General features: G+C 36.5%; 46 protein-coding genes and 4 long non-coding RNA genes across 82 annotated transcripts in view; 23 read left to right on the top strand and 27 right to left on the bottom strand.

Annotated features, from left to right (window-relative positions):
* The window catches only part of LOC111782954 (protease Do-like 9), a 5673-nt gene extending 3013 nt beyond the window's left edge, over positions 1-2660 (bottom strand). The window contains exons 1-4 of the mRNA XM_023663812.1: positions 1934-2660; positions 1132-1331; positions 853-1033; positions 530-721 (exon numbers count right to left, since the gene is read on the bottom strand). Of these exons, the coding sequence (XP_023519580.1) occupies positions 530-721; positions 853-1033; positions 1132-1331; positions 1934-2540 (1180 nt within the window). The 5' untranslated portion in view covers positions 2541-2660. The remainder of the gene's footprint in view (positions 1-529; positions 722-852; positions 1034-1131; positions 1332-1933) is intronic.
* A 2528-nt stretch (positions 2661-5188) lies between these two features.
* Positions 5189-6181, top strand: LOC111782953. The gene is made up of 3 exons (XM_023663811.1): positions 5189-5607; positions 5681-5793; positions 5872-6181. The coding sequence occupies exons 1-3, from the start codon at positions 5301-5303 to the stop codon at positions 5965-5967; spliced, it is 516 nt and encodes a 171-aa protein (XP_023519579.1). The 5' UTR covers positions 5189-5300; the 3' UTR covers positions 5968-6181.
* Positions 6182-8816: 2635 nt separating this feature from the next.
* Positions 8817-10160, top strand: LOC111783550 (peroxidase 41-like). Of its 2 annotated transcripts, XM_023664476.1 has the most exons (2): positions 8817-8856; positions 8893-10160. In XM_023664476.1, exons 1-2 carry the CDS (start codon positions 8849-8851, stop codon positions 9881-9883), a joined length of 999 nt encoding a protein of 332 aa, XP_023520244.1. In that variant the 5' UTR covers positions 8817-8848; the 3' UTR covers positions 9884-10160. The 2 variants fall into 2 exon arrangements, with proteins under 2 accessions (XP_023520244.1, XP_023520243.1); XM_023664475.1 differs by having other exon boundaries at positions 8817-10160.
* A 1972-nt stretch (positions 10161-12132) lies between these two features.
* Positions 12133-14210, bottom strand: LOC111783150 (U-box domain-containing protein 38-like). The gene has a single exon (XM_023664050.1). The coding sequence runs from the start codon at positions 13834-13836 to the stop codon at positions 12238-12240; it is 1599 nt and encodes a 532-aa protein (XP_023519818.1). The 5' UTR covers positions 13837-14210; the 3' UTR covers positions 12133-12237.
* A 9205-nt stretch (positions 14211-23415) lies between these two features.
* On the top strand, positions 23416-26499 carry LOC111782483 (ribosomal RNA small subunit methyltransferase G). Its single transcript, XM_023663240.1, has 7 exons — positions 23416-23650; positions 23728-23923; positions 24064-24173; positions 24612-24690; positions 24778-24845; positions 25453-25519; positions 26166-26499. The coding sequence occupies exons 1-7, from the start codon at positions 23438-23440 to the stop codon at positions 26276-26278; spliced, it is 846 nt and encodes a 281-aa protein (XP_023519008.1). The 5' UTR covers positions 23416-23437; the 3' UTR covers positions 26279-26499.
* Positions 26500-30337: 3838 nt separating this feature from the next.
* On the bottom strand, positions 30338-34101 carry LOC111783712 (protein JINGUBANG-like). Its single transcript, XM_023664631.1, has one exon. It carries the CDS (start codon positions 31675-31677, stop codon positions 30529-30531), a length of 1149 nt encoding a protein of 382 aa, XP_023520399.1. The 5' UTR covers positions 31678-34101; the 3' UTR covers positions 30338-30528.
* Positions 34102-42724: 8623 nt separating this feature from the next.
* LOC111782585 (E2F transcription factor-like E2FE) lies at positions 42725-46040 on the bottom strand. Of its 4 annotated transcripts, none has more exons than XM_023663359.1 (12): positions 45779-46040; positions 45627-45694; positions 45472-45524; positions 45294-45371; positions 45132-45185; positions 44944-45046; positions 44614-44690; positions 44448-44520; positions 44304-44365; positions 43517-43916; positions 43273-43344; positions 42725-43184 (listed from the first exon to the last, which is right to left on the bottom strand). In XM_023663359.1, the coding sequence occupies exons 1-12, from the start codon at positions 45877-45879 to the stop codon at positions 43099-43101; spliced, it is 1227 nt and encodes a 408-aa protein (XP_023519127.1). In that variant the 5' UTR covers positions 45880-46040; the 3' UTR covers positions 42725-43098. The 4 variants fall into 4 exon arrangements, with proteins under 4 accessions (XP_023519127.1, XP_023519128.1, XP_023519129.1 ...); XM_023663360.1 differs by having other exon boundaries at positions 44614-44681; positions 45779-46039; XM_023663361.1 differs by lacking the exon at positions 43273-43344 and having other exon boundaries at positions 45779-46036.
* A 1261-nt stretch (positions 46041-47301) lies between these two features.
* On the bottom strand, positions 47302-49330 carry LOC111782632 (pentatricopeptide repeat-containing protein At1g74900, mitochondrial). The gene has a single exon (XM_023663414.1). It carries the CDS (start codon positions 49254-49256, stop codon positions 47739-47741), a length of 1518 nt encoding a protein of 505 aa, XP_023519182.1. The 5' UTR covers positions 49257-49330; the 3' UTR covers positions 47302-47738.
* Positions 49331-49445: 115 nt separating this feature from the next.
* On the top strand, positions 49446-53720 carry LOC111782677 (anaphase-promoting complex subunit 8). The gene is made up of 4 exons (XM_023663474.1): positions 49446-49714; positions 50135-50441; positions 51533-52783; positions 53244-53720. The coding sequence occupies exons 1-4, from the start codon at positions 49629-49631 to the stop codon at positions 53331-53333; spliced, it is 1734 nt and encodes a 577-aa protein (XP_023519242.1). The 5' UTR covers positions 49446-49628; the 3' UTR covers positions 53334-53720.
* Positions 53721-54666: 946 nt separating this feature from the next.
* On the bottom strand, positions 54667-55975 carry LOC111782858. The gene is made up of 3 exons (XM_023663677.1): positions 55836-55975; positions 55649-55737; positions 54667-55030 (listed from the first exon to the last, which is right to left on the bottom strand). Exons 1-3 carry the CDS (start codon positions 55872-55874, stop codon positions 54877-54879), a joined length of 282 nt encoding a protein of 93 aa, XP_023519445.1. The 5' UTR covers positions 55875-55975; the 3' UTR covers positions 54667-54876.
* Positions 55976-56555: 580 nt separating this feature from the next.
* LOC111782857 (serine/threonine-protein kinase fray2) lies at positions 56556-61025 on the bottom strand. The gene is made up of 6 exons (XM_023663676.1): positions 60146-61025; positions 59052-59103; positions 58696-58785; positions 57284-57348; positions 57034-57195; positions 56556-56937 (listed from the first exon to the last, which is right to left on the bottom strand). The coding sequence occupies exons 1-6, from the start codon at positions 60791-60793 to the stop codon at positions 56884-56886; spliced, it is 1071 nt and encodes a 356-aa protein (XP_023519444.1). The 5' UTR covers positions 60794-61025; the 3' UTR covers positions 56556-56883.
* An 804-nt stretch (positions 61026-61829) lies between these two features.
* Positions 61830-63083, bottom strand: LOC111782856. Its single transcript, XR_002813210.1, has 2 exons — positions 62765-63083; positions 61830-62135 (listed from the first exon to the last, which is right to left on the bottom strand). It is a non-coding gene; the product is annotated as an uncharacterized LOC111782856 (long non-coding RNA).
* A 1143-nt stretch (positions 63084-64226) lies between these two features.
* On the bottom strand, positions 64227-77473 carry LOC111783687. Of its 2 annotated transcripts, none has more exons than XR_002813396.1 (5): positions 67793-67923; positions 67410-67586; positions 65334-66635; positions 64449-64596; positions 64227-64408 (listed from the first exon to the last, which is right to left on the bottom strand). XR_002813396.1 is itself a non-coding variant. In XM_023664605.1 (5 exons), exons 2-5 carry the CDS (start codon positions 67805-67807, stop codon positions 64564-64566), a joined length of 1527 nt encoding a protein of 508 aa, XP_023520373.1. In that variant the 5' UTR covers positions 67808-67914; positions 77468-77473; the 3' UTR covers positions 64227-64563. The 2 variants fall into 2 exon arrangements, 1 of the variants encoding a protein (XP_023520373.1); XM_023664605.1 differs by adding an exon at positions 77468-77473 and having other exon boundaries at positions 64227-64596; positions 67793-67914.
* LOC111783685 (pentatricopeptide repeat-containing protein At1g74850, chloroplastic) lies at positions 69514-76446 on the top strand. Its single transcript, XM_023664604.1, has 4 exons — positions 69514-71645; positions 74293-74607; positions 74697-74804; positions 75643-76446. The coding sequence occupies exons 1-4, from the start codon at positions 69790-69792 to the stop codon at positions 75965-75967; spliced, it is 2604 nt and encodes an 867-aa protein (XP_023520372.1). The 5' UTR covers positions 69514-69789; the 3' UTR covers positions 75968-76446.
* A 1302-nt stretch (positions 77474-78775) lies between the features above and the next one.
* Positions 78776-80760, top strand: LOC111783689 (transcription factor MYB1R1-like). The gene is made up of 3 exons (XM_023664607.1): positions 78776-79148; positions 79454-79662; positions 80086-80760. Exons 1-3 carry the CDS (start codon positions 78878-78880, stop codon positions 80473-80475), a joined length of 870 nt encoding a protein of 289 aa, XP_023520375.1. The 5' UTR covers positions 78776-78877; the 3' UTR covers positions 80476-80760.
* Positions 80761-81606: 846 nt separating this feature from the next.
* On the top strand, positions 81607-87237 carry LOC111783684 (probable myosin-binding protein 5). Of its 4 annotated transcripts, none has more exons than XR_002813394.1 (7): positions 81607-81993; positions 82584-84366; positions 84487-85470; positions 85516-86226; positions 86298-86485; positions 86564-86661; positions 86769-87237. XR_002813394.1 is itself a non-coding variant. In XM_023664603.1 (5 exons), exons 2-4 carry the CDS (start codon positions 83595-83597, stop codon positions 86471-86473), a joined length of 2688 nt encoding a protein of 895 aa, XP_023520371.1. In that variant the 5' UTR covers positions 81607-81993; positions 82584-83594; the 3' UTR covers positions 86474-86485; positions 86564-86665. The 4 variants fall into 4 exon arrangements, 1 of the variants encoding a protein (XP_023520371.1); XR_002813395.1 differs by having other exon boundaries at positions 84487-85631; positions 85839-86226; XR_002813393.1 differs by having other exon boundaries at positions 84487-86226.
* Positions 87238-87921: 684 nt separating this feature from the next.
* On the bottom strand, positions 87922-89804 carry LOC111783690. Its single transcript, XM_023664608.1, has 2 exons — positions 88430-89804; positions 87922-88343 (listed from the first exon to the last, which is right to left on the bottom strand). The coding sequence occupies exons 1-2, from the start codon at positions 89135-89137 to the stop codon at positions 88188-88190; spliced, it is 864 nt and encodes a 287-aa protein (XP_023520376.1). The 5' UTR covers positions 89138-89804; the 3' UTR covers positions 87922-88187.
* Positions 89805-91211: 1407 nt separating this feature from the next.
* Positions 91212-93103, top strand: LOC111783688 (AAA-ATPase At3g28580-like). Its single transcript, XM_023664606.1, has one exon. The coding sequence runs from the start codon at positions 91416-91418 to the stop codon at positions 92967-92969; it is 1554 nt and encodes a 517-aa protein (XP_023520374.1). The 5' UTR covers positions 91212-91415; the 3' UTR covers positions 92970-93103.
* A 1575-nt stretch (positions 93104-94678) lies between these two features.
* LOC111783682 (HIPL1 protein) lies at positions 94679-98981 on the bottom strand. 2 transcript variants are annotated; one of them, XM_023664601.1, is made up of 8 exons: positions 98511-98981; positions 98300-98395; positions 98057-98214; positions 97134-97928; positions 96851-97064; positions 96597-96775; positions 95392-95633; positions 94679-95319 (listed from the first exon to the last, which is right to left on the bottom strand). In XM_023664601.1, exons 2-8 carry the CDS (start codon positions 98391-98393, stop codon positions 94920-94922), a joined length of 2082 nt encoding a protein of 693 aa, XP_023520369.1. In that variant the 5' UTR covers positions 98394-98395; positions 98511-98981; the 3' UTR covers positions 94679-94919. The 2 variants fall into 2 exon arrangements, with proteins under 2 accessions (XP_023520369.1, XP_023520368.1); XM_023664600.1 differs by having other exon boundaries at positions 98530-98980.
* Positions 98982-99466: 485 nt separating this feature from the next.
* LOC111783683 (basic proline-rich protein-like) lies at positions 99467-104796 on the bottom strand. The gene is made up of 9 exons (XM_023664602.1): positions 104520-104796; positions 103318-103411; positions 102937-103022; positions 102562-102611; positions 102378-102444; positions 102206-102287; positions 101718-102103; positions 101056-101574; positions 99467-100019 (listed from the first exon to the last, which is right to left on the bottom strand). The coding sequence occupies exons 1-9, from the start codon at positions 104598-104600 to the stop codon at positions 99801-99803; spliced, it is 1584 nt and encodes a 527-aa protein (XP_023520370.1). The 5' UTR covers positions 104601-104796; the 3' UTR covers positions 99467-99800.
* Positions 104797-108101: 3305 nt separating this feature from the next.
* On the top strand, positions 108102-112619 carry LOC111783044 (calcium-dependent protein kinase 10-like). 3 transcript variants are annotated; one of them, XM_023663919.1, is made up of 8 exons: positions 108291-108945; positions 109040-109183; positions 109278-109430; positions 110198-110313; positions 110492-110659; positions 110976-111206; positions 111854-112282; positions 112474-112619. In XM_023663919.1, the coding sequence occupies exons 1-7, from the start codon at positions 108291-108293 to the stop codon at positions 112025-112027; spliced, it is 1641 nt and encodes a 546-aa protein (XP_023519687.1). In that variant the 3' UTR covers positions 112028-112282; positions 112474-112619. The 3 variants fall into 3 exon arrangements, with proteins under 3 accessions (XP_023519688.1, XP_023519687.1, XP_023519686.1); XM_023663918.1 differs by lacking the exon at positions 112474-112619 and adding an exon at positions 112385-112472; XM_023663920.1 differs by lacking the exon at positions 112474-112619 and having other exon boundaries at positions 108102-108945; positions 111854-112472.
* Positions 112620-113405: 786 nt separating this feature from the next.
* On the top strand, positions 113406-116453 carry LOC111783046 (dnaJ homolog subfamily B member 1-like). 3 transcript variants are annotated; one of them, XM_023663923.1, is made up of 3 exons: positions 113406-114157; positions 115885-116102; positions 116202-116453. In XM_023663923.1, the coding sequence occupies exons 1-3, from the start codon at positions 113559-113561 to the stop codon at positions 116327-116329; spliced, it is 945 nt and encodes a 314-aa protein (XP_023519691.1). In that variant the 5' UTR covers positions 113406-113558; the 3' UTR covers positions 116330-116453. The 3 variants fall into 3 exon arrangements, with proteins under 3 accessions (XP_023519691.1, XP_023519690.1, XP_023519689.1); XM_023663922.1 differs by having other exon boundaries at positions 113407-114157; positions 116160-116453; XM_023663921.1 differs by having other exon boundaries at positions 113407-114157; positions 115885-116453.
* Positions 116454-121435: 4982 nt separating this feature from the next.
* On the top strand, positions 121436-126375 carry LOC111783311 (ATPase 11, plasma membrane-type-like). The gene is made up of 21 exons (XM_023664232.1): positions 121436-121495; positions 121575-121694; positions 121795-121893; positions 121984-122121; positions 122223-122357; positions 122430-122609; positions 122687-122893; positions 122985-123104; positions 123206-123325; positions 123418-123540; positions 123632-123736; positions 123937-124081; positions 124193-124357; positions 124446-124684; positions 124772-124804; positions 124907-124988; positions 125104-125264; positions 125377-125562; positions 125650-125832; positions 125917-126095; positions 126173-126375. The coding sequence occupies exons 1-21, from the start codon at positions 121442-121444 to the stop codon at positions 126267-126269; spliced, it is 2871 nt and encodes a 956-aa protein (XP_023520000.1). The 5' UTR covers positions 121436-121441; the 3' UTR covers positions 126270-126375.
* Positions 126376-127596: 1221 nt separating this feature from the next.
* LOC111783510 (protein NRT1/ PTR FAMILY 2.8-like) lies at positions 127597-129573 on the bottom strand. The gene is made up of 3 exons (XM_023664437.1): positions 129459-129573; positions 129158-129375; positions 127597-129084 (listed from the first exon to the last, which is right to left on the bottom strand). The coding sequence occupies exons 1-3, from the start codon at positions 129562-129564 to the stop codon at positions 127666-127668; spliced, it is 1743 nt and encodes a 580-aa protein (XP_023520205.1). The 5' UTR covers positions 129565-129573; the 3' UTR covers positions 127597-127665.
* Positions 129574-130713: 1140 nt separating this feature from the next.
* LOC111782708 lies at positions 130714-132953 on the top strand. Of its 2 annotated transcripts, none has more exons than XM_023663504.1 (5): positions 130714-131248; positions 131346-131479; positions 131553-131697; positions 131781-131887; positions 132704-132953. In XM_023663504.1, the coding sequence occupies exons 1-5, from the start codon at positions 130924-130926 to the stop codon at positions 132743-132745; spliced, it is 753 nt and encodes a 250-aa protein (XP_023519272.1). In that variant the 5' UTR covers positions 130714-130923; the 3' UTR covers positions 132746-132953. The 2 variants fall into 2 exon arrangements, with proteins under 2 accessions (XP_023519272.1, XP_023519271.1); XM_023663503.1 differs by having other exon boundaries at positions 130719-131248; positions 131550-131697.
* Positions 132954-135554: 2601 nt separating this feature from the next.
* LOC111783019 (homeobox-leucine zipper protein HAT5-like) lies at positions 135555-137928 on the bottom strand. 3 transcript variants are annotated; one of them, XR_002813258.1, is made up of 4 exons: positions 137413-137928; positions 136665-137074; positions 136046-136567; positions 135555-135862 (listed from the first exon to the last, which is right to left on the bottom strand). XR_002813258.1 is itself a non-coding variant. In XM_023663889.1 (3 exons), the coding sequence occupies exons 1-3, from the start codon at positions 137579-137581 to the stop codon at positions 136145-136147; spliced, it is 1002 nt and encodes a 333-aa protein (XP_023519657.1). In that variant the 5' UTR covers positions 137582-137928; the 3' UTR covers positions 135925-136144. The 3 variants fall into 3 exon arrangements, 2 of the variants coding, with proteins under 2 accessions (XP_023519657.1, XP_023519658.1); XM_023663889.1 differs by lacking the exon at positions 135555-135862 and having other exon boundaries at positions 135925-136567; XM_023663890.1 differs by lacking the exon at positions 135555-135862 and having other exon boundaries at positions 135925-136567; positions 136665-137059; positions 137413-137926.
* A 2424-nt stretch (positions 137929-140352) lies between these two features.
* Positions 140353-142396, top strand: LOC111782592. Of its 2 annotated transcripts, XM_023663372.1 has the most exons (3): positions 140353-140643; positions 140742-141216; positions 142096-142396. In XM_023663372.1, exons 1-2 carry the CDS (start codon positions 140482-140484, stop codon positions 141183-141185), a joined length of 606 nt encoding a protein of 201 aa, XP_023519140.1. In that variant the 5' UTR covers positions 140353-140481; the 3' UTR covers positions 141186-141216; positions 142096-142396. The 2 variants fall into 2 exon arrangements, with proteins under 2 accessions (XP_023519140.1, XP_023519139.1); XM_023663371.1 differs by lacking the exon at positions 142096-142396 and having other exon boundaries at positions 140354-140643; positions 140742-141321.
* LOC111782593 (protein PXR1) lies at positions 141334-142096 on the bottom strand. The gene has a single exon (XM_023663373.1). The coding sequence runs from the start codon at positions 141859-141861 to the stop codon at positions 141481-141483; it is 381 nt and encodes a 126-aa protein (XP_023519141.1). The 5' UTR covers positions 141862-142096; the 3' UTR covers positions 141334-141480.
* LOC111782590 (protein QUIRKY) lies at positions 142108-145655 on the bottom strand. Its single transcript, XM_023663369.1, has one exon. It carries the CDS (start codon positions 145597-145599, stop codon positions 142417-142419), a length of 3183 nt encoding a protein of 1060 aa, XP_023519137.1. The 5' UTR covers positions 145600-145655; the 3' UTR covers positions 142108-142416.
* Positions 145656-147312: 1657 nt separating this feature from the next.
* On the bottom strand, positions 147313-151298 carry LOC111782591 (probable aldehyde dehydrogenase). The gene is made up of 15 exons (XM_023663370.1): positions 150958-151298; positions 150454-150533; positions 150260-150363; positions 150041-150108; positions 149912-149969; positions 149728-149841; positions 149350-149433; positions 149166-149270; positions 148846-149091; positions 148679-148768; positions 148497-148586; positions 148216-148425; positions 148004-148114; positions 147829-147908; positions 147313-147753 (listed from the first exon to the last, which is right to left on the bottom strand). The coding sequence occupies exons 1-15, from the start codon at positions 151041-151043 to the stop codon at positions 147615-147617; spliced, it is 1665 nt and encodes a 554-aa protein (XP_023519138.1). The 5' UTR covers positions 151044-151298; the 3' UTR covers positions 147313-147614.
* A 4819-nt stretch (positions 151299-156117) lies between these two features.
* LOC111783417 (probable WRKY transcription factor 72) lies at positions 156118-159340 on the top strand. 2 transcript variants are annotated; one of them, XM_023664340.1, is made up of 4 exons: positions 156118-156297; positions 156420-156512; positions 156964-157524; positions 158137-159340. In XM_023664340.1, exons 1-4 carry the CDS (start codon positions 156181-156183, stop codon positions 159166-159168), a joined length of 1803 nt encoding a protein of 600 aa, XP_023520108.1. In that variant the 5' UTR covers positions 156118-156180; the 3' UTR covers positions 159169-159340. The 2 variants fall into 2 exon arrangements, with proteins under 2 accessions (XP_023520108.1, XP_023520109.1); XM_023664341.1 differs by lacking the exon at positions 156420-156512.
* A 1579-nt stretch (positions 159341-160919) lies between these two features.
* Positions 160920-165362, top strand: LOC111782899 (protein IQ-DOMAIN 31). 3 transcript variants are annotated; one of them, XM_023663737.1, is made up of 8 exons: positions 160920-161031; positions 161228-161271; positions 162074-162174; positions 162505-162801; positions 163101-163304; positions 163472-163552; positions 163673-164780; positions 164942-165362. In XM_023663737.1, exons 3-8 carry the CDS (start codon positions 162091-162093, stop codon positions 164971-164973), a joined length of 1806 nt encoding a protein of 601 aa, XP_023519505.1. In that variant the 5' UTR covers positions 160920-161031; positions 161228-161271; positions 162074-162090; the 3' UTR covers positions 164974-165362. The 3 variants fall into 3 exon arrangements, with proteins under 3 accessions (XP_023519505.1, XP_023519504.1, XP_023519506.1); XM_023663736.1 differs by having other exon boundaries at positions 161228-161275; XM_023663738.1 differs by lacking the exon at positions 161228-161271.
* Positions 165363-166382: 1020 nt separating this feature from the next.
* LOC111783132 (ABC transporter A family member 7-like) lies at positions 166383-174964 on the top strand. Of its 2 annotated transcripts, XM_023664027.1 has the most exons (18): positions 166383-166766; positions 167697-168078; positions 168203-168282; positions 168434-168578; positions 169135-169254; positions 169350-169474; positions 169984-170142; positions 170483-170645; positions 170723-170848; positions 170925-171008; positions 171389-171744; positions 172092-172292; positions 172463-172572; positions 172656-172740; positions 172927-173055; positions 173134-173239; positions 173667-173755; positions 174387-174964. In XM_023664027.1, exons 1-18 carry the CDS (start codon positions 166689-166691, stop codon positions 174684-174686), a joined length of 2838 nt encoding a protein of 945 aa, XP_023519795.1. In that variant the 5' UTR covers positions 166383-166688; the 3' UTR covers positions 174687-174964. The 2 variants fall into 2 exon arrangements, 1 of the variants encoding a protein (XP_023519795.1); XR_002813292.1 differs by lacking the exon at positions 174387-174964 and having other exon boundaries at positions 172927-173005.
* A 279-nt stretch (positions 174965-175243) lies between these two features.
* On the bottom strand, positions 175244-176202 carry LOC111783137 (RING-H2 finger protein ATL77-like). The gene has a single exon (XM_023664035.1). The coding sequence runs from the start codon at positions 176060-176062 to the stop codon at positions 175385-175387; it is 678 nt and encodes a 225-aa protein (XP_023519803.1). The 5' UTR covers positions 176063-176202; the 3' UTR covers positions 175244-175384.
* Positions 176203-176787: 585 nt separating this feature from the next.
* On the bottom strand, positions 176788-180543 carry LOC111783134 (probable serine/threonine-protein kinase PBL3). Of its 4 annotated transcripts, none has more exons than XM_023664031.1 (7): positions 180124-180543; positions 178465-178799; positions 178247-178382; positions 177985-178121; positions 177773-177896; positions 177026-177425; positions 176788-176952 (listed from the first exon to the last, which is right to left on the bottom strand). In XM_023664031.1, exons 1-6 carry the CDS (start codon positions 180188-180190, stop codon positions 177031-177033), a joined length of 1194 nt encoding a protein of 397 aa, XP_023519799.1. In that variant the 5' UTR covers positions 180191-180543; the 3' UTR covers positions 176788-176952; positions 177026-177030. The 4 variants fall into 4 exon arrangements, with proteins under 4 accessions (XP_023519799.1, XP_023519800.1, XP_023519798.1 ...); XM_023664032.1 differs by lacking the exon at positions 180124-180543 and adding an exon at positions 179788-179805 and having other exon boundaries at positions 176788-177425; positions 178465-178609; positions 178692-178799; XM_023664030.1 differs by having other exon boundaries at positions 176788-177425; positions 180124-180541.
* Positions 180544-182326: 1783 nt separating this feature from the next.
* Positions 182327-183152, bottom strand: LOC111783138. Its single transcript, XM_023664036.1, has one exon. The coding sequence runs from the start codon at positions 182859-182861 to the stop codon at positions 182394-182396; it is 468 nt and encodes a 155-aa protein (XP_023519804.1). The 5' UTR covers positions 182862-183152; the 3' UTR covers positions 182327-182393.
* Positions 183153-183311: 159 nt separating this feature from the next.
* Positions 183312-187915, top strand: LOC111783133 (protein DETOXIFICATION 35-like). 2 transcript variants are annotated; one of them, XM_023664029.1, is made up of 7 exons: positions 184714-184974; positions 185050-185675; positions 185754-185810; positions 186842-187080; positions 187173-187291; positions 187369-187455; positions 187564-187915. In XM_023664029.1, exons 1-7 carry the CDS (start codon positions 184714-184716, stop codon positions 187636-187638), a joined length of 1464 nt encoding a protein of 487 aa, XP_023519797.1. In that variant the 3' UTR covers positions 187639-187915. The 2 variants fall into 2 exon arrangements, with proteins under 2 accessions (XP_023519796.1, XP_023519797.1); XM_023664028.1 differs by having other exon boundaries at positions 183312-184974; positions 187369-187915.
* Positions 187916-188320: 405 nt separating this feature from the next.
* On the bottom strand, positions 188321-191597 carry LOC111783136 (alcohol dehydrogenase-like 6). The gene is made up of 10 exons (XM_023664034.1): positions 191384-191597; positions 191161-191297; positions 190544-190581; positions 190132-190454; positions 189537-189619; positions 189360-189435; positions 189210-189271; positions 189012-189107; positions 188769-188930; positions 188321-188612 (listed from the first exon to the last, which is right to left on the bottom strand). The coding sequence occupies exons 1-10, from the start codon at positions 191418-191420 to the stop codon at positions 188496-188498; spliced, it is 1131 nt and encodes a 376-aa protein (XP_023519802.1). The 5' UTR covers positions 191421-191597; the 3' UTR covers positions 188321-188495.
* A 3004-nt stretch (positions 191598-194601) lies between these two features.
* Positions 194602-196497, bottom strand: LOC111783371 (putative UPF0481 protein At3g02645). Its single transcript, XM_023664297.1, has 2 exons — positions 195265-196497; positions 194602-195189 (listed from the first exon to the last, which is right to left on the bottom strand). The coding sequence occupies exons 1-2, from the start codon at positions 196364-196366 to the stop codon at positions 194639-194641; spliced, it is 1653 nt and encodes a 550-aa protein (XP_023520065.1). The 5' UTR covers positions 196367-196497; the 3' UTR covers positions 194602-194638.
* A 2093-nt stretch (positions 196498-198590) lies between these two features.
* LOC111783216 (probable 2-oxoglutarate-dependent dioxygenase AOP1) lies at positions 198591-199963 on the bottom strand. The gene is made up of 3 exons (XM_023664118.1): positions 199426-199963; positions 199017-199353; positions 198591-198931 (listed from the first exon to the last, which is right to left on the bottom strand). The coding sequence occupies exons 1-3, from the start codon at positions 199791-199793 to the stop codon at positions 198647-198649; spliced, it is 990 nt and encodes a 329-aa protein (XP_023519886.1). The 5' UTR covers positions 199794-199963; the 3' UTR covers positions 198591-198646.
* A 3001-nt stretch (positions 199964-202964) lies between these two features.
* Positions 202965-204604, top strand: LOC111783215 (probable 2-oxoglutarate-dependent dioxygenase AOP1). The gene is made up of 3 exons (XM_023664117.1): positions 202965-203418; positions 203491-203827; positions 203913-204604. Exons 1-3 carry the CDS (start codon positions 203051-203053, stop codon positions 204195-204197), a joined length of 990 nt encoding a protein of 329 aa, XP_023519885.1. The 5' UTR covers positions 202965-203050; the 3' UTR covers positions 204198-204604.
* Positions 204605-204672: 68 nt separating this feature from the next.
* Positions 204673-208378, bottom strand: LOC111783214 (ABC transporter G family member 11). Its single transcript, XM_023664116.1, has 10 exons — positions 207619-208378; positions 206943-207232; positions 206696-206867; positions 206477-206599; positions 206257-206385; positions 205993-206187; positions 205797-205883; positions 205452-205724; positions 205274-205381; positions 204673-205198 (listed from the first exon to the last, which is right to left on the bottom strand). The coding sequence occupies exons 1-10, from the start codon at positions 208249-208251 to the stop codon at positions 204842-204844; spliced, it is 2367 nt and encodes a 788-aa protein (XP_023519884.1). The 5' UTR covers positions 208252-208378; the 3' UTR covers positions 204673-204841.
* A 2774-nt stretch (positions 208379-211152) lies between these two features.
* LOC111782609 lies at positions 211153-215508 on the top strand. Of its 3 annotated transcripts, none has more exons than XM_023663393.1 (7): positions 211153-211485; positions 211655-211872; positions 212771-212988; positions 213953-214193; positions 214454-214539; positions 214637-214728; positions 214816-215508. In XM_023663393.1, the coding sequence occupies exons 2-7, from the start codon at positions 211783-211785 to the stop codon at positions 215088-215090; spliced, it is 1002 nt and encodes a 333-aa protein (XP_023519161.1). In that variant the 5' UTR covers positions 211153-211485; positions 211655-211782; the 3' UTR covers positions 215091-215508. The 3 variants fall into 3 exon arrangements, with proteins under 3 accessions (XP_023519161.1, XP_023519160.1, XP_023519162.1); XM_023663392.1 differs by having other exon boundaries at positions 211638-211872; XM_023663394.1 differs by lacking the exons at positions 211153-211485; positions 211655-211872 and adding an exon at positions 212614-212673.
* Positions 215509-216752: 1244 nt separating this feature from the next.
* LOC111782608 lies at positions 216753-221780 on the top strand. Of its 2 annotated transcripts, XR_002813157.1 has the most exons (8): positions 216753-217383; positions 217538-217767; positions 218372-219056; positions 219323-219653; positions 219817-219911; positions 220042-220236; positions 220745-221510; positions 221692-221780. XR_002813157.1 is itself a non-coding variant. In XM_023663391.1 (7 exons), the coding sequence occupies exons 1-7, from the start codon at positions 217180-217182 to the stop codon at positions 221354-221356; spliced, it is 2352 nt and encodes a 783-aa protein (XP_023519159.1). In that variant the 5' UTR covers positions 216753-217179; the 3' UTR covers positions 221357-221686. The 2 variants fall into 2 exon arrangements, 1 of the variants encoding a protein (XP_023519159.1); XM_023663391.1 differs by lacking the exon at positions 221692-221780 and having other exon boundaries at positions 220745-221686.
* Positions 221781-224218: 2438 nt separating this feature from the next.
* LOC111782610 (probable aquaporin TIP3-2) lies at positions 224219-225620 on the bottom strand. Its single transcript, XM_023663395.1, has 3 exons — positions 225264-225620; positions 224861-225180; positions 224219-224781 (listed from the first exon to the last, which is right to left on the bottom strand). Exons 1-3 carry the CDS (start codon positions 225394-225396, stop codon positions 224395-224397), a joined length of 840 nt encoding a protein of 279 aa, XP_023519163.1. The 5' UTR covers positions 225397-225620; the 3' UTR covers positions 224219-224394.
* Positions 225621-228950: 3330 nt separating this feature from the next.
* LOC111782612 lies at positions 228951-231578 on the top strand. 2 transcript variants are annotated; one of them, XR_002813159.1, is made up of 5 exons: positions 228951-229334; positions 229425-229511; positions 229869-229953; positions 230312-230366; positions 230801-231578. It is a non-coding gene; the product is annotated as an uncharacterized LOC111782612 (long non-coding RNA). The 2 variants fall into 2 exon arrangements; XR_002813158.1 differs by having other exon boundaries at positions 229414-229511.
* A 9182-nt stretch (positions 231579-240760) lies between these two features.
* LOC111782613 lies at positions 240761-242367 on the top strand. The gene is made up of 2 exons (XR_002813160.1): positions 240761-241505; positions 241685-242367. It is a non-coding gene; the product is annotated as an uncharacterized LOC111782613 (long non-coding RNA).
* Positions 242368-246982: 4615 nt separating this feature from the next.
* On the bottom strand, positions 246983-248791 carry LOC111782566. Its single transcript, XR_002813149.1, has 2 exons — positions 248540-248791; positions 246983-247729 (listed from the first exon to the last, which is right to left on the bottom strand). It is a non-coding gene; the product is annotated as an uncharacterized LOC111782566 (long non-coding RNA).
* A 5444-nt stretch (positions 248792-254235) lies between these two features.
* On the top strand, positions 254236-257878 carry LOC111783558 (coiled-coil domain-containing protein 12-like). Of its 4 annotated transcripts, none has more exons than XR_002813381.1 (6): positions 254236-254358; positions 254670-254839; positions 256382-256508; positions 256608-256722; positions 257334-257477; positions 257737-257878. XR_002813381.1 is itself a non-coding variant. In XM_023664486.1 (5 exons), the coding sequence occupies exons 2-5, from the start codon at positions 254673-254675 to the stop codon at positions 257393-257395; spliced, it is 471 nt and encodes a 156-aa protein (XP_023520254.1). In that variant the 5' UTR covers positions 254236-254358; positions 254670-254672; the 3' UTR covers positions 257396-257682. The 4 variants fall into 4 exon arrangements, 2 of the variants coding, with proteins under 2 accessions (XP_023520254.1, XP_023520255.1); XR_002813380.1 differs by having other exon boundaries at positions 257733-257878; XM_023664486.1 differs by lacking the exon at positions 257737-257878 and having other exon boundaries at positions 257334-257682.
* An 854-nt stretch (positions 257879-258732) lies between these two features.
* On the bottom strand, positions 258733-266384 carry LOC111783557. Its single transcript, XM_023664485.1, has 13 exons — positions 266140-266384; positions 265355-265458; positions 264485-264756; positions 264320-264394; positions 264177-264235; positions 263891-264026; positions 263100-263196; positions 262748-262814; positions 262355-262453; positions 260330-260419; positions 259810-259964; positions 259253-259354; positions 258733-259161 (listed from the first exon to the last, which is right to left on the bottom strand). Exons 3-13 carry the CDS (start codon positions 264735-264737, stop codon positions 259020-259022), a joined length of 1275 nt encoding a protein of 424 aa, XP_023520253.1. The 5' UTR covers positions 264738-264756; positions 265355-265458; positions 266140-266384; the 3' UTR covers positions 258733-259019.
* Between the last annotated feature and the right edge of the window lie 2625 nt (positions 266385-269009).

Raw genomic sequence — 269009 nt, 5'->3', positions numbered from 1 at the left:
CTTGCTTTTTAAAAATATTGCTTCGAATAACGGTACTCAGCAATTATGCTTTAACCTCCAGGCTTCTACCGTAGGGGAGCTTTTTACTCAATTCGTTGGTGATTTACTCTCCATGAAGAAAGCCAAAGTGCAGTATAATACCTTGGCTTTAGGAATTATAGCTAGAAGGAAACAAAAGAATTTTTGTGGGAAAGGGAAGTGAATTTTGCTATAGTAGGAGGTTTCTATTTCTCTGATTTCATCTTCATGGATTATGGAATGGACATTGTAATCAATCACCTTCCCATATTGCTCATCCTAAGATAACATGTCATCCTATTGATTAGGTTAGTCTATTTACCTTTCTTTGTACTTTTGGTAATTAGTGAGCCATACGTAGGTATATTTTGCTAATCTTGTCAGTGTTAATGGAAGTAATCCAAATATGTAATTACTATTATTCAACAAGAGACTAAAGTAGTCTATAGATGGTTGCCAGTTCAAGGATTGTGTTTTTACATTGTGTTAAAATGATAAAACATATATTTACCTGTTCCATCATTAGCAATATCAACCCCATCAAAGCCGAGAATAATATCTGATGGCTTCAAAACTTTGGATTCTGGGCCAGTGGGATCAATACGTCTAATACGGACACCCTTCTGATCTTTTTTCATCCCCATAGCCTCACAAAGATCAGGATTTTCCATTTTCTGCCACTCAAGACCAAGAATTGGAAAGCCTGGCATCCAAGAATGTTATTGCTTTAAGTAAAGAACCAAGTAAATCATTAACAAAGACCAATGCCAATCAGTGACGATAACATAAAAGAACCACAGTCTGATCTTCATCCCACTCCAAGTGCCCAAATACCTGTATATGCTCCATTCTTCTCGTAATCCCGTATAAAATGCAAGATAACTGGCGTTGGTATGACATAACCTATATTTTCTGCATCTTCATGCTTGAGCGACTGAAATGCAATGCCCACACAGTTTCCTTTATCATTAAAGGCAGGCCCACCAGAATTACCCGAGTTTATAGCAGCATCTATCTACAGCAGAAAAAAGTTGAAGTAAAGCATCGGCCATTAACCTTATTCCTAAAAAACTAAATAGCAGCAAATATGGTCGAGTCTCAAAAGCTCAAAACCTGCAGACCGAGAAGCTCAGTAGACCCATGAACATAAGACAGGATCTCTATCCGCGATACAACCCCACTTGTGACAGAAATTGTATCACCTCCAATTGGGTAACCAACAACAGTTACTGCATCTTGCAGTGCAGGTAACTCCCCAAATTCTACCGGTGAAACTCCCACCCAAAACTCGTCATCATCAACAGTAAGCATTGCTGCAACACATACATCATAATACTCAATGCTTTGAGTTCACAACACAATAAATGAATGGAACAATAAATTCATGCAAGTACAAGGCAACAACATAAATGGTAGGTAAGCCTATAATTACATGCATCCTGATCCACTTACACCAGTCATCTTTAATTATGGAGAGTTTTATCAATCCTTGTCTCTCTTTCATATTAAGCTTACATATTTATCCATCATTAAGTTTCTTAATAGCAACCAAATATACGTGCACACTGAATCTCATCTAAAATAACCAAGTTTAGTGTATATAACATGTTATCGAGCCTTTCCTAAACCAACATGAATTTCACCATTTCCTAAGCCTAAATAATGAATTTCCGTGCAGTTAAGCCCACGAAGATATGACCAGTATTCTCAACTCTAGCAACAATATGGTCATGAATAGCCGGAATGCATGATAACGTTCGCATAATTTCAGATTGAGATAAACATAGAAAATAGGTCGAGCATGATCTAATGTGAAGATTTCACCGTCATATTCCATTTCGAACCTCGTGAATTTAATAAAAACCCAAAGACAACGAAGAAGGAGAGAAAAATGAAGGACAACGAATATCATTACCGATATCGCATTCAGTTCCAATCGCAAGTACGGTCGCCAAGTACTTCGTATCCGACCCACGCTTCTTAAGCTTAACCTGGGTATGATGCTCGACGGAATGAGCATTAGTGAGCACTCTCCTTCCACCAATCACAAATCCACTGCTACTCGAACTATATTGTCTCTTTCTCTGCCAAGGAAGTGAGAAATTCGGCTCCGTGTGCACACAAAATACCTTGACCACAGCATCCATCGCCGGCACGACTCTCACGATGCCCGGCCACTCCGGCTGCACCCGTTCCAAAGCGATATCAGATGGAAAGACGTCGCCGGAAGCGGTAAATTCGCCATTTTCGACACCACGAGGGCCACGTCTAGAAGGAGACAATTGCGGGAACTTGTCGGGATTTTCCAAATGTTTCGAAAGCTTCTTCGGCCTCCCACGGCGGTTCTGGTGAGGTTTAGAAGTGGAGGCCGGGTCCATGAGCTCGACGTTGCTGACTGAAAAAACGTCGTCCATAACCATCGCAACACTGGTGACGGTAGCAGTGGTCGGCGGAGGAAAATCTAGAGAATCCGCCTTGGAATTTTTCGGCTTTCGACCTCTTTTACGTTTGACTTCTCCCATCTCCGAAGAATTGAAGGGGAGAGAGATCGGAGAGGGTTTATCAGAGTGGAGAAAATGGGTTTTCAATTTCCGCTCCTCCGCTGAGCCCCGAAACTCAGAATAAGGGAAAGGTAGATTGGAGCGCGCAAATGGCTCCTCTCTTTATACTAACTTCTTTCATTCTCTAACAAAAAAAAAAAGAAAAAAAAAAGAAAAAAAGAAAACCTCTTTATTATAATTTTAAAAACTTTTTTTTTTTTTCAATTATTTGGTTTATATGGGATCAAACGTGTACTTAATTTTATTTAATTCTATAATTATTTTTTAATTATTTATTCTCTAACAATTTTAAAAATAAAATTTTAATTTTTCAAACCACATGTTAAAAATGAGTTTNTTTAAACTTAAATAAATAGATTAAATTTAAAACAAATGTCCCGACTTAACTACTTAGGCCTTATTTGGACAAACTTTTTAGAAACTGCTAAGTTGTTGCATTTGGGCCTCTGCAAGCAGCCCAAAAGTAACCACTCTAGGCCCAATTAAGCCAAGCCCAAAGTCCAGAAAGAAGCCCAATAAGCAATAATGAGCATTCAGTCAAGCCAGAGGCCTATTAGAAATCAAGAACATATATACAAATAACATTGTAATTTGTATCATAATTCCAATATTTTCTTCATTTATTTTTTTTTTTTTGCATAGTTTAACGGCATGACGATCGAGCTTATATTCAGTAGTTATTAAAACCGTTACTACAAAGTAGTAGAATCCACATCGACCCGTTGTTACGAGGTAGATTCATCAAATAATTTAACCCTTCTTCTCCGTTATCGGTCATACGAGCTAAAGATTTAAAATAAAAATAAAAATGAATATATGTAAGAATTTGTATAAGTTGTAAGGACACTAACATTGTCTGCAATTTGCAAAAGCAGATTCCTTTGGCATTGCCATGGCCACTGCCAGGCCCTTCTACCCAATTCTTGCACATTGTTTATTGGTCCCTTTTTTTGAATACTAACAGTTCCACCCACAATAATGCATACCCAATTTTTGGGCTTCTGTCCTTTGTTACACCTACAATCCCATATGCAACAAAAATTACCTATACCCACTTGCACGTGCACGTGTACGAGTCATATTAATTAAGAAAAAGATTATAGGTACATAAATAAAAGACATTATCAGTGATGTCTCACATTGGTTGAGAAAGAGAACAAAACACTTTTTATAAGAGTATAAAAACTTTCTCCTAGTAGACGCGTTTTAAAGCCTTAAGAGGAAGCTCGAAAGGGAAAGTCTAAAGAGAACAATATTTGTTAGCTAGCAGTGGATCTAGGTCGTTACATTATCTCCATTACATGGAAAGAAAGAAAAGCAAAAAGGGAAGGTTGTGTTGGATGATCATGGGTTTATAAACAAAAATACTCTCGGCTAATTTAGGGAATGATCATGGGTTTATAAAACGAAGAATACTCTTTCCATTAGCATGAGGTCTTTTGGGAAGCCCAGAGCAAAGTCATGAGAGCTTATGCTCAAATTGGACAATCTCCATTGGTATGAGGCCTTCTGTGGAAGTCCCAAAGAATACTCTCTCAATTGGTATGAGGCCTTTTGGGGAACATCAAAGCAAAGCCATGAGAGTTTATGCTCAAAGTGAACAATCTCCATTGGTATGAGGCCTCCTGGAGAAGCTCCAAAGAATACTCTCTCTATTGGTACGAGGCTTTGTGGGGAAGCCACAAGCAAAGTCATGAGAGGTTATACTCAAAGTGGACAATATCATACCATTGTGATGGAGAGTCGTGTTCGTAATAGAGAAAATGATAATAAAGTTTTAATTAATGAGATGTTAATGGAGATTAGTTGGGTTAATAATGTAAGAAAATGATATTAATAAGAAAAAAGAAGATTATGGGAAAGACACAAAATCAGACAACGATGTTGGTTGAGTGGACTTTGTATTGCCATTTCCTTATTTTTAATCAATGTCTGTTTCTTGGTTCCCACTGGCTGCTACAACCTGCAAATGGTCCCATTTACACCCCTTTAATAACAATTCCTTTTTTTTATTAATAATATAATAAAAATTTAATATAACAAATTTGAGCACTCTCAAAATAAATAAATAAATTGAGATTTAAAAAATTATTAAGACCAAACTAATAATATTTATTTTAATGAGGATTAAAGATCAATTTTCCAATAATTAAATATTTATAAATCAGACAAGTTTCCTTAAATGATGGTGGTTAGTAAAGAAAAATAATAAATTACCAAATCCAAATTAAATAGTGTGAATATCTTTAAATATCTCCCATATAAATCCCATGCCCTAATGTTGGCAGTTACAGAGCATATAAATAACATATATGACGTCACATGATGTATTTATTGTCAACAATAAGGGTAAAAATGTCAAGTTACTAAAAACAAATATTTTCATTATTTAACACGTTTGGTTTAAAAGCAGAAAATTAGTTTTTGCAGTAAATAATTATCTTTTCATTACTAATTACATAAAAAGAAAAAAAAAAAAGAGAACAAATTAGATGCTTTCTTTTTTAATGTGAAGAGACGTATTTGCCCTTCGATGAAATTACAATATTACCCATATGAATCAAAACGCACCGTTTTGCAGGCTATAAAACGGTCGGTGCTTGGCCATCTACTCTCGAATTCGATCTTCTTCTTCTTCTTCTTCTTCAACCTCGCCTCTGTATTTTAGAGAGAGAAACAGAGTACCAGTAGAGAGAGAAGCATAACCAAAAACGAAACCCGATGGGAAATTGCCAAGCCATTGACACAGCATCTCTAATCATCCAACACCCAAACGGAAAAGTCGACCGATTTTACTGGCCGGTAAACGCCGGCGAGATCATGAAGTCAAATCCCGGGCATTACGTCGCCCTTCTCATCTCCACCAAAATCTGTCCATCAAAATCCACCGCCGGAGACCGCCGCCGTGATCATGACATCCAAACAAACACCACAAATTTCAACTCGGTCCGATTAACCCGAATCAAGCTTCTCAAGCCGACCGATTCCCTCGTTCTCGGCCAAATTTACCGCCTTGTCACAAACCAAGGTCTGTTTAATTCCTTAATTCTTAGCTTATTTTCACTGTTCATCCGGTTCTGAATTTGGTATTGTGGGTTTAGATGTGTTGCAGGGTTTGAAAGCGAAACAGGAAGCGAAAATGAAGAGAAATTCGTTGGATTTTGAAGGGAAAGATGGAAATTTGGAGAAGGGATCAGAAGGAGAAATGAATCAGGTGGGTTTTAATTAATTTAATGATTAAATTTGATTTCATGAGTGAAATCTGAACATTTTAGTTCCAATTATTTTGCAGGGGATGAAATGTGAGAAAAACAGAGCAGTCTCGTCGGCGGCGAAATCGAGAGGGTGGCAGCCTTCTCTGCAGAGCATTTCCGAGGCCGGAAGTTGAGGGTTCGAGATTTCCGATCAAGAAGATATAAAAATGAACAGAAAATGGGTGATTTTTCAGGAGTTTTTAGACTCAGATTTTGTGCATATGTAAGGAATAGTTCATTACAGAAACAGAGCAGAGAGAGAGAGAAAAAAAAAAAAAACAGGGGATGAAAGGGTGTATTTGGAATTTCACTTGAGAAATTGAAATTGGGTTTGGAAGATTAAAATAATTCCCACTTGTTACTATTTCCTATTTTTGTTCTCTTTTTACTTTCATTAAAAGAAAAAATCAAAATAAAAAGGGTAATTTTTTTTTAATTGAAAAAAAAACTAAATTAATAAAAAATAATCCACAAAAATATATTTAAATTTAATAAAAATAAATACTATTGATTCAGACGGTTATATTTTAAACTTTGGATTTTAATTTTTTTAATATTACTTGAAAATCTAAAAAATTTCAAAAATAATATTAATATCCTTAAATTTATAGATAAGACGATTTTCGAGTATTTTTTTTTAACAAAATTTTAATTTTTTCCATAAAAAACAAAAGAGTAAGGTTGCACAATTTTTTAATAAAATATAAAATTTATGAATATTTTTTTTATTATTATTAATTTAGCTTAAAAATAAAATTTTAAATTTAGTATCATTTTGTTGAACTAAAAATAATTATTATTTTAAATTCTTATTAAATTTATAAATCGTCAAAGCATTAACATATACTCGATATTTATTATATTCGAGATCTGAGGTTCAAATCTCGTAAAATTTAATTTTGAAAAAAAAAAAAAAAGTAATAGTTAAAGATAAACTTTAAGTTCAAATCGAACGAAAAAAGAAAGAATATAATGAGATTGAGATGGGATTGTGGTCACATCATATCATATCAGACATTCAATCTTATGTTTTTTGCTTTTCGACAACATGGGACCATTCCATCTCCAACGTTGGACATCGACAATCCAACCCCTCCCCCTTCTAAGCTTAGACAACATTCATCATTACCCTTTTGAAAATCTAAGAATGTTTGTTTGTTCCCTTTTCCACCCCTACATACTCCCCTTCCTCAATTCGACCCAACGAAAGATCATTTAATGCAATCGTTATCTCTCATAAATGATACTTTGAACTTTTCAACTACATTAAACCGTTCTAATGTGAGATCCCATTCACAGGAGAACGAAACATTTCTTATAAGAGTGTGAAAACTTCTCCTTAATAGACACGTTTTAAAATTAGGAGGCTGACAGCGGTACATAACAGGTTAAAGCGGACAAGGCGATGGGCTTAGACTGTTATATATAAAGATTCAAGAAATAACATAGACGAGGTCAATAACGTGTCGAGTTTTGAGTATGATGGGTGTTTGAGAGAAGGGAATGGGGAAAGTTGAATGGATGTGGGGCATGTAGTGTTTGAGATTGTGTAAGCAAGGGAAATAATGTTAAAGGGGATGGGATTTTGACCCAAAAAGGGGAATTGATAGCAATGAGTCGCATGAGGCACTGAGGGTGAGTGCTCTTTTGCTTGTCTTTCTGTGCCATGCAAGGCCACGCAGCATGCTCATAGACATACCCCACCCCATTACTGCCGATCACTATGCATTTTCACAGACAAAGCAAGAACATGTTGCACCCTTTTGCTTTGTGTTTGTTGCTACCTTACACTTTCAATTCAATATTCATTTGCCTTCATCATGCATCAAAAGTGTGGACATACTTTGACTCACTCTATCAATTATGTATTCACATTCACGGTTTCTTTTATAATCATTTTACGAAATCGGTTTTATCGTTCTTGCTATGCGTGTGAAATGATCGTATCTCTTTATACTTCGTGACTCTTATACGGAACAATGAACGAAAACTAAGATGGAATAGACTCACTTATATGGCTAGTTTACCTATTGTAATATGACGAGAGACTATTTCACCCGAAACAAAAGGATCAGATCCATCGACACAGCATGCAACAGCTCATATACAAAATAACTTATATTCATTTACCTTACCTATTGTGGACCTGACCTTCAACGTTTAACCTTTCATAGATAAAAAAAATAAAATAAAATAAAAATAGTTGTTTTGAGAGTGAATTTTTTCATAATGATTCAAGTAGGAATTATTATGAATTGGGTAGGTCAAAGAACTTAGAACCGATAAATTCCGAACCTTTTGATATCATAAAAAAGAATGGTCTCTAAAGCCTATATAGAGTAGACTAAATAATTTGTAGCTAGAAATCGTGATGCTAACCCTAACATATCCTATGCAATAGCAACATGAATCAATGGATATCCATTTACACACAAAAAGTTGATAGGGAATTCATTCGTTCATTATGAGACATGCATTCACTAAAGTTCCATTTTTTTTAAATGGGTTCGATTCAAATTCAAATAAACAAAAAATATGTTCAACGATCCATCATATATTCGAACATTTAATATAGTATGAGAGAGAATATTTTAAATCAATTGAACTATATTTAAGTTGACTTCATCGTATAGATTGGTAAAATGATTTTCACGTGTTCTTTTAAGTAGTTCCTGGACGTGTCATCCTAACAGGCAGAAGATTTTCTATCCATAAATAAAAATTAAATGGGAAAATGAGGAAATGCAAAAATAGGAAGTGGGTGAAGAACCACACATAATGATGGAAGAACAAGAACCATTAATCTAAGGAGCTTTGAAGGGGTTTGGATAACTGCAAGCCCCATAAAATTCTCCTATCCACTAGACCCATTCTTCATTAATATTGCTTCCTTTCTCTTCTTCTTCTTCATTGCCCACCATTGGAATAGGCTTCCCCATTGAAGAATAGCTTAGGAGGAAGCTAAGTTTTCCCTCCGCCATGGTTTTCCCTTTACATTTCCTCCTTTTTCCCATCATGGTCACCTCCCTACCCGTCTCCCCGGGCGACTCGAAGCTCACCTCCCTACCCGTCTCCCCGGGCGACTCGAAGCTCACCTCCCTACCCGTCTCCCCGGGCGACTCGAAGCTCACCGTCGGTTATTACCAAAAGACATGTCCCAACTTCGAGAAGGTCATTCGCGAGACGGTCACGAGTAAGCAAATCACCAGCCCTGTCACTGCAGCTGGTACCCTTCGTCTCTTCTTCCACGACTGTTTTGTTGATGGTTGTGATGCTTCCGTCCTCATTGCTTCTAATTCCTTTAACAAAGCGGAGCGTGAGGCTGAAATCAATCACTCCCTTTCTGGTGACGCGTTTGACGTGATCACACATGCTAAGACCCATCTTGAATTATCGTGTCCTGGTATTGTTTCTTGTGCTGATATCTTAGCTCAAGCGACACGAGATCTAGTGGTGATGGTGGGAGGGCCGTTTTATAATGTGGTTTTGGGACGAAAAGATGGAATGGTTTCGAAATTGGAACACGTGGAAGGGAACCTCCCTGAAGTGAAGCACACGGTGGATGAACTTGTGGATTTCTTTGGGCAGAGAGGATTCAGCATCCAAGAAATGGTGGCACTCTCCGGCGGCCACACCATTGGGTTCTCTCATTGCAAGGAATTCTCGGACCGGCTGTTCAATTTCAGCGCCACCACACCCACCGACCCCGACATCTACCCCAAGTTTGCCGACAAGCTGAAGGAAATGTGCGCCAATCGCGAGAAGGATACATCCATGTCAGCATTCAATGACGTGATGACACCTGGCAAATTCGACAATATGTACTACCAGAATCTCCCACGTGGACTGGGGCTACTGGCCACCGACCATGCTCTGGTTAAGGATCCTAGGACGAAGCCGTTCGTGGAGCTTTACGCCGTTAATCAGACGGCGTTTTTTCACGACTTTGCTCATGCTATGGAGAAACTCAGCGTTTTCGAAGTTAAGACGGGAAGGAAGGGAGAGGTTCGACGAAAGTGCGACCTCTTTAATTCCATCAAGAAGACGTGAGACATCGCTTCTTCTTTCTTTCTGTTCTTTTCGTTTATTATTTTTTTTTTTCTTTTTTCTTTTAACAAATATTCAAAACACGAAAAATAATATGCAAATCAATCAATGTTGTTCTAGGAAGAAGAAGGCCAAAAAATCTTTTTTTTTTTTTCTTTTTTAATTTTTTTTCTGAAAATTGGTGTTTTGTTTGTTTTTTATTTCGTCCCTAAGATGGGAATGATTTTATAGTGCTTCTCATGGTCATTATGTATTTCCTTTTATATAAATATTTCCTATTTATTTATTTATTTCCCTATATTTATAGAGAATAATTTTGAAATTATCAAAATATTTGGCTAAATGGGCGAGTAAGAACTATTTATTTGTTGAGGATTATTATTGAGAGTGTGTCTCTTAATTACTACCTTCATTGATTGGTAATTGGTATGAGGCTTTCTGGGGAAGCCCATGAGTGGAAGATCGTGGGTTTATAAGTGAGGAATACTACCTCTATTGGTAATTGGTACGAGGCCTTCTAAGGAAGCCCAAAGTGTTTATAAGTGAGGAATGCAAGCCTTTTGGGGAAGCCCAAAGTGTTTATAACTTTTGGGGAAGCCCAAAGTGTTTATAAGTGAGGAAGCCGATGTGGGGAAGTCACGGCCTCTTGGGAAAGTCCAAAACAAAGTCACTGCCTCTTGGGGAAGCCCAAAACAAAGTCACGGCCTCTTGGGGAAGCCCAAAACAAAGTCACGGCCTCTTGGGGAAGCCCAAAACAAAGTCACGGCCTCTTGGGGAAGCCCAAAACAAAGTCACGGCCTCTTGGGGAAGCCCAAAACAAAGTCACGGCCTCTTGGGGAAGCCCAAAACAAAGTCACGGCCTCTTGGGGAAGCCCAAAACAAAGTCACGGCCTCTTGGGGAAGCCCAAAACAAAGTCACGGCCTCTTGGGGAAGCCCAAAACAAAGTCACGGCCTCTTGGGGAAGCCCAAAACAAAGTCACGGCCTCTTGGGGAAGCCCAAAACAAAGTCACGGCCTCTTGGGGAAGCCCAAAACAAAGTCACGGCCTCTTGGGGAAGCCCAAAACAAAGTCACGGCCTCTTGGGGAAGCCCAAAACAAAGTCGCGGCCTCTTGGAAAGCCCAAAACAAAGTCGCGGCCTCTTGGAAAGCCCAAAACAAAGTCACGGCCTCTTGGAAAGCCCAAAACAAAGTCACGGCCTCTTGGAAAGCCCAAAACAAAGTCACGAGAGTTTATGTTCAAAGTGGACAGAGGCCTTTTGGGGAAGCCCAAACAAAGCAATGAGAGCTTATGCCNCTTTTTTCTTTTAACAAATATTCAAAACACGAAAAATAATATGCAAATCAATCAATGTTGTTCTAGGAAGAAGAAGGCCAAAAAATCTTTTTTTTTTTTTNTCAAAGTGGACAATATCATATCATCGTGGAGAGTCGTAATTCTTAACATGGTATCAGAGCCATGACCTTAAACTTCATTGTGGAGAGTCGTGATTCCTAACATAGAGAGTACATGGTATCAGAGCCATGACCACTTCATTGTGGAGAGTCGTGATTCCTAACATGGTATCAAAGTCATGCCCTTAAACTTGTTAGGAATCACGACTCTCCACAATGGTATGATATTGTCCACTTTGAGCATAAGCTCTCATGGCTTTGCTTTGGGCTTCCCCAAAAGACCTCATTCCAATGGAGTTAGTATTCCTCACTTATAAACCCATGATCATTCCCTAAATTAGCCGATGTGGGACTTCCATCATCCAACAAAACTTAGTCATGGTGATAGAATCCTCAAATATTGAACAAAAAATTGTGAGTCTCGAAGGTGTAGTCAATGACTAAAAGTTTCGAACAGGGTGTACTTTGTGAGGGCTCTAGAGAACTCTATCCTGATAGGGCAGGAATACAGCTCCCACCCTTCCAATTAACGAGAGGCATTTAAATCTTTGTCAAACTAAATTTATCATTTAATTTTTACAAGATGAGACAAAGATTTTAATTAAATAATAATAATTTCAACTAAATAAAAAAAATGTTCATTTAAAGATTAAAAAAATCATGAATAGCTTAATAAAAGTAATTAATATATTAGTAATCAACCATTTTAATTTCTTTCATTTTTAAATTTTTTATTTTTAAAATTTAAGTTGTTAACACTATTTTCATTTAAAAATCATAAAAATAGCTTCTTTTTTTTAATGTTTGGAATTTTGTTAAGAGGTCAAATGTTTTATTTAAAAAAATTAATATTATTGTAAAGAAAATTGTTAAAAAAAATTGCATAGGCAAATTAAATAACTATACACAGTAACTAAATCCTAAAAATAAAATACACTTACAAAGAAGAGAAAAAAAAAAAAAATCAAAACTTAGTAGTATTGGTAGAATACCGGTTCAAGGCAGCACCAGCCCGGCCGGTCCAGCTGACTCCACCGGCGTCGAGCCCATGTCGGCGGACGCCTTCGATCTCAACGGAACCGCTGCCGCCAGTTCTCATCATCTCCAAGATCCTCTTGGCCTTCTCCCGCGCCCTCTCGCTTCCCCTTTCTTCAACCTCTCTTAGAACCTCTACCGCGCCGGCCGCCTTCGCCAATCCCTTGAATCGGAATCCTCCTTGACTCAATGCGTGCAGCGCAACCACACAATTCTCCCGAGTCGACTCGGAATCAATCTCTTTCTCCCTCAACATCCCGACCAAACAATCCACCGCGTTCGCATCCAGCATCGCCGATCTTCCGTCGGCACAGACGGCGAGATTGCACAGAATCAACAGGATTCGGCTCGCAGAGCCTTCGATTCTCGTCGACGATAGAAGTATTGGAACGGCGCCGAGTTTCACTAGTTTCACACGGTTGCTAGGGTTTAGAGTCAAATGGTACAAACAAAGAGCCGAATCGTTCCTCGTCCGCTCACTCTCGGATCGGAGTGTGTTCATCAGTACCGGTAACGCGCCGAGAATTCCAATCGCCATTTTGTTTTCGTCCTCTAATGATAAACTGAACAGAGCACCGGCTGCGTGTTCTTGAGATTCCGCGTATCCGCTGTCTAAAACGTCGATTAATGACGGAACGAATCCTGCTCGGAGGATCTTCAATTTGTTCGACTTCTCGAGGGAGAGATTCACGACGGAAGCAACGGCATTGATCTGGATATTTGTAGATCTGGATGAAACCAGAGGAAGTAGTGCGGCGAGGAATTCCTTTGTGCATAAAGAAGCCCTAATTGATTCGTTGGATTTGGTCAATTTTCTTAGGGAAATCACTCCTTCTTGTTGTTCGAATTCATCGCCGCTTCTGAATTTCATGATGAGATGAGATTCCTCTTCTGAATTTGGTGTATACGAATCGGAACTTCCTCTGTCGAAGCTCGAAGAGGACGAAGAATGAGCGGCGTAACAAGAGGGTTGCGTTTTGAAGGGCAAAATAGTACTTTCACGTACGATCTCCTCCGTTTCCGGCGGCGAGTTGAGTTGAAATCGGTTGACTCGGAACCCAACCTCCGTAGTCGCATGAACTGCAACTCCCGGCGGTTTATCGGCGACGCCTCTTAACAACTCGCTATCAGAAGTCTCGAATCGATTCTCTTGTCTCTCCCTCTCCATTAATTGACGAACAACGAGTTCAATAGAGGTGTACTGAGGGGGTCGTGGGTGTTCGATTCCGTTGTCATCGCACCATTTGAGAATGGTGAATCTCATGTTTCTGTTGGTTATAACAGAGGTGCAATCCAGTCTCGACCCATCTTCAAGCTTCGGCGAAAACCCCAATTCTTGACAAACTTGAACACAGAGGCGCTCGAACGTCTGTCCGGAGGAAACGACAACCGGATCCGCCATTAACGACTTCGAAATTTCGCAGAGGTACTCTCTGGGATACTCTACCGGCCGTTCAGGTTTCGAGTCCGACGAAGATCGGTGGTGGAAGATGGAGAGTTTCAACCTGTGATTGCCATGGCCAACCATTTCTTAGTTAAAAACAGAGCAAAAAAAACAGAGGTCTGGAGAGGAATCAACGGGTTCGATCAATTTGGGCGTTGAAGAGTTTGATTTATGGCAAATTTTCGGAGAATGTGATGAAGACTAGGTCGGAGATTGACTTTCTGAAATTTTCTTTTTACCGGAGAGTAAGTCTTCGCTTCAGATTCAACGTCCGGCCGGCCGCCGCGGCTGCATTTACCGTGCCCCCCACCCGCCGTCAAATTTTATGGACTATTTCCGTTTAGTATTTGTAAAATTATATTTTTTTTCCCTTAATTTTATTGATTTAAAGTCAATAAAAATAAAATAAAAGCCATCGTATAATACGTATACGGGCTGACGGCAGCAACATTTTGAAGGGTCCAATCATTTTTTATATTTTATTAAATATATATTTTTTATTATTTCGGAAATTCGTTGGCAATTAATAACTAAACTCATTAATTATCTTCAAAAAAAAATTAACTAATTGAAAATATTTTGTTTAAATATTTTATTTTATTACTCCGATAAAAGATAACATAAATATATCGTACTATATATTTTATACTACGATGAGTAATGTAACAGTTTAAACTCACCGCTAGTAGATATTGTCTATTTAGCTTGTTACATACCGTCGTCAGCCTCACTATTTTAAAATTCGTCTATTAGAGAAAGACTTGCATACCCTTATAAAAAAATGTTTCGTTACTATCCGAAATATTTATTTTATTTATTATGGGTTTAATAGCATTTTTTTTTCAGACTATTCGTATGTTTGATTGTCATTGTATTTAAAATTTTAAAATTTTATTTAAAATAAAATATTATATTATACGATAAGTAAATGTGTGTAAATCGATCCCGAACATTTGAAGTTGCTTTTAAAAACAGCTATGAACTCGACCAAGTCTAATTAAGAGCTACAACTTGTGTATTAGTTTAATTGGACGATTTATTCCATCTTATTTTAAAATTCCAACAGCTAAACTTTGACCAATGGGATATTTTAAGAAAACCCCTACACGGCATTTTCATCCCCACCACGTATGTATTTTTCAAATTAACTATAAATACGTATTTTTCAAATTAATCATAAATATTTAACATTTTTTAAAGAAGTATAAATGTACTTTAATCATTAAAATTAATTTTAATTGCACGTTCATCTAGTTCTAAAGTTGGGATCGAATTTTGACTAATCAATGACAGTCTCGTTTATTAATTTTGTAACCTCAATTAATTATATCTAATTCAAATTTTGAAATAATATTTTTATTAGATAGGAGAAGTATTTTTCACTTAAAAAGATATATATTAATAGATGAAATAATTTTATGTTTCGAATTTTTTAAAATAAAAATAATGTCAAAGCAACTCTATCATATAATACAAAAATATTATGTTTGATGTGGTCAACGGAGAATCCGAAGAAAATAATAATAATAAAAGAAATATGAGCAAAAAAAAAATAATGAGATTTAATAGTTGGCATTATCCATTGATTTGGACTTGGTTAAACTATAAAATGTTTTAATCATTTATAAGGTTCAACATCAATAATTATATTTCAGTTATTTTTTAATTATTGTAATGAATGCATATTTAAGGTACCCATTTAGGAAGCATAAGATGTGGACATTTTCTACCACTTATGCTAATTAAACACTATTATTCATAAATTGCGATAAATTAATTTCTAAATTGTTCGAAAGTGTTTAAAAAGTATTTAAAATTTAAATTTTGAGCCCAATGTCTATCTGACATGTGGTTAAATGCTCATCTCTTATCAAACCTTTTCACTTACTTTTCATGTTTAATAAGTGTATGATCATTCGGTGAAATCATGTCTACTTCTATCGAACATGAATTGCCTCAAAATATACTATAGAAGGACTAAGTAGTCATCAAACATTCCTCTGACTAAGTATTATAATCTCTCTTATCTATAAGGTTCTATTAAACACACATTTAAAATCGTAAGATCATATTTGGTTTGAACCAAATAGATACGGTAAAAGATTAAATTATAGTTTAATAAATAATATTTTATTATTAAAAAAAACGAGTTAAAAGTTAATGAAAATAACTTTCCTTTCCAAAAAAATAAAAATAAATAAATCTGAAGGAGAATGGGCTGACTGGAAGCCCACATTACGTATTTTAGTGGGCTTTTAGGCCCATTTTAGAAATTTTTAATTATATTTAATATTTGAGGATTTGGTACGATATTGTCCACTTTGAGCATAAGCTCCTGTGGTTTTCTTTTGTGTTTCCCCAAAAGACCTAGATAGTATTCTTGAGTTATAAACCCATGATCATTCGCTAAATTAGTCGATGTGGGACTTTCATCCAATAATGACTTAACGCTTAAGACCCTGTTACTAGCAACACACCAACAATTGTCATCTATCATCTCGTCAACACCAAAGTTCGTTAGCTCGTAGAAGTAGCGTAGTCACCCCTTCCCGACCCGACCCATGTACAACACAACAAAATTGAACATCTAAAAAAGGAGTACAAGTCAATTATCGTTGAGCTAGTTCGGTTCAAGTTACGGAAAAAAAAAAAACATGTTTTTATAAGTCAATTTCTTGGAAAAGTTAAAAAACATGGACACTTTCATATCCAACACAACTTTATGCAAAAATGTGAGCAGGCCATCAAAAAGAGAATCCCTTCAGAAGAATACACTGAATATGCATTGAACTAAATAATAAAGTTGCTTAAACAAAAGACATATAATTAAAACATGTCTCTCTGTCTCTGTCTGTCTCAAAATAGTTGCAAAACAATAACAACGAAGAAAGAACACAGCTTTTATCAGTAAAATTCTAAGCCATTAAAAAAGTTCTTCACTTTGACCTAACTTTTTTTGTTTTTTGTTTTTGTTTTTTTTTTTTTTTCTCAGCTCCCACCACCAACCCACTTTCCTAGGAAACAAACAGAAAATCCTCGAGAAAATTTTCCCTTCCTCTTTTCAAAGTGATTTTGAAAAGAACAAAATAAAAAAGGGCATTCTTTTGAAGGTACCATCATTATTTCTACCCAAATGGGTTTCTTTCCTTTCAAGAATTTAAATCTTCTAGACTCCTAGCTTGCTACCCACAGAATAATCCATCAGTAATAGTGGTCAACTACTAAAGTTTTTAACTTTCTCGTGCTAATTATGAACTCACCTTCGAGTTTCGTGTTAATTTAATAGGTTAAAATACGGTAAAACAAACCCCAATTAACCGACATTGTCCTCTTTAGATTTTCCCTTAAAAATATTTCTACAGTATATAGAATCACACGGTATCAAAACACGATGATCCATCATTCATCAACAATAGTGGTCTAACTACTAAAGTTGTAAACTTTCTTGTGCTAATTATGAACTCAACTTCGAGTTTCATGTTAGCTTAAAAAATACCGTAAAATTTCGAAACTTTTACAAGGGATCTATAACAACTTTAGGGAGATGTTTCCACACCTTTATAAATAATGTTTCGTTCTCATCTCCAACGAATATGAGATCTCATAGGATAAGAAGGCGAGATAAAAAGATCTCGAATTTGGTTTAATGGAACTCATTAGCGGTAATTTAACACGGTATTAGAGCAAGAAGGATAGGACATAATTATGTAACACATCCGCTTTAAGTCATCAATTTGAAGAAGAAAACAAAACAGATGTACGAGGATTGAATTGATGAGTGGATGCATGTTAATTCTACATGTCATGCTGGCATAGTATAAGGCATAATAAAGAGTAAATTATTGAAAATAAATAATAATGAGAACTTACCATCATAATTACAAACCCTAGAATCGAAAACCAAAAGTGGTGCTGAACATGGCGGCGGCGGCTGCAATTGCTTCCAACAAGAACATAAACAGCTATTGTTCTAAGATTCTGCAAAACCCAGATGAACAAAATGGAAAAAAAGGGGAAAAAATTGTGTCTTTGTTATGAAAATGATGAAAAAAGAGAAACCCAGATGGGAAAATTTGAGGAAATGTGTAAATGTTTATGTTATAGAATCATAAAAGAGAGAGCATTAAACCCCAGATGGGATTGATAAGTTGTAACACAAAAAGACAGGAACTTTAACAGCTAAAAACCAACTACAAGTAATTTGTTGTTGTTGTTGTTGATGATGATGTTCTTGCTGTTGTTGTTGTCGTCGTTGTTGTTGTGTTTGATGTTTGATCTATCAAATGGATGATGGATCTAATCGGACCAAGATGCTTGATTCCCCGGAAGAGCATCGGTTTAAAGAGAGAGAAGGAGGGTTGGAATGGGAATAGGAAGAAGATGAAGATTAGGGTTTTGTTGGCTCATCATTAATGGGCAAGAATGGCTTGGAGAGAGAAAGGGAGATGATGGTGGTGAGGGTGTAATGATGATGGTGGTGGTGGTGGAGGAGGTGGTGGTGGTGGAAGAGGTGGCCGAGGGCATCATCATGATGATGGTCATTTTTGTTGTGTGCCTTCTACTCTCTCTTAATCAACACAAACAGAGAGAGAGAGAGAGACATTGATTATTAACCCTTGGCCTGCCTGCCTATGCTTCCCTCTCTCTCTCCCACTGGAGAGAGAGAGAGAGAGAGANATAAATAAATCTGAAGGAGAATGGGCTGACTGGAAGCCCACATTACGTATTTTAGTGGGCTTTTAGGCCCATTTTAGAAATTTTTAATTATATTTAATATTTGAGGATTTGGTACGATATTGTCCACTTTGAGCATAAGCTCCTGTGGTTTTCTTTTGTGTTTCCCCAAAAGACCTAGATAGTATTCTTGAGTTATAAACCCATGATCATTCGCTAAATTAGTCGATGTGGGACTTTCATCCAATAATGACTTAACGCTTAAGACCCTGTTACTAGCAACACACCAACAATTGTCATCTATCATCTCGTCAACACCAAAGTTCGTTAGCTCGTAGAAGTAGCGTAGTCACCCCTTCCCGACCCGACCCATGTACAACACAACAAAATTGAACATCTAAAAAAGGAGTACAAGTCAATTATCGTTGAGCTAGTTCGGTTCAAGTTACGGAAAAAAAAAAAACATGTTTTTATAAGTCAATTTCTTGGAAAAGTTAAAAAACATGGACACTTTCATATCCAACACAACTTTATGCAAAAATGTGAGCAGGCCATCAAAAAGAGAATCCCTTCAGAAGAATACACTGAATATGCATTGAACTAAATAATAAAGTTGCTTAAACAAAAGACATATAATTAAAACATGTCTCTCTGTCTCTGTCTGTCTCAAAATAGTTGCAAAACAATAACAACGAAGAAAGAACACAGCTTTTATCAGTAAAATTCTAAGCCATTAAAAAAGTTCTTCACTTTGACCTAACTTTTTTTGTTTTTTGTTTTTGTTTTTTTTTTTTTTTCTCAGCTCCCACCACCAACCCACTTTCCTAGGAAACAAACAGAAAATCCTCGAGAAAATTTTCCCTTCCTCTTTTCAAAGTGATTTTGAAAAGAACAAAATAAAAAAGGGCATTCTTTTGAAGGTACCATCATTATTTCTACCCAAATGGGTTTCTTTCCTTTCAAGAATTTAAATCTTCTAGACTCCTAGCTTGCTACCCACAGAATAATCCATCAGTAATAGTGGTCAACTACTAAAGTTTTTAACTTTCTCGTGCTAATTATGAACTCACCTTCGAGTTTCGTGTTAATTTAATAGGTTAAAATACGGTAAAACAAACCCCAATTAACCGACATTGTCCTCTTTAGATTTTCCCTTAAAAATATTTCTACAGTATATAGAATCACACGGTATCAAAACACGATGATCCATCATTCATCAACAATAGTGGTCTAACTACTAAAGTTGTAAACTTTCTTGTGCTAATTATGAACTCAACTTCGAGTTTCATGTTAGCTTAAAAAATACCGTAAAATTTCGAAACTTTTACAAGGGATCTATAACAACTTTAGGGAGATGTTTCCACACCTTTATAAATAATGTTTCGTTCTCATCTCCAACGAATATGAGATCTCATAGGATAAGAAGGCGAGATAAAAAGATCTCGAATTTGGTTTAATGGAACTCATTAGCGGTAATTTAACACGGTATTAGAGCAAGAAGGATAGGACATAATTATGTAACACATCCGCTTTAAGTCATCAATTTGAAGAAGAAAACAAAACAGATGTACGAGGATTGAATTGATGAGTGGATGCATGTTAATTCTACATGTCATGCTGGCATAGTATAAGGCATAATAAAGAGTAAATTATTGAAAATAAATAATAATGAGAACTTACCATCATAATTACAAACCCTAGAATCGAAAACCAAAAGTGGTGCTGAACATGGCGGCGGCGGCTGCAATTGCTTCCAACAAGAACATAAACAGCTATTGTTCTAAGATTCTGCAAAACCCAGATGAACAAAATGGAAAAAAAGGGGAAAAAATTGTGTCTTTGTTATGAAAATGATGAAAAAAGAGAAACCCAGATGGGAAAATTTGAGGAAATGTGTAAATGTTTATGTTATAGAATCATAAAAGAGAGAGCATTAAACCCCAGATGGGATTGATAAGTTGTAACACAAAAAGACAGGAACTTTAACAGCTAAAAACCAACTACAAGTAATTTGTTGTTGTTGTTGTTGATGATGATGTTCTTGCTGTTGTTGTTGTCGTCGTTGTTGTTGTGTTTGATGTTTGATCTATCAAATGGATGATGGATCTAATCGGACCAAGATGCTTGATTCCCCGGAAGAGCATCGGTTTAAAGAGAGAGAAGGAGGGTTGGAATGGGAATAGGAAGAAGATGAAGATTAGGGTTTTGTTGGCTCATCATTAATGGGCAAGAATGGCTTGGAGAGAGAAAGGGAGATGATGGTGGTGAGGGTGTAATGATGATGGTGGTGGTGGTGGAGGAGGTGGTGGTGGTGGAAGAGGTGGCCGAGGGCATCATCATGATGATGGTCATTTTTGTTGTGTGCCTTCTACTCTCTCTTAATCAACACAAACAGAGAGAGAGAGAGAGACATTGATTATTAACCCTTGGCCTGCCTGCCTATGCTTCCCTCTCTCTCTCCCACTGGAGAGAGAGAGAGAGAGAGAGAGGGAGAGAGAGTATAAGGTAGGGTGGAAGCTTTTTTGTGGCCTCCTCCCTCACCCAAGAGAGCTAGTTCTCTTTTAGATACTACTATCTCAACCCTAAATTATTCTACTAGACCGTTCTATTTCGATTGTCGGGCTTTTAACGTTAGATATACTAGAGAAAGTTTATTACGAGATAGTTAAAACGTAGCGGCGTTTTAGTCCACCCCTAATAGATATTGTTTGTTTTGACTCGTTACGTATCATTTTTAGTCTCACAGTTATAAAACGTGTCTGCTGTAGAGAGTAAGAGTGTTTGCTTAACCTACCACACCTATATGGTATGAAACTTATCTTATTTATAATCAAATAAATTACAGGGATATAGAAAGAGTCAAAGATACATATGGTAAGAAGTCAAATATCTAGATATTTGACTATAATAAAATATAATATATATGATAAACTATAATTTAGTACTAAATATCCTTAAGAGAGAGGTTTTCACACGTTTATAAGGAATGTTTTCACATCTTTGAGTGTCAGTGTCCTTGTTGGAACACCTTTGGCCTTGATATCATTTTTCGATTTGCGTAGGGACTATGCTAATCTTCTCTGTCGACGAGAAAGAGAGTTTTACATTGGTTAATTAAGACGAAGATCATGAGAAAACCAACCAAAAAGTCGAGACATTATGGTCAAAATGGATAATATCTATTATTAATCTGAAGTTATTAAATACATGAAAAGGGGCAGTTAATTAGAAGTTAAGAGTGATTAATTTAATTGAAGATGGTAAAACTAAAAAGGGTGTTTGTGACTTTATTGGGTTTTGGTAAAGAAGGGAATATTTTGTTTAACAAAAAAATTAATTTTTACGTTTAATATTTAAAAAATATTTAATGGTAAATAAAAAGAATAAAAGTGAAAGTTTGTAGAAAGTGTTAGTTTCGAGAGAATAAACAGACTGTGAGTGTACTGAAACATTATCTGAACTCAAATTTCTTTGATCAAATAATGATTCAGTCTTCATGGGGACAATCAATTTGATTCCCTTATATACTTTCATTCTCGCTCGTATCTTTCAACCATTCTTCTCTAAATCACTCCCGCTCTCTTTCAACAAAATCATTAACCACGGGTCGTTATCTTGAATTCATATTCAGTATCTGATAGGCTCGACATTTCCTTGTATTCCCTCTGACATGATGTCACAGCTCAAGCCAACCGAGAGTATATATCGTCTGTACAATTTTAAATGCGTCTACTAAGGACAAGTTTTCACACCCTTATAAGAAACGTTTTCTTCTCCCCTTTAACCGACGTGAGATCAAACAATCAGGACTGGACCCATTTCCATAGTAGACTGTTTCTAAACTGTGAGGTTGACAACAATACGTAACGAGTCAAAGCGAACGATAGTCTTGAGCTATTACAAATGGTGTTAGAGCTAATCACCGAATGACAAGAGGCATTGGTCAGAGTAAGGCTAAACTCTCTCACTGTGAAGCTAACAGCAATACGTAAGAGACTAAAAGAAACAATATCGGCTAGTGGTGGGTTTGAGTTATTACACATGACTATGTCACTCAGTTCTCAGCTCTAAGAATGAAAAGTATCTCCACAGACTAATACAAGTTATTTTGAGTTGAGAATTATGATGAATCTTTTGGATTCCTGAATACTTTTATGGTATATTTTTATACTTACTCGATTTATTTGGAACCGATACACGAATTAATAATAAGTTTTTATTTTATTTAATATAATAAAATAATGATAATAGTTTATTATTATTATAATAGTAAGGTTGAGTTTGTGTGTGGCCGAATGAGCTGTTTGGTTCCAAAAGTTGGGGCTGTCATGATTGCTTGGTAGAAAGGGTGGGTTCTGCACTGTCCTTTGTGGTACAGAACTATCTCGCTCAAAAATCGGGTTACAATTTAACTCTACCTTATCTTACTTAACGATTATGAACATTAATAGTTTATGACGTCTGTAACCTGATATTTAAGTTTTATGAAATTTTAATTATTAATATAAATAACTCGATAATTCAACTTAACCCGAAAAATAGAGGGTTAGTTGTGAACTATATTGGGTGGTTCGAGTCACCAACCTAACCATATGAAATTTTGGATTGGTGCAAAAGATTTCTCAAACTCAATTTGTGTACACTCTTAATTTTTTATTTAAATATTTATTTTTTTATTAGTTTTTCTTACCTTAAATGAATTTTGTCTTTTCGTGCTATAAATTATAATTATTATTTAACTAATTTCAATAAAAATTAATTTAAACTAGTAAGATTTATATTTACGAAATATAGTCTACAGAAAAGGGTCGTTGGGTCGGGTTTTGTTGCGTTAAGGGCCCGGGTTGGAGTGTTTGCACCGAGTTGAGTTTTGGGCTTTTGATGGATCAACATGTTGGGCTGAAAGTGGGCCGAGATGGAAAGGCCCAGTTGATGACGCATGGGACGACGGGTCGTTAAGATACCAGAAGGGGAAACGGGTTGGTGAGGAGAGGTCGAAGAGCGCGGGAAGATGGCAAGCACAGTCTCGTTCTCTTTGAGGACTTGTATCAAACAGTTTTCGGCTCTTTCGAAGCGAACGCCGGTCGATTTTCCGATCAGAACCAGAATTAAGCGATTTATTGTTACCTGCAATACTACGAGACATCTCCATTTTGAAACCCTAACTTCCCGCCAAAAAGATCAGGTTCATCTCTTCGTCGACGCTCTTCTCGAATGGAACAAGGTACTTGGTCTCTCCATTTTATTGGTATTTGTTGTTGTTAGCTTTAATTTGATGGCTGCATTGTTGAATTTTCATAGAAAATGAATCTTACGGCCATTACGGAAGAAAGCGAAGTGATGGAAAGGCACGTTGAGGATTCTCTCGCGATTATACCTCCAATTCGGAATCTGTACTTGTCGCATTGTTCGACGATTCCATGCGATAGCATTAAACTTGTCGATGTTGGAACGGGGGCCGGGCTTCCTGGATTGATTATAGCTATTGCTTGCCCAGGTCAACATAATCGATTATTATGATGATGAAAATGCATTATGTGCGCTACGGATCATTCTTTGATATAACGTATATTGATTGCTTCCTTATCCTTTGTTTTTTTTTGGGGGGGTTTAACTTGGGCTATTTGGATGGACTAGAATGGCAAGTAACGTTGATGGAGTCTATGAATAAGCGGTGCCTTTTCTTGGAGCACGCGGTCGGTCATACCGGTTTGACAAATGTTCATGTTGTGCGAGGAAGAGCAGAGGTACGTGGACATTAGCGTTTACGCAATTAAACACCCTGACCTAATTACCCATTCAAGTTTGATTCTCTTGTCTTGATTAGTTCATATACTTAATGACTAATATCGATTTTATTAAACAACGAACAAAATTTCTAGATTTTGCGATGTACCAATAGTATGTCTTCAAAAATGTGGAAGAGACACCTTTTTTGCATGAGTTGTGGTAAAGAGATTCAACAGTTCCTGGAAACGGTCTCGATTTCATCATTATATTCACTGTATTGTGAATACTCGAAGAAGTTTAAGTTATAATGAGGGTTCCCCTCGAGAACAATTTTTATTTCCTATGAAGTATTTGATTTATTATTTGAGAGAGAAGGGGAAGAACACTTGCTCGTGGCTCCAAACTTTATTTGTTTAATATTTAATGTGGCAGTGATATATCCTGATGTAGGGCAGAATCTGGGACATGATCTTTTCTTACGAGAGAAATTTGATGTAGTAGTGGCTAGAGCTGTTGCAGAAATGAGAATTTTAGGTACCATCTAATTTGATATGCATAAGTTCTACGAATCTAAGTTGTTTTACTTTTGCTTATTATTTTTCTCTGATATCTTTTCTTCAGCTGAATATTGTCTTCCTATGGTTCGTGTTGGGGGTTTGTTTTTAGCTGCCAAGGGCCATGACCCTCTTGTATGTTCTCTATCCATTAGCATTTTGAACGTCTACTCTCTGATTGTCTTGTCCTATTATTTTGGGACTGTATGCACTTCGTTACCATCATTGATACCGTTATTAATTGTTTTTTCAAGGTAGAGGCATTTGATGTGAAAATCTCCATTTCACTTCAATTTATTGCAGTTATTTGTTTTATTTTCCATACTTGAAAGTAGTCCTCATTTACAAATTATAATGCACAACAAGATATTAATTTTTATATGGTCAATCCGAAGTATATGTACAGATGCTAAACAATATTGTAGTGAATAATATAAATATAAAGATCTTGTGGTTGTGGATAGGTGGTAATTGTACCTTTTTACCACCATTTAAAATAGACTTATTTTGATTTAGGTCAGACCTCTTGTATACTTCGTGATAATGATGCAATGAAGAATCTTGTTTCTAATTGTGGAGATTTCTTTGAACTGAATTATTTTGAGTTGGCATATATCTAATTCATGTTGAGAAAGTTTATTTGCTTAAGTGGTACTCCTTTGGATTTTATATTTTATATAATCTTGTTGATTTTTGGTTTGTTTCCTTTTTTTTTTCTCTTTTGCAATTTTCGCATTGTCAGGAAGAAGTCACAAATGCAGAAAAGGCAATTGAAATGATGGGTGCTTCGTTACTGCAAATATGCCCTGGTGTGTTTGTCTTTCTGTTGGTTTTCCTGCAATGTCATAATCTCATGTGTACAGTAACAAAGTCAAACAAATTTGTGTGTAATTGAGGATTGCTTTATAGTACAGAGGTCTCTTCCTGAAAAGACACTCCCACTCTTAGCCCGTAGGCAGTTGGTTTTCTAGATACTTATACTAAGTTATTCCCATGTGTACTTGAACTACAAGAAATATTCTGATGCTGACAATTTCTGCTACCGTATCTATATCAACATGATGTATAAACTACTGAATTGGCCATTAAATATTTGGAATTTGCACCCATTCCAATGGATTTTGTCAAACTTATTTTTTTTTTGGCTTATGTTTTGCTTGCAAGAATTTGAATCTTTGTTCTAGTCTTTGGTTTGATTTATAGGATTTTCTTTGATTCTCAGATATGGGTTGTTCGTCTAATTTGCACGTAGAACTTAACAAATTGTATTATTCTTGTGGAAAAATCTTTTTCTCGAGCAAAATTTGATTTAAAATTATTTCCTTAACTAACTGTACTGGATTATTTTATTTACAGTTCGATCCACGAAGTAATTTACCTTATGCTTTAAATTTAACTTTACCCCAACTCTATGATGTAAATATTGTCTAAAGGTCCTTTTTTTTTCTTATGCAGTGGAATCACATAGTCCATATGGGCAGCGAACTGCCGTTGTTTGTTTAAAAGAACGGCACACTCCCAGGAAGTATCCTCGTGATCCAGGTACACCAGCGAAAGCCCCGTTATAATCATCTGGGTGTTCAGTTTGGTTTCATTTCACGTGTTCTTCTCAACGTCAACCAGTTGTTTATTATGCATAATGATTCAGGTGTGTGAGTCTATGATAATCACCTGAAGATAGACACCCTGTTATTTGTTGTGCATATCAAACATCATTTCACCCCGAGTAATTCTTATATGACATTTGGTTATTAAATTAGTATTCAAATTTATTTCCATTTTGGATTTATGTGTTGGTCTTTCGCCCTCCCGCCATTACCCCACCAAGTTCATCTCTTTCTCTACATCGACATATATAACTCCACCCTCGAAAGGAAAGGATGATGAAATTTAGTACAACATTTACTTTTTCGTATGAACTCTTATTTTTCTAAGAGTAGTATAAAGTAAATCTGAGTTCTTAATAAAATTAGTGATAAGGCGACAAAAATAACCATCATTATTTCATTGAGAGAGTGTCTAAAATATACTACTACAGTTGATTTGTGGCTGCCATAATCCTTGTTGAGGCATGGGGAGTTGCTTTTTGGAATATTTTATAGGTAAAGACTTCTGATCATCCATAAGATGAACGTTTATTTGTCTTCCTCATAGCTTTTCATAGATGCGATGGTGTAAATGATTTGCCATCTAATCGCTTTTCTCATGTCCAAGTTATCTATATTATTGCACTGCACCACGGACAAAGGAACAAACCTTGCTGAACCCAACCTGGAAAGATTCGCCCAGTGGAAAAGTTTGATAAACCGTGTCGCCAGGTATAAAGAACGTAAGCTGTACTTATAATTGCTAGATTAACTTGGTTTGAGTTTAAGTATATGATTAAACTTGTTAATATATAGAAATTTGGATGCAGTGTCTTATTCGATGACGATGTTTAGCTAAACTTCCAAGTTTTGAATTAATTAACACCACTCTCTTTAGTCAAAAGTAACGAGCTATATTGTTTGAGATAACCTTGTTTATTTCAATCTTCATGCAAATATCTCCCAGTTTTAGGCCACAGGTTTTGTATGGAAGTGTCCATCCATTTTTCTTGTATTGTTTATTGAGACTTTTGGGTCTTATCATTTCTTTTGGTGAATGATTAATTAAGATATAATTGTGAATATTGCATTTCCGTCCTTGCATTCCAAGGCATTCAATTTTAGTTTTTATATTAAAAGTATGCATTTTTTTTTTCTAGATATAGTTGTATCCATTCATTACTCCATTACTTATTCTATTTAAATAGTAAACTTTTTTAGTTTCTTATTATTTAATATATGTTGTAGCTTCAAGGTAGAAGGTTATGAATTTTTTTCCTTCAATAGTTGTAGAGGTGAGGATGTAAATTTTCAATTTTAAGAGAATATATTTAACTTAACAGTTAAAAGGAAGTTCTTTTTGTTAGATAGACGATCTTTTTTTTTTTTTTTTTTTTTTTTTTTTTTTTTTTTTTTTTTTTTTTTTTNTTGCAGGAAACAAATAATCTGTGGAAAACCAAAGGGAATTAGGTTGGTATATGAAAAATGACTGTTTCCTAATCTCGCTCGACTTGTAAATCTGTAATATGCCAAGTAATAGGTAAAGTCTTTCACGCTTGATTTTTATAACATTTTTCAGGTGAAGATATTTTCAATTGATCCTTATGATATTTGGCTGCCACGTTTGCATAGTACAATAATAACTCGTTAATTTTCTTTTACATTTTTTTTTTGAAAAAGAAGCCATTGATGACAGCTTCTCGTTCAATTATTTCATTTATATAAATGTTTCGACTTATGTATGTTAAATTTACTAGGTATAAAGACATTTACTCACGTAGAGGTCAAGTTAGAAGCCAGGTTTGAATTCTCCATTCTTATTTGTTGAACTTTTTTTAAAAAATCTCGGTCTTGCTATATTTTAAATTTAAAATTTGACTTTGATGTGAACAATTTGTTTAATTATATGTTTTTTTTTTTTAATTAATAGGGTGTTTTTTTGAATTAAAGGGGTAGATGCTGGAAATTTTGACACTTGGTAAGGAGAAATTGTTATTATATGCATGAATGTCAGCAGCATTAATAATTTAATTATGGTCCATGCCCTATATTAATTCTTGTTTTACCAATAGAGCCCCACAATCCAACTAATTCTTGTTTGTAAAGAACTCATTTGCACAATTCTTTTTTATGGATCCCACTTCTACAAGAAAGGTATCATTTGAGGGGAAAAGTGCAAAAAAGATGTTGCAAAGGAAGGCTCGTGTGCTTTTCCTTTGTTCTTATTAGCATCATTTGGCTTTGCATCTCCACTATCCCTAATGTGTGCTAATTCATGCACGGTTTTGAAACTTCTAACGACCGTTATTATTAGATAAGTTTATAATGAAAAATATGCACACAAAGTGTTCGTTCTTAATTTATGTCTATTGTTGGACTCATTTGCATAGTCTATTATAGTGGAGGAAGCACAACATATCAATTAGGATTCAAAGGATCATTTGCATAATTTTCTTGCGTTCCTCGAGTTGCTAAGATAAATGGATTGGATTTATGTGCGAATTGATAAAGTCCAATGTTGGATTTATGTGCGAATCGATAAAGTCCAATGTTGTAAATAGTTCATATCGAATGTTGTAAATAGTTCATATATCTCAATATCCCTACTGTTGTCCACCCAATCACATTTTAATACAATACACCTGAAACTAAAAGAGCTTAACGTAATGAGATTTTTATCTTTAGCACTAAAAACCTAACTTGTTGTAGTGATAATTGTGCAATGTTCATAATCATAACGGATGATATAGAAAAGAAAAGAAAAAGTTAAGACTTCAAACATAATAAATAAACACGGGACCTTTTTTGAAGTTGAAATTTGTCTTTAAATTGTAACTTTAATAAGAAACAAACAAAAATAATCAAATATTTAAAATGTATAAAATGAAAATAGAGTGAGGATAAAAAGTATAGTTTAATTGGTGGGCACACGATAACTCTCTAAATATTTGAGGTTTACTTCATCCATCCATTTCTAATAGACCACAAAAATCAATTTTAGAAAAATGGCACATATCAAATACCAACTCTTATAAATAATTCTTATAAATAATGTTTACACGAGTATAAATTCAAATAGACCTATTACTTTCAACAAAAGTCAAAGATTTGAGTCTTCCACCCAATATATTGATAAAATTTGAAGCCGAACATGAGAAACTCATAATTCTATAATCTATGCTTTTATATCTCGATATAAATTGAATTTAAATTTATTAACACTATAAGTCAAGACTTTTTATTATAGCTCTCGTCTAGTATGTGTCTCGATTAGTCAAAATCTTCTCTAATTACAATCGTGTTAGACTTTAATGTACGATTTAGTCGAGATGTCCAATATCTAACTTGCCATCAAGTCCACGCCTACATAAGACACCACCAATAGCTAGTAATTTCATTCTATTGTCTTTATCATTTAGACACAAAAGTGATTACCATTTTATCTAACTTTATTTCTTTCTATTGTCTTATCAAACTCATGGATAGAGATATAAAAAAAAGCCACAAGATAATATCCATAAAAAAGAAAAAAAAGAAAAAAAGAAATACAACTCTAAAAAGAAGTCTCTAACATATTCAACGTATTTTAAAATTAATCCGTCTATTATACATAAAATTGATATAATAAATACATAATTTAAAAAAGGTTGAGTTAGTCAAAGACTCCTGTAGAAACAAAATGGAAAGTTAATGAGTTATTATATACAATCTTGAATTAGATAGCCTATATATACTCTTCAAAATTCAAAGTCCTCGTCGTATACAAACCTAAAAGTTATTAACTAAATCTTATGTCAAACACTCCAATGATAACCCATAAAATGGCGTCTCAACTGTGATATCAATATACGAATGACTGTCTGTTCTTGAAATATGTGATTTCTTACTTTCTGGTAAGATGACTACGGTTAAAAAGCACAGAAATATCAAAGATCCAAAATAAAATCCTATTTCTATAGCTTCTAAAACTCGATTTTAGGCTTTAGCCTTCCCTTACTTGCAAGCTAGAAGCGAGCAATGCCTCTTTAACGAGACAATCTGTTGCCCTATCATAAAAAGAAATTTTATTACTTCTTCATATTTGATGATCCAAAAGCCAAATGCTTAGGATTGGCCATAGAGATCACTCACTTGCAAACCATACTTTCCAAAAACACAATTCACTAAACTCATTGATAATATGTACACAAATCCCTCAAAGAACCCCAAAAAAGATCAATAAAAGTTTCAATTTAAACATGAGGAACACAAATCTGCCACGCCTTGATATCACAGTCCAAACCACCACTGTAAACCATTAACGACCTGTCGTTTTGGTTGTACCGATCAACCGCCGCCGCCAGACATTTCACGGGACCGTTATGCCCTTCCAAAACCGTCAAACATACATAATTTCCGCTTCCGGCGACGACCCTTTTCCAAATTCTGATCGTCTTGTCTGCAGAGCCACTACAGACCAAATCCAACACCACAGCCAAACACAATATGGCCTTCGAATGGCCTCTCAACACACCCACCAACTCCATAAATCCACCCCCTTCCTCCTTCTCCCAAATCAGGACCGACCTGTCGCAGGCGCCGGAAAATAAAACCGACCCATCGCCGGCGAGGGCCAAGGCATTAATTCCCGAGCTGTGCTTCTCAAGTGTTTGGACCAAAAAATGCCTTTTTCCATCTGGGTTTTTTCTCCAGACTTTGATTCTCTTGTCCGTCGATCCGGTGTACACGTCGCCGTCGCCAGCGAGCGCGACGGCGTTTATGGCGTCGTCGTGGGCTCCGGCAACGGACTCCAAGCATTTGAAATCGGAAGTCCGCCAGATTTTGAGAGTCCGATCCCACGAGACGGAGTACAGAAGCGACTCATCGTTTGACAGAGCAAGAGCCGAAACCGTATCGACATGATGAACCCATGTGCATTTCTTGTGCCGTCGGATCTGGACCTGATTATTGGGCATCAAAAGCCTGGCCGTCCGGTCGCCGAGCGTTGGCAGCGTGGCCAAGCGCGTGTACTTTTGTTGTTGATCGAAATCATTAGAGATTTTCCAAACGCGAATTTTATGGTCCTGATGGGCGCTGTAAAGTTTATCAGATGAAACAACTAGAGATTTCACTGCGCCATGTCCGGCAGTAACCATATTATTCTGAAACTCTTCCTGATTTTCTTCACAGTTTTGAATTGGGTTTCGTCTCCATGATCGGATTTCTTTGTCGGATGAACCAGAGTAGAGGAATTTTCCGGCGAGAGTCAGAGAAGAGATGTAAGAAGAGTGACCCTTGAAAGTAGTGAGACATGGAGAAGAATAAGAAGAAGAAGAAGAGTAAGATCGATCGAAATATGTGTCTGAATTATGAAAAGCTTGATGGTACTCCATAATTCCCATTTGGAGGCAGTGATCGTTCAAGGAAAACGATGACTTGGGGCAACTTTTTATAGATGATTCTTTCTTTTCTATCTGTTGGCAAAAAGTGGGAGAGACAAGAAATGGCCCACTTTGGTTTCTCTATCTGTATAATTTTGGAGAACATGAAACGTAGGAAATGGTTTTTAAACAGCCTCTAATTGACCCGTATTTCTACTAGTTCCACTCTCTATCCGCCATGCATATAGAAGCTACAGCAGAGCTTGGTTTTTCACTCTCACAGATTTACCATCTTCAAATTTGACAACATCCTATTCGGATATTATCTGTCTACCAACCAATTGACGGCCCAGATTATTTTCAGACAAGCCAAATATTGTATCAAAAACATGAAATCCGAGATGGGTTTACTCCAATTTGGCTGAGAAATCAACTAATGGGGCTCTGTTTTGGGTTCAATAATTGACAGTGACGACTTCTGGGGCCTCTCCATGAACCAAAATCAGCTTCCAAGAAAGCGGACAACCCCTAATTCCTTAGAACTACAAATACAATTAATCAGGACTTATCCTAGGAAAGTTCTGAGCTTTAATCTCAAATTAAGTGGCTCTCTTTTGTTCTTTTCTGTTTTTCTCCCTCCTTAAAAGTGGAAGACAACTCAATGTATCTCAGGATCCATATTTGATGGGTTTTTTCATTCTTTCTTCCTTTCATAATTTATTTGGGGTTTTCTCTTTAATCTGGTAAGATTCGATTGCAAAGGAGGGGAGCATTAATATTCCACATTCAATTAAAAAATTTGAAGAGGAAATGAGGGGAAAGGACCTGAAAGGGATATTTCTTTCTCACACAATATTTTGATTACTTTTCTGGTAGGATTTGGGGATAATTCTTTACTTCCCCACCCACTAAAGTAAATTTGATATAATAATATTGAAAAACCCATAGGCTATAATCTAAATTAATGTACATATGCACCACATGCTTCTTTTCTGGAACATATCTTTATAGTTTGCCAGCGCTAAAAGGCTAAAACGCAAGTGTTAGTGAAATCATTGAGACTATTTAGGAAAAATAAATACCCCCTTCTCCCCTAAAAGTTCCCCTAGTTTTGGCTACGTTTTTTCTAAAACATATTCCTCCCTTACCCCATTTATTTCATTCTGGTCCTTTGATTCTTCACATCCCTTTTCATTTATAGAAGCTGGTTTCTATCAAATTTTGAAAGGATCTGCCGAGTTTTATGACAGAATGGGTGAATTCAAAGTAGAGTTTGTGAAATCTTGAAGGTAAAATTAATAGATTAAAAAAAGAAGACTAAACCTTCCAATCTCTAGTTGATGACATACATTTGAACAAGTATAACATTGAGGAAAATAAGTTATGAGTGAAAAGGATATCATAGTTTTTTTTTTGTGACTTGAAGATTTGGACTTGGTCTGAGAAAATTGATACAAAGATATTTTTATCACGCTATAATTTTATTTTTCTTATTTTCTAGATGGACATAATGGGCTCAATCCTAGAAATCTTGACTCTAGTCTAATAATATTGACTAACTCGTGAATTAAGAGATATGTGTCCCAAAAATGTTGACTTTGGGTTAAATGAGGAGGGATTTCTACCACTAATGATAGTTTTACAGGCAAAAGTTCATACAGTAAAAAAATTACTCGAGATTCGATTGTTATCTTTGTCAGATAAGACAAAACGTCCTTTAAAACATTCTTTGTGCTCCCATTGAAGGAATCCTGATCCAACTTCGATATGTGACAAAAGAGCATGGTAAAGTTGGTAACATTAGGTAAAAAGGTGAAGGTAAAAGAAGAGCAACATGGTAAGAAATTGGATATGATTTTAAGAAACAGTGGTAATAGTTTTTACATAGAAAGGAAGGAGAAGGGTTAATAACAGAGAGAAGGAGGATGGGAGTAGGGGGGGGAAGAGCACATGGGTCAAGGCTTGTAACTTTCCAATAGATTGCATTTTGGCCTTTCTGAGCTGCCCCTCAAGTGCTCCACTGAATGGGAAATTTGTTAGACGTTTCTGGTAAGAAGAACCTTTTTTGAACAGCTTCTCTCTTTGTTTGTCTGCAAAAGGACACTCCCATTGCTTCCTTTGAACCCTTCAATTTCTGCCAAGTGTTTGGCTCCCTCTTCTCTAAGAGTACTCTTTAATTTTGCTTGGTTCCAATTGATTTCTTCCCCATCCTTGAGTGCCTATCATTTATGCTTCTTTTCAAGGTTTTCATTTTGTAGTTAGGCCTTTGTTTCATGCCTTTTGGGTAACAGTAACTCTGTCTTTTTCATTAATGGTCTACTTAGTTTTAAGTTTTTGTTTGGTAAGAGGAGAAAATAGTTTTTATTTTTGAACTATACTATCATAACACTTTATCTTCAATGGAAAATCCTCCCCTCAACGTTAAACTATATCTCTAAATCTTATAGAATTTTGGAACAGATCCATTTCTTGGCGGTTTCGTTCATTTCCCTTGTTAACGAAGTTACAAGCTATCTTGATACTCAAAAGTTTACAAGACGTTTAAGTTCCTTCTCCATATCGTCTTGAATTTCGAGTATTCTTATTTTTAGTACTTAAAAGACTATTTTTTCATCCAATATACCAAACTTATATGAAACAAAGTATGTGATCCAAGAGTATACCATGTTCCAAAGGATAGGTTGCTTGCCCCCTCCCCTTCTATTATTCCTTCTTTTATCAAAGTAATTTCTAAAGGTTAGATTATACTATGTCAAAGTAATTTCTAAAGGTTAGATTATACTATGTTCCAAGATTGTGACTCGAGACTCAAGTCTATATTAGGCACCTATTTGTTCGTTTACCAAATTCGACAAGACGTCGTAAAAGCTTTACCAAGGATTGCATAGTGCTTCTTGCTCAAAATTTGTGGCTAGGCTCACAATACTCATACTTTTCAATTAGTTTAGCTCATGTCTTCAGGGTCAACAAGCCAGACCTGGGCGTTTTCTTGCTATCTTTTCTTGAACGTTATATAGTCTTTGGATAGTTTTTCTTCGAAAAGCTGAAAACCAATGTTCAAGGCCCTAAAATTTCATGGATGTTCTTGGTAAACTATTTGAATTCAGTGTTGAAAATTAATAATTGATAACGATAAAGCAGGGGAAAATTATAAGTTGCGAAGAATACTTCGCTACATCAAAAGGAAGAGACTAATTAAAAAAAAGGTATAAAGCTAATTTTACAAATCTAGATTGTTCCAATAAGATATATGGGGTTTGTTGGATGAATTATTGACATTTTATCAAATGTTTCCTCACTATCCTTTCAAAAAGAGACATCATGAATGGATTTGAACATATATTGGGTAATGTGATCCTATCAGGTATGCCTTTAAACCTAGGAAATAATGTGAAAGTACAGAACAAAAGACACAAAAATGTGTAGGAAATTGACATACCACCAGATTTGCTCTTTTAAATACCTTTTCACTTCTATTCAGCTAGTTTTCCCTTTCACCTGATTTCACAAACTCCTAAAACCATGTATATAATACTTCCCTGATATATAAACAAAGTAGACAACTAGTCTATCTTCATTGTTAAATATACATAGGCATAGACTCTTGCACTAAAATATGGTATTAGGATAACAGAGTCCCCACATTTTTTTAACGGTATTATATCGTTCCTCTTGGACTTGAGCTCATGTAATTTTGCTTTTGAACTCTACCAAAGAGACACCATCATACCAATGCAGTTATTTTCTTGGTTAACTGCCAATGATCTTCTTGACTTCTAGTTCATCTGATGTCATATTGGCATCCTTAACTCATGGTTTCCTTATCCCAAAATCATAGTTTGAGTCTATATAGGGACACTAAACCTCCACCGGTCATAATCACTATGCTTGTGAAAAGTGTTTATTTAGGCTTTCCCGTTCGGGATTTCCCTCAAAGTTTTCAAAATGCGTATGCTAGGGAGAGGTTTTCACACCCTTAAAAAAAAAAGTTTTGTTCTTCTCCCCAACCGATGTGGGATCTCACAAACCACCCTCCTTCGCGGCCCAGCGTCCTCACTGGTACTCATTCCCTTCTCCAATCGATGTGGACCCCCCAATCCACCCTCCTTCGGTGCCCAGCGTTCTTGCTGGCACTCCACCTCCTCGCTGGCACATCGCCCGATGTCTGACTTTAATACCATTTGTTACGGCCCAAGCCCACCGCTAGTTGATCTTGTCCTCTTTCTGCTAGGAAGAGGTTTCCACCCCTTATAAAGAATGTTTTGTTCTCCTCCCCAACTGATGTGGGATCTCACATTAACAAAGAACCATTTTGAAAGCAGTTCTCCAAACAAACTAAACAACTGGAAACATTAAAACTAAAACCGTACTACAATCATATGGGTGTGGCATATATCCATACGTTTCAAATAAAAGCGTGTAGTGATTGCCACTAGACCCTGAAAAATAGTGTATGAATTATAGTGGGAAGATAACTAAGAAAACAAGCACTTACATCATCAATATTGGCCACCACTCCACCAACAACAAGCTTAAAGACATAATTGCACTAAAACCCTACTTGTTCATTGAATTCCCAATTTGATAACAAGTTTTTTGGATAAGTTTATCCAACGGACAAAAATTGCAGGCATCAGCCATCTGCTAACAGGATGGTTGTTATTATAATTTTTCTGTGACATGAATAAATAAAGCTAAAGAAACGTCTCCATAATAACAAAATGATGATAAAATATAAATGATGAGATGATCTGAATTTTCTTTTGACTACGATATGGAAATAATGGGGTTTTTGGTTTAGATTTGATTACCAGACAATGTCCAATTGGTTACAGCTTGGAATCCCTATCCAAATTCTCAATGTTGGTCCTGTTAGGATCGATACCAGTTGTTAGGATCGCACAACAACGCACACGCTCGATCTAGATGAACACAAAGAGAAGGATAGAGAGAAGTTGCAAGGAGAACTCTGGCTAAAAGGATTTTTTATTGATGACTTCAGGCATGTACAACAAGAGAGTACAGAGAATAGAAAAGTACATTTAAGAGCTTTACTGGACGGGATATATATATGGTTCAGTCTACTAAATATAGCTTTACCAGATTTAACCATCTACTATATATAGCTATGTACCATATATAGCTTTACCGGATATAGCCATTGACCAAGCTATAAATACAGGGAGCAGACTCCATAACTCAACAATTCTCCCACTTGGAGACTGATCCTACACCATACCAATTAGGGCTTTGCATAGCTTTAATTTTCCAACATCAACACATTTTGTCAACATGTCTGCTGGATTCTTTGCACCCTCTATCTTCTCCAAACACATATCGCCTTCTTCCACTAACCTGCGAGTGAAATGGTACCGTCTTCTAATGTGTTTTGTTCTTGAATGATAGACTGGGTTTTTCACCAACTGTATGGCACTCTGACTATCTGTATAAAGGATCTTCTTGCACTGCTTCCGGCCTAATTCTTCTAGATAGTCTGTCATCCATATCATCTCCTTTCCAGCTTCAGCTATGGCCACGTACTCAGCTTCAGTAGATGAAAGAGCAACGCATTTCTGAAGCTTAGACATCCAACTCACTGCTGTTCCATCTATAGTGTAGATATACCCAGATGTGCTCTTGCTGGAGTCTACATCTCCACTCAGATCAGCATCCACAAAACCTTGCAGAACTACTTTGCCATTGCCATAACAAAGTGTAGTATTGGATGTACCTCTCAGATATCTTAGAAGCCACTTCACAGCTTCCCAATGTTCCTTCCCTGGATTTGCCATGTACTTGCTAACAACTCCCACTGCATGTGTTATGTCAGGTCTAGTGCAGACCATAGCATACATCAAACTCCCAACTGCAGAAGCGTACGGAACTGATGCCATGTGCTCACGTTCCTCAACTGTCTTGGGAGATTGCCCCTTTGACAATTTAATATGATTTGCCAAGGGGGTAGTCCTGGGTTTAGCGTTATTCATCTTGAATTTGGACAACACCTTCTCAATGTACTGCTCTTGGGATAGATTTAATGTGCCAGCAGATCTATCTCGAGAAATCCTCATCCCAAGGATCTGCTTCGCTGCACCTAAATCTTTCATCTCAAATACTGAAGACAAGCTTGCCTTCAGGTGGTTTATCTCCCTCATACTTGATCCAGCAATTAGTATATCATCCACATACAGGAGTAGAAACACATAAGAATCAGTGTATTTCTTGAGGTAGCAACACTGATCCTTTTCACTTCTGTGGAAACCACTCTTGCTCATGAAGGAGTCAAACTTCTTGTACCATTGTCTCGGTGCTTGTTTCAGTCCATACAAGCTCTTATTGAGCTTACACACCATGTGCTCCTTGCTTGGAGCTGCAAATCCTTCGGGTTGTTGCATATAGATCTCCTCGTCTAGATCTCCATGTAAAAATGCCGTTTTTACATCCATTTGCTCAAGGTGCAAATTCTCCGATGCAACAATACTCAGTAGAATTCGGATAGTAGTTAATTTCACAACTGGAGAAAAGATCTCAGCATAATCAATGCCTTTTCTTTGTGAATATCCTTTAACTACTAACCGAGCCTTAAACCTCCTTCTGCCATCTGGTTCAACCTTGATTTTGAACACCCATTTGTTCAACAGAGCTCTCTTTCCTGTAGGCAACTCAGTCAGCACCCACGTATTATTCCTTTCAAGTGAGCTCATCTCATCATCCATGGCTTGCTCCCACTTAGTTGAATCTTCCACTTGTAGGGCCTCATCAAAGGACTCTGGTTCTCCTTCGTCAGTCAGCAACAGATAGTGTAATGAGGTTGAATATCTGTCTGGTGCTCTGGTAGTTCTGGATGATCTTCTCAACACCTGTTCAGGTGCAACTTGCTCCACGTCTGGTTCTTCAGCAATAGGATCAGCCACGTCTGGTTCTTCAGCAATAGGATCAGGAGTTTCTTGAGCTTCTGTTGTACCATCACTGTGTGAATTTTCTTGCCACTCAAATTCAACTCCCACTTGCTTCGTAGTCTCAGAGTTTATCTTCTCTCTGTCCTTGTACATGACATTTTCATCAAAGGTCACATCACAGTGTCTTAGGATCTTCATATTTTTCTCATCCCAAAACCTATACCCGAACATGTCAGAGCCATAGCCTATGAAGTAGCATTTCACAGCCTTAGCATCAAGCTTATCTCTCTTCTCTGGATCAACATGAACATATGCAGTACAGCCAAAGGTTCTCAAGTGAGAGTACTTGAGTTCTTTTCCTGTCCATACTTCTTCGGGCAATTTGAACTTCAAGGGTACTGACGGCCCTCTATTAATCAAATATGCTGCTGTGTTCACAGCATCAGCCCAGAATGCCTTTGGCAATCCAGAATGAATCCTCATGCTTCTTGCTCGCTCATTCAAGGTTCTGTTCATCCTTTCTGCAATACCATTTTGTCTTGCCTTACCGGGAATTGTTCTTATTAATCTAATTCCCTCAGCTGCACAAAATGTTATAAACTCTGATTTGTTGTACTCTCCTCCATTGTCAGACCTCAGGCATTTGATCTTCAAGCCGGTCTGATTTTCAACTTCAGCTTTCCACTTCTTGAAGGTGGTAAACACATCTGACTTATGTTTCAGAAAGTAAACCCATACCTTCCTGCTGAAGTCATCGATGAAGGTGACGTAGTACCTTGATCCACCAAGTGATGAAACTGGAGATGGTCCCCAGACGTCTGTATGGACCATTTCCAACCGCACTTTCTTCGGTTCTCTGGCAGCCTTTGTGAAACTAACTCGTTTCTGTTTGCCCATAACGCAGCTCTCACAAAGACCCATATCAACAGATTTTAAGCCTTCTAAAGCTCCTTTCGCAGTGAGCATCTTCATTCCTTTGACGCTCATATGTCCAAGTCTATTGTGCCATAGACTTGAATTGGAAGCACTCTCAGCAGCAGCAGTCATGTTTATACACTCTGCAGTAGTGTATAAGGTTCCAGATTTTGTGCCACGCGCAACAACCATGGCGCCCTTCACAATCTTCCAGGAACTCTTTCCAAACTCTGCTGCATAGCCTGTGCTATCCAACTGACCAATAGAGATCAGGTTCTTCTTGAGACCAGGAATGTATCTGACATCTTGTAATGTCCATTGATTTCCTGCTGGAGTTTGTATGGAGACATCTCCCTTTCCTTCAATCTCCAAGGTTTTATTGTCGGCAAGATACACCTTCCCGAAATTTCCTGATTTGAAATTTCGAAACAATTCCTTACTTGGAGACGAATGGAACGATGCACCTGAATCCAAAATCCAGGATTCAGCTGGGCTATCCACACTAAGGATTAAAACGTCCTCAGCATCTTCTGTTGTGTATATAGAATCATCATCATCTTCAGATTTATGATTCTGCTTCTTCTTTAGCTTTGTACAATCTGTCCGAAAGTGTCCTTTTCCCCCACAGCTCCAACACGTTACGTTGGGTTTGTTTGGAGATTTTCCCCGGTTCTTTGATTTTGAACGCCCATGTTTGTTTGAGCTCTTTGATTTGCTTCTTCCCCTTCGATCAACACTGAGAGCATTGCCTGATGAATCTCCAGTTTCCCGTTTGCGAATACTTTCGCTGAGAACTACATCTCGAATTTCATCAAACTTCAGTTTATCAGATCCTCGGGAACTGCTGATTGCGGCAACAACAGTATCCCATGACTCGGGTAAGGATGACATCAAAATCAACGCTTTAATTTCATCTTCGAAATTAATTTCCACCGAACCCAGTTGACTTATGATCATATTGAATTCATTTATATGATCCGCAACACGTCCACCTTCAGACATCTGTAGATTGAACAATCTACGCATCAAATACACCTTGTTCATAGCCGACGGTTTTTCATACATATTTGACAGCGCCTTCATCAGATCTGACGTTGTCTTCTCCTTGATGATGTTAAACGCCACGTTTCTGGATAGCGTCAACCGGATCATCCCTAAGGCTTGTCGATCCTTGAGCTTCCACTGTTCCGTGGTCATGGTATCCGGCTTCACCCCCAACAGAGGTTCGTGAAGATCTTTCTGGTACAGATAATCTTCAATCTGCATCTTCCAGAAACCGAAATCGGATCCATCGAACTTCTCAATTCCAATCTTTGAACTTTCCATCTTCACAGATCGTGGTGAATTTTGCCTTGCTCTGATACCAGTTGTTAGGATCGATACCAGTTGTTAGGATCGCACAACAACGCACACGCTCGATCTAGATGAACACAAAGAGAAGGATAGAGAGAAGTTGCAAGGAGAACTCTGGCTAAAAGGATTTTTTATTGATGACTTCAGGCATGTACAACAAGAGAGTACAGAGAATAGAAAAGTACATTTAAGAGCTTTACTGGACGGGATATATATATGGTTCAGTCTACTAAATATAGCTTTACCAGATTTAACCATCTACTATATATAGCTATGTACCATATATAGCTTTACCGGATATAGCCATTGACCAAGCTATAAATACAGGGAGCAGACTCCATAACTCAACAGGTCCCATACATGACAGTGGCGATGTAGTCAGCAACCTTTTAGTCCAATACTACATCAAATCCTTCGATTTCTTGACAGATTTTTCATCTCTCAAGCTGCGATTTGAAGAAGGGGATCAGAAACTGAAATCAGTTTCAATTGAACCAAAAAAAAAAGGGTTCGAATGACTGTTCTTTCTCGCGATTATTCAATCCCCAGAATACAGAGGACATGTATAGTTCCAAATGAGAAATCAGTAACAATCAATAAGCATCAACGAACAGAGAAACTCACATGGAAATTAGCAAAAAATTGCTTCAACGTTTACTCGATCTGCAGTCGATTATGAAACCCTGCATATGGTATGAAGAAGATGAAGATGAGCAAATTTTGGCCTTCGCTATTTTACCCACCACCGGGAATTCATCTTAACTGCCGTTTTTCGTACCCCCCCCCCCCAAAAAAAAAAAAAAAAAAAAAAAAAAAAAAAAANAAGAAGGAAGGTAAGACTTAAAACTGTAAGCTTTGTGAAAATAAGAATAGTTATTTTTAGTTCATCTACTCCTCAACCATATAACTTATCAACCCATGCATGAATTTAACTGGGTTCGTGGTGGTGGAGGAACTCGATTGAAAAAAAGAGGGCAAGATATCTAATAAAACCGTCCTTAGAATTAAGATCTCACAAAGAGAAAGATATCAAATATCTTGAGGTTCTTTTTGTATATTATATAGATGACCAGATCCGCAAGGGCCATGATTGGAAATTGTTTGATCATCTTTTGGAAATTGTTTGATCGTCTTTCTCCGAGTAAGAGGCAAAACATAATCAACTTGAATTAGGGACAACTATTCGATATCTTAGTGAAAGTCATTCACTTTGTTATTTTATAAATGTTTTAAAATTACTTGCACTAATAATTCATAATAGTGCATAAGAAACTATGAGACTGACTATCAATAGTATGAAAGTCTAAATATCTATTCTAAGTCGTTGTCATCTAGTTCTAGGTCTTACTTTTTGTCAAATATTCTAACAAATTTAGAAACTCAAAAAGTAAAATTCAAACTTCTTTTTCTATGTAATTCAACCAATTATAATCGCTCTTATAGTTTATGGTCAAATATCGTATCAACAACGTGTGACAATAGGAGAAGAAAAGCTTCACATCAAAGTATATATTTATGAGCCTCAAGAAATTCAAACGTAATTTAACTAATCAAAACATCGATCGACTTTGAAGATCAAAATCAAAGCTGATATAGGACAACCCCTTCATCAGATCACATATTTTTGAGCTTTAAGAAGATTGGAAGCAAGAATTGCTGTGATTTCAATCTAGACATAATTTAAGTAATCAGAACATCAATAATAACCATCCTTAAGGTTAGAAGTTCTTTCCCAGAATGATAGTTCAAAGGGAAAAGATTGTTGAGGGACTTCAAAAATCTTATGGCTTGAAGCAAATGGATGAAACACATAAACAACTAGTACCTAAGTCAACTTCTCTGGTTTGAATTTTTCTTTGCATTCATTTACTTTCACAAGAATTGCATCCAGAAACCTAGGATGATGTCGACAGTCAAGCAAGAGAATAAGATTTCCAGACCAAAACTCCAATATGTATACATTTTAGTTCCAATGGGAAACCACTTTTCAACGAAGGCCAAAAGTGCCCATTTCATTGAACACTGTAGGGGAAAGGACATAGCTACAATAAAATAATAATAACTAACAACTATGTTAGACTTGTTTTCAGGATAAATACAAACAGACAAGAAGCTATTGGAAATGTTTGGCACTTCAAAGATGACCCCTTCCTACGTTGGTGCACTAAGGAAATGCAACCAAGGTCAAACTTTTTTTTTTCCTGACTAATTGCAGTAGAAACAGTGCTCAATCAAGGTAAGCTTATTAAATATTTCTAGCACGAAACAAAGCGCATCAAGATATTTGTATAGGTTTCTTCACTGCTTCAGAATACCATGATTTCCATGCTTCCACGTAATGGGAGAAAAGTTCTTTTAAGGCTGACGATTCCAAGAACAAACACCACAGCATTAGTTTGTATCAAGTTTGAGGATCTTAAAAATTCTAAACTTGTCGCCTAATACTGACCAATAAAGGTTACAATATCAAACATGAGAAGCGTGCTGAAGAATAATTGAAAGTTGTAAACCGGTGGAAGTGCTGAAAAAAATATGAATACGGAGTTTGAATAATTGAAAATTGGAAACCAGTGTTAGGGGTGAATAAATATGAATTCGAAGTTTGGAAATTCAACCAATTGGCCCATTTAGATCCATTATGGCATTTCAAAACAAAACAGCACTTTGTTCAACTGTGTTTAATTAGGGATTACCTTGGTTGTGATACTGAGGGCGGAATGTTGAGGAGAGGCTTTCCCAGTCATGAGTCCGCTTCACATTGTTATTATCTGAGACACTGACCTTAGCTACTGTTACTGGAGAAAACGGTCCAAACTGATAGCTCTTGGAAGTTCGTTCACATTCCTGATCCTGACTGTTCTGGCTATCCTCTTGCGAAGAATTCTCGCACTGCACTAGCTTTTGCACATTGAGACAATGATTTAAACCCTGATAGGCAGAACTTTCGGCCTTAGTCTTCTTATAACTGACATTTGTTACGTCAGTTCCAAATGCCCTTTTTCTGGACTCTGGAAGAACGGTAGGCTCACTCTTGACCTTACCCCTCACCCCCAACCACCTAAACGCAGGCTTTCTTGTGTCAGCTGTATGGGTCTGCATATGATTCCAACAAATGTCAAACTTGAGCCAAAGAACAGCAGAAACAAACACAACACGACGTCTCCGTTTATTTCATGGAAATATAAATGACAATATTGATATGGATATTCCTAGATTTTTTTTTTATAAAAAAAAAAAAAAAACTCATTAAAAATATCTAAATTAACAAATAAGCATTTCACCTGTTTTAAATAAGTTAAAATTTCTCTTGTCTACACTTGCAATATTTTGTTGATATTCTTGTTAAGATTCATCGATTCTTTATGACATAATGGAAGTATTGATTCGCCCCTTATGCCAATGTCAAACCTATAGACATCTAGAAGGATCAATATGTTGATAGAAATTTAATACTCTGGTCAGCGTGCAATAAGGCAGTACCTTTTCAATTAGATTCATAGAAGACAGCACATTCGCAATGTCATATAGCCTCCTTACCTTTGCTGCAAATAACAAAAGATAGTTACTATCAAGAATTTCCCAGTTCACATTCTAAAATTAATAGCAAAGTTTAGGATTACTTGCTTCTCATTATTGATGAATTGTGACCATCTCCTAATAAGAGTTTTGCTGCTTCATCAAGGGAAATCATATTCACCTGTAACGCCAAAATTATTCTATCAATCAACAGAACTCGCACAGAGGATCACCCACAAACAAGTAAAAGATAGGGTGTCATTTTTTCACTCACATGACTGCAAATAAATAGCTTAACAAAATTTTGCGTCAGGAGAGCCAATGACTTTTCCCTTCTATTGTCTGCAGATACTAATAGAAAGAGTAAGGGAACCAGATTGTGGAAGGCAACCTACTTTGTTTAGTACAACAAATATAAAGGTCTGAAATTGAACCAATGAACCACATGCCCTGATGGCCAAACCGTACAAATGTTGGCGGAGGACAGCCAACTTAAACACACAGTATCAATTCAAGCAATCAGAAAAACCAATCTCAAAATAGGCTGATGGGCAACTTCCGAAGATAAAAAAGGGTCAATTGAAATAACAAGGAAAATGCATACCGGCTTTCAGCGATGATGAAGATGATTTCGGCACGGCTGCAGTTGAGTTCTGGCTTCCAGTCGGATTGGAAAATCTTTCATCGTCGTCTTCATCATCCGAGACCTAAATGTGACAAAATGTAAGCAAGGAAACTTCAAATTGCAACCCATACGCACGCAACAAATGGGGAGAAAATAAAATAGCCTACTTTTGCATAATCGTTGCAATCAGATGCACTACAATTCTCCTTCAAGCCCTCTTCCTATCAAACAATTCAAAACTAAATTATTTCCATATCCCTAATGGGAACAGCAGATAAAATGAAATCAGAGCAACTCCATTTTACCCTAAGGAAACCGAATTAACCTACTTTAAGATCTTGTAAGGCCTTAGGGATTGCCCCAAACCCATTCCAGCTGTACTGATTCTTCGCCTTTCTCGAGAGAACCTAAATTACAAGAGGAAAACACGAGCTTAAATCAGCACATACACGGAATCAGAACAAACACAAAATAACTTCAGAAAAGAAACCAAAAAACAAATCCCACCCCGACGCTTTCCAAGACATTCACGATATCGTAGATCCGCCGCCTTTCCACACCTGTACACACCAAAACCCTCAGATTTCAGAAAAAAAAAAAAAAAAAATCAAAAAATCAAAAAACTAAACAGTTCATGCAACAAATACGAACTAGAATTAAACCTAATCGCGATGCGGCATCATCAAGCCCAATCGAATGGACTCCATCGTGGTTATACAAGCTCAAAAAACTGCACAGAACACAGAAACAAATCAAAACCTTGAAATCATCAAGCAAAAAGGCATGGATTACACCGACAGCAAAAGAATCATACTTTGAGCATAAAAGACCAAGGGATTTCTGCTTCCTACTGTAAGTGTGGTGCCTGGAGGAACAAGAATCCGGTAGAGCGGAAGAGGATGGCAGAGCCGCCATCAGTCGTCACAGTCCGGCCGCCGCTCAGCAGATCTAGAACAAAATATGCGGGAAATGGGTTCGGAATTGGAGGGAAGAGAGGAATGTGATAGAGAAATGAGAAAGGAAAGAGAGTGAATTATGATCGTTGAGATGAAAGAGAGTGAATCATGATCGTTGAGATTAAGACGGGAGATGGGAGATTTTAGACTTTAGGCGGGGAAGGGTCTTTCGTAATTTTTGAAAGTTTTTAGTGATTATTTTTGAACAAGTTGAATTTTTACGCGCTCTATATTATTATTATTCGATTTTCTTTTCTTTTTTTTTTAAATAATTTTGTTACGTGTACTTTTTCCATATATAATATCCAAATTAATTTTAGATTTATGTCGTAATATTAAAATGGATATCTTTATTAGTTTAGCTTAAAAAAAAAAATTATTTGTATTAATTTTACAATTAATGAATAAAAATTAAATTAAAAATCGATATAAATAATAAATAACAAATAAAATAAAGGATATATATATATGAAATTAATTAGAGTTTGTACAAGACAATAATAAAACTAATTAAATTGCTAAATTCACCCACCATTCTATTATATAACTTTATAAATCAAATTAATTTACACAAAGTATATCAATTCACATCATATTTAATCAAATATTATACAAACTTATTTATATTCTATAAACTGACAACCAATCAAATGAATTTTTAAACGCGAATGATTCTATAGTTTAATTAGTACCGAAGCACTAATGACCTAAATTTTTAAAGGTCGATGATTCAATCTCACTCTGTAATATTTAAATTTAAGAAAAAAAAATTTAAATTCAAATAAAATCAACAAATAATTTGAAGTAAAAAACGGAAACATTGCTATGAATCCAATAAAGTTTTGCAAAAAAAAAAAAAAAAAAAAAAAAAAAAAAAAAAAAAAAAAAAAAAAAAAAAAANTTGAACTTTTTAGGAAACTTTTTATTATATTGTAAACAAGCACGCCCACAACTCTTTCAAAGGAAAGCAGTCTAGTAGTACTGTAGAGAGAACGTCAATCTCCGTGTAAAATTATACTAAATACAATCTCAAAAAGACTAGAATACATCCAAAAATTATTCCAAACCATGTATCGATGACATAATACACTATAACATAGCCTAATCATGTCAACGTGTTTACTCATAAATAAATCGAAGTTCTTAAACCAAACAAATTGAAAATTTGGGAGATTTATTAAACAGATCAAACATCAAATTTAACCAAACTCTAACAGAGAATTCAAATATGTTGAACCCTACGATGAACTAGAATTCAAATATGTTGAACCTTACAATGAACCAGCTCTAATCAAAGCTATAAGTGAGCACATAATCTCTTAAAACTATGAGTGAGCAGAGAATTCAAAAAATATGTTGAACCAGCTCTGAGCATTACAGATGCAGAGAATTCAAATAAGAGATTATAGATATGTTGAACAGTAGGATGAACAAGCTCATCAAAGCTATAAGGAGGAGCAGCCTTTTGTGCAGTTTGTAACCGAATATTAGTACATATTGTTAGCAAGGGTATATATCAAAAGTATATATCATGGTCCTTTCGGAAATGATGTTAATCACGCTCGAATCTTGATATGAGATACCTAAAACTGATCTAGTCTTGATATGAGATAGCACCAACCAACCCACCTTGAAACAAATGAACTCTGTGTCCACCTGCTTTGTAATATACACATAAATCTCTGTAAAAAGCCTGCATTGTTTACGAATGGAAGACTTCAAGGTATCAACTCCATTCCATCTCCTAACTAGAGCTCCACATACACTAACTTGCCCTTCATCGCACTGAAACTCGCATCATTCATAGCAACAATGGCTTCATAACTTAAATTTGCGAGGAAGACGACCACATTGGCTCTGCAATCTCAATATCTCATTGGCAAAAGCTTGATTACCTGTTAGCAAAAGCCCGTTTAGGACTCGATTAAAAGTGAACTTTCGAGGGAGGAATCCTTTATCGATCATCTCAACCAACAGCTTCCCAGCAACCACTAGATCTTTAGACTCTTTCCTCACAAACATGGCACTAATCATAACATTGTAAGTATCCAAATTTGGTAAACAACCCATGTGCCCCATCTTCTCAAACACACTCAACCCCTTTTCTATGTCACCAGCATCACAAAAGTATCGAATGACAACGTTATATGTCTGAACATTTGGTTCACACCCATCAGTTTTCATTCTCTCTATAAACTCCATAGCCTTATCCATATTGCCTGCATGACACAATCCTCTTATAAGCACATTATATGTGGTTAAATTTGGCACATAACCCCTTTTAATCATATCCTCAAACAACATTACAGCATTCTCCACGCTATCTTTCTTACACAAAACCTGTATCATAGCATTGTAAGTAGCTGTTGAAGGAAGAACACCTTCGCCAATCATTTCATCAAAAACCTTCCGAGCCCTTTTAATTTCACCAACAACACCAAACCCATGAACCATAGTAGTGTAAGTAACAACATCAATTTCAACTTCCCTCTCTTTCATTTGCAAAAAGAACTCCCAAGCTTCCTTAATCTGACCAGCTCTAAAATACCCTTTTAAAACTATATTGTAAGTAGTAATAGTTGGAGTCAAACCTCTATCCACCATCTCCTTCAAAATCTCTAGCGCTTTCGGTGTACGCTTAATCAAGCACCACCCATTTGCAATTATGTTATAGCTAACAACATCAGCCTTAAATTTTCCTCTCAAAACCTTAAATAGATGGTTGTAAGCCATTTCTACACGTTTTGACTTACAGAGGATATCAAGAATGGTGTTAAATGAATGAAGATCCTGACGACAGCCATGCTCCCGCATAGACAAGAAAACCTTGATCGCTCTGTCTGGTTTTCCAGCGCCTACGAACCTCTCAGCTATAATTGCGAAGGTTTTCGAAATGGGTCCAATCCGTCGAGCTCGCATTCGAGCCACTAGAGCCCATACAGACTTGTAGTCGCGCATACGGCCTGCAATGTCGATGGCATGGTCGAAGGAAGACGAGGAATGGGCATAAGATGGATGATACTCGAGTTGTTTGAAGAATTGCAGCGCTTTCGGTCCATGGAACCATAGGCGCTTCAGAACCTTGTTCACAAGTTCAGGCGTAAATTGAACTTGTGATCCATGGAGGATTCCCCTCAAGCTTTTTGGGTCAGATTCTAGGACAAGATTGGCGATATCCACAGCGGTGGCATCTAGGGCGGAGCTAGATTGGGGTTCGGATTGGGTAGTGAAATCGCGACATGAGAGCGATAAGCTGCGTTTTGGTGAGCAAAGATGGAGAAAAACAACCTTCGTCTTCGCCTTGTTTACGCCTCCATTAATGTTTCTGTGAAACATAGCGAAATGGGTGCGCTTGCAGCCGATTGAAACATTTTTTTCCCATTTCCCCTTGATTTTCCCTCGTATTTTCTCTCTGCCCAAACAAGAAAAAGAGAAAAAAAAAAAAAAAAAAAAAAAAAAAATCAAATCTTTCGACATCATCGCGGGGTTTGGGCTTTAACCCGAAATGGGCTTTATGAATTCGGCCTATTAGTCTGAACAAACAAACAAATAAACACGCAAGTTTAAAAGTTTGGGCGGGCAAGAGCCGGAGGCTCCAAGTCTGGTGGGGCGAAACGAACAGAAAGCGCATGTTAGCGACGTCCGAAATTTGAAGTTTTGAGTTAACAAGGAAGAGCGCAAGAAAGGCGCCATAGAGACGGAGATTCAATGAATTCAAAAGAAAACTGTAGAAACGAGCTTCGTACTGCAATCCGGCAGCTCAGTGATCGTTGTCTCTACTCTGCTTCCAAATGGTACAGTTCCCATAGCCCTAAAATTTCTCTCTCTCTCTCTTGTTGCTTCTGATCTTTATTTTATACTCAATCTTGTTTGAACTGCTCAAGTGCTGGTTGATGTGCTTAATTTGGATCTGGGGTGTCGAGTTCTCTTGAAGTTTAGATGTTAGTGTTACATGGTTTCTGAGAAAGCGGCGGACGAGGTCGAATTGGTGACTTTGAATCGTGACTTTGTTTACTTGATGAAGGCTCTACTTACACGCGATGTACTTTATGTATGATGAATTTTAAATTGCTGCGGTCGTAATTGATCGGAGTTCAAGTTTTGGTATCTAGTTCTTAAACAATCTGCAAGCTCTTGTAACAATTAATCTCCTCCGTAAATTGTAATATGACTAAAAGATTTAATTGAAGTTTTGAGATTCCTTGCCTCTACAGGGCAGCAGAGCAATTGGTGGGTATCGAGCAAGATCCAGCTAAGTTCACACCTTCAAACACCAGGTTTCAGCGTGGAAGTTCGAGTATTCGTCGGAGATTTCATACAAATGAGAGTTGTTCAACCCCTATTGCTGGCATATCTTATGTTTCTACTCCAGTGATGGAGGAGGATGAGGTTGTGGATGGTGATTTTTACCTTCTGGCCAAATCATACTTCGATTGCCGTGAGTACAAGAGGGCTGCTCATGTTCTTCGAGAGCAAAACGGAAAGAAATCTGTGTTCTTGCGGCAATATGCTCTTTATCTGGTCAGTTGATCCTTACCATCTATGATTTTTTTTTAGTTGCTATGATATCCAACAGTTTCTTAGTTCAGTTTACTAAAGAACTTAGAAATCAAGTGAAGGAATGTAAGTAGCTATAGCTTTCCAAACAAAAATAGTAAAAGAAAGATTTGTTACTCTCCTCTAATATCCTTCTGATTATATATGCTTGATCATGACTTGGATCATATCTATTGATTTCAATCAGAAAGTGATCTTGTTCATGTTATTTTTCATTTCAGACTTCACCTAGAATTTCAGCTTAAATGCAGTGCACATATTTAAATTGTTATTATGAGTATTCTTGATCATGTTAGCTAAGATCACGTGGAAATTTATCAGGTTCTTCCCAATTTGAGCTTTTTTTTTTCTTGTAGAAGAGCATTATTCTAAACCTGTCTGTGACTCATTGGACGTGTTCTTATTTTTCCATTGTCCAATGTCCATGAATTGTTAATAGTTAATAGTCATCAAGGAAAATGATGCATGAAACGTGAAAAATGTCTCTGACAACCTTTTCTATATAGATTCAGTACCATTTGTTTGATTCATAGACGTGAGACTGTTGAGGATTATTGGGAGTGAGTCCCACATTGGTTAATTTAGTGGAAGATCATGGGTTTATAAGTGAGGCATACTATCTTCATCGGTATGAGGCTTTTTGGGGAAGTCCAAAGCAAACCCATGAGAGCCTATGCTCAAAATGGACAATATCATATCGTTGTGGAGAGTCGTGATTCCTAACATAGTGGTATCTGGAATAAGTTCCTCAAAAAACTTATTTGGTGCAACTGTAGTAAAGAAAATTTGAGAATAATAGGTGGAAAACGTAACATGTGAGATATGCTTTCTACACTAAACTATTTGCATACAATGCTTACTAATATCTGTTGTTCAGTCCAGTGGCTCAATTCATGTATTTCATTGATAAAAATGAAGAACAGTTAGAAACACAGTAGAACTCTCTTCAAAAAAAATTTGTAATAAACAGATTTCGTCTATGTTCTTGGTTATTTTTCACCTCGACTTTGTGGTTCTCTTTCTCAAGCCAGCAACTCACACTTTGCTTCGTGTAGGCCGGTGAAAAGCGAAAAGAAGAAGAGGTAGTAGAACTTGAGGGATCATTGGGTAAGAGCGATGCTGTAAATCAAGAACTGGTTTCATTGGAAAGGGAGTTATCAACCCTCCGAAAAAATAGCATGATCGACCCGTTTGGACTGTACTTGTATGGACTCGTGCTCAAACAAAAAGGCAGTGAAAATCTTGCTCGCACAGCTCTTATGGAGTCGGTGAACAGCTACCCTTGGAACTGGAGTGCATGGTCGGAGCTGCAATCCTTGTGCACTACAATTGACATATTGAACAGCCTTAATCTCAATAACCATTGGATGAAGGACTTCTTTCTTGCCTATGCTTACCAAGAACTCAGGATGCATAATGAATCCATGGTAAAATATGAGAACTTACAAGCTACTTTTGGTTTTAGTAATTACATACAAGCTCAAATTGCAAAAGCTCAATATAGCTTGAGGGAGTTTGATCAAGTTGAAGCAATATTTGAAGAACTTCTTAGGAACGATCCTTATCGGGTCGAAGACATGGATATGTATTCAAATGTCCTCTATGCAAAGGAATGCTTCTCTGCCTTGAGCTACCTTGCTCATAGAGTTTTCATGACAGATAAGTATAGACCTGAATCTTGCTGCATTATTGGAAATTACTATAGTTTGAAGGGGCAGCACGAGAAGTCAGTTGTATATTTTAGAAGGGCACTCAAATTAAACAAAAACTATTTATCTGCTTGGACTCTGATGGGACACGAATTTGTGGAGATGAAGAACATTCCTGCTGCCATTGATGCATACCGACGAGCTGTGGATATAAATTCGTGTGATTATCGAGCTTGGTATGGGTTAGGGCAAGCTTATGAAATGATGGGCATGCCTTTTTATGCTCTACATTACTTCAAGAAATCTGTATTTTTGCAACCGAACGATTCGAGATTGTGGATTGCCATGGCTCAGTGTTACGAAAGCGAACAGTTACGAATGCTGGAGGAGGCAATCAAGTGTTACAGAAGGGCTGCAAGTTGTAATGATAGAGAAGCCATTGCCCTGCACCAGTTGGCTAAACTGCATTCTGAGTTGGGGCAGTCTGAAGAGGCAGCATTCTACTACAAAAAGGATTTAGAAAGAATGGAAGCTGAAGAGAGGGAAGGACCCAATATGGTTGAAGCTTTGCTTTTTCTTGCTACCTACTATAAAGCACAAAAGAAATTTGATGAAGCAGAAGTGTATTGTACACGCCTTCTGGATTACACTGGTCCGGTGAGTATTATTGGTTTTGTGTGTTTGAAGTTTATTCTTTCATGGCCAACATGTAGTTCAATGTGTGTTTGAAGTTTAGTCTTTCATGGCCAACATGTAGTTCAATGTGTGTTTGAAGTTTAGTCTTTCATGGCCAACATGTAGTTCAATGTGTGTTTGAAGTTTAGTCTTTCATGGCCAACATGTAGTTCAATGTGTGTTTGAAGTTTAGTCTTTCATGGCCAACATGTAGTTCAATGTGTGTTTGAAGTTTAGTCTTTCATGGCCAACATGTAGTTCAATGTGTGTTTGAAGTTTAGTCTTTCATGGCCAACATGTAGTTCAATGTGTGTTTGAAGTTTAGTCTTTCATGGCCAACATGTAGTTCAATGTGTGTTTGAAGTTTAGTCTTTCATGGCCAACATGTAGTTCAAGTGTCACTCAACCACCATTGTCTTTTTGGTGCTGTCATTCATTGCAGGAGAAAGAAACGGCTAAGGATTTACTCAGAGGAATGAGGCTACCACAGTCTAGCTTTCCATCTATGGATGTTGAGCTCTTCCCTCCCTAAGGTTTCTCCATTGCAACACCTGATTTTCTAACCAACTTTTCCAATATTCGGAAACGAATACAGGTCGGTCGATATCGAGCAATATATATACTGACTGCTAAGTGTTTGGCCTAGAAATCTTCATTTCTTTGAAGTTCCAACATCAAGGTTTGACGTCTTCACTACTCAATGTTTTTATTCAATTGTATTGCCCTTTCTCTCTCGCTCAGTCCACTCTAGGTTGGCTGTGCATTTTGAATTACCCAGTAGAAGGAGCATTTCTGTTGTATCTTTGTTGATTAATTCCAGTAGCCTGAATTTAGAAACCGTTCTAATTATTTCAAACCTTATTTTTTTGTTATCATTTCAATGTGTAATAGAAGTACCCAATTTATGCACTTTGGGAAAGAATGGTGCAAAAGGTAACCATTAAGAATCTCTTCTCTAATCACCCTCAACTATTGACATTTAGAATGGTAATACACATTTTACTACCGACCTAAGTGTCACAATTGCACTTTTGATGGCAGCAAACTTGCAATTGTGCGGCATTCACTCCCCAACAAACAAGTGAGTTAAGCCAATTCGTTCTTGCGTTGCTACGGCCAAGCGATGTGTGCTCAAGCCTCTGGCCTCGGTTTAAGAGAAGGTTTTAGAAAACGAGGGTAGAGAGAGATTTTCGAAAGAGAGGTTTTGAAAGAGGTGTTATATATGCAAGCAAAAGAGTAATAAAGAGTATATAACATATACTATAGTACATTTTGAGGCATTTCATGTCTGACACACCCAGACATTATATTTCTGAAACGTCATACTTCCTAGAAATACAAGAGTAAAACATTACAACAAAGTAAAACACTACAACATGGAAAGACATAAAGGGTGGGTTTGAAAAACACTACAACATGGAAAGACATAAAGGGTTTGGTGGCGTGTCATACGCATGTGGCCATTGGCAACACACCGGCATGACCGTGACACTAAGCTCAATCCATAAATTTTGAGTTAGAAAAGTCCAACTCTAATCAATTGAATTGAATTATGAATGAATTAACCATCCATCTCTAATGGAAATGAAAGTATAGAGAATGACTACTAGATTGAGTTCATTCAGATATTCTAACTGATCAATTCCTTTCTAAGTGATAACATATTTCCAGTGTTGGAGTCCATCCAAGTTCGAAAATATACTTGCAATAAACATCTGTGTCATATGTCTTGATCACAAAGTTGAATTTCATTGAATCATCAAAAGCTTTCCTATTCCCCCAAAAAGAATGTTCCACAACCAAGACTCTGAAGCTCCAAACACATTTATAACTTGTAATATAGAATCGGTCAATTCACATATCCATTAACAAAAACCATTCGATGTGCATAGATGAAAATCAGAATTTCATAATTTTGGTTCAGAACAGTTTATTTCATCAAACCACTGTTTCTAAAGTTTTCTCAGATAAACAAATAAAAGCAAATTCAAGAACAGCATGGTGTTTACAGCCACCAACTATTCAAATTCGAAACTATATCCAAACTTATGTGTAGTTCTTATTCATGTAGGATCTTAGTTTCGACTTGGGTCTGTGAAGAAGTTGTTGATTGACGGCATAATTTCTGGCGACTTGTTGCGCACGAATTTCCTCAGGAAATGCTCGGTATACTTCTCTCCCTCAGCAAAGTTATCCAGGACTCCAGCGGCTCTATTCTCCTTGGTCACTCTGATTTTCATTGGATCACAAACGACTTACTAATCAGGTTATAAAACTCTTGATTAAGAATAAAAAGATGGTCTGTTTATATCCCATTTCATTGAAAGCCAATTACTTCCTTTTTCACTAGGGCACACAGACAATCCATGAAAGATAGAAACAAATAAGAAGTATAGGGGGAATGAATTGTTGAATTCAATTTGCAGATCTTAGTTTCAGTTTTCCTCGTTAGGGAATTGAAACTAATTTCATAACAATTTACACCTTGACATATCTTCTTGGTCATGCCTACTGTCTAAGTTGCAGAAAACTGCTAAAAGAAAAAACCTAACATTCTTTAGATTTATGCCGCAGCAATCACAAAGGAAAAAAAAAAAAAAAAATCCTCTTTCATCCGGTTAAATCCATTTCAGAACTATTTCATACATTTTTATACATGCATCATAATCTGACAAATTCCTCCAATTCAAACTAATCGCAGGAATACAAAAGAAGCAAAGGTAGGATTATTTTCAAAACTTCTTATTATTCATCCTCGAATCCAGTATCGTCATATACCGTGAGAATATGCAGATTAAACCACAAAAAACAATTGGAGAGTTAAAAATAGGGAAAACGCGGAGAGACCTGACTTCAGGATTGATGCAGATGTTACGGACTAACTGAAACCCGCAGATTCCTACGGCCACTCCTACCGCCGCGAAAAGTGGGTAAACCTAAAAAGGAATTCAGATGATTAGACGACAAGGAAACGAACATCAATCAATAACAAAACAGGATCGTAGAATAACCAGATGGCAGATCTGAGTGATACCTCAGGTCTCAGCCATCGATTAACGGTGGAAGGAGCCATTGACGAATCTCGGGGGAGGAAGCGGATCGAGGAGACTAAGACGCTACTGAGTCGGAGAGTTGTGGGGGCGAAGGAGATGAGACTTTAGGGATTATATATTATATATATATTTTTATTTATAAAATTTCATTTTTCTATAAAATTAGACCGGAAGCAAATTAGCTGTTAAGGTGCGGCTTTTTATCAGCCAATTAGAAGTTGACAAGTGGACAAATACTCGAATTTCGCTAGGGTTCTTACGGTAACTTCCTTAGATTTTTGTACGGATTACCAAATTTTCCGGTTTATATTCTTTGAACAAAAATTTGAAAATAATATATATGAGTTTAAATTAATGAAAATAATGAACAAAAATTGATTGATGAAGATGATTTATTTATTACTTTAGAAGACCGGGTTAAATTTTTTAGGTAATTTTTTCTCTTCCTCGTAAACAACCTGAATAGTATAAAACCGTGTTACCTAGCAATAGCTTATTTGCCTCTATCTATAGGTGTTTGTTGGCTCCGTGTCAAGCGTCAAACATGGAAGAAATTGGGACGACGTTTGGACCGTCCAGTCTTATCTTTCTCAAGGAATCACCGACTCTGAACGTAATAACCTAATCCAGACCTCCCATTTTTGGTAAGTTGTTGGGCTTTCATTGAAAACAACAAAAGAATATTCAACATAAAAAAGTAACCGATATAAAGTCTACTAGAACTAATATCATTTATTTGCTAATACGAGCATATCACAAATGACACAAAGTAGATACTCTCGATCTCGATCAAAAGTTACAGGATGAACTAAAAAAATTCATCTTTTAAAACTTACTACAAAAAGTACACTTTTCCAACGTTGGATACGGGCAGACTTGATACTGATGTTCTGGGTGTCTGTAATTATCAGGAGCCAAAGACCCATTGCGAGTAAAGTAATTGGTGAATCAAGATGGCCATTGCAGTTCCTTGGTGTAGTTCTTACCGACTATCATCATCAGCAATTGGCAATACATTTTTGATGCAGTTTAGGAACCTTTACGAGCACGGTCACGCCAAGAACCTTGTTGTTTTGCAATTATCTAATATTGAGGTTTCAAAAGATAGGCCTGGTTATCATGCTCCCATTCAACACCCAAAAAGTCATCAAAAATAAAGGAGAAAAGATGCAGAAATACCTTCTCACTCAATAGATTTGTTGCCACACCGCCATCACTTGATTCCTTGGACTTTTCGTTCTCCAGCTCGACCTCGTTATCGGTTGTACTTAATAGTTGTCCCACTGGTGCTCCAAACATGGCCTCGTCGTGAGCAGCTTTGATTTGCTCTTCTTTTCTAGCCTAACATAACAATAAATGAATTCCGCCAATAATATGTGAGACAGTCAAACAAGTAAAGAGATGAGTAGCAGCATAAGGTAAGCACAACCTCAATAGCAGAGAATCGAAAGCTTTGTCCAATATGCTTTACTAATGTTGCATCATCTTCTGCAGCTGTGGGTAGCATGAAGCCATATAAGGACAACCAAATTACTAGAGAAGTAAAATCAGCTAGCGATATTGAAACCTACAAGTTTACCACCTAACAAGGTGCAGTGGGTGAATTTAGGTGGCACTCCCAAACGATACTAGGAGACTTTTTAAGGCAAAGAGTTCTCAAGTAAGCCTCGTGGAAGCTTGGTTAGATATTCCCATGGTTAGGAAGGTTGGTAAACATACTATGCTAGACTAGAGTCAAAGACAAAGGTTGGACAGTGGTGGTTCTATGAAGCTATTTCTTGGTCCACAAAGTACCTTTGGTAGGGCTCTTCAGATAAAGATCGTTTGAAGGATAATGATCAACGGGGCTATTTTAGGGGTCACCAACACCGAGTTAGAAAGTAACAAAGAAACATTTAAGGGTGCGTAATGCTTGTCTTTTGGACCTCTAGATAGTTTACTCTCTGTAAAAAGAAAATGTAATTACTATTATTATTGATATATATATCAAATAGAGACCTTTTGGTTACTCCTTAGGTTGGTTCTTAAACCCTTTATGTTAATTTTATATATAAGGAAAGGTTTATAGTTCAAAGAGAATCTCAATAAACAGTTCAATCAATTGAAACTAGAAGTCCATTACAAACTTCAAATAAGTTGAAACGTAGAAGTGGAAAATGCCCAGTTCAACATTTTGTGAAAAGAAAATGCCACTTCAAAATTCCGTAGAAAAGAGCCCCATGAAATTCCAGGAATGTTCATCCCACCTGAACATCTTTTATGAGTAATAAATACTTACACCCCTACTCTTTTTTTCTTCTTAAAACTCGAAATCCTCTAGCAAGGGTGAGAACAACAATAGCATACAAAGAACAACCTAAAACCAAGGGGATTATAGAACTATAATAACTCCAACGGCCCATAGTACAAAACTAAACTAAAAAAATGAAAAAAATAAACAACATCTACACAGGAAGAATAATTAATCAATTTATTTAATTCTACACAGTATGAATTGACACAAATTTACCCAGGAGAAAAGTAAAAATGCATGTAGCAGTTGGTATACGGTCAGCAATCCACAATTGAGATAATACCGATTTTAATATTCAGAACAAAAATTGCTTGAAGTTACAAAAGGATAATATATGATACTGATTCAAAACTATTAGTTTCGGTTCACAAATCATTATTGGTTCAATTCTTAGTCAGCTTCTAAAACATATACAAGTTTTTAAAACAAACTTTTAGTTTTTGTATATGGTCTGGTTCTTAAAAAAATTAAGTAGTGTTTATAAGCTTAAATATAAAATTCAAAAGCCAAAAACCAAATGGTTATCAAATAGGACTTCAAATTTATACCTTCAATTTCTTCATCATCAAGTGGAGCATCCTTATCGAACTCGAACCTTTCCCAACCTGGGCCTGTGCCTTTTGTATCATCCAATCTAGCTGTATTTTGAATATGAAGAGTTAGATTCAACATTTATCAGATGGCATTTTTTTTTTCTTTTTTTTGGTGTGTGCTAAAGTCCCCATGACAATTGGAAAGGAGGAAGAACGTGTAATTGGAAATTAATCCATACTTAGGAATTTCAAATCAGAGAGTAAAAAGCTTCAGCTCAATTTAGATTATAGATCGACTTCTTATATAAAGAACATGTAGCTCCCAGTACGACATAGTAAAACGAAGTAGTATTTATCAATCGAAAAGTTACCAGTTTCAGCAAGTTGTAGTTTCATCTTTGCTTTGACTCTTTCAGCTGGAGACTGGAGGCAAACAAAAGAAAGCTTTACACCAATTTCCAATTAAGAGAATAGAACAGCAGAATTGTGCAGAGAGAAGACATAGGTGGGGAGGCAAAAGTAATAATCTCACGTTTCAGGTCAATTCACCATGCCAGTACCTTGGAACTTCTCTATTGTAAGGAGGTTTATTCTTTGTTTTTATGCAATACAACTAAAAAACCTACCATCTACTGGAGACCGACATTTTATAGTACAAATTAACTTCGAAGAATAATTGCAAATTACACACTCAAATTAGCCTATTTGGGCTTTCTCTTCCTAGCTTCCCCTCCAGGTTTTAAAACGCGTTTGCTAGGGAGAGGTTTCCACACCCTTATAAAGAATGTTTCGTTCCCTCTCCAACCGATGTGGGATCTCACAATCCACCCCTTTTGGGGCCTAGCTGCTGGCACACCTGCCCGGTGTCCACCCCCCTTCAGGGCTAGCGTCCTCGCTGGCACACCGTCCGGTGTCTGGCTCTGATACCATTTGTAGCAGCCCAAACCCACCGCTAATAAATATTGTCCTTTTTAAGCTTCCCCTCAAGGTTTTTAAAACGTGTATGCTAGAGAGAGGTTTCCACACCCTTATAAAAATGTTTTGTTCCCCTCTCCAACCAATGTGGGATCTCACATAACAATTCAAACACAAGTTTGGACACCACCGTTTCCTTAAAAGTTGGTGTGTTTCACAACCCAAGTTTATACTGGCATTATCATATCTAAAGGCAATATGCAAAAATGATGACAGAAACCATCATGGGTACCTTGGGATTGTAGGAATCGCTTAGAAGAATATAGATAAGTTCTTTCAAACTCTTGGTTGCTTATACACGAACATACAACATGAGCAATGAAAGGGCGGGGAAAATTCTATAACAGTAAAATGATGCCGAAACCAATGACAAACTGAAGAGAAACAGCACTTTTGATTAGAAGATATGCATGATGAAAAACAGAAATATGCATTCAAATTGATTCATGCGAAAACGGAAAGATGAAAGCCTGCAAAGTACGAAGCATACCATCTTGTCATATCCTTCGATTAATCTTGAATAATCAACATTTTCAGTCTTCCTTCTATCAACTTTATGGTCTTTCTGTTTTTCCCCTCCTTTACTTCTATTGTCGTCCGATCTCTTCCTCTCTCGCGACGAGCTTCTACTCCGTCGACGACGTCTGTCCCTGTCTGAATCACTCCTCTCCCTACCCTTATCCCTATACTTATCCCCGTACCTATCTCGGCTTCTACTTCGCCGCCTTGAATGTCTCTCCCTATCTCTACTCGTACTCCGCCTCCTCGAATGCGAGTGTCTCTCCCTCTCTTTACTCAAAGACCTTCGTCTAGGGCTCGATTTCCGACGATCTCTCTCCAAAGCCCTAGGGCGCCTCTCATCCACATCGGGAGAGCTTGGTTTCTTCTTCTTGAGCTTGTTCTGAATGGCCTCCAGCTGCGCTTGCTTCTCAAACTCGGAGGCCTTGGAAGGGCTTGAGGCTTTAACAAAAGAACTGAGAAAGGACGACGACGAAGGCAGAGCGGAGCCCTTGGACGCGGAGACCACGTCAGTATTGGAGTCGGAGGAGGAAAAACCAAGGCCTCGTTTGAACCTTGCCGCTCCTTCTCCTTTACGAGTGAGCTCCTCGTAGTACGCCGCCGCTTTCGATTCCTCCATTTCAGCTCTAAATTCGGTTTCTGCTTTTGAGGATGTGAAACGCTACAGAATTGGGAGCAGTAACCAGTGCGAATAAGACTGAATGACGATCGACGAAACTGGTCGGAGACCGTCAAGTCGTTGTTCCATTTCCGACGAAGCTTTACTCCTTAATCTGATTTCAGTTCATGGCCCGTTCGACTTGCTCGAAATTAATTGGTAAAAGTCCAATAAGGAATTGGATCCTGCAATTCAAGTTTGCAGAGCATGAGGAGATATTTAAACTTTTCATTTTATTTATTTTTACAATTTATAAACTTAATTTTAAAATTTTAATTTTCTGAAATAAATTTGTGGGTTTTTTTAAAAATGTCAAATAAGCCCATTATATATTAAATAGTTCATAGATTAATTGGATAACAATCTCAAAATTTAAAAACTAAATTTAAAATTTATCAACATGGCTTAATTTTGAGATCGGATCTACGAGGCATATACCCATAAAAGATACCAAAGGTTCAAAATCATTTACCCGTGCACATAGTATCAATTAGTAGATGTTATTTTTACCGAGATTACTTGCTTGGTTTGATAATGTTGTAGCTATAATACGAATGTATTCGATAAATTTTAAACTCAAAAATAAAAAATACTACTAATAATTAATTTTAAATTATATTTTTAGTATAATATGTGTGAAAATTCTAATTAATTAATGAAATGCAAGACAAAAGTGAAATCCTAACAAAACTCATGAATATATATATATATTATGTATATTATGTAGATAATAATTAAAATGTTGTAGTTGATATATTCGACAACAAAACCAGTAAATATAGAACACAAGAACTCTTCATCAATTTAGCAGTCTTAAAAGGGTCCGACATCAATCTTATGTTATTCTTTTTATCCCAACATGTGAACAGAGGTGGTCATTCGAACCTCTGACCTCTTGATCAAGAGTACATGTTTTATATGTTGTACCCGTTTGAGCTAAGTTGAAGTTGGCCACTGAGATACGATAAGAAATGGGCAAGGGGCATGAAAGAATAAATGATCCAATGATAAACAACAATAAGAAAAAACACCTACAAGATGCATAAGTAGGCACCTAAAGCAATTCCCATTAGAAAAGTTGCTGAAAATTTATGAAACATGCTCTTCATCACCATACCCAATTTATGCTAAACATTCAAACAGAAAGTGTTCCTGCTCTTCCCAAGAAAGATGAGGTATAAAGTGAAGCATTCAAACCAATTTAGAACCTGATCATACAAAATTTGTAGATGAACGTAGATATCCCGTGGCTCGAAAATTCAAATTATGTAGCCTCGTCGTTGGTATTGTCGTCGATGATTTTCTGCAGAAAAAGAAGCCACACCCCTCTTAGTGTTTCAAGAGGTATCATGAAGCAAATATTGTGAAGAACTTCTAATATTGAATATGCTAAACAGAATGATAGTTAAGAGGCATGCCTTCAGCCTTTAGCTACTCCTAGGGAGGAATACAATCCACAAGAGCATGAAATCCTCAAATTAGCACAAAATTTCAGAGTAAGGTAACCAGAAAATTTGATCAAGTCCTAAACTTTGAATGATTTACTTATCACAAACTAATAGTTGTTATCCCCATATGAAGAAGGTTAGAGTTATACTGAATACTAAAATTCATAAGCATATATCACAGCAATGCAAACTCAATTCGACAACCTCAAGAGCTGTAACTAACACAACCCCAAGGAAACTGAGTGAGAACAACATCATTTCCATTGTTCAAGTATTTGATTATGCTGATTAGCTACGCCCTGCACATAGATGAGAACGATTCCAACAATTCCTCAATGTCGAAATTCAGTCCCAATTACTAATACCATGAACCAAAAACTAAACGAAATTAGGGTTGATAAAAAAAAAGTGAGGAATTATGAGTAATAAGCTATAGCAAGGACTTGAATCAAAAGATACATAAAGGAAAGGAGAAGGATAATACGGATTGAGCTTTGTGCCAAGACAATCCTCTGTAGACGTTGACTGAGAAGGTAGCAGTGAGGTAAATGGTGGCGACACCTAGACCGGCGGTAAAGGCTTTGAACGCCCAATCGCCCACTTTACTCGCTGCTCCCATTTTCACCGATTCCTCGACGTTTCTCCGATCTCCGCCGTTCGAACTTTCAGCTAAGCTTTGATCGTCACCGACCTCAGTGCTCACGAAAACTGAGTTCTACGAGCTCGATTTGCTTAGAAATGCGAAGAACCCTTATTCCCAAACGAAGGGTTTCATTTGGTCTTCTTCATTTTGTTATTTTATTATTTTAATTTAAATAACATTTTTATTTGAGTTTCATACTTTTTTTTTTTTTTATATTATTTTTTACTTTCATAATTATAAAATTAGACCGTAATTTTGAAGAAATAAATCAGTTAATTCTTTTTATATTATAATTATTATTCGATATTGTCAAAATCGTCGTTAAAACTGTTTAAAATTTTAATAGGATATGTTTAAGAAGTCATTTGACTTATTTGATTTTTTTTAACTCCTAAATATATTACATATAAAATTAAAAAATCCAAATTAAAAAAAAAATGCTACACTTTAAAAAATATATCGGACATTTTTAGACTCAAATTTTGTTACTAAAATTGTAATTTAACAAAAAAAAAAAAAAAAAAGTTATTTCTCTATCCAAATATAAAATTTTAATTTTATGTAATTTTATAGAGATGGTTTTTCTTTTGTCTAAATTTAAAAAAATAAATTACCTATCAATTTTATTTATTTATTTATTTTTAAATCTCTATAATTAACTTTTAATAAACACTTCATAATTACCATGGAGACTCGAGACTCAAAACAGCGTAGCAATGACCTGAAACCAAAAACCAAATTCTATCAGACTCTTATACCAAAAGTAGATTGAGATGTTTATGAAAAATCAAGCATTCAACTTTTCAAATATGAATATTTCATATTTCATCGATTCCTTGACTCAAGAAACTTGGTCAGTATTCAATATTTTATATCTGAATTTAAGAAACTCCAAAATTGAAAAGTGTAAAATTCCACATCGGTTGGGAGGAAAACGAAACATTCTTGATAAGGGTGTAGAAACCTCTCTCTAACAACACGTTTTAAAAACTTTGAGGGGAAACCAAAAGAGAAAGCCCAAAAAAGATAATATTGGCTAGTGGTGGGCTTTTACGATCCTAGATAAATGAACCTGTAATGCGAATCAAAACACCAGGAAATGGACCAGCAGGGAATCACCAAAAACAGGATTTCATCCAAAAGTTGAAAGCTTTGGCATTTAGCTTCAACGACAGTTCTTTTCAAGGCAACCAACCCAGTTGGAATTTAGAATCTATCTTGAAATCTTTAACAGCAGCACGATTCTAGTAGACGTCATATAAGTGTAAGGTAAGGCACGAAGGAACGACTCGGGGAACAAGTATTACAGAGAAATAAATACCATGTGAACATTGGAACATAATTAAGCTTTCCCAAGGGAAAGAAAAATGCCAAGATTCAAGCTTTTAATATAGTAATGAAGGGAAGGATATAAAGATTACATAAACAACATTCATAAGTTAGTGCACATACAGCAGCAGCACCCATATGGTACTTGCTCATGGCCTGTGGTACTTGCTCATGGCCTGTGGTACTTGCTCATGGCCTGTGGTACTTGCTTGGAAAACCACTTCACTTGCCCATTCAGCGTTCTCTTTTTTGTTGCAGCTGATTTTATTTCTCAAGCAACAATTATGAATTGCAGGGCAGCCAGAGTTCTATTACCGCCACTTCTTCTCAGACAAAGATATGAGCTGCAGAAACACAATTTTCAGGAGGACATTAGTAAATAAGGTAGCTTTGATATACATATATAGATATATATAATTGGAGTTCTTCATAGAATCTGAAGTTAAATTGATATCTTATAAATGAGTTAATGGACTACTACTGTTAAGACTTAACAGTTCAAGTCCACTGTTAGCTGATATTGTTCACGTTGACCCGTTACGTATCACTGTCAGTCTCACGATTTTAAAACGCATCTACTAGGGAGAGGTTTCCACACCCTTATAAGGAATGTTTTGTTCCCCTCTCCAACCAATGTGGATCTCATGCAAACCGAAGAGAATTCGAAATTCAAATATTCAGGAAACACAAGGCATCAAAGTCAAGAAACATGTCCAAAGATCGCCCTCGTTGCTTATAAGACGTTTCTCAATGCTCTGGGCTGTCAGCTCCTCGAAGTGTAGATTTAACAAGAGCAAGGTTTTCAAAAGAAGGGGCGGTACCCAAACGTCATCATTGCATATTAAGGATTCAATATCAAATCAACAAGAACGATAACCATACGCTGGAATCATAACTAATGAAGAAATAATTTGAACAGAAGGGATAAAATTATGAAACAACAAGCATAAAATTTAATCCTGAGAAATGGGCAGAGAGGCAAGTAGAGTGGCAAAGTAAATTTCGCAGACATTGATTATCCAGACATTTTGAAACAAATCAGAAGGGCATACCATCATGATAAAGTAGATAGAAAACTAACCTGCCGAGCAACCTGTGCTAACCGCCTGTTATCCCGAGATGATTCGGTCATTAAGCTAAACTTGTCTGCTTCCGACGATACACTTTGTTTATCCCTCATCCTTTTCTTTGATATGCTTTCATCAATGGATGATTTACCATCGGGGCTGCTCAAAGATTCCTTCTTTCGCTTTCTTCGGAATGTATACATGAGAACTTTATTATTAGAATGTTGACTAGGAATCTCATCAACTACATCGGAGTCTTTCACGTCCGACTTAACTGATGACTCCTTAACTGGATCAACGTCTAATTTATAAGCAGAAGCCTCCAAATTCTCCTCACATAAACTTTCCTGGCTAGTGAAGTCCGATTTACCTACAGCTGCTGTATCGTAGTCTGTCACGTTCCTAATAGGACAATCATTTATTACTGCATCACCTCCCTCACTGTCGTCGGGACAACCCGAAGGTGTTGACATTTCATTGATTTCAGACAGTACAGGGGTAGAGAGCAAAATTAAACCATTCTGACTATCAATTTCATTTTGTGACAGACATTTCCCGGTATCATCGTTATCCACTGAAGGACTTTCTGAGCAGTGAAGATCAGGCGAGTTGCATTGTTTAGCAATGTCATAAAAAATGGGTAAAGTTTTCTTTTTGTTGTATCTAGTAGCTCGTTTTCTTTTTCGACGGAGGGATTTAATGATTGGAACTTGAGTATCCCTACTTAATAGCTTAGGCAATGTCTTGATCTCACTAGAATTCTTCCTTTCTCCACAGATATTATCAGCCTTGGTAATGTTTGTTTTACACATCAGTTTACCCTCTTCTTCACCCATATTGCATACCCTATTCTTGACATCTTCAGCTTGTCCAGTCGAACAGACTTTTCCATCGAACAATTTTCTTTCGAATGCACGTACTCTCTGAGTGCAGCCATTTCTGTAAAGCTCGGGTTCTTTGTTTCTCATCACCATGGAGGTAAAATCCCCATGAACTTGGCCATTATCCATCTGCAAGTCATTCTTACTTTCAGGCCAACTGTCGTCATGGCATGTCCCATTTAAAGTTGAACTTATGTTACAAGGTGCAATCCTCTCATGTGAGTTTGGCAAGTCCCCTCGAGATGCAACGTTACCGGCCAAATTTTGCTCATCTAGGGGCTCTACGTTTTTGTTCCTCACATGTTCTAATTCATCTTGAACGTCCTGCAACTGAGCTCTAAGTTCCCTCACTATGTCCTCAGCTTCCTCAAGCTGGGCTTCGAGCTCTTCGATCTTTTTCTTTTGGTTTAAAGACACCATTTCTGCCTCACTGGCCTGAAAAATGGAATATTTCAGCTCCACACTTATTCACAAAACATAGATAAGTATCAGAAGGAACTGAAGTTTCCTTCTTTGGTTACGCTGAGAAAGATACAACAATTAAGAACTCCATTTAAACACTATTAAACCGAACTAACAATGAATCAATCGGGGCAATATCGGTTAGGCTTTTGATTGTGCATGCCTCCACTCCAAAGGTGAAAATGATTGGAATAAGACCATGAGAATTAAAGCGTTAACCTTGGAAAGAAACTCCACAAGGAGAAAACAGTTAGTTCTTGTGACACAAATCAAAGAGGATTTTGGACAAATTAACACAAACATTCAGTCCAAATTCCTATTAAAAATTTAAATGACTGTTCATGAAATCATTAATTCATGAGCAAAACATTAAATCAACTTTAGCAACTGCCGACTTAAATTGTTTACTACGCAATAGTTGATTTAAGCAACAAACAGCCAGCAAACAGCAACAACTGGTTGAATGCCTGATTAAAAAATGGCAACAATTGATGCAAACAATAGGATGCTTTGAGCATTATGCATGAACAACATCCATTATCCAACATTAAAGATTACCAACTAGCGTAAAGATAGAAAATTTTCATCTCAAAACGGTTAACAACAACCCAGTACAGATGAAAATCACCAAGCCATCCGCATAAGAACGTGATCGGAAGAACACAAAACAATTTTAAACAAGAAATGGGCAAACAAAATAAAACAAAGAGAAGAATCAACCCCATTTAAGCTAATAAAGCATAATACCTTAGAATCCAGCATTTGCTTAAGTCTAAGCAGTATCCGAAACGCCTCATCTTTAGAAGTGGACAGCTCCTGCTGAAACCGAATAGCGTTCCTTTCTGAAACCATAATACGCGCCGCCGCCTCTTTCGCCGTATTAAGGATTATATCGGCGTAGGCCTTCTTCAGGGCCGTCAATTTCTGAAAATAAACAAAAACCATTACAAAATCAAACGAAACACACCGCCGACAACCTAGTAGAGGGCAGTAAAACAAACTTCAATAAGATCAAAATCATCCGCTCTTACACATTCCCCCAAAAAGCCACAAATCCCAGCAAAGAGAAACCCAAAATAAAAAGGGGAAACAAACAACGAACAAAGAGCGGCGATTAAAAGGAAAATTACCTCAGAGTCTTCCATTATCAGTGAGGTATGGAGTCCTTTCTTTGCTGGTTTTTGGACGGAGTTGTGAAGAAAGAAGAAAAAAGAAAGAATAAGAGGGGAGGTTTGTTCTGTTTCCCCCCCCCCTTGCTTTAACATCAGCTGTCTGTTACGAACTGAAAGGCCAAAGTCCAACCCTAATTACCATAATACCCCCCAACTCTCATGTAATTACACCACCTACTCCTTCAATGGCTAACCGTAACAACGCCGGTGTTTATTTCGCCTTTGGATTTACTTTTCTCTCCCCGCCGTATCAGCTCGCGCCATGCCAGTGGTCCCACACAGTGGAATGCTGACGTGGACGTATTCCGCCTGATAGATAGACACGCGTTTTAATGCATGTTGAGGGTTGAATCACAGTGCCGTCTGATTAAGATCGGGACGGTTGTGATTTCGGTTCTACCGTGTGTAGCGAATACAGTACCAAATCCTTTTTCAAAATTACACTTAAATGTAAAAAAAATATATATATTAAAAACTTATAATTCTATAAATTTTTTAAATTATAGATATCTTTTATTTAATAAATATAAAATTAAAATTTGTGCCTAATTGGATATTAAATTCATATTTTGTATTTAACTCATTTTAAATTTTAAGATAATTTCACACACATCCAAAATTTGTTACACACATTTAAAAAAAATTAAAAATATATTTGACGGAACGAAAAAAGAAACCTTATTTGGTGTGGTTACCTAATTTTAAACGACATGTCGTTGATCCTCGTGCGACGAGACGTTGACCATCGATCCACTGGATTGGCACAGCGTAGCTATGGAACATGCTTAGGTGGTGATTGGTTGGTCCGTTGGGATGGAAGACGTGTCATAAATTCATGCTGTCATGCCCATGTTTATTTCAAAGAAAGGGGATAAAATATATTTTAAAAATAATAAAATTAAATATTTATAGATGTTTTAGATTTTAATGAAAATGGCAAAATTGAATTTAATTAAATTGTATCAGCTATGTTCAAATCTTTGTCTAAATTTGGGACATAAGTATTAGATATGGTATTGAAGTGTAACCTTTTTATAGTAGGATGCCGTTTGATGACGAATAACGGCAAAAGTTGGTGGACACGTAGTTCTCGAATCTATGAGAGGTGCTTCGATCTTAACGCTTTGATTACTATTGGGTAGGCGGCTACGAGTCATAACGCACTATTCAGACAACAAATCTACTTTAAAGTTGACTGATTCGCTCGACCAATCATCAGAATGTGTACGAGATATTATAGGGCCCATCTCCTAATTGGGTCTTAACTATGGATAGAGCGGTCTGTGCCGATTGGCTGGAATCATTTGATATCAATTAAACATATTCTCTAAAATCATTAACGGTATATATAAATTACTACACATATCAACGATATTTATTTAATTTACATTTTAAAAAATTAAGTTGGCCCATCCATAATATAATTTATATATTGTCTAGAAAACATTCCGAGATTATTATAATTAAAATAAAAAACAATAAAAAAAAAAGTTAGTTAAAGAAATAAAAAAGTAAGAGACACTTAACGGCGGAATAAAGTCAAAATATCCCCTAATTTTTTATATTTTTTATCCCGCCATTACCCAATAGAATCCGGGTTCGGGCCGTGTAACTGGATAACCCGTACCCGTATTAAAGCCGCCCGTCTTCTTTACTTGAAGCGTCACTGTTATCCAAAACCACTCCACGTGGCTTTCACCGAGCCAATTTCAGCTCTCAATCTGCTCCCGCCCTTTTGTTCTTCGTTGCTGCAAGTCTCCATGTGAAATCGTTTAGCAAATCGGAGAAATTGGTTCTGAAATTTTCGGTGGTTTTTATCTGAATCTGTTCTTCGTTGCCTGTTAATTGCTATCAATCTCGTCTTCGAAGGGGTAGGATTACGGCTGGTAAATTGCAATTCGTTTATTTCGTTTATTTCGTTTACTCGCGCAGCTAATGAAAACTAGATTCCTGTAATGGCGCTATCACCGTATTTGTCCGTGCCGAATCATCTTGAAATTTCTACAACGTTTCAGCAGCGGTATTTACTGTCTCAACAACTTCCATTTCTCTCAAACCGTTCCAATTTCAGTGTTCGCCGTAGATTTTTCTCAGATAACTGGAGCTTGTTCTCCGACGTTGGGAAGTGTAGAGCGAAGCCGAAGGATCTCGTTCTTGGAAATCCGTCGGTAATTGTTGAGAAAGGCAAGTACAGCTATGACGTTGAAACCCTAATTAATAAGCTCAGTAGCCTCCCGCCTCGAGGCAGCATAGCACGATGCCTCGATATCTTTAAGAATAGGCTTTCGCTCAATGACTTCAGCTTGGTTTTTAAGGAATTCGCGGCGCGCGGGGACTGGCAACGTTCGTTACGCCTCTTCAAATACATGCAGCGTCAGATATGGTGCAAGCCGAACGAGCACATCTATACCATCATGATCAGCTTGCTCGGCCGCGAAGGATTGCTAGAGAAATGTAGCGAGATATTCGATGAAATGGCGAGCCAGGGCGTAATACGTAGCGTATTTTCTTATACCGCTTTGATAAATGCCTACGGGCGCAATGGTCAGTACGAAATCTCACTTGAACTTCTTGAAAGGATGAAAAGAGATAGAGTGTCGCCTAATATATTGACTTACAATACCGTGATAAATGCATGCGCTAGAGGTGATTTGGATTGGGAGGGATTGTTGGGATTGTTTGCCGAGATGAGGCATGAAGGGGTTCAACCTGATCTTGTTACCTATAATACTTTGCTTAGTGCATGTGCTGCCCGCAGTTTAGGCGATGAGGCAGAGATGGTCTTCAAGACTATGATAGAAGGAGGGATAGTCCCTGAGATAACAACCTATAGTTATATTGTCGAGACATTTGGAAAATTGGGTAAGCTCGAGAAAGTTGCTATGCTGCTAAAAGAAATGGAATCCGAAGGGTATTTGCCCGATATATCATCCTACAATGTGTTAATAGACGCACATGCAAAATCCGGGTCGATTAAGGAGGCAATGGACGTGTTTAAGCAGATGCAAGCTGCAGGATGTGTGCCAAATGCATCCACTTATAGCATTCTATTGAATTTATATGGAAAGCATGGGAGGTATGATGATGTTCGAGAGCTTTTTCTTGAAATGAAAGAGAGCAGTGCCGAGCCAGATGCAACTACTTACAACATTCTCATTCGAGTATTTGGCGAGGGTGGATACTTCAAGGAGGTTGTAACTCTGTTTCATGATTTGGTGGAGGAGAAGATTGACCCAAATATGGAGACATACGAGGGCTTAGTGTTTGCTTGTGGGAAGGGGGGGCTGCACGAGGATGCCAAGAAAATTTTACTTCACATGAATGAGAAAGGAATGGTTCCAAGTTCTAAGGCATATGGTGGACTGATTGAAGCATACGGACAGGCTGCATTGTATGATGAAGCTCTTGTTGCCTTTAACACAATGAACGAAGTGGGAAGTAAGTCAACTGTTGATACCTATAATTCGCTAATTCACACATTCGCTAGGGGTGGACTCTACAAGGAGCTTGAAGCAATCATATCGAGAATGGGAGAGTCTGGCATTTCAAGGAATGCAAAATCATTTAGTGGTATTATTGAATGTTACAGGCAAAGTGGTCAGTTTGAAGAAGCTATAAAGGCCTTTGTTGAGATGGAAAAAATGAGATGTAAACCTGATGAGCAGACACTTGAGGCAGTTTTAGGTGTTTATTGCTTTGCAGGTCTTGTAGATGAGAGCAAGGAGCAGTTTCATGAAATTAAAGCTTCAGGAATAGTGCCTAGTGTATTGTGCTACTGCATGATGCTGGCAGTTTATGCCAAGAATGGCAGGTAAAAATTACTATGCATACATGTATTTGTCCATGTAAGTTTTGATCATTATCAACTTCTGTTTTCTCAATTTTAGTTCCAGTTGATATAAACTGTACATGGTACTTATCTAGAATTCTTTAGGCATTGAGGTTGGTTAGTTAGAATGTGTGTGGTTATATGAGATGGTTGGAGCTTGTTAGATTTCATGGGGAATTGTTAGTGGCCAACATTTATAAATAAGAAGAGAGCGCGGGGAGGGGAGGGGAGGTGGGCTCAAGAGGGAGATATTCAACAATAAGTTTTATAAATTAAACACTTATACTTGAATTTGTAATAGATAAATTATTATATTATTTTCATTAAAAAAACATTTATTATTTTGTTCCCTTTCTCATCTCTAGGAATTCTATTCATAGCCTTAGTATGACCTTAATAGCCTGGAGATTGGTCCACACTAAATCAGCTTTGGTGTACAACATATAAAATTACCTTATGAGACTACCAGTTATAGGATGTGATACATTATGAAAATGAAATATGGGCTAATTTATTAATAGGGCGTAGTGTCTTGTCAACTTGTAAGATATAGGAGATCTATGTAAGATCTTTGATCTCTATTCCTAGTTGTCCACTTTGATTTTGTTGCATGGCATAAGAAGATCTTAGGGAGCTGCTTGAAGTTGGCGGACTAAAATGGCCTTGCCAAGCCATAAACTTTCTGCGGCTGACTTGCTTAGTAGATTGCTAAAGAGGACTTAATGTAGAAACTTCCTCCCCATCGATGATCTCCAGTTCGTGGATAGACCATCCTCTAGTCTTCCATAGAAAAAAATGTCAATCTATGAAAATCATGTATCTTCTTCAGGTATCAATCGACTTCAGGTGCCCATTATTTAGAAATTCAGGTTAAACTACAATGTTGGTGGTTTGTTCCAAAGGATAGCAGTCTTAATTTAATTCAAGTTTCTCCTTCAAAAAATGTACCACCTACTCTGTAGATGCCTAATACGAAAATTCAATATTGAAAGAGGCAATAAGGATTTCTGCTGGGATTTGCATGCCCATTTTGAACGAAGTCTAATGAGATGGAACATGATTACGTTTTTACCCTCTCGGGGCCTGGGAGTGTACAAAGTTCTTACACTGCACATGTCTCTTCATCCTAAACTGAAGTGGCTTTGGAGATCTGTCTTTGAGAAAGAAGCCTTTTGGAGAAAGGTGGCGGCAGCAGCGATGGCAGCACATTTTGGAATCCCAAGGAAAATTGGTTGTCAACTGCTCCTTGATCCTTCAAGGGGCCCAAGAATGGCGTTTTTAATCTGAAATAGTAATTGACCTCGAGAGTAAAGTTATTATGGGAAATGGAGAAACTACCAAATTCTCAGACAATTGGATACAGAAACTCTCTCTACAGTTGACACTATTTCTTGTACCTTATGATCACCCATATCAATGGCCTCTACATCATTCTAACGTGGAATTCCTTGTGTTAAACCTGGGATTAAACTTAGAAGAAATCTGATGGCTTGGAAGTCGGAGAATAGATATTCGTCTCGGATGGCTGTGTGTTGTCACGTATTCTTTCTGTTGCAAATGTTATCTTGAAGATTTCACTTAGACTACTTATATTCTTAATTGAATCCCTTGGAAATAGGTGTGGAAGGATAAGTACCGAAGGTAAAATTTAAAGGAAAAGTTCAGACCTTTGGATTTCATCTCACTGCTGTTAGGTGTGGAAAGTCAACAGGGTGAAACAATAATCTGTTTGTTCTTGCCCCATGGACTTCCGATTATGCAGTAACATTTTGGTAATTTTGGTTGGCCTACTCCTTTCCTCAGGAACGTTACCAACCTGCTTCAGTTCCTCTTTGGAGAACATCTGGATGAGATTGTTTTTGTGGTTGCTACTAGGTGTAAACTTAACAATCTTTTTATAATTGTAGTTCGACCTCTATTTGTGCTAATTGAAAGTTATTTCGTATCTTCCTTTGCTTGAATTGGGGCTTTCCTCTTCTCATTTAGTGATAGATAATTCACTTTATCAATTAAATAGTTTGTTGAAAAAGGAAAAGCTTAAACTTACTTCACTGTCGCATTTGGATTAGTATTGGTTGATAGATCCTCTTAATTTTTAATAGGCCAATAAATGCCAAAGTTTAGATTAACTTTGAAAGAAGAAAAGATAAATATCCTTCACCTTTCCCTTTTCTTTTAATCCGCAAAATAGTCTGATTTGCCTTTAACACATTCTTCTTCCTTAAAATCCCTCATTTCATGCAACAAGGGGTCATGACCTTGGCATGTTTATTAGCCTCGTGTAAGAAAGGAATTCATTGCATGGACCATAAAGTCTATGACCATTTATAGATGTACACAAAGTTAGAGTTATAGGGAAGAGTTTGTCAGTGACATTAGTTTGCTTACTCTTAGCTTCTATGAACGCCATGTTTTCCTCTGTGTTGACATTTTTGTATGATTATTTCCCCAACCATTATCACTAATTAACTATCATTCACAATTTGAAGTAATATATGTTTGAAATCTTAGTCCTAAAGTTCTCGCTTCATTAAATTTGATTTTTTAACCTTTGATCTTATAGTTGATTGAATTTACAAATACTTTATTTTAATGATTTCTCTTACATCTCAGAGTCTATTCTTTCCAGGTGGGATAATGCCTATGAGTTACTCGATGAGATGATTAAAAACAGGGAATCTGGTATTCATCAAGTCATTGGCCAGATGATCAAGGGAGGTTACGATGATGATTCTAATTGGCAGATGGTTGAGTATGTTTTTGACAAACTTAACGCTGAAGGGTGTGGATTGGGAATGAGATTTTACAATACACTGCTAGAAGCACTTTGGTGGCTTGGCCAGAAAGGACGTGCTGCGAGGGTTCTCACTGAAGCAACAAAACGAGGCCTTTTCCCTGAACTTTTCCGCAAAAGCAAACTTGTGTGGTCTGTGGATGTCCACAGGTATGATTAGAATAAGTTTCTCTTCCATGCTGATTACCCGATACCTGTGCTTAAGTCCATACTAATCCATATGTCTGGCCTTTTTACAGAATGTGGGAAGGCGGTGCATATACGGCTATATCTCTTTGGGTTAACAAAATGAATGAAATGCTTATGGATGGGGAGGAGCTGCCTCAGGTTGCAGCTGTAGTAGTTGGGTAAGCTTCATTTATGTTGTAATCAATTTAATCAAGGTTAACTTTTCTGAATTGAAATGTCATGCATGGTAGAGGCATTTATGATTATAAAAGGGTTTCCTATCCCAGCCGAAGCAAATCTTCTCCTTTTAGGCTTCTTGGTGGCCTCTTGGCAGGAGGTGAGCAGCCCCCTTCCTTTCCGGTCCGGCTGCCTCACATATTCTCCGATTCCTTCTTTCTCTCCTGAACCTTGTTTGGCTAATTTTGTGAAGCTATAGTATGCACGTAGTTAATATTCTGGTTAAAAAATGCGCTCTGTAGTTTGGGAGCAATGACAAAAAGTCTTTCAAAAGACTGCTCCTTTTCAGCAAATAATCCCTGATATCTTTCAATCCATATGGGCTGCGGGAGTGAGAGATAGGAGACAGCTCAAATCAACAGGGAAGGCCACTGTCGAGTCAAAAACTGAAAGTGGCCCCAGAATTTTGTGGCAAATGGGCAGGTGAGGAAGAGTTGTTCTTGTGAGAGAGTTCCCAAAGGAAAACTTTCAGCTCTTCGGGTAATGGTCTCTCCAAAAGACCTTATGTAGATGGTGCTGAATGTGTTCTTCCTTGTGAGTCAAGTCTGACACCAAGGATTTTCTTTATAAAGTTCCCTCATTTTCAAGTTTCCTAGACCAGATAGATATCTTCTATTTGCACATGGTTAGCATATTGTTATACTTCCAATTTACATGATAGTTGTCAAGTCTTGAGAAATCAACTCTTTTCTCATTGTATTATATGAAATTTACGTGCCCTGTTTTACTTTTACGCGAGCTCGTTGATTGTTTGTCAACCGTGTATTTTCAAATTTTCAGGAGGGGGTGGCTGGAGAAGGACACAACCGCACAAAACTTGCCTATCCCAAGGGCTGTCTATTCATTCCTGCAGGATAATGTGTCATCGTCCTTCACTTTTCCTGGGTGGAACAACGGTCGAATCGTCTGCCAACCGTCTCAACTGAAGCAGCTTCTCGCAGACACAGAAGCATCATCTAGTGAAATTATTACTCTAAACAACTCCCCATTAAATCTTCCAGAAGCGAAGATATCCAGATCTGGTATAAGCAATGACAAATACGAAGATGTTGATTCTAAATCAAGTAACAGGACGGGAACTGAGCTTCTGACTGCAACTGTTTGAATGAAATACAAGGCTGAACATCTAGTTTCAAGGTTTGAAACTCATCATCTCCCATTTTAATTGGAAGGATGTGATCCATGGGGCTCTTCGACTTTGAAAGAACTTATCAAATGGTAGTATCATAGCATTCAGGTGATGGCAGGGTTTTCTTGCAACATTGCTTGCGATGATTCACTTATAAAGCCAATTTGATCTTGATCCACGGAGAAGATGCATGCCCAAGGAACAGGTCAGTGTTTTTGTAGCTTTAGAATTTATATTCTTTACTGCATATGGAAAAGCTGTTTATGGTAATCGTTAGACCAGCAGTTTAATCTCTATGAACTAATCAGGAAATCGTAGTATCTCTTTAGATTTGAAATTCCGCATAGAAAATATGAAGGATTAGCAAAGTGCCTTCACCTTTTCCCAGACTGTTCTACATTTGAGTATGGTTTTGATTCAGTCCCTAGATTTGATAATGCTATATTTTTACCGTAGAATTTTAAACTTAGTTTCCATTTGATTGATAGAGTTCAAGATTTTTTACTTTTTACCAGTTTTCATGATGTCCCCTTTTTAGTTTTTAGTCTTTAGTGTGAATGTCTATTAATTTCTCTAGAAATCTAAGGACCAAGTAGAGATTGAACTCGAAAAACTCAAAGGGATTTCGATCTTTTGAAACCTATTTCTTTCAATTTTTGAAGCCTAGTTTGGGTTTTGAAATGACATTTTTGACGTTACAATTGATTTAAAATATTTTTGTTTAATAAATCTTTAAAAAAGTAGGTCTACCTATTCTGTACTCTTTTCTTTTCTACTATTTTAAGATATGAAATATAAGAAATTTAGGAAAAATCGTTTGATATTTTGCATTAACAAAAGTAGTTTGATGGGATTTTCCTTTCATGCTTCTCCATACAAATTTGATTCCCTTGAAATGCTTTTTCCCCTTTCAAGATATTATTATTTTGACTTGAGAGATCTTGCTCATTTCTCTTTTCCTTTTACTTTTCTTGATGGGATGGTAATTAAATTATTGTTTGTTTTTATCTGTGCATATGATCTTGTTAGATTCTTAAAACATAGGTCTTTTGAATAGTTCTTGGAGGCACTAGAACGTTTGATCATTACTTATACAGTGTAGGAAATAAACCTAACGCAAACTATATGGATTGACCAAATTAGCCTGTCGAGAATTATATAGAAACCAAATTGAAATAGTCTGTTGTAGATTTGTATTTTACCTTCAAATTTTACAGGTTCAACAAACTCAAGATTAAGATCTCCGAACTTAATAAACTTCCGAAAACCGAACTGACCTATGTACCTCATACTTATTTCTACGTATTTTCTTGGTCACTAAGAAACACCATTCACTAAGAAACACCCTGATAAGTCAATTAGAAAAAGATGAGTGGAAAGGAGAAAAAAGCGTTGAAAAAACAGAACAAAAACAGAACAATGGAAAAGAAAATAGATGTGAAAGGACAGAACTTTAGCTACAAACTTTTCTTGATGATGTACGTATCAATGATAATTACCACGTATTTCTTCATTGGACGTGGGAGATTCAGAATTCGCATACCTCACAGTTGATTTTTTTACTTTTTGATCGAGAATATAATCCCTAAATAGATTGATATATGTGTAAGTTGTCAACTTCAAACTTTTACTACACTTGAAATCTTAAAATTTTAAAATCTCGAATTTTCTTTTTAAGTCCAACCATAACGGGTTGGTAGATCTAGCTATCAACATTTGGAATAATAATTAATCAGTGTTTTATCTATTAAAACTATAGAGTTAGGAGGTAATTATCGAATAATTCCCTGACAATCAGGTAATTAAAAATTTTTGCAGATCATTATTTAATTTTACCGTCCTTATTAGAATCGAATCGAGGTCAAATATGATTTGATTTGGGGATTTGGGGTTAGTAGATGTAGAAGTGATGAATGAGAGGTGAATTGAAAACCAATGGTGGGTGAACCCCACAAAGGCCTTATCTCGTCTTGGTTTATCCTCCAAGAAGCAAAGCCAGCTTCTTCTTCTCTCTCTTATTGCTTTTTTAATAGACCAAAAAAAAAAAAAAAAAAAAAAAAAAAAAAAANAAAAAAGAGAATATGCTTAGCCAACGGTTCATATTTAAATTTGTACAAAAAGCTTGCTTTTGTTGCCCTTTTCCGCACCCATTTTCTTGCGGCTCGCCGTGGTGGGTGGACTTGGTGGATTTTATCTATACACATTTACTTAAACAAATTTCTATATTCATAAAAAAAAAAAAAAAAATTATAATATCATTAAATAAATTGTAAAATTCAAATTTCCTATTTATCATCTTATTTGACTAATTTTGAATAAATAAAAATAGTGTATTCTTTTATAAATTTAATATAGTGAAGTTATTATATAATTACTTAAATATTGATTCTATATTAATTGAAAATATGATGAGATCAACTTGGTTTAAAAAAATGATGAAAAAGGACCCAAAACTCATTTAATACTATATTAAATATAAAACTTCAATGTCGACGTGGATTTATAATAATCTTATGTTGCAAATAATCTCTTTTTTTTTTTTAATTTAATTTATTTATGGCGTGTATTTTTTTTTATTCACTTTTTTATATTAGTTATATTGTTTTTAAAAAATAAAAAAAGATTTTATTTTTTTAAAAGAGAATATAAATATCATTTTAATAAAATAAAAAAATAGAAAAATTAAAAAAATTGAATAGCCAACCATAGGATGCCACGTATTGCGTTTACTCACTCACTCTCATAGCCACCCCATGATTGTCATCGCCGCATTATATATAGACAGAACCAAAATCTTCACCGCACCACTCGTCTTTGATACCGTGGTTTAAGTTCGGTGGGTTTTGTTCTTTTCGCCCTTTTTCTTCTCAACATTGTACGGATTTGATGCCGACGACGGAGGCCGGAGACGTCGAGATGGATGCCGCCGGCGTCACCAAGGAGATCATGTTGTTTGGAGTGAGAGTCGTGGTGGATCCGATGAGGAAGAGCGTCAGTATGAACAACCTCTCTCAGTATGAGCATCCTCCTTCTGAGGCCTCCAATGAAGACAACGGCCGCAACACTAAGAGTAATGTCTCTGCAGCTGCTGGTTACGCTTCTGCGGACGATGCCGTTCCTAATTCCGGTGGGATTCGCGAGCGCGAACGCAAGCGAGGTTAGATTCTCTGTTTTTCTTGTCTTTTCATTACTCTGTATAATCGTGATATCGGTATGACGATGGTGCTTATCGAGTGATTTTGAGATACGATTTATAGAGAGAAGCATGCATCTGAGTAGTTCTGTAAATGACTGACATTCTCTCGGATTGATTTTTTTGGGTAATTTTGATGATCGGTGGGTTTTCACTTAAAATATTGGGAATTTGTACTTGGTTTATCTTGGAAGCTTGTAGATTAGTTCAATTTATTCCGAATTTGGAGTTGTTAATTTTAGGGATGTCTTTTGGTGGATGATTTTCAGGAGTACCGTGGACGGAGGAAGAGCACAAACTTTTCTTGCAGGGATTGCAGAAAGTGGGGAAAGGAGACTGGAGAGGAATCTCGAGGAATTTTGTTAAGACTCGAACCCCAACTCAGGTTGCTAGCCACGCGCAGAAATACTTCCTGCGCCGAAGCAACCTCAATCGTCGCCGCCGTAGATCCAGCCTCTTCGATATCACCACGGATTCGGTAACTGTCATCTTTACTAAATTTATAGCTTATGTTTGGTTGGATAGAATGGATTGGCTTTCAAGTATTGTGCATTCTGTTGTTTGATACCATAGGGTTCCGAATTTTGATTCTAAGTTTTAATAGTGGATTCATTTGAGTAGGCTAACTAGGATTTTAGCCAACTGGTTGATGAGCTTACTTATCTGGTGTTAGATAGTGAAATTTCACGACCTATCCCCTTTCTGAGTTCGCTTCTTTTCTGTTCTAGCCTGTTCTAACCCACCTTCAAAACAGAAAACCTCCAATTTCTTGCTGCAAAGGGATAGGCAAAACCCAACAAGACGATATGATGAATAGTTTTGGGGATCTAATAATAGAATACTTCAATAATTGGAAGCCGGAATCTATCTTTACTTATAATTCCTTTTCTGGGTTCATTAGGTAAAGGTGGCTGCTGAGGAAGAGCAAATTCAACTTCAAGACAATTCCTCCCAATTCCAATACTTGTTGCCACCTCCACCTCCACCACCTGAAACTGGCAACGTAAATGGATATCATCCTGTGATGCCAACTTTTCCTTTGCCTGTTTGCCCTGCAATTTTACCTGTACCAATTCCTATGGACAACCTCCCACTCAGGCATGATAACCTGGAGAATGATACATCATCAACTGCTGAAGTTATGCCGCTCAATCCAACCACACCTGAGCTTAACTTGAATTCTGGAGCTCTTTCTCTTAACCTCGACTCGACCACTTCATTGACGAAACACCCTGCTTTCCAAGGAATTTCAAGTATGAGCAGCGGGGATAACATTATCAGTGTTGCTTAGAATCACTTTGTTGGCTTGAATGGTATGTTGTATTGATGAGGAAGGCAAAGCGATAGGCGACTAACTAAAGTTGTTTGTTGTAGTTGTACATCCCCACCTTTGGATTCTTCATTTGACGTTTGTTTGTATAACTGAACCTAACAAGCAGTCTCAGCTCACTGCTGCTTAATGATAAGACTAAGACTACTACGACGACTCGGTTTCTTCGGTATCTATGTATGTGTAGGCTTCCTGTATTTTGGATTTGAGTAAGAGAAAGATATGAAGTTTCCTCATATTTCTGTCCATGCTTGATTAGATCAGTTTGGTGGCTGTTGTCTTGTGCTTGAAGATAGCATTTGATCCTCTATTGTGGTTGAAGGGGAACTGTAAGGGGTTGGAGAAAATGAGTTCTAGGCGGATTGGGTGGGGTCCACTTCAAGATCCGGATTACATTTATGACTTCTTTTCTCAAACGAATATATCTATCTATTCTATTTCAACTTTGGCACATGTTTATTTATTTATTTTTATTTTTTTCATAAAATAGATACAATTTTACATAATAATAATAAATATCGGATCTAATTCTCATGCGCATTAATTTGAAGACTTTTTATAGCTCGATTAATTAAGATCGATAGTGTACATTTCTTGAATTGCTATCTAGCTGTTTTGATACTAAAGATTCTCAACGAAAAGGGATGCTATTGTCATTGTTGCTTCAAACTCAGACATCTCTTGAAAGTCTAGTATCTCTTTTGGGACTTTATGTTCTTTAGTTTAATAGAGATACATATGATTGCATAGAGCTATCTAGATCATCGGGATTCAAGGTGATATATATTACCACTTTAAAGACCAAAGGGCATGATTTAAATATTTTAGGTTGAAGATTTAAACGTATCTCTTGGTCGAGATTATATATTTTAATCAGTTGAATTATGTTTAGATGACATGATGACCCGAAGTAACAGTACAGATGATGATAGTAAGTAATTAGAAAACATTAATTAAATTCACAGACGCTAGGGGTTTATTCTGGCCAAACCGTAGCTAGTGGCTGTACGAAGGCGATTTTTACCCATTGAATACGGCTTCTCGTTCGTCGGATATTGATCAAAATCCTTCCTGTTCCTATGAACTCTCTCTATGTACTTAGAGGCCCAACCATCGACATTCGCCTCATCACAATCGCTCTCTCCGTGAATCACATTCGAAGAAGAAGAAGAAGAAGAAGAAGGCGAATACCTTGGCGATCCATGGCTGATTTGGAAGCTGCCTCCGCCCGGCTTCGTCACGTAGATCGGTTTCGCTCGGTTCTGCGGCTCCTGCAGCCGTCTACTTCCCGGAATCAGAGGCGTCGCCGCTGAATTTCCGCCAGATCTCTCTCTCGTCGCCGAAGTTCCAGCGGTTGTTTCATTCGCCGTATTAGCAAAAGAAATCGAGCTCGAAAGCTTGATTAAATTCGCAAGCAACAACATCGACTTCTCACAAAGCGATTCACTCGATCTTCTCTCTTTACCGATCATAGCTCCGGTAATTGATAATTTTCTTTCTCTGTCTCTATTATTCCCTGCAAAAGAGGAAATGTCGATTGGAATGAAGAAACAGAGAGGAAATTGTGGTGTATTTATAATATTTGAAGCACTGTTCTTGAGGTTCGTTGCTTTAACAAAGAGAGAGATCAGTGAAATTAGTTTAATCTTGATTAGGCTAGTTAAGAAGGATTCCATGTTCAAAATTTCAAAGAATAATTTACAACTTTTTTGCAAGTGAATAGATCCCTTTATCACTTGTTGGGGACTACGTAATCTGTGTGTGGAGGGAGGAGGAAGAACGAAGAATCCATGGGAGACGCAGACTCAGATATTTTTGCAATTTATTTTATTTTATTTTATTTTGGTAGGGCTTTAGTGCCACGTGGCATGTGGTTATTTCTTCTATCCGTCCTACCAAACTTTTTATGATAAACTATTCCAATTTGGGAATTTGATGTGAAAACGTTTTTTGCGTATGTTTAATTAGGTTCATATATATATTTATTAATTTCTTTGTATTTTTTATTTTTTATTTTTTATTTTTTGGGTAATAAATCTTTAATGGTAACTCCCGACGTTGTGTTGCAGGCCCTCTAAATGATCTCATATTCACCGGAGCAGACCAACGCACTCTCGAATCTCTCCCTCAGAGCACCCATCCCATCGACGGTATCCCTCTTCGGCCAGGTGATGATTTTTTTTCTCTCAAATTTTATGTGATGTCACCTTGGTTGAAGAGGAGAACAAACCACCCTTTATAAGGGTGTGGAAACCTTCCTCTAATTTTAAAGCCGCGAGGGGAATTCCGAATAGAAAAGCCCAAACAGGACAATATTTGTTAGAATCTGGGGCATTACATTTTAAAATAAATAATTTTATGAACAAAAAGTGACAGACTAGGTATTATATTTATAGTTTTAGCGACCTTTATATATTTGTGTTATTTATATATTAGAATACGAGATGAGTACAAGAATTACACAATCTACTATGATTAATTTTTAATTAAGTTTAATAACCCATAGTATACATGTCATGTTTGGAATGATATCTTAGATATATGATCTTATTCAAAATTTAAAAATCCCATATGAAAAGAGAGGAGAGGCAAATGGGAAAATGGTCAAAATTGTAAATTGGAGCAAATTGAGATGCTATGATGTTCCCCCGTTGGTTGGGAAGGGGAGGAATGACCGTTGTTATTTCAGGTAATTGGTCATCAAAGACAACCTGAATTGCCTCCTAAAATGTCGCAAATATAAATCCTAAGAAGGCTCAACCCCCTAACTTAGCTCATAACCTCTTGGTTTGTCGCCTCTCTCTGGGAACACAGACACTCCCCCAAAAGAAAAACAGAGAGAGAAATAGAGAGAGAGTAGAAAGAGGAGAGGGGAAGGAAAAAAAAAAAAAAGAAGAAAGAAAACAAGGAAAAAAAAGGTCATGATCTAGGTCTGGTCCATCCCACCAAGGTCATGATCTTTTCATCTTCATAGAACAATTACAGACAGGATTTTGAAATCCAAAACAGGGGGTTGGGTTAGATTTTTTAATTTTTTATTCTTTTGCAAGAGAAAGTAGGGAAAAAGGGAAAAAGGAACAATGGCGACGAAACGTTCTTTCACTCGTTTTGTAGAACAGGAGTTGGGAAAGTTCCCACATTTCGTAGTTTGTGCAGTCCTTGAATGGGTTCTCATAATTTTGCTTTTCATTGATGGGTTTGTTGCATTTTTGGCAAGCGAATTCGCCAAGTTCTTTGAATTGCGAGTTCCTTGTTTGTTCTGCACCAGAATCGACCATGTTTTTGTTAACAAAAATGCAGATTTCTACTACAACAATGCCATTTGTGAAAGCCACAAGAAGGATGTTTCATCTCTTGCATATTGCCACAACCACAAGAAACTCTCTGACATTCGGAAGATGTGTGAGGTCTGTCTTCTCTCATTCGCAACCGAGAAGGAATCCGATTGCAATACCTACAAGTCGCTCGTTGGAATATTGCACAAGGATCTTGAATGTTTTGTGGAGGACGATAATTGTCAAGTTGTGAGCTTGCCGCCCGTGGGGAAGAAAGATGAAGGCCTGCAAATGGAGAAAGTGGGTGGTGGTGGTGATGATTGTTGTTGTTCATGTTGTGGGGAGTCATTGAAGGTTAAATCCTCCAATTCAAAAGGGAAAAATGGGAGTACCTTTTCACAAGCTCCTGCTCCTTCGCCACGAGCTGGGTTTGTGCCTGCTTTCAGAAACGAGGACAAAACTAGCTTGGAATTGCCCCACGTTAATTATACCGAACTCAAATTGTTGTCAGATAGTGAATCGGAGTTCGTCGAAGACGATGAAGGTTTACATGGAAGAAATCTTGACGCTCATCAATGTAAGTCCAAAATTTATTGAATTGACCCGTCCTTTCTTTATTTCTTTCTCTGCAGCATCCTTTTATTTGGTTTGTTTTGTTTGCGAATAATTTTTGTACCTGGATTTGATGGAAGTGCAGTTAAGGAGGATGTGAAACCTGTTAAAGTGCCATTGTTACCTGAACCTGAGGATGTGCATGAAAGTTCGAGGACCCCCATCTTTGGTAGAGGAAACAAATTTTTTGGTATCCCACTTACGGATTCTGATAATACCAGTCCCAGATGGGCTATTAGGATCTCTAGAAAATCACCACTTGAAAGACCAGAGCTCCCAGCTGAGAATTATGAAGCAGATATGTTGGGGCCAGGAGACAATGATTCCATTTTGAATTGCTTGAAAAGACAAGTTCGGATAGATCGAAAATCGCTCATGGAGTTGTACATGGAACTGGACGAAGAAAGAAGCGCTTCAGCCGTGGCAGCAAACAATGCAATGGCCATGATTACTCGCTTACAAGCCGAAAAGGCGGCCGTTCAGATGGAAGCTTTGCAGTACCAAAGAATGATGGAAGAACAGGAAGAGTATGACCAGGAAGCCTTACAAGCTACAAACGATTTGCTTGCTAAGAGAGAGGAAGAAATCAGGGACTTGGAGGTTGAACTTGAAGCTTACAGAGAAAAATATGGATACCTTGAGGAAGGTTGTCTTCAGATGTCTGAAGGAGAGATGTCTGATGAAGATTACCAAGAATTCAAGTCACAAGTCTATTTATCTTCTGATGAGAAATCTGAATGTAATACACCTTTTAGTCTCAATGGAAGAGAGAACAAGGAAAATTTTAAGAATTTTGACAGGACGATTATACCCTCCGGGTTGAAAATTGAAAGAGAAAATAGCAAAGAAGAAAGTACAAACAATCATGGGGTAGCCTTGCCATTCTCCCAAGAGGAGGCTGAAGGAGAAGATAGCAAAGAAGAAAGTACAAACAATCATGAGGTAGCCCTGCCATTCTCCCAAGGGAAGTCTGAAGGAGAAGATAGCAAAGAAGAAAGTATAAACAATCATGGGGTAACCCTGCCATTCTCCCAAGGGAAGGCTGAAGGAGAAGATAGCAAAGAAGAAAGTACAAACAATCATGGGGTACAAGGAGAAGATAGCAAAGAAGAAGGTACAAACAATCATGGGGTAGCCCTGACATTCTCCCAAGGGGAGGCTGAAGGAGAAGATAGCAAAGAAGAAAGTACAATCAATCATGGGGTGGCCCTGCCATTCTCCCAAGGGAAGGCTGAAGGAGAAGATAGCAAAGAAGAAAGTACAAACAATCATGGGGTAGCCTTGCCATCCCAAGGGAAGGCTGAAGGAGAAGATAGCAAAGAAGAAAGTACAAACAATCATGGGGTAGCTTTGCCATCCAAAGGGAAGGCTGAAGGAGAAGATAGCAAAGAAGAAAGTACAAACAATCATGGGGTAGCTTTGTCATCCAAAGGGAAGGCTGAAGGAGAAGATAGCAAAGAAGAAAGTACAAACAATCATGGGGTAGCCCTGCCATTCTCCCAAGGGAAGGCTGAAGGAGAAGATAGCAAAGAAGAAAGTACAAACAATCATGGGGTAGCTCTGCCATTCTCCCAGGGGAAGGCTGAAGGAGAAGATAGCAAAGAGGTTAGTACAAACAATCATGGGGTAGCCTTGCCATTCTCCCGAGGGAAGGCTGAAGGAGAAGACCAAAATGAACCACTGACAAACTTTAAAGGAGAAAAAACATATCTTTTAGGCCGCTTGAAAAGGTCAAAGAAGAACATTAACTCCTTATCCTCAGAGGATCTAGCTTCGTCCCTGCAACCAAGATCTGCCAGTGTCAACCGAGTAGATGAAGCCACAGGTATTGTGTTATATCAATAATGGACATGAAACTTTATCAGAGAATATTGATTTCCATTTCGAATATGGCAGGAAAAGGAAGAGCTCTGACCCGAAAGCTCTCTCATCTTAACGAGTTCAAGATCATGAGAGTACTCAAAGCAGACAACGAAATCTCCAAGCATGAAGGAAAAGTATCTTTAGCCGAGACTTCTCACAATTTAGGGAAACCTCAAAACCTTGTCGACCAGAATAACAGTGATTCTTAACTTCCCATATTGGTAAATTACTCAGTAACTATAGTCAGCATTCAAGCATAGAGAGTTTGATTTTTAGGTGGGTGTTTTCTTTCCTTGCAGTTTGTTTTATTTCTAGGATGTACATAGTGTTGTATGACGCGCTGAATATAGATATAAAGCTCCTTGAAGCTCAGCAGCTGCTAACTTCTTCCATAGCAGTAAGACACCTCTTTCCCATTTCTTCTTCAGTTGCTTTCTCTATTGCTTTAGAAGCTTCACCCCAACAAACTCAGGGTACAATGACGTTTGATTTATGAAATTGCAGATGCAGAGCTAAAAACCATATTCGGCTGCCAGCGATGGGTGTAGAAGGCTTTCCTTTTTCTTTTCTATTACTTTACTATTCAGCAGCAGAGTGGAAATGGTGTTCAAGAAAGTGCTTTTGGATTTACACATCAAAAGCCACAGAACAAGGGAAAGAAAAAAGGCCAATATTCCTTCTTTTTGAGGGCATAGTTGGACTAATGATAGAACCTCAAGGGAAAACCAGAAAAGGCAAGGCGTTCGGGCTTCCATCCCATTTACAACGAGACAAATGTTAGCGTTGTATGATACAAGAAGAGTTCTTTAAAGTCATAATCATCCCCTCCCCCTTAAATGTCTTTTCGAGTTTACTAAAATGACAGCAATATGCAAGGAATTTTGATTGGTTTCATCCCATTTACTACTTCAAAACTTGGAGAGGGAAGACGCCAGTCCTTTTTAAACGCAAAGAGATATCTTTTTCTTTGTCATTTATTGATCTAATCTAGCAAGAAGGAATTCAACTAGTCATTTTTTGTTCTTGGCCATCACATTTTGAACCAAATATTGAGTAGTAGGGACACACAACCGACCCCCAAGGGTCCCAATGCAAACCACCTAACGCATAACTTTTCCAACTTCCAGAAGGAGCCAAAATCAATAGTTCAATCTTCTAAATAAGGAGGCTATGAATAAGGAGGCTATGAATAAGAACGCACATGTATTGGTCAAAGAAGAATGTGCATCCAATATCAAACATAAAGGCTGTGGGCCTGCCTACCATCATTTTCAGCTAGGTAATTACTCATACGACTGGCTCAAGAAAGAGACTTTATAACATAGAAAGTTAGAAGAAAGAAAAAAGAGGGTGGGGTGGGGTGGGGTAAAGAGCTTTCTCCCCTGATCCTGTCCAATTGTACAAAATCAGGCGGTGAAGTGAATGAATGCTCTACAATAACCCCATCTCAGCTCAAGAAACAAAAATGCATAATTTAGTCTTAATCTTGTAGATTATCCTTCGCTAATGATGAATCACAGACCATTTGAGTGAAAAAAGATTAGAAGAAGATCGCTGGCATGCATATGTATGAACATGTTTTCATTCATTGAAATGATTGTCTGCAATATTTGTAGAGAATAGAGAGAAGAATATGTAAAGAATTGGGTCTTGGAGCTGTAACAAAAGGGTTATTCTATCATTCAACCTCAAGAACTGCAATAAAAATTGTTCAGTAAACAGCTTGTAAGAGATCTCCAGAGAACAGATTGGAAGTTATTCTATCACTCAACTTCAATGACTGAATATTTTGTATTGTTGGTGTGTTGCTCATCATAATCAATGTACAAGTATTCGGATGGACGGTCTCTTTTACCTTTCTTAAACTCTACTATGCCAAATTTAATGGATTTCCCAGCTCTGTTTTTGACATCTACTTCAATTTCAATCAGCTCTTTGTACTGAAGTTTTGAACAATAGAATATACAGCTTTTGGTCCATTGAGAAATATAGGAAACCACCGACTGAATGAGTCACAAAAGACCCAAAACTTTTCCCCACGATGCAGTGCCAGGCCGGACCATACACGCTATCAAATTCCTGGAAATTCACAAGCAAGCAAGCAAAGTTATTAGCTAATTCATTCTAAAAGTTTCCAGATTGTACAGAATTGTTAAGCTAATTACCCTCTTGAGCGATAAAGCAAGAGTCTTGGAAGTGAATTTCTCCATGCTATCATGAGCCTTTCTTGCACAATCCACAGCATGGATCTGCATAGCCGGAGGCATGTCGACTGAGACTACTTTGACGCCATTTTTTGCAAGAATATCAGCCAATTCAACTTGGGGATCAGCAAGGGACCTTCTTCTCCCATCCTTTCGAAGTAAAGAAACTGTTGGTCTCAAAGTGTGAAGACCATGCCCCTTCTGAGGCTCTTTTAATTCCTTCTCCTTCTCCTTCACCACGAGATAGAGAGCTTTACTATCATCATCAACCCCTTTATTAGCTTCCTTCTTCTCATCAAAAAACTTCTTAGTGCCCATCTCTTTACACAGCTTACTCAATTTCTCATCCTCACCAGAAGCAATTTTCTGGAGGTGGGGTTTTGATTTGACCATAGCAGAAACGGTCAGAGCTGGAGGTGGGTTAGAATTCTTTGGTTTTTGAGACGAAAAACCAGGTTGTCTGTGGAGTTTGGAAAATGGGATGTGGTTGGACAAAGGAGAGGGATTTGGAGGAGGAGAAGCAGCAGCTATGGCTGAATCAAGTTTCGCAGGAGTGGAGTGATTGTTAGCCATGGAAGCAGAGGGAGGAGCTCTGAAAGGAGGTTTAAGGGGAGGAGAATCAGGGTCAGGAGGTGCTAAAATGCGCAGCTGGTTGGTGGGTTTAGCCATGGGAGGGCTGTGAGGGCAATGGAGAAGGGTGGGAGAAGGGGAAATGGTTGATGAAGACTATGGGGATTTGTGCTTTTTGAGAGGTGGGATGCCATTTTTGGGTCAGAAATGAGGGATTCCTTTGATGGGGACTTGTGTATGTGCGAGTGAATAGTGAAATTTTTGTGCTGAGTTCTAACGTGCACCTGACGTGGACGTCGAGGAGAGGTCTGTGACGTTCGTTAGATGACTGACGTGTTTGACCGATCATTCAATTCTGCTTTTTGTCTCTTAGACCAGACTTTTTTTTTCTTTTTTTTCAATAAAGAAAATACTAACCGTTGTCTCGTATTAAAGTAAAGTTTTGAATTTTTGAATTTTAAAAATAAAAGTCGTTGAAATTTGAACAAACCAATTCCAATACATTAACACCATTTCATCTAATAAATCCAGTAATACAATATAAATAAATATATAATAAGTTAGTTATTTTGGTATATATATATATAGATATATTTATATTTATATATAAAAGAGAGTGAGGCGAGTCTGGTACAAGAAATAAAATCGTCATTCCTAAGCTAGTTTAATAGAGAAATCTCTCTCCACTACTTTCCTAGTTCTAAAGATCCCTCGTCCTATTGATTAAATGAACATCGCTAGCTATAAAGGAAAAAATTTGAAAAAAAAAAAANAGGATGTTTGATACTTTTTTGTTCCAGGAATACCCTTGAGTATATCCCTTCTTATTAGCCCTTCAAAAAATTGAAAAAGGTTCCAAATCCTGATAAACTTGGGCCACGATGGGCCTGCTACTAGCCTATATCAGTCACTACTGGGCCTGCTACTAGCCTATATCAGTCACTACTGGGCCTGGCTTTATTTTATCTTTTTATTTGGTTTAATTGCATTACCCCAATTATACTATAAAAAAATGTTAAAATAAACACACAAAAAAACCAGTTTTGTCTCAAGCGGTCGGATTTAATTATAGAGAAATTATTTTAAAAATTAAGAACTTCCCCAATGATATGATATGCTATGCTCTATCATAAGATCATAAGTGCGAGTAGTTTTATGGCTTTCTGTCAATGGAGATGTGTTCCTTATTTATATAAACACATGATTTTTTCTCTCAATTAGCGAAAGTGGGACTACATAAAAAATCTTTAGCACTTTTCATAACTTTCCTCCAAGAAAAATCAAAACAAAATGAAAAAGAGAATCAAAAGTATTAGAAAGGTTACCTAGAAATGACTAATGAGCTCCTCATAAGTCCTCATCTCTGTATCAATCAATCGCTTCTCATATCGCTGCCACAACACAGAAAAAGAAAAAGCGATTAAAGGAAAGTCACCATCAGACCCAATATGTTTAGTTCAATGCCAAATTTCACACACAAACCAACCTGGTTTCCAAAAGTAGTCAACGATGGCTGCTGCCATTTAAGACCAAAAAAGTTTGATCTCTGTGGAACGCAGAAAGTTCAAGGCAATTTCTTATGCAATTCTTCCCTCCCCCCACACCCCATAGAAAAAGGGGGGAAAACACAGTAAAAAGGGCTCTTTTCTCTGCAATGTCAGAACCCTTTACTGTCTTGTATCGTAATCCTAGAAAAGCAGCATTTTTTTAACCCCACAAACACCGTCTCCGGCAACTTTTTTCGAAAGTCTTCGTGACCCAGCTCTATGCGCACCAGTGTTCATGCACCGCCAATTTCATATCAACTCGACGTCATCGTGTACGTTCATTACTACGTCACTTTCAACCACCAGCTCCAATAATCCAACCCAACTCCAACACTCATTTGCTGCTGACTCAGACTCCTCCCATTATAATATCTTTTCTGAATAATCTATAATTATCATTCTGTCTTTTGAGTTAAACAATTCAATTTCCCTTGCTCATCGCTCAAACAAATGTGTCGTTTTCTAGCTTGTGGCCTGAAATCAAATGTAAAAGCCATTTTGAGGAATCTAAATCCTACAGGACGCTTCCTTTCCTTAAAAGTGCGTCCAATTCCACGCCCTAATGCCTGCTTAGTCATTACTAATAAACAACTCAATAGATTAAGAAAGAAAAAAATGATAATACCTGATGAAAGTCAAACTGGGAGGGAGTCTTCGTTGATTGGCCCCAGCCAGAAATTTCTTACTCAAGGATACTTGGAGCTTATGGGTAGGCCACAGTCCACCACTTTGGTCTTCTTCATTTGCCTATAAATGCAAGTACCCAATTTCTGCACGCCACAATATATCCAACTGTTTCTCTCTTGTTCTTTCTATATCACTCTCTCTAAATGTTTCTCCTCTTCAGTAGTCTAGAGAACATAAGCTCTGCTCAGGGACAGCTTCACCACAACACAACTACAGGGATGTGGACAGGAGCAGCTTCGATGGCGAGTTTGTGGGTGGCTTCTGGTCCAACAATTGCGAGCTTCATGTTTGCTTGGGCTATGATTCAACAATACTGCCCACGAGCAGTTGTTCGATTCTTTCAAAAATACTGGAGTAGACTCATGAATTACTTCCATCCTTACATCCAGATATCAATCCATGAGTTTGCTGGCGAACGCCTCAAGAGTAGTGAAGCATTCACTGCTATTGAATCATATCTCAGCAAGAATGCGTCCAACACTGCCAAAAGACTCAAAGCGGAGATAGGTAAAGATAGCACCAACTTGGTGTTCAGCATGGATGATCATGAGAAGGTGACTGACGAATTTCAAGGAGTGAAAGTATGGTGGGTTTTAAACAGAACAGGTTCATCAACAAATTCTGACAACTCGTATAGTCCTGACAGGAGATACTATTCACTCACTTTCCATAAGAAGCACAGAAGTTTAGTTACAGAACCATACTTGAATCATGTCTTGACAGAAGGGAAAGAAATCCGAGTAAGTAACAGGCAAAGGAAGCTTTACACGAATGGTTCTGGTGGAAGATGGAGTTACCACCACACTATGTGGAGCCACATAGTATTTGAGCACCCTGCAACATTTGACACAATAGCGATGGAAGCAGAGAAAAAGCAGGAGATTATAGATGATTTGCTGACCTTCACTAGCAGTAAGGATTTTTATGCTCGAATTGGGAAGGCCTGGAAACGTGGGTATCTACTATTTGGTCCGCCAGGGACAGGGAAATCAACTATGATTGCTGCAATAGCCAATCTACTAAACTATGATATCTATGACTTGGAACTCACAGCAGTAAAGAACAACACAGAGCTTCGGAAGCTTTTGATTGAGACTACAAGTAAATCCGTAATAGTGATTGAGGACATCGACTGCTCACTCGATCTTACGGGGCAGAGGAAGAAGAAAGAAAAGAAGTCCGAGGATGATGAGAAAGAAAAACCCCCCAAGGAATCTTCCAACAAAGAAGATGATACCAGCAGCAAAGTCACTCTCTCTGGATTGTTGAACTTCATCGATGGAATATGGTCAGCCTGTGGAGGGGAAAGACTAATCATTTTCACAACCAATTATGTGGAGAAGCTTGATCCAGCCCTCATCAGAACTGGTCGGATGGACAAACATATTGAGCTTTCATATTGCAGTTTTGAGTCATTCCTAGTGCTGGCAAAAAATTACCTGAATCTTGAAACTCATCCGCTATTTGATCAAATCAAAGAACTGATGGAAGATGTCAAAATCACACCTGCTGACGTTGCAGAGAATCTCATGCCCAAGTCTCCAAAAGATGACATTGAGAAACGTCTTCTCAAATTGGTTCAAACTCTACAAGGGGCAAAGGAAGCAGCGATCATTAAGGAATCTCAAGAAGTAAGTACAGAGGGATCAACCACAACTGATCTACAGTTACAAACGGAAGGCTCGTCTTCAAGTTGAATTTACCACTTTCTGCCTAGTGCTCCTATCTAACAATGTTATGGAATTCTCTTAGTTAATAAAATGCCCAAGTTATTAGCTTAATAATTCTTACCTCCACTTACAAGTGTGTTCAAAACTCAATCCATCATGATTACTTTTGAAAAAGAAAAGTACTTTTACGTTGAAAATCTTAATTCTCGAGGTTGGAACTTGAATCTCTGGTCCTTTGGATGAACTTTTGGTTGAGAATACATACTTGAACCAGCTCAGACCGACAATTCTCACTCAATATTACTAAATAATTATTAGGTACAAATCTTATTTTAGTTCCCAAGTTCATTGTATTTGGTCTATGCTCTCTTTCAATTCCTAAGCATAAAAAACTATTTTGGGTCTTTTATTAATCTTTCATAAACTATTAGGAATCTGATATGATATGCTTTTCATCCATTCACATGTTGAGTGTATGTCTGTTTAGATAAGTATTTGAAGGCACATGGACAAATCAGAATACCTGCATATCATCAAACTTGCAGTCTTTGTTGGGGCCCTTGCACACATTCATTACTCGAAAGCATTGAAGGGAAGTGTTTGTGTGGTACTCAAGTTCATTGCTTCTGGTGTGAGATGCGGAGTATTCAGGCTTCTAAATGTCGGCTTCCATTGAACCTGATCGCCACTATCCTCGGTCATCTGAATGTGGAACTCCAATTTTGAACACTTCGATTCTGATTCGAAGAGCTCTATCAGTAATGAAAATCGATTGCTATTTCTAGCAACTCTAGTTGTCCGACATTGTAGACCTAAAATCAAGACAAAATTAACAAGATAACGCTTTCAAAAGTGGTTGGAAAGGCTCAAAATAACCCGAATGTGAGAACAATTAACTCTCGCGTGTTTAGAATTTGAAAAAACGCAATAGTTCGCTAATTTTGAGTTCACCTGATCACCGGCGTGCCGCGCGGTTTAACGCGATCAGGCAACCGACCGAAACATCGTCCCCATCGCCTCTTGCAATCCTCATAGGAAGCAAATTGCCTTCTCGTTTTGCTGCCATAGAAACTTCCCTTCCCTACAGAGCAATTTCGCCCCTCCAGTACCTCTCATCTTGCCGCCAAATGAACCTCCAGCCACCGCCAAGTTCTAATTTCCGCGTTCATTCATTCAAAAACATAAAATTTAGTTTTACATATATATATATATATAATTAGAACTTTGTCAATCAACCCATTTTTAAGTCTTTAAACTTCAAATCTCGAAGGTTTTGAATTTTTAGAAATGAACTTATGAAATAGATATTGATTTGAATTTTTTTTTGTTGAGCCAAAACTTCTTCGATCTTCGATACGATACACTTTTTTCTCTCCCTTCTCAATCGATGTAGTGACCTTTTTGGACTTTCAATCTTAGGCTTTCCCTCAAAGTTTTTAAAAAACGTCTCCTAGGATGAGGTTTCCAGGTTCCCTTCTCCAATCGATGTGGGATCCCCCAATCCACCCCATTCGGGGCCCAACGTCCTCGTTGGCACACCTCTCATGGCATATCGCCCGATGTCTAGCTCTAATACCATTTGTAACCGTCCAAACCAATATTAGTAGATAGTCCTCTTTGACTTTTTCCTCTCAGACTTCCCCCCAAGATTTTTAAAACGTGTCTGTTAGTGAGAAATTTCCACTCTTATAAAATATGTTTCGTCTTTCTTCCCAACCAATGTGGGATCTCACAAATAGTGTACTAGTGTACTAGCGGTGATATACATTAACGATAGTGAATGATATGATAATTCATATAATAAACTTAACATCTATTTAAAACCAACACTTCATAGTATACATAGAGCAAATCTTGAAGCTGGTTCTCTTATGATGTGAATGGCTGCTGTTCCCTTCGAGGGGCCTTCAGATTTGAGTTCATGTTACAGAACCTCATACAATAATCAGTGCCCTTGCATATATATCAAGCGTGTAATCAGTAACAAGTCACAAGCAGTAGCAGCAGGAGTAAGAGTACCAGGCTGCTCCATGAGTTTGTCGACCGACTTGCACGAGACGGAGGGGACGGCGTTGGACCAGAGCTTCCAACCGTTGATGTCGAGTTTTCCAATGAGCAAGTGTACTTACAACGACTAGGCGGGACGACCCGGTAAACGCCACTGCTGGTTAGAATGTAGACGTCATTGTCATTGTCTTCACCAAATGAGAAGACATAACCCAAGGCTGGAAGAGAAGTTTCTGGTGTGGAACTGCAAGGTATAGGAGAATCAGGTGCACAACTGAAAGGAATCTCATTTGTTGTGAAGTTTCCACTGCTTTCTGGGTTTTCAATTCCTGCCCATAAACCAGAAGCATACAAATCTGCATACAAGTACCTGGCTCAGAAAGAACACAATGAGATTGGGTTATGTTTGAATCTTCATGAACATATGAACATACGTACGTACCTTCCGTACATACACGGATCGGTCTTCGATCGATAGAAATAACCGCCTGTTATCGATGCAGAACCTACATTCTTGCTTATTGTAGAATGGTTGTAGCCCATCACTGGGAAGATTGGATTTATGGAATCTGCAGGTGTAGATCCTCCAGGGGATGATTTTGGAGGAAACAAATAAGGACCCTCGTAAACGCGCCATCCATAATTCCCGCCCTTTGTGATGATGTCGACCTCTTCGTATCGATCCTGTAAGAAAAGAAAAGGTATGATTTGAAGTAATGTTAAAAAAGAGCAGCATAAAAAGCTATGAACATTTCAATGTACAAGGTATATTGTACGTGGTGCGGGTTAATCTCTCTCAACTAGTTCAGGTGAAAAGGAAGGGTGATCGAGGGTACCCAAACGTCGATATCTCTTCTCTACAGATGCCACTACTCATATGTTCCCGGAGAAATGACAGATTTTGTAACAGCCCAAGCCTATGCTAGCATATATTGTTCGTTTTGGCCCGTTATGTATCGTCGTCAGCCTCACGGTTTTAAAACGCGTCTGCTAGGGAGAGGTTTCCACACCCTTTTAAGGAATACTTCGTTCCCTTCTTCAACTGATGTGGGATCTCATAATTCACCCCTCTTGGGGCCCCAGCGTCCTCGCTGGCACACGGCCGCTCTGATACCATTTGTAACAGTCCAAGCCCACCACTAGCAAATATTGTCCACTTTGGCCTGTTATATATCGTCGTCAGTCTCACAATTTTAAAACACGCTGCTAGGGAGAAGTTTCTACACCTTATAAGGAATGTTTCGTTCCCCTCTCCAGCCGATGCAGGATCTCACAATCCACCCTCCTTAGAGTGGCACAACGCCCAGTGTCTGACTCTGATACCATTTGTAACAGTCCAAGTTCCCTCTAGCAGATATTGTCCGCTTTGGTCCATTATATATCGACATCAGCCTCACAGTTTTTAAAACACATCTGCTAGTGAGAGGTTTCCACACCCTTATAAGAAATGTTTCGTTCCCCTCTCCAACCAACGTGGGATCTCAAATTTCAGTTGAAACTTGAACTATCACAACATACATCATAATTTGACATTTTTTTTTTTAAACTTTTCGCTCATTCAAAACAAACTACACCAAATATTTACTATTGTCATCCTTTAATGAGTTATAACCTCTCGATATAAACGTGTAAAAACGACATTCGAACCTGTCCAACATCTCCACAGACGAAGTAGGAAGGTCTTTCTGCATCGAAACTGCAGCGCCAAGGATTTCTGAATCCATAAGCCCATATCTCCGGCTGAGCTTCTTGATCTTCAACAAATGGGTTATCTTTAGGAATAGAATAGTTTCCCCATAGATCATGTTTATCAATATCTTCCGGACCTGCACAAACCATTATGAGAACACAGTGAAGCGAATTACAGACTAGCATTCATTGGAGAATACTTCAAGACTTACTTGGAATGTTATTGATATCAAGCCTCATAATCTTCCCAAGCAATGACTTCTTGTTCTGGGAAAAATTGTAAGGATCGCCTTGACCGCCACCGTCCCCCATCATGAAGTAAAGATAGCCATCCGGCCCGAAGAGTATCTGTCCTCCATGATGAGCAGTAAATGGAAGACCAATTGTGATGATTCTTCTTACTTCTGATGGCTTTGCAGCTGTTGCCTGAATATAAGAATTGACATTCCTTTAGATCCCACAACAAAAGTATGTGAAGTGTTTAGAGATTTATACCAATGAAGGCTGCGATGCACTGCCGTTAACGGTGTACTCGGCGACGACGCTTTGATGCTGACACGGTTGGGATCCGCTATCAGATGGTAGTTTCGAAGGATCGCAATTAACATCAGAATTACAAGAACATCTTCCAGAGCACCCTGACCATTTAACCTTGTCACAATTGAAAGAAGCAAAGAATCTTCCATTTTGTGCAAAGTTTGGATGAAATGCAAGTCCCATCATGCCAAATTGAGTATCAAAGTTAACTTCATCAGTTAAATCTAGAAATGCATTAGATTCATCAATCCCCAACACTCCTCCTGATCCCTTCTCTGGAATAGTAGCTAACCAAATCTTCCCCGCTTGGTTAGCGAAGAACGCACGATTCGATCCATCGGGATGAGCCACCATATTCAAGTAAGATTCATTCCCAATCTTCTCAAGACACAAACCATGTGGAGGGCTAGGAAGTTCGGTGTTGTTAAGAGACACAGGTTCACCAACAAAACAGACTGATTCTTCCGTGGATGCTCCACCAAACGCGTCACAAAAGACAGTTTTCGACTGCCATAAATCCGAAAGCTTGCTAGCACTGGAGTTATTAGCTACTCCAGCTCGACGCTGTAACAATGGGGCAAAGGGGGAGTCGACTATGGTAACGTTTTGACATGTATCCCATACTTTAGAGCAGAAATCAGTAGCTGCTTGGTTGGATTGTGGTGATCCTTCTGCAGTGGAGTTGCAGAGAAGAGGAACTGGTCTAAGTGTTGAATTGCCTTTATATAGCTCACCGGAAAATGGATCACACCTCTGAAGATATGATAAGAATGAACACAAAATTGGTAACAAAACATACAAGATGATGATTAAACAAGTCCAAGCAGTTAAGAACAAAAGGAACAATCATTAATATAAGAAAGGGGATGAACAGGTCGTACCGCACAGGAAATGGATTTGATAAGGGAAGCACAGGCAGGATCAGAAATGTTCATCAATTGGAACTGTCTCTGTATAGCCCCATCTTGTAAAGCGTTGCAGCAAACACTCCCCTTATAAGGGCAGAACTTCAATGTAGTGTTCAAAGTAAAGGGCGCCGCTACACCAAGATATGAACAAGAAATTGAAGCATCAAAACAGAAAAAGGGTATTAAACCAAGTGAAAGAGGAGAACAAGAACTTACTTGAATCAGAGCATAAGGGAAGTGAAGCTGTCGGATGAACAAGCAGCAGTAGCAGGCCACAGAGGAAGAGGATGGCCCCAATAGAACGCCCCATAGCTGCAAACAGTTGAATGAAGAACTTATTGTAAGTAGGCTAAAAGGGGTGTCGGCATTTCAAGCTGAAAGGAAAGAGACCATAAGAACTTGGAGTTATGAACATGGTGTCCATTACCGACTTCAAATTCTCATACCCTTTTTCTCTCTCTACCAGTTGGGACTTTGTTTAATCCAGCTTCTCTCTCCAGCCCGCTTCATTGAGATTTCGACATGTTCTTGTGAGCTCATACGAACAATGGAAGACCGCTGCGTCGTTGACTTTTACCTGCACTTTAATGGAACAGGGTTGTTGAGAAAGCCACTGATTTTCAGCTCAGAATTGAATTTGGATATGATTTAAATGCATCGCCGTTGTTCCACCGGTGTTTTTACGAACCAAATTTAACCCGAAGATCAGGAGTTTCGAGAGGAAACCACCAACTTGGATTTATTATTAGGGAAAATCGATAATTTCAACGATGAGGTTGACATCAGGCGTGACGAATGGCTGAAATTGTCAAAAGAAACAATTCGAAACCAAAAGAATCGTTTTCATCCTTTCAGTTGACATTGATTCCAGTTTGTGTATTCCTTTTGAAAAATAATAAACATATGAAATTAAAAAAAAAAAAAAAAAAAAAAAGTGACATATATATAACATAATAGTTCCAGTTCCAAATGACTGCACAGTTTGACTTCGCTTCTCTCATTTTGGGATTGAAGAACACTGTGTGATCGATGAACAATTGATCTAATACGGCTTAATCTTCTCATCTGGACAGCATGTTAGAAGAAATATGTTAATTATTATTCAGATTACACAAAAGAATCCAAATAATTTTATAATTTTGTAATCTGGACGGTTTGAGATGTGACCCAGAAATTTTTTATTGAGAACGAAGGCTAGTGGCCTGTTGTTCTGCGAAAGTCCAAGAACGTGATGATGAGCAAATGATGGTTCATATTGGGGAAGATCATTGATTGGAAAAGGGAAAAAACTTGAACTATGAGCAAGGTTTCTTTCTCGAAATAGCCTTATTCATATGATTGTTTCAAATCTCAAGAATAAATGGCCAGTCGCACAGCTTCAGAGGAAAAAAGAAAAGGCCAAGTTTTTCCTTAGAAAATAAGGGTAAGATCAGCTTGGCATCTATTCGAGATAAAATCTGATGAACAATTTCCAGTTTTTTCGAAGTATAAGAACGTCTACATGACACAATATAAGGCCTAAGTTAAATGCCCCTATCAAGAAATGAAGCAGTTCCACTAGTGCAGGTATATGCAGCAAAGCAAACCTTGAAGACAGAAGGCAATGATCTATCGTCCCCGAATTGTTCTCAGCTGTTGGGAAGTACAAGCCATTTGTTTCACCTCCCTTTCCATTACACTTGCTGACTACAGTTCCCATGTAAACCGATTCAACATCTCATCCATCAAGAGCGCCAAGGGCTTTCATGTCCTCCAAAAAGGCCATATATGAGTCATCGATACTCTGTTTCTTTGGGGCTGATGTCGAGCTAACCAACTCTGGCTTCCCTACAATAGGAGCTGTGGGCAGAGACGGTGTTGCTGCAGTTGATGGAGAAGGCTTCGGTTTTGTCTTTGGTGCTGCAATCTCTCTTCTCACTCTAACTGATGCAGGAACCTGAATAAGTGGCATGATATAAGTTAAGAAAGTCGGAGTAAAGTTGATATATTTCTGAGTTCGAGCAGACTAAGATAAATTGTACAGTGAAGCTTTCTAATTCCCAATGGCCATGGATCAAAGCTACATGTTGGTTTTAGGTAGAACTGCATATGTTCCGCATAATGCTATCTTAGAGATCACTTGTAGATTTGCACTAGAACAATACAGGAAAACGTGTCCATTGCATAAATGACATGCCTAGCAACAGCATCATTCCTACTTCCATGCTCAGGTAGAACACTGATTGAAGAGGAGAACTACAGGAGCATTACTTTATCAGGTGTGAAAGCATAAAATTGTCCTTGATCAGGCCCCAACTCGCTCACTTTTTGCAATAAAATTTCAAAAGGTTCGGAGTAAAGTTTTATAAGAAATTTACTTACGTTGGGTTGAAGGTCAAAGATTCAAGCTAGGTAAGCATACAATGCGAGCAGATCCCTAATGTGGTTGGTTTGGATAGAAAGGAATAGGCTTTTGTTTTTAGATAAGTCCCCCACGAGGTCTTTTTTTCTTTTCTTTTCTTGTTAATGTATAGTTTACAGCTTCTACGTGGCATGCTTTACACAATTCTTCTTATAATACACAGCATTATCCGATTAATTTAGATTGGAGGACTTTTGTTGTCAATCCTTCAAATCAGGCTTAAGGACTCCTCATCCCGAAGGCCTTCGGGCTGTTTCTTCATCTTTGGATATATGGTAAGTTTTCTATGGAAAAAAAAAAAAAAAAACTGGCTACTTAAAAATTATAGTTATCCTCTTGACATATCTTTCCTTGTGACCCTTAGCATATAGTATCTCTTCCCCTGAGAGATTGCCAGCCATATACAACACCTGCCAGCTTGGAATGTTTTATATTAAATTTGCTAATGATGGATAGGTTTGTGATAATCAGTGGTAGCCATGGTTTGTACCCTAACATTCCTAGCAATAGCATCAACGACTGCAAATTTTAAAATTAAATTGCACCAGACTAGCATATTAAGTCATCTTACCATTGCTGTAAGTTCTGGAGTGTGCTGAGCCAGTGGACGCTTAACGACAGTAGACGCAGCAGACTTAACATATGAGGGCTTTTGAGGGACAGTTGGGATATGTGCAATATGGTCATCTTCATGAAAAGTGGGAGGAGGGCCAGGAGGAAGAGGTGGTCTCATCATGGGTGGAGGTCCAAGGGGAGGCCCAAATGGTGGCCTTGCCATCAACGGGACCATCATTCCAGGCGGAAGTGGGAGTCCAGGTGCAGATAATGTTGGCCGCATATCTGGTGGAGGTGGAGGTGGGGGAAATCGAGATATTCCAGGGGGTAATACATCAGTCTGCAAGGTTGGTATCAATGAAGGCCCAGGTACTGGAGGTCTTGAAGGTGGAGGTGGAGGAACAAGTTTAGAAACATCTTTAGTGACTGAAGAATTATTTCTCTCCTCATCACCTGATACACCTTCAGACTGATCACTTGCTGGCTTTGGTGGCATCCCAGGTGGGGGAGGAGGTGGCGGGAGAGTAGTAGGTACCTAAATGAACGAGACCAATAAGAATGTTAGCTTGCTAAGAGTAATTATTAATAAGACTCCTTCAGTTTCTGTATAATATGCATAAAGCTTTTTCTTCACCCGGAAAAGTCAGCTAAAGAAAAGGAGTTAAACGGGGAAATTACCTGATGAGAAGGCCCCATGGAGCCTGAATCAGGCTGATTTCTCTCCTTTTCACCTTCACTGGTTCCAGTAGGGTGCATCATAGTAGCCTGCTGCAAAGATGGAGGCAGCAAAAAGGGAGAGCGACCTGCAACTTGTTCCCTTGGTGGAGGTCCAGGAGGTGGTGGAGGCAACGATGGTAAACCCAAGTTTGATGCTACAGGCATAGGCGGCAATGGAGGTGGAGGAGGTAGACGTAAGGAATCAGGTAGAGCAGGACCATTAGCAGAGTCTGGCAAAGGAGGCGGAGGGGGAGGTGGAGGTACAGCCAAGGGAACATCCTCTGGCTCCATGTTTGAGGATGATGCAACACCACTAGTAGAAGCATCAGATTGAGGAACTCTTGGTCCTATAGTTCATATTCAGAAAAAAATTCAGTGGAGCATAGGAATGTGAAAACACCTGTGTAGATTTCTGTTTTGCTACAAGATTCAATAGGAAGTTAACTTACCAATTGAAGATTTAAACATAGGAGGCTTCCCAGGTGGTGGAGCTCCAGTGGGATTTAGTGTGGGGTGGTAGTAAACAGAGTCCTGAAGTGGCAGAAAAATATCAAATAGAATCCAGAAATGCAATATAAGAAGAAAAAAAAAAGACCAGATAATCAATTAGAGTTTGCTCACTTCAGGATTCGGATGATTTGCTCCCTCTTCCTCCTCTTCTGTTCGTCTTTTTGGAGGTCCTAAATGACTGGCCAAAAGACAGAATACAGAGCTTGATTATAAACCATGGTATATTTCCAAAAGTGAAAATGCATTTAACTGCATGAAGAGTAATAGCACTAATGAGCAAGAGAGCCTTTGATACCTGAACATAACTGGGACCTCACCCTTTTCCTTCATTTTCTCTTCATATTCCTGTCCAAGAGAGAATGACAACATGATTGCTGGGAAGCTTACTGTCAATGTGCAAACTAAAGGAAGACCACGTAGATGAATATATTGAACGCTTAGATCGCATAGAAGTTATAACATACCCCATTAAGTGGAAGTACAAGACCATAGGTGAAACAGAAAAAACTAAAAGAAAGTTAACAGGTGTGTGTCCGGTTTGTTTCAATAAATGATCATCATTACAGGGGATCAGCTTTTCATTCTCCTTACCAATTTTTACTTAAATCTTAGTGATAAACAAGCATTATTGATGAGATTTCTCCGAGATTTTATTGGAAACAAAAATTACCTTCCTCTTCTTTATTACAAGATGAAGAGTATCTTCTAACTGTCTTTTCTTGTGCTTTCTAGCTTTATCGAGGGCACCATCAGCCTCTGCATAAAACCCCATAGTGCTAAGATTTTAAAAAATAAATAAACTAATAAATTAAATAACTGAAATGAGAAAGCGACTTGTACTCCACAAAAAATAAAAATGAAAATAGATAATCGAAGGCTCTTGTCAATAAAACTATCTGTCACAATCATAAATAAAATTTGAACATCAAAGTCTAAACACCTTGATGTTGCTCATGATCAAGATAATAAAATAGGCCTCTCAAATCAACAAAGAACGTTACAGAAACCATCTACGGTTAAGTTAATAGAGTTCATAAAGATTGCGACTTACTCATCATTTCCAACTTTTGAATTTGCTCCTTGATTGCATCAGGATCTTTCTTCAAAATTCCCACCTCCCTTACCTTTTTTCGTTCTTTCTTATTCTGGTAGGCACAAATAACAGCTGTAGTTAGAGGTTATTGATTTGAATCCGATCATGGACAATCACATCGCAAAAACACTAATAACCAAAGGAATTTAAATGGTTCGCAAAAAGAAAAAAAAAAAGTTTTTTCTATTATGTACAATTAACTTCAATCCAAAGTAATGAACTCTTAAATTCCTGAAATAAACAAAGCTTGAATTTAATGTCATGACACCAAGAACCTCCGAAATCTGATCTACCCTTTCCCAACTTAGACTACAAATTTGTTTCATAGGAGTCTAATAAGAAGGTATACAAGTCCAAGGGGATGAGCTTCTTCAAGATTGATTCCTGGTTGTGAACCATCCATATAAGCAATCATTTAGAAAAAAAAGACCCTAAAAATTTATCTAGACTCAATGGCTGTGGCTTTCAAGCCAATATCCAGGCCCTGCATCTCCAACGGAAAATTGACAGTTTTCCAGTGAATGAGATGGCAACCTCTTTCTTTACATACTCCTTACACCACACGAAAGCCCCAATAAGCTTCTCAATTTCCTTATTGTTAACGAAAGAACCATTTTCAAAGGAAATAGAACTGAAGTAAGAACGTAAGAGATAGAAACTTGAATCAATTGTAACTGCAGTGTAATTGCACTTTTACTCTTTCACACTCGAGTACAGTCTCTAATTAGTCCCCATCTTACATAATGCAACAGTTTGGGGAGGTAATGAAGGTCTCAGACAACACACTGATTCCTAGAGGAAAGTTGACGGGGTACCTAAGCCTAAGATCAGTTACAAGAATTCAGTGACATCTCACGAATCTAAAACCCTCAAACTAAATTGAGGCACAGCCCTGAATGCATCCAAACGAGCCAGTATATCTAATTTCAGTGTAAGATTAATCGTGTCCAACATATCATGAATAGAAAAAGTGAATAAGTGAATTGTCTCGTCGAATTTATTTGATTGTAGGTGATATACAGAAATCAGGGCGTTGTGGAAAGTAAAAGATGAACGCAAATGAGGTTCGAAGACGGCAGCAATCAGATAAACTAGTGGAACTAAAGAGTCGACTGAGGGGCAAAAATCCAAAAAAAAAAAAAGGTCTGAAGAACAATTACCCGCTTCAATTCCTTCTTGCGAAGCTCCTTTCGGTAAGCATCCGTAGGGTTCATCACCTTACCTCCTTTGGTCGTCTTCATCTTTGCCCTCCTCTTTCTCTCGCGAACTCTATCCCTTCAAAATCTTTCCTCTTCTTCTTCTTCTTCTCAAATTGGTACTGTAGCTGTTCTTCCTCTTCCAGATACGAAAAATATCGAGGCGGACACCAGAATTTTGGGCGGCAGAGAGAGAGGGCTAAGGCGTCAATACAAGCTCGCTCTCTCCCCCCAAATTTTGCCTCGATATAATACGACAAATTATATCCATTTTTGGATTTTTTTATTTTTTTATTATTTTTTTTATTTTTATGTTGCTTCTTATTTTGTTATCAATTTCTACCGATATTTTTTATTTTATTTATTTATTAAAAATTCAAATCTTTATAACTTCTTTAATATAATATTTATGTGTATTATAATGAAAATGGTCTAGAATTTCTATAAATGAGTTGATGAAATTAAAAACTAAGTTTTTTTTTCCCAAAGAAAGGGAAGAGTGAACGAATAAGTGCTATAACGGGGAATGGGCAGCGGCCTGTTGATGTTGAAAGCTGATCTTAATGGGCCCTTTCTGTTAATGACCCATTATTTGGTCCTTCTTGGGCCACTTTCTTTTTATGGGCCTCCAGAGATTATCTGGGCCCAATAGGCAAAATATCAAATTTAGACCTTGTCTCGCCATCTCTAAGAATGGGTATTTTAATGGGCAATTAACCTTTTATCTATATTTAAACATTTTAAACACACTTTTTTATTTTTTATTTATTTATTTATTATTATTATTATTATTATTATTATTTTAGTGTTTTAAGTTACTTTGTGATACAATCCGTATATATAAATGAAACAGTGTGAAACCTCTCTCTAATATATGCGCTTTAAAACTATGACATAACAACAAATACACTGCTAGTAATGGGATTAAGTTGTTACAAATGATATTAGGGTCAGCCATGAGTCAGTGTGCCAACGAGGACATTAAGCTTCTATGAGAGGTGGATTGTGAGATCCCACCTTCGGTAGAGAGGTGAACAAAGCATTACTTATAAAAGTTTGGAAACCCCAAACCTCTTTAAAATCGTGAGGCTGCCGGTGATATTTCCTTTTCCTTAAAACTCTAGGTTAGCTAAACGCATCATATCTCACACTCTAATAATTCTATGAACAAATATTCGAGAATATACACGACGAAATTACTTATAAAGTTAGGAACTAAAATAAAATATAATACCCGAATAAAGAAGGGGGTAAAGGGGTAGGAAGGTAGGAGAAGGGGCACATGGTTTCATGATGTGCCTAACATGAGCCTTTTTTCTTTTGTAGTCATACTATTCATTCATGCATGCCAGGGCTTAAAGCATCCTATGCTCACCTTCAATCATCATCATCATTATTTCCTTTTTCCTTTTTCCCTTTTGGCCATATAATAATAATTTTTCAGCCCCAATTCCAACTATTTTTCTCTATTATTATTCCCTTTTCCTCTACCTTACAAATTCACTTTGCAATTTGCCCCCCTTCACATTTTTTATTTATTTATTTATTTTTTATATCTTCTTCTTGGAAGTATTATATTACTATTACGACCGACTCGAAATTATTGTACATTCTAAACCTACCTTTCTATCAATTTAAAGAAATAATGCTCTGTTATCTTAAATTAAAAAGAATAAATATTTATATATAGTTAAATTACAAATTTAGTTTTAAGAATGTTTTTGAATTTGTTTAAAATGATTAAACTAAAAATTAATTTTTTTTTTGTTTGATATATTATTTTTAATTAAAAAAATTAACTTATAATCTTTATATGTCGAGATTAATTTTCGGATCTCTATATTTTCTCTTACTATTACGGGTGGGGACCACAAGACATCTTCTTTTCTATATGTGCACCACGTGGCAATTCCAACGCCACTCACAATTTTCAACGCTTTAGATTTATATCTCGAGATTATTTGGGTTTGCATTTAAGATTTATATTTCCATTCCGTCCACGTCAGATATTTTATGTGTGTTTCAAAAAATATATATAATAAATATATTGTTAAAATATAATTTTTTTTGTTAATATATATATATATATATAGATCTCCAATGGATAAAAATAAAAATAAAAATAAAAATAATAAAAAAAAAATTATTTTTATTTTCTTATTTTTGGCGTGACAAAATTAGAGGAGTAGGGAAAAGGTATAGGCTCATTAATTTGTTGACTTTGGTTGAGGAACCTTACAAAAATAAATTCAACTAAATTGGCTAAATGATAAAGAAAAATGCAAGCTTCAAAGTCTTTGGGTTCTCATTTCATTGACCAAGTCTCCACCTACCTCCATTTCTCAACTCTTATGGTCTAGGTTTGCTAGATGTTGTAGGCTCGTCTTGTTTACACACCTATTTATACTCTATCGTTTTCCTTTTGAAATTATTTGTTTCAATAATTTTAATTAATATAATTATACGACGTTGTATTAAGGTAATAGGGTAGGGTCGATGTGAGATCCCACATTAATAAGAGAGGGGAACGAAACATACATTATAAGAGTGTGGAAACCTCTATAATGTGAGACTGATGACAATACATAATGGACCAAAATGAATAATATATAATAGTAGTGGATTTGAGTGGTTACAAATAGTATCAGAGTCAAACATCAAATTAATTTACTATTTCAATATTATTAATAATAATAATTAAAAAAAGCATGATTTAAAAAAATTAATGAAGATTTAGATTAATATGAAATGATGGGGTTTAGTTATGTTTTTAGTAGACACCTAATTGAATGGACAAAAGTACCCATTTAATAATATTAATTTGTATATAATTTAGGTGTTTTTGGGTTAGGCAAAATTGAATTAGTCAACGCTGCTTACCTCAATTCCCCAGCTGGTGAACTACTTCAACAATTATTGGCTGTAAATCTTGACCTTCCATCAGCATGCCCAACAAAAATTTGCATGATCAACGGATGAGATTGACTCTTTGCTTAAAAACTATACAGTTGAACTTGGCTCCCAAATTATAGCTTCAAATTTATTTATTTTATATTTTTGCAAGGTTAAATATGTAATATTTCAACTTGAATTTTTGTAAAAAAATAAATGATAAAATTTAGGGGTATTTTGGTAATTTTACCTATAAATATTACATTAATAAACGTAAATTAGTATTAAAACATAACAGGTTCAATATAATTAAATTATCGACTAAAATAATGAATGTTAACTAATTTTGACAAAATACCGCCAAATACTCTTTTCTTAATTTAAAATAACCCAAAATTTTAAGGTATTTATTTAAAACACGTAAAATAAAAAAAAATGTAATAAATACTCTTTTAATGCAAAATTGGGAATGGATAAGGGCGGAAGAAATGAGGGAAATTTAGGAGGGAAGATCATATTATTTTAATCCAACTACTTATGATTGGAAAACTAAATTATATTATTTAATTAATTTAAATAATAATTCGTCGTCTTCCTAATTTACCCCTTTCAACCTATATTATAATAATTAGAGATCATTACCATTAATTTTTCAAAATACCTTCTTTTTTTTTTTTTCTCAACCGACCCGCGTTTTCTTTTTCTCCCATACATTTCTCGCATCGCCGATAACTACCTGCCTCGCCGGCGGTGACTGAGTCTTCAGGGCGACGACTACAGGGGACTGAAGGTTTCACCGGAGATCGAGAACGAGGGACTTGTTCTTGGGATTCTTGTTGGAGTATGGGAAATTGTAACGCCTGTGTGAGACCGGAGACTGCTGAGGACGAGAAGTCGGTTAATCGGAAGAAGAATGATAAAGAGCGGAAATCAAATCCATATTCTCGGGATCCTGTTGCTAGGTCGCCGGCTCCGCTTAGGGTTTTGAAAGATGTGATGCCGCTCAGTCACCGGACGCGAATTAGTGACAAGTATATACTGGGGCTTGAACTCGGTCGTGGAGAGTTCGGGATCACGTACCTGTGTACCGATAGAGAGACGAAGGAGGCTTTGGCTTGTAAATCGATATCGAAGAGGAAGCTGAGGACTGCGGTGGATATAGAGGATGTGAGGCGGGAGGTTGCTATAATGTCGAATTTGCCTGAGCATCCGAATATAGTGAAGCTTAAAGCGACTTACGAGGACAACGAGAATGTTCATCTGGTTATGGAGCTTTGTGAGGGAGGTGAGCTTTTCGATCGGATTGTAGCCAGAGGACACTACACCGAGCGCGCGGCAGCAAACGTCGTAAGAACAGTCGCTGAAGTGGTGAGGATGTGTCACGCGAACGGAGTTATGCACAGAGACTTGAAGCCTGAGAATTTTTTGTTTGCTAACAAGAAGGAGCATTCGCCTCTCAAAGCGATTGATTTTGGCCTTTCTGTGTTCTTCAAGCCTGGTACGTTCCGTCCAGCTATGGCTATTAAATTCATTCGCATTCTGATTGATTTTGTTGTTGAATATTAACTGCTTCTATTGTAACGAAATTTTAGGGGAGAAGTTCTCGGAGATAGTGGGGAGTCCATACTACATGGCGCCAGAAGTATTGAAAAGAAACTACGGACCAGAGGTTGATATTTGGAGCGCCGGCGTGATATTATACATTTTATTGTGCGGTGTTCCGCCATTCTGGGCCGGTAATATGCTTCTCTTCGCTATTTTTAGGCTGATTTCAAGATCAGTTAAAGGGTCAAGTATTTAATCGTTACTATTTTGGGAATGTGTTCTTAGAAACTGAACAAGGAGTAGCTCTGGCAATTTTGAGGGGCTTACTTGATTTTAAGAGGGAACCATGGCCACAGGTTTCGGAGAGTGCTAAAAGCCTTGTCCGGCAGATGTTGGAGCCAGATCCTAAGAGGCGCTTAACTGCTCAGCAGGTGCTTGGTAAGTACCTCGGCTATTTCTATCCACACATTTAGCTTGGTGCTTGACTGAGTGCCCCCTAAAACTGACAAATGTGGGGAGATCTTTCATTTGGTACAGTTCTTATGAATTATGCCTCAGTTCTTATCACTATTGAGATATTGATTAGTACAAAATTTTGTGCTTGAAGTGATGAAGTTTTGCAATTTTACTTTTAAAGTACATTCAATTGAAAAGGCATTGTGAAGTTGTTGATACTTTGAGTGAAGTGGAACAGCATTTGGACAGCATAATAAGTTTTCTATCTCTTAAATACCATGAAATTGAATTGATTAATTTTGTCAACCGTTCTTCGTCGATACTAGAAAGCAATATTGAGTCATTGGTGGTGCTATGAATCACTCTAGCTCCTGTCTAGTCGGTATTTTCATTGAACACGATACATTTGGCGTTCTTTGATGTCGTGTCGGACATGTCTATTATTTGGAGATTAGAGAATCTGTTTCTTTGTATTTTTGCTGGAGGCAAAGTTTGCTTCATGGTTGTGATTTGTGTCCTCCGATCTTACTTTATCATCATGTTTAATATCCTCTTCTCTTTCTAAAATGATGGTACCTCTACCTACATCTAACCCTTTTCCTTGAATTGGAAGTTTGCTTCATGACGAATTATATCCTAGCATAACAAATGTTCATCATCAATAATGAATCTTTGAATAAAGTCTCCACAGCGTATGCTCTTTTTTTGTTTTTTTTTGCCTTCTAACAGCTCTTTCACCATAATTGCAGATCATCCTTGGTTACAAAATGCAAAAAAAGCTCCAAATGTTCCACTGGGGGATATTGTAAGGATGAGACTCAAGCAGTTTTCTGTAATGAATCGGTTCAAAAAGAAAGCTTTGAGGGTAAGCCTTAAAGTATTCTATTATTATCTTCTAAATTACTAAACGAAAGTCCATTTGAGTACAACTCAATTGGTCAAGACATTATACATGGAACTTAAGAAAAAAACATTCATGAATGGGTATTACAGTGATGGAAATTCATGATAACTGGGAGATACCGAACTTCTAAAATGTGTAGGTGATAGCAGAGCACTTGTCTGTTGAAGAAGTTGAAGTGATCAGAGATATGTTTTCTTTGATGGACACCGACAATGATGGGAAAATATCTTTCGAGGAACTGAAGGCGGGACTAAAAAAGGTTGGCTCACAATTGGCTGAGCCCGAGATGAAAATGCTCATGGAAGTGGTAAATTTCTATGTTCTCAATTTCAGACTGAAATTTTGCTTTATGGTTTCAAGTTTACCGCTGAATATGCTTCCTCTTTTTACTTGAATGACTTGTGACTCTTTTTTCCTGATCTTGTGTTTCCCAATTGCAACGTTCTTCCCCATGCCATTTCCTAATAACCAGTTGGAATATGAATTCATGTCAACCATTTTTACTTGAAATGTTTGAGAATTTGACATGAAATGCTGACTACGTTAATGGAAGTTGAAGATTTTCTATTCACTAACGTTGGTATTACATTTTGTGAATATTTTCAACCGACTGTTCTCGACAGGCTGATGTTGATGGTAATGGTGTGCTGGATTATGGAGAGTTTGTAGCAGTTACAATACATTTGCAGAGGATGGAAAATGACGAGCATTTTCGCAGAGCATTTATGTTTTTTGATAAAAATGAAAGTGGGTTCATTGAATTAGATGAGCTACGGGAAGCCTTAGCGGATGAAGCAGGTGAAACTGATAGCGATGTGCTGAATGAGATCATGCGCGAGGTTGACACAGACAAGGTGAGACTTTCTGGTCCACGAATTTTCTATCCCTTGTCTCGGTACCCCATCCACCAAAAAAAAAAAAAAAAAAAAAAAAAAAAAAAAAAAAAAAAAAAAAAAAAAAAAAAAANACTTTGAGCATAAGCTCTCGTGACTTTATGATATTGTCCACTTTGAGCATAAGCTCTCGTGACTTTACTTTTGGTATTCCCAAAAGACCTCATACCAATTGGGATGTATTCCTTACTTATAAACCAATGATCAACCCCTTAATTAGCCGATGTGGAGAGTGGTATGATATTGTCCACATTGAGCATAAGCTCTCGTGACTTTACTTTGGTATTCCCAAAAGACCTCATACCAATTGGGATGTATTCCTTACTTGTAAACCAATGATCAACCCCTTAATTAGTCGATGTGGGACTCCTCTCCTAACAATACTCAACATGCTACACTAAAATTACAGTAATTATCTAGTACTCCATTATACCACTGCACAACTTGATATTCGTTAGAAAGCTCAATAGTAGAGGAATTGCTCTCTTGTGTTTGAGCATTTTGAAATGTGGTCCGTTAGCTCTCTCTTCCAATGCGTAGCTTCAGTGTTTACTTATAGTCCCCTTCCTAATAAGCTCGCTTCAATTTCTTGTAAAAATAATAAACAGGACGGACGAATAAGTTACGACGAGTTTGTGGCTATGATGAAAACCGGTACTGATTGGCGAAAGGCATCGAGGCAGTATTCTAGAGAGCGGTTCAAGAGTTTGAGTCTTAACCTGATAAAAGACGGATCATTGCAACTCCATGACGGGGTCACTGGACAAGTTGTAGTCGTGTGAAGAGAATTCATTTCCTGATGTTGTTTTTGTTTATCATGTTGAGTGAGTGTAGTAGTGTGTCCATTCCATTTATCCCAAACACGGCCTGCTATAACATAGAATGAGTTGTTGTTTCAAACGGCAAGATTTGCGTACCAGAACGAGCTTCCTCAATGTGCTGCCTGACATTGCTTACCCTCCAAGTTTGCAGAAGAGCACCCACACACACACCATTGGAGCAAGAACTTGCAGCTTCCCCCCGTGGATCTCATGGAGGTAGAGTAAATAGGCATTTTATTACTGAAATCCTCTTCACCTGTATATTTTTCTTACATTATTTGCTTGTCGTGGTTTAACTGGGCCTTCATGACTTTGAAGGAACACCATAGAGAAAAAAAAGAAGTTGATGGTGGAACTGCTTGTTGGGATTTGAGTATGAAGAAATTTAATGGTTTCTGTTTGTACAGATTGGGAACACTCCAAATTTCTTCTCTTTTGGATTACAGCCTTAGGTTCATGGGATTTACTCTCTTCCAATAATGGAATGTCACGGTTGACTAAATCCATTGATTCTTTGTGAGGATATGAAAGGAATAAAGTAATTGTTTGTGTATGGCCATTTAACTTGGTAATAAAATCGAATCAAGCTAGCGGGTCATGTTCGGTAAGGTAAAAAATTCTTCCTGTTCGGATTATATGCTATCAAAGTCGTTATTGTATCGCTTTTAGCTTATAATATTGTTTACTTTGAAATTATTTTCAACGTATTTTCTTGCATACAATTTATTAAAACATTTCTTTCAAGCATAGCTCAAGCTTCGAGCACACGTCGACATTGTTTGTTGCCGCAAGAGTACAATTGTGACAAGTTTCAATGCATGCCTACCGACAGAAACTTATGCATATCTCGATCAATTTGCAATCATATATTATATTGAAATTTTCATTGATTTATCTTTTTGTAAAGTTATTTAGAAAATCAATAATTATAGGTAAAACGTGTTTTTCAAACAGTAGTAACTATATACCATATATAATAACATTGACGTGACGTGAGAGTATTTCTATAAAAAAAAAAAACGAAAAAGAAATTCCTTAAAATCTTTGTGTTTCACAATTTTATATTTGAAAATAAATAGTTTTTAATAATTAATTGATCTTAATTGATTTCTTTTGATTAAAATAATATCAAAATATAATGCGAATCATTTTCCATTTTTGTTGTGGATTGTCAAATAAAGAGTGGGAAAAAAAAAATATTAGATTAAATAAACATAATCCGGGTCGGGTTGCCGACACCCGGATTCGGGTGCATGTTAGAATCCGAGTCTATTATGTCGTGGGTCCCACGACACAATATTCCTTTCTTACACGATCTTTTTTTCCAAATAACCGTCAGATTCGGAGCTGGATTCTGTTTTCCGTTACTCATCCAACGGCCACCTTTGCTTCTTCTCAAATTCCCGGCGAGGGAGTTAAAAAGGAAAAAACGAACGGAAGGGAACAAGAGAGAAAGAGAGGCGATTTTGATTTTCTTACAGAGAATCGAGCTATGGGGAAGGATTACTATAATATACTGAAAGTGAGCCGAAGTGCTAGCGATGAAGATTTGAAGAGAGCTTACAAGAGATTAGCGTTGTTTTGGCATCCAGACAAGAACCCTGCGTATAAGCACGAAGCTGAGGCCAAATTCAAGCAAATTTCGGAGGCTTATGATGTTCTTAGCGATCCTCAGAAGCGTCAGATCTATGACCTTTACGGCGAAGAAACCCTCAAGTCCGGCAAGATTCCGCCGCCTACGCCCCAAGCCACGTCCTCCTCCACGTATTTTCCGGTTTACCAGCATTTTCAACGGCAGCATCCTAATACTTCCACGTTTAAGTTTAAACCTAGGAACGCGGAGGATATTTACGCGGAGTTTTTCGGATCGGAGGGCGGTGGTGGTAGCGGTAGCAATGTCGATGGGGGAGGGAAGAGCAGAGGGGTTAGGGATGCGTTTTCTAGATTTCCGAATGGGGCGGAGAATGGGAGTGGTGCTCAGGGGAGGAAGGCTGCTGCAGTTGAGCATGCGTTGCCTTGCACCTTGGAGGAGCTCTATAAAGGCGCCAAAAAGAAGATGAGGATTTCGAGGAATGTGTATGATGTCTCTGGGTATGTGACTTTTCGTTTCCCTCTTTCAAATTTCAATTGAATGTTGAATTGTTTTGGTTCTTATGCAAGATAATTAAGTTTGCATGTTTAATTATATTTGGATCTTCATTGGTCACTGAGCTGTTTGGATTAGGACCTATGTTTTTACGATGGCCCCTTCTCCATTTCCTTCTCCTTTTCCCTGTTCAAGGAATTCTATTACGAAGAAGATTGAAGAATTTGAGAGTGAGTGAGATTGAATCGCATGTCAATCATTCGTGCTTGCATTACGGCTCATCTGAGCTTAGAACGATAAAGAATGTCTGCTTCTGATTGTCCTTTGGTCCTCTTCTCGTTCTGTTAAATTACGTGATTTAGCGTAGTTCAATTCTTGGTAGACCGACGGACCTTGTGCATTGATTTACTGGTTACCAAGAAGAATCATTTTCGTTCCGCTCCTTGCTGAGCACTTCGATTAAAAGAATTGGTCGGTTTCATGATATTCTTTTTACCCTCCATCAAGAAGCTCTTGCTTGGTTTTAACTGCTATTTTTGAATACATACATTGCTGCACAACTCTTGAGCCTAATAGATTTCGTGTAATAGCCCAAGCCCACCGCTAGCGGATATTGTCCTCTTTGAGTTTTCCCTTTTGGATTTCCCCTCGAGGTTTTAAAATGCGTCTACTAGGGAGAAGTTTCTACACTTGTATAAAGAACGCTTCGGTTCTCCACCCAACTGATATGGGATCTTACAGTAACAATGTTGTACGAAGTTATTATTGCTTACACCTCTCTTTGAGGCCAGACACAAATTTTTTAGACTCGTGGCTTAGGATCATAACCTCTTGTGAAGAAGCTTGTGCCTCATTAAGATAAGAACACGTTGAGGCTTGGAGGTTTTGAGTCCTATTACCTGATATAACGGTTAGAAAATAATATTAATCTATTGCCTACTCTTACACGAAGGAGTAAAATTGTGCTAAAGAAAAAATTTTAAGGAATAAACCAATACTAGTGTTGAGAATTATCCTTCAGAGTCTTCACTTGAGGAACTAATCGTGTTTTTTTTTTCCTCTATTGCTTTCATATATTTAGTATGTCTAACAATTCTTGATTATACATTTATACATTTTTTTTATAAGATACTTGATTATACATAGCATGGTTTTTCTAGAAAATTAAATTAAGAAGGCTTATGCCATGCCTCTTCAGAAAAAAGAAAGTTTCCAGGCTGCATTTAGATGACATCCAGTAGATGACCCGATTCCCTAGCAAGGCTGATGTTGGGCATAAAAGATATCAGCTGTTTTTTATGATAAAGTTTCTAGTTTTAACATATAACACGGATATGATTTCAAATTTACGAACCATTTATTTGGCCATGTCTATATTCAGTCTAAGGCACAGGCAGGCATTGTAATGAGTGTGGAGTATAGGTATAAGTTATGGACCAATTTCGGGTATTGCTTTTGTCTTGGTGGCCTTGCCATTGTCTCACATGCGTGCTTCAGGAAGGGGTATCGATTGACATATCCCTTCTGCGATAGCCTGGTTTAGATATATCATTGTTTTCCTTCATATCCATTCTAATGTAGTTAATTTGAAACTCAGATGGTTATGAATCTGATTAAAACCAATAATTGGATGTGATATTTTTTTTTATTAATGTGATTTTTTTCATCCTGATGTGAAAGAATTTGCCTTCAGGTTCATATCTGATCTGACGTTGATCAATTCTTTTTGCAGCAAGTTCCGGACAGTTGAAGAGATATTGACAATTGATATAAAACCAGGGTGGAAGAAGGGGACAAAGATCACTTTTCCTCAGAAGGGAAATCAGGAGCCTGGCATCATTCCAGCAGATCTTATATTTGTAGTGGATGAGAAACCACATGGTATATACCGGAGGGATGGGAATGATCTAGTGGTGAACCATGAACTAACGCTGCTGGAATCACTCACAGGTAAAACTTTTGAATTTACCTCTCTGGATGGAAGGACTCTCATAATCCCTATAACAGATATTGTCAAACTTGGTGATGAGATGGTTCTGGCAAATGAAGGAATGCCAATCTCAAAGGAACCTGGGAAGAAGGGAAACTTGAGAATCAAATTTGATGTCAAGTATCCTTCAAGGCTTACAACAGAACAGAAGTCTGATCTGATAAGAGTTCTTGGTGTAGTTTCATAGCATAACACTCACTTGAGAAAAAGAGTTGCCCATATTAACACATAGATAGCATATTATTCCCTGTAAATATAAACTCTGCATGATCTTGAAGAATGTGAAATGTTGGTAAATCTTTTCTTTGTTTTGGGTTGGGGTCATTTGCTTACAAATGAAAATTTTGGCAACTGGCCAGGCATAGGCATAGAGGAGGCATTAGATCAGTATAATCTATGGGGTATATCAACTGCGATGACTTTTGACAGAGTTAGTGTTTTCCTTTCCCTCTTCAGTGTTGATTTTTGGGGGGAAATTTGTTCTTACTTACCCTGTACTTAGTAATTTATCTTTGTGTGAGAGGGTTGATTTCATGGTTGTCATAGGGGCATTGTTTTTCCTTTTCCTTTTGGATTTGGATACTACTCTGATATTGGATCTGGGCATTGTTCGGTTGTTCTATTCTTTTAGAGTTATTAAAGTAAAAGGGTATCCATGAATGCCATGTTTTGGTCAGGTCAGGTCAGATCAGATCAGGGCATTAAATTTTCTCTATGGTTTTGGAGGGATTAAAAAAACATCCATGAATGGCATGTTTTGGTCCCCAATTTGAGGGCCACTCCCTGCATAAAAGCTCTTCTTTATTAGGCATCCACATAAAAATGCTCTCATTCTGAAATGTCGAAGAATGAGGTTGAGAGGTGAAATCTTAAGACATTACCATCTTTGGATACTTTGTAAGATACAAATGTACTAGATCGTATGTTCTTGGACTTTAATATCACTTTGTGAGCCTAAGTCAGCCAACTCATTCTTATAATATAAAGAAAACCCTGAACACATTTCCAAGATAGAGCCTTAGCCTTTATCTTCTTAGGTTAGACGAAGTCTAGGTTTGGTTGGTTTTCTGGATGAGTTTCATGCATTGTATGAAAGAAATGACATTATGGGTAGAACAATGAAAGGCAGTCAAAACCTGAACTGCAGCTTCTTCCCACTTCATAATGTTTCTCCTCTAACCAAACCAGTGAATATTGCTCCAAAAAAGAGCTGTTATGCTTCTTCTTCTTCTTCTTCTTCTTCTTCCTCTTCCTCTTTCTCTCTCTCTGTTATGGGTTGGGAACATGGGCTGTGATATACTGTTTCATAAATGGAAGGGCTTAGGCTGTTGCAGGCTGCAGGGCACTTGAAAGGGGGAAAAAAGAAAGACATTGCTTTGAAAACAGCACATGTGAGTTGCCCACCCCCAGCCTAGCCATGATCTCTACACATCCAAATCTCTCTCTCTCTCTCTCTCTAACTTTCTCTCTCCAAAACCTTTGAAAGCTACCTCTCAATAATGGGATAAGGGCTTGTCATCCACAGGTTGAACAAAGCCTAACCCCACCAACTATTGATGATTGGATCAATGAAAGATGTATGCAGTTACTGTTCGGAATAACTTTTTAAATGCTTAATAACACTTAGAAATCATTTCAAACGGGTCCTTAATCATCGTTTCTAAGTCGAAAATAAGTTGACTGATTAGATACTAGACTTACAATATTATATATGTTGCATTTCATTGATTGATTATAAATAAAATGATTGATAGAAAAACGGTTTCTGGTTGTATTTCTTTTTGGTGAATGAATCTCAAGAACCTCAATCATTTTCTTCGTGTCATATTCATTAGAAAACCTTAAAAACAAAAGCGGGTAAATTTGAACTATATTCATATGCAGAACTGAAAATTCGAACATCAAACGTGTTTCGATATCAAAATGGCATGTTAAGCAGAAAAAGTGGTGTGAAAGTTGATGAATTAGGAAGGAAAAAGGAAGAGAAGTGGTGGGCATATGAGTGCTACGGCATAGTACAAACGTGCATGTGGGATTGGCGAAGAAATAAAGGCATGGGGGGCTGTCTTTTTGGCCTTTTTGGTTGTCAATAATATTCATACACCAAAAAACAAACCAACATACATAATCAACTTATGATTCTCCCTCAACTTTCCCCACATGCTCATGCCTCTCCCTTCCCTTCTCTTCTCACCTTTCCTCCCTTTTATTCACCTTTCTTTTCGTTTCATCTTTATACTTTTTCCAAGTTTTGTTACCGCTATGAGTGGTTGTCTGTTCCTTTCGAAATAATATGCTTTGAGATTTGATCGGAACTCACCAGCATGAGTGGAATTAAATGGTTATTTACATATAAGATCTTACATTGATTGGAGGAAGAAACGAGTATCAGGAAAGACGCTGGCCCTAAAAGGGGATGGACTGTGACATCCCACATTGGTTGGAGAAGGGAATAAAACATTGTTTATAAGGGTATGGAAACCTCTTTCTAGTCGACACGTTTTAGAAACTTTGAGGGGGAAAATTGCAAGGAATAGCCTAAAGAAAACAATATCTCCTAGCGGTGGGTTTAAGAATAAGTTACGGTAAATTACTTTTGTCCTTCAGATTCTAATGCACGTGCTTGTGGTTGCAAAATTTCACTAATTTTTATCATATTTCTAAATGAGACGATTTTATTTTTTCTTTCTCTCCTCACACCCTCCTCTCGATTGACTCACTAATTCAGTAATCCTCGAGCATTTTTAAAACTTTGTCGGAATTGACATGTGGACTTCTTTGATGCAGTCGATGTCGACGAAGCGATAGTGATGGACAGTTAAAGATTTTTCCAAAATTACTTCCTTATTAATCTTTTATTTAATAAAAAGGAAAAATTAAAGATAGCCTCCAAGAGAAGAAATGAATGTGTATTATTGGAGAAATTAAATAATTAATAAGACAAGAATATTCTCAACATAATTTTAACTTATACATAAATATTACTCATGTTTCCTAAATTTATTCCAATTTGCTGTCATTTCTTGTAAAATAACATTAAAACAGCCTTTTAAGCTATAAAGCATTGACACTTGCTCAAACCAACTTTCATTTTTAATAAATTTTAATTTTAATTCTAAAATTTTCAATTTTTTTTATTTTTTAATAAAAAATTTCAAAATTCATAGATTAATGTCGTTTCTAAACTTTAGTTTGTAATAATCACTTGTTTTAACTCATATAAGACAGATAATAATGGAAGCAATGGACCACAAATCAAACCCTGTCTTTATCTCGTAGGCCTACAACGAGAGTCCATCAGTCTATTCCTATGTTTGGGTGTTGGGCGATGGACCCCTCTTCACCATCCTTCCGTGTGAATTCTGATACAGTTGTAATTGAACATGAGATGAACTTTGACACTATTATTTGTAATCCTAACTGAGAAACTTGATGGCTTCAGAGATATTCCAATCTCGAGTGGATCATGTTGAGTTTGCTGAGGCAATAACTGACATCGTCAAAACTTTAGATACGAGCAGATTTACTCATGAAACTTTTTGATATGAAAAGTTTATTGTGCAGATAATCTCCGAACCATTGTTGGTTCAATTCATGCTAAGCATTAAAGCGATGAAATCCAAATATATATATTTTTTTATCGAATCATAGATACGTTAATTAAAATTTAATTACATCACTATCTTACTTAAAACTATTTTTTTGAGTTCAATATTCCATATTTAAATTGGAATGTGAGAGAAGGAGTTAAAAGCAACGTGGCATCGTGGGCTTCCACCAATCATAATTTTCCAACGTGGCATTCTAGTTCACAATAAAATGGGGAAAATTAAAAAATAATTATATTTTATTTAATTGTTCACTTTTTACAATGTTTTAAAAAATTAAGTTAAAAATTGACAAAAAAGATTTTTTATAATTATCTTAATGATTAGATTTAATTATTTTTAGTCACTCTCTTGCTATTTTCACACTAATTATTTTTTTTTTATTATTTAAAAAATTTATATGACATTTTAAAAATAAAATTATTTTCCCTCTTTTAAATAAAATCAAATATTGAGAGAGAAAAAGGTCAAATTACTATGGCCCACAAGATATAAATGACGACATAAATGCAATTGGTGACAAATATATTATTTATTATTATTATTAATTCGAAATTAGGTGACAAATATATTGAAGAAATGTTATTAACTGGAAGTGATAGGAGCACTCCTTTGTAGCCGTTGCACTGGGAGTGGACATAACAAATTGAAATTTTGGATTGGGACGCGTAAAGCGGTGGATATAGTAATAGTTACGGTCACGTGATCGCTTCCAGGCCCCCTTTTTTTTTTTATGTATTAAATTATATAAAATCTTTATTTATTTATTTTTGGATATTTTATTTTAATTTTAGTTCTTATAAAAATGGTTATTTATTATTACTTGTGAATTAAATTTATAAAAACAATTATTGGTTATGTGTGGTAAGCACTAAGCACAATGTTTTTCACTAAAAATAAAATATTTATATATTTTCAATAAATTGTTTCTAGAAAAAAAAAATTGATGGGATTTGTGAAAGTTTTTGCAGTCAGCACGTCTTGTTCTTGATTTTTTGTAATTAAAAAAAATGTAATTAATTAGACCGACACGTCGTCCTAAGCCAACTCATGGACTAATCAAATATTAATTTAAATAAATTAAATACGAAATATATATTATTAAGATCTCTATAGGTTAGAGGCAAAAAAAAAATTTATTCACCATAGTATAAACGTCGCATCAACTAATTTAGAGAAGGATCATGATCAATGAATACGGACTTCACAGTATAAACGTCGCATCAACTAATTTAGAGAAGGATCATGATCAATAAATATGGACTTATGAGAAGCTTACAGTAAAATAGAATTTAGGATTAAAGGGAACAATATCATACTATCGTAGATGAGTAGCATTCGTTATCGAGATGGGATTTGATAAAAGGCTACTCTTTTAGAGAATTTGAGTAGTAAATTTAAGCTTTTGGAGCTTTTGTTTTTGGCGCAGAGACAAAAGGACAGGATCGGACTGTAACTGACTCTCCCACAGCTTCAAAACCAAAACGCTCTTCTTTGTTCGTTTTCTGTGGTTCGTGGGGAGCTTGGCGTTTGTGGGTCGTCCTCATTTTCGCTTCCAATTCATCCAAATCAACTCTTTGGCATTTGGGTGTACGTTTTTTTGTTCAGTTTTGTGCTTACTCTATGAACCCATTTTTGGGTTTTTTCTGATGAGCTAGGATTTGAATGTGGTTGGACAGTGAAAGGAAGATATGGGGGAGAAGCCGGAAGTGTTGGAGGCTGTGTTGAAGGAAGCTGTGGATTTGGTAATAGATCTGAGCATTTTAGAGCAATTTTGGTGTTTGGGTTGGCTTCTTCTTCTTCTTCTCATTTGGTTAAGTGCAGGAAAATATACCCATTGATGAGGTTTTTGAGAACCTGAGATGTAGCAAAGAGGGTCTTACCAGTGAGGCTGCTGAGGAAAGGCTGAAGATTTTTGGCCACAACAAGCTCGAGGAAAAGAAGGTACTGCTTCACTTACTATTAGCATTGTGTCTATTGTGTAGTTCAGAGGTTAACTCTGTTCATTTGCTCTGTTTTTTTTTTTTGTGCTGTTTGGTTTCAGGAAAGCAAAGTTTTGAAGTTTTTGGGGTTTATGTGGAATCCTCTATCATGGGTTATGGAAGCTGCTGCAATTATGGCTATTGCACTTGCAAATGGAGGAGTAAATGCTCAGCTACATGGATTCTTCTTTTTGTTTCTTCACTTCTCCTTTCCTGTTCATTGTTCTGAGTATCCATTTAATTACTTGCAGGGAAAGCCCCCTGACTGGCAAGATTTTGTGGGTATCATTATTTTGCTTATCATCAACTCCACAATCAGTTTTATTGAGGAAAACAATGCAGGAAACGCTGCTGCTGCTCTCATGGCTCGTCTTGCTCCCAAAGGCAAGGTATCAGCGATGAATTCTTGTGTGTGCTTCATATTTGCTTGAAACTGTACCTTGTATGCTTAAAGTTTAGTGGAAACTGTACCTTGTGTGTGCTTCATAAGGTTCTTCGAGATGGAAGATGGAGCGAGCAAGATGCTTCTATTTTAGTTCCTGGTGACATAATCAGTGTTAAACTTGGGGACATTATTCCAGCTGATGCTCGTCTTCTGGATGGGGATCCATTAAAAATTGACCAGGTTTGTAACCAACCATGATATCTGGAGATTGTAGCCTGATTCCTCTACTAAGTTTGGCTTTGGGCTTTGTAGTCTGCACTTACAGGTGAATCTCTTCCTGTAACGAAAGGTCCCGGTGACGGCGTGTACTCGGGTTCTACTTGCAAGCAAGGAGAGATTGAAGCTGTGGTCATTGCTACTGGTGTCCATACCTTTTTTGGTAAAGCTGCTCATCTTGTTGACACCACCAACCAAGTGGGACACTTCCAAAAGGCAAGAACACGAGTCGTTGTAGTACTTGATTTTCGGTTCATGCGATTTCTTTATTTTAACTGTCGCTCCGTTTGTAGGTCTTGACAGCCATAGGGAATTTCTGCATATGTTCCATTGCTTTGGGAATGGTAATAGAGATCATTGTGATGTACCCAATTCAGGACCGTGAGTATCGTCCTGGAATCGATAATCTCCTTGTGCTACTGATTGGAGGAATTCCCATAGCCATGCCTACTGTTCTATCTGTGACAATGGCTATTGGTTCTCATAGGTTATCCCAACAGGTTGGCTTAGTTATTTTGAATGCTTCCTGTTGAATGTTGTCTGATCAGTGAGTTACGAAATAAACGTTGGGATCATCTATGTCGATTTCAGGGTGCCATCACGAAAAGGATGACGGCTATCGAAGAAATGGCTGGCATGGATGTGCTTTGCAGTGACAAGACAGGAACCCTGACTTTGAACAAGTTAACTGTCGACAAAAATCTCGTTGAGGTTGGCTGAGAGTTGCTTCTTGCTTGTCAATGGGATATCTCTTCCTCTCATGAGCAATTTATATTGTTTGTTTCTAACTTTGTGTCTAATTGTAACTTTAGATTTTCAGTAAAGGGATAGATGCAGACATGGTTGTTCTAATGGCTGCTCGAGCGTCGAGAACTGAGAATCAAGATGCTATAGATACTGCTATTGTTGGGATGCTAGCTGACCCAAAGGAGGTAAGTCATCAATATCCAAATCTCTCTACTCTTTCAAAAATGCTTTCGAAATGTTTAAAATGCTCATTGCTGCATCTTCCTCGCTTCCGAAGGCGCGTGCTGGGATTCAGGAAGTACATTTCCTTCCTTTCAATCCTACTGATAAGCGAACGGCTTTGACTTATATCGACCATGAGGGAAAGATGCACAGAGTCAGTAAAGGTGCTCCAGAACAGGTGAAAAGGCTGCTCTATTTGTACTTGTGCAAATACTGTCTCTGGAGACCAGATTACTAAATATTGTTCCTGTTTTAACTGTCCCTTTTAGATTCTAAATCTTGCACACAACAAGTCAGAGATAGAACGAAAAGTTCATGCAGTGATCGATAAATTTGCTGAACGAGGTCTGCGCTCGCTTGCTGTAGCATACCAGGTTAGTAAGATTTGTTGATCCCTTGGTTATAAGGCCACTGAGATGACCCAAGCCCACCGCTAGCAGATATTGTCCTTGTTGGGCTTTCCCTTTCGGGATTTCCCTCAAGGTTTTTAAAACGCGTCTGCTAGGAAGAGATTTTCACACCCTTATAAAGAATGTTTCGTTCTTGGTTATGACCTCTATTTGATTCATATCAGGAAGTTCCAGAAGGAAGGAAAGAAAGTGCTGGAGGTCCTTGGCAATTCATTGGCCTCTTGCCTTTGTTTGATCCACCAAGGCATGATAGTGCAGAGACAATTCGGAGAGCTTTAAATCTCGGCGTAAATGTGAAAATGATTACCGGTATGTTTCGCGCTCTACCCTGCACGAGTACATCCCTAGTAAAAATGCTCTTCATGTATGGAATGGCACCAATAAGCTCACTGAATTTATGCTTGTTGGTTCCTTTATTAGGAGATCAGCTGGCTATCGGCAAGGAAACAGGACGTCGATTGGGGATGGGAACGAACATGTACCCATCATCTGCTTTGCTAGGACAGGAAAAGGATGAGTCCATTGCTGCTTTACCTGTTGATGACCTTATAGAAAAAGCAGATGGTTTCGCCGGTGTATTCCCGGGTACTTTTCGAATTGTTAGTTTGGGGAACCAAAAGAAACCAGTTTTCGTCCTTGGATACTGTCTCACCATGATATTTTGTTGGTTCAGAGCACAAATACGAGATCGTAAAACGCTTGCAAGCTATGAAACATATCTGTGGAATGACTGGTGACGGAGTGAACGATGCTCCTGCACTTAAAAAAGCAGACATAGGTATAGCTGTTGCAGATGCAACCGATGCAGCTCGAAGTGCTTCTGATATTGTTCTTACTGAGCCTGGTCTCAGTGTTATCATCAGTGCCGTTTTGACCAGTCGAGCAATATTTCAAAGGATGAAGAATTACACGGTAACCCCTGGTTTTTCGCGTTGCATTCTGTGAGATTGTGACGTTCTGATTTGTATCTGACTCACTTTTACTTCTCGTTCATGTCAGATTTATGCAGTTTCCATCACAATACGTATCGTGGTACGTTTTTCTTAGAAAATATGTTCTGGCATGTCCTGAATGACAAGTTAATGTTACTTTTATGATCATAACTTCATGAGCTGCTGCTTTTGTTTGTTGCAGCTTGGTTTCATGTTGCTGGCCCTCATCTGGAAATTTGATTTCCCACCATTTATGGTGCTTATTATTGCTATCCTTAACGATGGTTCGTTCGAAACCTCTCTATCTGGAGCATGTTCGGAATAACTTCCGACTGTCTTAAACGTTTAGAAAGTCAATTCAAACAGGCCGTTGATCGGAATAGCATTGTGAATGTGTAGGTACAATCATGACAATATCAAAGGATAGGGTCAAGCCATCTCCTCTCCCAGATAGTTGGAAGCTAGCTGAAATTTTTACTACTGGCATTGTTCTTGGTAGCTACTTGGCAATGATGACGGTTATATTCTTCTGGGCATCGTATAAAACCAACTTTTTCCCTGTAAGACAATCCAATGTCCTTAAAAACCTGCTGTTTTTTTCTAGTTTTCTTGTACTTAGTCACTGCTATTCTTCGGTTTCTGCTGATCTATCTCGTTTTACGAAAACTTCAGCGAGTCTTCGGGGTACCAACACTTGAAAAAACAGCTCATGATGATTTCCGGAAGCTAGCCTCAGCTATATATCTGCAAGTGAGCACTATCAGTCAAGCACTCATTTTCGTCACACGATCTCGGAGTTGGTCGTATGTCGAGCGTCCTGGGGTGTTTCTTGTAGTGGCTTTTATTCTTGCTCAACTGGTAAGGCGAGCTTCGTTTTGAATTGCGTCACGTGTATTTGCTTTGGATGGAAGGAAACACTGAGTTTGGATGTATTGATGAACACAGGTTGCCACTCTGATTGCTGTGTATGCTAATTGGAGTTTTGCTGCCATTGAAGGAATTGGTTGGGGTTGGGCTGGTGTGATTTGGCTTTATAACATCATCTTTTATATTCCTCTTGATCCTATAAAGTTTGCTATTCGATATGCTTTGAGTGGGAAGGCTTGGGATCTCGTGCTTGAGCAAAGGGTATGGATTTGAACGGTTTCGTGTGCATCTAGCATTGGGTAGACCTCATACAATAACTGTATTGACTTGTATTCTTGTGTATAGATTGCTTTCACAAGACAAAAGGATTTCGGAAAGGAACAACGCGAGCTGCAATGGGCTCATGCACAAAGAACGCTGCACGGTTTGCAACCGCCTGATACTAAGATGTTCACGGAGCGAACGCATTTCACAGAACTCAATCACATGGCTGAAGAAGCCAAAAGGAGAGCTGAAATTGCTAGGTATGATGCAGATGGTAATGAGTTGGTAGTTTTATGTTATCATTCTTTTAACTGACTGCGAATTCGGACTGATTTAGATTGAGGGAACTCCATACACTGAAGGGTCATGTAGAATCGGTGGTTCGACTGAAGGGTCTCGATATCGAAACGATTCAACAAGCATACACTGTGTGAGGGGATGGATGCCCATTGCCCTATACATACTGTAAAATACTGTCTTTGTAGTTGTATCTTGACTGCTGCCATTAACATATGCAATTGGTGTTGTTTTAGCATGTTAGAGGACTCTGTTGTGTCTTTCTTTCGACTGCTGGACTTGGCATAGCCTGTAATGCACCCCCCCCCCCCACACCCCCAAAAGGAAGTTCTTATGAAATCATCTTCTCCTAATTTCATGGCATTTCTGCAAATGGGGAAAATATCAGCCGAAGCAGAATGTTTCGTTTTTCTTCCAACCGATGTGGGGTTTCACAATCCACCCCCTTCATCCAGCGTCTTTACTGGCACTCGTTCTTCTCTCCAATTGATGTGCGATCTCACAAGCCATCCCCTTTTAGGGCGCAGTGTCTTCTCTCCAATCAATGTGAGATCTCACAAGCCACCCCCTATCAAGGCCCAGTGTCATCGCTGGCACATCGCTCAATGTCCACTCTCTTTGGGGCTCAACGTCCTTATTGGTACAATGTCCACCCCCCTTCGGGGCCATCGGAGAGAGGAACGAGTGTCAAGCCACCCCCTATTAAGGCCCAGTGTCCTCGCTGGCACATCGCTCAGTGTCCATTCCCTTTGGGGCTCAGCATCATCATTGGCACGCCTCTCGATATCCACCATCTTTGGGGCTCAGCGTCCTTGTTGAGCACAGTGTCCACTCCCCTTCGGGGCCATTGGAGAGAGGAACGAGTGTCAAGCCTCCCCCTATCAAGGCCCAGTGTCCTCGCTGGCACATCGCTCAGTGTCCACTCCCTTTGGGGCTCAACATCATCGTTGGCACACCTCCCAATGTCCACCCTCTTTGAGGCTCAATGTCCTTATTGGCACAGTGTCCACCACCCCCTTTGGGACCATTGGAGAGAGGAACGAGTGCCAGCTTCCTGGACTCGAAGGAGGGGAGTAGATTGTGAGATCTCACATCGATTGGATAGGGGAATGAGTGCCAACGAGGACACTGGGTCCTGAAGGGAAGGGGTGGATTGTGAGATCTCACATCGATTAGAGAGAGGAACAAGTGCTAGCAAGCCAACGAGGACATTGGGTCCCAGAGGGAGTGAGATCATCCCACGTCGATTAAAGAGGAGATCGAGCGAGAAGACTAAGCTAAACCAGTACTTTTCAATTTTCTTTTATTATAAAAACTGGTAAATTAAAAAAAAATTATAAAAAAAAAAAAAAAGTCAAATGGGTTAAATTGAAAGTCAATCAAACTAAAAGGTTTATTTAATTAATGATAATAATAATAAAAAAAAGGTATATAAACAAAATCCTAACATCACTGTACAAAGGTAAACTAGGGAAGAGTAATGTGCAAGGAAGAACCCAATATTGGCAATGACGCGCCCTGTTTCTCACGCATTTACAAATCAATCCGATTCAAATCTTCCATCAATTTCACTTTATTATCATAACTCGTCACAAAACGGCTTGCAAACAACACGAAGTACAGCAGATTCAGAGCTCCCACAATGGCGATCGTGAAATAGTAGTAATCGAGCCTATTCTCGTTCAAGTCATGACCCCCTACCCATGCCGATTCTGCAAATTCACCGCTCACAGTCTGTATCAGATTAACTATTAATGAGCTCAAATAGCTCGCAACAGAGAGCGTGAGGAAGAAGATGGCCCCTGCAACCGTTCTCATATGCTCTGGCATATGCATCGTGAAGAACTCCATAATGGCTACCAACGCAAAAGCCTCCATCAAACCAGTCAGAGCGTGCTGCGGCAACAGAAACGCGAAGCTTATCGGTGAAATGAACGACCCATTTTTCAAAGCAGCCTCCCGTCGATATCTCTCGACGATGCCGGAGACCACCATGCACACAATCGACAAGATTATCCCTATCGTGATCCTCTGTTTCATTGTAAGTCTTCTCTCTTTTCCGGTGATTTTCTTTGCCATTTTGATGAAAACCCTCTCGTAGATTATGATCCATATTGATAGAGAAATCATTCCGGCCAGATGCATCCAGCCGGGTGGGAATTTGAAATGGGTTCCGATTGATCTGTTTGATTGCAAAGCTTGAAGAATTCCAAATGTGTTGGGTTGATTGAACACTACAAAACACCCAATTCCTGATATCCAAATGGGAATAATGGACACAAGGCATTTGAATCCTTCGACTTGCTGTAAACTGCATAACCTCCATGGATTCTTGGGTTTCCCCTGTTCATCCAATTCTTCATCTGGGTTCACTATAAACGCAGCTTTATCCAGCCATTTGAATCTCTCTGTATGAACAAGCTTTTCCTCATGGGAAGAATCCGCCATTGGTGGGTCATAAAACGAGTAAGACGAAACAGAGTATCTTCCTTTTCTACAAGCGGCGATAATGACACGAGCCATATCAGAAAACATGCTTCCTCTGGGCTCTGCCATGATATAAGTATGGCGACCCAACAAGAAAATCGTGATGGAGAAGAAGAAACAAATGGTGGGTATGGCGAATCCGAGGGTCCAACTTATATTTGTTTGAACATAAACAACACCGGTGAGGGCTATAAGCAGAGCAACGGTGAAAGAGAGATACCACCAATTAAAGAAGCTTTCTAATTGGGACTTTCCCTTTTCTGTGGTGGTGTCGAATTGATCGGCTCCGAATGCGACGTTGCAGGGACGAATGCCACCGGCGCCGACCGATAACAGACCGAGACCAGTGAAGAGAACGAGGAGCTGCCATAAATGTGGCTGTGGGCAATGGTCGGGATTTTGAGCATTGCAAGGAGAAGGTCTGAGCTGGGGGAAGATTGCAGTGAGCGTAACAGCTCCCATCCCCTAATGAAAACGAATTTGGAATCAAAAGAATTGCATAAATGTTGATGAATTCAAAAGGGTATGTTGATAGTACCAAGAATGATGCAATGGAGCCGTAGAGGAGGGTGCGGTAGCGGCCAAGGCAAGTATCGGCGATGAAAGCGCCGGCCAAAGTGGCAACATTGGAAGTGCCACTCCAAATGTTAACCACATTGACCACATAAATGCCGTTGAGATTGTATTTGGTGCTGAGATATACAGTGATATTGGAGATCAGGCTCATGGATGACAGCTTCTCAAACGACTCGTTCCCTTAAGAAGAAGAAGAAGATGCATTAAAAACCAAAGGAAAATACAGAGGAGCTTGTTGTGTTGTTGAAGTGTTTATGTGTTACCGATGATGTATTTGACGGCGCGCCACCCTCCTGGCTGCCGGCGAGGGGGCGGAGGGCGGTGGTGCGAGTTTGAAGGAGAGGAGGGAAGTGGGGATTCCAAGTCCATGGCGGCGGTGGAAGGGAGTGAAGGAGGAGGAGTCTGTAATTAAAGGGAGTGGAGGAAGTTAGGAGCGGTGGAAATGGTCCAAATTGAAGATATTTATTGAGGTTTTGTGCATTGATCCTATTTTCCCTCTCTTGGCCGCTCCTCCCCAACTGCTCCATTTTTCTTCTCCCACACCAATTCCATGCTCATTGTTTTTTTTTTTTTCTTTTCTCAATTAAGTTTCATTTCAAAAATATTATCTAAACTAATAGTCGAATAAAAATGAAATATTTCAATACGGATTATGGGTTTATAAGGAATACACGTCGATATCGATTTGTGGTTGCTAATATGCTATCAGAATCCTACCTTAACTTAGTCATGTGAATAAAATCACAAAGAAGTTGTGAGCCTTGAATGGACCTCAAGAGAGATTCCATAGTGTACTTTGTTCTACTCGGATGGTTGGGAGAGGAATCTCATATCTATATCTCTATTAGTATGAGGTCTTTTAAAATTTCTGACCTTAGACGGCCAGCCTTTGGCTTGACGACAATGTTCATGTCACCATTGTTGAACTTTGGTCCCAACTTTGAACAGAGCCCCATGTTCGTTGTTGGGGAAGTTTGAACTCAACAACGAACATGGGGCTCCGAAGTTTTCTGGGGATGGCCAAGCTTTGACTTGAGGACGATATCATTACATGGCTTGTTTCTCAGTTATTGGATAACGTTAAGGTGTTGAAAGGGGTTTTAAGTTTCAACTAAACTCTAAGCCACCAAACTTTGCCAGCAGCTGACTTGCTGCTGTCGCCATTGCTGACAAACAAATCACAGGGTTTCCTCGACTGTCATTTTACTTTCAAGAAAGTCAAACCGGTAACAGGAATTGACAATCTCCTGACCCATTTGAAATGGTGATATAAAAGCAGGTGGACTTTAAATCCCATATCACAGCTTGGTTGGAGGGTTAAGGTTGTTTTTAGTCATTGCAGATAAGGACAAGCACGATGGGACAGAGAGAAACAGAGCGAAACAGAGCGAAACAGAGAGGCTGCCTGCTGCTATTCTTTATTCATTTTTTCCATATGGTTTAGCCTTTCGGGAATGGCCTTTGGACCTCTTCAAAGGCCAACTCCGCAACACAGCTTCGAGTTTTTATCTGTTTTTTTCCTTTTCAAGCCCTCTGGCGTTCTTCACAGCTTTTCCCAAATCCCATACCCCTCCAGATGGTGTCTTTGTCAGCCTCACCTTTCAATATATTATTTCTCAAACTTTGTTTTGCGGCTTTTACCATACTTTCTTTCTTTGTCTTCATCTTCTCCCCTGTTTTGTCTCCAAACAATCGAAGCTTGGAGGTGGGTCGAGGGTAAAATCCAGTATGAGTCTGCAATTGAAGCCAATTCACCACCGTGGCCAGCAGCCGTATCAACCCAGTTTCCGTGTAAACCATTCATTCATTTCTTTGCTGCCCAATTGCCATTTATTGAATGGAAAACGAGGGGTTTCAATAGATGGGTCTGTTAGGCCGTTGGGATTATTACTCAACGATCGGAGGAGAAGACGAAATGGGGGCGGCGGCGGTGGACTCAGTTACAGGAGTATTGTGGCGTCCGGCATTGCTGGTGCACCGATTTCAGATGGGTCGAAACCAGACAAAGGCTTTGTTTCTCCTCCCCTCAGTGATATCCTTTGGCCTTCTGCAGGTTAGAGAAGGTCCCTTATGAATCATAATCTATGAGAATTTCGACCGTGATGAAGAACTGCGAGATGGGTAACGTTGTTTTGTCATGAATGAAACAGGGGCATTTGCAGCGATGGCAATGCTGGGGAAAATGGATCAGATTCTAGCGCCAAAAGGGCTTTCTATGACAATTGCGCCATTAGGAGCCGTCTGTGCTATCCTGTTCGCAGCGCCCTCATCCCCTGCTGCTCGAGTACTCGCCACATCTCTGACAGCTCAATTGCTTTGAACCAAGAACTAAATTTAGGTTTCTTTTGGTGCAGAAGTACAATATGTTCATGGCCCAGATTGGGTGTGCGGCAATTGGCGTTTTGGCGTTTACTTTGTTGGGGCCTGGATGGCTGGCTAGAAGCTCTGCTCTGGCTGCATCCATGGCGTTCATGATCTATACTGGTTCGACGCACCCACCAGGTTAAATTGAAGCCCCACTCAATTTGTGGTCTGTGTGTTTGGGAATATGGATTGAATTTGATTTTTTATTGTAATGTTAACAGCTGCAAGTTTGCCGCTAATGTTCATCGATGGAGCTAAGATGCAGCATCTCAATTTCTGGTATGCTCTGTTTCCCGGTGCCGCTGGTTGTGTTCTCCTTTGCTTCATAGTGAGTTCTCTCTGTTTCACTATTAATATATTTCTTTCTTTTCTTCATATTTTAAAATCCGATCATAATTGGTAGGCGAGATCTTAATCTTAGATCCATGACTAAGCAATAATAGGACGTTGAATGCTGATTCATCATGAATTTATAAACAAGAAATATTATCTTCATTAGAACGAGGCCTTTTATGAAAGCCCAAATCAAAGCCATGAGCACTTATGCGAACAATATCATATCATTGTGGAGAGTCGTTCATCTAAATTAACTAGATGAATATAGAAGCTCGGTTAGAAAATTTTAGACCCATTGTGGTTAGTGAGTTAGTTAGTGACCCAAATAACTTGAATAATGTTCCGAATCCAACCCAATTCAACACTTTGTCGGGATTGAAAAAAACTCTTCCAATTATTTAAAAACTTTCAAACTCACTACTATGTCCTCTTTGGATATTTTCGAGATTCTTCTCAAGATCTTTAAAATGTGTCTAGCAGTGAGAGGTTTCCACACCCTAATAAACAATATTTCGTTCTCACCCTCGACCGACGTGAGATCTCACAATAAGTCACAATGTACCATTGACATTTATTACCTATGTCAAATGTGTCGTTGGGTTGAGATGTGAACGTTATTTTTGGATTGGCTAAGCCAAAAAGTTCCTAACATATGAACTAAATTGAAAATTTTAACCAACCCAACATAACCCTAACCGTTTAAGTTGGATAGTTTGAATTTTTCGAATCACATGAACGTTGTTTGCTGTTAATAACTATATGAACTAGACACAAATTCGAAAGTGATTATTATTATTTTGTGATGCAGCAAGAGATAGTGGTGTACTTGAAGGAGAAGTTCAAATTTTGAGCAGGTTTTGGAGTGTCATACATGGATCAGCCATTATTGAAGGTGTCCCAAAGCTCATTTTTGTGAGTTTTGATTCAATGGATGATAGCCTTGGAGTGTCACACATGAAACGATGATATGATACGATATGATACGATACGATACGATACGTATTTTTCTTTTTTCTTTTTCATAAATCAAATGGTTATCGAAATCGTCAAACTTAGAATTAGATGTAAATAAGCATGATCTCGTGTAATCATTTACAATAGGTTAGTGTAAGTATCTAAATAATTTCATCAATATGCTAGAGTAAATTTGCAACGGAAGGAATGATATTTCAAGACAAAATATTTTTTCAAAATATTAGATCGACGACGGTAAAAAGATGGGTGGACAAATCTGTAGACATGAGGTGGAATGGTACCCAACAAAAACAGGGTACACGTGTGTGTTCTCGCACTAGGTCACACATCACCCTCACTAAATTGCTCTTTGTCGGTCCCACTTCTCAAAATTATTTAACGTGATAGCCACATTAAAATTACTGGATTTATGATAAAATCACCCTTTCTATATATATTTAATCTCAATTTAAAAACATTAATACGAATATACTCGAGCAACGATGATACCTTTGATTTTTAATTTTAAGTATTAAAATTATACATTTTGTCATAAACTTAAAACATACCACTAATTATTGAATTGCCTAAAAATTAATTAGATAATTAGACCTCTAATTCCTGTTTTCAAGTTCACTAAAAATTAGTAAAATTTTAATTTCTTCCATTTTATAATTAAAAATATATAATTAGATAATCCAGGTAGTTTATTATACAGACAAATGCAGAGAATAGAAGCCCAATTATTAAACTTTGAGATAAACATATAAAATAAACCTTTAAATTTTAATAGGACAAAACAATTATAAATAAATATATATATATATATATATGTATGTATGTATGTATGTATATGCATATGTATATGTATGTATATATGTATATGCATATAAACAAATAAATAGGTGGAAGTGGTGGGGCCCACTCCTGTGTTTTTTACTCTGATCTAGCCACGGATCGATTGCCAGGTGGTAAAGCACGTCCACGTCAGTGGGACCGAGCACGATGGAGATTCCAAGACGAGGCTTTAGGGTTTTTTTTTTTTTTTTTTTTTTTTTTTTTTTTTTTNTATTATTATTTTACATAGTGCAGCGACTGTCCCCACTTTGACGGTGACAGTTCTGTCGTTTTAACAAAACCCACCTTTTGCAAAACCTTAATCTGACAAGATCGTGCCCATCATATGCACACGTGGCTCTAATCCATCGAAGACCTCACTTCCAGACTTTCATAGTCGGTAGATCTAAAACCGGCTACCTGCGGTAATTACCTTACACGCGTCACTCCCTCATTGGGTACTATTTTGTCTATCTACAGTCAACGGATAAGGTAGCTCTGTCATTTCCCCGCCCTAGCCTTTTCCTAACCTTTTCTAACTCCCAATAAAACCCCGCCACGTACCCCATTCCTTTATAAATTATTATATTTATTTTATGAATTTTATAATATATCTAATATTTGATCGTGGTATTGAAATATATATGATATTGTTTAAGTCGGGATCTATTATGAGAAGAACGAGTGGCTTAGATTCAATGTTTTACGAGGGTGTAGTGGAGGATGATAAATTGTCCATCATTTAAATCTCGATCGAATTGTCACGGAGTATGGAAAAAGATAGGAATATATTTGAAAAAATGTATGGGTTATATTTGAGAAGAAAGGTTTTCGATTTTGATGGGATAATTTGACTAAACTCGAAAGTTTATGTGGGCATGTAAGTGGGAAATCGGCTTCAATGGACCATTATTATTATTATTATTATCTAATTTTATTATAAGGTTGAGAATTATTAATATGAAAATATCAATTGATTTAATTATACCTTCATCCATTATGCTTATAAGTCATTTTCTTAATCAAAATTTTGTCTTCCATGGAAACACAGCTTCTTCCACTTCAAATAATGCCTCTCCATAAAACACCATACAGATTCTGCATTTTCCCATCACCATGTGCCTTGTCTCCTCTTTTCTTTTCTTTTTTTTTTCTTTTTTTTTTTTTCATTTTATTCTTTTCGTTTCTCTCTCTTCTTCGTTGTTGAATTTTTATGTATAACATGGAGCTATGAAGTCGGGTTTATGTGTGAGATCTCACATCGGTTGGAGAGGAAAACGAAACATTATAAGGGTGTGGAAACATCTCTATAATAGACATGTTTTAAAACAGTGAGACTGTGGGTTAAAGTGGACAATATTTACTCATAGTATCAAAGCTAGACACTGAGCAATGTGCAAGCGAGGACGCTGGCCCCCGTAAGGATGGATTGTGAGATCGCACGTTGGTTAGAGTGAGGAACGAAGTATTCCTATATAAGGGTGTGAAAATCTCTCTCTAGTAAACGCGTTTTAAAACAGTGAGACTGCAGGTTAAAGTGGACAATATTTACTCATGGTATCAAAGCCAGACACTAAGCAATGTGCAAGTGAGGACGCTGGCCCCAACGAGAGTGGTTAGAGTGAGAAACGAAGCATTTCTATACAAGGGCGTGGAAATCTCTCTCTAATAGACACGTTTTAAAACCATGAGGCAGACAATGCTAACAGTGAGCTTGAGCTGTTACATTATGCGGAAGTGGATTACATGTTACATAAAGTTTAGCTATAAAAACAGTGAGTCAAACGTGTTTCGTGAAGGTAACGATTCACGTATATTGGCGATTTGGTGGGTATCACTGTATCACTAGACATGGATGGAGTGCAATGTTCAAAAGGTATGTCTAATAGCAAAGCTTGGATCTTGAAGTTGACTACCAACAGCTTCAAGGAAAAGAAGAAGAAGAATCCCCACCAGAACAAGAAACTTTATTAGTGACATGATGATTCTGCAAGCTACCCATTAATGGCATATGATAAAAGTCAACTCCCTTTTCTTCATTACATTGCTTCATAAAACACCATTTCAGTAAAGTTTTAGCCTTTTCTTCTCATCATTTTGCCTCTTACCCATTTGCTTGCTCTGATTTGTAAGCAAAAAGCCATGAATTAAGGTCAAGAAAGAGCAAGCCAAAGCCCTGAAATGGGACACAAAATTACAGTCATCAAAACAACCTTAAACTTTTCAAAACTATCAAAATCAGGAGGAAACATAATTGACAACATATTATTTAATCACATTAAAAGAAAACAACCATTAAAAAACAACCCTTAACCAAAACCCAAGAACATTACAGGACGGATCGAAGAAGTTGTCGAACCTGGCTCGGCTAGGCTCGATTAGGCTCGACACGTGGGTGTGGGCTACCATTGCTTGGATTTATTACAAGAAAAACAAGCACGACATAGAAAAAGACTCTCTAAGACCAGGACCAAAGGGCATTGTCTTCAATGGGGAATACAAAATTACAAGAACTTGTGGGCGGGTCAGAGTAATCGACATCTTCGAGCTTTGGGAAGATGCAAGGAGGCAAAAGATTCTTTCCCAAGTTATCTTCTTCGTCTTGCGATAAGTCGGACTGATCGGGATCGAAAATGTAGGACGAATCTCCGGGGTCTAGGAGTGAAGAGTGAACCCCATCAGTGTAGTGTGGGCTATCTGAATCAAATATATCACTTTTGACTGAACTCATATCCTCCTGCTTACAACCCAGCTTTGAAGATTTGGAGGCTTCATCAACCAAATTTTGTGGTGGTTCTTCACCAAATTTGTCATCTTCAGACACCACAGAGTTGCTCCTTTCTTTGTCTTTGAGTATCAGTTTGTCTGTCAGGACAACAATCTGTAATATCCATGTATTGTTTCTTAGTAATAATGCAAACCCAACACAGCTTAATCACCAATAATGGAATATCCATGAATGTCAACAACAATTTTACCTCAGCCTTCAATGAATCCTTCTCCTTCAGTAGGTTTTCATAGTCAGCCTTAAGGTTTCCATAGCTGGATTGAAGAGCTTCATAGTCCTTCTCCAGCTGTTTAGTTTTCCACCGTGCTCGGCGATTTTGAAACCATATAGCAACCTGACGAGGCTGCAGCCCGAGGTCCTTGGCTAGCTGAACTTTCCTCTCCGGTTCGAGCTTGTTCTCGGTCTCGAAACTTTTCTCGAGGAACCGGACTTGATCAGCTGATAACCGCCTCTTTTTTTCAGGGTGATGGAAGTAATCATCCAAGTCTTCATCCCCATTATCTTCATTATCCAACGGGCAAAAGAACGATTGATTCGATCCGTTTCCTCCACGAATATCTTCGAAACTCATCATGGATCTTGAACCTATACCAGAACAATCTGCGATGAACATCAACTAGACAAGTTTTACTCCCCAAGTGATATATGTCAGATAATATCAATCAATCTCATACAATTCTTCTACACGAATTGAACTCTAGAACTGCACCAGATTCAGCTAACAACCACAAAACAACTAAAAACAGAGAAACACCAAAAGGAAATTACATCGATTTTCTCAAAATCAGCGATTAATGATCCAATTTAAACAGCCAAAAGCATTGAGAATTCAGCACATAAACCCAAAGGGTGACTAAAAGCATCAATTCCACAGAGAAACATCAAAGAGATCAAGCATACAGAGGCAAGAACTGAAAAGATCAAGAAAAAGGGTGTACCAAGCAGAGAAGGGGAAGTAGAAGAAGATGACCCAGAAAGGAACAGAGCACTAAGAGGCTCAGAAGCAAAAGACCCTCCACGATTCTGAAGCAAAACACTATGATTGGAAGAAACACCGCTTATACTACCACCGTCGTCACCGCCGCCGTATACCCTCCGACCCGCCATAGCCCTAAATATAAAGAAACTATTCCCTGTTTCAAACAGCCATCAAGAAAACGGAGAAGATTAGCCAGTGGGTCTGTGTTGTTGGGGGGTAATCTAAGACTTATGGCGGAAGAAGCTGGTGATTATGATTTCGGTGATGTGTGAAGTATGGGAACAACGGCTGCTCACACCCATCCCTCAGAATAAGAAAGATTAATGGATGAGGCTGTTCTTCGATTCTTTGGATTTCTCTTCCAAATTGAAATCGAAGATCGAGAGGAAATGGTTTCTGGGTTTGAAGCCTCCGAGAAGAGAATCTCCTCCTTTCCTTCCCGTTTCCCTTCGGAGGAGGAAGAACTTGGTGGGCTTATAATGGCACCACCAGAATGCTTCTCATATATCCGTAGTTACCACAATACCCTTCTTCTTGGTTGGTTTTGTCTGAGATCCCAAAGAGAACAATATCTGCTATGGATGTGCTTGTAGCGTTAGAAATGGTATTGGAGTCAAACACCAAGGGATGTGTTAGTGAAGAGGTTGAGCTCAAAAAGGTAGTGGACCGAAGCAGTATGCTAGCAAGGTCGTTGAGTCGTGAGAAAGGTAAATTGAGGGTCCCACATCAATTGGAGAAGGAAAAGAGTCTCAACAAGAACATTGGGCTCTGAAGAGAGATAATTGATTCATAATAAATATATTTATATCATGTTTATCGAAAATTAAGCGACTAATATTTTATTTAGGAACGAAAAAAAAGCTAAATTAATGTGAAGGAGGTAACATGAAGTAGAGTGAATAATGGCATGAGAGGAGCAAAATGTTTCCCAATTATATGTTTCTGCCAACCAAACATTCAAGCCAAATTAATAAAAATAAATGTCAATAACATATAGTCTAAAAACTATAGCCCTAAATAAATTGTACGTAAAAATTAAATTTATTTCAAGAATTTAAATTATTTGAACAAATTAAAAATTAAAAATTATTATTATTATTTAAAAATATATATATTTAAAAGATAATTAGTTTTAAAATGTATATTTATATCATCAAAATTGAGAAATTAATTAATTAATTAATTAATTAATTATACATATCTACTCCATCAAACTAAAATGCAAGTACAAGCATTTGATATGCATAAATATAAAATAATTGCATGTGACACACCATGAATCAACTTTATCAATTATTATTATTATTTTTTTTTTCATTCAAAACATAATTCTGATCGGTATGAATATGTAACAGTTCAAGCTCACTACTAGTAGATATTGTCTACTCTGGTAAGATATGTTTTGTTTTACTCTCCAATTGATGTAGGATCTCACGTAATAATTCAACTAATGAACGAGGACGGGATGGTAGAGGGGTAAAATGGGAAATGGGAGGGAATAAAGGTGAGAAGGAGAAGATGGAGATGACAACGAGGCAAAGGAGAGAAAGGTGGAGGCAGAAAACAAAGGAATCCTGTCCAATCAGTCGTTTTCCATGATTTGGCGGACTGAGTCATGGGCCCGAGTTGGTCATCTTCATCTCAACATAAGGCTGAGTCACTCGTTCATCGCTTGTCCACCATTTTACGTGGTCCCACCATTGGGCCACGTCATGTGCTTCTGGCTCCACCTGTCCCTTCCTTCCACATTTTAAATTGGCATCATCTCTCCACATTGGCTGGTGGGCCCCTTCTCACCATCCCATTCATCAAAATCCATGTATGTATGTGCCTCTATATAAATCTTATCTATAAAATTTTATTAAATTATTATTTTTATTAAAAAAAATTATCACGAATTTCAACTCTTAAACCATTAAATTTATATTTTAACTTTATACTAAATTTATTATTTCATTCAAATTTTTAGAATATCAGACGTAAATTTGTTGAGGATTATTGGGAATAAGTCCCACATTGATTAATTTAGAGGAAGATCATGAGTTTATAAGTGGGGAATACTATTTTATGGAGAGTTGATTCCTAACCAAATTTAGATTAACTAATTTTTGTTTTTGAATATTTACTCTAAAACATATTTTTAAATTATTTGTAAAAAAAAAAAATATATATATATATATATATATATTTTAACTTTAAAAGATTAAAAATAATTTTGAAATAAAGAATATAGTTTAGGAATTTATTCTATAAATTAGGGAGAAAATGTATCCCGTTTTCAGTCTCGCGAAACGTTGGTTTTGGGCCGTACGGCCCATTAAGGTCTAGTCATCTGACAGCCCATGTCTTTCGTAATCGGCCCATACAATTGGGCCTGTTCTTTCATCAGCCCATTACAAAATATCTCCAAATTATGTATAAATCCCTTAAATTTAATTTTTTAACGTGTCTTTTTTTTTTCTTTTCTGTATTTAAATTTAAAATATATCTTTTTAATCCAAATTGTGCACATATTTATTTTACCCATTCGATTTTTAATTTTGAAATAATTTATTTCATGAATTTAGTATATTAGCATTGTGTATGGTAAAATTTATAATAATTTAATCTCTATTTATAAATAAAAAAGAAAAAAAAAACTAAAATTTTAAATTCACGAGAGTGTAACTTTTTCTATACAAATGAGTCTCGAGATAATTCGCTCATGAAATAAATAATTGCACCTACGATCCAATGGATTGGGAAAGAATGAATCGGTTCATTTCCGAGTGCGATACAAATATAATCTCGATTACAAATGATCTAAACTCAACTTAATCTTTGGCTTAAGATAATTAAGTAAATGTTGAAGGAGAGAGGGAGAGAGTTATGAAAATTTGAGATAAAGCAATGGAGGATATGATTGGTGGATATTAGTGGACATCAGATTACACTGTCTCAGATCTCTCTCCTACGTGGCGAAACCTCCCTCTTCCATCACTTCCTGCCTGAACAATAATCCTTCAGGAGCTTCCCTTCCCCTTCAACAATGGCGGTCACTGCACAATCACCATCTTCCTCTGCTGCTCCCTCTCTCCTTCCCAACCGCTTCTCCATTTCCAGATTCCGCCACGCCTCTAACCATGCCCGTCCTCGTCCTTCCTCCGGATCCAATTCGCTCAGGATCCTCGCCATGGCCCCTCAGAAGAAGGTACTGCAACTCTTTCCTCTGTTATAATTCCCCTTGTATTTTGATCGCGTTGTTTGGGGGCCAGGCTAGGGCTAATAAATGGAAATTGATGGATTCAGGTGAACAAATACGACGACGGTTGGGAGAAGAAGTGGTTCGGAGCTGGAATCTTCTACGAGAGCTCGGAGGATGTGGAAGTGGACGTGTTCAAGAAGCTTGAGACGAAGAAAGTGCTTAGCAACGTCGAAAAAGCAGGGCTACTATCGAAGGCAGAGGAATTAGGGTTTACGCTCTCTTCGATTGAGAAATTGGGGGTTTTCTCAAAAGCCGAGGAGTTCGGGCTTCTCAGCTTGCTTGAGAAGCTTGCGAGCGCCTCCCCGTCCACATTGGCCTCTCTTGCCCTTCCCATTCTCGTTGCTGCGCTGGCGGCGATTGTTCTCATTCCCGATGACTCAGCGCCGCTTGTGGCGTTACAGGCTGTGGTCGCCGGCGGACTCACGCTTGGGGCTGCCGGATTGTTTGTTGGATCGGTGGTGCTGGGTGGCTTGCAGGAAGCTGATTGAATAGGACTCTGCCGGATCTCCGTGTGTGTAGGTAAATTGAATACTACTTTTGAAACAGTTCTAATTTCTCTGTGTAATTAAGAACCATAAACATGGTGCATCTGAAGAGAGCTTTTTCATTCTCTTGGTTTCAAAATGTGGATTAGAATTAGGTGATTTTGGTATCATAACTTCATTTCTTCAAGAAGTATTACAGTAAGAGATATAAAATTTTCAAAACTTGAGCCTTCTAATCTTTTGATCCTGTTAGCTGCATCATCAAGAGATAGTAGTAGAATCCTACTCATTCCAGATTTCATGGAGCAGCATTCTGTTCAGCTTCATGGATCAGTTTCAATATCTCTTCCTTCTTAACCGCCAGAGCCTGCATCTTGTCTTCAAGCTTCTCAAGCTTCTGTCTGAGCTTTAATGGATCCTTCATATCCGCAGGGTCCTTTTTCTTCTTCTCTTTCTTTTCACCTTCTTCCTTATCCTTATCCTTATCCTTTCCCTTCTTTTTGCCATGATCATCTTCTTCTTCTTCATGTTTCACCTTATCTTTCTTCTTCTCCTTCTTCTCAACCTTACCCTCGTGCTTCTCTTCCGAGGTTCCTCCCATTGTTGAATCTAAACCAAAATTGAAGGAAAACTGAATGAATATTGTTCTGCAATTATTGGGTGTGAGCCTAACCGCCATTAATATGGCAACCCAATGGGCAGAAATTGATGTGGGTTGCCGAGAATTCAGCCACAAGACATGGCAACTTCATTCTCTGGTGGCCCTGATTTGTTATGGACATTTTCCACTCTGCCAAGTATAAACAAGAATAATCAAAGAAGAAAGCTCTGTATTATTGTTCTAATTTTGCTGCCAACAGTAGAGGAAGATCTGATATGTTTGAAAATAATCCGTGATGTTCCAACTTTTCAGGACACAATTACAGCAAACTATGGGACTCTGTTTTCCCTCTCTCTCTCTTATTACTGTGTTGGTCAATCGAATTCCATCTCCAAGAACGAAACAACATGATGACAGCTCCCTTTTCACACTTTACCGTGTTATTTTTTGGGACATCTTTTTCAACTCCACCAGTTTGAACTTTCCCTTCCCCACTGGCTATCAACTAGCCTACTCAACTACTACCCCCATCAATTTGGGGTTGTAATTATGGAAAACCCCACAAAAAGGGGTTAAAAATAATAATAATGATAATAATCATACACTTTTAATACTTTCATGTACTACTTTAGTCTACATTAACCGATCTGATAGGCTAGGAAGTCGCCGGAAAAAGTTCAGACTTGCTGACGGCATAGGATCCCGGAACATGGGGTGGCGCAAGTAGTAGAATCCGAGTGCCACCGCCACCATTTTGGGCGGAACCGCGTAGAGGATCAATGTGATGGTGAAACATACTCCAATGAACAGCTTTGTGGCTCGAGGGTCCCTCCAACTAACCAACGCTTGTACTCTCTCTCCTTGGGTAGCAAGATCCCCCAACACTGTTTGGATTCTTGCAGCCAGTATCCTTAGCCGGTCGTACCTGACCCGGATTACGTCCGGTGGCTTTGAGCTTGGAATTGTGTCGAATTCTTCATCTAGTTCATCTGGATCTACTGCCTCGGCGTGCGATAATCGTGTGTCCATTCCGGCGGGGATTTTTGGTCTGAACCGATAGTACCAAACTCCGATTAAGAACACGTAGAGAAACCCTGTTGGGACAATCAAATCTGGGTACCAAACAAGAACCAGATATAAAATATGAACAAGAATTGTGGTTATGGGGTTCCTCCATCGCCGGATGTCATCCAACCATTTGGCTAATCCCACCGCCCATGCCAAAACTGCAACGATCCTAAACCAATTTGCCTTGCTTTTTCTCATACTCCAAGCGTGTGAATCGGCATCCAACATGTATCGAACCACCTCCGACCCCAATGGTGGCTCCGACCTGCCTAACCAAGTTGCCACCATCTTTGTGGCGGCTCTGCGCAACGCCTCCTGTTGAGCCACCCCCAGAGGGCGGAGATAATGCATTCTTGGAAGTAAGGGCTGCCCATAAACTCCACATGTATCTGGCAACAGTGCCGGACAGGCGAACCGGACGGCTAGCTCGATTTCACCCATTTTCTTCAACCCTGTTCTCTGCAACACCAACAGAGGGTACGAGTTTGTATAGATTTTGTTGCTCTCGAGGGTTGACACCCGAATCCTTACTTTTCCGATGTGATAATCCGGCTTGTCCTCCGCCGCGTCGGAGTACATTCGCCAGTTATCGAAGACGCCGATGGTGAGAACAGTGCAAGGATCGTATACTTGCCACGTGTACTGCTCATTCCAACGTGGATCAAAGCTGTCAGTCATCGTTCTGGTTCGGACCCACTTTTTCCCGTACTTCGCGACACAGTAAGCGTCAGTGGACCCCTTCCCCGGATCTTTCGTCTTCATCGGAAGCAACCCTCGAGCTCCCAGAATCCCGAGCTCCAGAATTCCAACGGCTGGCTTCCACAGCTGCTTCGCTGTCGGGCGGAAATCACTACACACGTGCGCCGCCTCATCCAACACGTGATATCCGCCTTCCAAACAGAGGCGGAGATAGATTCTGCCGCTGTATGATTCGCCACCGTTGCCGCCTTCTAAAGAAAACCATTTCGCCGCCACATACCGCTCATCGAACCGCTGTTCGACAGTGTCCACCGGAATCATGACGTGGCCGAGGAGTACGACCTCCTTGCTCGTTCGGTCTTCAACGAGTATGATCAGAGAGTCTTCGAGAGGCTCGCCGGCAACGAAGACGAGGTCCTCGTTCCAGTGAAATGAGGCGCTATGGTTGTTCATGGACCCTCGCCTGGTCCGAGCCGACTGAAAACTCAGCTGTGCTTTGATCCGAATCTCGGGTGCTGTTAATGGAGGCAGATTTGAAGCGATGTGAAGGTCCTGCGCTTCTATTACTGTAATTCTCAAGTACCATAGCTTGGGAGATTGATAAACCTTCGAGCGCGTATGAGCCACGTGTGGCGCATCGGAGCACCAAGCTTCTGGAAATGCGTCGTCGGCTTGAGTTCCAATCCAAACAGAGAGCTGAATGTCGCCGGTAATTTTGGTGGTTTGTTGATCTCCGGCACCGCCTTCAAGGCGGTACCACTGAGGAGCCAGAGGACTATCAGGCGGATCACGTACAGGAACATCGGAAAGATCAAAGCAAACGCCACCGAGGAACTGATCCGATGGAGAATCCCAGACGGCAATCTCCAGCGTCGTATTTGCCGTATCAGGCCGATTATGGCGGAGGGCAAAGACACATTTCCATTCCGGCGAATCAGTCGGTTCACCAGGCCGATGATTCGCCGGTTCCGATTTGACGTAATGGCTTGATGTGCGAATCTGTAAGTAGGGGCGCTCATTAGGAGCGATATTTCTGGCTTTCACGATACGGATGAAGAGGTACTGCATCGGCTCCACAAGATCGTACGGATGGATCCTCTCCGTCTCCGCCATGAATTTTTTATTGATTACTCTCGGAGAGTAATCCCCATTCGGCCTTCTCAAAACCCTAACCCCTTCCCCGAATCCTGCTGCCTTGTTATTCTGCATTTTTCTAATTTCTGGTGCAAATTGGCCCTCCGCAGGCGGAGGAGCATTTACCTCCATCGGTGGTGGCTCAGAATGTACCGGCATCTCCTGCGGAGGCGGCTCATCGACAACTACCACCGGCGGCGGGTTCGAATCGTTGTGACCGACCTCCCCCTGCGGCGGAAGCTCGAACATCCTTGCTTCCTCGACAACAGCCTCCGGAGTATTAGGCTTCTCAGTAACAGTCTGAATCGGTTGCTCCTCCTGCGGCAGAGGTTGCGGCGGAGCTTCTTCAACTAACTCGTCGTAGTAACAGATCCTAAGCCCAATCTCGCCTCTCACCCAGCTGAACACGCTCTTCTTCTCCAATTGATAGTAAACCAAACCTTCTTCTCCTCTCTTCGCAAACTGGCTTCCGTTCAGTTTCACCCTCCCTAAGAATTGATTCTTCCGGCCACTACCATTGCCGTACCTCTTATCGTTGAAAACCTCAATATCAAGCTCCTCATAGTCCATATTATCAGGATCGGAGACAATAAATTCAAGCGGCTCATTCCATGTGGGATTGAGCTCACGAAACTTAGTAGCGGTCCGCTTCCTCTGGCCATCGAAATCGGCAACCACATAAGGACTGGAGCTTCCTTGGCCGTCTTTAGGAAGAAGGTTACGAGCATCAGCGATTTCGACAACGAGCTTCCTAACAGTTTTGGGTGGCGGTGGCGGTTGAGGCGATGACGGTGGCGGTGGCTGAGCCGGCGTCGTCATGGTCTCATTTTGGTATGAAGCAAAAAATAGATCAGAAAATGCGTTGATAGCGGAGAAGCAGAATAAATGCTGTAATGTATTGAATATTGATGCCATTTGCTTTCCCCTTTTTCCTTTATTCTATTTTTCTAAACCCTTTTTTTCCCTATACAATTTTATTTTATTTTTATTAACTTTAACATTAAATTACAAATTTCATCTTTATTATTTTTTTAAAAATAGTTCTAGATGTGATGACCCTCAACCCTACCATACCATTTGTAGTTGAGCTATGCTTAAATTGTATTTATTTTATAATTAGTTGAGCTATGCTTAAATTGTATTTATTTTATAATTAGTTGAGCTATGCTTAAATTGTATTTAATAATTAAAAATAATAATAATAACGGAATAAGAATGTTAGGAGGTGGGGGTGTTAGTGGGAAAGAGATTAGATTCCAATCTCTCTTGTGAAGGTTTTGAATGAATCCACTTTATGGTTTCCCTCTTTTTTATATTCCAAAACAAATAAAATATTATTCCGAAAAAAAAAAAATTAAGGAATAATATGGTTGTATGTTTAAATCCTTTATGACCCATCCATTTGGGCCTCTTTATTTTCGTCATTCATATCAAAATTAGTCGCATAATGGTCGTGTTAGATGGGTAATGTTAGAAGCTACGAGCGAGAAAATAATTAAGTCATGTTACCGAATCGAACAAAGTGTAAACTTGAAAGTAACCCAAAAAGTAGAGCTTCTCCACTTGAAAGAATCTCCTTGAACATATAAGTTTGATAGGTTTAATTTTTCTCTCTTATACATCTAATAATGTAAAACGGTGAAGAACTAGTATGCAACCATTTAGATGCCTTGTTAGATTCCCTTCCCTTTAGCCCAAAAGTTAATTCCAAAGAGAAAAACAAGCCCAACCCTTTACCCAAATCACTACACTGTTGTGCCCTAGCTGCCTCCTTTCCACACAGTTCTTCAATGGAGATGCCAATATTCAGCTGAAACTTTAGAGTTTGCAGTGGACGAAGAAGAGGGTCTCCACTATTGTACCAGTTTCTCAGTGCGATCCTTGGGCGACTGTGAACTAATGGACTTTTTTTCCCCTTTGGCTCCGCATGTCGATGAAGCTTCTCAACCCCATGTCATATTCTGCACTTTCTGAATGGGTGGACTTTGTTGCCAGAATCTGATCCTTCCCATCTCATCAAAAGGTAAATTTATTTTCTCATTGATGCTTCTTCTTCTGTCCTTCACCATAATTTTCTCTTCATGACATCATTTCAATGCATATTATATTATAATAGGTGTGGAAAAAAGATGGGTTTCTCTGCAATTTTCTCCACTCTCCCCCAAATAGTTCCTTAACTTTAGGGCTCTAATCCATATCCTCTTGTTTTCTTGTTTATTCCACTGAAAAAGAAATCTGGATTCCATGAGGTTTTGGCAATCTCTTTATGGGTTCTGCATCACTCTGAGGAGAGATTTCTGCTGTTGATTATGTTTAGTGTTTAGTGTTTTGAAACCCCATTAAGAGTTCTTCATTTGTGATTACATTTTGTTTGGATGATGCTGTGTTCTATTCCCATGTTCTGGGTTGGTTCATACTTTAGTACCCTTTATCACATTTCATATTAAGTTTCCTTTTAGGATAGAAACATTCCTCCTTTTGAAGGAAAAGGTAGATTTATGCCATTGTCTGAAAGATAATGCTGCAAATTAACATTGATTTTGTTTCCCAAGTGTTTGAAACAAGCTGAGAAGGCTATCTCTGCTTTATTTTATTCCTTCGCTTTTCTATAAACAAGATTCTGTTCCATAGCAAAATTATGCTTTTTCTTGGCTCCAAAAACAACAATGTAGAAGACAACATGTTTGTATTGTATAATCATGGCCTTTTTTCTTGTGGGACAGATCTTTAGATGGTGCAAATAACACTAGAAGAAATTTGAAGTACAATGGTTCATGTTCGGCTATGAATCCGATCGACCCATGCTAAATTCAACACCATAATTTATGAACCTTTTATTTGTCTGCAACTAGAAAATGGTCATAGATTATGGTTGTTAGCCTAGCCTAAGCGAGCAGGTAAACAACATCGACATCGACTCTGATAACGTATCAAGAAGATGGTGGAGTTGTCCAATTCAAGGGCAAGGGGCCAATATCATATATGATCTCTCTATGGCAAGACCATACGAGTTTGATGGCTTCTGGAGTTCCAATACCAGCACCTCTAGGGTCACCTGCTGGTCCAAACCTATACCAAACAACATTCTTAGCCACCATAATCGACTTCATGTTGAGAAGGAGAAACGAGCTTATTAGACTTTACCAATGGTTCTGCGGAGCTCCTGTTGTTCTAGCTCGTAAACCCGCATACGTTGTCCCGTTTACAGTATTTCCAATAACTTCCTGCAATGTCCAAAGTTACTATAATCGATCAAGCATTGTTGGTTTGGGAAACACTTTGTTAATAGGAATTCTTAGAACTGAATCATCGAACTCACCTGTAGAAAAAGAGGGTCATTTGAAACAACCGCTGCTGTTAGATGAGCATGCATCCGCTCAAGAGCATCCAACACAACTGACAGTTGATCGCTCTTATATTCAGTAATAATCTACAAACACCAGCAACAAACTGATATTAAGAAGTGCTTAACATAATTATGAACTGGGTAGACACCAGCTACAAAAATTTCCCTTTTTGTTTCATATTTACCTGAAATGGTCCAAAAATTTCCTTAGTAACAAGCTCATAATTCTCATCTTTCATCATTTCTTCGAGTGGAAGATACACTGCAGTGGGTTTCATAGCGCCATAAATGGCTGGAATGGAATGGTTTTTGAGAGGTTCACCTCCAAAGAGTAGCTTTGCTCCTGGTATCTTGAGCAATTTGTTCATGTGATCTAGCATCATTTCATTTGTTAACTGCAACACCCAAGATTTATTTTTTAGTATTGTGGGGTATCACGAATGATCACAGTGATTAGTAGCCATACCGTAAGAACAGGGCCAATCGTTAGATCAGTCAAGTTTCTTCTCTCTGCAAGATCCTTTATCTTCGAAATGAGTGAAGTTTTCGACCAGTTCTATGCAATGGCGACAAAATGATATCATCAGAAAAGATAAGGACAAGAGTTATCAATCCCAAGAAGATAGCAATGACAATAAAAGATCAAACCTCATGCATGAACAGTATGGACTGTGCCGAGCACTTCTGGCCGCTGCAAGCATATGCATCTTGATCACAGACCCATGCAACATAGTCTTCCTGCAATTCAGTAACCATAAGAACTAAGAAACAAAGCTCACATCTTCAACGATATGGCACGCAACAGAGCTAATAACCTCTCGAACATCTGGTCCTAAGACTTTCCAATCAAAACCTGCATCTTCCAGTTTAATACGACCCTTTAAGTCGACAGCCAACTTCTCTGCCACTCTTGAGCTACCAGTGAAAAGAGTCATGGATGGATTTCCCTCGATCAATAACTTGTTCATCGTCTTCCCATCGCAATTTATAAAATCTAAATCTTCAAGAGGAAGTCCACAATGGTGTAGTAATCGAATCATTTGCTCCATAACTATGCTAACCTACAAAACATTAAGATATCAACTATGAGTATACATTCCACACTTGCTCCATCACTATGTTACTGTGTTCTTACCTTGCTATCAACTTTTAGAACAGGTTTGTTGCCCATGTAAAGTGCACCCATCACCTGAAGTAAAGGAATTTCCAAGGGGAAGTTGAAAGGAGTGATAATTGCTACCTGCAAATGATTACAAACTATTAAGCTGGATTCAAAACAGATTTTATTTTAGGAGATATCTAAACTGAATATGTCTTACAGGACCATAAGGCCAACGGTAACCATGACTTTGTTGTCCAAGATGATCTCCAGGTACTGCAAAGGACCTTGCTAGGAAGCGAACCTGTAAGTAAACGAATCAATAACAACTAGTCAACAAACTCTACACGAGAATGACTCGTTACGAAACGTTCTATACAACAAAACTCCATTTGAAAGTGGCATAGAGTCACTCAGACCATAGAGTCTTATATTTTTAGAAGGATTTTTTCTATAAAGCTCACTCGAAGATTCAAACACCTGACCTCTTAATAGGCCTCAGCAAGCAAACATGGTCATCCCCTTGGGGGCTGACCTTAAAAGAGTATTACAACAAAGCAAAACAAAGAAAACTCATTGGCCAATGATTAGACCTTACCTGATCACCAGAGAAGTTCCTTAAAAATTTAACAGTAACATTGACTTCAGCCCAAGCTTGCTGATAACTTTTTGGAGAAACTCTTTGAATTAACCTTGCAAAGAAGTCAGTCACCTGCAAATCATGTTTTGTTTAAGCTACTGTAAATAAGAAAACAGTGACAAAGGAAGAGAGAAACAATCACCTTTGGTGTCGAAAGCATGTCGGCAGCCTTGGACGATACATCTCCATACAAAAGATATCTGCAAATTTGAAGGAACAATGAAAAACAAATCGAAAACAAACTAAAGCAAATGATCTATCAGAACCTCACCTCTCAGGTGATTTGAAAGGATTATGCAAGCCATGCTTGGGGCATTTGGTTAGGCTCTTCACAAATGGCTGCAATATCAATCCATCAAGTTAAAACTAAGCAGATCTTTTAAGAAATGAGTGCTGGTTAGTGGGCAGGACATGAAGGATGAGTTGTTTTAAGCATAAGAACCAACCAAGATGTGCATCAGGTTAGCTGACTGAACCAACCAAAATGTACCTGAATTTCTGTTTCATTAACTTCAGCAATTTTAATAAATGGCTCTCCATTTAAAGGATCTACAATAGTATTCCAACCGGAAGATCCAATCCATTTACCCTGCACTAAAAAATAAGCACATGTTGTGTCAACATTCCTGTTCTTCTGTAATGAAGAAGTTTAAGAAGAACTGAGGATCAAAGATCTTTACTCACCTAAGTTATGAACTTCTCCTGGCTTAGAACCTGATATTTGCTCCACTTCCACCGAAGAGAAAGGGATAGAATGAACATTTCTGCTTTCAGAGAAGAAATGGTTACATTACAACATGAAAAGAACATAGGATCCCAAAAAAGATGAAATGATCATAAGAACAGAGTAGGGGATTCAGGAAACACTTCCGGATAACACCCCTTTTTGACAGATTTGATTCGGATTTGGATCGAAACGATTCATCAGTTCAAGGATGAACAAAAGAAAGGTGCAACCAAATCGATTGTAACTCACAGTAATTTCACTATCTAAATCAAATTCTGAAGCTAAAGTTTCCCAATCCAATACAGTCCAAACAACCCCTTTATTATCTATCAACAAAAACATGCATATGGGAATCTAGAACAACCAGATCCCACTACCATCAGCAGTCGAGTTTTCGAGAAAACAGATGTGGGTTTCACAAATTGCACATTTCTGCATCGAAAACTAGAGATGAATCTTACCTGCAAAAGCTAAAGCCGGTGGAGGTGCGAAGAAATGGTGCCTGAACAATCCGCCGGAACAGTAACCGAGATAGAACCGGCGCCATAACCCAGGTGGGAGACTGGTAGATACGACGCAAAAACGAAGCCAAAACGGAATTAGGAACGGACGGGACGAAGCCCACAAGAAAGAAGGTTGTTTACGTTAAGTCACTGTGAGAGAGAGAGAGCGATGGAAGGCAACCCACTCGCTGATTCACTGATTTAAGAGCTTAGCTACAATTCCTTTTCAGCTCTTCAATGGGAATTAAACAACAAATTTCAGATTTCTTTTTATTTTTCTAATTTTGTTCTAAAAGGGATTTGATTAAGAACATTGATCCAATCCCTATTCTTCTCTTCCTACAAATTCGTGTCTGACTGTTTGAAATTATCTTAAATCCTATTTTTAGACATTCAAGCAAATCACATACTCATCCGATTTAACACGTGGATTTTTTATTATTTATTTATAAATTTAACTAAATTACAAATTTACTTAAAAAGCATAGCTTAATGATAATAATTATACGTTGTAAAGTTATATATGGTAAGTAACATATAAAGGAAATGATTATATATACAGTAGATCGTAACATATAAAGGAAATGATTATATATACAGTAGATCGTTATGTCTAGTAAAATTATATATACCTTTTCAGCCGTGATTTAAATAGGTACTTTTTATTTTATGTATACTAGAAGTCATTAATATAAACCTTTTGTACCCCGAAGAATTTGATTCCCCATCACCTCTCCGTTGAACATATTAAATAATAATATTAAATTGTTAAAGGTTTTTTATTGGACCTCCACGAATTTGGGCCAATAGTGAATGGGCTAGATGTGAGATGACATTGTAATGGGCTGGGCCGTGATGAAATAGTTTCAAATGAAAAATAAAAATAAAAATAATATAAGAGAGAATGAAATGCCAATAAAAAATCATATAATTTATTTATCTACGTGTCAAAATAAAAGGATAAAACGGACATGTTTTCTATTTATTTATTACCAAAAATGAATATTTAATTGGTATAAATGGTCAATAACAAAAATATTATATATTTAAAAAAAAAAAACACACATTATTTATTTTTCTTTTATTTCATTTTCTTTTCACGTTGATTAAAAAATAAGATTATAAAATTTAACAACTTGGCTGCGTTTTATGACTTTTTTTTTTCTTTTTTCTTTTTAAAATATATATTTTTTCTATCTATAAAGCTCTTTCTTAACCACATCCCAAATTAAAAAAATGTTTTATGGTAATAATTTTAAGAGGTTTAGTTGAAAATACGATTAATAATAATAATAATAATAATTTTAAAAAAAGTCGACAAACTTGAACTATTCTTCGAGTTGATTGAAACAAACCTGTTTTAATGATTTGTATTTACTTTCTCGTTTATGAAATGTGCGTGACACACGCGTGTTTAATTATTATTTTCACGCAATTAAAAAAAACAAATTGCTAATTATCTAAATAGATTCCAAGACCCATTCTCAAGGGGTAGGGTTCCAGCAGTACTTATAAGAAAATTAATTTTATTGGGGTTTTATTTTAATTTTCTTTTCCAACTATTTGGGTATTAAAATACAAGTGTTTGTGTTTTGTCAATGATTCAAGTGGCTTAAACCCCCTCCAAGGGGTCAGGTCAGCATTGAGACAAACAACGACCAATGGGCGTCTAATAAATACCAAGTTGATGAAGTTTGAATTTTTTTTCAATATTATTATTATTATTTTCTTATTTTGTTATTATTTTATTTGCATTGCCATACCCGTCCGATTTGTCATTAATTTATTAATCCGTTCTATGACGTGGGCGTGTGATGATACGAATCTAAAAATACATAAGACTTGTCTTTGGTTACCTCTGACTTCTTAATCAATAGCTATTTTAGTTGAACTATATTCATGTTGACTAGTAATTTTAGTTTAAAATTTTAAGATATAAATAAAACATTTATTATAAGGGTCTAAAATCTTTTAAAATCGTGAGGTTGACGACAATATATAATGAGCTAAAATTGACAGTATTTACTAGCAGTAGGTAGTAGGTTTGAGTTATTATAAATGGTATAAGAACTAGACATCTAACGGTGTGTCGAGAACGCTGACTCTAAGAAAGTGGATTGTGAGGTCCTAGGTAGTTGGCCTCCAAGAATTATAAAATTTAATAACTAAAATATATATTTTAAAATTTTATTAACCAATTTATGAAATTTTTAAAGCGTTAGTATAATGATCTAAATCAAAGGACAAAAATGCCATATATTAAATATAAATTCCTTCATTAAAATTTGTATAATTAAAAAAAATGAATATATATATATATATATATATATATATATATATAGTTAAATAATTACTTAAATCAAAGTCAAGATGATGAAAATGTAAGTGTCAACTTTAATTAAGATGGTTTAATTTAAAGATGAATTTGATTAGCTCAAATTAATCCCGGCAGCCCAAAAGATATTTACTAATTTAATTATCACTACCATATGTTATAAAATAAAATAAAATAAATTAAAACGAAGTCATCCATTTCCATTATTTAAAATAAATGAAAGAAAATCTAATGTAATGACAACTGGCCATTAATTAATTATTAATTTAAACAGCGATTAAGAAAATCTTCGATGAAGAACAGTATTTAATTAAGATTATGAAAGTGTACGATTTCAACTTTAATTTTTCATAATTATGTAAATGCAACGACTTTGAAACATAGTTGATTGATTCATTAATATTAAAATAATTTATATGATATAATATAAAGTTCGTAGTTTGCATGACTGATTAGCAATAAAATAATGAAGGATATTGACGAGTTATTATTTTAATGAATTTGTATAGATCATTTTTTTAATTAAACTAAGCAATTTGGTAAACTAAGAGATTAAATATATGATGTTTGCATTAACATCATTGATATTAAACTATATACTATTACATTGACATGAGTAGGATGCCGTGTGAAATCTCACTTCTATCCCTCTATCTCATCCATATTTAAAAAAATTAAATTAACGACCTTATGGTAAACATACAATTTATATAAAAATATAACGGAGTTCCATAAATTTCGGCTATTTATTTATTTATATATTTTTCATTTGGGTTTTTTAAAAAAAGTTAGACCATTCGAACCATTGAATTAGATTTAAAAATTATATTGTTTACGACTTTCCTAAAAGACTCATACCCATAGAGATAATATTCATTCATTATAAATCGACGATTATTCTCTAAATTAACCGATGTGGGACTTTTATCATCCAACAAAGACGAATTAAATTAATTTGATTGGATTTAAACCATGGTTAGTGGAACCAACCAATCGTTGACAAATTTAATTTAAAAATACGGAAATTTTTGGAGAGCGTCGTGTTTATTATTTTAAAATTGATTTATTTGAAAATTTGGGAATATTTTTATAAATTTATGTTCATTTCCCCCAAAAGTCTATCTTAGTGTATGAATTTGACCTAAATCATTGAACTTTGACAGCCGACTTCAAATTTCTATATCATTTTCTTCCATTCAAATAAATTCACGAAAATTCAAAAAATAATTATGCGCCATTAGGTATATTTTGTCGGGGTTGAAAAATATGCTCGAATTTTTTCAATAATTAAAATAAAGAAAATAAAAATATTTTATCATAATTTTTAAGAATTAAAATATAATTCTTTTTATTATTTTTGCTTCAATTGTAATAAGAAAAAGTAAACGCTAAGAAGTTGATTTTAAAGTCAAAAGCTCAAACTTTAAGCAAAAATAATGTTATTAATGTGTTGACTTTAAATATATATATATATATATATTATAAAATTATTTTTTATTTCCTTGAGATTTTTGCATGGAGGCTCTCTATAAGTGAGTAGTGGGTACGCGTATACGATTGTACGTTGAATTTTCAAGTACAAACTTTAATTACGAAGAAAATATCATTTAAATATATAATAATATTTTACGAAATTAATATCAAGAGAAACATTTAGAACAGCACCATTTAAACGACGGCGTTTAAATTTCTAAATATTCGGTCTTTTCGAATATTCTGCGTATTTCTTTTTTATTCTTTCCATACCTAGAGAAAAAAAAAAGCCAAAAAAAGAAAAAAAGAGAGAGGCGGTTAAATATTCTTTTCCTACGACAATGACTGAAATTGGAAAATTTTATATTTGGGTATTTATTTCTTAATTATTTTAATAAATTTGTATTAATTTCAAGACTTTTAAAAATAGTCATTTTCATTTAAATACCATTATTTTATAATTAATTATTGAGTATATAAATGACGTAAATAATTGAAATAATTTTGTGTTAAATGGGTCGAATTTTATTTTAGTTATTAAAATATGTATTTTTTTAAATTGCCACGTGGAGGGTACCCCACAAGTTGGTGTATAATACAGACAAAGAACGGATATATCTCACCTTTCATGTGTCATTATTATTATTTATTGATTTTTTTTTTAAATAAAAGTCAAATGAAATGACCAATTAGGAGGCTTCTAATTAAATCCATACTAAAAATTTGACCTTACCGTTAATAAATTTGTAAACGTGAGAGAAAAAATTAGATAGACGACGGTAGCACGCCGGTGGCTAATCTAAGATTTTGACCTTAAATCAAAATCTCGAAGTTTAAATTTTTATGTATACTACAAAACATGGCTAATCCATTGAACCCACGTCGTTGAACTAAAAAAAATCTCACTGAACCCATCGTGGAAGTTTAATGAGTAAATTGATAAGATTGAAAGGGTATATTGGTTCGAGTTTTTTGTTGGGTCGTGTTTACTTATGGGATAAGGAAAGGGAGAAAGAAAAAGTAATAAGAGAGACTTGTTGTTGGGTACATTTTATCCAAAGAGTTGACCTTTGAATTCCATTGAGGTAGTTTAGGTTTGATTAATATTTAATACGGAATTAAAATAAAGTCTTTATCTACGTCCGATATTTTGAAATAAATAAAAAAGCCAAGTTGGTGGGTTTAAAGGAGAAAGGGGTGCGTTGAAATTTGAGACTCGAAATCAGAGGTTCGTGATCGACAAACGCCATGGCTTAGTCAAACACAGCCACCTCTCTTCTCCTCTCTTTAATTTCCCTTTATATATATCTTCTCTACAACTCTCATAACCTTCATTCAAATAGAACCCCCTTTGAAGAAAACTAGGTTCTTTCATGGAGGCTGCTGCTCCTGCTTTTGGCCGTCCAAGGCCTGTCGTCAAGCCCGAGAAGCCTGCCGGAGATAGCGACGACGATCGGAATTCTCCCTCTAACCAACCTCTCCTTATCAAGGTATGTCAATTTCAAGTTTTCAACTTTGGAAACGATACATACATGTTTGATCATAGATCTAAAAATTTTGGTTTTTTGAGTTTGAACTTGAATTAATTAATTAATTAATTTGAACTTATCAGAAAGAGAATCAAGGAAAAGAAGAGCATGAAAGTGAAGATAAAACGAGCCACTCATCCAATCAAAAGGATGATTTAAGCTGCACCAAGATTCAGGTTAGCTTGAAATTATGTTTTTCTTATAATTATTATCGAAAAAGAAAGTAATAATTATAAATAAATTTTTATTTAATTTTTCAATTTTCAATAAAGTAAAATTTTGTTTACTATACAGTAAATTCATCATTTCAGAATAGTTAATATTCATAATTTATTATTATTATTATTATTAAAATAAAATAAAACAAAGAAATTTGAAGTTTTTTGTTATGGGGATCTGCCCATTTAATTAACCACGTGGTATGAGATTCCATTCTTCCTATTTACTACATTAATATTAATATTAAAATTATCGTCAATTACAAAACCCTTCGCGAGTCAACAAATTTACCGTACACGGTAATAAATTATAAATTTAGTAATTTTACATAGACACTAGGGACTAAATGGTAATTTCACGAAAAATTTGGTAAATAAATAAAAATGTGGATTTTATGTGTTTGAACAGGAAGAACAATTGGAATCCGCGCGAACAGAGATGGGGGAAGTGAGAGAAGAAAATCAGAGACTAAAGATGAGTTTAGGTCAAATCATGAAGGATTACGAAGCCCTAAAAATGCAATTCCTGGGGATTGTCGGACGGGAAGCGAAGAAATTACCAGAACACGACAAGGAACAACGACAGCGTCCCCACGATGATCAAACAGAGGAAACTGAACTGGTTTCATTGACGCTTGGGAGATATCCAATGGCGGAGAAGAAGAAGGCGGCCGAGGAGAAGAATATCAATGGAGGCGACAAGGAAGCAGTTGTCAAACAGGCTTTATCTCTTGGTTTGAACTGCAAATTCGAGCAGGAATCAACGCCGGCGACTGTTAAAGAAGCTAATTCCCCAAATCGGAGTTTAACTAATAGCATTGATCATGAGACGAAGGAGGATGCTGGCGAGACAAATTGGCCGCCGAGTAAAGGATTGAAGACGATGCGAAGCGTCGACGATGATTCTCTCCCGACGAATCCGCCCAAGCGCGCTCGGGTCTGCGTTAGAGCCCGATGCGAAACCACCACGGTTAGTCATAATTTGGTTAAAGTATTAATTATGTTGGATGATGAAAGTCCCACATCAGCTGTTTTAGTGAACAAATAATACTTTCTCTATTGGATTGAGGCATTTTGGGGAAGTCCAAAGCAAAGTCACGAGAGCTTAGGCTCAAAGTGGACAATATCATACCATTATGGAGAGTCATGTTCGTCTAACATGGTATTAGAGCCATGCCCTAAACTTAGTCGTGCCAATAGATTGGTAAATCGTCAAATGTCGAACAAAGGACTTCAAAAAGAAAAAGGAGTCAAGCCTCCTCGAAGGCACGAAGGCAGTCAAAACATGACTAAGACTCCAAAGGAGTCGAGCCTCGATTAGGGGGAGGCGTGCTTTGTTCGAGGGGAGGTGTTAGATGATGAAAGTCTCGGCTAATTTAGGGAATGATCATGGGTTTATAAACAAAACAAAGAATACTCTCGAATGAGGCATTTTGGAGAAGTCCAAAGTAAAGCCACGAGAGTTTATGCTCAAAATGGACAATATCATTCTGGAGAGTCGTGTTCGTCTAACCAGTTATATTTAAAATTGACAATATCATACCATTTGGGAAGGATCGTTAAGATTGTGATTGTTTTGCAGATGAACGACGGGTGCCAATGGCGGAAATATGGGCAAAAGATAGCGAAAGGAAACCCCTGTCCACGAGCATACTACCGCTGCACAGGCTCGCCGACATGTCCTGTTAGAAAACAGGTCCAGAGATGCGCCGATGACATGTCGATTTTAATAACTACCTATGAAGGTAACCATAACCACCCATTACCAGCCTCTGCCACCGCTATGGCTTCCACCACCTCCGCCGCTGCTTCCATGCTCCTCTCTGGCTCCTCCACCTCCTCTGCTCCAAACACGACGGCGGCGGCCTCCTCCTCCTCCTCCTCATCTAACCACGCCCTAAGCTTTTACTCAAATTCAAAACAGAACTTTTACATACCCAATAACTCCTCGATCATCTCATCCACTTCCCCAACTCACCCAACAATCACTTTGGATCTCACTTCAAATCCTTCTTCGACCTCAAATCCCTCGACCCATTTTGGTAAATTCCCATCCAGTTTCCCCAATTCTCGCTACCCTTTTACCAGTCAACTCGATTTCGGATCTTCCAGAAACAATGTCTTGTCGTGGAATAACGGCGTTCTTAGTTACAACAGAAATAACCACCCCACTACTACACCCACTAATAATATCTATCAAAATTACATCCAACACCAACGAAACACCGCCATGTCACTGCCACATCAGCAACCGCCATTACCCGACACAATCGCCGCCGCCACTAAGGCCATCACAGCCGACCCCAGCTTCCAATCTGCTCTCGCCGCCGCTCTTACATCCATCATCGGCTCTGGGGGCACCAGCGCCGGTACCGTAAAGTCATCGGCAAGAGGCGAACAACCATTGTTTCAGTTGACATCGACAGCGACAACCACGACGAATAAAGGGAATGGATGTGGGACGAGCTTCTTGAGCAATATTACGACATCAGCGACACCAAGTAATTCTCCGCCGACGGGAAATATGGCATTTGTTCCGGCGAGTTCATTGCCGTTTTCGAATCCAAAGAGCGCATCGGCATCTCCCGGTGATCATATTGATCTTACCAATTAATTTGATTAATTGGGTCGTCTTTGCTCGATTTTAGGGTATATTTATATAAATTATTTTGGGTAATGCAAAAGTGTAAATTAATAAACATGGTTAGTGGGGGATTAGCCATAGCATTTGTGAAATTTATTGATAGCTTGTTAAAGATTCGAATTCAGAAAGTCTCTGTAAATGTAAATTCATCCTCATAAATCATAATTTTTTTTTTTAAATTATCGAAGAGAATTTATTAATTAATTTATTTTCATTCATGTTTTCTGAATCTTTAACTGAACGACAACTGAACTTAATTTGTTGATAAAATTATGGTCGTTTTGATTGAGAAGCATGAGAAATATTATTATTATTTAAAAAAATAAACGAGCGCGTGAGGATCACGTGAGGAGATTATGGGCCCAGTTGGGCCTTGCGGAAGTTGGCCCAATAGTAGTGGTGGATAAGATAGAGGCGCTTACGTTGGCCGACACAAGCTGACAATCCACGTTCTGCTCCTGCACTCCACTCCTTAACGGTTCCTTTATTATTTAATTTTTTTATTATTATTTTTTGTTTTTTCAACCAAAAGAATGTTAAACTTATACTTCAAATTTATTTTATAGTTAAGTAATTAATTAATTCATCATTCTTTTTTTTTTAATTACATAATTTATAATTGATATACCGTTTTAAACGGTTCCATTTTTTGCCCGTGGCTAAATGTAACAACCGAACCAATAAAAACTATAATTTGATATGTTTTTTTCTCGACTTTTTTCGATTTTGATGTGCACTCGTATCGATCGTAAATATAATTGATTAGGTGTTCATTTACATCGACTAATTCGAAACATAAAAACTTTAATTTCACTAATCTTCAGTGGTCTCAAACATTCTTTTAATAGTTATGCCTTTTGAACAATGATTATTTCAAATGATATAAAGTGAATACTTTGTGGGTCTTTATTGTTTTTAATTATAGAATATCTCACCAACCAAGACAGCTAAGTTTTGATACCCAATTAGGTTTTTTTTCGTTTTTGCTGTCTTCCAATCTTACACTTACCGATTTTGCCCCACGAGTAGATAATATCTACATTTATTTTTTTTAAAAATAAAGAAAATTAAAATTTAGATCGAACAGTAAAATAAATAGAGTTCGCAGTTCAACTATATTTAATATTTATAATAAATGTATATATATAATTTTAATAAAAGAAATATTGAATTATATTAGATAAATGAAAAATGGTACTTTTGTAGGTGAATGTGAGGGTCCACATAAACTAATATTTTAAATCTTTAAAACTAAATGTAAATGAAAAAGGAAAACTGAGCATTACTCGAATGACCGTACGAGCTCCTTTCAAGCGTGACCCGCATACAAAGTCTCTTCAGCTTCCACGTGCACAACCCGACATCCTCCCGCCATTCTCACGCGCGTCGTGGGTACGATGTCTGTGACCCTTACTACCGTCACCTACTCTCTGTCCTTCAGACGCACTTCTCTCGCGCGTTAACTTCAAACCACCGCGCCATGGACTAAAAACGTAATTTCACAACACTTGGTTCCGAAGTAACTGCACCTAGGGACCCACTCACCACACCCTCCCTTTTTTAAGAAACCCCAACTGTTCTTCTATTTCTCCACCGTCCGATCAAAACCTCTCTCGAAGTGTTCCAATCCAACGGTCCACAATTAGGATCCCATCGTATTATGCTGTACAAGACCGCACTGTAGCGCTTTTGTTATTTGTTTTTTCAGGGCTGGGTAAAATTATTCATTCTTTTCGAACTCACCAATGCCAGTGTGAGAGCAGAGTGAAGAAGCTAATCCAGAGCGGCTAAAGTAAAGTGATCGAGATTTCAAGTTCGTGTTTTCCCTTGTTGGTAAGCTATTTCTCATTCTCGCGCTTCCTTTCATTTCTTGTTCATCCATTTTATATATTATATGTTTTTGAACTGTATTCATTTTGTTTACTTTCTTAGCTACTGTGTAGATCTCTCTCTGTTTTTCCAGCTGCTTCTTACAGCAGTCTGCAGGCTAAGATGATCTTGTTTTTCTGAGGTTTTTTCTTCTTTTCAGGAATGGTAGAATATAGGGTTTTTTGAAGTGGGCACATTGGTGAGGTGGGTAAGTTTCAGATCTGATATCGTTGGCGTGGAACTCCGTTTGCCTTTTGGGTTGTATTTGATTTACTGAAACTGCTGATTTTGTTTGTAGGGTTTCTTTGATTCTTGGGTTTTGTTTATTTTCTACATGGGATTTCTTTGAATGTTTGCCCTTTTGGTTTTGTTTCGCCGTTTGTCATCATCTTTGTGAATTGGGTTTTGTTTGATATGCTCATTTCTGATTGTGATTTGTGGAGTTTTGGTTTTTTTTTGTTCTTTTGGTCTTTTCCCGACAACTCGTTTTGTTTGTGTCCTGTGATGGGTGCTTGGAGTGTTTGGACCCTCTGAGACTTTGGATTTGGGTGCTTTGATCTGTGATATTTCTTTCTGGTCCAGTGAAGTAAAGTGACATTATTGACTAGAATGCTGCTTTAAATTTGGTAGCTCATGGAAGGGGTAATTTTAGTTTAAGGGATGATCTAGTAGAATATCTACTGCATATCAACAGTAGTACCTACTGTTGGATGATGAAAGTCGTCGTCTAATTTAGGGAATGATCATGGATTTATAAACAAAGAATACTCTCTCCATTGGTCTGAGGCCTTTTGGGGAAGCCCAAAGCAAAGCCATGAGAGCTTATGCTCAAAGTGGACAATATCATACCATTGTGGAGAGTCGTGTTCGTCTAACACCTACCAATTATGTTTAGTGGGTAATTGCAATTTTCATATTCAAATGAAACGACTTGAAGTTTTTGAAGTTTCAGATTTTCTAATGACGACTCTATATTGCTATGTTCACTAAGATTCTATGTTTGCAGAGCTTAACCTTTCAGCCATGGGGAAGTCGCCGGGAAAATGGATTAAGACCATATTGTTTGGGAAGAAATCTTCCAAATCCAATCTTTCCAAGGGCAGAGAGGTGATTTTGATTTCATTATTGTACAAATGTTTCCCAGTATAACTTAGGCTTCGAACCGCCAATTTTTTTAACTTTCCTTGATATTCACTTGAGTTAAGGATCAATCTGGTTGTATTTGTTGTGAGCCTATATCTCAATTGTAAAGTATTCGTTTAATCTCTTCCTCATTTCATTAAACGAGTTTTAGCTACATGCTTACTTGAAGCAAACGAGTCGAATTTTCACTGTTTAGCTATGTACTTTCAGTTTTAAGGCTGCAGATTGAACCTCTCATTGTTGATGATATCTTTGGAAATTAGGTTATAATATCTCTCTCTTGATACTGTGTAGAGAAATGGAAACGGGAAAGAAGTATTGGTTTCTACCAAGGCATCAGAGACGACTTCTGTTATCAGTCATCCTGTAGCTTCACATCCAACCCCAAATGCCATTGATGCAAATGAAGGCGTGTTAAAAATTACCGACAATGAGGCCGCTAATGTGTCGCATGAAAGATCAATATCAATCCCAGGAAATCAAGATGCCGAAATTCAAGGATCTGCCTGCCAAGATGCACCATCTGATTCTGAGAGAATCCGTGAAGAGGAGGCTGCAACTAAGGCTCAAGCTGCTTTTCGCGGTTATTTGGTAAGTTAGGAGGTCGTTGAAAACTAAGGTTCAAGCTGCTCTTAGGTGTTATTTGGTAACTTCTTTTGTCAATACTATTTGCTCCATTTAGCCCACCTTTTCATTCTTCTCTCCCAATAATCTTTCGATGCTGGACTCGTGTCCCCTTCACAGTTGTGATTATTGGGACTTGAAATAATCTCTCTTTTTGACTGTCGCAAGAGACTTGATCTTGTATGTTGTCTCGCTTAGTATGTTAGCTCTATTTTCATCTGTTTGGCAGCATTGAGAAATTCTACTGACATAAATTTTGATTGAAGGCTCGCCGAGCATTTCGAGCCCTCAAAGGTATCATTAGGCTGCAGGCACTTATTCGTGGTCATTTGGTAAGGAGACAAGCTGTTGCTACTCTATGTTGTTTGCTCGGAATTGTCAAGTTTCAGGCTATTGCTCGGGGAAGAAGAGTAAGGCTTTCTGATGTAGGGTTTGAAGTGCAAAACAAATGTAGATTAGTGCAGCCACAGGTAATTCAGAAAAGCACACTCTTGTTGCTATCAACATTTCATTTTGTGTACAGTTCAACGAAATTATCTCGTATGGCTTCTGCAAAGCACACTGTTGTTTAAATGTTGTGAATGTCAGAATTGATACTCAGAAAAGTAGGTGACAGATTTTTTTTTTCCGACATCAGGATCAACCCTTAGTGGATCCTGCTGGAGTAAGTCTCTCTACACGAATGGCGAAACTTTCTGCAAATGCTTTCACTATGAAGGTAAGTTTACCATCACATCGTTTTCCCGACTCTTCATGTTCTACTTCTCTGTACCGAAATTGCCACTTGTTTATGTTAATATATACTTCATATGATTTTATTTGTGATTTGTTCTTGTAGCTTGCTTCATCTACAACTGCAAAGCCTATGCAACTCTATTTTGATAATGGAGATGAAAATTCAGTCATGAAATGGTTAGAACGCTGGTCAAATTCTAGATTTTGGAAACCGATTCCTCACGTAAAAAAAGCTCCAGAGACGAAATCTCAAAGAAGGCTGAGCACTGGTCAAACTGGAGAGGCACATACTGTTAGATCAAAACGCACAAGGAGAGTTCCTACTGTAAACAACGACGGTGCTACTGTCCAATCATCTACTGAATTTGAGAAACCGAAACGTAATTTTAGGAAACCCTCGAGTCATTCAGCTGCAGAGCAGGTTCAGGAGAATCCTCAAATGGAGCTTGAAAAGGTCAAACGGGGTCTGAGAAAGGTCCATAACCCTGTCCTTGATAATCCTGCCGAAAAAGAAGTAGGTGATGAGAAGCACAAGGACAGTTTGGACAAGGCTTCTAATGGTCTAGGCCGTGACGTTTTGGCAAGAGGTACTAGTAATTCTTCTGAGAAGATGAAAAAGGAGGCAATCTCAACGATACCCGTCCAGCCTGACTTGGAAACAACTCCTGAGCCATTACCTGAGCCATTACCGATAGAATCGATACTTAATGTACCTAATGGTGTTCCAGTTGAAGATTCACAGCAGCCTTTGATTGAGAGTAGTGACAAAGATAAGAACATTGCTGGAGATGAGGCTGCTGAGGAGACTAAGCCTTTGGCAGAGAGCTACCATAAAGATGAACTCAATCCATTATCAAATGGAGAATTGAACCACAAGGACGATTATACTAACAACGAGAACCCGAAATCTGGCAGGAAAGCCTCGACTCCAGCCAAGCAAGAGCGAGTGGAGAATGGGTTGCAGCACAGCCCGACCGTACCTAGCTACATGGCAGCAACTGAATCTGCCAAGGCAAAACTGAGAGCACAAGGATCACCAAGATTTAGACAGGATAATGAAAGAAATAACCTCAACCGACGACATTCTTTACCGTCGCCAATGAATGCTAAAATTAGCTCACAGTCACCCCGAACACAAAGACTTGTTCATTCAGGTGGAAAAGGAGGAAATAAAAATGACAAGGCGCTTCTCGGATCAAGAGATGAAAATGGTAAGCATTCTGTTCAATATACATATTACTTTTACTCACAGCATGTCGCATCATGATCCTTCATAGCGAGTTTGTACCCAAATTTGGATACAACTTTTGTCATTCATGCTGAACAGATACTCATCATCATTAGAATCAATATCTTTCGATATTTTATGCAGGAAAGGTAATTCAAGCCGACTGGAGAAGGTAAAAAAAAAAAAGGGTTTTCAGATGTCAACAGCTATAGAGGGGTAAATTTCATCCGAAGGCTTTTTTGATTCATACATTAGTGAAATGGCATCACCTATTCAGCGACTGGGTCCATCTTCTTCTCAAGGGAGGGGGCTGCTGATGCCAATATATGGTGTTGTCTGATTGTTCTGTCATCTTGGTTGTTTGAGTGCATGTACATCATAGGTTTTAAGTTCTTCCCTCCCCCCAAGTTTTTTGGTGCTGCAAAACACATTATTTAAGGGTACAATGTTGTAATACAGGTTGTTTATACTGTATCTGCTTGTGATTATCATGTTCAATGACACTCCTTAGTTATGTTGGTCTGATGGATATTATTAGTATGTGAATGTGCAAATGTTTATTGCCTTAAAATGTTTGCCATGGAAACTGCAAAATCACCAGCCACTTCCACACAACATCTAAGATTTTTCTTGAGCATCCTTTTTCTAGAATCAAAATTTGTGAGATCCCCGGTTGATTAGAAAGAGGAAGAGTGCCAGCGTTTCGCTTGCCTTAAAGGGGGTCGATTGTGATATGGAGAGGAAAACACATGTGGAAACCTCTTCCTAATAGAGGCATTTTAAAACCTTGAGGGGAAGTTTATAAGAGACAAAACATTCATGTGGAAACCTCTCCCTAATAGAGGCTCTTTAAAACCTTGAGGGGAAGCTTATAAGAAAAAACTCAGGACAATGTTGTTACCCGGTGGGTCCATTAGACTCACTCAGGACAATACTGTTATTAGTGGGTCTAAACTCAGGACAATATTGTTATCGGTGGGTCCATTAGACGCACTCACGACAATACTGTTACCGGTGGGTCCATTAGACGCACTGTTACCGGTGGGTCCATTAGATGCACTCAGGACAATACTGTTACCGGTGGGTCCATATTGTTACCGGTGGGTCCATTAGACGCACTCAGGACAATACTATTACCAGTGGGTCCATATTGTTACTGGTGGGTCCATTAGACGCACTCAGAATAATACTATTACCGGTGGGTCCATTAGACGCATTCAGGACAATACTGTTATAGTTGGGTCTATGGTCCATTAAATGCTTTTTAAAACCTTGAAGGGAAGCTTATAGACGCGTTTGGAAGCTTATAAGAGAAAACTCAGGATAATATTGTTACGGGTGGGTTTAGACCATCTTTGTAAGATTCTTCCTCCATCCTAATTTGAGCTAATTTCAGGTTGAAATTATCATCAAATATAATATATTTTTAAGAGTATAAAGATTAAAATGGGATGTTGTTTAGATTTTTTATATTTTATAGATTAGTGAATCAATGACATAATATTGTTTTTTTTTAAAAAAGAAAAAGAAAAAGATCATATATTCTTTTTTATTTTTAATTTTTAAAGAGAGAAATAAAGAAAATAAAGAGAAAAGAGAGAAATTCCTGTGGGAGAATTTTCGTTCTGGGTTACGTAAAGGAAAAGGAATAGGCTGCTGGCGCATAACAATCTTTGTCGCTGCCCAATCCCGTTGATTCTATGTGAATTTCGGCTTCAGCCGCCGAGAAAGTTCCGTATGGAAATGTATGCATTTTGCTGCTGGCGGTAGTGGGCACTGTGGGCGGATGAGCTTTTCCTTTTGGCCAACAATTGTCCATTCAAGACAATTATAATCCATCTACTTTCCTTCTTCCTGCTATAGAAATTGAAATCTTCCGGTTTTCATATCAATGGCGGATACACCTATTCGGGTCGCGACCTTCTGGACCCAAGCAAATGCTCTGCTTCGGAAAAACTTAACCTACCAGGTCTTCTCCTTTCTTCTCTTTACTGGTTCTGTTTAATTTACCGCTTTTAAGAAATCCTTCCTCTTTTGAATTCTTTTGGATAATATGATCGGTTCAGTCCACGGAATCTGTTGGTTTTCTTTTGCATTTTATCGCTTTCAATTTTCTCTTATCCATAGCTTGTATGCATTTTGAAATCGACTTGTAAAATAGTATTAATCCTCAAATTATATTTATATATTTTTGGGTGATTTTCAGTAGGACTTTTTAATTCATATCATTAGTCGTGAGATCTTATTGGAGAGTAGTACGAAACATTCTTTATAAAGAGTGGAAACCTCTCTCTTAATTGTGATACGTAACGAACCAAAACAGACAATATCTACTGGCGGTGGGCTTGAACGGTTACAAATGGTATCAGAGCCAAACACCCCTCACTGTGCCAGTGAGGACACTGACCTCCAAGAGGGTGGATTGTGAGATCTCACGTCAGTTAGAGAGGGGAACGAAGCATTCCTTACAAGGGTGTGGAAACCTCTCCCTAATAAATGCGTTTTAAAATTGTGAGGTTGACGACGATATGTAACGGACCAAAACGAACAATATATGCTAGCGGTGAGCTTGGACTGATACATTAGTTTTCGAATTAGATTTAATATGTGAAGATGTTTTGAATAAATAGTTCTCTCGAGAAAAAAAAGGATATTCTTTTTCCATAAAAAAATCAACATCCATGCTAACGTGAGCACTGTTCAGCTAGTAGATAGACTCTAAATATTTTATGATAATGGTCAATCCTTTCGTCACCAGTTCCACATCTATTTGTACCTATAATATTATAATCATTTCAATCAAGCACTATTGCACTATTACAACTCTGAAGTGACAAGAGACAAGAAATGATATCCCATTTGTCTGATATGGTCAAACTTTGCTTCACTTTTCACTCAGAAACGAAATTTGAGGACAAATATTCGTCTTATTTCCTTCCCATTCATCCTCTGTTTATTGCTCGTTCTACTGCAAAAAATAGTCAACAACGAATTGGATAAGCCGAAGAACAAGTGTGGTTGTGCTTGTGTTGATACAAATGGAGATGGTAAATGTGAGAAAGTTTGTGGGTTAGAGTACTCAACGTTGATACAAGCAGCAAGCTGCCCCATTCCAAGTCCTCCAAAATGGCCTCCCATTTTGCAAATGCCTGCTCCTGATTTCCGTGCTGTGAGAACAGATTTTTTTCCACATAAAGACTTGCCAAATGAATCATGCAGGGAGTCAATGTCATGTCCTGTTACTATGCTTTTCACTGGAAATAATCGCTCATTTGGAAATAGTATGAACTCCTCTCTTTCTCTTAAGTATATATTTACTGAGATGTTGAAGTTATCGTCGTGATGTCTGCTTCACTTGATAGTCAATTGTTACTGGTAATGATGTTATTTTGTGCATGTGGGTAGTTTTGGCTGGAAGTATGGTCCCTAGTTCTTTGACTTGGAATTCTTCTGATGTTCTGTATGGTGCATCTCTTAACGTTTTGGTAAGTCATCTTCTCCATCAACTGCTCTCTCTTTCCTGGTCTATATTTTAAATGTTCTTGCATTTTCATCTCCTAATTACATTGTTTATTCAATATTTGACGCAGCCATATATTCACTTTCATTGTAATTATGTGGTCTAAATGTTTTTAGGGATCAGAATCGAGGCCTACAACAAACAATTTTCTTGATCCTGCTTTCATTTCAAACCTTCCTTTATATTATATGCAACGTCAGTGTGCAGCAGGCTCGACATTGTTAATTCCCGTTTCAATATTCTCTCTTTCAAAGACACAAGGTAGAATGCCACAGACTGCCTATTCTCTACGAACTTTTTAGCTTTCACTATGTAAGGTTAACATTTATGTTCGTGGAGCAGCATGAGTATGCATATGATTGAGTCATATAATTATGAGAATTTGATAAGCAATAGCTATATTTAATGTAGTTATCATCGCTATCTTGCAAGGCTATATGGAGTATGAGAGGAATATTTTTAGAAACTTTGTCAACATCTGATCTGCTTCCAATTTATGTGATATGTTATAAGATTATATGTCAGTAGTCTCAACTAATTGTCGTGTGTGATATATATATACGGCTTATTTATCATCTGCATCTGAAAATCATATAACCTTCAACTCCTATGATGAAAAACTATTATCTACGTTAGACGCTTTTATTAATTGATTCATAAGGTTACAGATTAAATGAAAAATTCTTTGATCTTTTTTTTTCTTTTTTGTAATTATCGAGTCATTGCAGATTGTATTCATTTTGCTCCTTGGCAGTTTAAAATTTTGTCCCAGGAGACGTTCTTATATTTTCTTGGCGTCCTTTGCTATTGAATCCAGATATTACATGTGTTCAAGGTCTACCATTGTGGCGCAATAGTTCTTCAGAGGTGAATGATGAGATATACAAAGGTTACCAAAACGGGAATTCAGAGGGGAAAATCAATGAGATTCTTTCAGGTTTCGTTTTTTGCTAAGATTCTTCAGGTTTATTAGACTTCAATCTTGATTTCAACAGTTCTCATTGCAAGCACTCACCACTTTCTCTTCCACAGGTTTTGATTTCTTAAATTCAGATCGGAACAATTTTAATGTGACTATATGGTATAATTCATCTTATAAGAGTGATATTGGCCGTTCTTCTAATGTTTTGTTGCGGGTTCCACGCCTTGTTAATCTGGTACAGATGAACATATGAAATGCAGAACTATCCCTCCCCTATACTCACAGAATAAAAAGACCTCTTTTGGTCCATTCCTGATTTGCGACATTTTAGTTTATTTGCACCGAAGGAAAAAACGAACATGTATGCATTGTTATAACTTTGGCGATCTTTCTACAAGAAATAATGAAATAATATACAACATATCTAAAAAAAGGTGTTGATGCTAGTTCATACATGGTGTGAATTCATTATACACAATGTTCAATTTTTATTCAGTCCAGTATTGTAGGCCTCTAAACCTTACAAAATTAAAAGGCCATCATAACTGTGAACTACGAAACTGTGTTTATGGGTGATGTTAGCCTGTTTTAGCGGCAGTTCAAATTTGAATAAGAAATACAGAAGACGTTGTCTGTGATTGCATCTTTAGTTTTTTTTTTTTTTTTCATATCTCATTAGTCATTACCTTACTACTGTCCTTATATTGAAAGCTGACACGTGCATTCCTCTCGTTATGTTCACAGGTATCCAATGGCTACCTTAAATCTTTGTTTGGAGCGGGCACAGAGATGCCCTTCGAGTTTGTCAAAGAAATGCCAAAACCTGCAACAAAGATCAAACTGGATTTCTCTTCTCTGCTTGGTGCACTCTTCTTTACGTGGGTCATCCTTCAGCTTTTTCCTGTAAGTATAAAAACGTTTGGTGCATTGTTTGACTGCTCAGAAACACCAAGGCTAACTTCACAAGTAATGAAGAGTTATCTATCACAGAAGTCTGTCTAGTTGTAGGAAACTTGAAAAGATATGATAAGTTCAGTAACTAATATCTCTGTAGAAGAAAAGTTTTAACATATTTTGAGAATATATGACCCTTTTGAGTCGACATCGTAATAATGGCTGCATTTTTCATACTGCATATACTGATATCCTTGGTTCAATATTGTAGGGTGTTGTAACTTGCAATGAAAGTTCTTCATTTCTTCATTTAACTTCTTAACATTTCATTTCTATCCTTCCATGTTAGGTTATCTTGACATCGTTGGTATATGAGAAGCAACAGAAACTGAGAATCATGATGAAAATGCATGGGCTTGGTGATGGTCCTTATTGGATGATTTCATACGCTTATTTTCTCACAGTTTCTGCAGTATACATGTTTTGTTTTGTGATGTTTGGTTCAGTGATAGGTAACATAAATTTTAACACTCTTAACTTGTACATTCATACCTTGTTCAAGGTTTTAATAATTTCTACTTCCTTGCAGGGCTAAAATTTTTCACAATGAATGACTACAGCATCCAGTTTGTGTTTTATCTCTTATTTATAAATTTGCAAGTCTCCCTAGCCTTTCTAGTTGCTGCCATGTTTTCAACTGTCAAAACTGCTGAAGGTTTGGTTTTATTTAATTCAACAGGATTTAGTATCAACTTAACACTAAGCTGACATGTGAATATTTCATTTTGCAGTGTCGACATATATATGTGTCTTCGGAACAGGGCTCTTAGGTGGATTTCTCTTCCAATTTTTTGTTGAAGATCCATCATTCCCACGTTAGTAAACATCTCCAAGTTAGTTTTCATTCGGACTGATTTTAGATTGTTTTTGAGAGGTTTCAAGCATTTAAAGTCAACACTCAAACTTCTTTTAAAATCTTCCATTAGTATTTAGATTGTCTAGATAGAGAGCTCAGAGAATAGAACTTCATAAGTACTTTGCATTTATATATCAGCTTAAAAAACTTACACTGGGACTTTGGATGCTTGGAACCTTTCTGAATAGCGACTATTACAAACATTAAGACATTCCAAATATCTAGAAGTTTATCTTCATCTAATTGCTTGATGTTGGCAAAGCCCTTCCCTCTTCTGTTTGAAGTTTAAACTTTTCCATGTAATGTTTGCTTCTGATATGCATTCCTTGTGCTCTGTAGGAGGATGGATCATAGTTATGGAGTTATACCCTGGATTTTTGCTATATCGTGGGTTGTATGAGTTTGCATTTTATTCTTTCACTGGGAATCTAATGGGAACTTACGGGATGCGGTGGAAAGATTTGACTGATAGTATTAATGGAATGAGAGAAGTCTTGATCATTATGCTTGTTGAGTGGATAGTGGTGCTTCTAGTTGCATTCTGGATCGATCGAGGTTTATCGACAGGAAGTTGGAAGCATCCTTTATTTTTCCTTCAAAGACGTGACAAGAAACCTCCATCTCAGAATCCTGGTTTAGAAAGGCAAGGATCAGAAGTCTTGGTTCAGATTGATCAACCTGATGTCAAAGAAGAGGTAAGTTTTTCTTGATCCTTATATCTGTTTTACCATTACATCTATTGAGAACTCACGTATGAATGCTTCTGAAGAGCTTCATGATCTATTCTTCATTTTTTTGCTTCTCATCAAGTATTTCTTCCTCATGATTTAAGAGGGATTCCGTAGTGGAATATTGTAAACTGGCTTTGTTGAACTGTCCTTTGAATGCATTTTGTCATGTTGCAACTGTTTAGCTGCCTGTTTAATGAGTAGTAGCCTTTTTGTAAAGTGAAATTTACGGATTTTTTTTTTTTGTTGATAGAGAAAGCTGAATCATTACCACTTGAATTGTGACTTTTGTGATTTTATATTTTTCCTTCCAGAGGGATAAGGTTGAAAAGTTGCTAAAGGAAGGAGATCCAAGTCATGTCATCATTTGTGACCATCTCAAAAAGGTGTATCGAGGAAAGGATGGGAACCCTGAGAAGTTTGCAGTTAGGGGACTATCTCTTGCTTTGCTTCGAGGAGAATGCTTTGGAATGCTAGGTCCTAATGGTGCAGGAAAGACCTCCTTTATCAGTATGGTGAGCTGAAATCTCTCCTTCAATAGTGGTTGTCGTTTGTCTCCCTTCTTTCCTTGGATTTCTATGTTTTTAAATGTCTTTCTGATTGTCAACGAATCCCACCACATATCTGGTGTGGACGTAGATGTTCCTGTTTTTCTTGTATTACTCACACGAGGATCCGTTTTCAGATGATTGGTCTTATAAAACCCACCGCTGGAACAGCCTTTGTCGAAGGTCTGGACATTAGGACCGAGATGGATGGCATATATGCAAGCATGGGTGTTTGTCCACAGCATGAGTAAGCTTATTTATGGCTGGACTTACTTTATGCTGACCCTTAACTTGAGCTTCCTTATGTTTTTATTTTTGCGGACCATGTAGCCTGCTATGGGAAACCTTGACAGGAAGGGAGCACCTACTCTTTTATGGCAGACTGAAGAATTTAAAAGATTCTGCTTTAATACAAGTAAGCATAATATTCAACTGAAATCATCATGCGAGTTCATGGTATAGATCCAATATCTTCATATTGCACCAACTCTTAGAAAGTGACGCATGCAAAGAATGAAACAGTTCTTTTTTGTAACAACAATGGAAAATGCATTAGATAAAGAAATTTTGTGTCGTCCTCATTGCTTTTTAATTGCTTCAGGCAGTGGAAGAATCTCTCAAGGGGGTCAACCTCTTCCATGGAGGAGTAGCGGATAAACAAGCTGGGGAGTACAGTGGAGGTATGAAGAGGAGGCTTAGTGTTGCTATTTCACTGATTGGAGATCCTAAAGTAATGTATCGATCTGTTTCATTCTAATATGACAAGGCCCTTTCTATATCTGAAAACACCATTAAAAACTTTGCGAAGGTTGTTTATATGGATGAGCCAAGCACCGGCCTAGATCCAGCTTCAAGAAAAAGTTTATGGAATCTCGTGAAGCGTGCGAAGCAAGATCGAGCAATCATCCTTACTAGTATGTTTCCTTCGTTTCCCTAGTCTCATTTTGCATTTAATCACTTGACCCAAAATTTAATCTCCGAACTTTGAGGTTTATGTAGATTTGATCCTTAAACTTTCAAAGTTACAAATTTAGTCCCTAAACTTTTATTTTTCTTAAAATTCATTAATCGTTAAAATTTAGAAACACGGTTTTTAAGATTTAAGAATGGAAAAGACACAAACCTAAAAGTTTAAGACTAAACTTATAATTTGACCTCGTAGAAATACTAAGATTTTTCTGGGCCGCATGGACTAATTTTGTTTCACTTCTCCAGGTTTAGTTATCATTTGTTCATTTACATCATTGGAACTATGGCAGATTTTGTATTGATAGTGGTTCATTATTCCGTTGTCTCTTTCTGATTCTATTGAATATTGAACAAACTTGCTTGTATCATCAGCGCATTCTATGGAAGAGGCGGAAGTCTTGTGCGATCGTATTGGAATTTTTGCAGATGGAAGCCTTCAGTGTATTGGAAATCCAAAAGAGGTAACTTAATCTCTGAGCGGTCGATATTGTAACTTTGGCATTAAACCTTTTTACCTGTTCTTCTTTTCCTCAATATATTTGGTAGAACTCAAGTGGGATTTTGACGGTATCGGGGAACAAGTACAAGAACAAGAAAAAAAAGAAAAAAAATCAAAATCTACCATTCTCCTCTCATTAACCCGACAGATCCCTTCTAGTTTGATTTCCCTGAGTAACTTCCTAGATTCCCTCTAGCTTCCAACTTCCTTCCAAATATATTATTCCTTTCTTGCACCCTCTTCCCGTTTCTTTCACATTTGCTTTTCCATCCGATTTGCAGTCAACTTTGGAGAAGGAAAAAAGAATGCTTTTCTTATAAACAAAGAAAAAAACACATACACACACACGCGCGCGCGTGGGAGGATGTACGTTTTCGACCACTTTGTTGGATCGTTTAGGGTAGCTACAAACCATTTTAGTGCCTCAGTCCATCCAAGAGAGTGTTCATGAAAAAGCATTTTCTGTATCTTGATTACATGCAACCAAGTTTTTGCTTTTTTTACCCTCTGCTGTGAATCTCTGTAACATGCATTGCATTAGGATCCTTTTGGGACTATATATGTAATTTATCAAATTGGCAATCTTTGGACAGCTTAAAGCCAGATATGGTGGGGCTTATGTATTGACGATGACAACATCTCCTGCTCATGAGGGAGATGTTGAGAACATGGTGAAGCGTTTGGCCCCTGGAGCTAGCAAGATATACCGCTTATCTGGAACCCAAAAATTTGAGCTTCCAAAACACCAGGTTCGGATTGCAGATGTGTTCCAAGCAGTGGAAAATGCCAAAAGCAGGTTTGCGGTATTGGCTTGGGGTTTGGCTGACTCCACTTTAGAGGATGTCTTTATCAAAGTTGCTAATGGCACCGAGTCATCAGATACGCTTTCTTGATTTCTTGTTGCTTTCTCTTCTTCAAATTAAAAGAATAGAGCTTGAATTTGTACACAAACCGAATCATTTAATTGAATCTAATACACTATTTTGATTATTTGAATTGTTGTACCTGAAATATTTATTTGAAGATTGTTAGTATATGATGGTTTTCTGACTAAAGCAGCTAGCACTAACTCCAAGTACAACCAAAAAAGTCCAACTTTTAAGATCTTTTAAAGCCGATTGCAGCAATTAGAGTTCTATGTATCATGTTGGCTGGTGCACCTAAAAGTTAGGTAAACACTTGACTTTTTATGGCTTTCATTCCTATCTGTGTTTGAATCGCTCTGTTTGTCTCTCTTTTGACAGAAAAATTAGGAAAAGAACAGTTTTTTAAAGAGAAAAAGACCACCAGACTTTGTTAGCAGACCTTACTGTAGAACATCTTTCAGAGTTCTCCAGAACAGTTGAGAATCATACCAAAGAAACAGAAGAAAAGGGTAATCTTGGTGTCAAGAATGGTTGAGAATCATTACAGAAAAACAGAAAAAGAAACAAGAAACAGAGATAAGCAATTGATCAGAAATGTGGGTTTCATTCATAAACCTTCCAAGGCATGTTTGAAAGAAGGAATCAACCAAAAAGGGGGGAAAACCCAATAAAGAACAGTAAATATATTACAGAACGGCCAAGACTATCAGAACCAAAACAGAGCTTCATTCCTCTTCCAATGGCATCTGAAACCGACACAAGGGGCAGCGGTTGCTGAGTTGCAGCCATTTGTGAATACAATTTCGATGGTAAATATGTAAACAAGGCATTCGAAGTGCATCAATTTCAGACCCAACTGAAACGATATCATCCAAACAAATCACACAATCACTCAAAACCCCATTCATTTCAACTCTCTCCATTTCCTGAATCGAAGCTCTACTCGCCCGGCGCGACCCAGTTCCCATAATGGTGTCCGACCCATAACCCGAATCCTCCATGGCCTCCTCAGGCAGCACCAGCTCGACGACCATGGGAATGGTGCGGGAGAGAGCGTTAGTGGGTTCGGTTGCAATTCCGCGGGCGCTAATGGAAATCTGCTGAATGAAAAAGGGTTGAAGATGGTAAGGCACATTGGTTTCGGATAGCATAGTGGAAATTGCGGACCAAGAGAAGGAATCTTGAGTTAAAACGTCACATCTTTGCCTGAAATTCTTGTAACGAAGAGTGCTGATGATTTGGTCGCCTTGAGTTGCATAAGAGGAGACATAGAAATCGATGAAGAACTCGGGGAATTCAGAAGAAGAAGAAGAAAAAGAACAGTGAGTTTCAGATAAGTCTTGGGGCTGCCAAACCTCGCAGTGGAGGCCGGAGACGGCGGCGGCGGCGGCGACGGTGGACATTGATTTTTTTCTGTTAATTGGAGAAATTTTGATGAAGATATAAAAAAAGGAAGGAATTTTAAATTGGGGTTTTGGGATTGGAAGGAATCGAGAGATGGAGTAATAGGGAAGTAATGGCGTGGCTTTGAAGCTAAGAAAGAGTAAGGCTTCCCATTTCTTTTACTTGAATTTTTTTTTTTCTTCTTTATTATATATATATATATATATATATATAATATGTTTGGTTTAGTTTAACTAACTTATTTTTCTTAATAAATAAATAAATATTTTAACTAACTTATTGGATTTGGTGTTGGTGTAGTTCCATTGTTTTAATTATAACATAACATCTCTTTAATTATAATTAACACAATAATTAAAGCTAAATTGAAACCAAAACTTTAACTATAAAAACTAAATTATTAACTTAACAATCTTAAAAATGATTTATGATTATCATTTGCTTCTCTCTGTCCGTGATTGGTCAATGAACAAAGACAATAAAAACCAAAACTTTGGTTGGTTGGGTTGTCTGCAACATAAGAAATGATGCTGCCAATGATATGTTTAAGGTTTGATTGCCAAAGCATAAATGTCTGGAAAAAATGGCAACTTTTAAAGCAACTCTCTTAATCACTGTTTGCTACTCATTATTTCCATCCCTTCTATGTAAAGGTTTAGTGTTATCTTATCTCTGCAAAATTTATTATAGCAGCTGCTCAACATTTTTCCCACCTCCATTTCATCTCAAAAAACCAATCAAATTTAACTGATTTGCTGTTGTTTGCAGAATAGAAACATTGATCGCGCTCGTTCTCTTCGGTCAGAATATTGGCCTCTTTGCTCTATCCAAGTTATAGTCGGAGACGAGTTGAGAATTTCGACTGCTCCAGTCTACCAACCGAACGTGCCTAAGTCAAAAAAATATTTATTTACTTGGGTCATTAATAAAAACGTGATCCATCTCATCTCAAAGGTCCCTACAATTTTCATTTGGATGGTAATGGAGAGCTCGCTTTTGGTGTATGTCTCAGCGGGGACTTCGGCCCCGGACTGTTTAATCTTTGGTTATCGACATGCTTAACCAGGGGGAGCTCTTCAAGAGAAGATAGAACTTCGGACATCTGTGGTCGTAATTTTGCCTCTCGAATGCATTGCAATGCAAGTACTGTAGTCATGTACGCAGCTTTTTGAGGGTATTGGCCCTCTAACTTCGTGTCCATTATCCGAAATAACTTGCGTTTATCAGCCAAGTACGGTTTCGCCCATTCCACAAGATTCTGTTCGATACCAACTTTAGTTTTATCAACAGCACGACGTCCCGAAAGAAGCTCCAGCAGTACAACCCCAAAGCTATACACATCACACTTAGCTGTTAGCCTACCTGCAATTGGAAGCATAGAGATTTATCCATCAGAAGTGTGTAGACAGATTTCATGCTCAGTAGTTGCTATTCTTATTCTAGTAGCTGCAAAACTTCTCAAGGATTTGCCAATCAATTCACTTCAAGAGAAAAGGCATCAAAGATTTCCCTTGAGAAGATTTATTATAATTAGATTTCATCTACCAGACAAACGAGCATATTCGAAATTTAACGATAGATCGAAACAGAAGATGGAGGAGAAAAAACGTTGAATTACCAAGCTGGTAGCTCAACGTATCTATCATGATCTAGAATGCACATATCCTACAGTAATTCCACATATCATGAGACTGAGATGAAGAACAAACCAGTGGCAATATATTCTGGAGCGGCATAGCCTTGAGTACCCATAACTTGAGTGGACACATGAGTCCGATCACCAGTTGGGCCTGCTTTTGCCAAACCAAAATCTGAAAGTTTTGCATTGAATTCCTGTGTACAGACAGATGAACTTAGAGGGAATGGCAACGAAATAAAGGTGTAACAGAACTCTTTGCCATGATGCACTTAAATGACATACTGAATCTAAAAGGATGTTCGATGCTTTGAAATCGCGATAGATAACTGGTTCTTCCGAGTCATGCAGAAAGGAAAGCCCTCGAGCAGCACCGATAGCAACTTTGATCCTTATTGCCCATGAAAGTGGTCGCGCACCCCCTGCCAATGCCATTGCACATTCAAGAACAGAGGTTTAGAACCTACTTAATGAGTAAAAACATTGCCACAAAAAGGTTAATGATTGCAGCAGGGTTACAGTTAGAGTTGGCCAAAACATTACTTACTTCTAAATAGATGATTTTCGAGGCTGCCTTTGGACATATACTCGTAGACTAAAAGTCGGCTGTCCCCATCAAGGCAGAACCCGATTAGTTTAACCAGATTCGGATGATGAAGCTGACCGAGGTAGTTAACTTCGGACTGCAATCAATAGCAACCTGATTTATAAAGCAAATCGAGCCAGAAAGATTACGAGGACGTGTAAAAATAAAGAGCAAAGTACCAGCCATTCCTTGTGTCCTTGAAAGCCTTCAGGTTTAAGCTTCTTCACTGCAACAACCATTCCAGCTCCAGGTCTCACAGCTTCTAGTGTGTGTTCATCAATCCATCCTTTGTAAACATGACCAAACCCTCCTTCTCCAATTAGACTGTCAGGGCGGAAGTTTTTAGTAGCATTCCTAAGCTCACTGTATGTGAAGGCTTTCAGATTTGGAGACAGCAATATTTCACCTTCGGATCTATGAGCTTGAAGACCTCTAGATGGCGTACTCCCGCCAAGAGATGGAGCTCTCAAAGAAGCAGATGAATGACCTTTCCTATTATGTTTTTTTGGTTCTTCTGCACGGGATAAGAGCGACAACGATTACAATGACTGAATAGTGAAGTATGTGCAGTATGCGCACGGGAAACTAAACTAATCCTATTTAGCTGACAGGCAGCAATTGATATAGAAGTTCAAAGAACAATATTTCAGCTGGTTCATTAACGAGCACATAGATCCCTTGAGCAAATCCTGTCTTTTACACTTGGCCACAAGCCAAAACTTCTATAAGATTTCTCCAAAATTCCACAGCTTACTATAACTTAAAGATGGAACCTCATGTTTATCGAATAAGGTATTAGAGCACATAAAGCCTAAGCGGGTATTCGGTCCAAAAAATTGGGATCCGACGTAAGAATGGTGAACCCGAAAAGGCACCATCTTATGGGGACATCTTGAAGATTTCATATCACAAAAATGAAGAGACCTCACTATCGATATAAGATATACGTGGGTTACTCTTCTCGTTGTCAGTCGGTTTTGGAATGGAACTCTGTATATCGAACCCGACCCTATGTCTATCTAATACAGATAAACAAGGGAGATAGTAGCAGACTCTTCCAGAACACCATCGCCATCGTCCGACAGCCAACATCTATCAGCCTCCCGGGCAACACCCTTACCACTCATTGTGATCTTCAAACCAACTCCAGTTTGTTCCACCCAATTTTTATCATCATACCATAATCTCTAGTGCATTTCACATCAGGCTCATGATCAATAAGAACTCTCATAGTGACTAAAAAAGTAATTGTTCCATGTCCCCTTAGACTACATTCATAAAATAACCAATTTACTCGAAAAGTAATTTTCAAAATGGAAACATGAAATCTTCACCCGCCAGTTCATACATCTATCACTTTACAGGACACGATAGATTGTGTTCAATTTACACAAACAATTTAAACTTGAACAGAAATCCACTTGACCCTAAATACAGAACAATTCTTCATGGGCTTCATACGTAGAGCACTGAGATCTCAGTGCCATGGATAGTGTACTCACTCAACTTGCAAAGCTAAGAAACACATGGATTTGGGAGTATCGAAAGCGCAGTACAATACCCAATAATGTAAAGTTCAAAGGAGGTAGCAAGAGGAAGCTAAAGCTTAAGACGGATTTGAACAAGCTACAAAATGTCGAAAAAGGAGAAGAAAATCCCTATAACCCTTTCATTCAACCAAACCCATTTCGCAACACACCCAGACAAAAATTCCCAGAAAGTTTATCCAAAATAACCCCAAAAGAAACGAACCCACCACGAGAAAGAAGGAGAAAAGGAGAAAAAAGCAAGGAGTTCATGGAATCGACAATGAAAATGAAACAGGGGAAAGGAATTACCAGAATTAGGGAAAGAGTTGAGGGAGTTATCCACCTTAGAGCAAGCTTTTTCGAGGCAATTACCCATTGAAAAAGAGAGGGAAAGTAAGAAGAAAGCAACAAAAGAACTACAAAAAGCTCTGAAACTTTGCAGAGAAGCTCGAATCGTTGTATTGGCGCTCCTCTTCGAGCATCTGGTTCTGCTCTTCTCTCAGTAATCGAGATTAGCATCAAATATCAATCAAAATACAAGAAAATACCATACCCTTTTTTAATTAAAATAAAATACATTTTGTTAAAAGAAACAGAGACAGACAGCGACGCTGGGAGAAAATTCGATTGTTAAAACAGAAAAGGTGAGGGGTGAGAATGTTGATGTCAAAAATGACCAATTGCTAACGTGTAAGTACGATAATACACCGAACCGGACCGAACCGGACCGGACCGGAGAAAATAAACTCCGTTAAATCCTGAATTTACCAAACTACCCCTGGATTTTTAATTATATTTTTAGAAAGTTAATTAAGTTTCCTTAAATGAAACTCAAAGTTTACTACAAAAGGTGTGAAATTATTTACTTTCATTTATTGGTATCTTAACCATTTTATTAATGTATTTATTGATTGTAATTAAATCCAATAATTATTGTATTAATGTAATTTCTAAAAATATAAATTTTAATATGGATACAAAAAAAGATATAGATGATTTAAATTTTGTGTGGTGAAGTTTGGTAGACATCACGATGGTTGAATTAATTTGAAATTAATAATGATAATGTAATGTACCATAAAAATGAGGATATTTAATGAAGTGTGTACCTAAAACATTGCTTTATTTAAATCCATAAAGTATCAAACAAGATAAGAACACATAGAAATTAAAGCCCATTTTATATAATTCCCCTAAAGCACTAACTCATAGCCTCAATTATTTCATTCAATTCAAATATCTACAATCTACCCATAATTATTTGGTCGATTTTATTCGAAAAAGGAGAGTACTGGATTAGAGAATTAAATTTATGTGAGATCCCATAATAATTGGGGAGTTTAACGACCCAATAGGTCAAAGCGAACATTATCTGCTAGTGATGAATTTGGACTGTTACAAATAGTATAAGAGCTAGACATTGAGCGATGTACCAACGTTTCGTGTGAAAATCTCTCCTTAAAAGACGTGTTTTAAAATCGTGAAGTTGATAGCAATGATCCCACTTGATCACATAAAACGTGGTCTATTTGGAAGATTCACACACCCAATTGAGCTACACAAATTCCCACAAAAGAAAAAAAGAACTCATGAGGGAGATCCACACCAACCATCAAGAGCATTATAACCTATGTTGCTTCATTCAATGATATTAGCTGATTTGTTGTCACAATCCCCAACCAATATCTCAACTATTTCCCTCCTCTCTTCCACTCTAAGCTATGCAAAAAGATTGAAATTTGTGATTGAATCACCAACCCCTTTAATACCCATTTTCCAAATCCCAAACCCACTTCACTTCAACAAAAAATGAGGCATAAAACACACCCTATTCATCAATTTCTCAACCTCAAAACCCTTCTTTTACCTCTATTTCTTTCATTTTTCCTCATCTTCCTTATCAAAGCTAACATCTTTGACTCACCCACACAAAACCCATCTTCAAAGTTGCAATCTTTTTCACCAAAAACCACAAAAAATTGCTCCCCCATCTTCTTTCAACAACATCCCTCGCTCATTTTCCCATGCCCTTATCCACGGTGTGTCAGTTGGCGCTTAAGGGACTGCCAGAGGAAGTGTATGAGGTAGATGCACCGACAGGGTACTACGACGAGGCACCGGGGAGGATAACGGTGATTTATACGGCAGGGATGATGGCGGGGAATAGGGAGGAAGGGGGAATTACGGACGTGTTTGTGCATGATGTGAATAGGGAAGTGGAAGATAAGTTTTCGATGGAGTTTTTGTGTGAAGATTATATGAAGTCCTCAAACGAAGTACACTGTAGAGCCTCTCCTGAGACCTATGGAGCCCTCGAACAATCTTCCGTTAATCGAGGCTCAACTCCTTCTCTGGAGCCCTTGAACAACGTACCCCTTTGTTTGACACTTGAGTCACTTTTAACTACACTTTCGAGGCTCACAACTTCTTTGTTGGACACTTGAGATAGCGTTCGTTCCTTATAAACTCATGACATAAAATTCATATCTTTGAGCTCGTGATCAATAATATATATGTTAAAGACTCATACATCAATTTTAGTCTCTACACAAGTTAATTGGTTAAGATATTGTGCTAGCTCACTCATTCATCTTCCCATTAATCCTCTTGTTACACACAAAGTCAAGATTATAAAGCACAAACAGCATAACCCCAAAGCACAAGAAAACCAGCAACGGCCCACAAATCCAAAGCACCAATGGGAGAGCTGAATAGAAGAGTCTATTTCCAATGGTGTTCAAAACACAGCCTTTCTCCAAAATGTCGACCAAATGCTGCTCTGTCAGCACGGACAAGGGCTGCAATGGGGCGCTGATCAGAACCCCACCAAGGTTCATGAACCTGATCGACAAACTGTGGAAGAAGAACGAGAAGATGAATATGGTTAGGATTGTTATAAACTTCAGAGCCGCTGTGAACTCCCCGTGGGCACCGTAGACGGCGTTGGTCAGCGGCTTTTTGATGCTGTAGGTGCTGCTGAGGACGGCGGCGAGGCCGGCGCAGAGGAGAATCGAGGTGGTGGCCATCAAGATTGAACCCATTATCATGTTCCTCAGGGTTTGAACGACAAGGATGTTCTTCTTGTCTATGTCCTGTTCACCAAACTAAATATTTTGGCAAAACTTCTAAATTTGAATTCAAAATTCTTATTCTAAACTACCTTAACCTAACTTCTTACCATATACCATATACTTTTATAATATATTCCCTTTTAAACTTATGGGTGACGTATTATCCTTGCAAGGGTATAAATCGAAAAATCGTCCAAAATTTTATTGTGAGATCTCATATTGGTTGAAGAGGAGAACTATATTGGATGATGAAAGTCCCACATCGGCTAATTTAGGGAACGATCATGAGTTTATAATCAATGAATACTCTCCATTAGTCTGAGGCTTTTTGGAGAAGCCCGAAGCAAAGTTAGAAGAACTTATGCTCAAAGTGGACAATATCATACCATTGTGGAGAGTTAGAAACCTATTCGTAAAAGACGTGTTTTAAAATTGAGGCGGATGGAGATATGTAATGGGCCAAAGCAAACAATATCTATTAGCGTGGACGGTGTTCCAGTAAAGACGTTGGACCTCCCAAAACCATGAGATAAGGGCGATGCATAACGGGTCAAAATGGGTGTGGGACCCATATTCACATTCCCAACCTACTAGACGAATGATGCAAAGTTGGATGAAATACCTGGAGCATGGCGGAGATCCAGTGGCGGCGGACGGTGGCAGTGACTCCGATGAAGGTGGCGAGTGGCTGAGTTTTAACCTTGTACCATAACCAAGCATGATAGGTGAAGGTGAGGAGAAGACCAAGAGGAACAAATATGGCGTCCAAATAATAGTTCTTCCATTCCATTGAATTAGCTTTCTTCTTCTTCTTCTTCTGTAATTCTGTACGAGGCTGTGGTTGATTCTTCTGATCTTTGATTCAAATAAATATTGTGGAGTGATCACTTTGTCTCATTTACCAAATTTTTTATTCTTCCCTTTTGCATTTTAGTCCACCCTTTAGTTAATCATGGATTTGTATACTTTCCCAACTGCGCCCATCTAGATCTACCTTCACTTTTCAAATCTCTTCATGCTCGTAAACCAAATGTGTAAAAGGGTGAACGGGAAGAGAGTCACTGGATCGATTGAGTTGAATGATTTCTCCGATGAGGGGTAGGCCAAAGTTGGGCATCATCATGGAGATGTATTCTTTACTTATAAGCTCATGATCAACTACTTAATTCGTGGAAATGAGACCCTTTTCCAACAATTCTCAACGATCCTTCCCTCGAACAAAATACATCATAGAGCTTCTCTCGAGACCTGTAGAGCCCTTGAACAACCTTATCTTAATCAAGACTCGATTCCTTCTCTAGAGCCTTCGAACAAAGTACACCCTTTGTTCAACACTTGCGTCATTTTTTAACTACACCTTTGAGGCTCACAACTTCTTTGTTCGAAATTTAAGGATCCTATTGATATGACTAAGTAAGCTTATGATCAACCCGTTAATTAGTTGACGTGTGTCTCCTTTCCCAACCATCCTGAAACATTTTAAACATATTTTTAATGTAGCAACCAGAGTTGGGTCCATAGAAATTCGTCATGAATCACGTTGTTGAGCTAAGTACAATAACAATTCTTAACTATTATCGTCGACAGTGCACGTTGACAAAAAAACAAAGCTTTCCCCTTTAATAATCACTCTCTTTAACCCAAAAAAAGATGTGTTTGTTATATATTCGCAAGGATTTGGACACTTGATGAATTACAAATGCAAATCAATCTGACGTTGGCAGTGACGATTGCCGAATAATGTGCATACAACACATCAGTCTTGTTTAAAAGCTTGATTCTTGTCTCTGTACATAGAAAGTTATATCAGGCCTCTGTTTCGGCGGAGATGGAGGCGGCGCCACTTCTGAGCGACAGCAGCAGCGGAGGAGACTATGCTCCGGCGAGAACCTTTAAGCAGTTCAAGCGTATCGTGTGGAGTGAGACAGTGAAGACTTGGACCATCTCCGGTGCGGTCATTTTTCAGATCGTTTGTCAATATGGAACCAACTCTGTTACCAATATCTTTGTGGGTCAACTCGGGGAGCTTGAGCTCTCTGGAGTTTCCATTGCCATCTCTGTTATTGCCACTTTCGCTTTCGGTTTCATGGTCTGTATTTTCTCTCTCAATCCCCATTGATTGAAAAGCTAGATTCTGATGCGTGTGTTTAAAAATTGTTCACAGTTTGGAATGGGAAGTGCAACAGAAACACTGTGCGGCCAAGCATTTGGGGCTGGACAAATCCACATGCTGGGTGTGTATATGCAGAGATCATGGGTCATAATGTTCGTATGTGCCTTAATAATCACACCAGTCTATGTCTTTGCCACTCCCATTTTGAAGCTTTTGGGGCAACAAGATGATGTCGCAGAACTGGCTGGGAATTTCTCTCTGCTCATACTCCCACAGCTGTTCTCCTTTGTGTTGGCTTTTCCAACCCAAAAGTTTCTGCAGGCACAGAGCAAAGTGTGGGCGTTGGCCTGGATTGGCTTTGGGGCTCTTCTGGCTCATGTTTTCATGTTGTGGCTGTTCATTTTTGAGTTCGGTTGGAGCACCACTGGGGCTGGTCTGGCTTTGAACATCTCTGGGTGGGGGCTTTCCATTGCTCAAGTAATTTATGTGATGGGTTGGTGTAGAGATGCTTGGCAGGGATTCTCTTGGTTGGCTTTTAAGGACTTGTGGGGATTTGTTAAGCTCTCGTTTTCCTCTGCTATTATGTTCTGCTTGGAGATTTGGTACATGAGTAGTATCATTGTTCTTGCTGGCCACCTTCCAAATGCTGTCATTTCCGTTGATTCACTTTCCATTTGGTAAGTAGATAGTTCTTTGGATGTTTGCGTGGTTATGTTCTTTGTTTTTCATGGATCTTAAGTTTTGGGTTGTTTCAGCATGAACTTGAACGGATGGGAAAATATCATTTTCATTGGAATCAATGTCGCCATGAGGTAATGAATGATCTTGAACTATTTTAAATCTTTTAGATCTTCTTCTGTTCATCTCAAGTTCATGAAACTGTTCTTTAGATCTGTTCTTTAGATCTCTTAAATGGCATCATACCAATAGAGATCTGTAATAGTCTAAACCCATCGTTACAGATATTGTCATCTTTAGGCATTCCCTTCAGTTTCTCCTCAAGGTTTTAAAACATGTCTTTCATAGTTAAACAACGGACCAGTACTCATCTAAATACTGTCCTCCTTGGACTTTCCCTCTCGGGCTTCCCTTATGGGCTTCCCATTATGCGTATGCTAGGAAGAGGTTTTCACATCCTTATAAAGAATGCTTCGTTTCCTCCCAACCGATATGGGATCTCACAATCCACCCCCTTTGGGTCTCAGCCTTCTCGTTGGCACATCGCCCGGTGTTTGGCTCTGATTCAGGTGTGGTATTCAAATGGTATCAAATGGCTCTGATCCAGATGTGGAATCCTCATTGACATTCAAATGGTATCAAAGTCAGACACCGAGCGGTGTGCCAGCGAGGACGTTGGGTCTCTAAAGGGGGTGGATTGAGAGATCCCACATCGGTTGGAGAGGGAAACGAAGCATTCTTTATAAGGGCATTCTTTATAAGGGTGTCGAAATCTCTCCCTAATAGACACGTTTTAAAAACTTTGAAGGAAAGCCTGAAAGAAAAAACCCAAAGCGGTGTGCCAGCGAGGACGTTGGGCCTCTAAAGGGGGTGGATTGAGAGATCCCACATCGGTTGGAGAGGGAAACGAAGCATTCTTTATAAGGGTGTCGAAATCTCTCTCTAATAGACACGTTTTAAAAACTTTGAAGGAAAGCCTGAAAGAAAAAACCCAAAGAGGACAATATCTACAAGTGGTGGGTTTGGGATGTTACAATAGATCTGTCCTACAATTGTTTGAAAAGCTTTAATCTTTCATAATATTCATCTATCAGAATCTGAGAGAGGATCCATTTTAGGCCCATTTCTTATACTCCATGTATGTTCTTCTGTTGTTTGTTTCCAGTGTTAGGGTCTCTAATGAACTTGGAAAAGCACGGCCTCGAGCTGCGAAGTACTCGGTCTATGTGACAATCGCAGAATCTCTTATTCTGGGGCTCCTTTTTATGGTGCTGATATTCTTTGTAAAGGATCATTTTGCTGTCATCTTTACAAGCAGTGTAGCTGTGCGGAAATATGTTGCCAAATTAGCCTATCTTCTTGGCATAACCATGGTTCTCAACAGTGTCCAACCAGTCATATCAGGTGAACTAATAATCTCTCTCTATATATAAATATGTTAGTGAAGAAGTGGTTTTGAATGAGCCTTTACAATCCTCTGGGCCTTCCTTGTTCAGGTGTGGCCATTGGAGCTGGATGGCAGGCATTGGTGGCTTACATAAACTTAGGCTGCTACTACATTTTTGGTCTCCCTCTCGGGATTGTCTTAGGTTACGTAGCAAAGTTTGGAGTGAAGGTATGTCAAAGAAAAGTAGCCAATCAAGATTGAGTGTAAGAGTGGCTTCTTAATCTAACACTTTTGGTTGGATGCAGGGGCTTTGGAGCGGAATGATAGCCGGGATAGCGATGCAGACGATTCTGCTGCTGCTTGTTCTGTACAAAACCAACTGGAATAAAGAAGTAGGAGAAACCAAATGTTTTTCTTTTTCTTTTTTGTTTTTGGGTGTTGTAGGGAAGGAAAGAAGGTCGGAGCAGTTTTAATGGCAAATTGTTGAATGATTATTGCAGGTGGAGGAAACTTCAGGAAGGATGCAGAAATGGACTGGACAGGACATTGGAACAGAGAGGAGAGCTGAAAGCTAAAAGAAGTGCCATTGGGATGTCTCCATCCACAACTGCTGCAACCTTTGTTTTTCTTTCTTTTTTCTGTGTTTTTGGCTGAGGACTTTTCATTTCGTTTTTAAGTTGTAGGGGTTGTAATAAACTCGGCAATGTCTGATCTTGACACAAATAATATGGGTTAGGTTGGAATGCTTAGATTGACTTTTAAGTGTTTAATTTTTCAGATACAACCCACAAAGACCCTAAATGAGATTTAATTGCATATAAATTGAACAAGCCAATTTGGATAGATTTAATTGCATAATCTTAATTACTTTTCTAAAGATAAAAAAAAATCAAAAAATTATTTAATAGAGTTTTTCTTTCCATAAAGTATTGATGCATTCTCAAGTCAATATATGAAACTAGAATATATGTTTTACGTGCTATTGTCTTAATATATCATCCACTAATTTTCCACATTTGCCAATTTCAATTCTTAATTTTGAAATGGCACGTGAGGGATTGACTGGGGACATATACCTTCTTGACAAACTTCCAATCTATCATATCCTAGCGAATGTCACTTAACTACAAGAAAAGGGTTGCCTAGTCTAGATGGAGTTTTCTTTTCCATTATTTCGTTCGGTTCATGAAATCTAATGCCCAGGAAGCTTCAAAATATCTCTGCTCCTCGAGGAATTTTAAAATAAAAGGCCCTAAGTTTTGATTCTAAGTAACAATGTTATTCTTTAGCCCCCAAAAAAAGCACCTCAAAATATTTCAATCCAACGAAGCGTACAAATATCAGAACTCCCAGCAAATAGAATACGAAATAGAAAACCAGGAATTAGAACAACTCGCAAAAAGCACCGAAGATGGATTTAATTAATTTAAAATCATGCTGATAAGTGAATAACACAACGTAAACACTTCCCTTCCTTCATGAGACTGAAAGCTTGGTTGATATCTTCAAAGGATATGTTGTGTGTGATGTACTCGTCAATTTGAATTTCCTGCATATGAGATTTTGTCAAGCGTCACATCTATAAGCTCTGTATCCAAGAATGATCCGAATATCCATACCATGCTTGTGATTTAAGAGGGAAATGCTAAAGCGCATTGAAGCAGGAAGTATCAGATTCAATCGTTAAACATAAAGCTTTTATTACCTTCTTGGTATACATGTCTACCAATGAGGGGAGATCAGATTTTGGTCTCCATCCGCCAAAAAGGGATCCTTTTAATGTTCTTCCACTAAGAAATACTCCATAGTGGGCTGTTAGTTCTGGATTCACTTTTGGGACACCTAATGTAACAGTCAAACCCCAACCCTAAGCCAAGATGTTGAAAGAAATTAATCAGTTTTATGGAAGAAACTTCATCCAATAAATGCAGAGCAAAACAACACTAACTTGACAACAGGACTGCAATGCAGTAGTTATCATCCCTGTGTCACCTATACATTCAAATGCATAATCAGCCCCGCCATCAGTAATTCGATTCACGACCTACGAGAAATAAACGAAGATTAGATGAAAATTCACAAAGAAACCCATTTGAATTTTTATCATCGAGATTTTGGACAGTTGTTAGGTTGTAGAGAGTAATACCTGTTGAATGGATTCATTGCACTCCTTCGGGTTAACAAAATGAGTGATCCCAAAAGTTTTGGCTGCAAGAATGGAATTATTTCCTTTGTCAACACAGTTTCTAAAAAAAATTAAGAAAAAAAAAATCGTTCCGAAAGAAAAATGAAGTACCTATTTCACCCTTTTCAGGATTAATATCAACGCCAATTATTTGCGATGCACCCCTAACTTTGGCACCTTGTGCAACCTTTTGGTAAGCAGAAAAAAGATTAATCAATTCGTTTCCAAATTTGCCTAAGAGAAATGTTTGAGGTCACTACAGAGATATTCACAAAACATAATACTTACAGATAGACCTACAGTCCCAAGACCATATATCACCACAGTTGAACCTTCAGATATATCAGCGACATTCCAAGCAGCACCCAAACCTAAAGAAAGCACATTTTATAAGTAACATCCCCAAGACTGTTAAGCAGAACATTGCTTCAATTCAATAATTAAAAAGAAAAATAAATCTCTTCAATTCAAGCCTAAATTAGTTGAAATCTACAGGATAGTTTAGTAACATGATAGGTGGGTTGAGACAAAGGGGAGAATGAAAAGGTAAGACAAAAAATAGTCTGATTTACAGGCCATGTTTCAACTTAAAATTCAAAGAAGACCATATAAGTATGCTAATAAAGTAGCTAAGGATGAATCTTACTCCTTTTTAACTGATCACATAAAAGAATCAATAAGCCATTGTAGACATGCAAGTTTCAGCACTTCCATTTTCACTACCTTCCACATGTGTTGCATTACTTTCTTATATATACATACTTTTTTTTACTTCTTGTATTCTATTCTGAATATATACATAGTTATGAACGACAAGATGTGATATGATTTATCCAAAACCCTTCGACCGCATTAAAGAATTCAACTAAGCACGCAAGTATACCTGCAGCCACTCCACAACTTAAAAGACATATTTTCTCAAGAGGTACAGCCAAGCTGACTTTGACAGCACACCCTGAGTGCACCACGGTGTATTCACTGAAACTTGAAACCGCACAATAATGATAAACTGGTTTGTCTTTGATAGAGAATCGGGTCTTCTGATCACTATGCATTACACCTCTCCTCTCTAGTCCCAAAACTTGGCACATGTTGCTTTTACCTGATGTGCACTGCCTACATGACTTACATTCTCCAGTGAATAGTGTAAGCACGTGATCACCTTCACTGAATTCAGTCACTCCAGGACCAACACTCTCAACAATACTGAAAAATAAAATGGAAGATCATTGTTTTCCCATGAGATGAAAAACTGAATCGCTGCTTTACATTTCAACACTGAAAAATAAAGTTACCCTGATGCTTCATGGCCAAAAATGCGAGGAAAAATAGCCTACAAAAGCAACAAGTAATCATTTCAGAAGGTTCAAATCTTCGTCTTCATCATGAAACATGATGCAAAGACTCCATAATTTCCTTTCGCTAGCCTTTACAAGCTTATACCAACGAAAGGTAAACAACGTGTTACAAGATTACAAGCCGGTAGAACAAAATCCAATAGAAGCTAAAGTTCAAGTTCATTATAATGCGATTTTGCAGGAAAAAAAAAAAAAAAAAAGAAACGGTTTGATTAGAAAAATAAAAATGTATTTCAATTCACGTTTTGTATAGATTTCTTCGTTCGCTATAAAAGGTTGACCTCCATCGCTATTATCAAACGAGATTACTGCAAGTTTTGTATGTACGTCCTGGGCTCAAACAAAACTTTGAACAATAATGGATCTGGCTATCCAGTATGTTTTACAGGACATAAAATCAATCGCAAGACTCAAATGATGTATAATTAGCATTTACATAATCAATCACATTGTTCTACTTATCAACGAAATATTAATTGACACCGGTCAACGACGATCCATCCGCATAAATTGCAAAAATAAAAATTCATTTCAGCTAGAACGGAAGTAAGAACCTGAGTTTCCCAAGCAGAGACATCACTGCGACACAAAGAAGTGCAGACAACTTTAATTCTGATCTCCATATGTTGAGGAGGACTCACTTGCACCTCCTCAATCACCAATGGCTCTCCAGGTCCCCAAGCGACCGCGGCTTCAATCGAATTACAAAAAATGAGATACAAGTAATTTAAGAAGCGGAGGATGGGAGAATACAAGAAAGAAATCCAGAAATATTACCTTTGCAAGTAAGAACCGCAGGGGAAGAAGACGACATCTCGGTGAGATTGAAGCGCAAGAAAAATACTGATTCGGAGGGAATTCTTCCAGCGGAGTATGGGAAGAATTGTATTGAGTCGCCTTGAACAGTCGAAGAAGCTGCGAGTTTCTATCATTGGAATTGGCGCCTTTGGTGGTAGGTGCGGTTGGTGGAGATGGAGGGCGGCGTCGGGCTCACAAGCAAGCACCACCAAACCTCTTTCCTTTTTTATTTTTATATATTATTATTCTCTCAACTTTAGTTTAATCTATTTTATTTTGTTTAATGATTTAAAGAATAATAATATTTTTCTCAAAATTGACGGTATAATAAAAAAAAATGGCTAAATTAATAATAAATATTTTATTTCAAAAATATCCTTAAACTTTTTTTTGTGGTTTTATTAATATCATTGATTTTTTTTAAAAAAAAAAAACATTAACTTTTTCTTAAAGTTTATAAATATTTTTATAAATTTAGCTTTAAAAAAATTAAATTTATTTTCAAAAATTATAACAAATATATTTTTTTAAAAAAATAAAAAATAAACCACGGGAGAAATAAATTTAAAATTGATTAAAAGTAGAATCGCAAAATTTGACTAAAATGATATTTTAATTAAAAAAACTAATTTTTACCTTAAAAAAGTTTTTTTTTTTTTTCTGATTTGATTTGGAAAAAAAAAATACAAAAGAAAATGCAATTTGTGTAGTTGCGGCTGGATCTTGTCGGCTGTGTGTCATTGGTACTTGCTACTCAAAAATATTTTTCAAATCATAATATCTACATCCAAATTAAATTTTAAATTACAAATTATTAAACTTTAAAATAATTACAAATTGTCGTGTTATAAACTAAAATTGAAAAAATAACGTAGGATGATCATAATTGTTTGATCGAATATGTTAATTTGATCTAATTTGACGATGATATTTTGACTTAGGTTCATTGAATTTTGGCCCAAATGCCTAAGCAAGTCCAAAACCTAATTGATTGGGTTTGAAGACCATTGAAAACCGACCTTTTGATTGGGTTCAAAACACTCACAAGCTCCATCTCTCGAGTGAAGCGTGCTTCTAAAAGAGGTAATCAGATGATCAAGTGTCAGAGACTATATCAAACCCGTATAAATCGACATAAACTTAACAGTATAAAATTTGGACGTTTTATTTTTTTTCACCAATACCCATTTGTAAAACATAATGATTTCGAGAGTCAAAAGTTAACCTAAAATCACTACTCTCGAAACTTGTCATTTCATCAAATACACGATTGTATAGACCTCGGAATTCGTAAAGAAAAGGAAGGAAGAACATAATAATCACAAAAAATGAACAAAGAGACAACATAGCCACCATTTTCTTTTCTCCTTGTCACGCCATGCTCCCAATTCACGCTATCAAACCCAAATCTTTTTTTTTTTTTTTTTTCCTTTTCTTTTTCAAAATGACAACCAATCATAATATTTGAATTATTTTTGCATTAAAAAAATATGAATATATATTTACAAATCTAGTTGCATCTTCTTGTCGTATCTTGAATTACCACCAAACCCTTCCCCTTTGGGAACCTATAGGGTATTTATTTATTTATTTTTAATAATAAAATTTTTATAAAATTTAAAATTTAAAAGAAAAAGAAAAAACAAAAATACCCATAAGTGGACCTTACAAAAGGGACCACATTCAACCCATTAAAGGAAAAATTACTTATAATACTTTTATAGCATACAATGGACCTTCTTTTTCTATACTCATCCTATAACATTTACTATTAAAAAATAATATATCGAGTTTATCAAATTTAATTATAGTCGTCACTTCCATAACTTAAAACACAGTTGCATGCACAAGTCCCAAATAATGTATTATTCTTTAATAGCTAATCCACCACTAATTTTCGTTTATATAATACAAAATTTGTAACAATTTAATTCGAAAGAGTTATTTTTAGTTAATATATATATATATAGTAATCATGTCACATCAAATTGTATTTTTTATAGTAAAAAAAAAAATATATATATATATATATATTTTTTAATTTAATTTATAAACATAGGCATGAAATTCTCTTTTTGGGGGAAAGGATGGAAACAAGATAGGGATTTATTATTATGTGTGTTGGGCGGTGGCTTTTTCAGTCTGTCCATTGGCTGTCAAAAATTAAATAAATAAATATATGTATATATATATATATATAAAAACAAAACTTTAAGATTATATCAAATAAAAAATTTAATTTATCAAAATTCGATTAAATAATTAAAAAAAGGGTTTTGAAGTTTTCAGACGGGAAATAAATAAATAAATAATATTTTTAGGTGGAAGATTTAGATGGGTTTTGTTAGGTTAAAAAGAACCTAAAAAATTGCATACAATGAACTTTGATGAGCCATGAACTTGAGTCACCCGAATTCGCGTCTATATATATGTAACCCCACCCTCACCCTAAACCCACACCCCAACCCCAACCCCAACCCCAACCACTTATTTGTGGTGTTGTTTTGGGTTGCTTCCACTGCCTTCCAAAAGGAGTAGGGAGTTGAATGCAGCCAAGGATGACTTGCCGGCGGTTCAACTCGCCGCCGCTGTCAATGTGGGGCGCGGCGGCAAGTCGTCCTTGGCTACCTTGGGTTCTCTTCTTCTTCTGCAAGGCCCATGGAAGCTGCGAGTGGCCGCCAGCAGCAGCACGAAATCACTTCGGGTGAGGAGATATGAAGATTTATCTTTTATTATTTTATATCGGTACGTAATTATTGTGTTTTATTACGTCATATTGTTTTGTTTTTTTGTGTGTTTTGGTTGTGTCACATGCTTGTCATTTTCAATGGGTTTTGCATCCATATTTGATAAGGTCGACCACCTATGCACCACTCCACTCCTTTAGATTAGCTTCATTTAAAATATATATATATAATATACTGCCTAGTGTCTAGCTCTACAAAGTATCTAGTGGTAAGGTGTGGGCCCATAACTCATGATTCCAAGATCAAAAACTTGATTTTGATACCATTTGTAACAACTCAAGCCACTTGTTTTAAACACGTTTATAGGGAGAGGTTTTTCCCCTCCCTAATAAATGTGGGATCTCACAATCTACTACTTTTGAGACTAGCGTCCTCTGACACTCGTTTCTCTCTTCAATAGACGTAGTTATCTCAACATTTTGGCAATATTGTCCCTTTTTTACATAAAAAGAATCAAATTAATTTTTTATTTACATCCCAAAGGCATTCAAGAATTATCTCCCCCAATATCTAGAGTACCAAACAAACGAGGGCAATTATAAACAGAGCAAAAGGATTGCAGAACCAACAAGCCCAAAACCATGAGCGTAGCCATCAAGGCTAAAATCCTCCATGAACTGTAAACATACTTCTTAATCGCCCTACTCGCCTTCACTTTCGGCCTCCCTTTATAGTACTTGTTCACGCCATTGATGGCCTCGTCCAGCTCTTTTGCGGCGCTCAATCCCATAGAACTGCTCGTCATTATCCCATTGAAAAGGACTGCAACCTCCTCATCTTTCTTCATCCCATTCATCACCACGATCTCTGCGTCTTTGAGTATCTTGACATCCTCGGCGGTGTCGATCAAGCTGTTCATTAGATGTAAGTAGCGACTGAATGCCAAGATATCTGGCATCGCCATGGCTTCGTATGCAACCAAATTTCGTAGGATTACTTCTGAATTTGCTCCCAGTTTGATCACTGGGAGGAACAACGTCACGCTTTCTGCCTCGAATTTTATTGTTTTAATGCTTGCGCTTTGTTTGAAGCTGACCCCTGTAAAATTCATCAACACCCAACTTACAAAATTTTCGTACTAATATCAAATTATACACTCTGTTGAACAATTACCGGTGTCTAAAAGTTGGGAGGCTGTCGGAATCTTGATGCCGGCTTCCATTAATGGCGTCTTGTCTTCTATCAAGATTTCGACTCTGTTTCTGTCGGGATTTTCTTCCATGGATGAAACCAAGCCGCCGACAATCGGTAGCAGGTCCAACAAACGTCCAATAAATTCAAAAACTTTCTTAGAACCCCTCAATATTTTGAAGCAATCCAACATCCAATTCCAAGGATACGACCACAAATAATTACCCTTCAAAGATCTCGACTGTTGGATATTCCCAGGCTGCTCCTTTGGGCCGTCATCTTCGCCGGAGCATTCCAAATTCTCCGGCAAAATCAAGCGGTACAAAACATCCAAAACATGCGCACACTCGATAACACCACGACGACCCACCGTCAGATTCAAAGGGGAAATTTCAATGCAAAAACCCACCAAAACAGAGGCAAGCAAATCATCGGATTCAGTCGCCTCGCATTGAATCGCCGCCGCGAAAATCTCTCTCAAAACGAACAACGGAATCTGATTCTCGAGCTTCACAATGTCCCGCACAACAGCATCATTACTCAATCTCTTGCACCTCGAAACAGTAATGAATTTGTTAAGAGGACGGAGAAGATCATGGTTTTGAACTTGTGAATAAAGAAGCTCGAGCAAGAACAGAGCATCGATGGCCATAATGAGAGCCAGAGTATCAGCATCAAGATCCAAACGGCGGTGGTATGAGCCACGAATATGAAGGTCAAGCTGGGACAGCCGACACACAAAGGATTGAAATTCAATTTGGTGTCTGATTTGATTGGCAATCATAAGTTTATAACGCTCCATATTATCATAAAGTTCTTGAGAGAAATGGTGGTAAGGACCTAAAGCCAAGAATTGCGGGGTATAATGTTGTGGCTTTGCGGCGCTGAGGAATTTTGGGACGATGAAGATCGAGGAAGAGATGTCGGATTTGGGGTTTTTAAGGTGTTTATGGATGATGTCGTTGATGTAAACGACCCATCTTCTTTCGCCGGATTTTGATCGGAGAATTGAAGGTGAGGAAGAACAGGGGTTGCCTTCATCCAATGATTTCATTGCGTTGTTCATGTGTGGATAATGGAACATGAAAGACTGCGGATGAACCCCCACCGGTTTATATGCTTTTTGAAGATCTTACATCAATTGACATAATCATTGGAGTGATTATAAGGTTTTTGTTTGGATTAAGATTGGATGTTAACATTATTTTATTTCGTAGATATCCACGTTTTTCTTTTCTTTTCTTGAAGAACACCATGTTTATGTTCTTAGTTTAGAAAACACATTGAATGTACGATCAAACAACGACCACCAGCCCACTTGACTTTCTTTATTCTTCTTTGGACCAATCAAAATCTAAGGCCGGTTAAAAAAAAAAAAAAAAAAAAAAAAAAAAAAAAAAAAAAAAANAAAAAAAAAAAACGAGTTAACTCAACTCAATTCTGTTAGACGAACATGACTCTCCACAATGGTATGATAGTATAAGCTCTTGTGGCTTTGCTCTGGGCTTCCCCAAAATGCCTAAAACCAATGGAGTTAGTATTCCACACTTATAAACCCATGATCATTCTCTAAATTAGCCGACGTGGGACTTCCATCATCCAACAAATCCAACCCTATAATCGTCAACCTCATACTTTTTAATACAATTTCCACACCCTTTTAAATAATGTTCGAGATCTCGTAATCCACTCTATCGATGATTCATTCGTTCCCTTCTCTAACTGATGTTAGATCTCACAATCCACCACTTAGGGGCTAGCGTCCTCGTTGGCATATCACTACCGACATGGAATCTCACAATCCACTCCCTTGACACTCAACATACTCATTGGCACACAACTGGACGCTAATATCATTTGTAATAGGTCAAACTTACTGTTAATAGATATGGTCTATTTTGACATGTTGCATATAGTCTTCGATTTCATGGTGTTAAGGATAGACTCCAGACCTTTGTAATAATTGGATCGAGTCTAATAAATATTATAATCCGATGCAACTAGATACTCGAAAGAAAACATAGAATATTAGCTTCAAAATTAATCTTATCCACATTGTCATTTTCCTTATTGCCATTTTCTTGGATTCAATATTTCCACTTTCCTTATTATTTATTATTTTCCAAGAGGGAAATAACATGAAGAATAAAATATTGTTATTTTAATTATTTATAAATGTAAATTTGTTGTCTGGTCTTTTAGGATGTATTATTATTTTATAATTAAGAGTAACCATTTTTCCAATATAATTTTATAAAATGTAAATTAAAAAATTATTTGTCTACGTAGACATTTACTTGTGAATAAATTAATTCATTAAAAATGTGTTTATATCATTTTATTTATTTATTAATATTAAGTAATAAAGAAGCCAAATTAACTTGCGTTCACGACTCAACAAATTAAACCCCAAACGTTATGACGACTTTTGTTTGACCTAGTTGGTGGTGGTTTTGTCAGTCGCCGGCCGCCGTTGGTCAGCCGTTTCCGGTCGTTATTACTATTAATTAACAAAAATTTTACTTTTTTTTTTTTTTTAAATGGTCAAGTTTGTCAACTAGAATATTCAGAGACACTAAAGACATGCTCAATAATATTAATTATTAAATTAACAAATTTTGTGTATATCATTTACAAAAATGATTAAATTTAATAAATAAATAAAATTCCAAAGCAACTAAATTTTGGGAACGACTTTCAATTTATGAATGACGTCACTAATTTGACATTTTTTTATATTTTGTTTTTCAGCTTAAAAACTATTTTTAAACGTGCAATTTGGAAATAAAATGGAAAGAAAATGAATCTCAAATAAATATTATTTTTTAATTTATTAAAAATAAATAGATGATAATTGACTTTATATGAGAACGACTTCATACCTTAAAAATGTTCATTAAATAGCTTAACTTTCACGTTTGTTTATTTAATTCATAAATTTTTAGAACATTTAGAAAATATTGAAATCATTAAATGCCAAATTCGAATTTAAAATCTTAATCTAAATGATATACCGTATTGATTCTAGAGAAGAACGAGTGTCAGCAAGGATACTGACACTAAAAAAAAGTAGATTGTTGAACTGTGAGTTCCCATTTTGGTGGGAGAAGGGAATGAAGGGTATGGTATAAGAATCTCTCACTAGTAGTAGCTGTTTTTTAAATCTTGAGGGGAAACCAGAAAATAAAATACTATGGACAGTTAGATTGTTGTATTCATCCATATTAAAGAGATCAAATTTGTATCTTCTAAGGGAAGATCAAGCTACACAATTTGATCGTATCAAACATGTACTAATTTGAGATTCATTACATAACTTTATACACAGAGCGCATCTGAAAATGGGAATTTGATGGGTTAATAGTTAATGCATGGGAATGCAAGTTCGTGAATCAAGGAGGCCATTTGCAACGCCACAATAAGCTTTAATAGCAGAAGGGGAGCTTTGGCCTTTCTCAGTGCTGTAGAAACGAAGGTAATCTTGATGATCAAACGCCTTAAACTGCTGCGGATGTTTGTCGTCCACCAATTCTTTTGGAATCTGAACGATCCCATCGTTGAACGAAAACAGCCCCACTGAGTATCTCTCTCTGTTTCCACTCATCGTCACTCTGTGTGGCGCCGAATATATCCTCCCATTGCTCCACGCCTGTCCCAACAACCCCACATTTCTTTGTAAGTTTTTGATGGGTTATTGCTAATTGTAATGGAATTTGAAGTTAATGGCAACTTACAAAGAAGGCATCTCCAGCCATGACGATGAATGATTTGGCAGAAGATTCAGCAGAAGGAGGCTGATATTCAACCCATCTGTTGTCTCTGGTCTTAATGTGTAACCCATTTACTGAATTCTGATGAAGAATGGTGAGGAAGCTCTTGTCGGTGTGAGGGAAAGCCCCCAAATTCATCTCGTTCCGATGTGGGACTCTGTATTTGATCATCCGGAGAAGATATTTAGTGGATTGGGTGTGTGAAAGGAAGAGGCTTTTGAGGCCGTAGCTCTCGAACACCATCTTCTTCACCGTCTGCTCCAATTGGGACACCAATTCTGCGTAGGATTTGAGGTTTTCACTGCAAAATAGTATGTGGGTTAGCTCTGAAAGTGAGAAATAAAGGCAGAATGAACGAAGGGAAGAAATTTACCAGAACAGAGGGTTTGGGCGAGAGGGCCACATGAGGTTGGAGAAAGATTGGATGTTGGAGGGAAGAAGAGGGTCTTCAATGCCCATACTTTCATGGATAGGCATCAATGGGTTCTGCCCAAAGTAGCCATGGAAAGGCTTCTCAGACACATTCTGAACCTTCCTCTCCAATGGAACTTCGAACACCTCCTTCATGGCTTCCATCATCTTCAAAGAACTCGCCTCCATTGAAACGCTGTCGTACAACGCTACAAAGCATCCATACTCTTCAAGTGCTTCCCGGACCTTCTCCCTCGTCGAACCCCACTTCCTCCCTCCGCTCTGCAAATTGTGTGAACTAAATCTCACAACTGGAATCTCACCCGCCATTGATGAACACTAAAACTCACCTCTGTTAAGTGTTTATTGTCTCTGTTTTTGGTTTGGAAAATATGGCACTAAAACACCCTTTTTATACCCAAATTTTGAAAATGGCATCTGTTTTTGTTGTTCTTAATGTAACGCTGGGCGGGATTAGTGATTTGACTTGGAAGAACAGAATTATATTAATCAATTACCGACCATGCATTTTTCAAACATTTTTGTAATCAAAATCCATGTCAAACTATTAAACAACATGTTTCAGAATTGTGGTTTACTTCTTGGCACACCGTTTTTCAGCCGTCTTCTTTAATTTTTTAATTAGTCTTTAATTAAACTCAAATTCTGAATTAACCCAATTTTTCATTCGACTCTCTTGTTCATAACAATCCAAGAAGGAATTTAGGAAATGGGTATTGGATTATTCAACACTTTTCTCATTTTGTCTTCATCTAGAAAGTATTGTCGCAATTCTTAGTAAAAAGACATTAAAAAAAGAAACAAATTTCTCATTTCTCCGGCACCGGAATGAATTATATTACGATCGGACAAAGGATTAGGGTGAAGAATTCTGCGATGGTCAACGTCGAGCCGGCCGCCGCCTCCCTCCCGGCCGGCTGAATTATCATATAAATTTAATAAAGATAAAAAAAGAGTATATTGTAATATGAATTTGGGTAAGGAATTAACGTTCATGAATCCATGGAACAGTATCTAATGAACATAATTTTTATGTCACCGACGGCAAGATTTTGTGGAAAAGTGGCTTTCAAGATAAGCCATTGGCAATGAATCGTGTTGGGTTTTGGAGCCGTTTCAAAATGTCAACTCCCCCATTTTTTTTTTAAATAAATAAATATTATTGTTGACTTTAGACGAAAATGATTTTTATATTAATAAATATTATATTCTCTTTTATCTTAAAATTTCACCGACCAATCTAAAGAAAATGAAAGACGAAGAGAAAACAAATATAGGTAAAGTCGTGATAGTTATAGACCGTGTGACATCAAATTTTCAATAAAACATATTTAAAAGAAATTTTAATAAAAATTCGGTGTGACATCACGTACAACTAGTAATCAATAGAATATTGATGGCATAGAGCAATATCCTTCGATCAAAATTACTAATAAATTAAAAATAGTGATGTAATTTTTTTTTTCATTATAATTATTTCACTTAATACATCTAATTTTTTAGTAGAATTGATTTAATTTTGAAATAATTGAGTGGTCAAATATGGTTACATTTACATATTAGAGGGGTGCATTAAAAAGTTTATATTATTTTATAAATGAAGAATGACATTATTTTAAAAAAATAATATATAGTTGAAATTTTGGATGTAGACTTTATGAAAAGGACATTATACCACACAAATACTCTGAAAGAGTGCTCTTCATTTTTGAGTCACAAACCAAAGTGTATATATATATATATATTTAATGCTGACTATATTGTAAAGTTTTTGTATATTATGATTATCAAAATAAGAGTGTGTTTGACTTAATTTATTAACTAACTAAAAATGCTCTTCATTACTTAATAAAAAATTATTTTGAATCAAATAGAGAAATAAAATAAATAAGTAAATAAGAGAAAAAAAATATATATTCAAAGTGGCTCGTTTTTCAAATAAATGCCCATTTGTCTTAATGAAGGGTTATATATATACACATATAATTTGTTTTAAATGGAAGGGTTTTTTTTTTTTTAAAATAATAATATTGATAAGATCTTCGACGTAATTATTAGAGGCGTGCTTTACCACTGAGCTAATAGCCCGTCGTGTGGACCTCCTGCTGGGGCCTACAATTTCAAAAACGAGAGAAATCTCATCCCTCTCTTTCTTTCTTTTTTCGCCCCTATGTGGCTACACGAGGGGATATGAAGACGTAAAAAAAAGATCCTATCAACTTGTTTCGACCTAAGATAATAAACCCATGAGTTTAGTCTTACTTCATTGTCGAGAAACGAAAAAAGACTACCATCTCCAAGTTTAACTCAGACGTAGCTCGCCTCTTTTTGGATGTGAGGCAATGTCAAACCAAAATACACAACAAACATAGTTCTATTTGAAAAGAGAGTGATCGAGTTGCACCTTCCAATACAGTTCAAATTTGAATGGATTCCGTCTTTTTTTAGCTCACTAATGAGTATATGCTTTCAAATTTGTCCTCTAAATTTTAATTTTACTTAATTAGAGAAAAAACGTGTATAAACTATTGAATTAGATCATATATATAGAAGTAATATAAATCATAGTATCAAATCAAAATACAAAAGTCAACATTAACATCATATTCGATCAAAATATATAAACCAATATGAGCATAGTTCAATTGACATTAAAAAAAAATGAATATAACCAATCAACAATTATAAAAGTGAAATTGGCCCATAAATTAAACTATATATTAAAATGAAAAATGCAATCCTTATTGACTTTTAAGCTTATATTAGCTATGCATCAAATGCCACGTATCGCAAATAAAATAATATCACAAATGTAATGCAAAGGTGGTTTGTATTATTTATATTAAATACAATAATGTTTGTTTAAATTATTTTTAGAAATTCAACACATTTATGATTACATAGGGTTCCATATGCCCATTAAATGTTCCATTAAAGCATTTAAAATAGATAAGAATGTGACCGTTTTCTGGTGAAATTTTTGTGTTAGTTAATATGACACATGTAAATTATAACTGAATTATATTTGTGTTAGTTAATATTCCAACTTATTCTATATATTTATATATATTATAATAATAAAAAAAATAAGATTATGTTAATAAAGTTTGTGTTTTTATTCTAATCCAATCCAACATCCATCACCTAAATTCCTTCTTAGATTATCTTAAACTAGAAAGTCAAACACGGGGATTAAGATGTAAGCAAAAGAATTATGGGTTAATTACAGAATTTGTATTTAATTAAAGACTAATTAAAAAATTAAAGAAGACGGCTGAAAAACGGTGTGCCAAGAAGTAAACCACAATTCTGAAACATGTTGTTTAATAGTTTGACAAAGATTATGATTACAAAAATGTTTGAAAAATGCTTGGTCGGTAATTGATTAATTTTAATTCTCTTCTTCTAAGTCAAATCACTAACCCCGCTTAGCGTCACATTAAGAACAACAAAAACGGATGCCATTTTCAAAATTTGGGTATAAAAAGGGTGTTTTAGTGCCATATTTTCCAAACCAAAAACAGAGACAATAAACACTTAACAGAGGTGAGTTTTAGTGTTCATCAATGGCGGGTGAGATTCCAGTTGTGAGATTTAGTTCACACAATTTGCAGAGCGGAGGGAGGAAGTGGGGTTCGACGAGGGAGAAGGTCCGGGAAGCACTTGAAGAGTATGGATGCTTTGTAGCGTTGTACGACAGCGTTTCAATGGAGGCGAGTTCTTTGAAGATGATGGAAGCCATGAAGGAGGTGTTCGAAGTTCCATTGGAGAGGAAGGTTCAGAATGTGTCTGAGAAGCCTTTCCATGGCTACTTTGGGCAGAACCCATTGATGCCTATCCATGAAAGTATGGGCATTGAAGACCCTCTTCTTCCCTCCAACATCCAATCTTTCTCCAACCTCATGTGGCCCTCTCGCCCAAACCCTCTGTTCTGGTAAATTTCTTCCCTTCGTTCATTCTGCCTTTATTTCTCACTTTCAGAGCTAACCCACATACTATTTTGCAGTGAAAACCTCAAATCCTACGCAGAATTGGTGTCCCAATTGGAGCAGACGGTGAAGAAGATGGTGTTCGAGAGCTACGGCCTCAAAAGCCTCTTCCTTTCACACACCCAATCCACTAAATATCTTCTCCGGATGATCAAATACAGAGTCCCACATCGGAACGAGATGAATTTGGGGGCTTTCCCTCACACCGACAAGAGCTTCCTCACCATTCTTCATCAGAATTCAGTAAATGGGTTACACATTAAGACCAGAGACAACAGATGGGTTGAATATCAGCCTCCTTCTGCTGAATCTTCTGCCAAATCATTCATCGTCATGGCTGGAGATGCCTTCTTTGTAAGTTGCCATTAACTTCAAATTCCATTACAATTAGCAATAACCCATCAAAAACTTACAAAGAAATGTGGGGTTGTTGGGACAGGCGTGGAGCAATGGGAGGATATATTCGGCGCCACACAGAGTGACGATGAGTGGAAACAGAGAGAGATACTCAGTGGGGCTGTTTTCGTTCAACGATGGGATTGTTCAGATTCCAAAAGAATTGGTGGACGACAAACATCCGCAACAGTTTAAGGCGTTTGATCATCAAGATTACCTTCGTTTCTACAGCACTGAGAAAGGCCAAAGCTCCCCTTCTGCTATTAAAGCTTATTGTGGCGTTGCAAATGGCCTCCTTGATTCACGAACTTGCATTCCCATGCATTAACTATTAACCCATCAAATTCCCATTTTCAGATGCGCTCTGTGTATAAAGTTATGTAATGAATCTCAAATTAGTATATGTTTGACAAGATCAAATTGTGTAGCTTGATCTTCTATTTGACAAGAAATTGGCTAACGTGTAGTTTTGATTGTTTCGAGTATATGAGTGAGATTGGGACGTTGTGTGCTTGGGCGTTGACAAAGGGTTTCTTGACGAATCACCCCGACAAACCTCCCCCAACAACTTTTTTCATCGGGAGAGACTTTGCTTACAATGTTCTTACTTTTCGACACTTTTTAGCATTAGAAAAAATTTATATTCTTAGGCTATTTATGAACCGCTCAAGTCCACCACGAGTAGATATTGTTCTCTTTGGAGAGGTTTCCACACCCTTATAAAGAATGTTTCGTTCCCCTCTGACCGACGTGAGATATCACCGTTCCTTAAACATAATAAGAAGAACAAAAGGAAAATTGGGTGGCTTCAAGTAAAACACTTTCATATAAAAACCAATAGTCTTACTATGCATGACTTGAAATTCTAACATAAAACTTCTTTTATATGCAGCATGAAACTGCACCAAAACAGGCGAACTCTTTGCCATATTAACATGGAATGAACTCGATATACCGTTACGAACCACGTCTTTACCTCCTACTCATCCTCGTTGTAGTACGGTTAGCGACGTAACTTCTTAAAGAAGGGGACTGAGTGAGGCCATCTGGGGCAACTGTTGTGTTCACAATACCATTTTTCTGCTGCATTCTTCTCCTTGCTATGTATCCTCTGATCCAGGGAGTCACATCTTCATTAATCTTGATCATTACGACGAAGATGAGACGGTAGATCACTATCATGCTAAAAAGGACGCTGAGGTTCACCCATTTCGATCGGTTCAAGTCGATTTGAAACACGACTCGTAGGATGTACTCGCCTGGTAACTTCGGAAGCATTGGCGACTGGTTATCGAATGTCAAGCCTAGTAGATCATTCTGGTACTGACCCTGAATATGCATAGTGTTTATATATTAATCAATCATGAAGCCAGAACAGTGAATCGTTCATCATTAATGTGTTACCTGCAAAGCCCAGAAATGGAAGCTGATATACGACATTGGATACCGCCAAAATGGCTTCGGGATGTCGTTCGGTAGCCTAAAGTAACCAGAAACCAGCATGAAAATACCCTGCCATTGATCATACAGCAAACATAAGAAGAAGAAATCAAAACGATTACACGACACGACATGAACATACCTGAATTCCAGCACCAATGATAATGCCCATCAGGAAGTTAGGGACAACACTAGCAATTGCCATCATCAAGCTTTCGACTACAGTGACGCTAGCGTAAAGACACAGCACGAAGAACAAGTAATGCTCGAAACCGGGATGAAGACGAACCATGAAGTAACAAATAGTTCCAGAAAGGAAAGTGATTAGTATCAGGAATGGCATGGCTGAGATTGTATTACTAATCACAAATGAACCAACGCCATAATGACCATTCAATCTCTCCCTATGGAACACCTGGAGGAAACAAATCATGCTCAAAACTTGAATCATTCTCATTTTTGGGTGTGTTTAACAATCGAATTTTACCTTCATATCCTCTGCAAACGACGGGAACCCTCCGATCGACATGAACGTAACGAAGCCAAACACGAACGACGCACAAGATCCTCTTGCCTAAACCATATATCAGATCAAGATACATGAACTTGTGAGTATTAAACAGTGAACTCAGGCGTTTGGATGGTCTTATAAAGTGCACCACAGAGTAAACAAAATAAAATACCAGAATGGAATTGTAGCCAGTTCCAACGTTGAGGTAGATGGTTCCAATGCAGATTGTTACAACAACATAAATCACAAGCCTGAGCCAATAATATCCGAAGTCCCTCGACATGTTGACGAACGAACGCTTCGTCAACGTAAACGCCTGCATAAAGAAACTAGCCTGACTGCCTCCCAAATCTAGCACGGTTCCTTTCTGCAACACAATGGAACATTCAAGAACATTCCAACTGAACAAGATTGAAGTAGCTAGTAGAAGACTTACAAATTTCGACATCTCCTCGACCTTTTCTTTCGCTGCATAACACTGTTGTGATGAACGATAGAAGTCGATAAGAGTTCGAATCGCTTCGGCCGTGCTGATTTGTTCCAATGGATCATCACTAGATTCAAACTGAATGGAGAAAACAGAAAAGGGATTAAGAATCAGCATTGAGTAAAAGGGAAATGGACTGCAAAACGTAGAGTAACTCAGAAAGTTATACCCTTAATTTCATAGAACCTTTGAGAGTGGCCTTGACTTTATCAAAGTCTGAATTAATGCATCTAAGAAAATGGTCAGAGGGGTTCCTCAAAGCAGGGCAAGGAAAGCCAGCTTGAGCAAAGAACTACACAGTTCAAGAATTTAATATCAGAACCTCCAACAATGGCGGAGCACCTTAGCTCTGTAGCTCGCATTAGATCAAAAATGGAGGAACTCTCACCTCATAAGCCTCTGAAACTTGACCAAAATACACAGTTTTGCCTCCAGAAAGCAAGTAAAGTTGATCAAACAGCTCAAAAACCTCACTACTTGGCTGATGAATTGAGGCGATCACTGTTCTTCCATCCCTCGATAAAGCTCTCAGCGTTTGAGTAACAAAGAATGCAGAAGCACTGCGGAAATCACAGAATGAATTGAATTAAGAAATCAATGGCGATTTGATTTCTAGCGTTAGGGTTTCAACATACCTGTCTAATCCACTGGTGGGTTCGTCGAGGAAGAGCAATCGAGGTCTCATGAGAATTTCCATGGCGATACTAACCCGCCGCTTCTCGCCGCCGCTGATTCCACGCAAATGCCAGTTCCCGATGACCGTGTCGGCGCAATCTTGAAGACCCATCTCGATAATAGTGCTCTCTATCAGAGCTCGTTTCTCCTCCCATGGCATTTTGTCGGGGAGACGAAGCCTGGCCGAATAAGCTATCGTCTCCCTCACCGTCAGTGTGCCGATTAAGTTATCATCTTGAGTCACGTAAGCCTGAGAGACAAGAAAAACCAAATAATTCTTTCAGTTTTTGTGTTTGTTTCCCAAGACGGAAAAAATGGGAAAAAGACAAGAAAAACAATACCCAGCCGTCTTTTATTCAGCTGAAAGCAACAATGTTCATAAACCCATCCACCCACTTAAGAAACCCCACGTAATTCTAACTCAATTTTAGTGCATCAAAATCAATATATTACTCAAACTACCACGAAATCAGTGAATTCTTGCACGCCCTTCAAAACCCTTTTTCTAAAATTCATTATTAATCATGTTTATGGGAAATGATCACCCAAAAAAACCCAGAGATTATCAAAAGAGCCAATAGTATAGCAGAATAGATTAAAACAGAGTAGAACAGAGCAAAACAGAGGAGAACAGACCGCAGCGCCGAAGGAGAGCTTAGTTTTGCGTCCATTGAGGAGAATAGTACCAGAGAGGAAGGCATTAGAAGCGAGACGGCTTGAAAGAGCATCAAGAAGAGTAGATTTTCCAGAACCAGAAGGCCCCATTAGAGCAGTGAAAGTTCCAGGCTCTGCATAACCAGTCAATCCTTCCAAAACTTTCTGAACTTCTCCATTGCTTAAACTCACCATCACCGTCAGATCCTTCCATGTCAATCTCGCAGAAACCCCCCCAACAATCTCCGTTTTCGCCTTCTCTCGCCATAGCGTCTCACTCAAAGGGCTCAACCCAATCCCCGCCGCCCCATTCCCCGTCGATTTGCTCGCCTCAATCTCCATCTCCGCCGCCGTCGCCACTCCCAATTCCTCCAACACCCCTCTGTTTTCCTCCGCTTCCCCCCCAAAAAAAGTGTATATATATATATGAAAGAAAGAAATTGGTGAAATGGGTATCGTGTGACTAAGACCGAGAAGAATCAGAGAAGAAAAAAGGGAAAGCCCATGCAAAAGGAGCCTGAAAGAACAGAAGATTGCGAATCGTATGAGCGATGAAACGTTCAGTTGAATGAGAATTTTGGAAGAGATTAAAGGGAAGGAAGAAGGAGAAGCCATATTTCTAATCCGTAATTAATGGGAACTGGTAGATGTTGGTAGGAGCATTGAATGCTAAGGCCGACAGCTTGCTCTACCTTCCATGGCGGAATAGTGACCTTTCTCTTTAAATTTTTCTCCTCTGTTTTATCTAACTCATCCACATGCATCGATATGAACAGAAACCAAACTTTCTCGCTTTTTATGCAAAATTTCTCTTTGGAAAATTAATGCCAATAAATCTAAATCAATTTTTTTTTGCATATTTAAAGAGTCAACCGCCATTTAATAGCAGTTAGTTTGGTTGCAGAGGAAGGAGATGGGCCTCGCAGTCTGTCAGCCTCGCCACGCACACCCCCAACCGACTATTAATTCATCGCCTCTTAAAAACCTTAGCCGCTCTGCATTCAAATTCAACCCCTTACCCCCTCCCCATACACACTACCCCTTACCCCTTATAAACTACGTATAACGTACAATGATATTATCCGCTCTCGTGACTTTGCTCTAAGCTTTTTCAAGAGGCCTCGTATGATATATACTTCTTACTTATAAATTTATGATCATCCCTTAATTAGTCAATATGGGACTCATTCCAAATAATCCTCGACAATTTTCCTCTCGAACAAACTACACTATACATATTCCCCTGAGACATATAGAGCTCTTTAACAGCCTCTCCTTAATCAAGGCTCAACTTCTTCTTAGGAGCCCTCGAACAAAATACATAATTTATTCGACACTTCAGTCACTCATGACTACACTTTCAAGACTCACAACTTCTTTGTTTGACATTTGAGGATTTTATTGATACGACTAAGATAAGGCCATGACTACGATACTATGTTAGAAATCATGACTTTCTACAGTAGTACGATATTCTCAACTTTGAGCATAAGCTCTCGTACCTTTGCTTTCCTCTCCCCAAAAGACCTCCTCGTACTAAATATATTTCTTATTTATAAACATTCAATTTATCTTAATTTTTTAATTACAATTTTTATTGCACCGTGTTTTTTTTTTAAAAAAAAAAGAAATTTATCAAATATCAATAAATGTTTCATTTTTAGGTATTTTTAATTTTTGATAATCACTCTAGTTTCTACTTTTAATTTCATAAAAATATTATTGGGTCTGTAATTTTTTTTTAGAAAAATAAAATTTGGCAGAATTCTTCAATGACAATAAATGAAATTTCAACCAACTCTAAGATATTATTTAAAATCCAATAAAAAAAACTAAAATTAAAATTATTAATGCCTAAACTACCCCTCAATACCTATAATTTAGCTTTAAACCTGATAAATTATTATTATTATTATTATTATTTTGGTGTTGGGTAAATAAATAGACATACCATTAAATTTTCTTTTATATATATATATAATTTATAAATAACAAATGGGCCGAAGGGAAGACCCACCCGAATGGATTGGGCCGAAAAACTTCATCAAATTATAAAATTCAATATTAATAAGGGTTAATTATAATATTTATAATTAATTTAAGTTTATCAAGATATTATTTCTTCAAAACTTTATTATTAATTAAATTTTAATACTAAAATAAAGTTTTATAGTATTATTCAACTTCAACTTTTAGCATGGAAATGACTTTTGTGGTCATAAAATAAAAATTCTATGTTGGACTATAGTGGATAGAGTAGATAAGTAGAAGGGTAAAAATGTCATATTTCTAGATTTAGGTCAAACCTAAATAAAATGAAAACTATATATTTGGCATCAAATCACCAACAAAATCTGTATTTTTATTTAATACTCAAAATATTAATCGTTTCCTAATTTCCTTTTATACGCAAATTCCAATTAAAATATCTTTCCTTATTTTTTATTTTTTTTTTTTTAGTTTTATCTGGAAATAATATTAACAAAATCAATACGTTTAACCAAATTCCAGCCAAATAAAGCCAATTAATTCTCTAATTCTCTCTATTTTCCCAATTCCCAAAATTTAAAAAAATTAAATTAAATATATATATCGCTTTAATTTTTGTTTCGGTAATTAATAAGAAACTATAAAATGACATATTAATATGCTGATAAATTCAAAAATTAAAATATTTATCTAACTATCCATATTTAGTAATTTGGAAATAATCCCATCAACATTCATGCGAGTTTCTAATGGTAAAAAGTTAACATAATTAAATTATTTTAATTTATATCTATTTAATATACAGTTTTAGTATTGATTTTATTATTCGAATTAAATTGAGTGCATTAAATATAAATATCAACCCATTTATTATTATTTTTACATCTTCAGCCAAATTTAAATTTTAAAAGCATTGTTAGAAAAAATAAATTAAAAATAAAATCATTTTAAAGCTTAGAGATTGTACTTCATTAATTAAAAGTATTTATAATGATAAATAAAAACATTAAAAAAATATATAATTTTTTTTTTTGGAGCCTTGTGAAGGTATGATTTGTCTAATTTAAGAATAAATTCTCGTGATTTTACTTTTAATTTATTAAAAAAATGTCGGGTAAAATGGAGATAATATTTTGCTTATAAACTCATAATCTTCGAGTATTAAATGTTTTTAAAATGAAATAGTTAGGTGTCGAAGGGCGTATGAACAGAACGGTTTGGTTGGAAACGTGTTGGTTGGGTGAGGGTAGTGTAAGCACGCTCAGCAGTGCCCGCCATTGCCTTGCCGCTGCGTCCCCTCTACACGCGGCGACAAGGAAATGTCTGTAACTTAAATTTAGTATATTTACAAAACACCACCCAAAGAAACACTAATTTGCAATTTTAGCCCTTCTGGTTTCTTCCCCCCCTTCCATGTTTATTAAATATTATAAACATAATTTCCTCCAAAACCTTATTTTATTAAATTCTCTCGTCTTTATCTCTAACCATTTTATTTATTTATTTATTTATTTATTTATTTATTTATTTATTTGCATTCCCAATTCCAAACCATCAGTTTCCTTCACCCAATTACTTCAATTAATTCCCAATAAAACTGATTTAAAAAATGCAATGAATCTCTCTCTCTCTCTCTCTCTCTCTCTCTCTCTTCAGTTCCCATTAAAACCTTTTTTCTCTCTGAAACAAATTCTCAGTCAAAACCTCTGCTCGAATTTCAGCGTTATCCTCAACTCTTCGTCTTCTTCATCTCTCGATTCGACCTTTTGCTTTCTTCCTCCGTCTTCTTCTTCCACCATTTCGGAAAACCACGACTCTACTGAACCAGAGATTCGCCGGTGGTTTGATTGCTAATTAAGAGTATGTTTTCATCTTCTTCTCTCTTTTTTCCTTTCCTTTTATCTTCATTGCTCGTTCTCTGTAATCGATACTTCCACTGTGCCGCTGAATTTGCTTTTCCTTTTTTATTTCTCTCAATTTTCAATTCCTTCTGTTATTTCCTTTTTCACCAGCCGGATTTTCCGATCAGGTGCCTCATTCTTCTTTATATTCAACCAATTCGTCAATCATCCACCACCGGAAACGCACATTCCTCTGAACGAAACGAAGACCTAGCCGGAATTTCGATCAGAGGAGGCGAAAAGAACGAGAAAATCGATGGCTCAAACGGCGCCGTTTAGTTCCTCTAATTTGGAACGGTTTCTTCAATGCGTTACTCCTTGCGTTCCTTGGCGAACTCTTCCTCGGGTAAAAATAAATAAATAAATATATATTCAGCATTTTATTTTCTTTAATTATTTAATTATTATTTATTATTTCATTATAAATCCTACATTTTCCCCCTTTCCCTCCATTATAATTTTTCATTTATTTATTTCTGAATTTGTATCTGCAAAACCATGTGACTCACGATGTGGATAATTTTTATTATATAATTATTTTAATTTCCACCTCAACCCTAATTTTGGAAATTGAAAATTCCCCCATTTTCCACCACCAATATAATTTTCTCCATTTCCCCATAGTCAGCTTTATTTATTTATTTATTAATTAAATAAAATAAAACTAAATCATGGAAAGGAATTAACAAAAGGTTCATTCTTAAATTTCTTACCATATCTTAATTTTACGCAAATTTCTTTCCATAACAAATAATTAATGTAGTGGGCCCTTAATGGGCCGACGTAAGTCATAATTTATTATTTATTTAAAGATTTAATGTCATTTTTTGAAGCTCAATTTAATTTAGATAAATAAGCAAATTTATTATTTTCGTCGAAGTTGGCCCCACCCTTATCTTCAGAATTTCTTATTTTTGTCATTTGCTTGAAAAATAAATTAAATAGATAGGACATACGACATGTTTTCAAATGTCTTGTCACTATAAGTCTTCCCTCTGCGCCACGTGGCATTTTTTTATTATTTTAATTTTAATTTTTTTTTTCGGCCATGAATAAATACTTTCATAAATTAAATTTCATTGTTGTGGGTCATCAGAAAAATTGTCAAGTGTCTTTAACGTTAAAGTCTTCAAAATGAGATTTAATGGTTTTTTTTATCTTTTTTGCTCATTTATTGATGATATCGCTGCATGTTATCCCTTTGATTGCTTCCTCTAAGCCTATGATGTTTCTTTTCCTTATAGAGTTGTCTTCATGATCTCAATAGTCAGTGGCAACAACCTGATAAAGATACCATTCGGTACTTCACGCTTGGTGAGCTGTGGGATTACTACGATGAATGGAGTGCATATGGTGCTGGAATACCGTTACAATTGAATGCTTTTGAAACTGCTACTCAATTCTACGTGCCTTATCTGTCTGCAATTCAGATCTACACAAGCAAGTCTGTTCCACCTTCCAGGTATACTGATGCAACTTTCATTTCCTTCTGCTGCCTTTGAAGTTTGAAAACTGTGAGATCCTATGCTAGTTGGAGAGGGGAACGAAGCACTCCTTGTAAGGGTATGGAAACCTCTCCTTAACAGACGTGTTTTAAAATCGTGAGACTAACGGCAATACGTAACGAGGCAAAGTGGACAATATCTGCTAGCGGTGGGGTTGGGCTGTTATAAATGGTATCAGAGCCAGACATTTAGCAGTGTGCCAGTGAGGACGCTAGGCCCTCAAGGGGGTGGATTGTAGTATCACACATTGGTTGAAGAGGAGAACAAAACACTCCTTATAAGGGTGTGGAAACCTCTTCCTAGCAGACGCGTTTTGAAACCGTGAGGCTGATGGTGACACGTAACGAGCCAAAGCGAACAATATCTTCTAGCGGTGGGCTTGAGCTGTTACAAATGGTATTAGAGTTAGTCATTGGATGGTGCAAGACACTGGTCGGAGTAGGGCTAGATCCTCTTCATAGTAGACGCGTTTTAAAACCTTGAGGGGAAACCTAGAAGGGAAAGCCCAAAGAAGACAATATCTGCTAGCTAGCGGTGGGCTTGGGCTGTTACAAATGGTCTCTAACGGTGTGCCAACGAGAACACTGGTCCCTGAGGGGGGGTGGATTGTGAGATCCCACATTGGTTGGAGAGGGGAACGGAGCACTCCTTATAAGGGTGTGGAAACCTCTCCGTAGTAGACGTGTTTTAAAATCGTGAAGCTGACAGCGATACGTAACGGGTCAAAGCGGATAATATCTGCTAGCGGTGAGCTTGAACTGTTTTGTAACAGATATGTTTCTTTTTGACAAATGGTTGTTTATTGGAATTTATGAAAGAGGGAATATTAGTGTGAGTTTTAAAGGAAATGTTTGATATACAATTTAGTTTTTAGTGCATTGTGTTGCAAATAAGCTATATTTGTTCGAGTTGTGTGTGTAGAAGCCGAAGATATGATAGTGACATGGCAGAATGTGAAAGCGATTCTTGGAGTGACGATAGCTGGAGTGACATCTTGTCAAGATCCGTGAGCAACAACTCTAGCAGGACATGGGATGCTGTTTCTGAAGATTCGATCTTCGACCAGGAGGGATCGTGGCCGCTGAGGGAAAAACTTGGCTACCTCTCTTTACAGTATATGGAGATGTCTTCTCCTTATTGGAGAGTGCCTTTTATGGACAAGGTAGATCCTTTGTTGTTCTAAATTGATCATGGTATTTATCTTCACGGATAGAAACTGATGTTTTCAAATTTAACAGCTCTATATTTGTCGATAAGCCTTCGATAGAAGATCGAATGATAGTTTTGATATTCAAATGAAAAAAGAAAATAGGTGGAATTTAGATGGTCGAGTACTGCAAGAACACATAAAGCATTGAAGAAGTGTAAAATGATATTATCAGCATCTTCTTCTTTGCTTATGTTAGACGATCTGCATTTCAGATAAGGGAACTAACTCAAAACTATCCAGCACTAACTACACTTAGGAGTGTGGATCTTTCTCCAGCTAGTTGGATGGCTGTTTCCTGGTAAAATTCGCCTTCCCTATCGACCGCTCCACGCAAAAGCTTATTTGCCGTTTCCTTTTGCTTATTGGTTCTGTTCAATGCTTTTAACTTGATTCAGGTACCCTATTTATCATATCCCTAGTCAGAAAAACGACAAAGACTTCGCGACGTGCTTTCTAACGTATCATACATTGTCATCATCTTTTCAAGGTGTGGGACTATCAATGTTTCTTTTCAGAAATGTTATGAACCAATATCTGTCTATACACTACAAAGTTAAATGTTTGATGACTGCAGATTGCTCTATGGATCATGAAGGGAAAGATGGATGTAGTTGTTCCGAATCCGATACCGGGGGTCAAATCGATGGCAAAACTAGTACTTCTACTTCTACTAGCCTTTCTCCATTTGGGTTAGCCACTTATAGAATGCAGGGAGACCTCTGGTTGAAGCCAGACACATCTGACTACGACCGAATCGTCGATCTCTATCATGCAGCTGATTCATGGTTGAAGCAGCTCGGCGTCCAGCATCACGACTTCAACTTCTTTTCCCTGCACTCGAGCATGTAAATAATCAGTTTCCATTTCGTAGGCTGGCTTACTGATTCTCCTTCATGCAGGTTGTATATTTCTGTTCATGCTTTTGCAACCAACATGAGAAGCTCTTACCTCTGCCTCTGCTCACTGCAGTTCATTTCACAGTTAGAAAACCAGGAGTTTTGATTCAAAACCAACGCTTTTGTACTTTTTTGCTCATGAAAAATGATGAACATTGCTGTGGTTTAAAAGCAGAGGCATGGGTGAGGGGTTTTTTCTTTGGATTCAGGCTTCAGTTTTTCTCCCCAGTCTGCTTTTAACCTTTTATGGTATGAACTTCCCTAGACATGTAGGTTGCTATTAAGACATGCCTGATTGGGAGTTGTTTTGTAATTGAGTGTCAATTTTGTTTATCTGGTGGAGTTGTAATGTAAGTTTTTGTTCTTGTTGTTCTTGTTGTTCTCTGTCTTTACTTTAATCGTTCTTCAATGGTTGCTAGAGTAGGAAATATATAGTTCGAAGTTCAGAGGGAGATTCGAACCTTGTTTGATTATGACCTCATTTTAGTTTTCTATTTTTGAATTTACCATTATTTTACCCCGATTTTCTTGTTTTGGTTCTTCCTTTCTTGAAAAAATTGAAAATAATTTTTGGTCTTGGTTTTTAAAATTTTATTTTCTTAAAGTTTGAACGATAAAATATTTATTTTTTTAATTTCAAATTTGGGCTATTTTGCTAGATAAGAAAAATAAAATAAAATAGCAATATTGTTCGGTTTTTTATTTTATTTTATTTTACTTTTTTTTGTAAGAAGGTCACAATCAAAAGAATATAATCACATTTTTGGATGTTATTTTGAAATAACTAAAATCATATTTAATAGATTTAAAATATCTTTAAAATATATTTGGAGACTAAAAACTCATCACTCATGATCAAGATAAAAAGTATGATAGAGGGGTAGGATGGGCAGTTGGTCAGATCTAATATGGATTGTACATGGATAGTAGTTGGAGTCGGTGGCTCTCTTAGGGTTCCCTCAGGGATCCCTGGAGAAGAGGATCAAGTTGGCCCTTGCGAAGAGCTTGATGCACTATCTCCCTTCAACCCTTTGAGCGAAATGCGGCAAAAAGAAGGAAAATCCATCGTCTCCACCCGTAGGAACTACGAGATCACCCCAAGGACGCCTTCGATATCTAGGAGTCACAGACCGACCATAGAACCCTGTAAAGTAGAAAAAATTAACATCTTTTTAAATAAATTTATAAAATGAACAAATAATATGTTGTCATGACTCGTTTTTCGAGACTTTGAATCTCAATAAGACGAGGATAAATCAAATCAAATAAAATATAAAACAAAAATCAATAAAATTTAAATCAAAATAAAAACAAACAAACTACATCAAAGTAAATACAAATTTAAATCACTTTCATCTTTTTAACATTTGAAGCTAGAAAATTAAGAATTAAGTCGTGACACATGCATTATTTTCTAGTCCAACAATGTTATCTCTTCTTTAAGAAAGAATTCTCTCTCAGTTTGTAATTAATTTAATTAAGTTCTTAAAAAGAAAAAAGAAAAAAGAAAAAAAACCCACCTCGAATGTGGAAAAACACCGCTCATCAACAGGCATGAATTTAGAGAATTAGATTAAGAACACTTGGAATTATCGTGGAGAAGAAGAAAAAACGAAATTGTTAGGAAAGAATCTGTAACTTTCTTCGATTGGAAGTAGGTTCAAAATCCAGCTTTCCCATTAACTATAAAATTCGGCCCTAATCAATTCTCTTCAGTCCGTCTATGAAACTGAAGGAATTCTTTTCTTCTCCGTGTTTGTGGCTGTTGCTCTCTGTAATTAGTGAAAAAGAAGAAGAATCTCAAGCGTTACACTCCGTTGATTTCGATTACTTTTACTTCCAGCTAACTTGGCACTAAGCTGGACCCAAGCAGAGTTTCCGATTCAGATTCTTTCGATATTTTTCCTTTTGGGGTTTACGGGTCGCATTGTTCGTTCATTTTCTCCACTTTCCCCCCATTCCCAATCCCTTTTTCCAGTTCCTGCAACTCGATTTCGTGAGATTTCATGGTTAGAGTTCGTTGGTGATTGCGAACAATTGAAATGGGGTCGCTCTTGATTCTGACGTTTCTATTCGGTTTTGGTTTTGGGGTTGTGGCAATCCTTGCGGCGGAGGCTCTTGCAGTCTATATCATTTTGAACAAGTTGAGCAAGAGGTCTCAAAAGGACTTAGCTAAAGCCAATGCCAAGCTAGAGCAATCCGAGCCAGATCCTCTTCAATCCCTTGAATTTCTTTCCAACAAGCAGGTATTCAATTCAGGTTTCCTGTGTTCTTGTTTCGTTTCGGAGTTCAAACACGCAAAAAATTGACTGAAATCGTATTGTTGGTTGTTCTTGGGTTTACTAAATGGACTAATAATTCTGGATTTTGTTCTTGCGGTATGATCTCTTTGTTTGGCAGGGTTGGGTATGGATATTAGAATCAAATGTGCTAGAAGATATAATAGAGAAAGCACCTGGAGAACAAAAGAAAGGGAAAGATTTCTTGGAGGTAACTCCTGTAAAAAAGTATGCAAGAATCAAGGACCAGACGTTAATTATATCAGAATCAGATGGTAATACTAAAACAATTCCATTAAATAGCTGCACCATTGAAGCCGTTTCAGCAGCAACCTTGCCTTCAAGAAAATGGTATCTTCTTTCATATTTCATTTCAATATAAAAAGTTCATTCTAGCATATGATGATGTTCTTCATGCTCTAAATTTTTAGCTTACAGACATTTTATTCTTTTATTCTTACTTATTGAGATGCTGAATTCAATTCTAAAAGCTTCAACCCTGCCCAATATTCTTTCAATAACTTTTCTTTTCCTTGTTATGATCTGATAAGAAATGGTTGAATTTATAGGAGCTCGTGGCTATGCATACAAGTAAAATTAGCTGTGTGTACTGTTCTTAAATTTTCTCATGCTGCGTGTTCTTGTTGCTTGTTGCTTGTTCATTCCTCTAAATCGACCCTACAAGCTATAGCTATTAAAATGTTAATATTCTTGATGTGTGGAAGGTGCAGAATACTTGTTTTGTTACTCTGTTTGAATTTATTTGGTACCTTAATGGTTTCGATGTGTATCAATGTGGGAAATCTTTTCTGCTATGTGTTAGAGTGTGATACTTGTTATCGGTATAGAATTTGAATTTGAGGGTACATAATAAGAACTTAAGTTTAGTGTTTTTTTTATTGTTCTTCTGAATTCCAGACGCCATGTTTTTATAATTTGATTATTGGTATTTCAGGGTGAAAAGGTTCCCTTTAAAATTGGAAAACAGAACCTCTATAGTTTATAATGAAAGTAAAACAATCTTCATTTTTCTTGAAACTTCCTGGGAGAAGGAATCATGGTGTAAAGCCCTCCGTTTAGCTTCATGTGTTGACAAAGAAAGACTGCAGTGGTTTGCTAATTTACAGAAAGAGTTCCATAGTTATACCTCTTCTTTAAGAACTGGGTATCCTTCATTTATGAAGCCCTCTGCAGGGTACTATTCTGAAGCTACTGATAAGGATATCAAGCCTAACGCTCCTTCGAAGGTTCAGCTCTTTTTCAAAAAACTGGCAAAGAAGACTTCTAAGGCTGCTTCAGATTATAAAGTAAAATTTTCTTCTTCTTCTTCTTTGCGTGAAGAAAAAAACTTTAGTGAGAGGTTTCATCCGAGTCCAGGTTTTGTTTCGTCGTCGGGCTTAGGGAAGGGAATTCCAAAGGCACAGAGTACTAAAAGTTTATTGGAGGAAGATATGGCAACACCATCAATGGTTCACTCAGGAAGCCACCATGGTCATGCCTCTGTTATTTCTGAGGCAGATTCTGATGACAGATTCTTGACTGATGATGGAACACTTAGTTGGAATTTGTTGATGTCAAGATTCTTTTTTGATGCCAAAAGCAATGAAGGGCTAATGAAATCCTTGCACGATCGAATTCAGGTTCATTTTTTCCCCAAGAGATCTTTTTTCTTTTGAGAATGTTGATACTCCTATCATTACATTGTGAGATCCCACATCGGTTGGGGAGGAGAACGAAACACCCTTTATAAGGGTGTGGAAACCTTTCCCCAGCAGATGCGTTTTAAAAACTTTGAGGGGAAGTCCGAAAGGGAAAGCCCAAAGAGGACAATATCTACTAGCTGTGGGTTTGGGCTGTTACATACGTTCTCTTACTGTTTGATGAATACTTTTGTTTGTCATTGCAGAGGATGTTGTCGAACATGAGGACTCCAAGTTACATTCGCGAAGTTAGCTGTACTAAAGTTCATCCTGGAAACCTCCCGCCCAATATCAATACTATAAGGGTTCTTCCCTTTGAATTGAGTGAAGTATGGGCCTTGGAGGTTGACTTTGAATACTCTGGAGGCTTTGCCTTAGATATCGAAACTAGAATTGAAGTTCATGAATTAGATCTTCAAAAAAGCGCAGTAGACTCTAAATCTGATTCCAGTGATGTTGGGGAGGTCTCTTCATTTCTAGAAGTTTATCTTCGAAAGCAGTTCAGTACCTCTGAAGGAACAGAACAGAACGACGAAGGTGAGCGACTAACCATTAAATGGTTTTCATATGTTCTATCCTCATGAATTGGTAACTTATAATTCTTTTTGTTGCCTGCACAAAGTCTAAATGCATAAGATCAGAGATAGAATTCTGATTTTAGGTTCAATTATAATCTCAGTAGTTCAACGTTCGGTTGCAGGTGGGTCGGAAAACAGTAAGAACCCCACGTCCTCATACTCTAGTGGATCCAAGTGGAAATCTCTAATGAATTCTATTGCTAAACAGGTTTCTCAGGTTCGTCGTCCTTCGCGTTTGATAATTAAGTTTAAGTATGTATCCTGAAACTAAAGAGGCATTGTTAGATGTCTTGGATGCATGGAGTTAACCCTTTTCATAATTTTCTCATTTGTTTTTGAATTTATAGGTGCCGATCTCTTTGGTACTAAAGGTTGCATCTCTCCGAGGGACGCTGCGAGTACATATAAAACCGCCTCCTTCTGATCAGCTATGGTACAGTTTTACATCCATGCCAGATTTGGAGTTGCGCTTGGAATCATCGTTTGGGGACCATAAGATATCTAGTGCACATGTTGCTCAGTTTTTGAACAACCGGCTTAAGGTATGGAGATGTGTTTCCTAACATGAAGTTAGTTCAGTAGGCTTAATTTTCAAGAATCCGTCCATAATGGGTAGATTTTAGGACAGTTAATCCTCTCAAAAGGCTATTAATATTGTATTTCTCTTTGATCGTTGGCATCGCACAAGCCTCATGCTAGCACTTTAGCTTGTGATGGACGCCAAAGAAACTCGTGTCGTGATATGTTTGTTTCATATTTAAAAGAAGGAAGCAGTGATAACAAAGAATCACGAATGATGGTTTTAAATCGAAAATCATACCTCAAGTATATGAATTTGTTAGCGCTCGCTTTCCACGATCGTCGTAACCATGTTTAAAACTAAAACGCTGCCTGAATCCTCTTGATCAAGTGTGTAATCCAGTGTCTGAAAGGTTAAAATGCAGCAGCATGAACACTAAACTCATTACATGTTATTAAAATGCAGCATGAAATTAAGCGATGTTGTGTAAATCCTGCTGATATTCTGCTAATTTGTTACCTACTATGCAGGCAGTGATCAAGGATACTTTAGTGCTCCCCAACAGTGAAAGTATATTCATTCCATTCATGATGGCCGAGAAGGACGACTGGGTTCCACGGGACGTTGCACCATTGATCTGGTTCAACCAAGGAGCTTCTGATAACAAATCTTCATGTGAAAATCAAAGATCCAATCCTGTTGAACCAAAAAATAAATCTGAAGCCAGTAAAACCATCTCCATTGAGCATAAAATACCTCAGAACGAGCCTTCTCAGCCACACACTGACTTGGTAAATGCATCAAAGGCTTCATCAAGCACTGGTAATCCAGCTCCAGCTTCAAGTAAGGCACTGGACGAAGATGAAATGAAAATCCCTTTATTAGAAAATGACAAAGAAGTAGAAAATTTGCAGCAAAATAGAGTAGAGGCGCAGGAGAATGAATCACCATCTAGTTCTATAAGCTCATCTGGGCAGGAAAATCATAACGCTGAGGAAGATGATCCAAAGCCGCCAAGGAGAACAGGAAGAAGAGCAAGAATGCTAGAAATAGGGAAGAAGATGGGGGAGAAACTAGAAGAAAAGAGACGAACCATTGAAGAAAAGAGCAGGAACATTGTTGAGAAGATGCGAGCACCATAAACTATGAAACCTCAATATATTCCAAGATGGGCGGCACAAAATGTATATCTGATTCTGAGTGCAAATCACAGTTCTTCGTTTCTAGCAGAGAACAAATTTGCAAGCCTTGTTCTTCTTTCTCAATACTGGAGAGCTTGAATCAGGTGGAACAGAGGTAATTCAAATTTTATTTGTTGTCCAGTCCTGAGTACAGTTTCTTAAATATAAGAATCAATCTTTTGTAGAGGAACATATGAGAATCATCTTCAGTTCATTAAATATTTCAAAATTCCAAGAAACTTTTGTAGATGTTCAAGAAACAATCTCAATTTTATCTGCTACATAAATGATCACAGATTGTTGGAGTAACTTCAACCTTCCTAATTCGTCAAGCAATCAAATCCTGCTGCTCAATGCCTGTAGATAGCTTCCTTTTTAAACTTTTCCTTTTGTGCTTCCTTTCTCTCAGAGTATTATTTAAATAGTAGATAAAATGAGTCTATTAGGGAGAGGTTTCTAGCTTATAAAGTGGTTTCTAACTTATAAAGAATGCTTCATTTTTTTCTCCAACCGAGGTGGGATCTCATAATCCACTCCCTTTTTAAGGTTCAGTCAACTCACTGACCCAGTACCTGGCTTTGATACCATTTGTAACCGTCAAGCTCACTGCTAGTAGATATTGTCTTCTTTATGCTTTCCCGAAAGTGTCCGGCTTTGATACCATTTGTAACCGTCAAACTCATTGCTAGTAGATATTGTCTTCTTTATGCTTTCCTGAAAGTGTCCGGCTTTGATACCATTTGTAACCGTCAAACTCTTTCCTAGTAGATATTGTCTTCTTTATGCTTTCCTGAAAGTGTCCGGCTTTGATACCATTTGTAACCGTCAAACCTACTGCTAGTAGATATTGTCTTCTTTATGCTCTCCCTTTCAGGTTCCCTCAAGATTTTTAAAATACAGTTTCCATGCCCTTATAAACAATGCTTTGGTCCTCTCTCTAACCGACGTGGATTGGATATTGTCTTCTTTATGCTTTCCCGAAAGTGTCTGGCTTTGGTATCATTTGTAACCATCAAACCTACTGCTATTTGATATTGTCTTCTCTATGCTCTCCCTTTCGAAGGTTTTTAAAAGGCATCCGGTAAGAAAAGGTTTCCATGTCCTTATCAGTCTCCTCTTTAACCAACGTGGATCTAACAATCCACTCCTTCGGGGCCAGTGTTCTCGCTGGCACTTATTCTCTCTCTAATGATCTCAGGTAACATTGCTGGTGGCATGAAAAAAATCACTATCTCATAAAAAACAGAGCAAGCTGCATGAATTTGACCAAGGTTTACATACATTTGGATGGGAGAAATTTGCCACAGGCGTACCTTTAACGCTTCATTAACCCGAAAACCGCGAGAATAAGCTGTAATCACAGAACTCCATTCCAAGAGATAACACTTCTTGTAGACATTTCGTCGACCACTTGGCGTGAAGAAGCCAAGTCGTCAGAGCACTCTGGAACACATGTCGACAAGCGAGGTTTGAACAAACATGTCTGATTCGAACCCATCACGGATGAGGTGAGCGTGGAGCATCGTGCCAACTGCCATCACCGATCGAAGCAAGATTTGCGCAAAGGCTTGAGGAGGAGAGAAAATGTGAAATTGTTACCATGAATTCCGAAGTGGCACATAAACGAGTAGGCTTCAAGAGCTTGGGCGAAGAACCCGCCATTGACAGAGCTTCTAATCATCAAGTTCCATAGATAAAGAATGAAGCTGGAAGATGGGGAGAACCTATGAATCTGCATTGCGAAAGAACCTGCAAGCAATCGTATAACAATAAACAGAAGTACGTCGTTCCCCTTCGTATTGCGTTAAGGCTCTTCATAGCTAGATCTGATTCCAAACAAACAACCTTCACCCCAATTGTATACCTTTTATATAGGAAAAGAAAAAAAAAATGGAACCTTTATTACTACCCCCACGAAATTTACAACAAGTTAACTTTAAAATGATTATAATTTCCATCCATAGAAACTATTTTTCTTATATTTTTGAATTAATTATAAAACATAGAATTTACCAAAAGACATTTTGAGCATTACATTACATGTCTAATAGACATGTGAGTTCCGATTTCAATTATTACATGTCTTAAATTATGAGTTTCGGTCCATTCAAAAGCATGACACATATATTAGATTAACACATATATTAGATTAAGATATTGACATGACCCCAGATTTACCACTAATAGATATTGTTCTCTTTAGATTTTTCCAACTTTGTTCTCCTCCCCAACATCACAATTCGAGTGATATTGTTCTCTTTAGATTTTTCCAACTTTGTTCTCCTCCCCAACATCACAATTCGAGTTTGTTTTCCTCTCCAACCAATGTGGGACACAATCTACCCACTTTGAGGCCCAGCGTCCTCGGGACGCCCTCTTTCCTTCCTCCCGTCGATATGGGACACTCCTAAATCCACCTCCATCGGGGCCCAACATTTTGTCACCTCCATCGGGGCCCAACATTTTGTCAATATGGGACGCCCGGGGCCCAACATTTTGTCAATATGGGACGCCCACAAATCCACAGCTGATGATATTGTGATATTGTCCTCAGTTTCAGTTCCGAATACTAGCTGTCTGTGAAAGCTAAGATATTGATATGCATGCCAGAGTGACTCCACTTCAAATGCACAGCTTATGCACAGCACATAGTTAAAATAGACCAAATTCAATCAACATAAAAAGGATAAAGATCAAAACTTTTGAACCTATACGGCATACCCATAACCCACTTTTCGTTATCATCAAGGTCGAAAAGGATAAAGGATTAAGCGCCAAAAACCATGAACCCACCTTCTAATTTTCAAACCAAACAGAACAAAGAACACCAGAAACAGATGTAAGCTGTATTGCTTTTATTACCTTGATGAACAACATAAACACCACAAATAACCCCAACGGAGACAACAAACAAACAAAATAGACTACAAAAAAACAACAGTCTCACATCCAAACCACACACACTCGAATCTGTTTCTACAAATTCAAAACCCAAAAGCTTAGTAATCCTCAGGAGCCAAGGGCTGGTGAGTATGCAGAGGAGGCTCAACAGGAATCACCAAGTACTCATAAACAAGCGCAGCAAGCCCACCTCCCAGCAATGGCCCGATCCAGTAGATCCAATGATTGTCCCATCTCCACCCCACCAACGACGGCCCAAACGCCCTCGCCGGGTTCATGCACGCCCCATCAAACGCCCCACCCACCAGAATATTAGCCCCCACTATTAACCCGATTGCCAGTGGCGCTATCGTCCCCAAACTGCCTCTCTTTGGGTCTATTGCTGTTGCGTACACTGTGTACACCAAGGCGAACGTCAGCACTATCTCTAGCAGAAAGCCGTGCATTTCTGATATCCCTGATGAAACGAAAAACCCCATAGGCCTCTGCAATTTCCCAATTATAAAATCATTCATCCATTTTAAAAAACAACAACATCATAAACAAATCATTTCCTTTTCTTACCATGCCACCGGTTGCGAGTCTCAAGAGCAGTGAAGCGACGATGGCACCCAAAATTTGAGCTACCCAATAGAAAATTCCACGGATAAGTGATATCCTCCCTCCAAGAAGAGCGCCAAAAGTCACAGCCGGATTGACATGCCCACCGGAGATGTTGATACTCGCCGCAACCGCTGAGAACAGAGCGAATGCGTGCGCTATCGCTATCACAACTAAATCGGATGCACCTCGGCCCGTGTCGGTCCTCCTCCGACCATAACCGTGACCGTGACTGTAACCTCCATGGCCATAACTTCCATAATCTGCTGGACTGAAAATTTTGTCTGCAAAACCGAAGGATTAATCAATTAATTCATGCATGCATTTGGGTAAGAATTTAAATGAAGAATTTTTTAGAACAACATACCAAGAGCAAGAACAGAGCCTTCCCCGGCGAAGACGAAGATGAAAGTGGAAATGAACTCAGCCAAGGTGGCTCTAATGGAGTCAGGGTGGGTGGCCTCATCGGCCCGTCCAAAAGCATATCGTCTCGGCGGCATAGCGGCGGTGGCGGCGGCAAAAACAGCTCAAAACAGTTCCTCGAAGATCAAAGCATGCAAAACAGAGCAATTTCTGGGTTCTCGAAGGATCTGAAAATTCTTGGAAAGGTTTAATTTTGAATTGCATGGCTGAGAAATTGAGGATTGTGGGATTTAAAATGGGGGAAATGGGGTTTGAGAGAAGAGAGACACCTGTTAATACGACGTGGTTTGGGGACGACACGTTATGATATGTGTAAGCTCCTCAATTTCGATTCCAAACACTCTTATCTCCATCGCCCCTTCTCCCATCGGATTTTATTCATTTATTTATTATTATTTTTTTTATACAAATAATTAAAATAAAAAGTTCCTGAATTGTTTTCTCCTGTTATCCTATATCATAAACATATCAATTCATCTACTAGCAGTTTACATATATCAACATGGCGCGAAGCATCATACAACACAGTAGAGCCACCTAATTGATTTCATCAATTTCAAAATTTATGAAAAGCAAGATTCAATAATAAGAGCCTGACTTTAGAATAGCAAATTCAATAATTTTCGTAAGCTATTGACACCTCTCTTTTTTACAAATATGCAACCAATCCGATTAGAATAAGTTAAATTTATCCTAAGTAATTCATATTTAAATAGAAAAGTTGTTTTACATCTCATTGTTTTAAATTATTTTGTTATTTTTAATTTATCTGTTTTATAGACAAAAGATGTTTTAAATGTTTACTACTTGGATGATGTTTTCTTTTAAGATTTATATTTCTGCATAAATGATGAATATAAGATATTACTGCTCTGATCTGAGTATGTAGAAATTTAAGGCATACGATAAAAGTCATTTCATTTACAGTTAGTTATGATAAGAGAGATTAATAAACCTAGTAAAGTATAAAAATTATAACAACAAGGTAAATTATGGCTGCACAATAAAAATGTTTTCATATAATTAAAAACATTTTAGGATACACAATCTGAAAATTGAAAATAAATTATTGTTATTATAAAAGAAAAAAATTAAAAATAGAGATGGATCACGTGTGATGTCCATAAGTTAAATGGTAAGTTTGAAAAATAATAAATGAAGATATAAAACAAGACCAAATAGTTTTTATTACACACGATACATATATTATAAACCCAGTCTATATGGTAGACCGGTTTTAAGCAATCATGTAGTCCCATTAATAAAATATTGTATTGTATGGTGAATTTAGTGGCATTATTTATTGCATGTAATCTATTTGACTCTTTCGAATAAGTTAGCTCACGGGCCTCCTATAGTGTGGCATCAATAATAAATTTAGAGGCCCATTCGACCCTGTTAAACATCCAACAATATTTACGATGAGCCTAAAATGATTGCATGAAAATTACAGTAATATAGTCTCTCTAAGGATGGATAAAATACATTTATGTTAGTTTCATTTATTTACCCAAGGGAAGAGGCCATTACACTACAATTTTAAAACGAGAAGCCTAGATTCGTGTTTAAATTCTTTAAATTATGCTGTCACTAACATAATTATTTAATAATCGTGCATAAATCTTGTTGGATGTTCAACTAACCGAATGATGGGCCTCTAAATTTATTATTATATGCGGATTATGGCAGAAGAGGCCCGAGTGCTAACTTATCCGGAAGAGTCAAATGGATTACATGCAATAAACCATCAAAAAGAAGTCATTAAATTCACCCTACAATATGTTACTAATAAAACTACATGATTGTCTAAAGCTGGTATACTACTAGACCAGATTCATAATATAAATATAAATGTGATCATGTAATCAAAATTATTTGGTCTAGTTTGATCATTTTCTATAGATGGACATCACACTCATTATTTTTCAAACTTACGCGATCCATCTTATTTTCATTTTTTTATAATAATAATAATAATAATAATAATAATTTATTTTCAATTTTCAATTTTAGAAGTATATGGAAGCATTTTTATTCTGTAGCCATAATTTAGTTATAATTTTTATGTTTTTTTTTTTCCTATCTAACCGTCTCTCATCATAGTAAATGGAATTAGTTTTACAATAATATTATGTAACGATCCTAAACTTCTAAATACTCAGAGTCACTACTAACAATCATGCTTATCATCTATGCCAAAAAATCATAGTATAAATCTGGTAAACTTTTAAAACATTCTCTCCTCTCCAAAACACAATCATGATCTTGCATGTTTAAATACTAAATATTGAAATGTAGAAATATTAAAAACAAATGCAAAATAATTTAAAAGAATAAAAAGGTTGAATTGCTAATTCAACCCAACCTTATAGTTCGGGTTAAGTTGATCCGAGTTGTCAGGTTGAATGTACACCTCTATTTTACATAAACAAATAGAAAATATTTTTCAAAAAATGTGAAATCTACGATAGAGTAGATTTCATATTTCAAAATGTACTTATATTATATTTTTTAAGATTGCAAAATTTATAAACGATTATAAAATACAAACGTTACAGAGAACACACAATCTAAACCATCATGAAATTAATGTTCAATAGTCTTCAAAAATAACAACTACATTTTTTAATATGAAATCTACCGTAACTTAAATTTCGCATTTCTTAAAAACAACTTCCATCCATTTTTGAAAAGCGTGTATTGAAAGCTAAAAATAAAGTTCAAAATAAATAATATTGGTAGGTTAAATCACAAATTGTTCTTGATGAGATTCGAACGTTGGCTTATTATGGGTTAAACATATTTGTACTTAATTAAAAAAAAATGAGAAAATTCCCCACATGGGTTACTCTTTTTTCTTCTGATGATGGGGTTCAAGGACTCTTTTGTAATTTCAATTGCAAGTTTCTAAAAAACAAAATAAAAAAATAATTTATGTATTTATGTTTATTTAATAGTATTAAATATTAACATGATAATATACCATTTTAACATGTTTTGTTATCGTTCACATTGCTCCAAGTTAAATATACTTTAGAGCTATTATGATTAAGCTGCTAAAAAAAAATCAATCTTGTTAGTATAGGCTATATCTATTAATTTGTTTCTTTTTACGCTTTTTTTTCATTGTAATATTTAAATATAAATCTAAAAAATAAAATAATCATTTAAAAACACGCAACTCCATTAAAAATGGAAATCTTACCTAATATCAAATGCAATTATGTAAAATGCCAAAAAAATGGTTGCAGAGGGGATAAAATGCAAGGTTGGAATAAAATACCAGATCAAATAATATTAAATGGAACATTATTTAATTTAAATATGTGACACTTCTTATTCGGATTTGCCTATTTGGAGGGTTCCAAAATGGGCCAAACTCAGATAATTCGACTTTGGTGCAAAAATGAGGAATACCATGAAAGCCGTGCTAGTTAAAGCGGCGAATTAATCAAAAGGGCCCTACCGACCCAATAAATGTCCGGTCGGGTCGCCTGGACCGCTACTTGAGTCGGGCCGGCTCTTCCCCGGTTCGCGAGCCCGTGGTGGGCCAGGCGGGGCGCGCACGCAGGCCAGCGCTGTCCACGCGTAGCGCATGCCCGCGCTGGGCCATACGGGTCATTGGGCCGAACTGACCGCGAAACCCTCGTTTTCCCCAACCCCTTTCTCTTTCGCTCACCTCATGCTCGCCGTCGCCTCTCCCTCCGATTCGTTTCCGACGCCCATAATCCTTCTCAAATCTCGTAGATCCGAAGTGATGTCTTGATTCACCGTTTCCTTCCGTCCATTTCGACTCTTTGTCTTCATTAACCTCAAGCTTCAAGCCTCGGCAGTAGAAATCCTCAAACCTTTCCCCTAATCGATCAGAGGGCGCTTGTGGGTCTCAATCGGGAAGTTTCTGGCCAATGTGGGTCTCCGAGAGTTCGTGATCTCCTCCTCCATTTCCGACGTCTCTTAAACCCTCTTCTTCTGCTCTCCAAAAGCCCTCGATAATGGGCTACTCGAGCTTCAACTGGTGCGGCTTTCTTCCCCTTTTTTTTAATATTATTATTATTATTATTATTTATTTTACTTATCACTATGTGCATATGAAGGTGTTCCTTAGATCGAAGGTCTCTGTTTCGCCGGCGTTTATGTCCGACGACATTAAACTGTTCGTCTTCCACTCCATTTCGTGGTTCCTGTCTTTGAGGTACGTTCGCCTTCCACTCTTTCTCTCTTCATTTCGTGGTTACTGTCTTTGAGTTCTGAGGGTTTGATGACGTGGACTTGTATGGTCACGGTTTCGATTAAGGCTGACTTAGCGTCGCCGGCGCTGTTGCCGGCGCTGTCGCCGTTTCGTTTGATGCTGACTTAGCATCGCCGGAGATGTGATAGTGACATCTAACCATCTAACCTCGTGATAGTGACATCTAACCATATAATCTCGTGATAGTGACATCTAACCATCTAACCTAGTGATAATGACATCTAACTTCACTCCTCATATTCCATTTCTCCTCTCTCTTCTTTCTTCTATAAATAAGAGTTTTTACACACCATATTTCAGCGAGAAGAGCGATTGAGAGCTCTCAGAGCTGCTCAGGAATTATTAAACGCTTCAGATGATGTTACTACTGAAGATCGGAAGAAACGTGAGTGTGTATCTTGTTCTTCACTGTTGCAATAAATTATTTGTTCTCGCAGTATTTTATACCATTCTCGAGTTAGTCTATCAATAATGATTGTATTGCTCAAATTTTGAAAAGTTATTCTCTTATTCATGAATCGATTTATTTCTAAATGTATCTGTAACGTTCAGGTAAGTTTAATTTGACTTCTCTGTCTATAATATCCTTTATCTAGTTTATAAACATTCATTGATTTCAAAAAAAAACATCAAGAAAAATTGAGACTCCAACTCAAAAAGGGAGATGACGAGGTGAAACTTCATCTATGAGTCTAGCTTCTTCTTCATTGCTCTTTTTAAATTTTTGTTCATTCTTTTTGTAGTAGCATTATATTTGGATGGAAGAGGAGACTACAAAAACATCAAATTCTACAATGGGTAAGCTATTCCAGATTTTTTTTACCCACGATTCTTTTTTTTTTTTTTTCTAATTTTATATATAAAAAAGTTATTTTTCTTAAATGTTCTCTTTCAAGTCCGATTTAAAAAACAAAAAAAATTATATGATTTTTTCTTTTAACTCTCTTTATAAGTCTGATTTTTTTATTCAAATTAAGTTACTGATGTGTTTATTTGACTTCAGAATATTAATATAATTATATATAATTATTTAATTGATTTCTGTACTTTTAATCTGTGTTTTATCCAAATCTTTGACAAATTCAGAATTTTTAAAAATTCACCATTTTGTTTTTAATTTTCTTGGTTTCCAATGTGTTAGATATCAATTTTTCATTCGAGATTATTTCATTTGTTATATTTAAATTTTAATACCTGGACCTTCTGATAATTTTTTTTTTTTAACTTTGTAGCTTCATAGCTATTTCTATTACGTTTTCAAATTCTGCTGGAGCTGGACCTAAACACGGCCAATCAGTTGCTCTTCTGAACAGTGGTAGTGTGAATCTTCTACGATTGAGTGTTTCTTGGCTATCAAGACACACTTTATATAAATAGAAAGAGGTTGTTTTTCAAATATGGTGAAATCTACCTTATAGTAGATTTCATATTTGGAAACGCTCTTGCTGTTTTTCAGGATTGTAGAATTTACGCCCGACTACTAAATAACACTGTTAGAGTGACTGCACAGTCGGAAGAAAGCATACAACAATTGAGTGGCTTTTCGTTTCAGAATTGCACTGTAATTTTTATGATGGAATCATTTCTAAACTCAGTGGTGAATCCTGCCGGATGGTCAGAAGGGTCTAATAGTAGTTCTCTGAAATTATTATTTTATAGTGAATATGGCAACAGAAGGCGGGGCTAACTTATTCTCAAATGGCCAGGATTCCATGCAATAGAGAATCGAAAAAAAGCCATTCAATTCACTGTACGACAATTTATTAATGGGACTACATGGTCGCTAGAAACTGGTGTACCATATAGACCAGATTTGTAATATAGATATGTGCGACATGACATGTAATAAAAGTTATATAGACCAGATTTATAATATAGATATGTGCGACATGACATGTAATAAAAGTTACATTGACGTCATAAACTTGTGTACGATATAGATCATATTTGTAATATTGATATGTTCGACCTGACATGCAATAAAATAAAAGTTATTTAGTTATAGTTTCATATCTTCTTTTTAATTCTTTTTTTAATTTATTGATGGACAAAATATTTTTCAAAGTTATTTCATCATTTTATTTTTATTTTTCCTAAATCTTTAATCCCTCCCCACGAAACCAAACAATTTATTCTAATAAAATATTCTTAATTAACTTACTCATGATAATTAACTTAAAATATTCTTAATTAACTTAGATAATTAACTTGAAAGGTTATTGATTTTTTTTTTTCATTCCCTTTCATAATCTCACCTGCAACAAAAGGAAATGTGAAATATAGAAAGAAAATGATGGAATACGAATGATTTACACAGACATAAATTCCGGCTAGACGAAACCCCTTCTTTCCACAGTGCAACGCCATGAAACAGAGAACTAACGAGCCAGGGGAACACCTTGATACACACGAGCTATTACCACCAAAATGGTGTAATACCCGCTGGGTAATAGCAATAAAACTAATAAATAAATTAAAAAATAAAATAAAATAAATAAAATAAAGGAGAAGAGGGGGGAAGAAGTTCGGCGACGACACAGGTAAGGGAAAGAGAAGAAAAAAAAAATCAGGAGAAGGGGGAAAACCCGCGTGACGCGGCCTGCCCGGCCCATCGCGCGCGCTCTCTGCGGCCCAACCCGGGCACGCGTGACACGTGACGGTCAACCCGGTCCGCGGCGGTTTGGTCTAACTGGACCGAGGGTTTTGCTCCTCCAGCGTAAATCCGTGTCGTTTTCATCTATTTCTATTATATGAATGTAGGACCCAATTGAAGAGTTTAGCAAATTTTAAAATTTTTTAGTTCTTGTCTTACAAGTTTTTAAATCATATAAAATAATTTTTAATTTTTAATTTTATTATCCAGGGTTGTAATGTAAATTTTTTTTTTTTGTACATCAAATTAAAATAAGAGTATTTTTAACTCAATAAACAAATTAAAATTTTATAGTATGAGAAATAAAATTAAGAATTCCACCTATATTAGAGATTAAATAGAAAAATTACCTAAAAAAACCTAATTTAATTTGTTGATTTAATTTTATTTTAAACTCTCTTTAATATCTATTAGGTACTTAAGTACATGTATTGTATACAATTGTAAAGGACCCATTTAATTGCATAAATAAAATTCTAAATATCACATTATATTAAGATAATGAATCATTAAAAAAAAAAAGTAAATTACATATTCCTATAATATATAATTGTTTAAGTTATTAAAATATTTTTTTAACACAAATTTTAAATTAATAATAATAAAAAAACAAAAATAAAGTAAATAAAAATGTATATTTTTAGTTTTGACACACGTGGTCAACGAAAAATATTAAATTAAATGGAACTTTTTTTTTAATAATAATAATTAAATGGAAGGATATTTGCTAATTTAGAACGGATTTGGTATTAAATGCAAGATCAAATAATATTAAATGAAAAGATTTTTTTTTGCTAATTTGGATAGATGGTGGGTTATCAATTTTTTTTTAGTTTTATTTATCCACCATCTATAATTATTGTTATTGTGATACCATCTCCAATATCGAATTCGGGCGTACGTCTTTTAAGAGATATGCCTCCGCTAAAGTTCAAAACTTGCCACCAAATGAAGTGAGATTCAAATTCTCCACATGGGTTACTCTTTCTTCTTTCTTTGGGGGTTCAAGGGCTCTTTTGTAATTTCAATTGCAAGTTTCCAAAAAGAAAATGAAAAAATAATTTATGTTATTTATGTTATTTATTATTATTTTTTTTTTACGTTTTCCTTCATTTGTAATATTAAAAAGGGAAAGAATAAAAGAAAATTGTAATTTGTTTATTTGTCGAGTTGCATCCAATTTCATCACATTGGTCGATTTTTTATTAAGAGATTTGAAGAGTTACATCGTCTTACATTGAGTAAAAATAACAGAAATGTGAGTATGAAGCAATTAATACGAACAATCTCACATAATATCAAATGCAATTATGTAAAATGCCAAAAACAACAGCAATTAATACGAAAAATCTGAAAAAATCGAAAGTGGTCCCATTCATTAATACAAAAAAAAAAAGGTTGGAATATAATATCGCACGGTTTGTCTACGGTCTAATCATTTGGTCATTTAGCAATATTTTTTAACCATTGACGTACCTTTCTTATTTTGCAGCTAAAAAATTTAATATAATAGTTTTTATTTTTAATTAAAAATCAAATAGTGTATAGTTTTATATGGAAAATTAGAATTAAGTGTTTATACTAAAATTTTGAAGCCTGATTTAGTTGAATTGGTAAAATTATACTAAAATTAATTAAAGTAGGAGTAGAATTGATGTAATATATTAAATTTGGAGAGGTAGAGGAGTGATAGTGACGTGTAACTACTTATTAAATAAAAGAAATCAATTTTATTTTATTTTACTCACAATAAATTAGAGTTCTCTTCTTCCTCCACTGTCTATAAATTAGAGTTCCAACAAGCACATTTCTATCACTTGCTCTTCTTCCATTATTGGAACACACACATTTCTTCTTTGCTTCATTTCCGCCGGACTTAGCTCCGGCTGTTGTTCCGGTCGTAAAAACTCCAATACTCTTCAGATTGAGTCAGATATTTGTCCTCCACTTGTTTTACCGGACGCGATTCTGATTCTGATTCCGAGTACGGCTTCAGCTCCGGTTCCGTCGTCAAAACCCTCCCCTCTGTGTTTGCAAGCTAACTTTCGTCTTCCACTATTTTCTCTCTTTATTTCGTGGTTTATGTTGTTACACGTGAGGTCTAAAGATTTGGAGACTGACGTATTCGAAGTCGTCGGAGTTTGAGTTACGCTCACACTAAAACTTTGGTATTATCCATATTTTTCAATTTTTCTTTCTGTCTTTGTCTTATAACTTCTAAATGAAAATGAAAATGACATCTAACCTCACCTCTCATTTACAAATTTACAAAGTAATGGGAGTGATGTTTAACTTAAATTTACAAAGTAATGAGAGTGATGTTTAACTTTTTGGGTTTACAAATTTAATTGAGAGTGACGTTCAACTCCTTATTTACAAATGTAAATAGACAGTGACATGTAGCATTTTCTTTAATATAAGGAGAAATACACATTTTTTCCCTCTTCCATTTTCGTCTCTTCTCTTTCCCATATAAATGAATTGAAGTTAATAATAAACACATTTCAATCTGCTCTCGATCTCGCTCTCAATCTCGGTTGAGAACAGGTTGAGAGCGAGATTGAGAGCAGATTGAGGTGTGTTTCTTACTAACTAAAATTCATTTATATAGGAAGAGAATATACGAAAATGGAAGAGGGGAAAAAAATGTGTATTTCTCCTTGCAGCAAACGAAAATCTTACATGTCACTATATATTCACATTTGTAAATAAGGAGTTAAATGTCATTCTCACCTAAATTTATAAACCCAAAAAGTTAATCACTCTCATCTACATTTGTAAATTTGTAAATGAGAGGTTAAATGTCATATTCATTTAGAAGTTACCAAGACAAAGACAGACAGAGAAGAAAGAAAAATTGAAAAAGATGGATAATACCAAAGTTTTCCGGCAAGCGTAACCCAAACTCGGACAACTTCGAATACGTCCGTCTCCAAACCCTTAGACCTCACCTGTAACGACAAAACGATGAAATAAAGAGAGAGAAAAGTGGAAAACGAAATTTAGCAAAGAAGTTACAAACAGAGAGATGGAGAATACCAAAGTTTCCCGGCGAGTACTCCTGCGACTTGGATAACAGCCTCCAACGAATCTCACCTATAAGGACAGAAACCATTAAATGAAGAGAGAAGAGCATGGAAGACGAAATTTAGCAAATAAGTTACACAGATGGAGAATACTAGGTTTTACGGCAGCGTAACCAAACTCCGGCAACTTCAAAAAACGCAGCCTCCAACAAACCCTTAGACCTCATCTGTGAGGACAGAAACTCTGAGGAGAGAAAAAATGTGGAAGACGAACAAACGCCAACCAATCCATTTTGAATATATGTATTTTCTAAATATATGAGAATCAAATTGAATTTAGATCTATTTTGAAAATTAGCGAGGAGAGTAGAGGTGTACATTCAACCCGAACTATAAGGGTTGGGTTCATTTTTCTGAACCCGAACGGACTCCGTTTTCGTTTCGGGTTCAGTTCCCTTTGTTTCTTCCATATTTTATTATTTTTTTTTTTTTCATTTCATCTTATATTTATTCATTTTTTTTTCTTTTATGCTATTTAACAAAGATTAGATGGTGAATTAAAGAGGTGAACTTTACTCTAATAAATTAATTTAGATTTATAATTAACACCAATTATTTTTTTGGACGATAAAAAGAGAGGAAATAAAGATGGGTTTTAAAACCCCTTTCAAAATTTCTAAATTAAAACCCTAAATAAAACTTCCAAAATTAAAATTATTGTTTATTACAAATTTCCAAATTAAAACCTTATTTGTTTAGGGTTTCCAAATAAGAGGCTTTTACACTGGATTTGAGAGCGGTTTTCTTTTTTCTCCTAATTTTTTATTTGTTTTTTCATTTTAATTTTTTTAATTTTATATTTATTCGTTTTTTTTTCTTTTCTTACTATTTTACAATTTATTATTATCATTATCATTATTTTATTATTTATGGTACGTATTTGATTTTTTTTATTATCATTATTTTATTATTTATGGTACGTATTTGATTTTTTTATTATCTTTTAGATATTTAACGACAATATTATTTATTTTGGCTAAAGTAAATTTAGTAAAGGCTTATGAAAAAAATAACAATGTAACACTATCAACAAAATCAAAGTCGAAGACTTGAAAAATTAAAAAATGAAACAAAAGTCACGTTGAAGCTTCAAATATGCGGTCGATCAATAAATTAAAAATAACAAATATGCTGTCGATCAATAAATTAAAAAGAAGATATGAAACGATACCAAATAACTTTTATTATCGATAAATTAAAAAAAAATTTGAAAAGAAGATATAAAACGATACCAAATAACTTTTATTACGTACTGAGCCATACTATATTACATATTACATATCTATATTATAAACCTGGTCCATATAGTACATCAGTCTCTGGCAATCTTTTGAGCTATACCCAGCAAAATAATAATTCTAGAGAACTATTATTGGACCATTCCGACCATCATTCATAGGAAAATTACAGTTAACACATTCGTTTCATATACTGACCCAAGTTCAGGAGAGACCATTTGATATGAACCAAGAGACATCAATCATACAATATGCTTCAATGAAAATGTGAAGAAAATTTTGTTGAAATTATCAAAAGATATTTCAATTCATGCCACATTGAAGAAGAATGAAGTTTCATGTTATAAATTTTTGGTGGATTACAATTTAGAGTAATTTAGATTTAATGTATTTTAAGACTTTTAATTTACTTACAATTACATAATGGTTAATTATGGTCATTAAGTATGAATGTTACCACTATTGAATGCTTTTATTAGTTTCATTTAAGTATGAATGTTACAACTATTGAATGCTTTTATTAGTTTCATTTTGAGGCTATATAAAGACATGTATGTTGTATTTGTAGGAAGACTTGAAAAATACAATAAAAGAAGCATGTGTGCTCTTCTTTAACTAGGTTGCATGTAGAATCATTCAAGCTCGACATGATCAATGGAGTGATTCGAATCTCAATCAAGTGTTCCTGCCTTTAGATATTTGATCAACAAGAATCATTTAAGCAAGACATGATCGATCTTGCTCAGGAAAAAAATCACAAAAAAAAAAAAAAAAANATCATCAAACCCAAAGAAAGAAAAAGAAAAAAAAAAACATCAAAAAGAAAAAAAAAATCTGCACATTAAATGATGTATTAAAAAAAATCATTAAAATATGAGTGAAAGCATTTGACTCATTTGTGCTGATTTTTTTTTGTTGTTAGTATGATTTTTTATTCTTATTAGGTTTAATATCTTTCATATCATTTAATGCGTTGATCTTTGCTATTATTGTCATTTAATGCGTTGATCTTTGCTAAAAAAAATAGTAGTCATTTGAAATTTGAAAATTGAAAATTGAAAAAAGAAAAAAGAAAATTGGGATTTCTAATCTGTTGTACTATCCTCTGGCCTAGTGTAGGTTTGGGTGGGGGATTGTTTAAAAAATTATTTTTAAATAAAGTTTTATTTATCCACAATTTATAATTATTGAAATACAGATAAAATATAATTAAAAGTTCACAAATTTATAATTATTTACAAAAAAAAAAAAAAAAAAAAAAAAAAAAAAAANGAACAGTAACATATTAACATAGTTCAACATTGTCATAAAATTCTAAAATATCGACATTCATTGAGAATTAGTTAAACTAAAAAAATATATATAAGAATAGATCATAAAATTAAAAAAATAATAAAATGATTAGTTTATAAATAATAAATACATTAGAATTTAAAATTATAAGAATAGATCATAAAATTAAAAAAATAATAAAATGATTAGTTTATAAATAATAAATACATTAGAATTTAAAATTATAAGCTCAATTTTGTAATAAAATTTTTAAATAATTTTATATCCGTCCAATTTAAATGTCTCTAAGATGTTATTTTCTAAAATAATAAAAATTCTCTCACTCCTATCAATAATGATCCAAGAGATATAATAAGCGTCAAAATATTTTGAACAACTTTGTGATAAAACACAGTATATAAATCTATCCTAAATTATATTATGCTAAAAATAATAAAATAATATAAAAGAAATTAAAATTTTAAATCGGTATAAAAGATTAAAAAAAAAGAAAAACAATAATTCAAAAAATTAGAACTACCACATAGTATAATGGTCTAAACATGGATACCTAATCATGAAATCTCAGTTCATAAAACAATGCGTACTCGTGTTAGTAATTATATATAATCACATCCAACATGTGTTACCTCAACTCATTCTATGCTCAAACATATATAATCGGGTTCCTATACTATGCTTATATCATACTAAAGGCATACTATAAATTACATTCGTATGATAACTTAATAGTTCATTCTCAATAAACGCGCTCCATAAAATCTAACATGCTCCTACGTATCTCAAACTAACTCATTCAGGCTGAAATTCCTAAAACATGCTTCTCATATCATACTTTCATACGTACTGCAAGCGTAGATAAATCTAAAGTTCTGAGGTGCCACTTACCTCTGTCGTCGTGGAACTTGTACCCGATGAAATCATAGATGTCATCTTCTACATATTTGAGAGTTCTTGAAAAGAAACGCATACAAAACCCTTACCCACACACCACCTTAAAGGGTCCGGACAGGTCTTCAATAAAAGAAAAAGAAAAAGGGGTATGAATACCTCAGGTAAGGATTCTTGCAATTTTTAGGAGGAATCGCTGCCAAAAATCTTATGAAAAACAAATCGAGAATCGTCCAACTTCGATAAGAAACTGAATCTTTTTTAATTTTCTATCTCATTTATTAACCTTTGTGAGTTTCAAAAAAATGCAAGAAAAATATATATGGATAGGTGGATTTCAGATCTTGAATTCTCGTGAAGGAATCGAATTCATTCGAATTACGGATTTAAAGATAGAAAAATTCAAAACTAATAGATTGGTATGGAATTTGACTGGAATCTGGATATGGGATGAACTCAGACAATCGGCGACGAACACGCGGCGGCCGAAAAGGAGGGACACGCGTCCGGCAACAAGAGGGACACGCGGTCGGCGACACGCGTCAAGCGTACTGGGGAGAGACGCGTCCAACGCCTGTGCAGACACGCGAACGACCGCGCCCCGGAAACCCAAACCGGAAACCGACGCGCGGTCCAACCCGAAACCTACTGCCAGTCCCTGCACGCCACGTGTCATATCCTGAAAAATAGAAGGGTAAATCTGCGTTCACCGGCGTTCGAAGCGTGCCTCTGATATTCTATTTAATACACGGATTTTTTTCTATTATTGTCTGATATTCTTTTTCCTTTTTCGTCCTTCATCAGTGTAAAAATCACGAAGATAATCCAAATTATCTCTAACCTCGAAATTCAAATTCCCCACATGGATTACTCTTTTTTCTTCTTTGGGGTTCAAGGGCTCTTTTGTAATTTCAATTGCAAGTTTCCCAAAGGGAAAATGAAAAAATAATTTATGTATTTGTGCTTATTTATTAATAGCAGTAAATATTAACATGATAATACTAGATTTTTGAACATGTTTTTGTTACCGTTCACATGTCCAATATAAAATTGTTCCAAGTTAAACATACTTTAGAGCTATTATGATTGAGTCGCTAAAAAAATAATTTTGTTGGTATAGGTTCTATCTATTAATTATTTTTTGTTAACGTTTTTCTTCATTATAATATTATATTTTCAAAATAACTCTTATTTAAAAGTAATCTCCTCTTATGTCAAGAGTTTTTATGTATAGAATCTAATATGATAATTAAAAAATAATAATACAATAATTATTAACTTACCACCCAACGCTTATATTAAAAGAAGTCGAAAAAATCAAATTATATTTTTATTCTTATAATTATGCTTTTATTGTATTAATATTAATTTTTAAATTATTCATATCAATATTATATTTTATGGAATGATAATCGCCGTTGAAACCATCTGATCCTCCTCGAAATGGATTGCAAAATCGGCAAAAAAAAAAGAAAAAAAAATCAAATCAAATCAAATGCAATTATGGAAAATGCCAAAAATAGAAGCAATTAATACGAAAAATCTGAAAAAATCGAAAGTGGACCCATTCATTAATGCCAAGAAAATCGGTTGGAATATAATATGAAATGCAAGGTTTTTCTACGGTCGAATCATTCGGTCATTTAGCGATATTTTTTAACCATTGACGTACCTTTCTTATTTTGCAGCTAAAAAAATTAATATAATAATTTTTATTTTTAATTAAAAATCAAATAGTGTATAGTTTTATATGAAAAATAATAATTAAGTGTTTAAACTAAAATTTTGAAGCCTGATTTAGTTGAATTGGTAAAATTATACTAAAATTAATTAAAGTAGGAGTAGAATTGATGTAATATATTAAATTTGGAGAGGTAGAGGAGTGATAGTGACGTGTAACTACTTATTAAATAAAAGAAATCAATTTTATTTTATTTTACTCACAATAAATTAGAGTTCTCTTCTTCCTCCACCGTCTATAAATTAGAGTTCCAACAAACACATTTCTATCACTTGCTCTTCTTCCATTGAAACACACACATTTCTTCTTTGCTTCATTTTCGCCGGACTTAGCTCCGGCTGTTGTTCCGGTCGTGAAAACTCCAATACTCTTCAGATTGAGTCAGATATTTGTCCTCCACTTGTTTTACCGGACGCGATTCTGATTCTGATTCCGAGTACGGCTTCAGCTCCGGTTCCGTCTTCGAAACACTCTCCTCTGGTGTTTGTTTGTCTTTCGTTTCCTAGATTGAAGGTCTCTGTTTCGTCGGCATTTATGTCCGGCGAAGTTCGTCTTCCACTCCATTTCGTGGTTCTTGTCTTTGAGGTTCGTTCGTCTTCCCCTCTTTTCTCTCTTCATGCGTGTTCCTGTCTTTGAGGTCTAAGGGTTTCAGCCTATCGCCGTTTCGTTTGAGGCTGACTTAGCGTCGCCGAAGATGTGATAGTGACATCTAACCATCGTGATAGTGACATCTAACCTTGGTGATAGTGACATATAACTTCACTCTTCTCCTATTCCATTTCTCCTCTCTTTTCTTTCTTCTATAAATTAAAGTTCTTACACACCATATTTCACCTCTCACCAGCTCTTGTGTAGAATTTCATCCAAACTTCATTAGTCTAGCTTCTTCTTCATTGCTCTTTTTAAATTTTTATGCATTCTTTTTGTAGTAACATTATATTTGGATGGAGAAGGAGACTACAAAAACATTATACGTGTGCACGACACACGTAACTCCAGTACACTGGTTTGAAACATCAGATTCTACCATTTTCGGTAAGCTATTGCCAGATTTCATATATATATTATTGTTTTTAATTTTAGTACACTGGTTTGAAAAATCAAAATATATAAACTTTCTCACACAAGAATTTTGTTTTATCTTTCCATTTTTCATTCTTATATTTCAATTTTAATACTTACACCTTCTGATAATTATTATTTTCTTGAACTAGTTGTGGATGGGAACAACTTCATAGCTATTTCTATTACATTTTCAAATTCGGCTGGAGCGGGATCAAAACACAGCCAAGCAGTTGCTCTTCTGAACAGTAATAATGTAAATTATACGGTATTTCACAAGTGCGTTTTTCTTGGGTATCAAGACACACTTTTCATAAATGAAAAGATGTTGTTTTTCAAAGATTGTGAAATCCACCCTACAGTAGATTTCATATTTGGAAAAACACTTGCTGTTTTTCAAGATTGTAGAATTTACGCCGACTACTAAATAAGACGGTTACTGTCACTGCACAATCTAAATGAAACGATTGTGTTTCTTGGCCGTCCTTGGAGAGACTTTTCCACTGTGATTTTCATGGAATCGTTTCTAGACTCAGTGGTGAATCCAGCCGGATGGTCAGAATGGTCCAATAGTAGTTCTCTGAAATTATTATTTTATGCCGAGTATAGCCCTAGAGGACCGAGGGCTAACTTATTCGGAAGAGTCAAATGGTTAGAATTCCATGCAATAGAGAATCGAAAAGAAGCCATTCAATTCAGTGTACGGCAATTTATTAATGGGACTATATGGTTGCCAGAAACGAGTCTACCATGTAGACCAGATTTGTAATATAGATATGTGCGACATGACATGCAATAAAAGTTACATGGTTACCAGAAACTGGTATACCAAATAGACCAGCTTTGTAATATAGATAGGTGCGACATGACATTCAATAAAAGTTATTTAGTATTTATATCTTCTTCTTAATTCTTCTTTTTAATTTAATTTGTTGATGGAAAGAATATTTTTTTCATTTTATTTTTATTTTTTCTTAAATCTTTCATTCCACTCGAGAAAACCAGACAAACGTACCAACGGTAAATATAACTTTGTATTTTAATATTAAGTAAATTATTTACTCAATTATTTATTTTAACAAAATATTCTGACACAACTCCACCCATGTTTTTTTGAATGTTTTAAAAAAAAAAATTAACTGTAAGTTTGGGGTAAAGAGTTAGACGTAATTATTTTACTATGTGACCAAACTCCACATTTAATTGATTAATAAGTAATTATGATAACTATTTTCACCATCAAAAGACATAATAAATGATACTAGACATAATAATAATAAATTTGTACCAAGGAAACCTTATTAATATTTTGAAACTGAATTTTGATTATTTTAGGCTTATTGTTTCATTAGAGTATAATTCATGTAATTTTTTTTTATAGGGAAGGAAAATATTCAAATCTTTCCATCTTTATTGATGACTTGTGTTTTAAGATTTTTAACACCGACATTGAAACATCTAAGTGTTATGATAATAAATGAATAATTTTTTTCAAAATAATAAATCATATATATATATATATATATAATATCCTACTAATTGGTGTCAATAGAGTCTCTATTACCCTTTTCATTCCGGTAACCATTACCCTTTTCATTCCGGTAACCATTCCATCGAGATTACACTTCAGTATTTATTATTAAAACATTATTAAAAAAGCAATTTACTAAAATAATTAGGTTTAAAAAATGATAGTATTTTAGTTTTTTAAATAATGTTTCACTATCTATATTTAGTTTCAAAATATAAGTAATTATTCTTACGTACAAATTTATTATTATTATTACGTACAAAAATATTAATAAGTAATTATTATTGTGAACCTTCACATTTTTCAACTTTAATGAAAAAATTAATAGATTTAACATTAGTGATATAAATTTATTAAAATAATTTATTAACCGTGCATTTTTTATAGAATTTCTTCTAATACTACAATATGGTGTCCACTAATATGAAGGTTAGTTGGTGAATCCCGGCACATCTACAGCTCTTTCCCTCTTTTTTATTTATCTTTTTTTTTCTCACTATTTAATTTTGGGCCTAGACCCACTGTCTGATCCATTTTCTTGGGCCGACAGCCCATTCATATTTTTCATTTTTTTTAATAAAAATTCTCCTCCCTCTTACAAAATTTCAATAATACTTTTTTTTTTTTTTTAAGTGAAAATGGTGAAGATTTTGTTAAAAGATAATTTCATTTCAATATTAAAATAGCCTTGGTATAAGGCCGTTGGGCAGTTTGTCTGATTTTTTGGGGATGAATTAAAGATTTAGGAAAAATAAAAATAAAATGAATAATGTTATTAAAAAATTGATTAAACTTCAAATATTATTAAAAAATTGATGCATAATGTCCTATTTGTTTAAGTGAATATCAAAATTAATGTCTGATTTGTTTGAAATTAGTATTATCGAAATTGATTAAACTTTAAATAATTGTGTTTATTTGCTTTTAGAACGTCAGTATAATTATTTAATTATATTCATTTTTGTACTTTTAATTATTGTTTTAATAAAATTTTCACAAATTCAAGATTTATAAAAATTAATTTTTATTAAATATAAATATAATTTTTATATTTAATACTATTGACCCTTCTTTATTTTAATAGAATTATACCATTAAAATATCTAAATATATCTTGAAAAAATAATTCTTATTAAATATAAATACAATTTTTATATTTAATACTAATAATCCCTCTTTATTTTAATAAATTTATACCATTAAAATATGAAAATATATAAATTTTCTCGTACAGTTGGAGACATTTTTTTCTTTCGATTTCTTTCTTCAAGGTTAGATACCAATTTTTTCATTTTAAATGGGTTAGTGATTAAATTTTGTTATTTTTCATTTTCTTATATTATTTCAATTTTATTAAAAGTTAGACCTTCTAATAATTATTATTCTCTTCAACTTTGTAGTTGTGGGTGCGAACAACATCATAGCTAAATCCATTACTAATTCTCATTTAAAAATAAATAAGTAAACGTTGCTAGTAGTTCATGTTTTGGCCGAAAAAATTGGAAGAAAAAATAGGTTAGTAGACTAACCTCAATCTGTCTTACTGTTCTTTTTTTCATTTTCTTTTCTTTTTTTCATTTTCTGTTTGTTTTAAATATTTATCAAATGAAGCATAAATTTAATGAAAAATAGCTATTTTTAGAAGGAATTAGAAAATTAAATCTATTATATGGAAGGATTTAAGTAAATTATTAATTTTGATGTGATATTGATTTAAAATATACCCAATTGGTAGGATATATATGATTCATTATTTTGGAAAAAAAATTATTTATTATCATATATAGATATTTCAATGTCGGTGCTAAACATCTTAAGACATATGTCATCGACCAAAATAAGAAAAATTTGAATATTTTCCTTCCATATAAAAAAAATCATACTCCAAAAAAAACAATAAGCCTAAGATAATCCAAATTCAGTTTCAAAATATTAATAAGGTTTCCTTTTCTGTAAGGGCGATTATTAACTTTCCAAACCAAGCTTTGGAGAAGACATCTAAAGTTGTTATTTATTACCTATAAAAATGAGTACAAAGTGGAAGAAAAAAAAAAAAACTAATATGATGGTGAAAAAACTCTCTTGTATCCCTTTTTTATTTCTTTTCAGTTGTTTATGTCTCGTTTCTCAAATACATCAAACTGCAGCCTCGCATGATTTTGTCAGAGACGCCTGTAAGAAGTATGAAGAAGAAGAATGGAATTTTTGCTATGATTTGGTATCTTCAGATCCTCGTGCAGACTTGAAATCAAATTTCTCAGGACTCCTGACTATCTTCATAAACCATTCTATTCCATATGCCTCTGATACTTATAAGTACATTGTGGAGCAGCTAAAGAGGCCAGATTTAAGCCATATGTCTCGTCAGGCTTTCGAACTCTGTAAGATTAAGTACAAGGAGGGCATAGATGATTTAAAAACATCGTTACAAGATTTTTTAAATGACCCTAACACAATTAATAAATATAGGTGTAAATCATAATTAAAAATCTCTCATAAACTATATTCTTAAGTTAAATAATTGTTTGTATTATATAACAAAATAATATAAAAATAATTTTTTTTCCAAAATAATGAATCATATATATCCTACCAATTGGGTATATTTTAAATCAATATCACATCAAAATTAATAATTTACTTAAATCCTTCCATATAATAGATTTAATTTTCTAATTCCTTCTAAAAATAGCTATTTTTCATTAAATTTATGCTTCATTTGATAAATATTTAAAACAAACAGAAAATGAAAAAGTAAGACAGATTGAGGTTAGTCTTCTCACTGTTATTTCTTATTATTTTTCCGGCCAAAACATGAACTACTAGCAACATTTACTAGTGTGCCTCTGCCCGCACTCTGCTCGCGAGTAGAGCCCGCGCGTGCAGGTGTTCGAGACATTGGCTGAAGGCCGGAGGCTGGAGGAGGGAGGGAACGTATGGGGAAGATCGAGATCCAAAAATTTTTAAAAACTCCTGAAATGATGGGCTTCGCAGGCCGCATGCGCGCGATGGGCCGCGAAGGCTGCAGAGAGAGCGCGCGATGGGCCGGGTAGGCCGCGTGCATGCTGGTCGGCCCGCGGGGTTTTCCCTCTTCTCCTGATTTTTTTTTTTTTTTTTTTTTTTTTTTTTTTTTTTTNTCTGTTTCCCTTACCTCTGTCGTCGCTGAACTTCTTCCCCTCGGTTTTTTTCCCCCGATTTGGATCTCGACCCCTACAACCATCCTCAAACCTCGTAGATCTACTTAAGATGAAGTCATAGATCGTCCACAGTGGCAGGGTACGGTTGCACCTCTCACACGCTTCCTCCTTTATTTTATAAGTCGTGTTAATTATATTTCATGGTTGGATCTATTACTTCAATATGTCAATCGGAAAGCATGATAGATTGTTCGTGGGTAAAAAGTAAGATGCTGCTAAGTTTTGTTAACTTCACAAATAACAGTCTCATCCATAAAACATGGCCATAACGATTTCTTTCTTATATTTATATATTTTTTAAAATTTTGAGAGCAATATAAAAAAATTTAAAAATTGAAAAATAGTGTCCTAAATTTAAAAACTCAATATACATTAGAAATTTAAATTTCATGTGATGTTTTATTCTAAATTTTAATTTCAAATATCACATCAAATTAATTACCGACTCTTTACTCCAAACTTACATAATTAATTAAATTTTTTTTAATTCTAAAAAACATGAGTTAACTTGTGTCCGAATATTTTATTAAAATAAATAATTAAGTAAATAATTTCACTTCAATATTAAAATACAAAATACAAAGTTATATTGCCTTGGTACAAGGCCCGTTGGGCGGTTTGTCTGATTTTCTGGAGAGGGATTCAAAGATTTAGGAAAAATAAAAATAAAATGAAAAAATAACTTTAAAAAATATGTCCATCAATAAATTAAAAAGAAGATATGAAACGATACTAAATAACTTTTATTCCGTGTCACGTTGCACATATCTATATTACAAATCGGGTCTATATGGTACACCAGTTTCAACTGGCAACCATGTAGTCCCGTTGATAAATTGTCAATCGAGTGGCTTCTTTTCGATTCTCTATTGCATGGAATCCCGGCCACTTGACTCTTTCGGATAAGTTAGCCCCCGGTCCTCTGTTGCCATACTCAGCATAAAATAATAATTTCAGAGAACTACTATTGAACCATTCTGACCATCCGGCAGGATTCACCACTGAGTCTAGAAACGATTCCATGAAAATCACAGTGGAATAGTCTCTCCAAGGATGGCCAAGAAACACAATCATTTCATTTACTGGCCCAAGTTCAGGAGAGGCCATTACACTGCAATTCTGAAACGAGAAGCCACTCAATTGTAGTTTGTACTCTTTAGATTGTGCGGTGACAGTAACAGTGTTATTTAGTAGTCGGGCGTAAATTCTACAATCTTGAAAAACAGCAAGTGCGTTCCCAAATATGAAATCTACTGTACCGTAGATTTCACAATCTTTGAAAAACAACATCTTTCCATTTATGAAAAGTGTCTTGATACCCAAGAAAAACGCACTTGTGAAAGACAGTATAATTTACATTATCACTATTCAAGAGAGCAACTGCTCGGCCGTATTTAGGTCCAGCGGTCCAGCTCCAGCAGAGTTTGAAAACGTAATGGAAATAGCTATGAACTGGTTCGCACCCACGACTACAAAGTAAAGAGAATAATAATTATTAGAAGGTCTCATCCTTAATAAAATTGAAATATAAGAAAATAAAAAATAACAAAATTTAATCTCTAACCCAGGAAAAAACTGATATCTAATCCATTGAAAATAAAAACTTGTCTAACGCCCTGGTAGAAGTCCAAAGAAAAAAAAGTCTTATAAATTTATTAAAAAGTGGTTATTAATATTAAAGATAAAAATTGTATTTATTTTCCTATTTTAATGGTATAAATTTATTAAAATAAAGAGTGGTTATGAGTAATAGAGATAAAAATTGTATTTATATTTAATAAAAATTACTTTTTAAAAAATGTGTGAGAAAGTTTAGATATTTAGATATTTTAATGATATAAATCTATTAAAATAAGGAGGGGTCAATAGTATTAAATATAAATATAATTAATTTTTAAAAAATTTGAATTTCTCAAAAACTTGTTAAAACACAAATTAAAAGACATTCTAAAAGCAAATTAACGCAAATATTTAACTTTTAATCCGTTTCCTTGTTGCAAACAGACTAATTTTTAACTTTTTAACTTTTAATCCATTTCAATAATGCTGGTTGCAAACAGACTAATTTTAATATTTAAACAAACAAATAGGGACATTATAAATTAATTTTTTTAAAAAAGAATTAATGACTTAGACATTTAACTTCTAATTTAAAAAAATGGTCAAACACTTTTTTATCTCTAAAATCTTTTCTTTGGAGACAATTTTAATAGATTCACCAACTTTTGAAAAGTGGTAAAAAAAATAAAAAATGAAAAAAGTGACAACAGCTAGCTTACGGAATGTGGCTGAATCCGCAGTTCCAAAGCCATTGGCCTGGCTCCTGTTACCCACTATAGTTGTGGTAGACGCATCGTCATCCTTTAATGTAATGAAGGTTTTCGACGATTCGATTTTTATATATTCAAAATACATTCTAGGTTTAACATAAATGATAAACCTGGAGTCACTGTTATTCGGTGCTGCTGCTATAGCGGCGCCGATTGTTGTATAATCTCCCTTCCCGTCCAATGAGACGGTTGCATTATAAGAAATGCTGAAAAAGCAAGACATTTTGAAGATGTATAGAGTTGCAGATATTGAAATTTAAATGAGCGAGATTAAGAATAGATTGAGAGCGAGATTGAGAGAAAATGGAGAGCAGATTGAGAGCAGATTGAGAACGAGATTGAAGACCAAATTCCATATTTGAAGCTTCTAAACTTTATCATGCATAAAAACCAAATTCCAATTCTATCTTCTTGTTAGATTTTTTTGTATGTTATTACTTAAAAATCTAAATCAATTCAATTTTTTCAAAATTTTATATGATTTGTAATAAAAAGTAAAAAAATGTAAATGAAAATGATGTCTAAATTTACTATTGTAATTTGATAAAGACAGTTCACTTTTTTTTTTTTTTTTTTCNTTTTTTTGCTAAAATAGAAATTCACCTTTTACACGATATTTCATTTCTTCATTCTTCTCCTTCCTCTATAAGTAAACGAGGGTTCATTCAGTAAGAAATATACCAAGCTATCAATACCTTGGCCTAAATTTCAATTTCCTAGCTCCATCTATTTTCATCTGCCCGTTAACATGTCTAGCTTCTTCAGCTTCTTCCTTACTACGTTTTTTCTGCATGTATTCTTTTGTAGTAACACTTCTTATAATGCTACTGTTTTGTTAGATGGAAAGGGAGATTACACAACCATCGGTGCCGCTACAGCAGCGACATCGAATAACAGTAACTCCAGGTTTAACATTCATGTTACACCTGGAGTATATTATGAATACATAAAAGTTAAATCGTCCAAAATGTTTATTACATTAACGGGTGACGATGCATCTACCACAACGATAGTTGGTAATAGGAATCAAGGCACTGGCTTTGGACGATTACAACCAATTGGTAGATGTTCCAAAGCCAGTGTCTTGGCTTCTATTACCCAGTACCCACTACCATCATAGTAGATGCATCGTCACCCGCTAATATAATAAATGTTTGGGACAATTCAACTTTTATGTATTCATAATATACTCCAGGTTTAACATGAATGTTAAACCTAGAGTTACTGTTATTCGATGTCGCTGCTATAGCGGCACCGATGTTTACGTAATCTTCCTTTCCATCTAACGAGACAATAGCATTATAAAAAGTGCTACTACAAAAGAATGTCATGTAAAAAAAACGTAATAAAGAAGGAGCTGAAGCTAGACATTTTAACTGACCGATGAAGACGGATGAAGTTAAAGATTAAAATTTAGACAATAGAGGGGTGGTGTATTTCTTACTAATGAACTTTAATTTATTTAGAAATGAAGGAGAGAAAGAATAGAGAAATAAAATATACGGTGTAAAAGGTAAATTTCATTAGCCATAAAAGGTTACTGTCACTATCAATTCACAATTGTAAAAACAAGAAGAGAGTTAAATGTGGATTAATTTGTTTAGCAAAGGTATTACATTATAATAACAATAAAGAATCATTAAAAAAAAATGTATATTTGTTTAAGTTATTAAAATATTTTTTCAACACAAATTTTAAAATTAATAATAATAAATAAGACAAAAATAAAGTAATTAATAATAATAATAATATAATTTTAATTTCATCAAATTCCATGTTGGTTGATATAAAATAATAATATTAATTTAGGAGCACGAGTATTTGAATATATAATGCTTAATTTATACCTCTTAGCCCCTCTGATTCCTTAGAAGATTTTAATCCTCCCATCAATTAAAGAGTAGAAAAGTCAATACTTAAAAGCTTGAAATTAGATTTAAACTTTTTAATTTTCTTATTTAGATTAATCAAAAAATCTAAAACATTACCGACCAAATTTGTGGTTTAACCATGGGTAGTAATAACATTATGGCTTAGTCCAAGTTTTTTGTTTGACTTGATCGTGGGTGGAAACAACTTTATGGCTAAGTCCATAAAGTTCAAAAACTCTGCTCGAGTCGAAAACAATCAAATAATGTCAATCAAACGTGTATAATTCTTGACTTTTAAGACACACTTTACGCTAAAGAAAAGACGTGGGTTTAGCTTACCAATAGTTCCAAATCCAGTGTCATTGCTCCTATTAACAACAGTGCCAGTCATAATTCCATTATCACATATTAATGAAATAAAAATCATTCATGGTTTTCTTTACTACCATCTTAAAATTTATTATTAATAATTCAAAACCTTTAAAAGAGTTTATTTTTAGAGTTTAACCCAGCTTAGGAGTGAAGATATTTAAATTGGAGCACATGAGTTGAACCAACATTTAAAACATTTAAATGTATATAAAAAAAATAATTAATTATTCTGTTCAAACTAAAAAATATATAATATATTATTTTCGTTGCATGAATCATATATATCAAAAGATTGTATGTATTTAAAATACTTACCTGAAAATGTAATAAATTAGAATTTTTCATCTGTTATAAAAAGTAACTATTTTTTACTAGTTTTGTAAAAAAGAAAAAAAAAATGTTATAAGCAGTACATAACGGGAGTAGGAGGAGAAGAGGAATGAACAGAAATCGCAGAGAAGGTAAATAAAGAAATATACATTTCCTTACCAAAAATAAAATAGCTTTGATCTCCCCAATCTGACACCTATGGTCAATGTACAGATTATCAAAGCCTCGATTGGCAGAAAAAAACCTCTGGTGGGGGTGGAGAGTGTTCTGTCGGGGGCGGAAAGTGAACGGGTGGGGGCGGAGAGTGGACTGGGGGTGGCGGAGAGTGGACTGGAGGTGGTGGTGAGTGGAGGAGGATGGTGGAGAGTGGTGAGAATATTTGAAAATATAGCATAATTTATAGGCGAGGGGAACAAAGACGATGAGAGAAAAGATAATAATGAGGTGGGCCCCACTAAGATATTTTCCTCTTATTTTAATGATTTTTTTTTTCTTTTAATGGATACATTAATTAATGCGATGATTTTTTCTATTATTGTGTGATTTTTTTTTTTTTCTTTTGGTTTAATGATCTTTGCTTTTAATGGATAGATCATTTAATGAGCTGATTTTTGCTGTTATTGTGTGATTTTTTTTTTCCTTTTTCTTCCTCCAGCCATGTAAGAATCAGGAAGATAATCAAATCATCTATCAACTTGAAATTTAAATTTCTCAGAAAATCAACTTTTATATATAAAAAAAAACTATGAACTTCAAAAGATAAATCAAATTAAGTTTCAAAATATTAATTAGGGCTTGGTTGTCGGGTAAGGAAGATATATCATGGATCCGGTTTCGGGTCGGTCAACCCATCTGAAGCCCAATATATAACCCAGGAGGATGACACGTGTCACGCATGCAATCGACGGCCTTTCGGCCCAACACGCGGCCCAGCCTCACGACTCGCGCACCCAGGGACATGACCCGGAGTCCGCGCCTCGACCCGGAACCACCCGACACCCGGATTGAATACCCTCGCCAATGCCTAATTCTTAACATTTTGAGTTTCGTTTGCCTTAGATAACATTCAACGATGGTGGAAGAATCCTTAAATTAATGTTATGATCTCATTACTTGGGATTTTGATTAAAAATAATAATTAAATGTCATATCCCACCTTAAATTAGAACCTAAGAGAAACCCACTTTTAATAAATTATCTCTAAATTTAAATTTTAAAAAATCAAACTTGTATACTGAGTCATATTTTAACTCTCGATATTAAGAAGTTAAAAAACAAAGTAAGGTAGAAACATAAGGTAATCTAAATTATGTTTCAAAAGGTTAATAACGTCGAGAGGTTGAAGAGATCAAATTTAACAATCAAGACTCGACCGTCCTAACATATAAGGGAGCACAGACAAGAAAAGTAGAGTATTTATCGGTTATTTTCTCTTTTAATTAATGTTCACATATTGACTATATATTATAATTTTTATAATTATTTTATGTTTAATTTTTACTTAAGGAAATCATACACATCAATCATAATAAATGTCATCCTACACCATATTAAATATTTATGAAATGCAAGCTAAATTTACTGAAAAATAGTTATTTTTAGAATGAATTATAAAATCAAATTTATTATATTTTTATATACGGAATAATTTAAGTTCATATACTTTTGAGTTATTTGTGTCTCGTTACTCAAATACATTAAACTGCAGCCTCAAATGATTTTATAAGAGACGCCGGTAAGAAGTATGAAAAAAAAGAATGGCATTTTTGCTTTGTTTTGATAGCTTCAGATCCCTGTACAGACTTGAAATTAAACTTCACCGGACTCATAACTATCTTCATAAACCATTTCATTGCATATGCCTCTGATACTTATAAGTACATCGTGGAACAGTTGAAGAGGTCAGATTTAAGCAACATATCTCGTCAGGTTTTCGAACTCTGCAATACTAATTACAAAAAAGGCATAGATATTTTTAAAACATGGTTACAAGATTTGTTAAAAGACCCTAACATAAATTTAAAATTTTAAGCATTAAATTGGGATTAAAAACTATTTTTTATTGGACCTATATATTTATCTTACTCAACGGTTTGAAATCGATAGTTTATTGTCAAATTTAGAGTATAAATTACATTTTAAAAAATAAATAATTTAAATAATAAAACTAATTAAAAGTAAAGAAAAAACTCAATTAAAATAAAAATAAATGGAAGAGAGAACCTAAAACCTTCGTCTACCTTTCACTACGTGCTCACTTTCTTCTTCTTCACGACGGCTCCTCCCTTTCCGCAGTTCAGTGTCGCCGCCGTCTTTATTCCGCCCGTGCTGACGGCGTTTTGTTCCCCGTGTGCTGTCGCTTCCTCATAGCCGGCTGCACTTATTTTTTACTTTATTGTTTATTGTTAAAGGTATTCTCTCAATCTCCATCTATTGACTTGAACTTTAATGGATATTAAAATGAAAGAGGATTGTGTGATCTCAAAATTATTAGTTATTTGTTCTTTATTTATTGTTTTAAACTCATATTTGTTTGAGAAAAATTAATGTAATATTATTTAATACAAAATATTCATTATTGAAATCGAAATTGAAATTGATTCTAAAATATTAATTGGGAGTGATAATAAAATTAATTCTTTTATTTTGAAAAAAAAAATAATAGGTTTTAAATTAACATAAAAATTGAAGATTAATACAACGTTTATGTGGTAATTGAAATTATATTGAATTATACAAAATATTAGATAAACTTGAATTATGTTTCGGGTATTTATAAAAATAATTTTAACGATTCGAAAATTATTTATAAACCTGCACTAAAATTATAGGGAAAAAATTAATTTTAATACTGACGTGTACTTGTTAAATTTCATTATATTTACCTTAAACTGGGATATATATTATTAAATTCCTGATGGGCCTCGCACGAACCGGGCCTAGATATATATTATTAAATTCTCGATGGGCCTCGCACGAACCGGGCCTTGTATATATAGCTCATTCCAAGAGGGCCGTATCAGAAGGCATTTTTGCAGGGACGAAACACTCACTTTCCTCCCGCCCTCCCGCCCTCCCGCCAAGGTCGAAACACTCGCTTTCCTCCCGCCCTCCCGCCATTGCTCGAAGCTTCTGAAGCAATTCTTGCGAGTACAAAGTTTGTGAAGAATATTGCCATTCCTTTCGAGTTTTTCTGTAAGTTAATTTCGTCTGCAGAAATCGTTAATTACATCTCTTGCTTCTTCCTCTCTTTGTGTTGTTTCCGCCCTGTCTACTCTTTTTTCGCTTCCTTGTGATGAATTTTTGTCATCTGTGACTATCTTATAGGTTAGTTAGATGAAACACTTGACTGTGTACTTGAAAATGTCTGCGTTTTCTTTAATTTGCCTTTCGTGATTCTTCGTCCCTTCGAATGCATTTAATTGTGGAATTGTCTTAGATCCTTTGTCGAGAACAATCGAAACTGATTTGAGTTATTTTCGTATCTGATATTGTACGTACAATAGGCAATGGCTACTGAAGACGACTCCGTCGAACAAGTTGCTGCAGCACGTAAAGAGCGATTGAGAGCTCTAAGAGCTGCTCAGGAATTGTTAAACACTTCAGATGAGAAAAACTCTGGAGGAGAGGATAAAGAGAATGGTGCTACTGAAGATCCTGAAGATCCTGAAGAAACGTGAGTGTATCTTTTTCTTCACTTGTATTGTAACTTATTTTTTCTCGTAGTTTTTTATTCGATTTCTCGAGTTAGTCTATCAATAATGATTGTATTGCTCAAATTTTGAAAAGTTATTCTCCTATTCATGGATCGCTTTATTTCTAAGCACATCTGTAACATTCAGGTAAATTTAATTTGATTTCTCCGTCTGTAGTAGCCTCTCTCTAGTCTGTTCAACTCTATTCTCATTTAATTGTGTTTCTAAAGATCTAGCCTATGACATCTTCTCTAAATGTAGGATGCTAAACTATAATTATAGATTAGAAGCTTCTAACCTACAGAAACATGAATGATTTGAAAGAAAATATCGAGAAAATATCGAGAAAGTTGCACAACAATCCATTAAGGCTACAGCATCCTGTAGAAAAAAATTAATTTCTCATATCTCCTAGAAACTGAGACTCCAGCGGAAAAAAAAAAATCCATCGAAAGTAACGGTATAAAGGAGATGAGGAGGTGAAAAGAATAGATTTCATGCTACTCTCTCTGACCTGAATGTCTGTCTCCTTCTACTAGGAACGATGATGTCCTTCTTCCTCTGCCATCAACCACTTTCTTTCTTACTAGGAACGATGATGTCCTTCTTCCTCTGCCATCAACCACTTTCTTTCTATCTTTGTTTTTGTTGCCTGGCCTCTTTCCATCCTATTTTAACTATTTCTCTCTTCTCTTCCTCTAGCCTCTCATCTTTTCTTTGTGTACGACGTCTGAATTTTTTTTGTACTTTCACTTTACGGTGGGAGTCAATACTGGAATTACATGCTTGCACAGTGAGCCAAGTTCTCTATAATCTGGCTTGGGACATGTTACAGATGATTACTGCATGCGGTAGCCAGTGTGCCAAGCTCTCTAAAACTTGGTTTGGAACATATTACAAATGACAGGCTTGGCAGTAGTATCTGTGCATTGTCGAGGCTGCACAGTCAAAAGTTGTCTTCCTTTCCTCAAAAGCTGCATCTTTCTGTTTTCAGACTAGAGTCATAAATGGCCACAAAAGGTCCAAATAGAACAGAAGACTAGCCAAATATTTGATAAAATTGTATTAGGAACCAAGCCGTAAAGTTTATGTTAACATGATGCATATGAAGCATGCTTGTAAAAGTATCCTCCCATTCACTGAGATATTTCCTTCATTTTTTTTTTAATATATTTAAATTCTACCTATCTTTTTCTTTTTTAATTTCTAGTTCTTAATATCGTTTGGCTGGTAGACTTTTGGATGATGATGATGTGATAACACTAATGGCAACATATAACTTGACTTCTTATTTATCTTTCGGGATATATTCATAAAATGATTTTTTGGGTTATGTTTTCACGATTACCTTCAAAAGTGTTTCAACATTTGAAAAGTTGACGTACACAGATACTATGCTAGTTAAGTACCTTTTCCCTCTTGCAATGAGTGCAAAATACGGACAAACTCATTTCGTGTTGGATTTTTATGTGCCTCATTTTCCTTCTCAGTTCTTGATTCACTAATAAATTATCCTTTTTCAGTAATCTTAGTATGAAATTTCGGAACTATGTTCCTCATGATAAGGAGCTTCAGGAGGGAAAGCTTGTTCCACCTGTATTGCCGAAGTTTGAGGACCCTGTTGCTACTGAACCTCCACAATTAAAAGAGGTAGTTTTTTCAGTTCTGCTTTTATATGTTCTTAAATTAACCATTGCTTGTACTTGTCGGATCTTTTGTATTAATTACATTCCACTGGAAAATTTGTAGGATCCATTTGTAAATATTGCTCCAAAGAAACCAAACTGGGATCTTAGAAGGGATGTGCAGAAGAAGCTTGATAAGCTAGAAAGACGTACTCAGAAAGCATTATATAAGCTTATGGGTGAGTAGGAATTTTGAATTAAAGCTCTGCCAACTTCATAAGTCTCTGTTTTATGTTCATTCTTTTACTCGCTTCATTTGGTATAGTAATTGGACATGGGAAATTTAATTTATTCGCTTTGTTTGTCTGGGAAGATATCTATCTCTAGTCAATTAGCATATATATAATATTGTTTTTATCTCCTAGTTCTATCTCGTGGTTCCATAAATATATATTTCATGTATTTTACAATACTCCACAAGTTTCTTAGAAAAAAAAATTTGAAGTCTATCAGTTGTGGATCTTTTCATTTAACAGTCATCCCTGCTGGGTAGTTAAAGCTGGGGGATTTCTGGGTATCGAGGGAAGTTGTGGAGATTGGAGTAGAATAGAGCTAGTTTAAACTATAACCTTCCAGTCTTTAAAGGGAATTATTGAACCTAAGAAACTACAATCTTTAGGAGATGTAGGTTACTCTCATTACCGTATGCATTGGAAGTTACAAGAGTGATTATTGTGTGTATCATAAGATGGTAGAAAATGATATGAAGCTCCTAAAATTTAATAGTGGTTACAACTTAGAGCACCCCTTCTTACCTTTATGAACTTTATTTTCGTGCAATCTTTTGTAGAGGAACAGGAAAAACAAAAGCAGTCAGCTGAAGGAGACGATGACCAAAATATTACAGAATGATAGTATGCCGCCCAAGTTATGAGTTCTCCAGTATTACAGTCGCAATATTCACTACTATTCCGACGGCTTTATGTCTCATATGGTCAGATTTTCTGTAACCTTTCTGATCATTCTTTGCCGCAAATCTTTTGCTTTTAATTTATCTATTGTGGCTCTCATGGTGTTCCTTGACTAACTATGCCCCATAGCATATCTCACACTGGATAGTGATTTGTGATTTGTACCTATGCTAAAAATTACTTTGTACTTCATCTTATCTTCATTTTGAACCGTTTTCTTATTTTTTATCTGCTAGTTTATAATCTACAATGTACATTAATTTTGCTTCTGGTTTCAGTCAGACCTTTGCAAACGTTCCCAGTCCATTCAATTTCCAGATGACGTCAAACCTGTAAGTATAGATGCAATTAAAAGGTTTTTGTATGATTATTGATAACTTGTACGCTTTCGGTTTTGCAATTTCGAAAAACATGACTGTTTGATTGAGGTCTCAATTTTCAGTTTAAATTTCAACATTTTGAGAAGTATTTATGAAATCTTTTTCGCACAGACTCCGAAGGATAAGTTTAAATATTATGTTATTAAAAAAATATTACTTTTTTTTTTTCTGTCCACATCTTCTGTTTTCGAACACATTTCTCTCTATTTTTTCTCTCTTTTTCCTCTCATTTTAATTTTTCTTCCCTTCGATTTAAAACCTTTTCTAACGCTTTTTCTCTCTAACTTCTTAATTTATCTTCCTTGATAATTTTTTACTCTTTAGTTTTTTTTTCAATAAAATTTGTTCCAACTCATCCTTTTTTTTTTTTTAATAAAATTGCCTCTAAAGAAAACATTATTAAATATATTTAGTTTTTCATATTTTAGAGATAAAAAGTGATTGCCCATCTTTTTAAATAAAAGTTAAATGTTCTCGTCTTAAGTCTGATTTTAAAAAAATAATAATAGTTTTCGTATTTATTTTAGTAAATATTAGAATTAATGTCCATGATTTGTTTGAAATTGTCAAATTGCAAATTTAGTTTATATTTACCTCCACTATAATTATAATTATTTAATTGATTTCTGTACTTTAAATTTAAAAATTAGTTGTCTTATTAAATATAAATATAATTTTTATATCTATAATTCTAAAATTTTCAATTTTTTACTAATTTTTTTTTAATAAAAATAAAAGTTTTTTTTATGCTAAATTTGTAATTTTGAAAATTAGAAGATTAAATGGGCAAATTACAAACTTATTTAAAATTTAAAATTTTAATTTATAATTTAACCTAATAAATTCCATTCAAACTTATTACAGAAAGAAGGCTAAATTGTTTTTGAAAATGTTTAATCTGTGAATAAAGAATGAATAGAGGAAGCAAATAAAGAAAAGAAAATGAAGTGTCATCGCCTTCTTCCAAGGCAGAAACAATACATTCAAAGGAACTTGGGAACTTTTCTTGGAAAATACAAACCGAACATGAATTTATTAAGGAGAAAAGAAAAAGGTAAAAGACCGACCCTACGAATTCACACAATGATTGAAGACCGACAAGCTTTCCCTTGGCATTACACATTTGCTTTCAGCGTCGCTTCGATCCTGTATTGATGTAATATGTGCACATTGTCTTATCTTTGATCACTCTTTTAACTGTTTAGAGCCAACTTGACCTCTATTTATGTTCTCCTCGTTCCATGAAGGATCCACGGCAGGAAGTTGGAATTCGTCTGGCTTTAGGGCCAGGGCGAAATCGGGCAACGTCGGTGCAGTCTCCACAATCCTATCATTTGTTGATTTACAGCACTGAATGATCAACATGGTTTCTTTTCACTAAACAAGTAAACGAAATTGATGATTCAAGAAAAACTTACTTCTCAAATGAGTACAAGTCTCGATTTATCCGAACTTTGCTTGAAGCATCTTTTGGAATTTTTTCTGATAAATATTTCATGGTTCCAAATTGTGGCGGATTTCTGCAAGAATGCAATAGTTATAAAGTTTACAAGTTTCATTATATTTTAATCTCTAAAAAAAAATAAGTATATATATATATATATATATATTTATTTATTTATTTATTAAAACATTTCAAAGTATCAATATATTTTAACCTCACAAAAATAATATGGAATTTACAAAAATTGGTCTATAACTTTTTAAGCCAAAAAGATATATATATGAAATTACGTTTTTTTAAGTCAGATATTCGAACTTCAAAATTTTAATGTTTGAAATTTTAGGTGAAGTTTAAACAGAAGATTTAATGTATGAAAATAAAAATAAAGTACATTTGGTGTGAATACGACATTGGTTGGAAACTTTATAATTCAAAATATGAAATTGAAAAATGAAAATAAAGTTTGAAACGTGTTGCAAATGTGGTAAGCCAAAGACAATGAACATAGCAGTGAAAAGAGAGACGAAGTACCTCGATAATGGAGGAGCAGAGTTAAACGCCTCGCATGCCTTTTTACTTTCTTTAAAGTATTCATCGGCTGCTTGCAATGCGGCTACAGCCATCCCATGGGACTTCTCTGTGTTTCCCTCGTCAAGTATTAAACCATGATAATAATAAGCTGCAGCCTGTTTATAATTTAGGAAAACCAATGAGTTAGTTCTGGATTAGGAGTTTCCCAGGTGACGATACTGACTAAGGTGACTGACATAAATAAACGAATATCGGTTATAGTTATAGATGATGCAGCAAGTTAAATGACTTCGAAATCGAAATCGAAACAAGCACAAAATATGCAATACCTAACAGAAACAAGGATGGATTAAATTTTTTAAAAGTAAAATGAAACTGACTATATACACAAGTTTCCTTAATCGGCTGAAAGCAAGAGATAGGCAAAGATTCAATAGATTATTCAGCTAGAAATGTTCTTGATCTTATTAACTAATCAAAACCAAGAGTAGTTAGGATATAAAAGCAATGAAAGCGTTACCTTTGCTTCAATAAATTTCCATTTAACAAAAAGCCGGTGCTTCTCTCCCCAACCATTTGATAATGGAAGGTTCATTATGTTATCTTGGGCCTGTAAAGCAACAAGAGCATACATGAGCTGCTACTTGAACAAATAGATTGTGAACATCATTTCAAATAGACCAAGAACAATTACGAATCAATATTTGAGGAAAAGAAAATTGGTCTTAATGAACAAAGTAATCCAACATCCAGAAACGCCAGCCCAGTTGTGTAAGTAATTGACATACAGAGATAGCTTCCACATGAATTGTAAAATAAGTTATACATGACATCCTTAAATTTGACTACTTGAATCTAAGAAGCATTTCGAATCCCGAAAATAATATGAAGAACCATTGGATTAATGGATATTCATCCACGTCCACACAATCAACAAAGGTCCAACAAATGCATTTGCTAATAATCTGATTTGTCAAAATGTTTCAGCATTCTAAATCTACTTTCTTCTATTTCATGCAAAAGAAAACTCGAGCCCGATCCTGAGCATTTTCTTCATTTCTAACCAATAGGACGCTCGGTGTTCACGTTGGGTTACAGAAGCATGAAGGGGCTAGTCATTTAGTAATAGGGAGAAAATGACAGTCCCTATAACAATGATAGTCACAGGCTACATTCCATTGTAGGCGACCAAAATCCAAACATACCTGGACGTGGCATATGCGAAGTTCCTAAAGGGCTGTTTGTATCAAAGTTTACAGGGAATTAAGATGGAAATGGAATACCTGGATATAATAAAGGATGTCAACTATTGGTATTGAGATCCCAATAATTGAATACTTGGATATGAGATACTGGAAATTATTTAATATAATTTTATAGATTAAACTTAATTAATCAGATGAGCTCTAACTAATGAATTGTCTTTTATTTATTTGTTTTGATAAACTTTTATTCATTAATTTTACTAGCATAATATGTTGGTTAACTTTGATATGATGTTATTGATCAAAATTATTTATTTATTATTTTTAATCACAATATATGATTTTTTTATATTTTATGAGTAAAAAAAAAAAAAGAAACAAAAAACGTTGTTCCTACAGGATTATAAGAGAATTATCCCATCCCATGGCACCATGCCCAATAATGCTTTTTTATTACCAAACATGTAAAAAGAAGTAGCACACTCATGGTATAAAGGAACGACAGAAAAATGGCCCAAAAAAGTGGTTTCTTAAGAGTCGTGACTAGTTTTCTATGTCTCCATTTCAATATTGATTACTATCTTCTACCAGTTCACATGCCTACAACATCAGGATGCACTAATGCACAAACACAACTACAAAGACACAACCCTCCAAACAAAGTTTTATTGACGGAAAATAGGCAACAATTATAAGTAAATTCGTACTGAGTAAATACATTAATTAGTATGCATATGTCTATGGGCGGAAAACAAGAACAGGTAGTGCTCTGTATTTTCCTACTTGCACTTTTTTTTATTGTCCTAGTATAATTGGTATAATTTTCTCATCCCTAGTGATAAATAAACTAAAAAAGAGAAGAAAACGATTCAATAAATCGTGTGGTATATATGGAACCAGATAAGCAATCTTTATTTACTTTTATAACAGCGCATGTAAACATTATTTAATCATATAAACGTAGTAACCTAAAATTGTATGGTGTTCCAATGAGAAATTACTTGATGCTACGTCAGAACAGGAGATGTTATGCACTTGTGAACGCAAATGTATATGCTAAGTACATAATAAGACGCAATGCACAAACTAAAATGGATTCTATGAATGAGATAGGACGTATGCATTAATGTTTAACGTGCAATTGTAGAATATGAAAATTAGCAATGCAGGGATTTTTGCAGCACAATATGCAGTTACAGGAGTCATATTTTGATTGTTATGATTATAAAGATAAAACAGAGAAAAATGGCACTTGATTCAGTCAACAGAGATCGAAGGTAAATAGTCTACATATGGTAATTTGAAATCAAATAGTGTGATGAATTAAAGAACAAACTTACCTGCTGCCAGTATTTTACCATCTCACATGCAAGCCTTCGCTTCACAGCAAGGGTTGCTTTGGTGCTATCAATAGCCATTCCTAGCTGGATATCAACTCCCTATGTAGTTCATAAAGTGCAATGAGCAGATGAAGAGGTTGAAGTAATAGGAAATGTGCAACTTATATGTGAATAAAATGCATAGATGAAACAGTGCATTTGCACTATCCAGCTTGATCTTGAATACTAAATTGTTTGATAAAGATAGAAACTAAACTGGTCCAGCTAGTTCTCTAAGTGGACAATGGATATATTTGATAAGAGGTTCAATATTTCAGAGTATACCAGAAAAAAAAAAAAAAATGCATCTAACCAATGTGCCAGGCTATCATTTCGACAATCTGAACATCATACCTGCCCAAGTGCCTGCAGACAAAGTGCTCGAAGAACTCCTTCAGCAAGGTCCACCGGCAGATTTCTCCTACAGTAGTAGACATGCTCAATTGTGAGAATAAAACAGGAGATGCAAACATTTAACTCAAGATACTATCAATAAGTCTTATGGTTGGAAAGAGACAAGATGTTGAAGATGGAGTTCTTTTCTACTTTGTATTGAAGGGGGATCTCAGTTATGTAATTGTCTTTTTAGGTTCAGAGGATCCTTAACTGACTAATTCTTGTTTAATAATATACATAAAATATGTCTGTATCAAATAAAAAGTAATAAGGATGTCAACGACGTTATGATCACCACTAATCTGCAGACCTGAATTCGGCAGGCAGCTGTGGAAGAACATGTCTAACAGCACAATCCAAATATCCTGCAGCTTTTACAAAAATGTCAACTGAAGCTCGCCTACTCTCTGCAGGTAACACAAAACCACCTTTTAGTACTAAGGCCATAAAAGTTGAGGTTAAATGAAGTAGGAAGAAAGCCAACCGTCTTGAAAATCGCAGTCTGCATTAAATAGAATTTAATGTCCTAATACACAGAAATATATCCCATATTTCTACAGCAATGACCACGCATCTTTTCTCATATAGAAAGAAGATTGGACCACACAATGGCATCATAATAGATAAAGAACTACAAGGTTCCTTCCTACGCCTTTTTTAGCTTGAATTACATCCTTTACTGAAAACAAACATTCTATAACATTCTTTCATTTAAAAACAAAAGCGAAATCTTCATTCCCTGATCATCTGAATGAGCATTCTAGTAAATAATGGTTGTATGTGAGAAAGATTTAAAGGAATTGAATGTAACAAATATGCCATATGAACACGCATCAGTTTTAAGTACTTCGTGTCTGCAAAATAGCATGTTGCAGGTTAACTAAACAAAGATCTTGGCAAATTGGTACTGTCATATTCTATGTAATGATTACAGGGCTGGAGAAGATACAAAGGAAACTGGGATATAGTCCATTCAGTATAATATGCATTATGCAATAGAGGTTACAAAGATTTAAAAGGAAAAGGAAAAGGAAAAGGAAAAGGAAGAAAATAAAACTATAGGCCTAAAGGCTTGTAATACAACATTGTGCAGAAACTGACCTTCTGATACTTTTGGTTGATAACCATCAGTTGATGTTCTAGGAAGAAGTAATAAGTTGGCCTGTGATAAAGATAGCATTGCCATTAAGTGCAAAACTGACAGCACCTCATACCAAGCGTTGGACATGACAGTTTCCTGCAAAATAATTAAGTTTTAGTAGATTAATATAATTTCCTCTAGATTTACTTTTCAGACGCAGTTGGGAAACTACATAATTTTCAAAGATGAAATTGTTTTAACAATAAGGCAACAAATTTTCTCAAGTAATTCTGGTATCATAACAACCTCCAAATCATCCTCCTGATTGATCCACGCAAACTGTACTTTGTGCTGAAGCTGGTTTCCTAGATAGAGCACACAAGAAATATTCTTAGACATTGTCTTACGAAACATATACATCAGTCATAGTCAGTCAAAATCCCGCTTACCATCTTTAACTAATCCCAAAAGAACAGGCAAATAATCTTCCAGAGCCTGCTGAAGATCAGCTATTGTTGAACCACCTAAAGATAACAGTAGCATCTGGTGAATCAAATGCAAAGAAGATAAAATACACATAGCTTTAAAGAGGACAAACCATTTTCATTACTGACCATGTTGGGTAGCAGTTTTTCTCCGCGTTCTAGTAATTGTTGGACCTTCTTGGCCAGCCATTACAACTATACGAGTCCTCAAAGCTGATAGACGTTCAACTATATTTTTAGATAGATGATCGCCAAGTGCCAAAGAGAAATCTACTGGTTTAGGAATGCGCAGACCAGGAACATAGACAGAAACTTCCCCAATGTTTCCCGGCCTCCGCCTGTTTCCACCAGAATCTGCCGGTTTTGAAGCAAGGCATCCCATATCCCCAGATATGAAATTTCTGCCCACACAATGTCAATGGTTCTCAATTACTCTGAACTTTTAGGCATTTTATATATTCATATGGTATATAAGTACCAATTCATCAAACTAGTCCAGGAATAGATTAAAAAAAAAAAAAACTACGACAAATGAGCTGATGAAGAAAATTCGATGAAGAAATAAAACATAAATTTCACAAGAGCGGTTGCCAGTTGGCAACAAAAAAAGCAGATATATAAATAAATAAATGCCAACTAACAAAGCAGAAGTAGTAGGCTATTCACGAGTAATACAAGTCACTCTTAAAATTGTCCACAAATTTTAGTGTCAGTCCTTTCCTTCCTACTAAATAGTTCTTCGTCTTCGTTCGTCATTACCTTTTTTTACCAAAAATCAACTTATTAATTGCAAGAAATGAAATATAAATCCGTGCTCAATCGGTCACTAATCAGATGGTTTATCAATCAGTCAAACTTCTGGCAGATTCTTAACAAAATTGATTCAACGGATATAAAAAGACGATAATAGTAAATAGCTTAGATCAAAAGAAATGCAAGAGTCACATGAAAAGAATGAGACACAACAGATGCCTTTCGCAACTTTTTTCTAATACCTACCGTTCTTTTTCTTGTAACAACAATAAGAATATATAGGCGACGATGAGCTAGCAAGGACGCATTGATTTACTCAGAAAGCGCGGATTCCTCCTCTTGCACCGATCCTGCAAGTACATAGTTTAAAAGCGAAAAATGTGAAAAACACGGAATATTAGTAGCACAAACTTCGGAAACCTACAGAAAAAGTAACAAAATGAAAGAAGCTTCTAAAAGGAGGAGCAAAATCTTCTAAAAAGATTGCGAGTAAAGGAAATTCAGGCAAGCTCAAGCAACAGTTGGAGAAAAGCAAAGTTAAGCTAACAAGTATAATCATCCTCTTTTTCTCTATTGAAGCGTCTCTTGTATTGACGAGGAACCATGCCGTAATTGAGAATTGAAATTCAAAAGAAGACACATAAATACAGGACATGAAAGTAGAACAAACAGAAACAGAACAGAAAGCGTGAAATAAGAAAAACCAGAAAATTGCCGATAATTGAGAATTGACAGGTTCAAACACGAACAAATTCACAAACACATGGAAATGCAAAACTCGAACTCGAACTCAGGAAAGGAACCGCAAACAAAATTTAAAAAAACAGAATGAAACGAAGGCGCCTAAAAAAAAAAACCTATGCAGAATACATCAAAATGAAGAGATGAAGTTCTGAATTCCAAGAAAACATCCAGTATCCAGAATTGAAGACTTCGTCTCTGTTTCACACGGTTTTCATATCTTCCAAAAACAGCACAAATGAAAATCACGCGCAAGGAAATGAACATATGAACACAGACAACAAACTCACCATCAAACACTGGAGCTCCAGCAATTCTCAATTCAGAATAAGCCAATCTTCAAAACAGAGAAAGAAAAACCCTAAGAAGTGAATCATTCTTCAGCGGAACACACCTCCAAAAGTTTCAACCTCAAGCAATTACTGTTCACAAAGGCAATCAAAGACAACAGTAGAGAGAGAAAGAGAGGCTGCTTTTGCTTCTTCCGCTATTAGAAGTATTCTAAAATTTCGCCTTCAATTGTCGTTCAACTACGAGCACAACTCAGCTCCCTTTAAATAATAATAGCGTTTTTATGGCGCTAAACTCTCCCGAACTCAGCTCTCCCTTTGACATTTTGACTCTTCCCGGAGAAATTACCACATCACTGTTAAAATTAATTTTTTACCCTAAGTAGATAATACTGCCTCTAACCCTAATTTTTACCGTAAGCAGAGGTTTAAAAATTTTAATCTCAAATATCACATAAAATTAATTACATCTACTCTTTACCCCCAAATTTACCGAATTAATTAGGTTTTTTAATTCCAAAAAACATGGGTTGACCTACAGAATATTTTATTGGAATAAATAATTTTACATGAATATTAAAATATTAGAATAAATAAATTTACTTGAATATTAAAATATAAAGTTATGTTGCATTTGAATCAACATTGAAATTGAAAAAGATTACATGCTTTTTGCCCTTCTCTCACATTATACTCTGAATGTTAATATTTTGGTCTCATTGCTGATTACACACACCCACATGCTCATCAAACAAACCGATGTGGGTGTGCCAATAACTTTTTGGTTTCATAAATGGTCCCACCATATTGCTTATTTTTAAATTTATTTTTACTCAACTGAATACTCCATTTTTATAATTAAAGTTTTTATTTAATTAAATTTATTAATTAATATCTTTTTTGGTTTCATAAATGGTCCACCATGACCGCTATAAATAATTCATGAGTTTATAAGTGAGGAATACTATCTTAATTGGTACAAAGTCTGTTGAGGAAGTCCAAAACATATACTCAAAGTAGACAATATCATACTATCGTGAGATCTGTTATTCTTAACAATAATTTAAATTATAATTTATAAAAAATGTGTAAAATATTTATGTTTTAATTTTTTTTATATAGTTTTTTTCAAAAATTTATCTTTAAAATTGAAATGTTATGTCAACATTAACATTTTAAATTTTAGTCAAAGTCCTCCAAATATTATATGGTGAGGCATTTTATTATATAAATATTTGAGCTACAATATGGCCACTCCTTGTTTGTTTATTTAATTGGTTAGTTGGATTTTTTAGTTAATGAATCCTACGTCCCATAATTGCAATTTAAGATCTAAATATATAATTAGCGCTCTTTCTACGAAAAGTCATGGTAGAGTTTATTAATTTTATATCTTATCTTCTAACATGAAATTTTATAAATTATTAATTATCTGTCGTATTAAATATTTATTCGGACATTGTGATTAAGACTTCGATCATATATTATTTTTTAACAAAATTTTAAATAAACCTTAAATTTATCATAATTCTCTCCCTTTTATTTGTTTGACTCCATAATATTATAATGATTTACTTTGCTTATTCACATCATGGAGTCAATTTACCTTTTTTTTTAAATAATTCTTAAAATGCAAAATAATAATAATAATAAATATTAAAAATCACTGCAGGGTTAAGTGCTAGGGGCTGCTATCGCTGGACTGCAACATGATCACACGCTAACTCTTAGTGCTTACCCCACCAAACCCATTTACCTATTTATTTCTTTTTTATTATTATTATTATTGATTTATTGTTATTTTATTTTATAAATTTATTTTCTTAAAACAACGTGGGAAAGATTAATATTTTGGTATTTATACAAATGGAAAATAAAAAGTAAAAAATAAAAAATAAAATAAGGAGAGAATTGATATTTTTATTTAAGAGTGAATATAAACCTATTTCAATTCATATGAACAATTTTTATAAGATTGAAAGTTTGGAGAGGTATAGTATCAGCTTTTCATCCCGTCAAAAATCTGTGGCTTAAACGAGTTACTATGTGACACATGTGTCACAGTGAGTGCGAGCGTTGCAAAAAGAGTGTTTCGAACAATTTCCTTTAAAATTGATCTTTCAATAACACTATCGAACTGCACAAAAAAGCCGACATTATACCAACATCTATGTGTCGAAGATTAATGCACTTATTATTATTCTTCCCCCACTACCAAAGAATGTTCCAAACCATTGGTTACATTGAAAGACAACAAAAGAATAATGTTGAAATAAAACAATTAAAATAAGCCCTCTCATATTTACTTATTTAATATCCCAATTGTTTAATTTAATTAAATTAATTTTTTATTTTAATTTGGAGTTCCCCAATTATTTTATTCCATCCAACGTACCATATACGATAAATGATTGCTTACATAAAGGATTTCTTTAATTGCTACCTAATTGGACCTTTTTTTTTGGTAATTTCAATGAAAATTGTTGGGGGAAAGAATTTTGGTGGAAAAGTTGTTTGGGCTGATTCGATGTACGTCAACACCAATCGACAATAATAATGTTTCATATAATCTACATCCAAGAATGATAGTATTAATTATTTAATGTAACGTCCTTACATAAATTAATTTCTTATATGATAAACAAACAGATAACATTAGACATAATTAGAGAAGCGTGATAAATTTTTTCAAAAAAAAATATCAATTTAAAACGTGTCTGCTTGAGATAGACATCTCCAGTCGATATGAGATCTCACAATTCACCCATAGAGCCTAGCATCCTCATTGGCTCTCGTTTCTCTCTCCAGTGTTCTCGTTGGCACACCGCTCGGTGTCAGGTTCTGATACCATTTGTAACAGTTCAAGCTTA

This window comes from Cucurbita pepo, chromosome LG20 (assembly GCF_002806865.2).
Source record: "Cucurbita pepo subsp. pepo cultivar mu-cu-16 chromosome LG20, ASM280686v2, whole genome shotgun sequence".
NCBI classification, from domain to species: domain Eukaryota; kingdom Viridiplantae; phylum Streptophyta; class Magnoliopsida; order Cucurbitales; family Cucurbitaceae; genus Cucurbita; species Cucurbita pepo.
The sequence above is the reverse complement of the archived record's forward strand: the minus strand, read 5'-3'. Positions and strand labels throughout refer to the sequence as shown.

What these genes read in the sequence shown, in the direction of transcription:
- LOC111782953 (XM_023663811.1), top strand. Translation starts at nt 5,301, where the DNA reads ATGGGAAATTGCCAAGCCATTGACACAGCATCTCTAATCATCCAACAC. An exon ending in CCGCCTTGTCACAAACCAAG is followed by an intron (nt 5,608 to 5,680) that starts GTCTGTTTAATT and finishes TTGTGGGTTTAG; the next exon opens with ATGTGTTGCAGGGTTTGAAA. An exon ending in CAGAAGGAGAAATGAATCAG is followed by an intron (nt 5,794 to 5,871) that starts GTGGGTTTTAAT and finishes ATTATTTTGCAG; the next exon opens with GGGATGAAATGTGAGAAAAA.
- LOC111783550 (XM_023664475.1), top strand. Translation starts at nt 8,849, where the DNA reads ATGGTCACCTCCCTACCCGTCTCCCCGGGCGACTCGAAGCTCACCTCC.
- LOC111783150 (XM_023664050.1), bottom strand. Translation starts at nt 13,836, where the DNA reads ATGGTTGGCCATGGCAATCACAGGTTGAAACTCTCCATCTTCCACCAC.
- LOC111782483 (XM_023663240.1), top strand. Translation starts at nt 23,438, where the DNA reads ATGGCAAGCACAGTCTCGTTCTCTTTGAGGACTTGTATCAAACAGTTT. An exon ending in TGCAGAAATGAGAATTTTAG is followed by an intron (nt 24,691 to 24,777) that starts GTACCATCTAAT and finishes TCTTTTCTTCAG; the next exon opens with CTGAATATTGTCTTCCTATG. An exon ending in CCAAGGGCCATGACCCTCTT is followed by an intron (nt 24,846 to 25,452) that starts GTATGTTCTCTA and finishes TCGCATTGTCAG; the next exon opens with GAAGAAGTCACAAATGCAGA.
- LOC111783712 (XM_023664631.1), bottom strand. Translation starts at nt 31,677, where the DNA reads ATGGGAATTATGGAGTACCATCAAGCTTTTCATAATTCAGACACATAT.
- LOC111782585 (XM_023663359.1), bottom strand. Translation starts at nt 45,879, where the DNA reads ATGGCGGCTCTGCCATCCTCTTCCGCTCTACCGGATTCTTGTTCCTCC. An exon ending in ATGTCTTGGAAAGCGTCGGG is followed by an intron (nt 45,372 to 45,471) that starts GTGGGATTTGTT and finishes CTTGTAATTTAG; the next exon opens with GTTCTCTCGAGAAAGGCGAA. An exon ending in TGATATTGTAACCTTTATTG is followed by an intron (nt 43,185 to 43,272) that starts GTCAGTATTAGG and finishes TGGAATCGTCAG; the next exon opens with CCTTAAAAGAACTTTTCTCC.
- LOC111782632 (XM_023663414.1), bottom strand. Translation starts at nt 49,256, where the DNA reads ATGTTTCACAGAAACATTAATGGAGGCGTAAACAAGGCGAAGACGAAG.
- LOC111782677 (XM_023663474.1), top strand. Translation starts at nt 49,629, where the DNA reads ATGAATTCAAAAGAAAACTGTAGAAACGAGCTTCGTACTGCAATCCGG. An exon ending in GGCAATATGCTCTTTATCTG is followed by an intron (nt 50,442 to 51,532) that starts GTCAGTTGATCC and finishes TGCTTCGTGTAG; the next exon opens with GCCGGTGAAAAGCGAAAAGA. An exon ending in TTCTGGATTACACTGGTCCG is followed by an intron (nt 52,784 to 53,243) that starts GTGAGTATTATT and finishes CATTCATTGCAG; the next exon opens with GAGAAAGAAACGGCTAAGGA.
- LOC111782858 (XM_023663677.1), bottom strand. Translation starts at nt 55,874, where the DNA reads ATGGCTCCTTCCACCGTTAATCGATGGCTGAGACCTGAG. An exon ending in ATCGATGGCTGAGACCTGAG is followed by an intron (nt 55,738 to 55,835) that starts GTATCACTCAGA and finishes ATTCCTTTTTAG; the next exon opens with GTTTACCCACTTTTCGCGGC. An exon ending in TGCATCAATCCTGAAGTCAG is followed by an intron (nt 55,031 to 55,648) that starts GTCTCTCCGCGT and finishes AATGAAAATCAG; the next exon opens with AGTGACCAAGGAGAATAGAG.
- LOC111782857 (XM_023663676.1), bottom strand. Translation starts at nt 60,793, where the DNA reads ATGGAGGAATCGAAAGCGGCGGCGTACTACGAGGAGCTCACTCGTAAA. An exon ending in TCGAAGGATATGACAAGATG is followed by an intron (nt 59,104 to 60,145) that starts GTATGCTTCGTA and finishes GTTTGCCTCCAG; the next exon opens with TCTCCAGCTGAAAGAGTCAA. An exon ending in CAAATCTATTGAGTGAGAAG is followed by an intron (nt 56,938 to 57,033) that starts GTATTTCTGCAT and finishes CCTCAATATTAG; the next exon opens with ATAATTGCAAAACAACAAGG.
- LOC111783687 (XM_023664605.1), bottom strand. An exon ending in AGCAAATGCTGGATTCTAAG is followed by an intron (nt 66,636 to 67,409) that starts GTATTATGCTTT and finishes TCCATTTTTCAG; the next exon opens with GCCAGTGAGGCAGAAATGGT. An exon ending in TAGCACAGGTTGCTCGGCAG is followed by an intron (nt 64,597 to 65,333) that starts GTTAGTTTTCTA and finishes GTGTTTCTGCAG; the next exon opens with CTCATATCTTTGTCTGAGAA.
- LOC111783685 (XM_023664604.1), top strand. Translation starts at nt 69,790, where the DNA reads ATGGCGCTATCACCGTATTTGTCCGTGCCGAATCATCTTGAAATTTCT. An exon ending in GTTTATGCCAAGAATGGCAG is followed by an intron (nt 71,646 to 74,292) that starts GTAAAAATTACT and finishes TATTCTTTCCAG; the next exon opens with GTGGGATAATGCCTATGAGT. An exon ending in GTTGCAGCTGTAGTAGTTGG is followed by an intron (nt 74,805 to 75,642) that starts GTAAGCTTCATT and finishes TCAAATTTTCAG; the next exon opens with GAGGGGGTGGCTGGAGAAGG.
- LOC111783689 (XM_023664607.1), top strand. Translation starts at nt 78,878, where the DNA reads ATGCCGACGACGGAGGCCGGAGACGTCGAGATGGATGCCGCCGGCGTC. An exon ending in CGAGCGCGAACGCAAGCGAG is followed by an intron (nt 79,149 to 79,453) that starts GTTAGATTCTCT and finishes GATGATTTTCAG; the next exon opens with GAGTACCGTGGACGGAGGAA. An exon ending in TCGATATCACCACGGATTCG is followed by an intron (nt 79,663 to 80,085) that starts GTAACTGTCATC and finishes TGGGTTCATTAG; the next exon opens with GTAAAGGTGGCTGCTGAGGA.
- LOC111783684 (XM_023664603.1), top strand. Translation starts at nt 83,595, where the DNA reads ATGGCGACGAAACGTTCTTTCACTCGTTTTGTAGAACAGGAGTTGGGA. An exon ending in AAATCTTGACGCTCATCAAT is followed by an intron (nt 84,367 to 84,486) that starts GTAAGTCCAAAA and finishes ATGGAAGTGCAG; the next exon opens with TTAAGGAGGATGTGAAACCT. An exon ending in CCGAGTAGATGAAGCCACAG is followed by an intron (nt 86,227 to 86,297) that starts GTATTGTGTTAT and finishes CGAATATGGCAG; the next exon opens with GAAAAGGAAGAGCTCTGACC.
- LOC111783690 (XM_023664608.1), bottom strand. Translation starts at nt 89,137, where the DNA reads ATGGCTAAACCCACCAACCAGCTGCGCATTTTAGCACCTCCTGACCCT. An exon ending in TTGCTTTATCGCTCAAGAGG is followed by an intron (nt 88,344 to 88,429) that starts GTAATTAGCTTA and finishes GTGAATTTCCAG; the next exon opens with GAATTTGATAGCGTGTATGG.
- LOC111783688 (XM_023664606.1), top strand. Translation starts at nt 91,416, where the DNA reads ATGTTTCTCCTCTTCAGTAGTCTAGAGAACATAAGCTCTGCTCAGGGA.
- LOC111783682 (XM_023664601.1), bottom strand. Translation starts at nt 98,393, where the DNA reads ATGGGGCGTTCTATTGGGGCCATCCTCTTCCTCTGTGGCCTGCTACTG. An exon ending in TCCCTTATGCTCTGATTCAA is followed by an intron (nt 98,215 to 98,299) that starts GTAAGTTCTTGT and finishes ATCTTGGTGTAG; the next exon opens with CGGCGCCCTTTACTTTGAAC. An exon ending in GTGCATCGCAGCCTTCATTG is followed by an intron (nt 97,065 to 97,133) that starts GTATAAATCTCT and finishes TCTTATATTCAG; the next exon opens with GCAACAGCTGCAAAGCCATC.
- LOC111783683 (XM_023664602.1), bottom strand. Translation starts at nt 104,600, where the DNA reads ATGAAGACGACCAAAGGAGGTAAGGTGATGAACCCTACGGATGCTTAC. An exon ending in TTGTAATAAAGAAGAGGAAG is followed by an intron (nt 102,612 to 102,936) that starts GTAATTTTTGTT and finishes TCTCTTGGACAG; the next exon opens with GAATATGAAGAGAAAATGAA. An exon ending in CTCCAGAACTTACAGCAATG is followed by an intron (nt 100,020 to 101,055) that starts GTAAGATGACTT and finishes CCACTTATTCAG; the next exon opens with GTTCCTGCATCAGTTAGAGT.
- LOC111783044 (XM_023663919.1), top strand. Translation starts at nt 108,291, where the DNA reads ATGGGAAATTGTAACGCCTGTGTGAGACCGGAGACTGCTGAGGACGAG. An exon ending in TTCTGTGTTCTTCAAGCCTG is followed by an intron (nt 108,946 to 109,039) that starts GTACGTTCCGTC and finishes ACGAAATTTTAG; the next exon opens with GGGAGAAGTTCTCGGAGATA. An exon ending in AACTGCTCAGCAGGTGCTTG is followed by an intron (nt 109,431 to 110,197) that starts GTAAGTACCTCG and finishes CCATAATTGCAG; the next exon opens with ATCATCCTTGGTTACAAAAT.
- LOC111783046 (XM_023663921.1), top strand. Translation starts at nt 113,559, where the DNA reads ATGGGGAAGGATTACTATAATATACTGAAAGTGAGCCGAAGTGCTAGC. An exon ending in AATGTGTATGATGTCTCTGG is followed by an intron (nt 114,158 to 115,884) that starts GTATGTGACTTT and finishes TTCTTTTTGCAG; the next exon opens with CAAGTTCCGGACAGTTGAAG.
- LOC111783311 (XM_023664232.1), top strand. Translation starts at nt 121,442, where the DNA reads ATGGGGGAGAAGCCGGAAGTGTTGGAGGCTGTGTTGAAGGAAGCTGTG. An exon ending in TCGACAAAAATCTCGTTGAG is followed by an intron (nt 123,105 to 123,205) that starts GTTGGCTGAGAG and finishes TTGTAACTTTAG; the next exon opens with ATTTTCAGTAAAGGGATAGA. An exon ending in AGGAGAGCTGAAATTGCTAG is followed by an intron (nt 126,096 to 126,172) that starts GTATGATGCAGA and finishes GGACTGATTTAG; the next exon opens with ATTGAGGGAACTCCATACAC.
- LOC111783510 (XM_023664437.1), bottom strand. Translation starts at nt 129,564, where the DNA reads ATGGACTTGGAATCCCCACTTCCCTCCTCTCCTTCAAACTCGCACCAC. An exon ending in CGCCGTCAAATACATCATCG is followed by an intron (nt 129,376 to 129,458) that starts GTAACACATAAA and finishes CTTCTTCTTAAG; the next exon opens with GGAACGAGTCGTTTGAGAAG. An exon ending in GCTCCATTGCATCATTCTTG is followed by an intron (nt 129,085 to 129,157) that starts GTACTATCAACA and finishes CGTTTTCATTAG; the next exon opens with GGGATGGGAGCTGTTACGCT.
- LOC111782708 (XM_023663503.1), top strand. Translation starts at nt 130,924, where the DNA reads ATGAGTCTGCAATTGAAGCCAATTCACCACCGTGGCCAGCAGCCGTAT. An exon ending in TATCCTTTGGCCTTCTGCAG is followed by an intron (nt 131,249 to 131,345) that starts GTTAGAGAAGGT and finishes TGAATGAAACAG; the next exon opens with GGGCATTTGCAGCGATGGCA. An exon ending in CCTCATCCCCTGCTGCTCGA is followed by an intron (nt 131,480 to 131,549) that starts GTACTCGCCACA and finishes CTTTTGGTGCAG; the next exon opens with AAGTACAATATGTTCATGGC.
- LOC111783019 (XM_023663889.1), bottom strand. Translation starts at nt 137,581, where the DNA reads ATGGCGGGTCGGAGGGTATACGGCGGCGGTGACGACGGTGGTAGTATA. An exon ending in TACTTCCCCTTCTCTGCTTG is followed by an intron (nt 137,075 to 137,412) that starts GTACACCCTTTT and finishes TGTTCATCGCAG; the next exon opens with ATTGTTCTGGTATAGGTTCA. An exon ending in AGGATTCATTGAAGGCTGAG is followed by an intron (nt 136,568 to 136,664) that starts GTAAAATTGTTG and finishes TGGATATTACAG; the next exon opens with ATTGTTGTCCTGACAGACAA.
- LOC111782592 (XM_023663372.1), top strand. Translation starts at nt 140,482, where the DNA reads ATGGCGGTCACTGCACAATCACCATCTTCCTCTGCTGCTCCCTCTCTC. An exon ending in CCATGGCCCCTCAGAAGAAG is followed by an intron (nt 140,644 to 140,741) that starts GTACTGCAACTC and finishes TGATGGATTCAG; the next exon opens with GTGAACAAATACGACGACGG.
- LOC111782593 (XM_023663373.1), bottom strand. Translation starts at nt 141,861, where the DNA reads ATGGCGGTTAGGCTCACACCCAATAATTGCAGAACAATATTCATTCAG.
- LOC111782590 (XM_023663369.1), bottom strand. Translation starts at nt 145,599, where the DNA reads ATGGCATCAATATTCAATACATTACAGCATTTATTCTGCTTCTCCGCT.
- LOC111782591 (XM_023663370.1), bottom strand. Translation starts at nt 151,043, where the DNA reads ATGGCGCCGGTTCTATCTCGGTTACTGTTCCGGCGGATTGTTCAGGCA. An exon ending in ATGACCCTCTTTTTCTACAG is followed by an intron (nt 147,909 to 148,003) that starts GTGAGTTCGATG and finishes TGGACATTGCAG; the next exon opens with GAAGTTATTGGAAATACTGT. An exon ending in GGAGCTCCGCAGAACCATTG is followed by an intron (nt 147,754 to 147,828) that starts GTAAAGTCTAAT and finishes TGTTTGGTATAG; the next exon opens with GTTTGGACCAGCAGGTGACC.
- LOC111783417 (XM_023664340.1), top strand. Translation starts at nt 156,181, where the DNA reads ATGGAGGCTGCTGCTCCTGCTTTTGGCCGTCCAAGGCCTGTCGTCAAG. An exon ending in ACCAACCTCTCCTTATCAAG is followed by an intron (nt 156,298 to 156,419) that starts GTATGTCAATTT and finishes TGAACTTATCAG; the next exon opens with AAAGAGAATCAAGGAAAAGA. An exon ending in CCCGATGCGAAACCACCACG is followed by an intron (nt 157,525 to 158,136) that starts GTTAGTCATAAT and finishes ATTGTTTTGCAG; the next exon opens with ATGAACGACGGGTGCCAATG.
- LOC111782899 (XM_023663738.1), top strand. Translation starts at nt 162,091, where the DNA reads ATGGGGAAGTCGCCGGGAAAATGGATTAAGACCATATTGTTTGGGAAG. An exon ending in CTGCTTTTCGCGGTTATTTG is followed by an intron (nt 162,802 to 163,100) that starts GTAAGTTAGGAG and finishes TTTTGATTGAAG; the next exon opens with GCTCGCCGAGCATTTCGAGC. An exon ending in CGGATCAAGAGATGAAAATG is followed by an intron (nt 164,781 to 164,941) that starts GTAAGCATTCTG and finishes TATTTTATGCAG; the next exon opens with GAAAGGTAATTCAAGCCGAC.
- LOC111783132 (XM_023664027.1), top strand. Translation starts at nt 166,689, where the DNA reads ATGGCGGATACACCTATTCGGGTCGCGACCTTCTGGACCCAAGCAAAT. An exon ending in AGACCTCCTTTATCAGTATG is followed by an intron (nt 172,293 to 172,462) that starts GTGAGCTGAAAT and finishes ATCCGTTTTCAG; the next exon opens with ATGATTGGTCTTATAAAACC. An exon ending in TCGAGCAATCATCCTTACTA is followed by an intron (nt 173,240 to 173,666) that starts GTATGTTTCCTT and finishes TTGTATCATCAG; the next exon opens with CGCATTCTATGGAAGAGGCG.
- LOC111783137 (XM_023664035.1), bottom strand. Translation starts at nt 176,062, where the DNA reads ATGTCCACCGTCGCCGCCGCCGCCGCCGTCTCCGGCCTCCACTGCGAG.
- LOC111783134 (XM_023664031.1), bottom strand. Translation starts at nt 180,190, where the DNA reads ATGGGTAATTGCCTCGAAAAAGCTTGCTCTAAGGTGGATAACTCCCTC. An exon ending in CGAACATCCTTTTAGATTCA is followed by an intron (nt 177,897 to 177,984) that starts GTATGTCATTTA and finishes GTCTGTACACAG; the next exon opens with GAATTCAATGCAAAACTTTC. An exon ending in TCCAGAATATATTGCCACTG is followed by an intron (nt 177,426 to 177,772) that starts GTTTGTTCTTCA and finishes TTCCAATTGCAG; the next exon opens with GTAGGCTAACAGCTAAGTGT.
- LOC111783138 (XM_023664036.1), bottom strand. Translation starts at nt 182,861, where the DNA reads ATGATAATGGGTTCAATCTTGATGGCCACCACCTCGATTCTCCTCTGC.
- LOC111783133 (XM_023664028.1), top strand. Translation starts at nt 184,714, where the DNA reads ATGGAGGCGGCGCCACTTCTGAGCGACAGCAGCAGCGGAGGAGACTAT. An exon ending in CTTTCGCTTTCGGTTTCATG is followed by an intron (nt 184,975 to 185,049) that starts GTCTGTATTTTC and finishes AATTGTTCACAG; the next exon opens with TTTGGAATGGGAAGTGCAAC. An exon ending in TAGCAAAGTTTGGAGTGAAG is followed by an intron (nt 187,292 to 187,368) that starts GTATGTCAAAGA and finishes GGTTGGATGCAG; the next exon opens with GGGCTTTGGAGCGGAATGAT.
- LOC111783136 (XM_023664034.1), bottom strand. Translation starts at nt 191,420, where the DNA reads ATGTCGTCTTCTTCCCCTGCGGTTCTTACTTGCAAAG. An exon ending in TTGGGACTGTAGGTCTATCT is followed by an intron (nt 189,436 to 189,536) that starts GTAAGTATTATG and finishes GCTTACCAAAAG; the next exon opens with GTTGCACAAGGTGCCAAAGT. An exon ending in TCCTGAAAAGGGTGAAATAG is followed by an intron (nt 189,272 to 189,359) that starts GTACTTCATTTT and finishes CCATTCTTGCAG; the next exon opens with CCAAAACTTTTGGGATCACT.
- LOC111783371 (XM_023664297.1), bottom strand. Translation starts at nt 196,366, where the DNA reads ATGTTCCATTATCCACACATGAACAACGCAATGAAATCATTGGATGAA. An exon ending in CTCCCAACTTTTAGACACCG is followed by an intron (nt 195,190 to 195,264) that starts GTAATTGTTCAA and finishes TGAATTTTACAG; the next exon opens with GGGTCAGCTTCAAACAAAGC.
- LOC111783216 (XM_023664118.1), bottom strand. Translation starts at nt 199,793, where the DNA reads ATGGCGGGTGAGATTCCAGTTGTGAGATTTAGTTCACACAATTTGCAG. An exon ending in CGCCCAAACCCTCTGTTCTG is followed by an intron (nt 199,354 to 199,425) that starts GTAAATTTCTTC and finishes ACTATTTTGCAG; the next exon opens with TGAAAACCTCAAATCCTACG. An exon ending in TGGCTGGAGATGCCTTCTTT is followed by an intron (nt 198,932 to 199,016) that starts GTAAGTTGCCAT and finishes TTGTTGGGACAG; the next exon opens with GCGTGGAGCAATGGGAGGAT.
- LOC111783215 (XM_023664117.1), top strand. Translation starts at nt 203,051, where the DNA reads ATGGCGGGTGAGATTCCAGTTGTGAGATTTAGTTCACACAATTTGCAG. An exon ending in CGCCCAAACCCTCTGTTCTG is followed by an intron (nt 203,419 to 203,490) that starts GTAAATTTCTTC and finishes ACTATTTTGCAG; the next exon opens with TGAAAACCTCAAATCCTACG. An exon ending in TGGCTGGAGATGCCTTCTTT is followed by an intron (nt 203,828 to 203,912) that starts GTAAGTTGCCAT and finishes TTGTTGGGACAG; the next exon opens with GCGTGGAGCAATGGGAGGAT.
- LOC111783214 (XM_023664116.1), bottom strand. Translation starts at nt 208,251, where the DNA reads ATGGCTTCTCCTTCTTCCTTCCCTTTAATCTCTTCCAAAATTCTCATT. An exon ending in AGCTCTCCTTCGGCGCTGCG is followed by an intron (nt 207,233 to 207,618) that starts GTCTGTTCTCCT and finishes CTTGTCTCTCAG; the next exon opens with GCTTACGTGACTCAAGATGA. An exon ending in TCATTGGTGCTGGAATTCAG is followed by an intron (nt 205,382 to 205,451) that starts GTATGTTCATGT and finishes GATCAATGGCAG; the next exon opens with GGTATTTTCATGCTGGTTTC.
- LOC111782609 (XM_023663393.1), top strand. Translation starts at nt 211,783, where the DNA reads ATGGCTCAAACGGCGCCGTTTAGTTCCTCTAATTTGGAACGGTTTCTT. An exon ending in AAGTCTGTTCCACCTTCCAG is followed by an intron (nt 212,989 to 213,952) that starts GTATACTGATGC and finishes TTGTGTGTGTAG; the next exon opens with AAGCCGAAGATATGATAGTG. An exon ending in AGTTGGATGGCTGTTTCCTG is followed by an intron (nt 214,540 to 214,636) that starts GTAAAATTCGCC and finishes AACTTGATTCAG; the next exon opens with GTACCCTATTTATCATATCC.
- LOC111782608 (XM_023663391.1), top strand. Translation starts at nt 217,180, where the DNA reads ATGGGGTCGCTCTTGATTCTGACGTTTCTATTCGGTTTTGGTTTTGGG. An exon ending in ACCTTGCCTTCAAGAAAATG is followed by an intron (nt 217,768 to 218,371) that starts GTATCTTCTTTC and finishes TTGGTATTTCAG; the next exon opens with GGTGAAAAGGTTCCCTTTAA. An exon ending in TTTTGAACAACCGGCTTAAG is followed by an intron (nt 220,237 to 220,744) that starts GTATGGAGATGT and finishes CCTACTATGCAG; the next exon opens with GCAGTGATCAAGGATACTTT.
- LOC111782610 (XM_023663395.1), bottom strand. Translation starts at nt 225,396, where the DNA reads ATGCCGCCGAGACGATATGCTTTTGGACGGGCCGATGAGGCCACCCAC. An exon ending in AGGCTCTGTTCTTGCTCTTG is followed by an intron (nt 225,181 to 225,263) that starts GTATGTTGTTCT and finishes TCGGTTTTGCAG; the next exon opens with ACAAAATTTTCAGTCCAGCA. An exon ending in GACTCGCAACCGGTGGCATG is followed by an intron (nt 224,782 to 224,860) that starts GTAAGAAAAGGA and finishes GGGAAATTGCAG; the next exon opens with AGGCCTATGGGGTTTTTCGT.
- LOC111783558 (XM_023664486.1), top strand. Translation starts at nt 254,673, where the DNA reads ATGGCTACTGAAGACGACTCCGTCGAACAAGTTGCTGCAGCACGTAAA. An exon ending in CCTGAAGATCCTGAAGAAAC is followed by an intron (nt 254,840 to 256,381) that starts GTGAGTGTATCT and finishes ATCCTTTTTCAG; the next exon opens with TAATCTTAGTATGAAATTTC. An exon ending in AGCATTATATAAGCTTATGG is followed by an intron (nt 256,723 to 257,333) that starts GTGAGTAGGAAT and finishes AATCTTTTGTAG; the next exon opens with AGGAACAGGAAAAACAAAAG.
- LOC111783557 (XM_023664485.1), bottom strand. Translation starts at nt 264,737, where the DNA reads ATGGGATGCCTTGCTTCAAAACCGGCAGATTCTGGTGGAAACAGGCGG. An exon ending in TTTGGGATTAGTTAAAGATG is followed by an intron (nt 264,236 to 264,319) that starts GTAAGCGGGATT and finishes TGCTCTATCTAG; the next exon opens with GAAACCAGCTTCAGCACAAA. An exon ending in ATCAGGAGGATGATTTGGAG is followed by an intron (nt 264,027 to 264,176) that starts GTTGTTATGATA and finishes ATTATTTTGCAG; the next exon opens with GAAACTGTCATGTCCAACGC.